Here is a 288,358-nt window from a genome sequence, read left to right as displayed (position 1 = left end):
TCGAGTGCTGATAAACGCTTGTGTGGCGGCGGGGTTTGAGGAGTAGCTCCTCCTGCGGCCCCTAGACTGGAGTCGTCTACTGAGGCTCTACGTCCTGGCAGAGTGGGAAATGGAACTGTAGGCTGGACCGGGGGTACCGTAACAGGTACTCCGGTGTCTGGAGGAGCGGGAAGTGCCTGATTTACAGGGACTGGCGGGGCGCGAACAGGATTTGCATATTCTGGGACTGTGTCGTCCAGATAGGACGAAATAAAAATATCAGCTGCGGTCGGTTTATGACGTAGCTTGGTCGGAACTAATGGTGGCGGGAAATTACTAGATGCCTCTGGGGTCGCTTTTGGCACACCTTCGGCAAGAAGAGGATACATACCCTTAATGAGGGCATGCCTCTGTCTGTCTGACTGTTCGGTTTTGACTTGTTCACCTATCTCGATTAATTCTCTTTCTTGGGCTCGTTCCTGGGATTCTCTACTTAACTCTGACTTTCTGACTTCTTTCTCGGTTCTTCTATGAGCTTCCTTACGCCATAACTCGATGGCATCTTTCTGTGACTGTCTGGCTTTCTTTTTCCATAATGCTTCTTCTACTCGCATGATACATTCGGCATCCCATGTACCCGATACGGGCCATCTATACTTTTCTTCTAACTGTTTGGTATACTCTACCCATAAATCTAGATACATTATGGTGCTTATGCCATGTTTCTGATACATAAAATGACCTGGACTGTCCCTAGGTGGGACAGGAACTGCTTCCTCTAATAAACCTTTTCTAGTTTTTAACTGACGTAACTTGGAAAATATAGGCATGACTGAACTGTAATCTGGACACAATACAATACACAATAAAAACACGAAATCACATCGCACTCATACCACAACAGTAAATTACATGAAGAACATTATAAATAACAGTTCGAACAGAATATTACCTGGAATACTGAGAACAGAAATAGAACAGATTTTCTTGAGAACGGAACAGACTAGAGTTACTGGATGCACTGCTGTAACAGTACGGAACATACCGGTCCCATAAAGGGACACATCAAGACCCGTATCCACCTAGGTGAACACTTCGTTTGTGAGTCTGGGCACCACCAACCCACGGACCAGGAGTCAATTTAGATTGGTCCTGTCTAGATACTACCCCAGCAATGGTACTCACCGGGCAGCACGGAACGGAAGGCCTCGGACGGGACTGGACTGCTACGACGACGGACTTCGGACTTCGGACTTCAGTTACGGGTGGGCCTCCGGATACCTCGGACCTTGGACTCTCGGCTTGGGCTCTGGTCGGGACTCGCCGCGTTCCTCCACCGTCTCGTTTGGATGCTGGACCGCCTCCTCCGTCTCCTCCGTGGGCCTGAGGGATACTTGAGCAGAAATATCTGCCACTGCGCAGAAGAGTTCCGTCACGACTGCAGAGGGTCAGGGGGTCGGCGTGGCTTCACCGACGCGTGGGGAAAGGGCAAGTCCCTATTCGGGCGCCATTATGTGGTAAATAAATAAATAATACCCTATTTTTGACTAGGCTTATAGCATAACAGATAGCTCAATAAAATAAGAGTCAAGATTCGAGGTAGTAGGAGTTTCAGCAGGTTTATTACAGCATAAGGACAGGATCAGGGCAACCTGCATAGGATGACCCAGCAGCTGCTGGGGCTTGGTCTGGGATGAGCGCGCTGACATTCAATAAAAAAACACAGGCATATATACATAGCGCGAACACATAGCATTACATTGCAGTAGGCGTAGCAGTGGGTGGAGCAGAAAGGCATGACGCGTAGCAGTCGCGAGAGATAACAGTAAAAAGAGGTGTAACTGGGAGTATACATAGACATGTGATGTAAATGTAACAGAATATGTCATGAATGGGCGGAAACTTTGGAGGGGGCTACCTAAGGAGCCGGGACCTCTAACCTAATGGTGCGCGAAAACTGGCAATGACGTGTTACTAGGAGAAGCTGGGGGCTATGAACTCTGTGCTAGGAGCAGAGACTAGAGTCTGGAGGGTCGGAGCGACATGTACCTAAACCCTATCTGGTATCTGATGTTTAGGGAACATGTTGATATAAACTAGAAGTCATGAGGGGAAAAGCTAACTTGATTCTAAGACTGGACCATGCATTATTCTACATGTAGTGCGTGATGAAGAATATTAAATGACCATTAATACAGTATTTCTCTAACGTGGAGCCACATAGGCTAGACAATGACGGAAACTATTGATGCAGTTCAGTAGCTTAGGAATGCAGAGGAGGAGGACTGAACTGATAACTGGAACTATAACATACTTTTGGCAGACTCAGAGGCAGAGCCAAGCTGCACCGGGCACTGCGAGGCAGGAAGTAAGTGAAGGGTCGAGGATACAGGTGGGGGCTGTATCGCTCCTCAGCGAGGCTTTCAGGAGACAGGAGCTGAATCTGATGTCCGGGCCCTTTTGAGGCCTGGAAACGGGGACTTTATAATGGAATAACGTGCACACTGGGAAACGTGGTAACATAACTCTACATAGGCCTGATATTTGTATTATTCACGAGGACTGGAAACTGACATATCAGAGGTGGACACAACTGTAATTGCGTCATTAATCAGGCATGGGGAATAACATATGCATATTGGTCATGCACACATAACATATGATGGATGAGGCGTAGGGACACAGAACATGGCAAAATTTACTTTTCCACATTGGAGGGGAAAGGTGTGCTGGGTGATGTACTACTCACTGGTATCCAAGAGACCAGGATCTGCCTTGACCCTTGAGACTGACCAGAAGTACTCTTCATGTAGCGGTTCAACTAATCACCAATTAAAGAAAGTTGAAGCACATTTCAAATACCTAGAAAGAACTGAATTGGCTTTGACTCCCTGCCAGAAACCACTTCAAAGACTGTTGTGTGATCTGTAAGACATCCATTTGAGTAAGACTGACTCTCTTGCTTCTAAACTCAGCATGTTCACTGGCGTCCGCAAATCTCAAGGATTCATACACAGAACAGACACTAAGCATCTTTCTCTGTCTCTGCATATCTGCATCTGGACCAAGACTCCTGAATGACCTCTTGTTGCACTTCCGACTTGCTCCTCTGTATTTGGAATTAGGAAAGGTCTCAAAACCCACCTTTTTACAATCTTTGTGGCATATTTACGAGCCCCTATCACCACCATAACGGCACTTTTTTAGACATTGTAGTGCAAAACGGGCTTTGCCACCTTGTAAACAAGGCCCCCTTTCATGCTATAATTAGCGTGAAAGGGGTGGGCAATGGGTGTTGTGGTTGGCGTCCCGCTGCAACATCCATTGATTTTGACGCTGCCCCATATTTACATGGGTGGTGTAAATATGGGGCAGCGCCAAAATTAAGACCAGGGAAAACCTGGTCTTAACAGGGCGCAATGAAGAGAAATGCATTATTTCTCCTAGTTTTTGCAGTTTTTATGTGTGCTGCGTTGTGCAGCACACATACAACTTCTATGTGTGCTACATAAAGCTGCACACATAGAAGTTACAAGTCGCCAAGTAAGATTGTTTATGTGCAGGAAGGGGCACCTTCTTGCACATAAACAATCATTCCCCACAACGCTGGCACCCTTGAAAGGGTATATCAAAAACACAGGGGGGAGGTAGAGCCAATCGTTGGATTTGTGCTCCAATGATATACAAATAAACAAAAGAAATCCAACTTGTGATGGGGAGGACGAGTGATCAAATGGATAATGAAGCACTCATTGTTTGTGAAAATACCCCTCACACACCAACAGGCCCCTTGGTGTCATGCTTCATCATCGGGGTCTTCGCACCCCTCTATCGGGATGCGGCGTGCTGCGACCAACGGCTACGCGGGAGCACTGCACATAGCCAACACCTGTAGTGCTCCCGCGTAGCCGTTGGTCGCAGCACGCCGCATCCCGATAGAGGGGTGCGAAGACCCCGATGATGAAGCATGACACCAAGGGGCCTGTTGGTGTGTGAGGGGTATTGGAACCCTTGAAAGGGTGCCTGCGTTGGTGCTAGGCAGCTAAATTTAGCACCAGCGCAGGGGGAAACATAGGGCTGCACAGTAATGTTGTAAATACGGTGAAGGTCTGCGTTTGAGAAATGGCGGCGTTAAGCCAAGGAGGTTAACGCCATGCTCCGTCACTTCCTTGTACATATGCCCCTTCATATGATCTTCTGTATCTCTTTACATCCCCCAGCTCATTGCTTTATGATGCTGTGTTTCTCATTTCTTCTGTCTTTGTATGCATCTGTTGTGCTGAGTTGTCATTGTAAACATACTTGCATGTCTGTGTATGGTTTTGTGTTAGTTACGCAACCTTTAGCCAGGTGTAGGGCTCTTCTTTTCTTTGGGACCAGGTTAATGCTTTATAATTATCCTGTGATGTATTCCTATAGGTTCTGTATCGATCCCCCTATTCCTGACCCTATTCTGGTTAACAAGTTAACTAGCAGCCATCCCATGAGGCAGAAAACCCCCATGATGCAGGAACCGTTATCTGATTAAGCCACACTACGGCACAGGAACGTGTTATCTGATTAGGTCATAACGCTTGCCATCTAATTAGACAAGCAAAATTCCTCCAGCCCCTGATAAGGCATACGGAGTTCTCAAAACAAATCAAACCTATGACAACCTGGGAAAAACCCTGTGGCCATTGTTTTGATTTCACCGAGAACTTCAGCAAAAGAATGTGCTAACGACCAGGTCGTATGACATCCTTATTGACGTATCTATGTCCATCCTTACGTCAATCTCGGCACCTTAAAGGTATAAATATTACCGATATTGCCCTATGCAAACACACGCGGTGGTGACGAGATCGGAGCAGCCAGACTTGCCGAAGCCCAGAGCAGAGCAGACCCCGCTGGCGCAGCCCCGCCTTCCTGACGCGCTGAGAACGAGACGCTGCTTTCTCCTGCCGAGAAATCCAGCTCCGGCGCTTCCGGGTAGCCCTCGCAGGCAGCCTGGAATATCGAGACCAGAGACGAGAGATACCATCCCTCATTCATCCTAGACTCCAGGTACAGAACTGAATAACCCCTTGCAGAGAATTCTTGAGTCAGTCACTTGGCAAAACAAACTTAACTTAAACTGCTACTTTCTATTCCCGCCCACGTATTAGGCTTAGGTCAGGTACATCTGGGGTAGGCGTAGTTAGAAACACCAGTTGAGTACGATTAGTCAAATGTATATGTGTATGTATCTATTTTATCCATTTTAACCCATCATATGGCTTAGAAACCATATCAATGTTTTTACAGTATTATTTTATACTTCTGCTTTTAATGTATGCACTTTACTTAACCATAAGTATTGCAATAATATCGATCCATTTCTCTTGTATGAGAAAAGAGACTGATCAATAAATACCATCTTTTATTGAACACGCCCGTCTCTTCCTTTTCTCTACAATCTGGTGAGACTAAGAATGCACGTACTGACTGAGTAAAATAAGTCGTCTTTTGTTTTCACACGACTCTAGAGATACACTCTTGATTAGGGGAGAGCAAAGCTGTCATGTTCTATGGTTGTCAGAAACTAAATCCCTTCTTGTCTATCCAGGGAGGTTCAACTCCTCCTTGCCTATTCGAGAAAGTTTCTAGTGAACTCTGAGCTAGCTGGCAAACCCAAAACTTTAAGTCTAATATCGACAATAGAAGACCTAGTTAACGTCTGGTCTAGGCCTATACTATTGAAGGTATTATTCCAATGCGCAGAGCCTATTGGGATAATAGGAACTACACTACATGGCGCCCAACGCGTTTGGATAGGCGATAAAACTAATGTAAGACATTTAGAGTAATTCAGTCGTGCTTTTTCACTCAGACCCCTTTTTTCCCATAATACTCCAAAGACGTCTGGAGTGGGTGAAAGGTAATATCCGCCAGACCTCGCAGGAGGAAACTCCTATGTATGGTCCTTGGTTTAGTCAACGTTGAAGGATACACTGTTCCAAAATATTGTGCATCTAATCTTTGTTTCCATAAGAACCTGATCTGCAAAACAAACTAAATAACCTTCTGGACAGTACAATGTCAGACACTGAAGGAGAAAGAGAGGCAGTTAGAATAGTAACTGAACTCGCAGCAGCTGATAATGCACTGCAAGACGCTGACCCGGATATAATACTCATCGCGGTCAACATAAGAAAATCTATAACTTTAAAACTTATAGAAAATGGACTGACACCTAGAGGTGGCACAGTCATATTCGTAATTGAGGCACACGAATATCGGCAGACAGAGGTATTCTATTCATGGATACACTTTCCAGCAGCAAATGCTGTAACAAAGGTCTTCCACTATTACAAAACAGAGGAACCTCCTAATGAGTACACTCCTTTCGAGGAGGTGGAAGTACCACTTAAATTTGAAGAGCATCTGCTCTTATTTAATGGCGCCCTAAAACATAATAATCACATCACCAGGCTCGGTCCATTAGGTAGACCAGGAGCAACGTGGCCGGTCCTAGCCGGATACACACCACATCCAGACATCGATGGGATGTCTGCAGCAGAGCTTTTAACACAGCTAAAACAATTAATAAAATTACATAGACAATTAGTCCAATATGTGATGCGGACTTCAACAATTCAACCAGCAATTAAAATTCCACAGCTGACCCCTCATCAGGGGAACACAAATAAAATTACACCACAGAACATACAATCCTGCCTAGGTAAAGTACCAGCTAAACTGGAACAAATACCATTCCGGTTAGCACAAAAAATCTCCCAAATAGAGGCGGTGTTTCCAGACACCACCCCGTTAGAAAAACACAGGATTCTGACTATCTGTCTTCCAATGGGAATCGCACCACACGTGGAGGACTGTGACACTTGGGGTACAGTCTTTGCTTCCATCTACACAAAAACGCACGGTGTTCCATCCATTTCGGTAATACCAGATGAGCTAAAACAAATTCAAGACGAATACGGTCCAGAACCCGCTTTAACTCTTGGTATGAAATTACTAAAAGACTTCAAGCAGGTCTCGGCTATATTATTAGCCAACATAAAGGGAGAAGGGGTCCCAGTAGCAATAGAACATATAAACACACAAATGCAAAATAATCAAGAAAACATAACTTGTATCCACATTGTTTACTTCACAATGGGAATGCGTATTGAATATGCAGGATTGATAAACACAAGTATAAATCAATAATTTACGTGGTGCCCCAGAGAGGGAAGCGGGAGGGGTGGTATAGTGATAGTGGGGAATTGGTGAGGGAGAGAGTGAAAATTCGTAAGTGACAGTAAAATCAACAATAGTCGATCATTCAACAAAGTTACAAACTATGTACAGAAAAATGAGACCAAGATGTTCATTCAATTATTCAGAACAGGTCATACTCCAAGTAGTCCAATAAATGTAGACAGTGGGGTGTGGAGTTGACGGATGAGAATAAATGGATGTCGACGTTTCGACCCTCAATGATGCAGATATCAATGGTTAGCTTGCTGTGGGGTCTTCATCAGGACTGAAGGGGACACACAACCGTGGAGTACACCAGTAGTTGTACAGATGTTGCGGGTTTGGAATAGGGGTCGCGGATGCCTTGGTTAAATGGTTCCAAATGCCGTAATGTGGATACGTCCGGCTGGAATGGTGGGCGGTGTCGGTCAAGCGAGAACACTCTCGTACAATGGTCCAATGCCGTAATGAGAACACCTCCGGCTACAATGGTAGTCCGTGTCGGCGTGTCGGTCGGGCGAGAACAATCTCCTTACACTGGTCGATCCGGGATTGAATCACTCTGGGATCGCGGCTTGGCGTCACCATGGCGGGGCCCGGATCGACCAGTGTAAGGAGATTGTTCTCGCCCGACCGACACGCCGACACGGACTACCATTGTAGCCGGAGGTGTTCTCATTACGGCATTGGACCATTGTACGAGAGTGTTCTCGCTTGACCGACACCGCCCACCATTCCAGCCGGACGTATCCACATTACGGCATTTGGAACCATTTAACGAAGGCATCCGCGACCCCTATTCCAAACCCGCAACATCTGTACAACTACTGGTGTACTCCACGGTTGTGTGTCCCCTTTAGTCCTGATGAAGACCCCACAGCAAGCTAACCATTGATATCTGCATCATTGAGGGTCGAAACGTCGACATCCATTTATTCTCATCCGTCAACTCCACACCCCACTGTCTACATTTATTGGACTACTTGGAGTATGACCTGTTCTGAATAATTGAATGAACATCTTGGTCTCATTTTTCTGTACATAGTTTGTAACTTTGTTGAATGATCGACTATTGTTGATTTTACTGTCACTTACGAATTTTCACTCTCTCCCTCACCAATTCCCCACTATCACTATACCACCCCTCCCGCTTCCCTCTCTGGGGCACCACGTAAATTATTGATTTATACTTGTGTTTATCAATCCTGCATATTCAATACGCATTCCCATTGTGAAGTAAACAATGTGGATACAAGTTATGTTTTCTTGATTATTTTGCATTTGTGTGTTTATATGTTCTATTGCTACTGGGACCCCTTCTTTTCACTTACTTAGTAACCCAGGTCCCCGTAACTTTAACTGGGTCAACCCCCCTATTAATAATCAACATAAAGGGAGAAGCAGCAAACGTGGCGATCCGCCAGAGGTTAAAGGAGACAGATATAGCAGACCAACCAGCTGAAATTGCCAGAATTATAGAAAAATCCTATGAGGAACTAGGTAGAGATAGTTTAGGTGGAATACCAGTAAAACCACAACTGATTGAAAGTCCTGGAAAAATATTTTTTAATAATAATTCAACATCACAAAAAAAGAGCTGGGATGGAAACAAACAATCCAATCCTAAAGAAAAGAAATTCCAGTCCAGAGGAAGGTCTCCTCGGCGGAGAGAAAAATCTCCGAACCAAAGACACAGGTCACCCCAAAGTGACCCCTCTGGGAAAAGATATAACCTTAGAAATAGGGATAATATAAAGAAGCCTGATAGATATCAAGACATTGATACACGTCCCTCTCAATCTTTTCAGACTTCCTCGCAGAAATCGGAAAGAAGAGGACGATCAGAACAAAGAGAAGAGCACGCAAAGTCCAAAGACAAGGAATCTGCTCATCTAAAAAAGAAACTACAATTTCCAAAAAAGAAGGTAGCCAGTATCAAGATAGTTAACAATGCCGAGAATACTGAGGACACAACTGAAAAACGGAGAATGGGCTCAGACAATGCTAGACAGCGCAGCAGAAGTGAGCATAGCTCGCAAAGTCCTTATGAATCTTCTGGAGACAGTGGATACGAATGAATATCTTCAAGTGGAAACTGCAGACACCAGAGTTAGCAAACCTCACAAAATATATGAAATAACTTTACGTATAGAAGGGGATAAGACTAGAAAAATAAGGGGACTATTTTGGGATAATCTCTCCAAGGGCTATGACATCCTTCTAGCTGAAAAAGACTGGCCACCAGAGTTTGTCAGGGAATGCCCTCATGGCGAAGAAATAATTATGCCTGCCTTCTCAAATCATATCCCAATTCATAAAAAATACACACTTGCCAGAAAGTGGGCAGTAGCTCAAGCTCCTGCTTTATATAAAAATCATGTAGGATGGGATGAGGACTCTCCTCCTCACAAAATCCAGTTAAAATCACAACCTACTGCACAAAGACAGTACCCAATTAAGCAAGAAGCTAAAAAACAGGTAAAAGAAATCCTAGATCAACTAGAATACCAGGGGGTGATTGAAACTTGCACCTCACAAATGAACAACCCTTTGTTTCCGGTCTCCAAACCAGACAATTCATATCGTCTAGTTTTGGATTACCGACACCTTAACTCATGTTGCAAAACTTTTGCAGTGCAAAACTCGCATAGTGCTGCACTAATGAATAACATAGTGCGCAAAAAATACAAAACAACATTAGACATCTCTAATGGATTCTTTTGTCAAAACATAGCACCAGAGAGCAGATATTTGTCTGCGTTCTCAATAAATGGCACTCAAAAACAATTCTGTCGGTTAGCCCAGGGGTACAAGAATAGCCCAGGGGTATTCTCAGCGAGAGTAACAGAATTACTACAAACATATGATGACGAGGCATTATCTTATGTCGACGACATATACCTAACAGATGATGACTTGGATACTCACTTGAAGAGAGTGAACACCATAATACTTGGGTTCGCAGCAGAGGGTTACAAATTCAACTTTAAAAAATCTAGAATTGCCCATCTAACAGTCCTGTTCTTAGGATACGAATTATCAAGTGAAGGCAAAAGCCTGGCTGACAATTTCCTAGAGAAATGTGCCGTACTCCAAGCACCTAGAACACTAAAAAACCTACAGTCAATTCTAGGCTTCCTAAATTTCGGAAGAACATACATTGCAAATTACGCAGAAAGGGTTAAACCCCTTTATGATCTAATAAAACCAGATTTTAAAAGAACCAATTGGACTCAAATACACACAGAAATTTTGAGATCCTTACAAACAGACATGTTAATTAAAACAAAATTAGAAACACGTGATAACACACGCAATCTAGTGATTCGAGTCATCCCAGGAAGATGCGGATTCACATACCTGACCTCTAATGAGGGAGAAAAGGTACCAATTGCATTCAAATCACACTTGTACACTAAGGCTGAAATGAAATTTAGCCCAACGGAAAAAATTCTTACTGCAACACAGACAGCTATAGCAAAAGAACGAGCCCTGGCACAAGGAAAACGAATAATAATCGTGACACCGATACCAGCCCTAGAGGCTGTAACAAAAGCAAGCATTCCAAATGCTAAAGCGCTCCATCCGAGATGGATACAATGGGCTAATTCTCTTGCTGCGACAGACGTGGCATACGAATTTGATCCTAACCTAAAAACACAAGAATTTCTCCAATATGAATTTGAATGTCCTCCGCCGACCGAAATTCTGCCTCTAGAACATTACGGCTGTATAATATATACAGACGGATCAGCACAACCCGCAGTAGGGGGTAAACAAGCTTACAGTGCTGCGTGCGCGATTGTTAAAGGTCGCTGGCACGAAGGAAAATTCAAACCAGCTATCACTAAGACACAATCTCTAGGAGATTGTACAGCTCAGCGAGCTGAACTACTGGCGTTTAAGATGGCGCTTGAAAATACCGATCGAGAATTCCCCACACTCATAGTGTGCGATTCGTATTACTGCGTTCAATCTTACAATGAATACTTGCAGATCTGGCTTCAGAATGGCTTTAAGGATGCAAAAGGAGGCACAATCAAGCATAAGATGCTCTGGGAACAAGTAGTTCTATTACAAAAAGAACTACCAAAGACTCACGTGATACATACGCTGAGTCATCAACGTGATGGCGTTCACGTTGCAGGGAATTCATTGGCTGATGAGGCCGCGAAGGCAGCTGTGCTAACGGCTTCCGTAGCTGCCATCACACGGTCAAAAACAAAAATAGACAGCGAAATATTACAGGCTGTCAGCGCTACAGAAAAGGATTCGATAGAAACACTCCCGAAAGGCTTCCCAGTAAAATACTCATACATAACTGATGCAAACAATGTTCCTTTTGCTCGAATCCCTGGAGTGGGGGATAGGGCAATTCCAAACATGGAACATAGGTTAGGACTGATAATAGCGGCACACGAAGGGCTTGCTTCTATACATGCTGGCGTCTCAGCCACAGTATCATTATTAAAACAGAGATACTGGTGGCCACAAATGAGAAGACAAACAAGGAACTATGTTTTAGAATGTGAAATATGTCAAAGAATGAAAGTATCAACGGTGAGACGTCCAGCGCAGACGCCCCTTCTAATCTCGGATAAACCATTAGCCTGTGTTTACCTAGACCACTGTGGTCCCTTACAAAGGGATGGTAACTATAAATATATCTTGGTTGCAGTGGACTCATGCACGAGATTCATATGGATGTGGCCCCAGCGAACGGCTGACGCCAGAACTGTTATAAAAGATTTGCGAGTCTTTATCGGCACATACGCAATTGGCATGCTGCATTCGGACCATGGTCCTGCTTTTAGCTCTAGAGCTTATAAGGAGGCCATGGTCAGCATGGGCGTTACATTGCGGTACTCTTGTCCATTTAACCCTGAGGGGAACGGAATTGTTGAAAGAAAAAACCGTGACATAAAGCAATCTATAACGGCAAAGGTATTAGGTTCGGGAGCTGGGTGGGTCAAACATCTAATAAGTGTCCAACGTAGTCTAAATAACCTGCCAAGAAATTCTCTGAAGGGATTCAGTCCGTACGAATTATTGTTTGGAACTAGGATGTTAGTCTTAGACCTCGACAGTCAGACTTCAGTGGTGAAGGAAAAAAGCTTTGATATCAAAGATCGTTTGGCTATTTTGCAGGACTTAAACGAAACAAGAAAAGACCTGAGCAACATAAAGTTGAAACAGCAGCCAACAACCACTGAAGAACCACCACCTGTCCCAGCAAGACCTGTCTGGATTCCAAAAGTCGGGGATCTAGTCAGAGAAAAGATCGCGGTAAAGAAGGAATTTGGGCCTTCTTACAGAAAAGCAGTTCCTGTCTTGTCCATCAACGGGACAAGATCAGTTGTACTCGCCGCTTGCTGGTAAAAAGGAGTACCGAGTTGTATCCATCGACCTGGTAAAACCACAATCATGTGGCCGATAACAAATAGTAGGCCAAGTGGACTCCCGATAAGTAGTAGAACACCAAGATTTGCTACAAACACAGAGGTTCAATCTAAGAGGCTAATCACATTCGAAACGCCTACAGAACTACAACAAGGACTATGCAACAATGCAATGGAACTTAGACCTCTGAAAACCCAAATAAAAACATTTAGCAGAGACACACCAATCTATAATGAAGTAACAAACGACTATGCAAGAAACAGTAATCCTGAAGCAATTGGAACAATTGACAGAACTGCATCCGGCTACTTCATAAACTTCGATGATTCCTCTGAAGGCTTCACTGAATCAAAAACACAGCCATCAACAAAAACCTTTAAAGATAAAGTTAAAGTACTTTTGAAACAACTGAAAGAAACATATCTGATTTCTCCATGGATTGAATTTTGGGTGGGTTTTGGTGCATTTATCCTCATACTTTGGCTCATCATGGTACTAACTTTGGGACGCTTCATTGAGGGAAAATATGCTAAAATGGACACAGCAAGTCAGAAAATCAACTTGATCCTCAAACCACACACATCTTCACACGTCGAGAAAAGAGAACTTTCTTCAGTCAACTTCACAGCCAATCCTATACCGGGTGGGGTAGCATGGGACAACACTGACTACGAAATTTATGGTCCGGTTGAAATCCTGAAATATCCACACCAAATTAAGATCTCGTTGAGTGACTTTGTAAAACCAAGCTCATTTGCTGATGATTGGAACTTTGAAAGTATAAATAATATGATGTCTGACTTAGTGATGTCTGCTAAATTTACCAAACATGATTATTTGCAGGGTTCGACAAATTATGATAGTATGTACTGTTATAACCACTATGGTAACCATTTTCTACATAGATCTGCACAACCTAGAAATGTTTTAAATTATACTCAATGGGAACATTGTGCAACCCCTCCAAAAGGAAGCTCAAGAACCGTTTATGACAAATATTCATACTTTTCAGGTTTTAACACAAGTAATGCTGAAACATTTTATTTCAAATTGTCAAATAAGACAGGGACAAAGACCATGATAACAAACACGAAATTGATATATTCAGACTCATTCTTTGAACAAATGAATACTTTTCGTTTTGATTATTGGGACAAAAATGTTGAAGTAAAGAGTGTTTGGGGTACAAAAGAATGGCAAGTACAGGGTATAGAATCTTTGTTTAGAGCCTGCATGATCCCAGAACAAATTATATTTTTAAATGACACTGTTCAACAAACTACCTGTCTTGGCATAGCCAAAATCAAAGACTTAAATAAACCGTCTATTCCAAAACCAACAATGAACAGCAATAGCTCTATAGATGAAGAGATAGACGTAAATTATGTAGTAAACCAAAACAGAACACATCCTGATTGGAAAAAGTGGTTGATCTGGCCCACAGATACTAATAACTGTCAAGACAGATTCCTGACCAAAACACAGGGGTTCAAAATGACCAGGCCAGACCCTAGATATACCCAAAGACAACACCCAGGGATAATAACCACCTACAGTGTGGGCAAATTATGCCTTCAGTGGCTACAAACTTCCACACTGGCAGAAATTAAGCAACACCTAACTTTACTTACTGATGGTGCTGACTTGCGTGATTTCATTATGGGACCGCGCAAACAGCGTCAGAAACGTTTCATAGCAGCCTCTGTATATGCAGCATACAACGAGGCCTGGAAGGTGACTCAAATTGAGACAGCAGAAAGTATACGGGAAATTGACCGTATTAATTTGGAAAAATCACTTTCTGTAGTGGACAATGGGTTAATGACTCTGTCCTCCAGAATTTTTTCTCTGGACAGCATTGTGTCTTCAGCAATCGACATATTATCGCAAGACTTACTGTTGTTACAACACGGTCAGTCCCAATTGCGTTCTATTGTACAGCTTGGCTGGACGTTACAAAATCTGCGTTCAGGCTATGTGCCTTGGCGTTTAATCAACACAACGTCACTATTCAATATCTTTAACCTCACTGATAAACAAATCAGTATGGCACAAAAGGGTGCTGATTATACAATCCTGAGCATTGAGAAACTCGAGAGATTACCAGTGACAATGTCAGAACAACCTGTCAGTGAATGGATAATACATGGGATAATTAATATTCCAATATCAACCTTCAGGTTTCAATACTGCCAAAAATATATACAGGCTGGCATGTACGAAAAATTGGGAAAAAGTTACATTAAAACAACATGGAACTTGCCCTATTCACATGCATGTGTCAGTAATAAAGGACAGAAAGTGTTTCTTAGTGGCAATAATTGTGCGATGTCACTGAGCGGTACACTTCTGTGTAATGGAATTAGTTTGCATGGAGCCTGTGAAGGGAACTCAAATAACCTTTCATGTCACCAGCTAGGCGCACCTGCAACAGAGATAGAACCATTCTTTCAAAGACTCTATAATGGGAGTTACGTTCTAATTGTGGACCGCAGATGTTGTAGTCTTATGCCCGGGACTCCTTATCTCGTAACTACGACTGCGAAGGTCAAGTGCTGTGGACGCTTATTGTTCCCCAGCTCCCTTCCAGACAGGGAGGCAAGGGCATGGCCCAACTTGAAAATTACTTCTATTCGAATAGATACTTTAAGCAGAATGAAAACAGTGCTTCTTCAGATGCCGACCAGGCTCACGTCATCAAAAGAAACGTATGATCTCCTAGTCGCAAGGACGACTGCAGAGATTCACTCATTGTTATCAACTAATTCCCCCATACATTTCGCAGAAATCCTGAATGAAATCTTAAATATTTCTGATACCAGTGGAGTCTCAAAAGTATTTAAGACAGTATTTTCGATGGCATTAACACCATTCAAAGCCATACTGGGTATTTTTCCAGATTTCGTCCATTCGATTTTTGGCGGACTTCCCCTCATTTTGGGACTAATTGCAGGAATACTATTCTTAGTCCTTATATTTCGTTATGGCAAACCATGTCACAGACAAAACACCTGCGACAAGGGAAGAAACAATCCTAGCCATTGGATACCGGGACCGGATATCAAAAATCCTGGGACTATCCCGGCTTAGAGATCTGAACATGACTTGGTTTCTTTCATTTCGACCAATGTGGCAACGATGTGTTTTACCTGTATTAAGGTGCTTGCTATGCGGAGAAGAATGCGTGTTAGACACCTGTCTGACGCTACAATCAGATGCGCCAATGGATGCAGAAACATTGTTGAGTCCAATAAAGGCTCATGCTTTGTGCTGCCCTCAACGGCTACCAATCCTGATGACGGCATTCGTGGAAGTTCACCACTACGATTGAGGGGTAGTGAAGTTCAAGATGAAAGCAGCATTGATCAGGTACGACCTTCTGTCAGCGATACCAATCAAAACGTCAATGGAGACATTCATGCGCACGAATGCATGGTTACATCATTTTCCGAGTTAGTGGAGCTCTCCTAGGAAGCTGTTGACAGCTTTTTCGACAGTCTAAATGATATGATGTTCTCACCAGAGCAGAAATAGAGACTTTTGAGCAAGCTCGCACACGGCGTTCCCTGAATTTGGCCTTCAACTAGAATAGCAAAATACCATGAACAATTTTCCTTCCAGTTCACGGACAGCGATTTTTTCAGCAGCCCCAAAATATTTTTACATATTTTTCGGGACACTTATCTTCTGCTTAAAGTAAGAACTATTCTTAGAGAACTAAAACTTCTACTTTTAGATAGTTTATAGACATTAGCTGCCCGCTGGTATGTTCATAATTATTTTATTCTGTGATGGAATGGTCTCGAAACTTTTTTTTCTGTATTAAGAGCCATTTCATGTGTAAATTCTCATATACAAATTAGTGATAATGTATAGATATGCGTGATTGCTTTAGCATTATTCTACAGCTTGAGTGCATATATTACATGTGACTGTTTTTTCCGTATATTTGATAATTTCAAAATGCATTTATGTATTTTGGAGTGGTAAGGTATACACGATACTCTACAGTATGTTTTACTATGCATAGATTCGTAAATATGTCCATAGTTAGCGTGGAGTGGGTGTGATGTATTCCTATAGGTTCTGTATCGATCCCCCTATTCCTGACCCTATTCTGGTTAACAAGTTAACTAGCAGCCATCCCATGAGGCAGAAAACCCCCATGATGCAGGAACCGTTATCTGATTAAGCCACACTACGGCACAGGAACGTGTTATCTGATTAGGTCATAACGCTTGCCATCTAATTAGACAAGCGATATTCCTCCAGCCCCTGATAAGGCATACGGAGTTCTCAAAACAAATCAAACCTATGACAACCTGGGAAAAACCCTGCGGCCATTGTTTTGATTTCACCGAGAACTTCAGCAAAAGAATGTGCTAACGACCAGGTCGTATGACATCCTTATTGACGTATCTATGTCCATCCTTACGTCAATCTCGGCACCTTAAAGGTATAAATATTACCGATATTGCCCTATGCAAACACACGCGGTGGTGACGAGATCGGAGCAGCCAGACTTGCCAAAGCCCAGAGCAGAGCAGACCCCGCTGGCGCAGCCCCGCCTTCCTGACGCGCTGAGAACGAGACGCTGCTTTCTCCTGCCGAGAAATCCAGCTCCGGCGCTTCCGGGTAGCCCTCGCAGGCAGCCTGGAATATCGAGACCAGAGACGAGATATACCATCCCTCATTCATCCTAGACTCCAGGTACAGAACTGAATAACCCCTTGCAGAGAATTCTTGAGTCAGTCACTTGGCAAAACAAACTTAACTTAAACTGCTACTTTCTATTCCCGCCCACGTATTAGGCTTAGGTCAGGTACATCTGGGGTAGGCGTAGTTAGAAACACCAGTTGAGTACGATTAGTCAAATGTATATGTGTATGTATCTATTTTATCCATTTTAACCCATCATATGGCTTAGAAACCATATCAATGTTTTTACAGTATTATTTTATACTTCTGCTTTTAATGTATGCACTTTACTTAACCATAAGTATTGCAATAATATCGATCCATTTCTCTTGTATGAGAAAAGAGACTGATCAATAAATACCATCTTTTATTGAACACGCCCGTCTCTTCCTTTTCTCTACAATCTGGTGAGACTAAGAATGCACGTACTGACTGAGTAAAATAAGTCGTCTTTTGTTTTCACACGACTCTAGAGATACACTCTTGATTAGGGGAGAGCAAAGTTGTCATGTTCTATGGTTGTCAGAAACTAAATCCCTTCTTGTCTATCCTGGGAGGTTCAACTCCTCCTTGCCTATTCGAGAAAGTTTCTAGTGAACTCTGAGCTAGCTGGCAAACCCAAAACTTTAAGTCTAATATCGACAATAGAAGACCTAGTTAACGTCTGGTCTAGGCCTATACTATTGAAGGTATTATTCCAATGCGCAGAGCCTATTGGGATAATAGGAACTACACTACAATCCACAATACAAGAAACTCATGAAAATGAACTGTGGTTTTTGGTCAATGTAAAAAAATAGGCAATACAATGAAGTACGGGCTCTCATTTGTATCCAAACTTCTCTTTCACATAATAGGTTGGGGGTGGAAGAAGATTTAAACTTTGCTATCAAGATGACAGAAGTAAGTTAAGTAACTTACATTTTGCGCAGTTTCTGAAGTATCTCCATTTTCATAAATGGGGGTGGGGGAGCAGTGGGCTGACGAGCCTGGGATCCCGCACATACGCGCCTGAGTGGTACTATACCTGGCAGATATTGGCAGCCATCGGCAACCCCAGTACACGGCCTATCCCGGCTGACGAGGGGTGATACCCCGAAACACGTGTCCAGGGATGGCGAAGACAGCGAAGATAGCAGAAGATCGAAAGATGATGCATCGCGAACACTTTACTACATTGACCAGAGTCCCTAGGGGCGACACCGCTGGTGTGTGAGTAGTATGCGACCCCACCCCCATTTGTAACTTTAAAGCTCCCGTGAGCAGTGGGCTGACGAGCCTGGGATCCCGCACCTACGCGCCTGAGTGGTACTATACCTGGCAGATATTGGCAGCCATCGGCAATCCCAGTACACGGCCTATCCCTGCTGACGAGGGGTGATACCCCGAAACACGTGTCCAGGGATGGCGAAGATAGCAGAAGATCGAAAGATGATGCATCGCGAACGCTTTAATACATTGACCAGAGTCCTTAGGGGTGACACCGCCGGTGTGTGAGTAGTGTGCGACCCCACCCCCATTTGTAACTTTAAAGCTCCCGTGAGCAGTGGGCTGACGAGCCTGGGATCCCGCACCTACGCGCCTGAGTGGTACTATACCTGGCAGATATTGGCAGCCATCGGCAACCCCAGTACACGGCCTATCCCTGCTGACGAGGGGTGATACCCCGAAACACGTGTCCAGGGATGGCGAAGACAGCGAAGATAGCAGAAGATCGAAAGATGATACATCGCGAACACTTTACTACATTGACCAGAGTCCTTAGGGGCGACACCACCGGTGTGTGAGTAGTGTGCGACCCCACCCCCATTTGTAACTTTAAAGCTCCCGTGAGCAGTGGGCTGACGAGCCTGGGATCCCGCACCTACGCGCCTGAGTGGTACTATACCTGGCAGATATTGGCAGCCATCGGCAACCCCAGTACACGGCCTATCCCTGCTGACGAGGGGTGATACCCCGAAACACGTGTCATGGGATGGCGAAGACATCGAAGATAGCAGAAGATCGAGAGATGATGCATCGCGAACACTTTACTACATTGACCAGAGTCCTTAGGGGCGACACCACCGGTGTGTGAGTAGTGTGCGACCCCACCCCCATTTTTATCTCCATTTTCATAGCTGGGAAAGCAGTCTATGGGGGTAGCTGCTCCTAAGCCCATGCCTCTCAGGAAGATCTTATATCAAAAGAACAAAAAAAAACAAGTGTGGTCACTGCTACTGGCCTCAGATCCACTCGAATATACTAAAGTGTGATTGACAGTACGTGCAGGCATGCAACAGGACCAATCACCATAGGGCAGACACATGGTGATTAGCCATGTTACAAGCCTGGCACTGCCAGTAACAATGTTTGTGTGTGCATATTCAGACATGGACATGCCAACAATAAGTGCAGAAGGATTGAGCCAGGTAGAGGATAACAGTGCTTGTGAGGTAGTGTGCGGAAGAGACAGTGCGGTAAAAGTAATGTTTCAAATGTATCAATTACTGGTGGAGGAGGCTCACTGTGAACATACATGCGTGAATGAGTCCCCCCCTTCAAGAATCCACTGTGTCCTGAGCTCAGGCACCATAAGTCACTTATTTGATCTGATGCCCTTCTTACTCTGTAGAGTGGGGCCTTCTCTGCCCGATGGGCCTCATGGTTGTGCATTATGTTGGAAGTTCTTAGCACATTGAGGGTATCAATGGAACAATGGTGTCCACTGCATATATAATGCTGAACTTGGCATACTGGTTGGTATTCCTGGAACAGTGTTGACATCCATTATTTTTAATTGATAGCGCTTGTAAGGAAAGAGACTTATTATAATGTGTGGTTGTGAGACCTCACTCTGAAATAAACTCACTACCTATACAGGGTTCAGTGAGATTCGTTTGACAAACCTTAGCTCAACACTGGTTAGCTGTGGGTCTGAGCAGTCAGGCGTTATCAAAGGAAAAAGTGTAAAGCATTAAGAAGTACCAAAACAGTTGAATAAGAAAAACATTAGACATGATAAAAATCCCATACCAATTATCTTTAAATGATTTGGGAACCCAGCTGGTTCCCAAATCAACCAGCTGAGTTTGGGAACAGCAGGTCAGTCCTTCTTCAGACCACTCTTCAGTAGGCCTGCCTTAGGGGGTGACAAAAATATTAAAAAGGAAGGTTTGACCTTTGCCATTAGTTTATATGACAAAGTTAATTTAGCAGTTTATCTACAAACCAGCAATGGCAGGGTGGGAGTTGTACTTTGCTTTCTCACACTTGTGGTGGGACAATAAGTGTTGCAGTTTATGAGTGACACCTTAGCTTACAGGCCTTAACTTGGTATCCCATAACTAGAGACTTATAAATATGTTAACGTATGCCAACTGTGGGTAAACCAATCAGACATATACCATTTAAGGGTCAGAGATCTGGAACTGTTTAGCAGGCCTGAAGAAACATTTATAGTTGAAAAAAACAGCGGCATCAGTCCAAACTCTGGAGGTGATCATGCAGGAAGAGGCAATTCCTTAGAGCGCTTTATTGCCCAGATGGGACCATAAGTTTACCGATATGCATTGAATATATGGGATTCCTTTTGAAGTGCAATTTGGATAGGATGCTAGAAGTAGTGTGGACTGTAAGTGAAGTGTATATGAGACTCAAAGACAGGCTTTAAACATGATGTGATGAATGAGGCCGAGTGTAAGCACAGGGTGTTGAGTAATTATGAGAATAGACATTGTGGTGGCAAAAGGTGTTCACATAATGTTGGCCCTTGCATAATGGTGGTAATTCTTGGAATGTTGTGAGCACTTATGGGACAATAGTGCCCACTCCTGGATATATGCTGATCCTGGCTTATTGGTGGTAATTACTGGCACACATTGACAGGCATCCATAGTACAATGGTGTCCATCCCTGGCATAGGTTTACTCTTTCCATAATGTTATGTTAATCTGATTTGTAAGGCTCACAGCTACTCATCAGAGTGTCCCGGCACTCAGGCTAAGAGCAACAAACCATGGTACCTATATTTGCTGCCTGAAGAGCCATGTCTGCAGTTTCCACTTGAAGGAGGTGAGATTACTGACCAAACTGAGGTCTGTTGGAAGCTTGTTCCAGTTGAGTGGTCCCCAAATTAGGATCTGGGGCACTTTTGCAAGGCACATGGAGGATGAACGCATGGTACGGGCTGGAATATATTCATTGATCCTCTCTCTGAGCTAGACTACACCCTTATCATGCATGGCCTAAGACAAGGGACTTACAAACAATCCTCTTTTTTTAAAGAGAGCCAATGGAACTGGGTTGAAGTCTGAGTAGCAGTCTAGCCGACAAGTTTTGCACCACCTGAAGTCTATTGAGAAGAAATTCAGGGAGACCAAGATAGAGGGTATTCCCATAATCGAGTTTCATCATGATCAGGGCCTGAACCACCTTTCTACCTGCAGACTCAGATAGGTGAGGTAAAACTTTTTTTCGCATGTGGGGCATGCTGAAGCAGGAACCAGCTCAGGCTTGAATCTGTGGTTGAAAGGAGCAGGAGCTGTCAATTTTAATCCCTAAATCCTTCACAGAGTTTTGAAAATGTGAAAGTAGTATTTTGGGACCACAATAGTTGACAATAGCATGTTTTTGTTGGGAAACCCTTTGTTGATTAATCAAAAATAAATACTTGTATGTGAGCAAAATCTTCATATTTCCAGAATCTGATACGCTGATTTTTTGGTGGGCAAAATGAAGGTAATATACTTAAAGCTGATATTTCATATGCTGAGTACAGAACACATAATACTGATGTTTTTTCCTTGGTGTCAGGGGGTCCTTGCTGCTACGCCTTTTATTGCATCACTGGTTAAAGCATTTAATAATTTATCTACTGATGCCTTTTAAGACAATTTCACTGCCACTGCCTGAGGCCTGAACCTCCAAGAATGGTGCCAGTAGTTATGACGAATAAGCCTGTAAGATTTGTTTATTTGTGCTCAGTGGCGACTCGTCCGCTAAGGCCGAGGAGCGTCTCCCACCTGCAATTTTCAGAAGTGCAAAGAATACAAATAAAATGTTAATTAAAAGGACGGCATTATCATTTTATTTTTCAATGCAGAAGAAGGGGTGTGGCGGGGCTCTATGACGCCATAGCAGGAAGGAGTGGTTTGCACTCCTCTAATCACACATGACAGTTTGTCCGGCTGGCCAAATCGTCATGTGCACTTGGCATGTTCTCCATTGAGCTTTGTTGCACAGCCCTGTGGAGAACATGCCCAGACTCCCAGGCACTGCCTGAGCGTCCAAACAGGATGGTCATTGTGATTGGCCGGGAGAGTCCAGAAGCCTGGATGCTTCCAGCAAACCGACGACGGAGGAGAGGCGCGTGGCAGCGGAGGAGAGGCGTGTGGCAGCGGAGGAGGCATGAGTCTGAACGTTTATTTATTTATTTTGTAATCCACCCCCTTCCTCACCACCCCCGTTCTGAGGCAGGCACCACTATTTGTGCTACTCGAGACCGGCTTTGCCGAAGTTGCCACATGGTACTACTTTACAGGAACATTGCAACAGTAAAGCCAGATAGCAAGCATGCATTTGCAGCTAATGTACCTAGCCCATGCAAGAAGGGATCACAGCAAGCAAGAGAGCAGTTGCTCGAAACACAAACAATCCAGCACAATAACAATAAAACAGATGAAAATGTGAAATGGCAAAGGTCATTGGTTTTATCTATGATGACTAACTCTTCCATCGTTCCTCAGACTGGTAAATAGCAAACTCTGAAGTGTTAGTCATAAAGCGGCATAGATGGCAGAGGTTCAATCGGCAGTGCTACATTAACTGGAACTTACTACGGTTCCTGCTAACTCAGAGTGTATTTCCCTTCATATTTTTCCAAGCTGGTCACCATGGAAGTAACAGCATTGGTAAACAGCACTGATAGAGCCAACAGAGCTTAGGCAAGCCTGCATTTTTATTTTTTGCAAAGGTATCTAATAGGCATTAAAAGTATTAAAACATAAAAATGGCGCCATCTAAAGGCAGAGACATATGCTTGCGAAGTAAGTAAAAAATGAATAATCACAAATATGAATGAAAAAAATGCCGTCACTCACAGTGAAGAGACTGAAGTGGACTAAGCTATTAGGATTCCCCCACGCTACACCTTGGTGGGCAGAAGCAAAATGTGAATGACACTTGAACGAATGTCTGACAAAATATCTAAAGACAGAATATAGACATACAAAAAAACGGAGCAAAAATATCGATGTCAACAATATCGACATCCTATCTACAACATGGTATGTACAAAAATATCGAGAGAAAAAATATCGATGTCTAAAATATAGTTTCTAAAAAAAAATCGTTTTTTATAATTAAAAAAATGTTTAAAAAATTAAATAATACTTAAAAATATAATACACATAGTTAAAAACATTTTATAATATTTAAAATTAATAAACACAATTTAATTTAAAAAATCATTAAACATATACATATACTATATAATATACACTCCACCTCCAGGGAAACCGAAGGAAGGAGCCACACGCGGGGATTATGAGAAGAGGTTCTTTATTGGTATGAGCAGATAAGGCGTGATGCATTTCGGCGCTTAGCCTTCCTCAGACGCCACTGCCCGACTGTTAGAACGTGCGCCCATCTGTGTAATTATCTCTGCAGCACTCCTTCATTGATCATGCACGCCTACCCCAACCATGTGGTCGTTAGCTGCAGTGGCGATCTGCTGGCACTGCAACTCCCAGCATACATCAGTCCGGTGATAATACGTGGGGAAAACCAAACGACATTTTTGTGTTTTCTGGCGTGTATCATGCTGGACGAACTTACAACAGTCTATTAAAACCGAGGAACCCTTCAAGTCCCCGCAATACCGTTTTAAACCCTATATAATATATATATATACTTACTTAATAAATAGTTTTAATACTTATTTTAATAACTTATAAATAATTAAAAATATTATAAATTACAAATTCATCTATACACATAAAATAATAACATAAACACAAATTAAGGGGCCGATTATGATATCGGTTTTCCCGCATCCTCCGGGCCGGCGGAAGCCACCGCCGGCCCGGAGGATGCGGGAAAACCGCTGCAGACTGAAAAAAGACCCCAGCCAGATTAGGATGGCTGGGGGATCTTTTTTCCGTCCGCAGCTTTTCCGCTGCGGTCGCCTCCCGTCCGCGGCGGAAAAGCACTAACATGGCACACCGCCAGCCATATTAGGATGTCTGGAGTACTATGCCTTTACACGTCGGCATTTCCGCCATGCAAAGGCATACGGATTTTTGTTTGGGGGCCCGTTGCGGGCCCCCAGGGGTGAAGGGGGTGGGGGGATGCACATGGGGGGTACCTATGGTACCCCCCTGCATTTGCGTGCACAAAGCGGCAGGCAACGCGCGGTGCCTGCCGCTTTGTGCATGCAAATGCACAGCTTACATTTTTAACATTGCAGCGGGTGCTGCTTCAAGCGTGTGTGTCTGTCTCTGTGTGTGCATCTGTCTCTGTGTGGGCGTCTGTGTGTGTGTCTCTGTGTGCGTGTCATTCTGTGTGTGCGTCTCCGTTTTTGTCGCTGTCTCTGTATGCGTGTGTCTCAGTCTCTGTGTGTGTGTCTCTGTGTGCAGCGGTGTCACTAGAGTTGGTGTCACCCAGTGCAGTAACTAATGGTGTCACCCGTGCGGTCCGCATCCCCGCACCCCAGTAGTGACGCCACTGGGCAAGTGTGCACGGAACTCACTAAGAATCTATGGAGTGAGCCTGCGGAGTGCGCTTTAACCCTCTGACTAACACTGGGCTCAGTGTGGGCGGCATATCTTTCGAGAATATGCCCCCCCTCCCCCTTCTTTTACATAACTCACTGATCGGGCTCCTGGGATGAAGTATACATTCCGTATAGAAGTCACTGAGTGTGGTGTAAAGAGCAAGTATGCAGTATTGTTACAATTAACTCACTGAATATGGTGTATGGGTTGTAAATAGCCTCTTATGACACAGGACTCGCTGAAAGTGCTCTAAAGGTAGACAATACTTTCATATGCACGCTGGGCACCAGTGACTACATAGTGTGGACTGTGACTTGACGAGAGTAGCCTATAACAGGCTAATACTATTTTACTGACACTTGACTCACTGAGTGCCAATTACTCAGGGCTCACTGAGTGCAGTGTGTGGGCGGAAAATTTTATTTTTGCACGAGTATAGCAGTGTATATTACTATCCCATCACAATAGACGCTCGGCATATGGCCTGGAGTTTAAGAATGATCGTCTGTGCCTACTACACTCTCTAGAGCGCGAGATCTTCTTTAAAACGGACTCGCTGAGCATGGTTTATAGATTAAGATTGCATTGGCCTCGCTGGAAGCGGGTTATGCACTTTCTGCCCACTCTGACCCAGCCCCGTGAGCACTCTTATTATGAAGACGAGCCCTGATTCCACTGAACTCACTCACTGAGTTTGGTTCCTAATTGAGAGGAACCACCCCCTGGCTGTACATTGAAACCCTGCCGTTCTCACACTGTGCTCACTCACTTTCTGAGGTCTACAGGTGGGTAATGCACTTCATACCCACTCAAGGCTCACTGGGTGCAGCCTGCACACCCAGAACGCACTTTCTTGTGACGCTACACTAGTTCACACGGTGCCTCCATATTGAGAAAGCAGACGAACCCACCGCACTCTCGAAAATCCCCGCGTGGGGGCGTTTCACTGTTCACGGCAGGTAGTGTAACAAGCTTCTTGCCTGGCCTGAGCTACCCCAATCAATATCCCTGCCCAGTTCTCGCCCGCTGCTGTGGTATCGAGGCCTAACACCGCTCTTCACCAGGTGCCTCTAGGCAACCCTTCCAGCTGCACGAGTCAATATAGTAATACGTGAAACCGACGGAATTAAACAGCTGCATGCGTTGGTAGAAGCCACCTTATCAACCAAGATACGCCGAGGCATCTCCAATATCCGGGGGGGGCAATAAACACCTCTGTGACCCTCGGCAGGCTGCCCCGCGGCCTGCAATAATGCCGATTGGACACCGCGCCTGACACCAGCCTGGCTGCGTGGAGCGAACACCACCCTCCAGCAAACTCTACACTTGTACTGTTAGGAACCTTACCCGCACTCTCTGTACTGCACAGCCGTGGTGTAATGCCATACTTTAACTACTACTTTGAATTGACCTGCACTACCTGCCCAGCGCTCTTGACTAACTTTTCTGCGTATGTATTGCACAACTCCCGATGGCTTATATTGCCTTAGGCACACAACACCCCAGGGCACGGTCATTCTTGTAACTGTGGACCAGCAGCCCCCACTGCACTCATCCAAACACCGCAAACTCTTCTAGGGGTGCTTGTAGCCCTGTTCAGGGGGGTGGTGTTGTCCATTCCCCTCTGCGGCCTGCTGTCTTGTTGCTAGGCCCAGAGCCTGGAGTTTTCCTCCCCACTTATTACTGTTTGCAACGCAATGTGACTACTATTCTATAACTGAAAAATAAAGTTTAAAAAATATAGTTTTTTTAAATATCTCATACAAAACACAGTCAAGGCCAGACCTACTGACTTTGCCAGTGCTGGGTTCTGCTTGGTATAACATCACACCCATTACTAAGACACCTGTTCGGTCCTTGCTGTCTCTCAATAGTCCCCTCTGTGTATTCCAAGATTTTGAACGTTCATTTATAGATGTTTTCCCTCTCCGTGCTACCTGTAACCTTATCTGTGGAGAACTGTCTGTGTTACATCTCCTTCCACCGTCCACAGGTCTGCGTAACCGCTGTCTCTGGCCCGGCCGCCTCCGCTGGAGCACACTAGCTCCTCCGCGCGCATATTTATACCCTGGGGTATTTAATCGTCCGCCGTATCACGGCTCTCTCTCTCTGCTTCTGAGTGTGTACTTCTGAGGTATTTAACCGTCACTTTGCGTCAGAGTGCGCAGTTTAAAATCTCCTGGCACGTCTCTTCAAACGAGTCTGACGCAGCCCGTGCGCAGCCTCAGCAGCTCCCTCTGGACGGCGGCCATTTTATTTATTCTTTTGGAGATGTACAGGGATGGCCTCCTCCAGATGCGGCCTAGAGTAGGGCACAGGGCTCCACGTGAGGTATTCTGTCGAAATAAGAGTAGAAGGGGAAATAAGCAGGCTGGAAGGTAAGGACGCCGAGACGAGCGCTTGCAGTGCCCCCAGTGCAGTGCTTGGTTGGACACACAGGCGACACCTTGGGCTGCGAGGCCGGCGCACATACAAACCCGCAGCTCTATCTAAACAGCCTGTCACCAGCCCGCCAGGGAGAGATAAGGCACATGTATAAATAGAGCCCTTGTTTATGGAATTCCAAGTTCAGAGCTGGCAGGTCCCCACCGGCCGAGGGAGGAGGGCTTGCAGGCTGAGGAGAGTGCGAAGGCGAGCCGCAGTGCAGCACTACACCAGGGATGCCCGACAGAGGAAGCGCCCAATGGGGGTGTCTGCAGGTCGCTTAGCTATCAATAGTGCACACGTAGTGGCAGACGGAATTCTGCAATGAATCCCAGATACTGATAAATACCCAGGCCCCATTTCGTTCCATCATTTTCCCTCATGTGTGTCATTACAAATACCAACTTGGACTGAACTGTCAAGCCAGGCTCCTTTTGAAATGAGAAAACAAGACACCCTGACCGGGTTTAGCCCCGTTGGACTTTGAGTAAGGTTCAGCTCATTTCCTAAGGTCCAGGCATGTGAGGGGCCCACTGCACCCCAATGATGGATATGGATGTTACTGCCCAAAAGCAGGCCGGGCACATTTTACTTGCTACTTTAGTTCTCATGGCACCTTTCCCACTCCACTGGTTATGAATAACAAGTCAACCCTCTCCAAAAGAGCAGGCCACGGAGTAGCCACAGTGGCAACCGCATAATATGTACAAGTGGCCAATGTCTCAGACGTTGTGGACAAACTCGATACATTCATGATGTCCCTTATGATACGGTCTGGATAGCAACTGCCGCGGCCAAATTGTGGAATTCCCTCCCGGAGGAAACTTCGGGGCAACTACACACACTTTTTTGCAAGGCATAAAAGACCTGGCTCTTTCTTACGATGTCTGTTTGAGTGTGTCCTCTCCTGCTTGCATATTGTTATGCTGATAGCGTCTTGACGCCCTTGGGCTAAGTTAGCGCTTTATAAATTTCATATTCATTCATTCATTTTCAGAGCCGCAGCCAAAATTATGTTTTGCTGTTTGCGCACCCCCTTTGCAAAAGCAATTCGTTTTTTTGTTGCAGTTTGTTGGACTATGCCATGTTACAGTTGTCCGACCAGTTCTCCTGGGGCAGCTAGGCAATCTTTGTAAAAAAGTATTGAAGCTATCCCTGAACCCAGATACTACTGTGAGCTCACTGAAATGCATGTGCCCTTCTTTTCAGCCGTTACCTTTCAGGGGTGGCAAGGTCGAACAGTCCAGGCTTATTCTTGGAGTTTGTCTGGGGCATAGAAACACAGTTCAGGCAGGGTAAGTATCACTCTCAATAAATGGATTGTCCAAGCAGTGTTATTCTTTTTTCTATGAGCAATTATTATATCAGGTAAACATGCACAGTAACTAAGAAGTTATATGACATCTAGCTACTCTGGGAATTAATAATATACACAAAACTACCTTGTTCTAAGCTAGGTGGGAGGGATTGGGTTTGCAGGGAACTGGGTTACAATTGTAGTAAGTGATGTACCTTCTACTGTTGTGGGTGCATATCTCACTGTTCGTAGAGACTTGTGCAAGTTTAAGCCCTGGTAAGAAGGGGCTCAGGGTCGCTGCGATGATTGACCCCTGCCAGATCAGCAGTGGCATGTGAGAAGGTGGCCCGGTATAGGATGTTCACTATTCTATTAAGACACCTTGCACCAGTCCAATCAACCCTTATTGATGGAGGTTTTAAAGTCAACCTTATAGAAAGCTATCCTAGGGGTAGCAATGGCAAGCAGTCTTCAGGCTAAGACTTCAGAGTGCGAATTAAGCTAGTTGTTTTACCATTTATAATCCCTTGAGTACTAAATGAAAGCATACCACACAAGGTATATATCAAATATATATGTATTTATTCTAAACACAGCCCCTCTGGACTCTTTATGAGGTCAGAGGTAAAAGTACAATACAAGGAACTTAATTAGCATACGATAAGTTGCACAGTATACGTTTTGCCCTAGGGGCCTCACAAGCCATATACTAAAATAGTGGTGTAAGAACCACGTGAGGAATAGAAAGCAGGCCTAGGGCCTGTAGAATCACTGGGGCTACTCAGGACAACCAAAGGTTAGGATGTAGGAGGCCCACGGGAGACGCGTGCAGTGTCTAAACACAGCCGCGGGTTACCATTGACTTTCTATGGAGAACAAACAAGTTACAATTTTAAAGATTAAGGGTACAAGGAGGTAAACTGTGATGGAACCCTTTTAGACCAGGAGACTTGGAGAGTCAATACCCATGGGAGCACCGGAGTACTTGTGTTACATCACCCAGGGAAGCCGGGTGCGTAGGTGTCTTTTCGTGTCAGGTTTCGTTGCCGATTCCAATAGAGAGCTGCGAAGAAGTGCTGCAGACGACCAGAGGAAAAGTGTCCGGGTGGATCGGAGATGTGAAGAACCTGAAAGCAGAGGAGACAGAGTCTGGGTCACTAGCCAGTGACCAGGGCGGCGATAGGAAGATGCATCCTTTACAACGCAACTTTTATCACGCAGTGCCTTTACGACGCAACTTTTACAACGCAAACTATTACAACGCATTGCACTGGGGGGCGCTCTAGGATAGGGAATAGGTTTAATGTACTATCCAACACCTTCCCTACTATCCACGGGGACTGGAGTTGGAATAGTAAATTAAACTATTCACTATCCAGCGCCCAAAAGCACTATGCGTTGTAATGGTATGTGTTGTAAAACTTGCGATGTAAAGGCAGGCGTTGTAAATGTATGCGTTGTAACGTCATACATCCGCCACCAGATGTTGGGTGATTTCAGGTGAAAAGGTGAAGTTTGTCTCTTCAGCGGCAAGGACCAGGAGGTGTCGACGATGACCAGGAGCTAGATTCGAGCTGTCCCACGAAGGATCTAATTGACTGCGGTGTCGGTATCCGGATTGGATCCAACAAGCCTTGGCAAACGCAATCCCTGCAAGATGTCGAGATTGGCTTCTTTGCAGACCAGCAAAGTCTGGGGCTCTTCTCCTTTGCAGGGAAGCTGGAGCAAGCCTGGAGCAACCAGGAAAGCAAAATAGTTTCAAGAGTGGTCTTCCTGGGGGCTCACTAGCCAACACACTAGGAACTGTGAAGACGCGGCAAGCTGAAATGCACAAAGTGGGCCCATGGGACACTCGTGAAGTGTGGGCCTCTGAGCTTCGGTGCAAAAGGTGCTCGGGGCTGGGGTTTCAAGCACCCCAATGCACAACTTCGGGATACCTCCGGAAGTCGATGCAGGTATCAAAATTTAGGATGTCCAGGAGTTCCGGTCACGTCTCTCGTGTCCGCCACGGGTCTCAGCTTTTCTGGGAGTGAAGGTCGGGGTCAGAGATGTGTGGAAGTCCGTGTCCTGTGTTGCAGATTCTTAAGGGTCCGGCGGGAGCCTAAAAAATGCAGACCGGCAAAGATGCTTTTGGTGCCTGTTTGAACAGGGTGGTCACTCCTTGACCACAAGGGAGATTTCTTCAGTTTTTCAGTCGAAATGGAATGTTGAAGGTCCAGGATATATGTTGCGGAGTTTCGTCCGGGGTAATCTAAAGTCCTAGGGACTGGCATTCTATACTTATTGTAAGTTTAGGGGTTGGACTAACTCTAAGGTCTCTCCTATGGGTGGACCTGGGGAGGGGGTGGTTACACCCCTTCCCCTTTGTCCAGTTTCGTGCCAGAGCTGGGGCTGAGTGCCCCAGCAACCAGTTTGAACTGGGAAATGCATGGAGCACCTTGTATGCCCCAGGCAGTCTCTGAAAAGCCTTCACTGAATGCAACCCACCCTGCCCCAATACACTAAAGCCTGTCTGGGGAGGTGCCAGCACTTTCCTGGACAGGAAACCTATTGTCCAAGCCTTCCCTGTCGGATTTTCGTCCAGCAGCAGGAGGGAAGACTCGTGTCTGTGGCAGCAGCATCCGTTTTGTGATGCTGGGGCTCTGTTTAACTTTAACCGGGTAAACCAGTAACTACATGTCTTCTCCCTCTAGAAGGGTGGAATGCTACCCCTGCCGCCAGAACTGGCGGGAGGAGGGGGGGGGGTGGTATTCCAAAGTGTTTGACACCTTATACGACATGTTTTGATAAAGCCAAACCAAAGTTAGCATTAACCGCGAGGATTATAATGCACTTAAGAGTATATGGTATGGCTATATCATAGAACAGCTATAAAGAGATGGTTCCGAAAGCTGCAGAGGGGCTCAGCTCATGCTAGAGGGCACCCTCTCACATAAAACCAAGCACTCTACCTCCAGGATTGTGGAGGTCTGCCTTAGGAGTGGCTTATAGGTGTATATGTGTCTATATATGTATATAGATATAGATATACTATATCTAAGTAAGGGGTGATTACATCACCTTACCCAGGCTGTAAGAACAAACCTGTGCTGTCAGTTTGGAAGGCGAACCAGGGGTGGCACAATACATGCTGCAGCCCCTGGTAGGCCTAGGGTGCACCTATGCCGTTGGTACCTATGGTACACTATACAGGGGCTCACAAGGGTGATCCAATACCCAATCTCGGATGTACCTAAAGTACATGGTATCAATTTAGAGAGAGAACAGCCAGGCTGTGGGCCTGATTAGCAGGGCCACAGCCATACTAAAGTCGAAAAACCAGAGAATCACAGCAAAAAGTGGGGGTAACCATAGGAAGCAGACCCTACTCTCCTACGTGGCACACAACCTTTCAGAAGTAGAAGACAGTAGGAGTAGTGCCAGAAAATGCTTGTGCGACAAAGTCTCGGAGCCGGAGTAGAAAGCTGCAGTCAAAGAGTTTCTTAGGCCTTGAGGATGGTGGCAGCCAAGCTATGAACCTTGCAGTCATTGCTCTGAGGGTGCTAGCTTACAGGTACAGCTGTAGATCAAGTTAAAGGAGGTCCATGGAGGTTATGATCTACCAGTAGGGTTGCCCTTCGCATGGTAACACACAGCGTTGCGTCCGTTGAGGACTGCAGCGGATCGCAGTGGAGTTGCTCTACCCTATGAAATGGTTCTTGTTTAGACATATGATTGTATTATGATGAAGAGTACAGACAATGGCAGTGGTGGGGTGCCTCTTGCATGGTCACACACTGACCTTGGCCTGTACTTCTTCAGTGAGTCAGCTGCTCTGTTGCTCACTTTCAATTCTGACTTGCCACCCTCCCAACCAACCTACGACAGACCCAAGACCTTCTCACCTTTAGGAGACTCCTTAAGACCTGGCTCTTCGACCAGTACCAGCAACCCCTCCCCCCTCCCACCCCCCCCAACATTCAGCGCCTTGAAACCCTCGCGGGTACGTAGTGCGCTCTACAAATTCTGTGATTGATTGATTGATTGATCTCAATTCTCAGTTGTAAACTGTCGAGCTAAGCACATCATTACAGCGCACGAGAACTTAAACGCTAGCTGTGTAAGGCAGGTTCTAAAGAACAAGGTAGTCTGCCCCTTCTTCAGCAAATCACAGCTGCATCTACCGCCTTACTAGAAATACTGGGCATCTCGGATAGTGCTTACCCGCATTATAATCGTTGTTTCACCCGCACTTGCGGGACAGAGGGACTCTCAGGGTGGGTTGGGGCTGCTCAACGCCGTATTTTCACCGCCATATTGGGTGGAGGTTCCAGGAGGCGACACAGTTTAGGCGCCATCTTGGTGGAGGGGCCTGCGGCTTGCCCTCAAGGGACTTCCGCGATCGTAGGTGGAGGCTACATAAGGTAGGACCTGCCGCGAGAAAGGTTAGACTTGCTGACCTGCGCGACCGCGCTGTTTTATTCTTTTATCCTTTGATCTATACTTGTATGTTTTAAAAAAAATTAATTCATTAGTGTAACTTTGTTGTGGCACTCGCTATATCGCGCTGCGCTGCGTGAATATTGGATGCAGACGCCTTTGTTTATACCGCCTTACTAGAAATACTGGGCATCTCGGATAGTGCTTACCCGCATTATAATCGTTGTTTCACCCGCACTTGCGGGACAGAGGGACTCTCAGGGTGGGTTGGGGCTGCTCAGCGCCGTATTTTCGCCGCCATATTGGGTGGGGGTTCCAGGAGGCGACACAGTTTAGGCGCCATCTTGGTGGAGGGGCCAGCAGCTTGCCCTCACGGGACTTCCGCATTCTACGGTATAAAGGATGGACACTCTCCAAGCGCGCAGCATTGGCGCGCAGCGGGCGCGACGTAGGCGCGCCAGAGGTAAGCCCATTTGCGCCCGTTCGCGCACAGGTCGCGCCGGCTGCCGGGAATGCTACCTCTCAGCTGTTAACCCCTATTGTCTACTCAAGAGACGAGCTCATAAGCATGGGCCCTCTTTCCACACCGAGCTGAAAGTCTCACACCACCGCTACTCGTCTAGAGAGTCTGTCCTGCGGGCTGCTTAACGTCAGATCCCTTAGTAAACATCATGAGGAAATTGGATTACTTATAGAGTCGCATAACTTAGATATGCTTTGCATGACGGAGACATGGACTAGACCAGATAGCATGGTAGAACTGGGTCTTGCCTGCCCTCCGGGCTACAAAATCAGACACAAGCCCCGAGCAAAGAGCAGGGGTGGGGGCATAGGCCTTATCTACAGAGAAAGGTTGGACATCTCCCAACTAGAAGCAAGAGAAATACCAGGATGTGAAACAATGGGTTTCTCCTTAAAGGGACAAGGAGGTGTCCTTTATTCTGGGCTACTGTGCTACAGACCCCAAGCCAATGCCTTACTGGCTATACCGGAATTGGTAGATCTGATTTACGAGCTCTCCAACTCTCACACTAGGCTGTTGGTCCTGGGAGATCTCAATCTGTGGCCAGGAGGGCCGACGGACTCAGCCTATAAAGAGCTGGTTCAGTCATGCTGTAATATTCATCTCCAGCAGTTGATACTCTCCCCGACTCACTCAAAGGGTCATGTTCTTGATCTGATCCTGGCAGATGTTAGTCGGGTGTCGGTACGGGACATCATCCCCCAATGCTGGACGGACCATTCACTTGTCCTTTTTTCTCTGTCAGTACCAGCTAATTCCTTGAAAAGCAGCAGGACAGGAGCCGCTTCAAAGCTGGGTAGGCAATGGTCACGGCTCCTCAGACAGTCGAGCCTGCCAACCCTGTTAGCTGATGGTTTTTCCTTGGGTAACAGCGCGGAGGAGAGCTATGTAATCCTCAGTCAGAACATTTCCAAATCTTTGGATGACTGATTCCGCTGCGGAAAATTAGAGATAGGGCTAGACCGGCTATGCCTTGGTTCACTAAAGAGCTTCTTCAGTTGAAACTCCAGTGTAGACGCGCAGAACGTACCTGGAGGAGACAGTATCTTGAATCTGATAAGGTTCTCTTTAAGCAGGCACTAGAGAACTATAAAATCCTGATTGTTAGGGACTTATCCCGCCCCGCATGTGCCTCCAAGGACATACCGGCCTCCCAACTGCTCTGTGACTCTCTGGCAAAGGCCTTTGAGGACAAGATCACCCTTATTCTGAGCAATTTGGGGGCTTTGTCCTCGGTGCCCCCTCATGCTACGTTTAACCTGGCAGGAGGGACCACCTCTGAGATCCTGCTGGAGTCGGATGCTAGGAAGGCTCGGCTGAACAGTTTTCCCCTCCCGTCCTTTGAGGATTTTTGCACCGTGGTGAACGGGATCTCGTCGGGATCCCCCCTTGACCCGCTGCCATATAAATACTGGAAACTGTTTCAAGAAGAGCTTTTCCCCCCTCTTCACGCTATTTGCTGCCAATCTCTCAGTACGGCTCAAGTCCAGGATTGTTGGAAGCTGGCCGTGGTATCGCCACTTCTGAAAAAGGACACACTGGACCCGACCTGCTCAGCAAATTACAGGCCTATTTCTTTGCTTCCTCTGCCAATCAAGATCTTGGAAAAACTGGCGACAAAACATCTGTCCAGCTTTCTAGAGACTAACATCTGTTTGGACGAGGCTCAGTTTGGCTTCAGACCGGCCCACGGCACTGAGTCTGCATTGGTGACCGCTTTGGATGACCTTCGTTCGCGTGTCGACCTTGGTCGAGCAGCCTTTCTTGTGCTGCTCGACATGTCGGCCGCATCCGACACGGTCAACCATGCCATTCTGATCAGGAGACTAGAGGAGATTGGGGTATCTGGCCGGGCCCTTGACTGGTTGGTCTCTTACCTTGGTAACAGACACCAAGTGGTAGCCTTGCCGCCCTACCGCTCGGCCATAAGGCGGGTGGGACAGGGCGTACCATAAGGGTCGGCCATTAGCCCTATTTTATTCAACCTATATCTCCGTCCCCTGGTCAGTTTAATCAAGTCCTTTGGCATTGCGGTCATCAATTACGCGGACGACACGCAACTTATCTTCTCGTTTGAGGGTAAGGATGCTGTGTCTCAGGAGACCTATCATCGCTGCATGTCAGCTACTGCAGAATGGCTGAGTCTGAACTCATTGCAATTTAATAGCTTAAAAACCGAGGTATTGCACTGTTCCTCGGATCGGATCCCTCGCCCTTTGCCATCGGAATTTTGGCCCCCTTCCTTCCAGGGTACAGGGGCAGCAGCAGTCTCCACCCGAAATCTGGGGGTGCTGTTTAATCTACAGCTTCACGCGTTTGTCAATAAAACCGTGGCAACGTGCATGCTGCTGCTCCGAACATTGCGGAAGATTCTATCTTTCCTTCCGGCTCATGCCCGGCCTGAGATAGTGCGTAGTATCATCTTAAGCAGGCTTGATTACTGCAACGCACTACTTCTGGGCGCGCCTGCTGCCCTAGTGGGTAAACTGCAGCGAGTGCAGAAGCTGGCTCTCTCCAGACGACGCCTTGACTCATCTTCTTTGGCGCTCATGGACCTCCACTGGCTGCCTATCTCCCGGCGCATTGATTTTAAAGCACTGTGCCTTGTTTTTAAGGCCCTTCATGGTCAGGGACCGTCCTCTTTGCAGATGATGTTCTCCTGGTATGTCCCTACTAGATCTCTCCGCTCCTTCTCTGCATGCCTGGTGGTAATTCCCAAAATCCTAAGGATGCGGATGGGCGGGCGCTCCTTCAGGTTCACTGCAGCCAAGTTATGGAATGGTCTACCTTTGTCCTTGAGAAGTGAAGAGGACCTATCCTCCTTCAAAAAAGGTCCAAAAACTCACCTTTCCCCAGGTTGGTGTAGAGTTATAAGGCAGTATAAAGTTGCGAATGGCTGACCAAGTCAAGCGCCAGGATACCCTATGGGTGACAGTTTAGCGCTATACAAATATGCCATACAATACAATACAATCAGTCTTCTCTCCAACCTTAAAGATGTGATTCTAACCCCAAAGGAAGGCAGTCATTAATTCTGTCCCTTGCCTAATATTGTGCATTTCTAAGACGTCACTGCGCTCATAGCGCTTCTGGTGATTTGTATCTCTGCATAGTTTGTGCCATTGAAACAGCGCGACGAAAACGGCACTGCGCTCTATCTCTGCCCACTAGCGCCGCTTGTTTAAAAGCGCTGTGATTATAGTCTCGGTGGCCCCAGCCTCACTCGACTTTTCACCGCCTCCATTTTGTTTGTTGTTGTGTCCCAGAGCCCTTCCTCCCCGCCCCGCTCCCGCCTCCCTGCTGCCCCTCCCACGCTCCGCCCCTCCACTATCCATATATGACAAATGTCTAAACGCGCAGCGTCCACACGCTGCGGCCGCGCCGAAGGTGCGCCAAAGGTAAGCCCGTCTACGCCCGTCCGCGCCTGTACCGCGCCCAGCGCCAGACCCCCCTGGTCCCCACAATGCCCAGCCCACTCGCATTACATACGCCGCCTCCACCCTCTTAGCACTAAACGCCGGCCGCCTCCCCAATTGCGTCCAAGCCGCACCTGGACATACCCACGGACCCTTCACATGCAACTCTTGCAAGTATGACGGCACCAAGACCAACTCCCCATCTACTAACACCAAACAGAGATCTGACACCAACCACCTAAAATGCATCCTACTCAACACCCGCTCGGTCCACAGACACGCCATCGACCTTTGGAACCTACTAGACACCATCTCTCCGGACGTCGCCTTCCTAACAGAAACATGGATGACCGCCTCCTCAGCCCCAGACATCACCATCGCCATCCCGGAAGGCTATAAGATCATCCGAAAAGACCGCACCAACCAAACAGGAGGAGGCATCGCTATTGTCCATAAGAATTCCATCCGCATCTCAACCAGCTCAGACGTCAACCTCGCTAGCGCCGAACACCTTCACTTCCAGATCCACACCGACCCCAAGACCACACTCAGAGGCACCCTCCTCTACAGGCCACCAGGACCCCGTGCACAATTCAGTGAAGACATCACTGACTTTATCACCCCACACGCCCTCCCTTCCGAGGACTACATTCTATTAGGAGACCTCAATTTTCACCTGGAGAAAAGCAACGACAACAACACCACCCCCCTTCTGGACAATCTCGCCAACCTCGGACTCAAACAACTTGTTAATACCCCCACTCACCACGCAGGTCACACACTCGACCCTATCTTCACCTCCAGCAAACATATCTCCTTCAGTCACACCACAGCTCTCCATTGGACGGACCACAGCTGCGTTCACTTTATCTACAAAAAGACCACAACCCACAACAACCCCCAACCCACTCTGCGAAGAAACTGGAACAAAATCACCATCGACCAAATCTCCTCATCGCTTCTTCAAAAGCCCCCTGCCCACTCTTCTAACCCCAACGAAGCAGCCATTAACCTCACTCAATGGCTAACCAACAGCGCCGACAACCTAGCACCCCTGAAAAAACGTCAAATCAAACTAGGCAGCAAAAACGCCCCCTGGTTCAACGATGATCTTAAGAAATGCAAGAAACTCTGCCGCTCCCTTGAGAAGGCCTGGAAAAAAGACCCAAACACCAGCACCAGGGACGCCTTCAAAAACGCCACACACAGACACCACCAACTGATCCGGACTGCCAAGAAAGCCGCTTTCAAAGACCGACTTGACAACAACGCCCACAACTGCAAGGAACTATTCAACATCGTCAAAGAGTTTACCTACCCCACTGCCAACTCCAACGATATCACTCCCTCTCAAGCCCTCTGCGACTCCCTAGCCTCGTTCTTCCACGACAAAATAGCAGACATCCACAACAGCTTTGACAACAAACCCGGAGACCAACCCACCCAACCTTCTGCAGTACCTTCACCCCCCTTGAACATCCTTAAGGACTGGAACCCAATCTCCACTGAGGACACCATCCGCCTGATGAACTCCATCCACTCAGGTTCCCCCACAGACCCATGCCCTCACCACATCTTCAACAAAGCAGATTCCATCATAGCACCACACCTCCGAGACGTCATCAACTGCTCCCTCACCTCCGCCACATTCCCGGATAGCTGGAAACACGCCGAACTCAGCGCCCTTCTGAAAAAAACCACCGCTGACCCCACCGAACTCAAAAACTACCGCCCCATCTCGCTCCTTCCATTCCCGGCCAAAGTCATCGAGAAAGCTGTCAACAATCAGCTCGCCGCCTTCCTCGAAACCAACAAATCCCTCGACTCCTCACAGTCCGGCTTCCGGGCCAAACACAGCACTGAGACCGCACTAATCGCAGCCACAGACGACATTCGAACTCTACTGGACTATGGTGACAGAGTCGCCCTCATCCTCCTCGACCTCTCCGCAGCCTTCGACACAGGCTGTCATAGCACCCTGTTACAACGCCTCAGAAACATCGGAATCCAAGGAAAAGCACTGGAATGGATCACCTCGTTCCTTGCCGGAAGAACTCAGAGAGTCCGCCTCCCACCATTCAAGTCTGAGGCCACTGAAGTCATTTGCGGCGTACCACAAGGATCTTCACTCAGCCCCACCCTCTTCAACGTATACATGAGCCCCCTCGCGGCCATCGCACGCCAACACAACCTCAACATCATCTCCTACGCGGATGACACTCAACTGATCCTCTCACTCACCAAAGACCCTAACACCGCCAAAACCAACCTACATGAAGGAATGAAAGAAGTAGCCGAGTGGATGAAGCACAGCCGTCTGAAACTGAATTCAGACAAAACAGAAGTCCTTATCTTAGGTACCTCCCCCTCCGCCTGGGACGACTCTTGGTGGCCAGAGGCCCTTGGAAAAGCGCCCATCCCGTCGGACCACGCACGGAACCTGGGCGTCATCCTGGACTCCTCACTCTCGATGACCAGACAAGTCAACGCCGTTTCTTCATCTTGCTTCAACATTCTTCGCATGCTCAAAAAAACATTTCGCTGGATCCCCACCGAAACTAGAAAAACGGTCACCCACGCACTGATTACAAGTCGCCTGGACTACGGAAACACCCTATACGCCGGTACCACCGCAAAACTTCAGAAAAAACTCCAACGCATCCAGAACGCATCAGCCAGACTCATACTAGACATCCCGCGTAAAGACCACATTACTGGCCACCTGAAAAACCTCCACTGGCTCCCCATCAATAAGAGGATAACATTACGCCTCCTAACCCATGCACACAAAGCACTTTACGAACTTGGACCCGAATGCCTCAACACACGACTTTCCTTCTACACCCCCTCCCGCCAGCTACGCTCCTCCAACCAAGCCCTTGCTGCTGTACCTCGCATCAACAAAACCGCCATGGGAGGAAGATCCTTCTCCTACCTGGCGGCTAAAACCTGGAACTCACTTCCCACTCACCTTCGCCTCACTCAGAACCACCTAGCATTCAGAAAGCAACTTAAAACCTGGATATTCGACAAGTAATCCCCCACCCTTCTTCAAGCGCCTTGAGACCCTCTGGGTATGTAGCGCGCTATATAAATTATTTGAATTGAATTGAATTGAATTGGTCCTTTATGTACATGGGTTTGCAGAGCTTTGGTGAGTCATAAGGGACACAGTCTTGGGGTCAGGTGGCATCTCCAAAAGTCCAATCTGATTTAAAGTTTACACCAACCTTTGGAGGGATAATTTCTTGCACTACGTATTTCTCTTTCAGGAAGCCACTTCTTCCTGGTAACTCTATGGGGTCAAAATGACACCTTACCACGTATGTATTCAGGGTAGACAGTTTCTGCACACAGCACAAAATGCGTGGGGTGGAGCATCAACACAGTCCTTTCTATGAGGTGTGTGCCATTTGGCTAGTCCGCCGTAACAAAACTCTTGTCTGGGGATTGTGTTCTCTCAAGTAATACATTAACATACCTTCTAGAAGCATATACGACAATGAAGCTTTATATGGTACTGTCACAAGGACACAATCCTAAGGACCAGCCTGCAGCAGCTAGCTTCCGATTATTATTCTCACTCCTCCCTGCCAGAACCCTCTTTCCTCATCAGAACCCAACAATGTAATTTATGAGTATTACAGAATATACTGAAATAAGACAAAGTACAAAATATAGAACCTCATGTAATTGAAAAACTAGGCCACCAACTCCATACACAAGTATTGTACAACACAGACCGTGGCTTGATAGCACTGGTTTGTGATTTCAGGAGGAGCACAAAGGTCCCTCTTGAGATATGGATTTTAAGCCAGATAATGTACTTGGCTTTACAGTGTGTTCTAAACGGAGGAGTAGCTCCAATGAGTAGGGTAAGGGAAGACATTGGAGAAGGAGAGAGAGCAAATTCTGTCTGCAGCTAACCTATGGAGTACCCTGCACCCATAGGAGCATTATACAATCCCAACCTGGGTATTTCATCTCACATGTACCCATGTTCTCATATGAGAATGAATGGGTACAGTTACAACTTACTTCACAGATTTACAAGGGAGTGCCAGTTTGCAGCCCATCTACTGAGGCACAGCTGAAAGGCCTACAGCTCAATAATAAAATAGCTGGCACGAACTGTTAGTATTGTGCTAGGCTTGTGGAAGGTAGTTGCCCACACTAAATGCGTTACCACTTTCAAAAACGCTAATATCATCAGGCAATCTGTCTGAAAGCAGCATACTATAATCAAAAGACTAATGACCTGGGTCTCTTGCACTTGTGACGACCCACCACTAGGAGTGGCTCTCACATCCATGTCTGTCAGATTGGTTAAAAAGATGATCACGTGGTCACTGTGCCAGGAACAATGGACCCTACACATTCATGTGTAGTCGGGCAGAATATAGGCACATATGCAAAGTCAATCCAAGGGACGCACTCGCAATAGTTCGGACCACTGTGAAATAGAACATAGTTCTCTCGGTTTCAGTAAATGTAGTTAATTTATATAGCGCTGTATCACCGACCAGTTTCTAAGCGCTTGCTTTGGGAACCCGTCCTGGTATTCCCCTGTGAGATAACCCATTACTGGGAATCCCCAAGGTGAAAGCCAGGCATCCCGCTGCAAGGGGCCGTCATGGAGATTAAGCAAGCTATTGCCCAGAGTTGCAGAGTGGGACTCCATGATTGGAATAGGCACCGAGGCGAGAATTGTCAGGTCCGGGGAAATTTGAGCCCAAGACCCGGCGAGGCAGGGAAATGAACCCTGGTCCGGGCCAGACCTCTGCATCAGGGTCTGCCGCTCCAACCACTTGAGCCACACTTCTCCACTAGTTCAGTGTTTCCATATACTAGGGCTCTCACATGCCCTTTTTATAGTCTGGCTTGACAGTGTAGCTGTCGCCAGACAATTATGTGAGCATTACTAGAAAGGGGTTTTTGCTCTGCCCACCTCTTGGGAGCCAGGAATATGTGTTTCAATTGGGCAGAAGTTGTACGCTTCCATAAAAAAGTGCTTTCCTTCCACACCGCTGTGATAATTTTTATTTATCCAGCTGCTTGAACTTTCAGGAGCACACGCGTGACATTATAATGCTTTTAAAGTGTCTTAGATAACCAGTTCATTTTTGTGGGTTTTCTCTGGCAGCATCACAGATGGGCTGGCATTAACCTAAATAAATATTTAGGTCTGGCTTGACAGTGCCACTGTCACCTGACCTTTTAACCTATACCAATATTATTCCACAGTTCTTTGCTTCTAATCAAATACACATTCAATCCCATGCAATTTACTTGTATTGCTTCACATCACCATACAACATTCTTTTAAAGTCAGACCTATTGGCATTGCCATTGCTTGTTTCCTTTTTGGAGCTGTTTTTTCCGTTTCATTATTCTTGCTTCAGCAAGAGAAGCCTACCCTATGTTATAAAGAGTGTTTGGATAGCATTCCCCAATTCTTTGTCGGAATACTGTGGATTCAAGTTATGCATGATGTGCAATAAAAAGGTTACACTAATTAACACCTCTTGCATGGGCAACAGGCATTCATAGCATTCCTACACTCTGTGAGCTGGCCTCGCGATCGATCTCTGAATACATACCTATTGCCTATGCTGAGTAAAGAGGCCACCAGAGATGTTGAAATTTATGCCGATAAGGACTAGTCACTAGTTAAGGATAGAGGCTTAGAAACTGGGCCACCAAAGTCCTTTACTGTCCAGGTGACCTTCCACATAGTGGCCCACTTCACAGGCCCAGCCCAGTGATTGTTAGTAACCTCCCAGAGTCTGAAAGGACGGGGTTGCACAACCATCTTACCTTTTGATACCTGATGACTTGTCCATGGATCAAGTGTTAAAGTTCCAGGGAATGGTTACGGCCTACGTAGGAGCCAAAGGCTTCTTGAGCGGGACACCTCCTGATGCTCCAAGGCTATCGTGCATCAGCACATCTGGTGTGACCCCCATCTGGCGGGATGGCTCCTGTTAGCTGTTCTACTGTGGGATCGAGCAAGTCTCTCCTTGCAATGACACAGGTACATTTTACAGAAGGAAGAAAACTTGTTCCTTCTTGGCATGTCTAGGAAGCAAATCTCTCCCCACTTTGGGATCTCTGAGGAGATGCACTAAGAAGAAATGAGTGCCTCTTCCTAATGTATCACTCAAATAAGTCCCATCAGGATCAGATCCATCGTGCACCGGGTTCTTTTCCGGTGGTCAGGCTACACTAATGTTTGATCCATGAGGGGGTTACGGTGGAAAAGGTCTTCTCTTAGTGAAATGTGCAGAAAAGGACCAGCTCCATCAGGTCAGGGCTGGCATGTGTTTCAGCACAATGCATTCTAGTTGTCCAAGCAAGTGCAGGAAGAAACCAAATTCATATTATAAACATAGACTAATTATATGTATTTAGTTTTGTTTTGTATTGCTTTTAAAATTTAAATGTAGTCAACTCCCCATTCTATGTAAAATAATACAAGGCCTCCTCCCTTGCTTATTGCTCAATTATCGAATTCTGTGGCACTGCTTAGTTCCTAGTACCTCACTCTGGCTTACTATTAAAGAGCACTATTCCATTTTTGGAGCAGGCTTATGGAAAAAAGTTTGGCGGTAGACCGAAGCTGGTGCTTGTTTAGGGGACATCCAGCCTTCACTCTCTCAATCAATCAATCATAGGCATTTATAGAGCGCTCTACTTACCCGGAGGGTCTCAAGGCGCTAGGGGGGGGGGGGGTGCTGCTACTGCCCGAACAGCCAGGTCTTGAGCTTCTTCCTGAAGGCGAGGTGGTCTTGGGTCAGGCGCAGGTGGGTCGGGAGGGAGTTCCAGGTCTTGGCGGCCAGGTAGGAGAAGGGGGACGGCGGCGAGGGCGTGACTGGCTGATCGGAGGTGTCGTTTGGGAGCGTAGAAGTTGATGCGGTTGTTGAGGTAGCTCGGGCCTTGATCGTGAAGAGCTTTGTGTGCGTGGGTAAGGAGACGGAAGGTGATTCTCTTGTTGACTGGGAGCCAGTGCAGGTCTCTTAGGTGTCCGGAGATGTGGCTGTGTCGTGGGATGTCGAGGATGAGTCTGGCTGAGGCGTTCTGGATCCGTTGGAGTCTCTTCTGGAGCTTGGCGGTGGTTCCGGCGTAGAGGGCGTTGCCGTAGTCCAGTCGGCTGGTGACGAGTGCCTGGGTGACAGTCTTCCTGGTCTCGGTGGGGATCCACCGGAAGATCTTCCGTAGCATGCGCAGGGTGTTGAAGCATGACGAGGAGACGGCGTTGACTTGCTTGGTCATGGAGAGGGAGGAGTCCAGGATGAAGCCCAGGTTGCGTGCCTGGTCTGTCGGTTTGGGTGCGGTGCCCAGGGCGGGGGGCCACCAGGAGTCGTCCCAGGCGGAGGGCGAGGATCCCAGGATGAGGACTTCCGTCTTGTCCGAGTTCAGCTTCAGGCGGCTGGTCGACATCCACTCGGCTACCTCTTTCATTCCTTCGTGAAGGTTGGCTCTGGCGGCGGCGGGGTTGTTGGTCAGGGAGAGGATCAGCTGGGTATCGTCGGCGTAGGAGATGATGTTGAGGTTGTGTTGGCGTGCGATGGCCGCGAGGGGGCTCATGTAGACGTTGAAGAGGGTTGGGCTCAGCGAGGATCCTTGAGGGACGCCGCAGATGACTTCGGTGGCCTCTGACTTGTACGGTGGTAGACGGACTCTCTGTGTTCTTCCGTCGAGGAAGGAGATGATCCATTCCAGCGCCTTCTCCTGGATTCCGACGTTGCTGAGGCGATGCACTAGGATGCGGTGGCAGACGGTGTTGAAGGCCGCGGAGAGGTCTAGTAGGATGAGGGCCGCTGTTTCTCCGTTGTCCATCAGGGTTCGGATGTCATCGGTGGCAGCGATGAGGGCGGTCTCGGTGCTGTGGTTGGCTCGGAAGCCAGACTGTGAGGGGTCGAGGGATCCGTTCGTCTCGAGGAAGGCGGCCAGCTGCTTGTTGACGGTCTTCTCGATGACTTTGGCTGGGAACGGGAGCAGCGAGATGGGGCGGTAATTCTTGAGCTCGGTGGGGTCCGCTGTTGGTTTCTTGAGTAGAGCGCTGAGTTCGGCATGCTTCCAGCTCTCAGGGAAGGTGGCGGTGGTGAAGGAGGTGTTGATGATGTCACGCAGGTGGGGTGCGATGACGGCGTCGGCCTTGTTGAAGACGTGGTGAGGGCAGGGGTCGGTCGGAGATCCGGAGTGGATGGAGTTCATCATGCGGACGGTTTCTTCTGTGCAGATCGGAGTCCAGGCGCGGAGGGTGGTGGTGGGGGGCGGTGGTTCGGTCGAGTTGGACGTGGCGTTCGTCGGTTGGGTGTTGAAGCTGTTGTGTATGTCCGCGATCTTGTTGTGGAAGTAGGAGGCGAGGGAGTTGCAGAGTTCTTGCGATGGGGTGATGTCGTTGTTTCCGGCGTTGGGGTTGGAGAGCTCTTTCACGATGTTGAAGAGTTCCTTGCTGTTGTGTGCGTTGTTATCCAGCCGGTCCTTGAATGCGGTTTTCTTGGTGTCGCGGATCAGTTGGTGATGCTTCCGGGTGGCAAGCTTGAGGGTGGTCATGTTGTCCGGTGTTGGCTCCCTTCTCCAGGCTTTCTCGAGGGCTCGGCAGTTCTTCTTGGAGCTCTTGAGTTCGACGGTGAACCACGGGGCCTTCTTGCTGCCGGGTCTGCTGGGCGGGGTCCTCAGTGGGGCGAGTTCGTCCGCGCAGTTGCTGATCCACTTCGTGAGGTTGTTGACGGCCTGGCTGGGGTTCGCTGAGCTGGCGGGAGGGTGCTGGCTCAGGGAAGCGGCGAGCTGGTCGGCTGTGATCTTGCTCCAGCTTCTGCGGGCGACCTGTTGCTGGTGGTGGTGGGTCGTCGTTCTTCTGAAGGTGAAGTGGACGCAGCTGTGGTCCGTCCAGTGGAGTCCTGTGGCGTGGCTGAAGGCGATGTCTTTGCTGGATGAGAAGACGGCGTCGATTGTGTGTCCGGCGAGGTGGGTGGGGGTGGTCACTAGTTGCTTGAGTCCGAGGTTGGCGAGGTTGTCGAGCAGGGTGGTGGTGTTGCGGTCGTTGTTGTTTTTCAGGTGGAAGTTGAGGTCTCTTGATGTTGAGGTCTCTTGATTCAAGGCTAACAATAAAGCTCACAAATTGACGCTCACCAAAATGCAAATATCAAACTTAAAGCTTTAGTTTATAAAGGCTTTTTCAAAATTACAAAAAGCCTGATGAGCTAGTCAATGGCCGAAGGTTACTAAATATAAAAATAAAATGAGATTTGGCAATATCTGCACGGCCGAGAAGAGGAGGTGCCATGAGAAGTGCACAATATAAAGCAGGACCTGGGAGGCAGGGAAAGGCATTACCCAGTTCCGGACGAATGCAAACTCCATAATCTCCACTTCTTTCACAAATTTTGTGAAAGCTAAATATTGAGGAAACAAATCTGCAAACATAGGCTTTGAGGATAAAGTGTCAGCAAGAAAATATATACTTTTTTGCAAGCGTTTTGCTCACCCACGCACCAAAAAATGTGAAGTTCAGCACACTGCGAATTTCTACGTCCGAGATTTACATTTTGCTTAATCCTAAAGTTAAAAGGGCAATAAAAAAGTACACAAAATCAAATATATGATCCCTCGCGTGGTGTAAGACAACGACATCATTACTCCACAGTAATAACTCCTGCTGGATTTAGAAAAGAGTGCATCTAATAAGAACATCAAGTAAAAGGATGCCAGTATTTTCTTCGCCTTTGTGACCCCTGGCACTGTCCTTGTGACTCTTGGGTCACAGCTTGCAGAGGCAGCACCAGACTAAACTAGTGCAGTATTAATTTATGAATAGGTGGCTACTAAAGGGCTATGGGTGGGAAAGGGGTGTTAAATGCTACATTCACCCCTCCCATAACGACTCAGCAGCCTCATATCAGTTGGAGGCAGATACTTTTGCTCCCTTTGTTACATCAGGGCGAAACCGGCCTTGGGTTGCTTGTGTTTCCGATCAGCGAGGACCGGGCCTGGAAGTTCGGGCTGTTCCTATTGGAGCAGGGTCAAAACTGATTTGCATATGGCTGGGTCCAAATTCAGTTGGCATTGTGAGCAAAAGAATGATGGGTTGAAATGCTACTCCGAGCAATTGCCATTGGTTAGACTTACTACAAGCATTCCTTCCCTCATCTTTTGTGTGTTTGACATAACTAGGAGAGTGCAGAGGGAGAAAGGTTGGGACTTATCCTTATCTTTACTACTATGAGGGTGTGTGGGTCTTGATAGGCGTGACTGGCTCATACCAGTTTCATAGACAGTCTGGTCGGCATTCCTGTTATACTCTAACAAGCTGCCCTCTCAATGGCTCGGCTTGGTGGTGGTGAAGGGTCTGGTTTGACATGTGATAGAAACAAGACCATGTAAAGCTGCAAGATAAGGTAGGTGGGACTTTTAAAAGTTAGGAGGAGAACTATATTGCTAATATAAAACAAGAAACATGCCAGGAATTTGAACTCTCAAAACTCCTGCTATCCAATGTAAATATTTATGTGTTCCTTAGTAAAGTAAAATGTCAAAAGACCGCTCAGCAATTGCAGCTACTCTAGTCAGCAGAGGCAACACCTCATGTAATAACATTCCTACAAACTATTATCCTATTTCTCTTCTTCCATTTCCCATCAAGGTTTGGGAGAAATACGTTAATTCAACTATCACCTCTTTCCTGTATTTCAATCATAGACTTGATTCGGCTTAGTCAAGTTTTCATTCAATTCATAGTTCAGAAACCGCTTTGATTGAGGTGATAGGTGAACGAAGATGTATACTGGATGAAGGTGGCTGTGCTGTGTTATTTTCCTAGACCGCTCAGTTGTCTTCGATACATCTCCCATAAGATCTTACTGATTCAACTGCATGATATTAGCATTTGTAGTTTAGTCCTAAACTGGCCTACTTACAGGATAGAACCCAAGCATTTAGGGTTTCTTATTGATACCCCACCTCTAGACATGTTGCGCACGCAGCCCCTCGGGGCTCCCTCCTTCGCTCAGGTGATTAAGTCATATGGTGCTTACTTTATGACCTATGTAGATACTACGAAGCTTATTGCACAATTGGATGGTCTGTTTTGCCACATATAAGAGCTGTTCAAAAACTGTCTTGCCATAGTGGCTTTCTGAATGAATAATAAAGCACTGAAATGAAATTCAGATACAAAAAAGAAGGTCCTTGTCCTAGGCGGCTCAATGAAGGATGGTCTCTTATCTTGTAGCTTTCCTAGTGCCAAACACAATCGGGGTCTGGTTAGACACATTTGAGTCTCTGGTTATACAGATCAGTAAAGTAACTTCATCTTGCTTTTTTCCCTACAAATGCTATAGTCTCTACTGCTTTTTGCTGCTTGAAAATGTGTGTTTCAAGCTACAGGTATGCTGAGACTTGATCACTGTAAATGGAATGGTTTGTAACTTGGTTTGCCTTAGAAACACCTTCATAGGCTCCAAGTGATTCAGAACTGGGCCATTAGAAAATATGTTTGGCCTGGATATACGAGAAATATTTTTTCTCTTGAGATGCAAATTATATTAGCTGACTATTGAGTAAAGATTTTTTTTAAACCCCTCTGCTTAGTTCATCAGGCCTGCATAACATCGCCCGAGATATTTACAATCTGAATTCTCCATATATAGTGAGGCTACCGACAATCTTTGCAGAACATGCAAAGTCACCTCACAAGTGTTGACCACAACAAAAGATCTCCTATTCCAGTATTTGAAACCCATTCAACTTAGCATTAGAAACATAGAAGCCCAGCTGACCATACTTTCCGCAGCAATTCTTGACACCAATACGCGCATAGAAATAAAGGGCCAGCGCAACCCGACGCAGCCTTCTAAAACTCATTTTCAAATACAACAACTCAAAGCATCAAAACGACCAAACGCGAATACCTTACCCCCAAACCAAAAACAAAATACTATGAATCAAAACTCGCAAAATACAACGCCCCGACCACAGCGGAGCAAAACAACTGTTTTACCGAATCAACAAACACCTAACACAGGCCCAGCCACCCTAGACACCCCAGGACCCGTGATAAATAATCCCAGTAAAGCTCAGCCCACAAGAAAATCAGTGCCTCCTCCACCTTCACCCAAATCAACTGTCCACCAGCCTTCACCTAAGAACAACGCTAGAAAAACACCAGTAGCCAGACGTCCAGCCCACTTGCCCCCGGAAGCCACTCCCTATACAATAGTACTCACCGGCGTACCAGAGTTAACCGAAGATACCCCTGAAACTGCATGGTCCCTCAAAAACAAAGTCATGCAATGGCTAAGTATTAACAGGCCTTTAGAACCTCATCTTTCAGGAGGGATCTCCACAGTCCGCAGGGTAGCTTGGGTAGGCAAAACCACAAAAACGACCCGTGGAGACTGCATTATAGTAACTTGCAGAGACCCCTCCACAGTGGATTATATTTGTGCCTGGCCCTCGCTGGAAAAAAAAGGGGGAATTGATGCTCGGCATCTTTCTTTCTTTTACCCTCCAGCGAGACAACATCGTTATACCCCTCCCTGGAACTGGCATCAGATCCCCAAAGAACCATGGAATCAAGAACCGTGGAATCAGACAGAGTACACACACGATCATGGTGGTAGAAACGCCCCGAGAGAACGGCCAAGACAATACTGGCAAGATAGGCCCTTTCAAATTTATGAAGGCTGGCAGGGCTTTCCTACGCAAAATCGTTTCGACTGTTTAGAGATGGTCGATTGACCACCCAGGGCGGAACCTAGGAACATAAACACCATCACCACATTACAACTAAATAATCCTACCCAGCAGCCAGTACCCCAGGAGTCCATCCCTCACAACCAAAAAAAACCTATTTCATGAATCGACAACTGTTTCCGCCAACACTCCTAACAATCCTACTCACACATCTCCTTTAGCTGCAGACGGATTCACTCACAGCTCGTACCATCAGCAAACTGTAGCTCCTTCTAAAGCTCTTGATAATTCCCTACAGGTTCAATTACCTCAAATGACAGAAATCCAAACCGCGAATATCCAGCTAACATCCCCCCAGGTCTCTGCAGACACCACAAACCTGTGTTTCTCTATCGCGTACTGGAATGTTGCAGGCCTGTCATCAAAAATAACAACGGGGCTATGGCTCGACACAGCCAGGCAACACCAGATATTGTGCCTACAAGAAACCTGGTGCACAATCCCACTACACCTTGTGGGATATAAAACTTTCTACACCACCGCACTACAGGGAAACATGAGCAGACCCAAGGGGGGGCTCACGACCTACGTCGCCAACACCCTTCCCCTCAGAGTGGAATTACTAAAGGACTCACCAACATTCCAAATCATGCAAATCAAGCACCTAACAGCATTTAAAGATAACAACTATATACTTATAAACTATTACAATAACTCTGGCACTTTGGACTGTTGGTCAAACCTTGAAGAGATAGTTACTTTTCTAACCTCACTTCGAAACGACAACAATATATCCACAAGTCACATCATCTGGGGTGGCGACTTCAACTTCCCTCTATGCCCAAATCACAAGAATGGAAACTGTGGCCTCCAAAACGAACTTGGGAACTCTGCTCCTCACTTCGCCCACTCGGCATGTGGAAATAAACTTAATGAAATTCTATTTTCGCTAGATCTGGACTATGTGAATGAATTGGTTGATCCGCAGAAGGATTTCCTACCTACCTTCCACGGGCGAGGCTACTCCACAATTATAGATTATATAATAGCCTCGAACTCACTCAAAGGGCAATTAACGAACCACGAAATTGGGTCAAACCCAATAAGTGACCACTACCCGCTCAGTCTGAAAATTAACATCAAACGAGCAAGAGCTCAACACGTAAAGTTAAGCTCCCTTAACCAACAAGCAGTGTCCTTGAATAAACTGAACGGGTACACAATCAAATGGGCAAAAATAGACCCGGAAGAGGTGACACAGCGGATCCTCGATAAAACAGAACAGTGGTTTTCCAAATGTATGTCTCCGGAGGCATCACCGCAAATAATTGTCAGTTGCTTCCAAAGCATCCAGGAAACAATAAGGGATGAGCTATTTGTCATCGTCAAAAACAAGACTAAGCCCTCCGCCACGAGATGGTTTGACACTGCATGCCGGAAGGCACTTACATCACTCAAGGAAGCCCTGCGTAAATCCATGAGAGACCCCCAGGAAATCTCCTACTTGAGAAAAATGTACAACTCTGCAAGGCAAGATCGCAAAAAACAAATAAAACAAGATCTTTGGCTGCGTTTACACGATAGTGCCCGAAGGAAAGACAGTACCGCATTCTGGCAAATTATAAGATCTCCTTTCTTGGCCAATAGCACAGACATTGAACATCTTGACGTGGCAATAACCGAGGAAGATTGGGTTTCCCATTTTGCAAAAATCTTTGAAACACCTTTAGATTCCGTAGTAAACAACCGAATACATAAGATCCAACCGAAGAAAAGTAACACCTACCCGATTAAGATACATTTTTCTCTCAACGAAATTATAAAAGCAATCAGGGCTTCAAAAACGGGTAAAGCCCCTGGCCCTGATGGGGTTCCAATGGACTTGTTCCTCTACGACGTAGACTTCTGGTCGCAGATAATCACTCGGGTAATGTCAGCAGTAGCCTCGACCGGTCTTTTCCACTCATGGTCAACTTCAATTTTACTACCCATTTTTAAAAAAGGTGACCGCAACGATTCCGCCTGTTATAGACCGATCTCCCTTCTGGACTCCATGGGCAAGATTGCAGGTCGAGTACTCCTGGACCGACTACAATCTTGGGCCCGGGAGAATAACATCATAACCGACCTGCAATATGGTTTCCAGAAGGGGCTCGGGACCGTGGAACAGGCCCTCAATCTTGTTCTTCTGGCCGGTAAATACGTCCATGCCAAAGGAGGCAACATCTTCCTCGTCTACGTCGACTTAAGTGCGGCATTTGACTGCGTCCAGCATGCGAAGCTTTGGCAAATACTCACTGACCTTGGTGTGGATCCCCCGATACTAACTTTTTTACGAGAACTCTACACAAATGCTGTAGGCCGAGTACGATTTGGTACCAGCGGCGAACTGTCTCGACCATTCCAAATAACGAAGGGTGTGAGGCAGGGATGTGTACTGGCTCCTTTCCTGTTCAACCTGTATACTAACGGGCTTGAACAGGCCATGCTGGAAGGGAGCCAGGACCTCCCTCAGATAAACCATCGCCCGATACCCACCCTTCTGTATGCTGATGATTCAGTTATTATAGCAAGGACTTTAAACCAACTCCAACTACAAATCAACAAATACGCAGCATTCATGAACTCTCTTGGTCTCAAAATCAACATCAAGAAAACATTCACAATGCATATTGGTCCCAGGATTAAAAAACCCAAACCAATAATGGTCGATAATAATAAACTGGAAAAAACCCCGGTCTACCCTTACTTGGGTATCCTAGTGGATGACGCTATGAATTGGCGAAAGGCAATTGAGGCCAGGAATCTCCATTTCTGTCGTGCAACTTCAGCATTAACCTCCTTTTCGAGGAAACTGGGGAAACCAGCTCCACCCGAACTCTTGGCTATATACTATGCAAAATGCCACAGTGTGGCCACTTATGGAGCTGGAATCTGGGGCCATGGACGCATCGACCAATTACAGGTCACTGAAAACGCCTTTATAAAGTAGATCTTAGCCCTCCCTCAAAGTTCCCCGATATTAGCCTCACATCAAGAACTCGGCATGGAATACATCATTGACACCATTCGATGCCAGCCCATTCTACTGTGGCATCGAATATGGTGTAACCCCGAATGCCATCTGACTCGCTCCCTCATTACTGACTGTTTAGCCCTGAGAAACTGGCGAAAAATCCCGTGGCTAACTTACATATGTAACTTTTTTAAAGACCTAGATCGTGAGTCCTACTTTGACGAACCACCCTCAGTGGAAGACATTTCTAGGAAACAGTTAAAGCTACTGTGTATGGCCCATTTGAGGGATCTTCGGAACCAGGCAGAGATCATCAAACCACAAAATGAAAAAATTTGTGCTCAACAGTCTGGAAAATGCCTACAGCCCTACCTGACGTACTTCTTATCTAATCACGAAAAGTTTTTACTTACAAGACTACGCTTTAACATTTTCTTCCGTCTGGTTTCATTTCCGGATATGCACGACTGGTCGCGTAACCTGATGAACTGTCCCTGCGACGGAATTTCCCCACAATCCACGATCCACGTTGTCCTTTTTTGTAAATATTATAAACTACCAAGGAAAACGTGGATTATTCCCATTCTCCGAACCAGTGGACTTAGACAATCCTATCCAGCATTTCACTATTTGCAATCCCTAAAATCGCTACATGAAGCCAAACATATAGTGACTTTCCTTAAAGCGGTCTTAACAATACGTCGTAATGTCTCTAGCTAAACTGGAACTGTCTAGTACTTGTAAAATCACTTCTCTATTTTTTTTTAAAATGTCTTTTTTATTGCGATTTAACCTTTTTTCCTACTTATGTGCTTAAAACTTTTAAACATGTACTTTTTATGATTATTCATATCAATAATCGAATAAAAGTTGATTATACGACCATATGTTCAGCCCAAAGAATGCTGCACTTATCTTCTACTGGAAAATTATGTGCTGTTAGGGTCTTTGCAGCTAAACACTGAAACACCTCAACACCCTTCCTTTTCACCTGAGTGTCATTCTTGACACACTTACGTATGTTTGTAATATGTTTCTGATATGGTAATTGTTTCTCATTTTATCCTTTAGGTCTTTTCTTGTTTCACCGACTGCACTGTTCAGGTGCACATGTATCATTAACTATCCAGATCTGATGGCTCAGAGGACTAATGAACTCAAGGGATCTGTGTTTCATCAAATGGACAAAGGTTCAAATTGTGGTTAGTCCACAACCATATGTCTTTTGAAGGTCAATAACATGAGTACCAGTGAGTTGGGGAACAATGGACATCTGTTATTGGTCAGTAGGACCAAGTGACCTGATGTGATTAATGAAGGTGTTTTAAGTAAACCTGCTATGTTATGTGCCACATAGCATGGTATCTCTGCACTTCTGTTGAGAATTATCAGCCCAGAGGTCAGTCCATCTGCACTATATTTTAGATGGCTTCTGTGGGTCCCTAGGTGGGTCAAGTGCCTCGGCTGTTGTACTTTGGGTCCTTGGTCTAGATTGGGAGAAAAACCATGGGTTGGAATGCAAGCATTCATCTTTTGGGTGTTTTTAATTGCCAGTAGAATGCCTGGAAACTTGAGACTTGTACAGATTTCCAAGCCTACTGCTGCCAATGTTTGTGAATTCCAAAAAGTAGTACATTAGCACCCATTGAGGACTACTTTTGTGGCTGCTGAATTTACGACTTTTTCGGTAAACCAGACACTATGTATATTTAAGATCTCGATCGAAAAAATTAACAATTAAAAAACTCACTGAAATGAGAAGAACAAGAAAAAACAACGGACATAGAAGACCCTGTTCAGGGCCCCAAGGCCCAACTACCAAATCAGGAAGGTATTTGAGGAGAGTTACACCCCAAACAATCTCCTGCTTAAGCTACACCGTACCTATCCCACTTGGGCCTGGTTGTTCTCCCTGGGAACATATGACTACGGCATCTGCCCTGGGATAACTTTTTTTACATGTATTTTCTCTGCACGCATTCTTCTTCGTCTGCCACAAGAAGCTGTGATGGTTGAGTTGTCAAATCGGTGCATTTGGGTAAGTCTCCATGTTTCTAGTCGTCGTCTTTTACAAATCGTTTTATCAAGTGACTGTTGGCCCCATGTACTAATGTCGAGTCGCCAATAGGGGACGGTGGTGGGCAAATTAATAGGGGAAGTCGAGCCAGAGCTGAGCCATGGGTCTGACTTGATTTTACGCATCTGTGTAGGAGCCGTGCCATGAATTACATTTGGCATGTATATCGTGCAACAAACATAATGTAGTTCAACAAGAAGAGAGATAGGGAGAGTCGTGTGACACTCTTAATCCCCGGTCATATATTCATAAACAAAAAAAGAGTGTCTAGAGAAGTGGGTTTTTAGGTTTTTGCCACAGTGAAAAAGTGCAAAAAATTAGGAAGAATAAATGGCTTCCTAATAACTCCTGGTTTAGTAGGCTTCGATTTTGCGGTTTCTGCACTTTTCTGGTGTTAAATTGAAACACCATGGATCTCAGGAGGGGGGTGGGAGCGTATTCAGCACACCGCCCTTGACGCTCGGCACCCTCAGTCTACCTGCATCGCCCTCAGACTGGATCCATGCACTTTTTCACCTATTTTGTTTAATTTTCACTTTCACGCCCCTAGGTAAGGGTGGGCCTTAGCGCGTCCATACCACCAGGGTATAGAACACTTTTTAGTCCTGAAGAATTGCCGGGTAAAATTACACCGTTTTGATGGCAAGAAACATGTCGACTGATGCATAGGAATCCTCCACTCAATTTAATGTGGACTGCTTCCATACACATTATTTTAACCATTGTCTTTAGTGGTCATAGAATAAAATTTTCATTGTGATACACTACTGACTCTTTTTAAACTCTCATCACTCACTAGTTTAGTATCACACAACACGCCCTTAACTCACTATCCCGCTCCGCAGTAATTCTGGCGTTGCAGCACACCAAAGAGACATTCGGTCTCTTTGGTGAAGCCCGATGATGAAGCATGTCATCACTAGGTGGTGAGTGAGGGCTTTCTTTAAACGTCCTAGTGAGGTCGTCTCATAATTTTGAGTCTACTGCTCCCCACTGTGGCAAAAACCTAAAAACCCACTTCTCTAGACACTCTTTTTTTGTTTATGAACAAACATAATGTAATCATGATGCAATCTCTTCAAAATTCAAAAACTTATATTTCTTTAACCCACAGAAGTGTTTCACTTAAGTACATTAGATAATTTCACTGCTTAGGAAGATATTTATTAAAAGTGATAGTTTTTAGAAGCATTCATGGTTCGCCCCCCAACAATAATGCATTTGTGAACTAAGAAGCACGTCAGTAGTCATGTATACCCTAAATGTGGCCTAAATTCTTATTATAGATGGAACAGCATCACATTCTACTAGATCGAATGTAAGAGGTGCTTGTACAGTACACTTCCTAAACTCATGTATTTAAAAGTGTGCCCAAAAGTGATAGTAAAGAAAAGGGAATCTCTTTGACATAATATATCTGCCCAGGATCACACACTTTTGGCAAGCAGAGAAGCTGGTATTGATTCCAGGTTATCTGGTGCCACATATTGAAATTCAGCCACCAGATGGGTATCTCTATCTGTCTCCCGCTCTACTGTTTGCATCAATGCTCCCAGTTTTATCTTTCATTCTTGGCTCGGGACCAGAGAAAATCGACACAGAGATAGCAGATCCGACTCAGGGCCTCCAGATCCCCCTACTAAGCCAAGAATGCATTTAGTTGGGGAGTGTCACACCCAACTCTTTGTCACCCCCCCATCCCTGCCCCCTCAATAAGCTATGATCCTGCTTGTATGTGTGCTGTCGTGGAAATGAGGACACTCACACATTAGAAACTGACTTTTCATTGTATTACTGGAATGGTAACTTTTCCCAGGGCTATATGGGTGTACGTTGGTTCAGGCACAAGATTGACCTTCTGATCTTCACCTCCGGTGTCTTCCGTAGATTTGTTCCCAGAGTCTGTGTTGTTACCAGCATTGCTTTTTATGCAAATTAATATTTTTATGATGAAAAGTATCGTCCCGCGGAATTGCTATATGTACTAATATTTTGTGTGGGTTGAATCAATGTTTTCCATTTGCTGGTTCATAACTACAGCCACAGGCATTATACAAGACTGCTGTGCCCTTGCTAAAGGCCGTTATGACTCACTTAACCAACTGAATGATTTTGACCCTCCGATTATTAATAGTGAACAGTAACAGCGGAGCTAGCCTTGTGCCAGTGTGTTTATTTACCTTTGCCCTTGTTGCCAACTTCTTTACTTAAATAACCTTATAATGCATATATATTTTGAAGTTTCCTGGGATATTGATCCTGGCACTACAGAAACAGTCTAGGTAAGTTTGATAAAATTGTATTAATATTTGTGTCTTCCTTAGCACAATGAACTTTGGGTATGATTTGAGTTTTGCAGCCAGGGTATTCTGTTGCAAACGGAGATGGTGTACCTTCTCCGCCAAATTCTCAAATTACCTGCCTCATTCAGAGACAAGCGAACTCTAAGCTTTCCACCGACAGAGCCACCGCTGGCTCAGTCGATGGAAAACTTTCTCCAACAGTCCGATGGAGAAAGGGTTGTTGGACAAATGGCAATACACCTCCCACCCTATTTAGGGTGGACAATGCAATATATTTTTTCTGCCACTGACTGTCAAGTGTAACCTGGCAGTGAGGTACAGAAAAAGCAAATAATGACATGCATTTCGTGGTAGAAAACCTCCGCGCTGTGTATGGGGGTAATCATTTTTTTGTTTTATTTTTCAGAAACAACTCTGGCTTTCCAAATTTGTTTCTCAAAAGCAAAAAAAGTTTAAACATTTGGTAGACAGCTGTCAAAACCAACGGTGGAAGTCTACCAAACATTTTGTACCTTGAAACAACCCACGGCAATGTCCTCCTCCATCCTGTCAAACACTTCTCCATCCATCAAAGTCTAAATCAAACCCTTATTTTCTTAATTCTACACTAACTAGGGAATGCCTTTATCCACTCTTTTATAACTGATCCAGATCAAAGGCAGCAGCATGTCACTCCCTGTGTTGCCAACTGTCCCAAACACGCTGTCTGATATCACATCCTGTGATTTCATTGGATTGGCCATGTAAAACGTGATGTCACTGCCACAATTCCTGTCATTTTGATGAATTGGCGTCATAGCAATGTCCTTCTGGAGAATTTACAATCAATAGCTCAAGAATGAAAACATGTATGCCCATCTGCTTATGGAATGCACCGCTGGTGTTCAGAGCAAGAAAGTAGAATCAATATAAATCTTCCCATAACTTTGAAAACAGTCAGCTTTGACAACGACTTTCAATAAAATACATAAAGTATTGGTTCATGAAAAGTGAACTTTTTGGTTAGTATTATTTAAAGAGCACGGATTCCAAATGTTCTCTAAATATCTGTAGCAGTAAAATCTGGTGCATCAGAGGTTAACGTGACATCGTGCATTTAAAAGTGTGGCAGGAGGATGTTGTTTCCTACCTACAGACTCCCATTATTTGTCCTCTCCTCCCTGTTGTATCTCACTCACTCACATTTTCCCCCCTTCCCTTTCCTTGTCACCTCGGCGATATGTTGGATTTTACAGCCTGATTCATGAAGCGAAATAGCGCCCGCAATGGCTGCGAAAACGCAATTGCGGGTGCAAAACACGGAATCGGCATTCAAGTACGAAATAGCGAAATCGCTAAAAAATAATAGCGAGCGGAATAGCGATTACGCTGTAAAAGTCGCAGACTCCGGGAAGTCGAGCATTAGCGTAAATGAAATAGCGACCAACCACGGAATCTGCGAATTGAATAGCGAAACGCAATATTGTCTCAATCGGCATTCATGAAAGAAATAAATTAGCGAAAAATCGCTAAATCGCACATTAGCGCGGCGCAATTTAAGGACAACTCAAAGCAGGTGGTAACCATAAAAGCCATGATTAACCAAATTTTGAAAAACTGTTAGCCAATCACCAACAGGTCCAGGCCTGACCAATCACACATAAGGACATTCAGCAGCAGCAATAGGCGTTCCACAATGCCTGGGATGTACATGGTGGTGAGGCGGCGAAGGCTACAGCGAGCAGCACGGAGGAGACGCATGAGGCAGGCACGGATTTACCGGCAGCGGGTCACCTTGCTGGGGCAAACCAGAGAACAGATTTATGCTAAATACAGGCTGAATGGGGAAATGATCACCTGGCTGATACAAGAACTCGACCCCATCATGCAGCACCCAACAAGGCGAAACAATTCTGTGCCCACACATGTGCAGGTATTGTGCAGCCTGCACCTCCTGGCATCCGGCAGTTTCCAGGGCATAGTAGCCGCTGCTGGGGGGATATCCAAGCCCACCATGTCACGCTGCCTCCACACTTTTGTTGACGCCATGCTCACCCAGCTCCACCAGCACATCACATTTCCCACGAGCCAACAGGATTTGGACCTCACAAAACTACAATTTTATAATGTTGCCCATTTTCCCCATGTCCTTGGCTGCATAGACTGTACCCACGTCGCCATCTGCCCACCAGCTGCCACGGAGTATATGTACCGCAACAGGAAGTCGTACCACTCCCTCAACATACAGATGGTCTGCAATGCCAAGACCATCATCACTGACATTGTGGCCCAGTACCCAGGGAGTACCCATGACTCCTTTATCTTCAGGCACAGCGGACTCCACACACGATTGATCAGGGGAGAGTTTGGGGAAGGACACCTACTTGGTAAGTACACTTTGTCGACAATGTCACATTGCTATGAAGTAACTGCGCTGCACAGGCAATCAACATCTGCTCCTCTCATTCAGGTGACAGTGGCTACGCCCTACGGGAATACCTCCTGACCCCTTACCTCAACCCTGCCACACCTCAGCAACGCCGCTACAATGTTGCGCACATCCGGACAAGGAACTGTATTGAAAGGACATTTGGCCTGCTCAAGAGCAGGTTCCGTATACTGCACAAGACAGGTGGGGCCATGTATTACAGTCCTGCAGCGTGCTGCCGCATTGTGGCTGTCTGTGCAATGCTTCATAACATTGCAACCAAGCGCCGGATACCAATTGACATCTCAGGCAGTGAATCTGAGGGGGACGACCGGCCACCAGCACATGCGCACCATGCACGCGGGGAGAACCCAGCTGAAGGCCACAGACGTCGCAACCACATCACAGCTAACAATTTCTAGCCCACCCCCTTCCCCCACCCCACATATCACAATTGCATGCAAACTGTAATGATTACACAAGGCGTATGTGTGCACCAAAATAAATGTATTTGTTTGAATCACAAAAAATAAATGGGTCTTCGTAACAACTATATACAAAAAGCAGTATTCATGCATACTGCATGAGACGCTCCATTGCAGGCTTAAGTTCAGCCTGCGCCTGTGTCCCTGTCACAATGTCATTGGCGTCTCCGGCGCACAATTCCCAGGCGCCTGGGAGCCTCTTCCTCTTCCTGGGCAGCCTGCTAGCAACACTTCGGTGCTTCACCAGCGCAGCAGTGTTGTGTTCCATAGCCGTCGTCATGCGGTCAATGGCCGCCGTCATGCGGTCCACCCTGTCGCCCACTCCCGCAACATTGCGGCCGATCTTCTGCAGCTGGAGCTGGATGGCTCCCTGCTGCTGCGACTGGCGCTGGTGTAAACGCAGCATGCGCCGCTCCACACTCATGCATGCGTGGAAGTGGCCATTGCCCCTCCTGGTGGTCGGCCGCTGTGTGGCCGATGTGGCTGGCCCAGATGGTGGTGGACGAGCTGCAGGTCTTGCAGCAGCTGGTGTTGCAGGTGCGGCAGGTGTGGTGGGTGGCCTGGCCTTGGCAGCCGGTGGGCCTGAGGTGGATGCAGCAGGCAAGGTGGGTGGCCTGGCCTTGGCAGCCGGTGGGCGTGAGGCGGATGCAGCAGGCAAGGTGGGTGGCCTGGCCTTGGCAGCCGGTGGGCCTGAGGCGGATGCTGCAGGCAAGGTGGGTGGCCTGGCCTTGGCAGCCGGTGGGCCTGAGGCGGATGCAGCAGGCAAGGTGGGTGGCCTGGCTGCTGGTGTTGGCGCTGGTGCAGGGGCTGGTGGCTGGGTAGAAGGTAGGGATTCCTCCTCCTGGGCCTCCTCGTCGATCAGCAGCCTCTCACTGTCGCTGCTATCTCCTGCACCTGTGAGGGTAAGTGGATACTCATTAGGTGCATGTGACTGACAGACGTGCAGATGTTACATGCATGCTGGGTGTCATTCCCTGGGTGGCTGTGTATTTGCGCACTTTGGAACCTTTCGGGCCGCATTGTGGTAGTACTACATTGTGGACATACTACGTCTCCCACAATGCTTCAGGGCATTTCCTGATGCACGGCATGACTAAGGGCCAATGAGTGAGCCTATTTGGTCATGGGCGGTCATAGGGACAGGGTCGCAGTCGCATGCCACTTACCTTGGGTGTCTTGGGTGGGGCGGGAGGAGTCCAGAGGGGTGACGCCAACACACGCCTCCCTCTCCAACGTGTCCTCTACCCGGTCCTCCAGGGGGGTGTTGGGTGGAACAGTCGGGCCACATCCTCCGGTGCCTGATGCCTCACCAAGGCGCTCCGCAACCCTCTCCTTGGCACGCCCTCGGAGGTCGTACCACCGCTTTTTTAATTCCTCCAGGGACCTGTCCGCAACTCCCACAGAGTTCACACTTGCGGCAATCCCCACCCAGATCCTCCTCTTCTCCTGCTCCGGGACCCTCCGGGAGTTTGCACCAAACAGCTGGTCGTGGTTGGCCACCACACCCTCTATGAGGTTCTCCAGCTCCTGTTCAGAAAATTTCAATTTGCGCTTTCGGCCAGCGCTGTTGCTGGGTCCGGGCTGCGGGTCGTCTGACATAGCGGTCGCTATTTCGGCGGGGTCGGGATGCGCAAACGGCGGGTTGGTGGCAGCTTTCCGTCGTGGACAGTCGACTGTTAGCGTCACTGTGGTGTTTGGGGGTGGGATTTGGCTGCTTCCTGGTTGTGATGTCATCACGGTGCTCGGAATGCGTCTTCCCGTTTTCCTGATCCCGCGAGAATGCGACTCGCAATCCCGTGCAATCGGGATTGCGAGCGCAATCTCGTGCGATCGGGATTGCGAGTCGCAATCCCGATCGCAGGTAGCCGGAAATAGCGATTATTCTGCGTTTTTTGTGGGTCGCTAACGGCTTTAGCGCCCGCATGCGAGTCGCTATTTTTTCTCAGAAAAGTACATGAATGCCGTTTTGCGTTTCCTCAATAGCGAGTCGCTATTGATCGCTATTAGGGACACGCAAAACGGCCCGTACATGAATCAGGCTGTTAGTCTCTTGATTTCATCTGCATATTTCAGCTGTTTGTCATTTTTGCTGTATTGAACTTTAAAAACTAAGGGGCATATCATCAAGGGCTGAAGATATAATTATCGCCGCTTTAGTGTCCGTTTACGGGCTAAAAGCGGGATAATTATATGGCATTATTTGCAAAGACACACTGGCGCGTGTTTCCTTGATTCAGCTCCCGTTTTGTTCACGCCTCACTTTGCATCTCTAATGAGATGCAAAGGAGACGTGCCTAACAAAACACCTTGGGAAAATATCTCTACCCCAGCTTCGTGATATCATCAACGAGGGGTAGCGATATTTTAAATACCGTTAACTATGCCTTAACGCAGGAATTTAACATCTGTTAAATTCCTGACTAAGGCATAGCTAACATGGGAGGTGGATTATAGTGATACGACCACAGGGTCGTATCACCAAGGCTATCTCCGTTTTGGGTGCAACACCAGCGATGTTGACCCATTTCCCTGGAATATTATCGGCCTGGAGCAACGCGTTGTTAATAACACGTTACCAGGGCGATAAATTCCTGCGATAGACGGCAATAAATAAACAAGCGCTAAACGCTCTTTGCGTTTATTTAACGCTGTCCTAGTAAATATGCCCCCAAGAAAGATTCACCCTCGTCTGACATTCCTGGCCTCAAAAACTTTTATCCTCACTTTTATTCTACCTTGTCTTCACTATAGTTCCACTTTATTGCTCACTCCTTCGGTATTTTCACCTTCTTTTCCGAAATCAGGGGCATATTACCAAGCAATAGCGATAATTATCGCTATTGCTTGGTTAGAGATAAAATTCTACCGCTAAGCTGCGGCGATTTTTATCGCAGATAAATCTTGGTATTACCAAGGTTTATCGCAAATGCGATAAAAAACGGCCGTAATGCATGAATATCGCTGAAAAGTCAGCGATATTCATGCATTACCGAGCTAATGCTCTTAGCCATGTTATCCACCTCCCATTGGATAACATGGCTAAGAACTGCTCACGGCAGGTGTTAGCTTTTGGAGATATTTGCGCTTAACGCGAATATCTCCAAAAGTTGGTAATAGGAGATAGCGATGTTAGCGACTGTTTCCAGTCGCTAACATCTTGGCATGCCCACTTTGCATATCATTAGTGATAAATATCACTGACATGCAAAGTGGGGCCCAAGATGGTCACTATCTCCTACTAGCTGTCGCTGACTGGTGTTAGCGACAGCTAGGTAATAGGGAGATAATTTTATCTCCGCTTTCTTGGCTTTTAAAGCCAAAAAAGCGGAGATAAACCCCCTTGATAATATGCCCCATAGTCTTTAACTCAGCAATCCGTCTTCTCTTAAAACTTTCTTTCACAGATATACCTTCTCTTTACTTTATCTCTCTTCTCTGGAAACCTTTTTCTTTTTGTATCTAATTCCACTTCTTATGTACCGTCTTTAATTGTGTTCTCGCTTTGACCTCTCCTTTACTCAGTTCTCTTGTTCAGCTGCATGTTCTTTATAGCTCCCTATCCTCTGCTCCCATTTTAGGCTAGTCTTTTCATGTGTCCCCTCTCAATTTAAATACATCTTCCCTCTGTCTATGCTCACCTCCCTTCCTAGCATAGTTTTAGGATTTCTCTGAAATTCCATCTTCTTCACCTTTCCCTGAAAGTATCTACTAGCTGTTCTAGCATAGCTGATTCGACCTCTGCGCACCCTTCTCATGATTTTATGTTATGTGCTATTCTTGCTATTGTTGAAATAACGTAAATAATAATAAATTAAGTGCAGCATAAGCAGGACCACTGCCATTTTATGATGACATGGTCACTGCACATTGTACATAAACATGGGTCTGTTGCATCTGGCACATCATCCTTTATCTACTGCGGAATGTTACTATGGACTAATCTTGTGCATAGCAATGCATGCCGCTCCTGACACGTAACAGAAGTTAACAAGTTACTTCCTGTTGAAGAAGGCCAATAACAATTTGTGGTTGAGATCAAGTCAGGCATAATAAACAAGTCAACTCAGAACCATCAATTAAATAATTATTATTTTCTTAAAAAGACTATCAATTTCAGTTTTTTTACAGCAAAATGTAAAAATAGTACAGTAACTCACTCCCACCAACCAACCAACCCACCACCCCAACACAAGTATTTAACCACCCACCCATGTTTAACCCGGCATTTTATGCAAATCCTTCTTTTCATGAAGGTACAGTACATTGCTCTACACGGGTAAAATTAGTGCAAATCCCTGCCTCAAGTGCATACGTTTTGAAGATGACCTCAGTGGCTCAGTGACCTAGCAGTGTTGGAGCATTGATGTGAGAGTTTCTAAAAAAAAGGGCCACAACCCTGCCTCCAACTCCCTTAGAGATCCTACATGTCACAGTAAAATAAGGTTGCCATATGACTTCATCCTGCTAAGAATTTTTAACAATCCCGTGCATTCTGGGAGTTGTAGTCCTGGTACACTTCAGTTCATCCAGTTTAACTAACACACTTGGGTACCCTGGGACTAGAGTATTGTGTCCTTGGTGCCATGGAATCATATGGTTACCTTGGAGCAGTGCCAAACAGACCATGAAAGTAGCTGAGGTCTCAAATTGTTGCAGGACTTTGCATTCTGGAACTCATCATTTCTTTGCGAGGACGTCTCAGAACAGCATTTTACAACAGCTAAAAGTGCAGGAATGGGGAGTCACTCACCATCATCAATCATGTCTTTTTAGTCCACAGCACTTGTCATTTTAAACCTTTCCAGTCCATGCTTACAGTGTTGAAGCAACACTATAAATCCCAGAATACAACATGTTTTGGCTATACAGCCATGAAAGGGTTGATGCTGTCAAATAACAAACAGCAGTAATGTTCATGTAAGTGGGCTGCATAACGCTAAAGATTCCCTATTCTGTGCAAGAGTAGCTGACCCAGGCCAGATTTTCTGCCCATTCTGGTACCTGTAAAGCTGGTTACCCAATTATATTTCCAGTGCTATTATAAGTACCGAAATGCACAGGAAGAAACACCTGAACATAAGCACCCATGGGATGTGGGAAACTTTAGAACTCTGAGGCTGGTCAGTGCCTGTCTCATAACGGCCCAGAGATGTGCTGGACTGCAGTTCAGATGGGATACTAGGGCTTATTTACAAGCCCCCTGCGCCGCTGGTGCGTCTATTTCCCCATATTAGAAGTGACATACTGGCAGCGCAAGGGTCAAGGGCAGATGTAATACTTTTTTACGCAGCTTAGTGCAGCAGGAGCAAATGCTGCGCTGCAGCAAATGAGAGAGGAGGAGAGCGCCCAATTGACCAAAATAGGCACTCTCCTCCCCTTTCCCTAGCACTGAAATCAGCTGCCGTGCACCATGGAGACAGACACCGTTGCGTTATGGTGCAAGGGTGTCTCCCTGAGTCTAGCAAAGGTTTTGTACTAGAAGGGTACCCTTCCAGTACAAAATACTGTGCATAGACTGACAAACCATATTCTCTCTTTGTATGTGTGCTGGACAGTGCAGTACACATATAAAGTCGGAGAAGGAAGGAGAAATTCCTTGCGCCTACTTCAAAATGGTGCTTTTTTCTGATGCTAAACCCTGTCTACTTTATTCAGTAAATTAGGTTTAGCGTTGCATAGGAATGCCCATGCTCCACCCAAGGCACGCCCCCTTGGCGCTAAATAATGCAGAGCAGTGCTATTTGAAGCTTTGCGTTACTTTCACGTTATTTCCAGCATTAAACAAGTTTAGCGCTAGAAAGTAAATCAGAAAAAAAAGATTTTGCAAAGATTTGCGTCACTTTTGTGATGCGAACATGGTGTAAAATCTTCGCAAAATCTCCCCCTCAGTGTTTACAGCGCAGTTACCCGCTTTTCACCACAGCTTTTAAAGTTACCAGATCGCTGCATATGCACCAGCCCTGGGCTTTTCTTTTACAGATTATTTTTAAGATGCGCAATGCTCCAAGAATGTTATACAAATATGTAGTTCAGGGGCAGCCCATTGTTGCTGATCTGGGGCAAGCTGGTAGCCTTGCGAAGAAAGTAACGAGTATTAAATGTTGAATTACTAATGCCGAACATTGGAAGCCCATGAATATCTCAGCACTGGCTGCCCATTGCGTTCCTCTGGGCACGACTCTTTCCTCTACCCCCTGCTCTGAGTCTCCTAAGGCACAGAGTGGACTTCATTTCCCAGAATTCAATGAATGCTATGCAAGTTATAGTCTGGTTACTGTGGTCAGATAAGTAGTCTTCAGCTGGCCAGATACATAGTCATAGTATGTAGGTAAGCGTTTGGCCATACACCGGAAGGCAAAGAGGCTCCTCGCCCACACTAAGCTGAGAGGGCTGGGTCTTGGTTGACCAAGAGTATTTTTCATATAACTGCTAAGTTCCTTCCTTTTCTGTCCTCCTGGTGCAGTGAATGACAACTTTAGTTAGTCCTTATTTCAGCCAACAGCACTTTGTATTCTGGGGCATGGAGGTTTCCTTCTTGGATTACAGCTACTGGTCTACAAGCCCCAGAATGGAAACTGCTATTGACTAAAAAAAACAGGCTTGACTAAGATCACACAAATGACATAGGCCAGATGTACAAAATCACATGTTTGCAATTTCCTATTAGCGAATTTTAGTGATTTGCTATTAGGAAATCGCAAACTGCGATTTACAACAGTGTGTTTGACACTGTTAGCGATTCGCAGTGGGTCACAGATTGATCTACCTCATCAATATTCATGAGGCAGGCTGCAATTTGCGACCCATTGTGAATGGCTACGATCACAGGGATGGTGGCTGTCTGGCGTCAGCAGATCACCATGTCTGCGATTTCTTTTTAAATAAAGCAATATTTTTTTTGTAATGCAGTGGTTATGCGTAACCCCTTTGTTGTGGGGGTAATTCCCCCATGGTACGGGGGGTGGGAGGGGGAGCAGCGCCGCGGTGCTCATGACAAGCCCAGCTTGTCATGAGTCACAGTGGAGCTGTGCTCATAACGAGCTGGGCTCGTCACGACTCCGCCCACTGATTAATTCACCTGCACAGGTGGGGAATCAATTGCGGCCGTTATTACGAGCTGAGCTCGTCATGAGCACAGCTCCACTGTGATCCATGACGAGCTGGGCTCATCATGAGCACGGAAGAGGTTAAAGAAAAACGGGATGCATTTCAAAAAGAAAAATGAAAAGCTACTTTTTCATTTTTTAAGAGCAAGCAGTGGTCCGTCGGACCACTGCCTGCTCTCAAAGAATGTTGGTGCCCACATTCACAAAGGGGAAGGAGTTTGTGGACCCCTTCCTATTTGTGAATAGGGTACCACCAACTTGAAGTTGTTGGTAACTGTGAATGTTTTGTGACCGCATTTCCTGTCGCAAAGCATACATGTTTACCAGTGATATTCGGTATTAGGAAGGGACGCCCTAAATACGCCCCTTCCAAATACTGAATTGCAAAAGCAAAATGCAATTTGGTAACAAGTTACTGAGTCACATTTTGCCTTCTGTACATGGCAAAATGCATTTTACTGGTCGCAAACGGCCCGATGAGCCGTTTGCGGCCTGTAAAATGCTTCGTACATCTGACCCCATGGTTCCACTTTGCAATACTGCTTTTTGGTCCATAGATGGAGATCCACGTCTTATTGTATTGAATTCTATGGGATGTAGCTTAACCACCTTCCCATAATGCACAACACACTTCAGGAGTTTGGAAGGGAAGGGGCCTACACAATATTAAATCACTAACATTGATGGCCCTATGGTTCTATTTCACTTGGATCCACATTTTCCAGTCCTGGATGTTCCTTTTAAAAACAAAATGTAAATGATAATGATAAAGTCTGCGGGGTGTCTTATGTGAATCAAACCTACAGCTCCTAGAATGCATGTGTATGTTAAATGAAAGCCCAGGGCTGAACACACAACATTATGCCTTGTTGACAAGTATCTATATGGTCAGCACTAGCCCATGCAACGTAGTATGGGAAGGCCAATATGATCGGATAGTGATGGTCTTGCTGGATAAAACTTAGATTCCCCAGAACACGGAAGACAAGATGGGGTGGACTTTCCTTTTGGGTAGCTGCCGCTAAACTATGGAACACTCTGCCTACCTATTAATCAGAAGCAGATTCCTTTATGTCCTTTAAAAAACATCTGAAAACTTGGCTCTTTGCATTTCAGAATGCTTGAGTCTTTCTTGCGCTGCACTTGCTGATTTATCTCTCCTGCTATAGTACTTGGGCACATTCGGGGTTTAATGCGCTCTACAAACTTTATCCTACCCTATCCTATCTTATCGTATATTGGACCCAGAGATAACCTTTATATCAAGTTAGTGCCATCAGCGGTGTGTCTGCATAACATAACCATCTGTTGTGAGACAGGGACCTCCCAATTCACTTTTTCCAGCTATGCCAGAGTTAGCTTGAACTCTGCTGCTCCCTCAACCTCCTTCTCCTTTGAGTCCCTCACAGGACACTAGAGATAGAGGTCCCAAATCCAATGCAAATTCTCCATCCATGTAAGTTCTTTACATGGGCTCGTGGAAGTTGGCTGGCTGTGCCAGAGATACTTCAACAGTTCCCACTTCCCCTCTGAGAGGTCACTGTAGAGCTTTTTTTTATACAATTCCTAAGAAAGATCCAAAAAGTAGCAAAGCAGGTTAAATGTTTTTGGAAAAAAATCCAGTAGATATTCCCTCTGTGGTCTGTCTAGAAACAATATTCAGTATTCGGTGTGACCAAAAATGTCTGCATTGAATGTTTCTGCTGCTTCACCTAGAAGCCGCCATCTTGTAAATGTATGTTGAAGTGTTGTATCCTGTTTACGCTTTTCAGTGACCCCAAAATGGCCTGACAGACTCCTTGACAACTGCAGACCATGATGTCAATGTCAGGCTCAAAGATTTGGCACATTGGTGACTTTCAAACAAGCCTCCCAACCTTCATTCATATGGCCCTGTCAGTGCCAGGTGCTGAAGTTATCCTCCTGCGAGGTAAGAAACTGAAGCTGCAGGCAAAGCAGCCCTTTTGAGACCAACAGTTATGAAAGAAAAGCTACACAGCAAGATCGGCCACTCGGGCTGTAGATCTAGAGGACTTGCTGCTGTTGGGAGTGCTAGAGGGAGACTTGGGCTGGAACACTGTGCTTGGTGTGAAATGATTTGGCATGCTCTGGCTCCCTCGGGCCCCATCTTTCCTCTGGGGAATGAGGTGCCGGCCCTGCAGCAAGAGGTGACGAGATTTTTCCTGTTCCCGGTTTGACCAATTGTCCTGATCATAGGATGCCGGCATTGGCCTCTTGCATTTATCCTTAAATATGAGGTGGCCCAGCTCTGCCAGGCTGAGAATAGTGGAGACCACCCCCACCACGAAGTAGAACTGGACAAATATAGTTTTTTCAGTGGGGCGGGACACATAACAAGAAACTACATGCGGACAAGGGTCGCGCGTGCAATTGAACTGCATTTCCACCTTGAACCCATAAAGAAGCCACTGTCCTACTAAGAACCCAACCTCTGCCATGATCCGCAGGACCACGTTGACAATGTAGAAGGTACGGATGTGTTGGATGCGTTGTTGTGCCTGAAGTTTGGTCCGGCGTGGGCTCTTTGGCACTGCTCCTCCTGCCACTGTTGTCACTGCTGGTGCTGGCACTGTCTCTTCCTCTCGGTTTATTTTGGCACCTTGGTGCATGGAGTAGATAACAAAAAGGACAGCTGGGGCTGAAAGCAGTACAATATGGAAGACCCAGAAGCGATAGTGCGAGATGGGAAAGGCCTTATCATAGCACACTTGCCGGCAACCCGGCTGCATGGTGTTGCAGATGAACTCCTCCTGCTCGTCCTCAAAGACGTCACTGCCCACCGTGGCCAGGATCAGGATGCGGAAGATGAGCATGACCACCAGCCAAAAGCGGCCCACCATGGGCGAGTGCTCCTGCACGGCATCCAGCAGAGAGCTGAGGAAGCTCCATTCCCCCATCGCACATGGGACCGACAAGCAGTAGTGGGTCTATTCCAGTGACTGCCTCTGTAAGAAAAAGAAGGCATTAGAGAGGGCAAGATGGAAGGCAACTGTAAACTACAATATGTCAAATAAAGACTGCCTGGTTGCACTATGAAACCTGGCCTTTTTCTACTACGAAGCACATTAGTCCTATGTATTAAGGGCACATTATATGCAAAGAAGAGATCTAGGTACATTACCGAATTGCCAACATCCTGAATTCTGGAATATTTACTCAGACTTGATTGTGGACTTTGTTTTCTCTTCAGTAAAATCCCTTAACAGAGCAAAATTTCAAAAAGCTTCCTACTTGTTCAACCTCCTCTGTTCCCTCGGACTTCCTTCCTTGTCATTAAATGAGCCAACCTGAATAACTTAGCAACATGACACCCTGGGGTGTGCTCCAAGATGATGGAGAAATAGTAGGGCGACCAGATTTTGAGGAGCAAAAACCGGGACAGGCCAGACATAAAAGAAGGACTAAAGCTTGCTTTTATTCTTATTTATAGATCTGACCTGTTATATATATATATATATATATATATATATTATGTGTGTGTGTGTATATATATATATATATATAGCTGCAACAAATCGTCAATCTGAAACTTCCAGAAAGCTTGAAAAGGATGACAGTGGACCCAGTATGAAAAGTGCTATTGATTTATTGTAGTAGAACACCCAACCTCCACCATGGCGCGTTTCGAGCCCAAACGGCCCTTGATCACATGACACGCTATGGAGTGCTCGCAGGTTATTTAAAGTGACACTGCGAGCATTGAGCTCATTTGCAAATTAAACGTCATCATAGAACTAGAAGAGGCATAGTTGGCTCCGGCCATTGCAACAATTTAAAATACATGCTATTTTAAAAGGTAGTATTTTTATAGATAATTCATAATGGTCATGAATATTCAATGCATAACTAAAAAACAGAGATTAATACTAAAATAGTAATTGAAAACCAATGCGACATAAATAGAGCAAAAATGCGCTCATATTGTTGTGCAAATGTGTAACGCTGTTTGTTACATATTTAGTTATCAGATGTTAAGATTAAAACACCTTATGCAATGATTACAGTGTGTGGGTATCAACACTGATGTCCCATATGTGAACCACTATTGTGCCCAAGTGGGCAGACAAATTGATGATCTTGGTAAAGTGCAAACAAAAGTGCATATATCCAAATTTTATAGTGCAAAACAACCCATGCAAAATATGCAGAATGTGCAAAATACGCAATAATATGAAAATTAATTAAATATATACATTGGCGGAAAAGGCAAACATGTTAAAATAACAATGTTCATTATAAGGACAAGTCAATGATGTAAAATCTATAAGACCAATGTAAACTGAATAAATAGCCATAAGAGCAAAGTACGCATAAAACCAACCACTTAAAGACATGTATAGAAATCCTCACTGGAATTAAGACCTGACGGATATTTACTATCGAGGTCTAAAATATAATGCGTTTCCAGTTTGCGCAGGATCCCCTCTCTATTTCCTCCTCTTCTGAGAGGCATGACTGCATCAATCACAAAAAACTTTAAACATTTCAGATCTCGCTGATGACAGTCATTGAAGTGCCTAGCGACTGGATATGTTTCATCCCAGTTGTTGATAGCCCTCATGTGCTGGAGCACCCTTTTGTGAACCTGAAGTTTAGTGCTCCCTACATATCTAAGGGCACAAGGGCACTCCAGCACATATATGGCATATTCTGTTTTACATGTAAGGTATTTAGTGATTGGAATAGCCTTATCTTTGAAAGGTGTGGTGTAAGAAAGCGTGTTCACTCCATGCTTGCATGCCTTACAGGAGGTGCATTTAAAGAATCCTGTACGTGAGCTAAGCCAGTTTATCTTAGCCAAGACTTCTGGACTGCTACTGACTAGGCTGTTGTGCATTGAGGCCGCTTTTCTATATGTAATGGTGGGAGATATACAGGATCCCATATTAAGACTAGGATCATTTCTGATAAGAGCCCAATGCTTAGCCATAATGTTACGTATGGCAAGATGTAGTTTACTGTATGTAAATACTAATCTGGTCGGTTCCTTACCTGACATGGTACTGATGGCTTTTTTCGTTGTTTTAATTGATAGAGCCTCATCTCTAGTTAGATCATCAGTACGTTTCATAGCTGCTTTGATTGTTTTATCAGGATAGCCTCTAGCTAGAAAATGTAAACGGCATAATGCCTGAGCTTCTTTAACATCCTCTTGCTTGCTACATATTCTCTTAATACGCAGCATTTTCCCTCAGCCCGACGCCTGCCAGCACGACCTCAACATCATCTCCTATGCCAACGACACCCAGCTCATCCTCTCCCACACCAAGGACCCACACACCGCCAAAACCAACCTCCACGAGGAAATGAAGGCCGTCGCCGACTGGAAGAGGAGCAGCTGTCTGAAGCTGAACTCGGACAAGACGGAGGTACTCATCCTCGGACCCACCCTCTAAGCCTGGGACGACTCCTGGTGGCCAACCACACTGGGAACAGCACCAACACCCACCGACCATGCACGCAACCTAGGATTCATCCTCGACTCCTCCCTCTCCATGTCTAAGCAGGTCAACGCCGTCTCCTCCTCCTGCTACAACACACTCCGCATGCTCCGAAGGATCTACAAGTGGATCCCGACCGAAACAAGAAGAACGGTGACATAGGCCCTCGTCAGCAGCAGACTGGTCTACGGCAACGCATTCTACGCAAGAATCTCAGCCAAACACCTACGACGACTACAACGCATCCAAAACGCCTCCGCCCGACTGATTGTTAACGTCCCCCTCCACAGTCACATCACCCCCCACCTGAGAGACCTATACTGGCTCCCCGTCGACAAGAGGATCACCTTCAAGCTCCTCACCCACACACACAAAGCACTCCACAACGCCGGACCAGCCTACCTGAACAGCAGCCTCAGCTTCTACACCCCCACCCGCCAGCTCCCCTCCGCCAGGCTTGCCCTCGCCGCCGTCCCCCGCATCCAACGAACGACCTCCGGCTGCAGATCCTTCTCCTACCTCGCCGCCAAGACCTGGAACACCCTCCCTACCCACATACGGCAGACCCAAGACCTACTCGCCTTCAGAAGACTCCTCAAGACCTGGCTCTTCGAGCAGTAGTAGTACCCTCCCTCCCCTCAGTGCCTTGAGACCCTCACGGGTAAGTAGCGCGCTCTACAAGTACTCTGATTGATTGATTGATTGAATGTACTAAAGTGTGTTTTACACTTCCTAGTGAGTCCCAAGACCTACATCGTGAATATTAATGAGGTAGGTCTCGGTATGCGACCCATCGGGAATCTCAAAAATCACAGGGATAGTGCCCTGTCTGTGATTACTTTTAAATAAAACACTCTGTTTTTAAATGCAGCCCGTTTTCTTTTCATTTTTTGAATAGGTAGTGGTTAGTGAGACCACTGCCTGCTCTTAAGAAATATATTTTCAACTATTCTCAAAGGGGAAGGGGTCCCTTGTGGTCCCCTTCACATTTACGAATGGATTACCACCAACTTTGAGTTGGTGGTAAAGTGTGAATGTTTTGCAATCGCATTTGGTCGCAGACCATTTGTATATACCATACAGAATCGGTATTAGGCACGGACACCCAACACACGCCCCTGCCAAATACCAAGAGCCAATTTCCTAATAGCAAATTTTAGCGGTTCTCTATTAGAAAATCACAAACTGCGATGTACAACAGTGTGTTTGACACTATTAGCGATTTGCAGTGGGTCGCAAATGGACCTGCCTCATCAATATTCATGAGGTAGGTCACAATTTGCGACCCATTATGTATAGTTACATTCACAGGGATGGTGGCCTGCTGGGGTCAGCAAATCACCATTTCTGATTACTTTTTAAATTAAGCTATATTTTGTTTTATAATGCATCCCACTTTCCTTAATAGAAAACGTAATGCATTTCAAAAATAAAAATGAAAAGCTATCGCATTTTTTCAGAGTAGGCAGTAGTCCGTGGAACTACTGCCCTCTGTTAAAAAATGTTGGTGCCCACATTCACAAAGGGGAAGGGGTACCTTGGGGATCCTTTCCAGTTTGCAAATGGGTTATCACCATCTTGAAGGTGGTGGTGACTACGAATATTTTGCAACTGCTTTCCCCGTCGCAAAGCATTCATACATACAAGTGCGATTCTGTATTAGGAAGGGATGCCCTAAACACGCCCCTTCCTAATACCGAATCGCAAAAGCACATTGCGATTCAGTTACAAGTTACCAAGTTACTGTGAAGAAGACCGGGACATCAACCCGCCCGTGACTCCTGTTAAAACCCCTAGAATAGTGGAAATACCTCTCGCTAGCCAGAGTCCGGCCCGGAAAGAGTTAACCACATTCGGCTCCTCTCCCTCGCAGGACAGAGAACACCCGCCCCTGTGCACCGGCCAATGGCAGGAGATGACGTGGACTGAAGGGGCGGGGCCTTGTGTTGAAAACACGGAAGATGCTGAGGAGAAGGGGCACAAAAGGAGAGTGACGGAAGAAGAAGGACGGAGTAGCAAAGAGAAGACGGGACCCGGTCAAGCTGAGGCAGGACGAGAAGCAGACGAGAAACGCCAGCCAAACGAAGGAAGAGGCGACGCCGAGTGGGGGGGTGGTCCGAAGAGTGGTGGACACCCCCAGAGGACGCCATAACGCCGCCACAGCTCAGGAGAGCTGTGGCTCTAGCGGTATGTGGAACGGGGCCGGGGACAGGGACATAGGGAAGGGGGAGGTGACTCTGAGAGACTCTGGGCACTCAGGGAAGTGTGGTTGTCACATATTTTCCCCTACCTGTCACCCCTTTTTCCCCCACGTCCTCTCTTGCTTGTTTTGCTCACTCTCGCTCACATCAGGGGAAGAAACCCCCATGTACAGCACCTGCCTTAATTTAATCATTCTGCCAGCATTGCATAGGCTTTGAGCCCCGCGTATCTCTAGGGGTTTGTGTTAAGAAAGCGGCAAGCTCCTGAAAACCCAAGGTTTTTTTTGCCTCTGAAGCAGACCTGAATATGCAGAAAAAGAAAGGTCTAGTCTTGTGCTTTTTTTTCCTACTGTTATTGTTTTCCCCGCACCTTAAGCCTCACCCAGATCATTTGTCTCTTTCATCCCTTCACTTCCTCTGTGGTTTCCAAAATCCTAAGGTGGTGGAACGTGACTTGTTTCACGTTAGCCTTAACAAACTAGACAGCAGTACTGATTGTCTTCTCTCCTTCTTGTCTTGTACCCCGGGGTTGTGCCATCATCGCCCTGCGAGAAGAAGAATACCTACCACCAGGTTAACAGAAGAAGACGACGTCCACTCCACATCTTACCCAATCTGTCTGTTAGATTACCTTGTTTATTTTTTGGATTTTGTTAATAAATTAAGCCATCATTCAGCCATGTATAAGACCTCCTCGTTTTACTTTCCGCCCATCCCTCTCACATCTGGTGTCAGAAGTGGGATCAGGAAAGATGGAGGCAGTCGTGCGCAAGATGGCTGAAAGCCAGGAAAATTTGGAGTGTTGCATGGAGAGATTTTTGACCGTAGCAGAAGAGGACCGAGAAAAGTTATACAAGTCCCTTGCCGTACAGAGTCAGACCCAGGAGGCAGTCATAGGGAAGCTGGCTGACACTCTTAGCCAACATAAAGGGGCAGTAGGGTTCCCCTCTGTGGTCCTACAGAAATATGTAGGAGGGGAAGACACCGATTTCTTTTTTTCAAAGGGCCGCAGGATGGGGCCAAGACAAATGGGGGCAGTATCTGGGCTCGCTGTTATCAGGAGACCTCCAAGCGGCCTACCAGGCTGTTAATCCATCAAGCCTGACACCTTACGAAGTCGTCAAGAGGAGTTTATTAGAGAGAATGGGTATGGACGAAGAAACTTTTCGCCTACGTGTGAGACAAGTTAAGGAGGGTCCTCAGGAAACGCCCTGTGCCTAGCCTACAGTACGGGACATGGCCGATATGTGGCTGAAACCTCAGCTTTCAACAACAGACGAAATCATGGAGATGGTGTATTTGGAGCAATATCTGTCGTCCCTGTATCCAAATATACGAAAATGGGTGAGACAACATACAGGCCTCACTCTGGACCGAGCTATTGACATTGCCAGCGCTTTCTACCGAGCCCAAGAGCCTCAACGGGGACGGGATGACACACACTGGAAACATCCGGGAGTCCTTGTGAAACCCAGCAAACCTCCCCACCCCTCACGCAAACCCGAAACTGTTACCCTCTTACCAGGACCCTCCCTACCACCACCCCGAGCCCTAGTCAACAGGGCCTCAATGCTATAATTGTGGGACCATAGGTCATATAGCCAGTTTTTCTCCCACAGAAGGAGGAACTCATGGAGGTGGGGTTGGTGCGCAATTATTATTGTAACTCCTCGGGCGCACGCCTTCCCTACCATAGAGTAGTACAGGTAAACAAAGGGGAAAGACAGGCTTTGATCAACACTGACTGCCTACAAAGTGTGATACAACCACAGGCTATCCCGGGAGGACACCCCCAGCTTACAGGACAGGTTACCATACAATGCGTACATGGGGACAGTCTTCAATATCCCACTACAGAGATTGAAGTCCAACACTACCCTTCCCTGAAAGCTGAGTCATAGAGAGTAGGGCTAGTTCCCTGTTTACCCGAGCCCCTATTTTTAGGTAGTGATTATCCACATATGCCTAAATTAATTCAAGAGTCCTGGGCAGAAGGGGAGGATGGAGGAAATCGGCACCCTTTTCCCAAGAGGTAGAACCCGATTGTCCCCCAGGGAAATACCGGAAGACCGGAAAGCAGAAAAAAAGAGAAAAAAGGTACTGGGCAAGAGTTGCTTTAACCCAAAGTAAGGAGACCCCTGTATGGCAGTATGAACGAGGCTTTCAGGAAGCCCAACGGGAGGACCCTGCTTTACGCGAGGCCTGGAATAGGGCCACAAGTGAAGAGGATCCTGAACGAGTAGGTCCCCAGTTTTTTATCAGAAAAAAACTACTCTATCGAAAGGGTGGGAAGGATTTGCCAATCCAACTACTAGAGCCCCAACCGTATAGGGAAAAAGTATTGATCTTAGCTCACAGTCACCCATTGGGGGGTCCCTTCGGGGAGGATAAAACAGAGAGGACAATTTTGAAAAGATTCTATTGGCCTGGTATCTATTCCCAAGTCCGAAAATATTGCAAGGAATGCACTATGTGTCAAAAAAACAGTAGGTCCCTACCTCCCAGGGCACCCTTGCGTTCTATGCCTATAATCCAAGAATCTTTTTCCAGGGTTGGAATGGACATTATAGGTCCTATGTTACCCTCTTGCAGTGGATGTCGATTTGTGTTGGTGCTGGTTGATTATGCCACTCGCTTTCCGGAAGCCGTGGCCTCACGCCAACCCAATGCCTCACAAATAGCCAAAGCTATGATCACCATCTTTTCGAGAGTAGGCTTTCCCAGGGAACTGGTTACAGATCAGGGAACACCCTTCATGTCACGCCTTATGAGACAGGTCTGCCTCTCCCTGAACATAAAGCAAATTCGTACTTCAGCATACCACCCACAAACAGATGGGCTGGTGGAACGCTACAACGCCACCCTCAAGGCGACTTTAAAGAAGCTGTTGAACCTTGAGTCGCGGAAGTGGGAGGAAATGCTCCCTCTGGCTTTCTTTGCAATATGTTGCAAAGTCCAAAAAAGCACAGGGTATTCCCCTTTTGAGTTGCTTTATGGTACACAACCACCCAGTTTGCTTGACATGTTGAAGGAAGAATGGGAGGAGTAGCCCGAAGGGGCGAAACCCCTACCAGAATACGTACTGAATCTAAAAACCCATTTGGGGCAGATTCGCAGCATTGTCCAATGCCACCTCGAACAGGCCCAAATAGCACAAAAACACAATATGATAAAAAGGCCAAAGCCCGCTCCTTTGCCGACGACTATATACTCTTGATGATGCCATCTTCCGACCATAAGTTGCTGGGGCAGTGGCAGGGCCCTTACCGCATCATAGAAAGGGTCACACAATTAACTTACCGTCTGGAAATGGATTCCCAGAAAAAGACAAATACGCAGATATATCATGTCAATTTACTTAAGAAGTGGTAAGGGGCTCTTCCGGTACAGACAGGGTTCACCCAGAGTCCCGAACCTTTGTTTGTACAAAGTATCGATAAGGACCTCCCCTAAACCAACAAAAGAGAATTAGAGGCCCAGCTGCAACCCCTGCAGGAGGTGTTCTCACTACATCCGGGCAGAACTCACCTGATAGAACAAGCCATTATAACCCCTCCACATACAAAAGTGAAAATGACAGCCCTTAACGCATTCCGGAGTCACGTAGGCAAGCGATAGAGGGAGAAGTACAACAAATGCTAACAATGGGTATCATCCAACCCTCCAATAGTGAATGGAATTCTCCAATCGTTTTGGTACCCAAACCGGATGGATCCATCCGGTTTTGCATTGACTTTCGGGAGGTGAATAAGATCTCTTGTTTTGATTCCTACCCCCTCCCGAGAGTCGATGAACTGGTGGAGCGTCTGGGAACTGCCCGATATATTAGCACCCTTGATCTGTGCAAAGGATATTGGCAGGTGCCTTTGAGACCTGGAGACCGGGAGAAGACGGCCTTTGCAACTCCCAATGGTCTGTATCATTTTACTGTTCTTCCATTTGGTCTCCATGGGGCTCCTGCCACGTTCCAACGCTTGATGAACACAGTTTTAAGGCCGTGTTCTGCTTTCTCAGGCGCTTATATAGATGACATCGTCATCTATAGCTCCACTTGGGCAGAACACCTTACCCACTTAAGAAAGGTCATTCAAGTATTGGGAGAAGCTGATTTAACCATAAACCCTACTAAAAGCAGGCTTGCTGCCCATTCGGTGAAGTATCTAGGTTACCTCTTAGGCGAGGGATACATTAAACCACAGGCAGAGAAAGTAGCAGCTATCTCCAACATCCCTTTTCCAAAGACAAAAATGGAATAAAGGGCATTTCTTGGGGTATTACCGTGGATTTATATCAAACTTTTCACAAATAGCCTCCCTCTTGACAGATCTTTTGCAAAAAAATTTACAGACCGAGAAAGAACTGAGACATCCCACTTCCCGTCTTCTCCAGGCTTTTCAACAACTAAAACAAGCCTTGACCTGTCACCATGTGTTACTCAGTCCAGATTATTCCCAGCCCTTCATCTTACAAATAGATGCGTCTGACATCGGCTTGAGAGCGGTGTTGTCGCAAGTTGATTCCCAGGGACAGGAGAGGCCCATCCTGTATATAGGCAGGAAAATGTTTCAGCGAGAGAAAAACTACGCTGTCATCAAGAAAGAGGCCTTATCCATCAAATGAGCGGTTGCTTCCCTTCGATATTACCTTGAAGGAAGGGAATTCACATTGTTCACGGACCATGCCCCATTAGAATGGCTATCTAGAAATAAAGCGGTACAAAAGGGGGTGGTGATGGACGGAGCATCTGAACCAATCAAACACTCACACCCAGTCAAAAGATCTGGGTTTGATCCATCCCCGTTCTTTAGCCCACTCTGCCACCCCAGTTCAGACATGGCTATATGCAAATCAGTCTGACACTGTGCCTCATGGGAACAGTCCAACCCGAACTGCCAAGCCATGCCTTCCCTGGACCGGAAACAAGCTTCCGAGGACCGGTTTCTGGCATTCCAGCCGTCTTCAGCCCGGCTTGCTTGAATCCAGTGGCAAAGTGAGCAAGGGACTCGCGTCTGAGCATACCCTGCCACACTTATGGCGGCCAAAGCGGTACAAAAGGGGGTGGTGATGGACGGAGCATCTGAACAATCAAACACTCACACCCAGTCAAAAGATCTGGGTTTGATCCATCACCGTTCTTTAGCCCACTCTGCTATCCCAGTTCAGACATGGCTATATGCAAATCAGTCTGACCCTGTGCCTCATGGGAACAGTCCAGCCCGAACTGCCAAGCCATGCCTTCCCTGGACCGGAAACAAGCTTCCGAGGACCAGTTTCTGGCATTCCAGCCGTCTTCAGCCCGGCTTGCTTGAATCCAGTGGCAAAGTGAGCAAGGGACTCACGTCTGAGCATACCCTGCCACACTTATGGCGGCCAAAGCGGTACAAAAGGGGGTGGTGATGGACGGAGCATCTGAACCAATCAAACACTCACACCCAGTCAAAAGATCTGGGTTTGATCCATCACCGTTCTTTAGCCCACTCTGCCACCCCAGTTCAGACATGGCTATATGTAAATCAGTCTGACCCTGTGCCTCATCGGAACAGTCCAGCCCGAACTGCCAAGCCATGCCTTCCCTGGACCGGAAACAAGCTTCCGAGGACCGGTTTCTGGCATTCCAGCCGTCTTCAGCCCGGCTTGCTTGAATCCAGTGGCAAAGTGAGCAAGGGACTCACGTCTGAGCATACCCTGCCACACTTATGGCGGCCAAAGCGGTACAAAAGGGGGTGGTGATGGACGGAGCATCTGAACCAATCAAACACTCACACCCAGTCAAAAGATCTGGGTTTGATCCATCACCGTTCTTTAGCCCACTCTGCCACCCCAGTTCAGACATGGCTATATGCAAATCAGTCTGACCCTGTGCCTCATGGGAACAGTCCAGCCCGAACTGCCAAGTCATGCCTTCCCTGGACCGGAAACAAGCTTCCGAGGACCGGTTTCTGGCATTCCAGCCGTCTTCAGCCCGGCTTGCTTGAATCCAGTGGCAAAGCGAGCAAGGGACTCACGTCTGAGCATACCCTGCCACACTTATGGCGGCCAAAGCGGTACAAAAGGGGGTGGTGATGGACGGAGCATCTGAACCAATCAAACACTCACACCCAGTCAAAAGATCTGGGTTTGATCCATCACCGTTCTTTAGCCCACTCTGCCACCCCAGTTCAGACATGGCTATATGCAAATCAGTCTGACCCTGTGCCTCATGGGAACAGTCCAGCCCAAACTGCCAAGCCATGCCTTCCCTGGAAGGCATGTCTGAACTGGGGTGGCAGAGTGGGCTAAAGAACGGTGTTGGATCAAACCCAGATCTTTTGACTGGGTGTGAGTGTTTGATTGGTTCAGATGCTCCGTCCATCACCACCCCCTTTTGTACCGCTTTGGCCGCCATAAGTGTGGCAGGGTATGCTCAGACGTGAGTCCCTTGCTCACTTTGCCACGATTTTTCCCCTACACATCACCCCTTTTTCGACCACGTCCTCTTTTGCTTGTTTTGCTCACTCTCGCTCACATCGGGGGAATACAACACTTGCCTTAATTTAGTCATTCTGCCCGCATTGCATAGGCTTCGAGCCCCGCATATCTCTAGCGGTTCGTGTTAAGAAAGTGGCAATCTCCTGACAACCAAATGTTTTTTTTGCCTCTGAAGCAGACCTGAATACGCAGAAAAAGAAAGGTCTAGTCTTGTGTTTTTTTTCCCTACTGTTATTGTTTTCCCGCACCTTAAGCGTCACCCAGATCCCTTGCCTCTTTCATCCCTTCACTTCCTCAGTGGTTTCCCAAATCCTAAGGTGGTGGAACGTGACTTGTTTCACGTTAGCCTTAACAAACTAGACAGCAGTACTGATTGTCTTCTCTCCTTGTCTTGTGCCCCAGGGTTGTGCCATCATCGCCTTGCGAGAAGAAGAATACCTACCACCAGGCTAACAGAAGAAGACGACGTCCACTCCATATCTTACCCAATCTTCCTGTTGGATTACCTTGTTTATTTTTGGGATTTTGTTAATAAATGAAGCCATCATTCAGCCATATATAAGACGTCCGCGTTTTACTTTCTGCCCATCCCTGTCACAGTCGCATTTTGCCTTCTGTATATGACAAAATGCATTTCACCAGTCGCAGAGGGCCCATCGTTAAAATCCTTAGTACATTTGGCCCCAAATTGCAATTCGGTAACGTGTTACTGAATCACAGTTCGTGTTTTGTACATATGTAAAAGCATATTTGCGAGCAGAAAGAGCTGTTTCCGATCGGAAAAATGCTTTGTACATGCGGCCCACAGTTTTTTAATTGTTATGAACTTTCATAAGTAAAAAAATAGAGACATTTACGTAGTAAATAGCCTTCTTGTCTTCAGTCTGAATTGCACAGCAGTGCTGCATTTATATTCTGAAATCTGCTAACTAGCAGTACACCTCCCTCCAAATATTCCAACAGAAAGCAACAATATCAGATTCAACTCTTGAAATGATCCAGAAGTGATTTTTGTCTCTCAGGACTTCTCATGGCACTGTATTGCGCACAATTTCCCAATTCCACAATCACACCTTCACACACCTATGTTGTTATTAAGTAGTATGCACTGCATAGCTTTGTTTCCATATGTTATCAGAGGCTTTCTCGTGGTGCGCTGTGCCAATTTCTGTCAAAAACTGAAAATTGTAGAGAATTCTTCAAAAAGTTGTCAACCTGGCCAGATCATAAATGTAGCCTCAGCAAAAAGGAATACACAATGCTATCCAGTAAAGGCCAGACCCTTGCCAAATTTTCAAGATATCTGCTTTAGGTACATTTACGCTGAAGGACTACAAATGAGCGGCTCATATGGATCATAATGGCATAGCGCAAAATAATGAAGCCCCCCTGTGGAATGTGATGAGGGGCCACATAGTCTCTCAAATGTTGCAGATAATTATTGGCCTTGACCTGATGCAGAGACTGCTGAAGGGGGTAGGGGGCACCTGGGATGCAGGGGCATGTGTTATGCCCCTAGTAGACAGTGGAGGACAGTCAGAAGGACCACCAGGGGTCGGAGGCAATGCTCCAGCCACTCTGACAATGGACCATCTGCTTTACATAGAGATCCCCTTGGGACTCTGTGCTGTGAAGGGAGCTGTTGCTGCACTGCTCCCTGCTCCCTGCAACCTTTTTCCGAAGCAGGAATTTATTTTCTCTTAACAAAAAACAAAAGGACTCGATAAGTGGAGAGTTTTCTCTCTGGGCATCAGGACATTGTACATTTTGCCCGCCTGTGTTCGCCATGTCTGGTATGGCAGGCAAGCACATGGAAAATCAGTAATGATTGCCTTACCTTCAAGAGGTTGAGGCGACCACCGTTGACACCCAGCAATCCTGTTGCTGACCATCTTCCAGGTCACGGGTTACCATCAGTAGAGCAATATGAGACTCAGCTGACTGGAAAACAGTGGTTCCCCTACCTCTAAATAGGGCAGAGGAACCAATTGTATGGTGCTGGGTGGACCACCACTGTCCGGCAGTCATCCTGCTCTGGCACACTTTAAATAGTGGTTGGCCTGAAGCTCTGGTAAGAATATAGGGGCATATTTACAAGGATAGAGTTAAAATTATCGCCGCTTTGGCGGCAGAAAACTGCAGCTAAAGCGGTGATAATAGGCTTGATAATAGGCTCTTGAGAATTCCAATAGAAGCCCCAGTTTACAATTATCAAGAGCCTATTATCAAGCCTATTAACGCCGCTTTAGCTGCAGTTTTCTGCCGCTAAAGCGGCGATAATTTTAACTCCGTCCTTGTAAATATGCCCCATAGCTTCCAAGGACCTAAGTTGAACATCCCTAGAATCGCAAGCCCATTCCAATGCTTGCCTAGTAGGTTTTTTAAGATGGGTCTTCATCACAGTGTGCAAGTCCTCATTGCTGGAGCTATGACGGTGTAGTCAAACGCCACATTTTACCACTGTCCCCAACGTCCATGCACACCTTCCACATTCAACTCACAGAATCAACCAAACCCTACAATCGGTTCCCATCCTTTCACACATACACACCTACTAACAAAATAGCACAATAACCCCCACAGACATTTAATCACAGCTTCTCACAGCCCTTTAGCAAAAATTCTCCCAAAAGTATTCACATTTCATACTGTTTCAAGACACATGCAAATCTGACGGTGTGGCGATTCTCAAAGAGGAGCGCTAACTTTATTGGATTGCAGAAATTCACTGCTGAAAATGTGAACGCATATAGGGGCATATTACCAAGAATAAGCGATAATTATCGCTAAGCTTGGTTAGAGGCAATAATTTTATCGCCGTGCTTCGCCTATTTTTATCGCTTAGAAACCTTGCAATTATCAAGGTTTATCTCCTAAGCGATGAAAATCGGCCGAAATGCATGAATATCGCTGTAAAGTCAGCGATATTCATGCATTACCGAGCAAATGCTCTTAGCCATGTTATATACCTACCATTGGATAACATGGCTAAGAACTGCTCTGGGCAGGCGTTAGCTTTTGGAGATAATCGCGCTTAGCGCGATTATTTCCAAAAGTAGGTAATAGGAGATAGCGATGTTAGCAACTGTTTCCAGTCGCTAACATCTTGGCACGCCCTCTTTGCATGTCATTAGCGATAAATATCGCTGACATGCAAAGTGGGCCACAAGATGATCGCTATCTCCTACTAGCTGTCGCTAACTGGTGTTAGCGACAGCTAGGTAATAGGGCGATCAAATTATCGCCGCTTCAGCGGGAATTTGATAAGGCCCTTGGTAATATGCCCCATAGTTTCCCCCTTGCTTTTAGAATACAGAACAGACGTTTCTTCATCTCTGTGTTCACTACCAACTCCTCTCACTTGCACGTTCACTCATAGCACCACCCTGCAGTGCTGGTCCATTGAACGTGGTTGGGGAAGGGTGCACAGCCTCGTGATCCTTCGGTAATCGCCTCTCAGCCAATGGCACTTCCAGCATGCCTGCCAAGCGTGGAACGCATCACCCCCTTATCTCCCCCTTCTCAGATTTTCCGTGCACATTGAATGTCATGTTCAGCTACCATATCTCAGTTATCAACACTCAGACATGCAACACCTCCCACCTTCAGCCAGTCTTCAGCAGAACATCTCGGACTAGTCATCACACCCTAAACATCTACACCACCCTCATGATCCCCCGTCCTTACACCAAGGCTTCTATCTCGCTATATACTCTTTCATTTTTCACTCCAATTTTATATTGAAATCTATAGACACAATTTATATATGCATTATTATAGATCTTATTGTTTCAAAACTCAAAGGCAATCATTGTAGGGTAACCAGAGTTTGAAAACCAAAAACAGGGACATTTCACAAAAACAGAAGAAGGACTACCATTTAACATCACGCTGCGAAGGGCACACAAATGTCTTGAATGAAAGCACGCAACATAAAAACACAGACAATGAGGCACTCAGGGAATAAATAAATTAAAAGAAACTTTTAAACCCAGTATCATGCTCGTTAATTAAACTGTTTTTCTCATAAAACCTGTTAACTTCCTTCCTTGAAACTCATAAAAAGGTGCCTCTTTAAACCCTCTCTTTCAACTGCGACATGGCTTACGTTTGCTAGATCCTGGTTACAACCCGGACTATCCTGGCAAACCCGGGACACCTGCTCACCCTAACTCACTGGATGGGTTTGTTGGCAGTAACTAGTTTCAGTTTCATACGTCTTTATTTCGATTTTTACACCATAAAAGACATCATATAAAATACATACATAATTCATAAATCTCAGTACATAATCAATTTTATCAATTTAAAAATATTTACATTATTCTTTATACATCATTTATACATTAAAACTTGATTAAATTGACTCAAAAGACGTAGAGAAATTCGTTCATGATGAAAAAAACTATCACCTGATCAAATAACAGATGGGAACCTTGCTCTGATAGTCCATGCCCACCCAAGAAATTTTGCCACACCTATGGTCACACACTCTGAGGTGTTAGTTCTTAAAACCCAGAGAGCTTCCGTACACACCCGTGACTTAATCCTCCTACAAATTGGTTTTAGCCATTTGCACCGGGGTGCGGAATATGCTGGACAGGCAAAGAAAATGTGACCAATGGTCTCCCTGTGGCCACTACACCAAGGACAGAACTCAGTTTGCTGGCCACGCCATTTGTGTGTAAACATCCTTACAGGTAGCGAGCCAACTCTGAACTGATGGTAGGGTTTTCTGTCCAAACTTCGGATGTATGACGTTACAACGCATACTTTTACTCCGCAGACCATTACAACGCGACTTTTACTCCGCATACCGTTACAACGCATAGCGCCTTGGGGCGCTGGATAGTGGTAAGTATAATTTACTATTCTAACTCCAGTCCCCGTGGACCCTAGGGAAGGTGTTGGATAGTAAATTATACTTATTACCTATCCTAGAGCGCCCCCCAGCGCAATGCGTTGTAATGGTATGCGGAGTAATGGTCGCGTTGTAATGGTAGTGCGGAGTAAAAAATGCGTTGTAACAGGTGTATACCCCAAACTTCTGGTGATGATGTCCCAATAGGACTCTTGACGAGTGTCTACCTTGTGGCTCAAAAACAAACCTGTCAAATTTGCAGACTGTGATAGCGTGACATATTGTTCTTTTACAGTCGCCCAATATAATAATTTAAATTCTTTTTTAGACGGAAAAACATTGTTTCCCGGATCTGACCACTGTAAATTTAGACCCATGTTTTGATATATGGACTTTACTTCGTGGAACCACGGGAGGTTTCCTGACCCTATGATTGATCTTAAATCTAAAATTTCTTTAGCAAATAAAGCCAGTTCTGGTGTAGACCATATGCGTCTCCACAGTGCTACCAACTTATACCGTGCTAAGTCTTTGATAGAACGGCAGCCCATGTCTAGTAATAAAGGTGGAATCGGGGTTGATTGTGGGAGACTTACCAGGCTGCGCAGAAACTTATTTTTAATTTTAACCAGAGGAGCAAGGTCCACAAAACCCCATAGATCCGCACCATAAAGGATTGCAGATCTTATCTTTGCATTATAAATTTTTAATGCTGGCAATATCCTTTTAGTTAGTGAACATCGTTGCTCCTTTAGTAGACACCCCGTTAAACGGATACATTTTAAGCAAAGGGCATCGATCTGAGATTTCCAACGCAGCCTGTGATCTAAAACCACCCCCAGATAGGTCATGACGTCCACCTGTTCTAGGTCAATACCGTTCATACTAACATGGCTCCGTTTTGGTCTGTTTTTGGTTAAGACCATAAATTTAGTTTTGGACACATTGATCTCTAGATCATTATTTTTACAAAAGTGCACAAACTTATTTATCGCTGTCTGTAGACCTTTTGGGTTTTTGCCAGAATTAACGTATCATCTGCAAAGATGAGGAGAGGAAACTTGGTGCCGCCCAAAACAGGCGCGTCAGTAGGCGTGTCTACTAAGTACTGCACTACTTGATTAATGAATAATAAAAACAGGGTTGGTGCGAGAACGCACTCCTGTCTTACGCCACGAGGAACGGGAAAGGGCTCAGTCACCTGCCCCTGCCTACCCCATCTGACTCTGGCAAAATTATCCTCATGCAATCTTTTGGTTAGCTCCAAGAGTTCAGGTGGCATTCCCATTTTACCCAAGGCTACCCACAACTTGTCCCGCGGGACGAGATCGAATGCGGATTTAAGGTCCACAAACGCTGCGTATATAGTACCTCAACCTAGAAGCACAACCTTCCAGTATATCAGAATGAATCTGAACACTTGGTCGATTGTGCTAGTACGTGACCTGAAGCCTGCTTGCATCGGGGATAGAATGTTATCCTTACACATCCATGCCTGAATTTTAACCAAGACCATTCTTGCTATAACTTTCTGCAGGGCATCTATAAGGCTTATGGGGCGGTAATTCCCTGGTGATGATCGATCTCCTTTTTTGTAAATAGGTAGAATTTCCGCCCCTCTCCATGAATCTGGAATCCTAGCCCCGTTAGCAATGGCATTAGCTAATATCGTAATGTATGGCACCCAGTTATGTTGATCATACTTAAAAAGGTCAGCCGGGATACAATCCATACCGGGAGCTTTGCCCGCTTGGACCGATCCCAACGCCTTCTCTGCCTCTTTGTTTTCAAACACTAGGGGTGAGTGTGGTGTTGGAAGGCGAGGCCATCGGGTATACCGGGGCTTGCGGTGAAGCCGCCTCCAGACCACTAAACTGGGATGAGTAATGCACCACCCAATCCTCGGTGGGAACATAATTAACTGGTATTTGCGAGTCCTGAGTCCCTCCCCATTTCACGACCTGCCAGAATTTAATCTGATTCGAAGACAGGCAGGCATCATACAGGTCCTGCCAGCGGCGATCATCCCACGTTTTCTTCACCTCCCTTTGGGCCTTCTTATAGTTCAGCCTTGCCAACTTAATATCTAATGTAACCCTAGATTTAATAGCATTGATCAGGGAACTATGGGCCTGACGGCATGTTTTGTCATACCATTTAGTACTAGGAGAGCGTCCCACAACTTTCCCAGATGCCCCTGGCTTCGTAAAAAGAGTTTTCAGCTTATCAAACAGTTGCTCATGTTGAATAGATATCTGCTCAAGTGGGCCTGAATTTGCAATCACTGTCTTAACTACACTCACAGATAATGAGACTTCATGGGATATTTTGTCAAGGGTGGCTGGGTCGTCCAATACCCTACACCAACGAACCCTACGTCTATCGTTGGTTAGGATGACCTCGGCTGTAGTACAGTTAGTGGCGTTAGTTCTACCGAGCACGCCATCAATTTTCAAACTTAATATCAAAGAGTTATGGTCACTCTCTGGGCGCGCAGAGATTACCATGTCATCTAATAGTGACCAAAACTCTAGTTTAATTAAAAAGTAATCAATTCTACTTGTACTAACTCCATTATCAAAGGTTACCTGCCCAATTTTGTCCGAGTTTGCTCGTCCATTGGCTGCTCTTAGGCCCCACTCCAGGCATAAGCCTAGCCAGTGCAAAGCTGCCTCGGTAACCCTTTTAATAGAGTTTAAGGTAAGGTGTGGAACATTCCATATCTGGTCAACCGCTCCATAACTGTCCTCTGCCTCACTTGGAAGGGGTTCAAAAGTGCTGTTTAAGTCCCCTGCCACTACAATAAACTTGTCTCTCCCAATTGAATCCATCAATGGTTCAAGATCATCAATGATAGCTGGACTTCGCCTACCTGGTAGGCCCTGTGCATAAACATTAATTATAAATATATCCTGTTGATTTTCCCTGCTAAGTTTTAATCCCAGAATATCCATGTTTTGGACTATCAATTCCTGTGGCCTATAGCCAAGGGATTGTCTAATCCATATTGTCAAACCACCGGATGGTCTGCCCTTTTTCCCCCTGATAGCTGGTTTGTAAAAGTTAATATAGCCCGCACAAAAGATTGGGTCAAGTGCCCAAGTTTCTTGAAAAATTAAGATATCATGCGGGTCTATGAACTCTCACCATTCTGCCATATCTAGTTTTCCCTTCAGCCCTGCAATATTCCATGAAACTATTTTAATCATTGGATCCTGGTTCATCGGTACACTTAGTTGGCTAGGATCCGTGGCCCCTATTGGGATTCCTCCTAGCCTCCCTGCTTTTCGGCGGCAGAGCCGGATTCCACAGTACATACATTGAGGTCACCCCCACTGTTCCCCCCCCAGGGGCTTCACTACCACATCACTTTGTCTACATTGTCCTGGGGAACTACTTTCCTCCACCCCGTCTTGGGATAGATCAATACCCTCTGAACAGCTAACTGTGTTCCCTGGACTGATGTTACTAACTGACTTACGCTGGAGTCAATCAACCCCCTCCAGACCACAGAGCGGTTCATACTGATTTGAAAGTTTGGGGAAAAACGGTGAGTGTGTTACCAAATCAAAAGGGTGCCTTCCTTCTCGGTCTGCTATTTTGATACGATGGTATTTGGTGGGATGGACCACAAAATCTGCCTCTTAGGGGATAGAAATAATGCAGGGTTAACGATTGGACTTCACCCACTTTACCGAATCTTGGTTGTCTACAAATAAAGTCCACTACCCAAGTATCCCTGAAGCTGACTATAACACAGTCCCCCTCCAGGTCTTTTGGGCCTTGGCCTACCCAGTTGACTCTTCTGACGTTAAGGATCTCTGTTGTATACATAGGTGGAAGAGTTCTATTCTTATTTAGCCAGAAGGTGACTTTGTTATTTAATTCCCTATATGATTCCGGTTTACCCTCCTCCAGTAGAACAACTCCCGTCAAAATAATAGTGTAAGGGGCTGATTCGGGAGGTAGGTTAACACTTGGCGGCTTTGGATAAGCAAACTTAGTAGCGTAGATTGCCTTGTCCCGATGACCGAATGGCTTTAGCTGCCATACTGGGAGCAGGCTGGGGTTTAGCTGCCACTCCTTCTTTTGGAGATTTACCCCTGATGGGTTTATTATCGTTCCTACTCTTCCCCAGCCCTTGGTGATCTAGCTGGGGAAGCAAGGGTACAGGTTTAGCTGTTGGCGCTAGCCCAGAGATGTCATTTTTAGGTGGTTTCTGAGTTCCAGTTTGGACATCTGCTATATTTACAGGACTTTTTGCTAACTTTTTTAGCGTAACCATATTTTCTCTTACTAGCCCTTCCATCTGGTCCAATTTATCATTTAACAACCTCGTTCGTTCTAGTAAAGGCAGCATTAAAGATTTTACCCAGAATTCTATCTTGCCCAAGAGGACATCGTCAGTTCTATTAGTTGGAGATTGTTCAGTAGAATTTATAGGGGCAGGAGTATTAGTGGGGGATGTAATTAGAACTTGTGTGGGTTGTGTTGTACTCTTGGTTTTAGAAATCTTTGCAGTTCCCCCCATCTGAGATTTCTCTGCTCCTTTCCTCTTGCTAGATTTCAGTCTAAGAGGTTCTCCTGTAGGTGGGGTTTTATGCTCAAGACCAGATAATGAACTGGATAATATAGATCGTTCATCAACAATGTTCAATAAGCTATTGGTAAGAGAGCTATTCGTTGATATATCTAGAGCATGGCTGGCAACAGCAGACTCCGGGTCCACTGGTGCCATTTCGGGATTTGGGCATAAATTAACACTAGGATCAAGTTGACATAGTTGAAGGGGAGATACTGCCTGCCCAAATTTCCCCAACGATGACCGCTTCCCTGTAACTAGATCGATGGATAGACGTTTTTCGGCAAGAGCAATTTCCTTTTCTAAAATACATGTTGTTCGTTTAAAAAAAATGATCAATAGTGCCGGTAAACACCCCATTCGATGTAGTCACTTGTACAAGTCTTTCTTTCCCAGATCGTAGAGGCATGATTTCAAAAGAACACATGGCGAATCGCCTGCAATAATACGACCAAACAAAAAAAGGGATTGCACCAAACCCAAAAGTAATAATTAAGAAGAGGAATCGCAACAATCCCCACCCCAGTGGGATACAAATAATTACAATGTAATCCGCAACTCACATGAAAGAGGGGGGACCCAACCCGGCCTCTTTCGGCCTCGGACGGCCTTAGACGGACCGCCCTTTGCCCAGGCTTAGCCCGGCGCACGCCCGTGCACGGGCTAGATGGCAATAGAAGTAGGAGAGAATTGGGGGAGGGGCGGGAAGAGGACCAGCTGAGCGGGGGCCGCGAGAGGTGAGCAAAAAAGGATTCCACAAGGATCAGTATTTCCGAGGTTTAGCAGCACACCCTTGGTTGGTTCTGAAGAGATATCCACCGGACAAAAGCCTCCACGAAGATTTAAATCATGTGGGGAGGGTGGACAGAGGACCAGCTGCGGCCGATCAACGCCGCACTGCGCGCTGGTCCTCGCAGTCCCGACCCGTCGTCAGCCTGTGGGTGGGAGTTCCAATGGCAAATTCTGCGCTGCAGACAGTTCCCCGCAGTGTCCTGGGCAGCACTCCTTCTCCACAAGGATCAGTATTTCCGAGGTTTAGCAGCACACCCTTGGTTGGTTCTGAAGAGATATCCCAGTAACTAATTATCTGCAAGAACAGGGGAATTCAAAAAGTGCAGCTCAACGACGTAGAATACTAGGGTTATATCAGTATTCAGGTGGTTGGATCATCATTCAGTGTGATTTTGGGAGAACCCCTTTCTTTACCACCATCATCACTATGTGGAGTTACTCAAGTGAATGCTCTTTTGCTGTGCTGATCATTAGTTGTAAATTTATGAAGGCGAAGTGCCACAGCCTGCATTCCTCATGTGTCAGGTCTCATGCCTGGACGCATCTATTCTAGACAAAATCTTTTTTTTGTTGGTAGTTTGTGTCTGTAATACGTTTTGTGGTGAAATGTCTTAGCTGGTTAATATTGGTAAGGATCACTCGATACCTTCAGGTCTATGAAAACAAACCATAATGATGTGTGCGGCTCTGGGGAGATATAACCTAGCCTGTAGCTTAAACCTATAAACCTAAACATTGTATAAACAAAATCAAATCTGCTTAAACCTATCTAACGTCTGGCTCTGTGTATAATGAAATCAAGTGAAACAATTATAGCTAATTCTTTTCATCAACACATTTTTAGAAGTCGTATTAAAAGTTCATACAATCAAAAAATCAAGCTTCTAAAGGTGAAGTAATAAGTTGGAAAAGGGCAAAGAAAAGCAAAGATTTATTAAGGTTTATGCAAACTCTCTCGGTTGGCTCTGTGCAGTATTGCTCTGTGCACATGTGCTTTTATTACTGTAGGTAAATCGATGCAATGCCGTGCATCACTTTGCATCACAGTGGAGAAAAAGAGAATAATAGAATAATAGGGCGTGCTAAGGTTACTACTCAGAAGCGAAACACCAACACCAAAGCAAACAGACTACATGATGTGGACAACAAACTAAAGGAAAAAAACAATTGGTAGCTACAGTACATATCTTAGAAGCCTGTTATCTTCTGTTCGATACCAAGCTGTATCAGGGCTAGCTGGATATCTAAGATCGTCTAAACAGAGGTCCCACTTGGGTCTCCCTCGTGACTTTCTACATCTCATGAATTCTCACTAGTGGACAACTAGCTTTTGAGAATCCTTCATAAGTAGTTTGAAGAAGTCTCCCATCAGGCAAAGAAATGCCTCATGATTAATTGAAAAGAACCAAGCTTACTGTCACGTCCATTCAAAACACTTCAACCCTGGGACATATTACTGAGTCCGGGCAGACTCTGGATTAAGGCATCTACTCCAGGGATCTTTGTTTACCTCCACTGTTACTGGTTTGAATCATGTTGGGTGTCCACTCTGGCTTTTATTCTTACAAGGTGGATCCAGTTAGTACCACTAAATTAAATATATGTGAACAGCCACAAGCAGGGCACAAGTCCTATAAAACGAAGTGGGGGGACTGACCAAGTAAGACAATATGAACATGGTCTCATGACATCACAACATAGCGCTATAAAAGAAATAAAATAGTGCTATTTAAAATATTTGTGTGAATACTGGGACAGACTAACCCATCTGACAGTCTTACAGTGGCTGTATTTATATACAGGGACAGAACAAAGGCAAAAGCATGCCTCTATTAAGTACCTGTGAAGAGAAGGCAAGCTGTGTGCCTTTGTTTCCCTCTGTGGCATTTATATTTAAATGTAAGGTTCCAGGCAGCCCCCAGTCAGCATATACAAACAAAAGGAGGCCGGTATGGCCCCTTATCTTCGGCCCAGCTGGAAGTGAAAAAAGGCTCCCTCGCTGCCTGCGTGTTGCTGCTAGGAATGGAAAGCAGGTAAAATGCAGGTGATGCTGAACGTGTCCCGGTATCTGAAAATTACACCTGGACAAGTTCACCATTTTTCTGTGGGGTCCAACTTCTTGGCAGGAGGGACGGCGTCCACCCTTTGAAAAGAGTGGTGGGACGCTGTGTACCTGCGTGTACCCCTGACTCGAGCCCTGGCCACAAGAGATTCCTTGAGGGGGGTTGTGTGCCACAAACATACATGTTATGTTATCATGTGTGGTAAACTGCCTTCTTCTTACAGTCCCAACACAAATTGGAATTCATAGTTAGGGCCTTAAAATAGGTTTCATATGCACACAATATACTTTGAAGTTCCGAAATCCTCTCAAGTTGAACTTGGATAACACTGAGGTGCTGGTGGTTGGTGGTTCCTTGCAGCGTGGGATCCCCTCCACTGGACTCCTCGCTCTGAAATCTCTGATTTACGTTGATGATGTTCTTTCCTCCATAACTCAAGTGAATAATACCACGTCTAACTACTTTTACTATCTGCAGATTCTAAGAAAGATCGCTCTCTCTATTCTCCGTCCATGGAATATGATTGTTCTACGATCTATTATATCTTCTAGATTAGACTATGGCAATTCTCTATATTTAGGAATATTTTATTGCACCTCTGGCACACAAGAATATTCCAGGTTTATCTTTGGCCTTCTATATCTGCCCATTTCAAAGACCTTTATTGGCTTCCTGTGATCAAACACATTTTGCCACGACATATGCCACAGAGCCATCACTGGGAAAACCCAACATTTTCCCATATATGTTTGATGATTACCATCATACCAGACCTCTTTGCTCTTCCTCAGCCAGATTCATTTCCTTGCCCAACATTTGCAGGGGATACTTAAGAGAACGCTTTTCCTGTTTTGCCGCCAAGCACTTTGTTGGGTTTCATCATAATTCTAGTACAAGATACCTTGAGATAGTAGTCTAAGCTTTATAACGTTTTTTTTAGTGTCATTCCAGCTTTTGTGGGAAAAAGAAACACACAGCTCCAGATTATATGGCGCCATCTAGTTGTATAACAATGTTAGTTCACTCATCATTAATAAACAGGGCAAGCTTGCTTCAAATTCCATAAATACATTTTGCAGAATGAACGAGGGCCCCCCCACCCCCTTACAGAAGGCTCATGACTTCGCAGGCAGTGCTGAAGCGTCATCCTCCCCTAACAAAACCTACCTTCAGCTGCTCTTGGCATTGTGTAGGGTCTGAATTGACTTCTCATTAGTAGGGGTAGCAAATAAGATGTAAGATATAGCACATACTCTGCTAAACGTAAGCAAACACAGGCCATATTATGTATCTATTGCTCTTTACATGGCATAAAAGTGATGTGGAGCAACATGGCACTGCACATCAACAGAGGGAAGGGGGTGATTTAGGACTATTCATTAAGTGGGGCATTGTATATTTTCATTATATGCTTACAATAACTTAAAATAACTATATCTACAATTTACAGTTTAGTCCACAGGGAGTTTAAGGGCATGATTTAGAGGTCAGCAGTCTTGAGACAGACATCTATGAAAATACTGTGACGTCTGTTTAGCTCTTCCTTCTCGTGCTGCACTGCGAGTGCGAGTGAAGGCTGTGTTCCAAAACCCCACAATGATAACTAAATATCAACTCTTCTTTGCATTTGACCAACTGTAATTAAAAAATGAGATCTTATATCACATCGTAATCTGCTATATACACCTTCAGGGAAAAACAATCGAGCAGATGTCCCATTGCCACAAATTATGCCGGACTGGCCAACCAATTCAGTGTTGTTGGTCCATCACTGTTCCTATCTATGCTTCTAATGTACATGCCAGACCGGAACCTTGTCTCCATGATGGAGAGGAAACTCCAATGTATCAGGGACAATATGTATCTCTTGGTCAGCAACACATTTCCACTACCTATATTCATGATAAAACAGTGCAAACATGCCACCCAGATATCTTTTCTAAGGGGAGGCTCCTACTAAATGGATGGGAGTTCCTTCTGGGACTTACAGGTGGTGAATTCAAAATTAGGGAACCCAGAGTACATATTGCATTCCTATGCAGAATGGCTGAAAGTTTTGATATGAAGTTCTGTTAAGTTTGTTGACACTTCTACAATTATTTGCTTAGAACAAGGGGCCGGATGTACAACCCATTTTTGTATGCGCAAACCGGTTTGCGACCCATTTGTGCATGCAAAAACTAATAGGGCCATGTACAAACCCTATTTAGTGAGTCGCAATGTATTTGTTCACTCGGCTTCGCGGTCGACGAAACCTACCTCGTCGTCAATTAAACCTTCCTCGTCGACGGAAACTGACTCGTCGTTGACGGCCACACCGTCGCCAAAAACTTCCTCGTCGTCGATTGCCTCATCATCGACAAAGACTACCTCGTCGTCTAAGACATCGTCGATGAAGACTGCCTCGTCGTCGAAGACATCATCGATGAAGATTGCACCATCGACGAAAACAACTGCCTCGTCGGCGGTTACTGTCTTAACACCAACTTCATCGAAGACAGCACCGTCGACGGCAAAACTGTCGACGCCTCTTCGGTCAACTTGCACGGAATTGCAAGTTTGGTTTGCCACGCCAGCTACTGCCTCCTTTGCCAAGCCGTCAACGGCAGCTTCTTTATTGGAAAGACGTGGCTCTTCATTAGCAGCTCTCTCCCCACTGAAGTTACCTGAACAGCTGCTGGATTCTGAGGATGATGAGGAGCAATCAGATGTGGATGACCGATTCCGCACTGCTACAAGTTCATCAGAGTTACTTATTAAGTTTCAGGATGAGGATCAAGAGGAAGAACCGTTCCCTGAACCTGTAGATCAAATGCCTGCCACGGTGCCCACAGCACAGATGCCCTTGGCTCCCCTCAACAATTACAAGACTACTATCGCCGGTTCCCTCCAACTGAATCGGCAGAGTCGCTCCCATCGATGCCCATGCCTCAGGTCTCTGTATCTTCTTTGAGATCTCCAGGACCAACTTCTCCAGCACCAGTATCTTCTTTAAGATCACCAAGACCACCTTCTCCAGCACCATCTCACCATTCCCAGGATCCTAACACCATGGACGAGGACAGGGAGGAAGGAGAAGTTGATGACAAATCTGTTCTGTCGGAGTGGGATGAATATCAAATACAAACTCCATCACCATCTGCTCCAACTCCTGCCGACTCTCCTCCAGTAGATATTGGGGGCTTCCATCTCCTAATGGAAAGAGCTACTAAGAGGTGTCTAATACCAATGGAGACAAAGAAAGACAACTGCTTTCTATATGATTTCAAAGACCAGACGCAAAGGCAAGTAAGAGCCATTCCCATCATAGAGTTCATCTGGAAGGAAGGGTTGAAGACCATGGCAACACCTAATTCTCTTCCTGCAGTCTTGCCTCGGTTGGACAAGAAGTATAAGGCACCTAGCGACTCACCTGCATGCCTTATAGGACAGTCTAAAACTGATTCTGTCGTCACCCAAGCGGCTCAGAGGCGGGCCAAGAACCCGTCTTCACCGATAACTGCTCCACCAGACAGAGATGGTAGACGACTGGATTCCATCGGGAAGAAAGTCTCCACTAAGGCGGCGACAACGGTTCGTGCTGCAAACTCTCTAGCAATATTAGGAAGGTACGACAGGCAGATGTGGTCAGACATCTCTCCTTATATTGAAATGCCGCCAGAGACCGCGAAATCCGAGGCAAGGAAAATCTTGCGTGAAGGAGAATGTACTTCTGCGGAAATTATCGATGCAGCAGTCCTGGCATCTGCAGGGTTCAGACAGCTAGCGGGTGCAGCAGTGCTAAGGAGGCAAGGTTGGCTGAATTCAACATATTTTTGCCAAGAAGTCCAAAGCTAAGATAATCGACATGCCCTTCAGGCTATAAAAAAGGACACAGAAACCGCAAGATCATTGGGTAGCCTTCAGTTTCGTAGGTCATCCTTTCGTGGTGCTAAAGGACGTGGATCCTCACTCCAATAGAGGGGGCTACAATCAGCAGAGGTCATACCAAACCTCTCAAGGTAACCAGAGATACAAACCTTACAAGCAACAGTCTTACGGACAGCGAGGTAACTCCTACTCACAATCAAGAAGGAAGCTCCCCCACCGTGGATGAGATTCCACCAAGGAAGTATGAGACACGCCGCCTGCCACCATCTCTGCTCTCCCCCCAGTCAAATGTTGGAGGAAAAATATCCCAATTCTACTCGAACTGGTCCGCAATTACTGCAGACAGGTGGGTCCTGGATATAGTGGCCAGAGGCCACAATTTAGAATTCATCAAAATCCCTCCAAATTCTCCTACCAAAGGCTCACCTCCTGCTCATCTCAAGGAGCTGTTCACCCAAATATTTTTGTGGATTCGGAAGGGAGCGATCGAAAAAGTCCCTCATTTGCAAAGAGGAACTGGATTTTACTCAAGATTTTTCCTCATACGGAAAAGGTCAGGAGAATGGCGCCCCATCCTCGACCTGCGCACCCTCAACAAATTCCTGAAGAAACTGTCCTTCTGGATGTTAACACTTCAAGTAATCCTCCAGCTTCTTTCGGTAGGGGATCACATGTCTACCCTCGGCCTTCAAGACGCTTATTTTCATGTGCCGATCCTCCCCAGACACAGAAAGTTCTAACGGTTCAGAGTGGCTGGCAGAGATTTTCAGTTCAAAGTCCTTCCCTTTGGACTACGGTCAGCACCCGTGTGTTCACAAAAGTTCTAGCTCCGGTGGCCGCACACCTTCGCCTAGAAGGCATTCAAATCTTCCTATACTTGGACGACTGCCTTACCAAGGCAAATTATTTTTCAAAGGCAAGCGCGCACGTTCAAAGATGTCTATCACTGCTCCAGTCGCTGGGTCTCTCCATCAACTCCGACAAATCTCGTCTAATTCCGTTGCAGAGGAAGACCTTTTTGAGAGCCACGCTGGACACCCAACTCACTCAGGCTTTCGTCTCAAGAGAGAGACAACACAAAATCTGCAAGCTAGCTCGCCCGTTGCAAGGAAAAGAGTGCGTTTCAGTTCGACTATTCAAATCTTTCCTGGGGATGATTTCATCCTGCATCCCTCTGATACCCAATTGCCGTCTCAGAATGAGAATACAAAAAATATTTTGGAGGAAGTTACCCTTTTACACGGAAAAGGAATGGGGTATGGTAAGAACCAAAAGCAAAAGGTTTCCTTTTCCACAATTTTATCAAGGATAATTATCCTTACCCGCTACTAATTAGTAAAGTCTTTGTGGAGTTACCAAATGTACAGACTAGTATTTACTTAATCGACATGAGCACATACTTAACACATACACTTAAAATTTCATAAATTTATTGAAAGTCATATTGTATATCATTACCAAAAATCAGTCATCATCATTAAAAACTTTTCATTAAAAACATACACAAATACAATTCATTACAGAAAATAATCCTTTTCCTTTTTAGGCACACTGTGATTGATTAAAAATACAAATTAACAAACAGTCGACGTGGCGTTTCGGTGGCAAACACAATCTTGCACCTTCTTCAGGACTTTGTTCATTACATACACATCTAAAAAATATACAATGACCTTCCATTAGATTCTGCTCATGTTGGTTCTCTATATACATAAATTTGTACATTGTCCTTCGTATCCCTATTATTTGGTAACCCCCCATGACCATTTGGCATCCACATACTAAGAGTGCCCTTGGTCCCTTGTATTTAACCGAAAGACCAGGGTTGATTGATTAATTAAAACAATCCACCCTCTGTGGTACAAATTTTTAAACCACATACCTATTGGGTCTAGAGGGCACCTCCAATAGTCATGTGCAATTAAAAAACTCAGAGGATCACAAATGAAGCAAGCTGTGGTTGAGGAAAAGAAAGTTTAATCATTGCTCTTTCCTGATATTTATTTCTTCTACTTGCTTTAGTATATACATATTTACTCTTACCTAGGGATTATTTCCTTCCTGGCAAGTTCTTTGGATATCCAAGTCTATTTGTATCCTTTCTTCAATTACTGTAAGAGAAAAAGTAAGTATCTACCACTAATAGTCATGGTTTAGTTTCGCCTGACTATCATACCCCACGTGCCATTTCTCAACAATTTACCTTACGGGTAGTTTACTCTATTCTTCTCCGTAAGTGTCGGGTTGGTTGGCTTTTTTTCTCTCTTTTCTAAAGGAGAAAAAACTGTTTCTTACTCTTATGTCCACTGTTTGATATGGTTAGTTACTTACTATGGTGTTACATTTAGAGCTTACCAGATAATGTTTATTCTGCTTCTTTGAGTTAGGGGGGACGTCTTTTTGATTAAAAGTCCAAGGTTCCCTAAGTCTGAACCTGCAATGCAATTGGTAATCCAAATTATATTTGCTATTTTATTTTATTGTCCTGTATTCCCTATTGCGGGACAGTTCTTACCTTAGCTCTGTCTTGCAAGGATTCTTGGTATTTCCTTATTGGTTCCTCTTGTTTATTTAATTTTTGACTCAAGAACCAATCAACTGGAATTTTTTTTAAAAATTATTCCAAGCTGTGGGTAAGTATAAAATTTAAAATAATTTTTTTAGTGTTTGGGCGGTGTTACCCCCCAGTTTAAATAGTATTTTAACACTTTAAGAGTCCCATTTAGTCCCTATACTACTTACTGGTAAGTGGAGCAATCCAGCATGACGTCCTCCCTTGTCAGCTTCTTCTCTGCATGTGAAGCTAGGGTGATTTTGAGTCGTTTTTATATAGCTGATTCCATAGATAATTGAATCCACCTGGTTTCAATCAACGCTGAGTTCCGAAGGTGCTCGATCTTTAGCAGTTAACCTAGCCGCCATTTTGTAATGGGTTTATTTCCAATTGATACCATCCTTTTTTGATGGTTGTATCCTGTTCAACCTTGTTTTAATTGATATATTTTCTAATGGCCTTATCATTTTATTGTCCTGTTTTATCGTGGACCTCATTTCTTAAAACAAAGGGTTATTGTGGGCAGTACTCGAACTTTCGTGCTCACACTGGCCGCCATTTCGTAATGGTTTTACTTCGTATCATTGTCATTCTTTCACCATAGTTACTTACTATTTCGATTTTTTCCAATACTGTCGCTTTTTGGATGACTATATCTTTTTCTCATGGCATTATCCTCTTTATTATTTATTTATGTTCACGTAACTTGTTTAAAGGGATTTTAATTAAAATTGCGACAAAATCCCATACTTCACACTACACATTATTTTTCTTACTTAGTGCTACATTATCACACAATAACTGAAAATTATTACTGATTTGATGTATAGCAAATATTACATTTCGAGAAAAACTACTTCAGGATCTAACCTGCCTATTCTAGTTCATGTGGCTGCCATTTGTAAATGGTTTACCTTCCATATAACATCCCCTTACTTTTGGGCGATTTTAAATCTCAAAATATTACGGACCTTATTATTGTGAATCTTCCTTCATCTAAAACAGTGTTTTTTTCAATTGAGTAGCTCGAGCTGTTTCAGCCATAATTTCGGCATTTTTTTATAATTTCGCCACGCTGGTTGTATTACCTTTACCGGTATTTGTTTGTTGTCTTGGAGTTCCTTATAGTTTCAATCATAAGATGACGGAGCTCCTATCACCAAGAGCATGGACTTTGATTACTCTACCGAGGTGACTTCCCTTATCTACCAGGTTTAGATCACACACAGTCCTCCTATTTTATTGGCTACCTTTTTGGATGTTACATAAGTTGTTCTGGCTCAATACTTGTTGTATTGTCCCTGTCTGGGAGCACTTTGTCATATATGTCACATTTGTTTGTAGCTTATCATAGGTGAAAGTTAAGAGGGCAGATCTCATTTTTGTTAAAAAAGGAGATCAATATTCAATGAACTTTATTTCATGCTAGAGTGTTCATCCTTATTATTTTACAGTATCCTTGCCCATTCCTCTCTATTGTTCAAAACTGATCTGTATGTATTGAATCTCGACATATGATATTGTTCTCTCTTCTTTCTTTTTGTGTTCAGGTCTCCTCCCCTTCTGTTCAAACTCACTACTTCCAGTACACACCATTTCATATCCTCCACCCGGTTTTCTTTTTCTACCCAGTAGGTCACCAAAGGGGCGTTTGTTTTTTTGGTGTGGATTGCAGATCTATGTTCATTTAGCCATAATCTTATTTCTCTTTGGGTTTCTCCTATGTAAGCTTTTTCACAGGGGCATTTAATCATATAAATAACATTCTGTGTCCTGCAGTTGAACAGTGCTCTATGCGTATGGGTTATACCACCATATTTGACAATTGGTCCTTTCATTATGGAGCTACAACTCTTGCAGTTTCCACAAGGAAAATTACCCACAGGTGATGTACCATCTATAGTGCTAATTTGATTTCTCTGGCCTCTGTCTGGGTACGTGTGCACTAGGCAATTTCTCAGTGTCTTATTCCGCCTAAATGCAAAAATTGGTTTGGGCAGAGGAACCTCTCCTGGATTATTAATTAATTTCCAATTACTATTCACTAGGTTTTTCACCTTATTTGATATATTGGAAAAATTGGTTACAAACACAATGGGTTTCTCCTGTTTCTCATGTCTTACTTTGGGTTCAAACAAACTCTCTTGGTTATAATATTTAGCGCGTTTATTCGCCCTTTTCACCATTTGTTTCGGGTATCCTCTGTCTACAAACTTTTTTGTCAAGGTTTTCGCATGAGTCTCATATTCATTTCTATTTGTACAATTTCGTCGTACCCTCAAAAATTGACCAAATGGGATGTTGTTTTTTTGGGATGCTGGGTGATGACTTGTGAAATGTAGCATTGTATTGCGATCTGATGGTTTAGTAAATAGTTCTACCGCTAACTTGCCATCTACATGTTTGATTTTGATATCAAGAAAATCACATGTTTCATTACTATAGGTAGAGGTGAATTTGAGATTTTCATCTCCTAAGTTTAACCATGCAATGAACGCCAGCAGGTCTTCTTCATTGCCTTGCCAAATAAAAAACACATCGTCTATAAAACGCGACCATTTGGAGATTTTTTCATAAAATGGCGCTACTTGAATAAAAATGTGCCTATTTTCAAAATCTGCTACATATAAGCATGCTAAGCAGGGAGCACAAGTGGCTCCCATGCTCGTCCCCTTCGTTTGTTTGTACATGTCTTCCTTAAACAAGAAGATATTATTCTTAAGAATTAATTCAACACACTCAACTATAAAAGTTGAGTGGTAAGACAGATCCTCATTCTCATCTTCTAAGAGTCTTTTTATCATACTGATGGTGTTATTTTGCAGGATGTTCGTATAAAGCGCTTCAATATCAAGCGTCACGAGCCAAACAAACGCTTTTAAAACATTCCAGTTGATTGGTTCTTGAGTCAACAATTAAATCAACAAGAGGAACCAATAAGGAAATACCAAGAATCCTTGCAAGACAGAGCTAAGTTTAGAACTGTCCAGCAATAGGGAATACATGACAATAAAATAAAATAGCAAATATAATTTGGATTACCAATTGCATTGCAGGTTCAGACTTAGGGAACCTTGGACTTTTAATCAAAAAGACGTCCCCCCTAACTCAAAGAAGCAGAATAAACATTATCTGGTAAGCTCTAAATGTAACACCATAATAAGTAACTAACCATATCAAACGGTGGACATAAGAGTAAGAAACAGTTTTTTCTCCTTTAGAAAAGAGAGAGAGAAAGACAACCAACCCAACACTTACGGAGAAGAATAGAGTAAACTACCCGTAAGGTAAATTGTTGAGAAATGGCACGTGGGGTATGATAGTCAGGCGAAACTAAACCATGGCTATTAGTGGTAGATACTTACTTTCTCTCTTACAGTAATTGAAGAAAGGATACAAATAGACTTGGATATCCAAAGAACTTGCCAGGAAGTAAATAATCCCTAGGTAAGAGTAAATAGGTATATACTAAAGCAAGTAGAAGAAATAAATATCAGGAAAGAGCAATGATTAAACTTTCTTTTCCTCAACCACAGCTTGCTTCATTTGTGATCCTCCGAGTTTTTTAATTGCACAAGACTATTGGAGGTGCCCTCTAGACCCAATAGGTATGTAGTTTAAACATTAGTACCACAGAGGGCGGGTTGTTTTAATTAATCAATCAACCCTGGTCGTTCGGTTAAATACAAGGGACCAAGGGCACTCTTAGTGTGTGGATGCCAAATGGTCATGGGGGGTTACCAAATAATAGGGATACGAAGGACAATGTACAAATTTATGTATGTAGAGAACCAACATGAGCAGAATCTAATGGAATGTCATTGTATATTTTTTAGATGTGTATGTAATGAACAAAGTCCTGAAGAAGGTGCAAGATTGTGTTAGCCACCGAAACGCCGCGTTGACTGTTTGTTAATTTGTATTTTTAATCAATCACAGTGTGCCTAAAAAGGAAAAGGATTATTTTCTGTAATGAATTGTATTTGTGTATGTTTTTAATGAAACGTTTTTAATGATGACGACTGATTTTTGGTAATGATATACAATATGACTTTCAATAAATTTATGAAATTTTAAGTGTATGTGTTAAGTATGTGCTCATGTTGATTAAGTAATTACTAGTCTGTACATTTGGTAACTCCACAAAGACTTTACTAATTAGTAGCGGGTAAGGATAATTATCCTTGATAAAATTGTGGAAAAGGAAACCTTTTGCTTTTGGTTCGTCTCAGAATGAGGCCTTTGCAAGATGAACTCAACCTCCAATGGTTGCAGGTTTCAGGGTTGTTCGACGACGTCATTCTCATAACTCCTCGAATGCGAGAAGCCTTCCTCTGGTAGACTTGAATTAAGAACTTGCAAGAAGGATGTGCATTCCTGGTGGAACTACAAAGTTTCACCATCACTATGGATGCTTCCCTCGAAGGTTTGGGGGCACACCTTAAAGGGATGACAATCAACGGATAGTGGAATGTACAACAAAGGAAGTGGCACATCAACCTCCTAGAGTTACGAGCCATTTTCTTGGCTTTGAAGTCCTTTTGAACTGTCATCCAGGGGACGTCAGTATTAATTCGGACAGACAACACCACAAGTATGCATTACTTAAACAAACAGGGCGGTACGAAGTCGGCCCTTCTCTCTCAACAGGCCAAGGAGATCTGGGACTGGTCATTGCGTCACAGGATCAACCTTTCTGCTATCCATGTTCCAGGGATCTCCAATGCCCTAGCGGCTTCCCTCAGCAGATCTGCAATATCCAATCACGAGTGGGAGATGCATCAACCGACATTGGATAAAGTTTTCCGGGAGTGGGGCCGTCCCAATCTGGACCTGTTTGCAATCAGCCAGAACCGCAAATGCCCACACTTTGCAAGCTGGCTTCCCCACAAGCACTTATGCAGGAAGGCGCTTTCAATGAACTGGTCACAGATATATGCCTACGCCTTTCCTCCGATTCCATTGGTTCCCAAAGTCATCCGCAAGATAAAGAAACAGCCTTGTCGCCTCATTCTCATTGCCCCCAGATGGCCTCGCCAATATTGGGTCACCGAACTTCTCCTCCTTTCGGAGTGCGATCCCATTCAGATTCCACCAATACCGAACCTTCTGTCCATCCAGAAGGGTCAGATCTGTCACCCGGACCCAGCATTCTTGAGATTAGCAGCCTGGTTCCTCAACACCTTGAATTCACACATCTAGATATTTATGCGGACTGTCAAGAAGTGTTAGCTAATGCTCGAGCACCTACCACGATTAAGACATACAAACTCAAATGGAAGAGATTTTGCACTTGGTGTCAATCTGTCAATTTGCATCCAATTCATGCCAAGCCAGAACAATTCTTACTGTTCTTTCTTCAATTGGCAAAATCGGGTTTATCTCATTCCACGTTGAAAGTGTTTGTGGCAGCTATTGCAAGGTTCCGACAGGATGGTTCAAACTCTCTCTACTCTACTAGAGTTATTCACAATTCTTCAAGGGGTTATTTCGGATGTTTCCCCCTATTTGGCATCCACCTCCAACCTGGCATCTAAATGTGGTGCTCGCGCAACTTATGTGGCACCCCTTTGAACCTATTCATAAAGTAGATTAAAAATTCCTTTCTTTGAAGGTAGCTTTGCTTTTGTCGATGACATCAGCAAGAAGGGTCAGCGACATTCAAGCATTCACAGTTACGACACCTTTTCTGCAATTCACCTCAAATTCAGTGGTACTGCGTACTAATCCCAGCTTCATGCCTAAGGTACCTACGGATTTTAACCTTAATGAACCGATAATTTTGAAAACTTTCTTCCCAAATCCTCAACCATCTGCTGAAAGAGCCTTGCATTCCCTTGACATCAGGAGATGTCTCAAGTTCTATCTTCAACAAACTGCAACAATTTGGATGTCACCTCAGCTTTTTGTAGCATATGGAAGATTTCGTCATGGTTACCCTGTATGCAAACAGACCATAGCTCGTTGGATGTCCGCGGCGATTAGTCTGTGTCATCAGCAGGTGGGAAGACCTTTACACACCATGCCGAGAGCGCATTCTACAAGAGCGATTTCCTCATCTACCGCTCTCTTTGCTGGTGTGCCTCTTCATTAGATCTGCAGAGCGGCAACCTGTTCCAGCAGACACACTTTTACCAAACATTACTGTTTGGACGCTTCAAGTGATGCAGATACGTCAGTGGTACGCGCTATTCTCTGCAATCTTTTTAAATAAGGTGAGCCTCTGTTCGCCCTCCTCCGCTATGCTCTTTTAGATGTTTATTTACATACTGTTTAAATATCTTGAACTTGTTAGGCATATGTAAGCACAAATGTTGTTATATACGATTATGATATTATCATACCTCTTTTTAGTATGCGTGTATTTATGAGTATATATATATATATATATATATATATATATATATGCTGTGGTGCAAAGAGCGTCTTACGAGCATTATGTTATGTACTGCTATCTACTTTGATTCAGGCATGTGAATCTATGAAAGACACCCCAATACTGGAGAAGAACAATAGTTACTTACCTGTAATCTGTGGTTCTCCAGTATTGGTGTCTTTCATGGATTCACATGCAACCCGCCCACCTCCCCTCAGAGGCTGGTTTTAGGCTATAGGGTTTTGGTTCACTCCTGTGCGAGAAAATCTGAGAGCCTGAGCCTCTGGGTAGAACATTCTGGTGGGTGCTGTCGCCTGATTGGCTGCAGTTTCATCTATACAAAATGACTATGATAGTCATGAGTGTGGAAGTTTTTTCTCTGGTAGCTTAGGGCTACTTTACTTCCTGGTTGTTCATTACCAATGTTTTTGGTTATTATGTGCATATTACTGCTTTTTTTATGTACCGTGGGACTCCCACTCCGACGACGGGGAACGATTCAGGCATGTGAATCTATGAAAGACACCAATACTGGAGAACTACAGATTACAGGTAAGTAACTATTTTTCTTATGCTTGATTAAATAAAACCGTTGCATACATAAAAACATAATTGAAATTATCTTGTTCATATATATTTAAAAACGCTATTAAAAACGCCACATTTTTAACATCAGTTACACGTTTAAAAAGGGAAGAGGAGGTCGTTTGACACAATTATTCGACCTTTTTCCAATGTACCCTCTAATATTTTTCCAAATAATCACAATGTTGTTGTAAAGAAGAGCGTGGCCAGCATGGAAAGATTCTTCAATGTCTTTGCCTTAACACATAATGTCCATCGGCAACTTGCAACACTCTGCCAGGATAAACCTCTACAGTACGATTATGATGAGAGGCACTGAGGCAGGCCCGCGTTTTTTTGCCACGAGTTACTGCTTTAAGTTGAAGACAGCAAGAAGAGTTTTTAAGGCATTGGCTCCGTTGTTAAATCTTCTGTCACTTATTCTTTTTAGTAGCTTAATCCATTTGACGAAGCTTCTGTTGTTAAATGTTCCAAGGGCAGCATGCTAGAATTTTTCAGTCTCTTAGCTATTATGTCAAAAAACTTTGTGAGTCGACCATTTAGCTGCACTCTCTCCGGATTGAAACACAGCAGTGCCGCTTGTCTGCAGGTCCTAACTCCATACTGTCTGAACGTTTGTTTTAAAAGGGTTATTCTTATATCTCTTAGGCTGTTACAGGTGCAGATAACGTGTAATAGGTCCTCCACTCCGCAGCCACAGAGGCGACAAGGCTAGTCGCTGTCTTTTCTCTCCCAAGGAGGAAGAAACGGATTAATTGCACCAAACACCAAGCGGAGTTATAAGAATTTTTCCTTGGTGATTGTTTTTATTCCGTTTTTCAAGTATGATTGCGGTTTTAAGGCTTTATACGTGTTTAGTACTACCCAGCCAGGAGATCGTTTGGATAGCGTATTTTTATCCTCTATGACTGACATTTGACGGGATACCTTTGTTACAGCTTTTTTAAATACGGAGTGTGACACAGTAATGCTCTAAAGGTCTGTCAGTCCTAAAAGTTTGATAGATTCCTGCAGGTACTCTCTAGCTGGTGATTTTTTAGGGCGGAGTAATTCAGTCCAAATATGGTTATTCAGGGACCCTTCCTCTTCTTCTTCGATTTTATGCCAGCATTTTACGTATGCTCCCCTTCTTTCAATTGATTGTTTTTGTAGCCCAAACTCCAACCGTATTTGGGCTGGGGAAGCATACTTGGGGAGCTGTAAGATGGCTCGATATGCGTTAGTTATTGTATTCTCTACTGCTGTTGCGTCTTTGCCTTTCATCGCTGTGCTACCTAATGTTATTGTAGGGTGAAGTTTTGCTTGCAGGTCTTTTATTAAAGGATCGAGTGTTAGGTCTGGCAGCAGCTTCTTTAGAGGTTTTATAGCTAGATATGTCATTACCCCTTTCCTCCGCAAGGATTCTATCTGTAGTTTGAAAGAGTTGTTTTGGTCTAGAATTAATCCCAGATATTTGTAGCTGGATGCTTGGTCTAAGCAGTGACCGTCCAGGAACCAATTGAAGCTTTTCTTCCTATGATGATTTACTGCCATTATTTTTGTCTTGCTATGATTTATTTTCAAGGCATTCCATTGCGAAAAACTGTGATTCACATTCAGGAGGTGTTGTAATCCAACGGGAGTCCGACTTATCAGAACTAACAGTGTAAGAGGAGCAACATCCGCAGGAGAGGGGAAGGAAGAAACCGATGAGCAGAGCAGAGTGCCCCAAGCAGTCTGGCAGCCATGAATGTATCCATTTATATCAATTCAGAGCGTGAGGAGATATCCGACCTTGTGAGTGCCCGACCGTCAGGAAATAGTGAGCCAAGAGCACATAAATCCAGTTTAGTAAGGGTGTGTTGTACCAGTTTCTCAGACGTGAGTGGCAAGAACGGGTTGCTGCGGAGAGGAATAAGAGGGGAATACAAAGGGCCATTGCCCAACATTTTGTTAAGATTAGACCAAGCCCAGCATGCAGTCGAGAGGGGTTGAATGTCATGGGGATCAAGTGCTATACCCATAGGGAACAGGGCTTCCAGTGGCGTAGGAGCAGCCAGGTCGCGTTCGGGTTTCGTATAAGGTATACAAGCGTCGGGGTGAAACCAGTGATAGGCAAATTTAGCCTGTGCCACCAAGAAGTAAAGATGAAGATCCGGGACTGCAAACCCTCCCCGGTTGTATGGTATTGTCAAAGTGTCCCAAGCAATTTGCGGTCTACATCCCGCCCATACCAAACGAATAAGTAAACCCCGTAGTTGGGAAAAAAAGGTATTTGTGAGTGGGATAGGTATGTTAACAAACAGATATGGGAACCGTGGCAAGACGTTCATTTTAATAGGGGCGATACGTCCAGCCATAGAAATAGGTAATTAAATCTACCTTCCAGCTCGCACGATAAGTTGCTCAATCGCAGGTCCATAGTTCAGGCGAATAACCTGTTCCTTGTCTCTGTGTAAATGTATACCAAGATACTAGGTGGAGTCGCCTGCCCATCTGAGCAGGAGCTCTGCCTCTGCCTCAGTAATGGAGAACATCACCGATTTGCCCCAGTTTATCCGTAGCCCGGACATGGAAACGAAGTGGCTAATCTCATCTATTAGAGGCTGTAAATTGGTGTTGGAATGTCTAACAAAAAGCAGAATGTCATCCGCATACATGGAAAGTCAGTGGAGGCCCCGAGTGAAACTGCAAGCCTCGAAACATGTTTTTCTTGTAAGTGGTGAACCAGAGGGCCCATGGCCATTATGAAAAGTAAAGGGGGCAAAGGGTGGGAGATCGGAATCAGGGAGGATAAGGAGCCATTTACTCGGAGCCGGGCAGTAGGTGATGAATAAAGCAGCGCAATCAAGGCGAGGAAGTTACCCGGTATGCCCTATTTGCGGAGCGTGGCAGCCAAGAATAGCCATTCCAGGGAATCGAAATCCTTTTCCGCATCAAGAAGGGCTATTGCTGCAGGAGAACTCGGCTCAATTCAAATGATGACAGAAAAGACGGTGCATACATTTAAAGCAGTGGACCTATGTGGAATAAAACCCGACTGTACTGGTGAAAGTATTTGCTCCAATAACGATAACCTAGAGGATAACATTTTGGCCAGGATTTGGTTATCAAAGTTTAAAGAAATGGGACGATATGAAGAGCAGTTGGTGGGTTTCTTACCTGGTTTTAGTAGTAATGAAATAGCCGCCTCCCTTATTGAGGGGGAAGTGAGCCGTCCTCTAGGGCCTCTGCGTATACCTCAAGTAACTGTGGTGCCAAACTGTCCTTGAATGTTTTATAGAATATCCCTGACAATCTATCAAGGCCCAGCGCCTTGGCTCCAGCCAGCGCATCAATTGCAAACGTGACTTTCTCGACAGTGAAAGGTTCGGCTTGAAATTCAGCCTTTCCCTTAGTAAGCCATACCATTGCAACCTCCTCTAGATAGACAAGGTGCTGAGAAAATTCTTTAGGTAGAGTGGTTGTGTAAAGGGAATGATAGTATGCGACCAGTTCCGCTATTATTTCTGTATCGTCAGTTGCTATGGAGTCGTCTGAATGTTTAATCGCCGCTATGTGCCCGGCGCCACTGGGGGGGCTGCACCAAACGCACCAAAGTTCTACCCGGACATTCCCTCTCACCATATCGGTGTGCTTCGTGCAACTTGCCCAACAGGGATGCCTCCCTATCAGCATGTTCATTAAATTCCAAAATGAGGGCATTGCGTTTGTTCTGAGCATGTGATGAAGGTGGTGTCGCATCCAGTAAAGCTAATTCCCTTTCAACTCGGGCAAGACTCACGCAGATCAATCGGTGGATTTCCAACTGCTTCGATATACTAATGCCCCGGATTTACTCCTTAAAAGCGTCCCATAGTGTCGAGTATTTGGCCACGGTACCAGTGTTCAGGGTAAAATATTCTGTAATGGCCTCCTGCAATTCAGATCGAAACACCGCATCCAGCAGTGCTGTTGCAGGAAAGGACCATTGGCATTCCCAGTTGGCTGGGTGCGGGATGTGTAGGTGAAGAAGCACTGGCGCATGATCCGACAGTGGACAGTGTACGTGGCAGCGTATCGATGCCCTCAGTCCATTGACACCCACGTTCATCTGTTAGCCAGTAGTCTATACTCATATGTGTGGAGTGAGGCACTTAGTGGAAGGTGTACCCAGGGGTCCCAGGGTGATACGTACGCCAAAGGTAGCGCAGGTCTAGGGACTGTATGAGTTCCCACGCCACTCGAAGAGCCTGTGGTTCAGTGGTAACCATTGGATTGGAGGAATCACAACCGGGATCAACCCAAGGTTTAGGTCCCCCCAAAGAAGATTCCATCGTAGTCAAATCGATTTAAAATGGCATGAAGGTTCCCAAAAAAACTAGGATCGTCTGTGTTGGGCGTATAAATGTTGAGAAAAGGCACCGTTCTGCCCAGCCATGTTCCCACCACCAGCAGATATCGTCCCTGTGTGTCAGCTATGATATCTTTGTGTGTGAACGGGTGGGAATGATGGATAAGAAGACATACCCTCCGTGAGTAGGTACTGTAACTAGCAAAAAATCTATGGGGTCCCCAGGAGGATGCAAATGGGGGGTTCCTTGTACTGGGAGGTGAATTTCTTGCAAAAATGCTATTTTACCATTATGTCTCCGGAGGTAGGCCAGTACCAATTTACATTACCTAGGATTGTTGAGCCCCCGCACATTCCAAGTGATGAGGTTTACATCCACAGCGGGGTCTAGGACCATGACTTTATCTAGGGGAATTTGTATGCGCCCTGCCAGTGGCCACCAGTCACAGTGTGCAAAATGGAGGGAGGGAATCTACGGAAGGACATACATAGGGGGTAAAATATAAAATCACAATACAATAGTCAACAGCTTCAGCAGAAACTTCAAAACCCACCCACCTCCCACACCTGGACTCAAAGGCCAATGCACAATCTCCCTCCTTACCTCAACATAAAGGGAAAAATAAAACCCCCAAAAAGTAACCTGATCGGATTCCCATATATCAAACTACATTAATTAACTACTAGGAGAAATAGAAACGAGTAGGGGGCCTTGGTCACAGGGAACGAAGTGCCCACTCAACCATGAAGGTCTGGGAGAGGTTATCAGCGCCAAACAGTTCGCTCAGCAAGAACTCAATTAAAGGTTCTGGGCGCCAGATGTTTGTGGATTCTTGCCAGGCCCATAATGTGGATATTATTCCTTCGCGACCTAGCCTCTAGGTCCTCATTCTTAATTGCCACTGTTTTGAGCAACTGCTCCACCCGCTTCAGCCTATGTGTCGTTTTCTTGGTCTGAAAATACTGGGCGGAGATTCTCTTTTCCGCCTCGTCGAGCCTTGCGTCTATTTCGCGAAATCCCACCCGGAGCTCTGCTATTATGGCAGCAGCGCCATCCACGGATTGTGGTGGCTCAGCTCGTTTTGACCCATCACCTCTTTCCAGGCTTTGGTCGGGCCGATCAGAGGTACCCTGTTTGTCAAAGTTCAATTTGCGTTGTTTGGGGTACCTGCGACCCATCTTCGCAGTGTGATGGGCAGATAATGTCAGGCAATGACTGGTTTGCACCCCTGGTGGTGCCCCCAATGCAGGCCAGAGGCGGTGTCACGTTGCGGGAGCTGTTTAGACCGCAACACCAGGGGCACTCATGGGGGAGGCGCGAGTCAGGGATATTTGCTCAAGTATATTGTCAAAATAGAGCCCAGCAGGACCCTGCGTTGGGCTCTCGGCAGATTCGAGGGGGGCGTAAAAACCAGCATTAGGCCTCAACTGGGTTCTTTCGGTGAGGCTCCGGACAGGCCCCAATATCACGTTGGCCCCTACCCCTTGTCACTTGGATGTTTCTGGCTCCAGTAAGGGCTAGACCGGTGCTCCTCTCCACTTGCTCCCCAAATGAAGGGCCTTACACCCAAACCAGCAAAGTCGACAGTGTCAGCCCTCTTCAGCTGCCTCGTGCACTTCAGGATCCTGCAGCGTTAAGGGAAGGGGAGGGTCCCTTGCACAACTGTAAAGACTGCAGGGTGGTGGGCGCAAACGCCCGCTCCGGCCGTTGATGGAGGTGTCTGTACAAGGCCAGATATTTTATGACTACGTAGAGTAGGTGGTAGGCCCCAAGGCCATCAAGAGCCCGCACAGCATTGACCCGAGGAGGGGGGGCAAGGAAGCGGCAGCGGCCCTCTGTAATGAGCAAATACCACTGGCGCAAACGAGGTCGTTGGGCCTAACTCGCCGCGTCCACCCCCGCACTCACCCATCTTCCAGTATCAGCTAACACTGCCAAGGCCGGTCAGTATTACATGCCGATTTTCCTCTCCATTTTCACCGGGCAGGGCGTCTCTGTTGAGCGGGGTACTCAGCGGAGCTCCACTGCTCCGACCTCAGGCTCGCCCATGGACCATGGTGCCTCCGAGGCGGGCCGGGTCTCCACTTCACTCCCTCTGATGACGTCACCAGTAGATCGGAGCCACAGGAGCCCCCGCGTCGAGTCGCCTTCCTTCCAGGGCGATCACATCCTCACAACAAAGGATTGCATCGGCTTTTACCGCATGTGGCGGTGACGTATGTGAGAAGTTAGCCTGGCATATGTTGTCCACTATTCTAGTGGGCACCTTGCACCACTCTAAACGACCCTTATGATAGTGGTTGTAAAGTCAACCTTATAGATCAGCTATCCTAGTGGTAGCATGGACCAGCAGTCTTAGGCTAAAACTTCAGAGAGCATGTGAAGCCAGCTGTTTTACCATATATAATCCCTTGAATACCAAATGCAAGGACACCACACCAGGTATATATCAAATATATATGTATTTATTACTAACACAACCCCTCTGCACTCTTTATGAGGTCAGAGTTCGAGATACGTTACAAGTTACTCATTAAGCATACTATAAGTTGCACAAATACAATTCTGCCCTAGGGGCCTCACGAACCATATACTAAGTAAGTGGTATAAGAGCCACTTCAGGAAAGGTGAATAGGCCTAGGGCCTAGGGAATCGCTGGGGCTACACTACAGGACCAAAGGTTTGGAAGTAGGAGACCCACGGGAGACGCGTGCAGTGTGGGAACACAGACGCATGTTACCATTGACTTACAATCGAGAACGAAGAAGTCACAAAGTTACTGATTAGGGACACTTCCAGGTGGACTACGGTGAAACCCCTTTAAACTAGGACACTTGGATAGTTAATACCCACGGGAGCACCGGAGTACTCGAGTTACCTCACCCAGGGAAGCCGAGTGCATAGGTGTCTTTTCGTGTCGGGTTTCGTCGATGCTTTCAATGGAGACCTGCAAAAGAAGTGCCGCAGGCGGCCGAAGGAAGAGTGTCCGGGTTGATCCAAGGGTGGATCAAGGAACTGAAGAACCTGAAAGCAGAGGGGACAGAGTCTGGGTCACTAGCCAGTGACCAGGATGGAACCAGGTGATGTTGCAATGCAAACAGGTGAAGAGGTGAAGCTTGTCTCTGCAGCCACGAGGACCAGGAGGCTTCGACAACGACCAGGAGCTGGAGTCGAGCTGTCCCACGAAGGCTCTAGTTGACTTCGGTGTCTGTATCCGGATTGGACCCAACAAGCCTTGGTAACCGCAACCCACGCAGGAAGTGAAGATTCGCTTCAGTTCAGACCAGCAAGGAGGTGCTTCTCTTTTGGAAGGAAGCTGGAGCAAGCCCAGAGCAACCAGGCAAGCATTGAAAATTAAAAGGATCGTCTTCAGGGGGCTCACTAGCCAACGGGCTAGCAACCGGGAAGACGCGTCGAGCTGAAATGCAGGAGCGGGCCCCACGTATCACTTGTGGAGTGTGGAGGGCTGAGCTCTGGTGCAGATGTTGCTTGGGTCTGGGGCTTCTCGTGCCCCAATGCACAACTGCGAGTTACCTCAGGAATCGATGCCGTTAGCAATTTGCAGGATGTCCAGGGAGTCTGGTCCCACGTCTCTCGTGTCCGCCACAGGTCTCAGCTTTGCTGTGGATGAGGGTCCGGAAGTCTGGAAGTCCAGGCCTGAGTAGCTGAGTCGTCGGGTTCCATCGGGAGCGTCGACAAAGCAAACCGGCAAGTTACTAATGGTGCCTGTTTGAACAGGGTGGTCACTCCTTGACCACAAGGGAGATCTTCTTCAGTCTTCCAGTCAGCATAGAATGTCGAAGTCCAAGAGTTTTGTTTCGTAGTTTCTTTCCAGGGTAATCTGATGTTTCTAGACACAACTCCTAACTTTATACCAAACTAACGGGCTGGATTACCTGCTAGGTCCCTCCTATGGGTGGACCGTGAGAAGGGGGTGGTTACACCCCTTTCTCTTTGTCCAGTTTCCCACCAGAGCTGGGGCTGGAGTGCCCCAGCAACTGGTTTGAACCGGGCTATGCATGGAGCATCTTGTGTGCCCCAGGCAGTGTCTCATTTTGCAGCCCTCCCTGCCCTAATACACTAAAAGTCTGTCAGGGGAGGTGCTAGCACCTCTCAAGGCAGGAAACCTATTCTCCAGGCCTCCCCTGCCGGAGTTTCGTCAAGCAGCAGGAGGCCAGACTCGTGTCTGTGGCAGCAGCATCCATTTTGTGATGCTGAGGCTCTGTTTAACTTTAACCCGGTAAATCAGTAACCAACATGTCTTCTCCCTCTAGAAGGGTGGAATGCTACCCCCGCTGCCAGAATTGGCGGGGGGTGGGTAGTATTCCAATACGTTTGACACCTTACATGACATGCTTTGATAAAGCCAAACCAAAGTTAGCATTTAACCGTGAGGATTATAATGCACTTAAGAGTATATGGTATGGCTATATCATAGAACAGCTATAAGGACATGGTTCCGAAAGCTGCAGAGGGCCTCAGCTCATGCTAGGGCACCCTCTCACATAAAACCAATCACTCTGCCTCCAGGATTGGTAAGGCCTGCCATAGGAGTGACTTATAGGTACATATGTGTCTATATATAAGTGTAGATATAGGGTATACTATATCTAAGCAAGGGGCGATTCCACCACCTTGCCCAGGCTGAGTGATCAGCCTGTAGTGTCAGTTTGGATGGCCAGCCAGGGGTGGCATAATACATGCTGCAGCACCTGGTAGGCCTTGGATGCACCTATGCCCTGGGTACCTATGGTACACTATACAGGGGCTCACAAAGGTGACCCAATACCCAATCAGGTATGTACCTAAAGTACATGGTATCAATTTAGAGAGAGAACAGCTGGGCTGTGGGTCTGATTAGCAGGCCCACAGCCACACTAAAGTCGAAAAACCAGAAAATCACAGCAAAAAGTGGGGGTGACCATAGGAAGCAGACCGTACTATCCTACACAGCATCATGCCGTTTCTGACAATGTTATGGCATTGGGTGACGGAGCTTTAACGCCGTGCGACCATCATGGTCGACGGCTTGGCCACGCTCCCATTAATTATAGTTAACTGCTTCATTTGTAACATTTGCAATGTTTTGCTTTCTTATTTGTTCATATATTTTATTCTTTTATAGTTTACTTTTTATTTTTGGTTTGTGGCCTTTAGTTGGGTATTGGGTGGGTAGTCTTAACTAAAATGTATATTAATTTATGATAACTGATTAATCTATTAATTATTTTAATTATTCGCTTTAACGTATTAAATTATGCTTTATCTTTTATTTTTATTACAATCTTTTGGGTATACTGGGAAACTGGGTGCATAGCATTTTTTTTATATAACTAATACATTCGAATTTATATAAAACTAAAATATGTAGCACTTAAACATAAGTACTATTTTGTTGTTAAAAATATTATCAATTTCAATAATTGTTGTATTATTGTTGTTTAAGTTATACTGTTTATTTTAAAAATGTTTTTAAAGAATTTGGAAAGTAATTTTACAATTGCAATATTTCTGTCTTTTTTAAAGTTAGACAGTTTTATAAGTTTAAAGTAATTTTATTGAAATGTAAATTTTTGCTTCGATTTTTGTCAGACTGGAGTTACCATTGTCCATTGTAAATCTGACTCATCCCCCCAAATGTATGCTCTTGCCCCAGTGTTTGTAACACACTGGAGGTATAATGATAACTATTTTTCCCCTCCCCTAAATGTATAGACTTTTTCCGATGTATGCTAGACTGGAGTTATACTAGTAAATATGACCCACCCTCACTGTATACACTTCTCCCAATATTTGTTGAACCAGATTTAGAATAGTTAATCTGACCCACTATTCCCTAAAATGCATGCACTTTCCCCAGTGTTTGTTAATCTGGAGCTACTTTAGTAAATCTGAATCAAAATGTATGCACTTTCCACAATGCTTGTTAGACTTGGGTTACAATAGTAAATCTGAATCTCTCCTCCTCCAAATGTATGCACTTTCCACAACAGAAACGGAATGGAACGGAAGAACTCAGAGAGTCCGCCTCCCCCGTTCAGATCCGAGGCCATCGAAGTCATCTGCGGCGTACCACAAGGATCATCACTCAGCCCCACCCTCTTCAACGTCTACATGAGCCTCCTCGCAGCCATCGCACGCCAACACAACCTCAACATCATCTACTACGCCGACAACACCCAGCTGATCCTCTCCCTCACCAACGACCCAGCCACCGCCAGAACCAACCTACACGAAGGGATGAAAGGCGTAGCCGAGTGGATGATGAACAGCCGCCTGAAACTGAACTCAGACAAGACGGAAGTCCTCATCCTTGGATCATCACCCTCTGCCTGGGACAACTCCTGGTGGCCCCATGCCCTGTGCAGCGCACCCAAACCAACGGACCACGCACGCAACCTGGGCTTCATCCTGGACTCCTCCCTCTCGATGACCAGACAAGTCAACGCCGTCTCATCATCATGTTTCAACATCCTACGCATGCTCCGAAAGATCTTCCGATGGATCCCCACCCAAACCAGGAAGACGGTCACCCAGGCACTCGTCACCAGCCGATTGTACTACAGAAACACCCTCTACACCGGAACCACAGCCAAACTACAGAAAAGACTCCAACGCATCCAGAACGCCTCCGCACGACTCATCCTGGACATCCCCCGACACAGCCACATCTCCGGACACCTGAGAGACCTGCACTGGCTCCCCGTCAGCAAGAGAATCACGTGCCGACTCCTCACCCACGCACACAAGGCCCTCCAGGACCTGGGCCCCAGGTACCTCAACAACCGCCTGACCTTCTACACTCCCACCCGCCAGCTACGATCGACCAGCCACGCCCTCGCCGCCGTTCCACGCATTCGAAGAGCCACGGCGGGAGGAAGATCCTTCTCCTACCTGGCAGCCAAGACTTGGAACTCCCTCCCCATCCACCTACGTCTGACCCAAGACCACCTCTCCTTCAGGAAGCAGCTCAAGACCTGGCTGTTCGAGCAGTAGCGTCAGTCTTACCCCTGCATACATTATACCTGGTGCAGGTATAATGTGGTGCAGGGGTTTACAAAGTGACGCATCTACCTAGATGCGTCACTTTGTAAATATGGCGCAACAAGGCGCATTTTTACGCCACTGGTGCGTCACAAAAAGTGACGCACCAGCGGCGTAAAAGTGCCGCAAGGTCTCATAAATGAGGCCCAGGGCCTCATTTATGGGCCCTTGCGTCACTTTTATGCCGCCGGTGCGTCACTTTTTGTGATGCACCAGTGGCATAAAAAATGCGCCTTGTTGCGCCATATGTGACGCATCTAGGTAGATGCGTCACTTTGTAAACCCCTGCGCCACATTATACCTGCACCAGGTATAATGTATGCAGGGGTAAGACTGACGCAGTCCCCATGTGAAAGGACACATTGCTGGAGTTGCGTCACTTTCGTGACACACTCCAGCACTGCGTCACTTTTGCGCTTACAGACATGTCAGAAATACCAACAGAAGGCCCTATTCTTGTAGTTAAAATTATATTTTTAAGCAATCTGGGAAAATCCAAACGTTTTTTGGCTTCTTAAGTGACCTCCCAATTCCACTATCTGCGACAGGAGGGCAGGAGTGGAAATCCCCTCATCAATCATTTGCTCTGGTGAGTATGCTCTGATTAGAGATGACACTGACTAGAGACCATCGTTGACCCTAGTCCACTTGTTTGCATCCTGTCACAGTTCTGTGTCTATACGGATGCTAGGGACCAGAGCTGGAAAGATGCTGAGTCTATATGGATACCAGGGACCAGAGCTGGAAAGAAGCTGAGTCTATATGGATGCTAGGGACCAGAGCTGGAAAGATGCTGAGTCTATATGGATGCTAGGGACCAGAGCTGGAAAGATGCTGAGTCTATATGGATGCTAGGGACCAGAGCTGGAAAGATGCTGAGTCTATATGGATACTAGGGACCAGGGCTGGAAAGAAGCTGAGTCTATATGGATGCTAGGGACCAGAGCTGGAAAGATGCTGAGTCTATATGGATGCTAGGGACCAGAGCTGGAAAGATGCTGAGTCTATATGGATGCTAGGGACCAGAGCTGAAAAGATGCTGAGTCTATATGGATGCTAGGGAACAGAGGGATGGAAAGATGCTGAGTCTATATGGATGCTAGGCACCAGAGCTGGAAGGATATGGGAATTCATTTGCACAGTAAACCTTCATTATGGCCAAAAACGACTTTAAAATACACTTGTCAGGCACACACAAAGGGATATCCGGAATGAGTAAAAGGTTTTACTTCTGCATAATTGTAAGTCCTGACTGTTTATGGTTATGCAGTAGGAAACCCTATGAAAAGGGTGTGGCGGATAGATTAAGACTCGATTTGCCTTGAGATTTTGATAATGTCCCTAAACTTCTCTCTTACCCTTTCTCACCCCTTAAATGGTAGGTGGTTTACTCCAGCAAATGTGTGGAGTAACTTCCCTTGCAGGGAAAGGAGTGGGGCATATGGAAGGGGTAAATCACCCTATATCCCGTTGGAACAATAGTTTTAATGGCTAATTTATTTTTTAAATGTGTGTCCCTAAATGGTGCCTTAAAATTAGGCGTCACATGGAGCAGAACATGGATAACAAACGTCGGAACACTCACTAACTAGGCTTATCAAGAGGATTCGTTGTCTGATTTTCAGATCTTTAGCCTAATTTAAACAAGTCAGTGGTTTATGGGCGTTGTAGTTATTCAGTTGAATTGAACCAATTCGACGTACACATGCAGATTTGACTGAAAAAGAAATGCATTCACAGAAACTCTTTGTTTACGGTGACGTGATCCGGTATCTCTGCCCTTGTGGGAAATTCTCATTGATTACCAACTACCATGTATGTTTATACCGTAGGTTTATTTATAAATCATATATGTTTGATGGCATGGCACTTCAGGCTTTGCGCATGGGCAGCAGGCTCTTGTGTATAGCCGGCGTGGTTTAGAATTGAATTGTTGATGGCAGTGGCCAGGGTCGGATTGGTTACGTGGGCACTCGGGCAATGCCCGAGGGGCTGGGGTCCAGTTGCAGCTCTGGGCTGCTTTTTTGAGCAGTCTTGGGGCCGATTTGGGTGGTTCCTGCATTGTTCAGATGCAGCCAGCGGCCCAGTGGGTGCCTGAGTGGCCTTTCTGGAGGTAGATGGGCGTCCATTACCTCTCTTTTATCACCATGCGGAGGTGTCACTCCCTTTCTCTAACTGGGCCGGGCCATTAATGTGTGCATATTGAGCAGGACATGGGGCCTGAGCAGAAGTGGCCTCACTAGTTTTCAGGTGTGTTTCACCAGTGTAAACTAATCAGTGCATTTCCCCCCCCCCCTTTTAAAATAAAATGTTTTTAAATTTTTTTTATCCCAATCCAACCCCGGCAGTGGCCATGCTGTAAGTTAGCATTTCAGTCATGCTTAAAAACACACAGCACTGTTTCATTGGATTGAGCTCCTTTTAGACGTGTCGCTGCAATTTTTTCAGGGTAATGCAAGTTGTTAATTTAGCCCCTTGTTAAGGCCCTTCATAACTCGGTAGGTAAGAGACGGCTTTGTAATGCTTCCAGAATTCCTGTTTGTTATTAGAGTTTATCTTTGCTCCTGGGAAGTTGTACCAAAGTGAGCTGGTTGTAGAGAGGAGGAATGCCAGGCTGCCCCGGGACACCAAAGGTGGCCACCTACGAGGGCGGCCAACCTTAGTGCCAAGGATGGCAAACACCCTGAGCAGTCTAGTGGTTGGGGGGACCAGTGGTCCCCCCGTGATGTCACTTCCTGTTAGAAGGGGGGAGGGGATGGGCTATATAGCCCAGGGGGCGAGGGTCAAGCGCCCTCTTTGTTCTTGTGCAGCGGCGAGTTGACCCTCGCCCCCTACCCCCAGGCTGACCCGGAATCGCGGGACGAAGAACTGCCCAGCGTTTTTAGTTAAGGTGAGTGCCCCCTGCTTGCCCGCTTCTCGGGCGTGTCCTGCAGCTACCCGTTTGGTATGGTCCCGAGGCTGGGGATCCACGGGTCTGGGCGCGTAGTCGGGGCCTGGGGCTCTCCTCGTGCCCGCCCGGGATGGTTGGGGTGGGGGGGTGGTTTGTTTTGGGGGCACTTTTCCCTTAACGGCGTGTATAGGGCCTCTGGATCGGGCTTGCTTGCTCTCCCCCCCGCCCCCCCAATCTCGCTCCGCTCAGCCGTCCTCCCCTGCCCACTTTGCCCCGGTTGGCGGGCTACGTTCGCGCGATGCGGGGGGGGGGAGGGGTACCTCATCTGCTCCTGTGCGCCCGGTGCCGCTCCCCGATGGCCCGGCGCCGTGTCCCCTGGCTGCCTTCTGCCCTTGCTGCCCCTGTGCAGGGCGGGGGTAGGGGCGGCGGCCTTCCTGCGCGGGGAGGCCTCAGTCGGTCCCGCCGGCGGTGGGGGCCCACGCGGCCTGCCCCGGCTCCTTCCAGGTATGGGCCCATCCCTGCGCCCGTCACCTCGCGCCAGGTTCCTGGGGAGCCGACTCCATTCCCAGTGGCCGGGCTCCTCCGGGTGTCCTCCTTCCGGGGCCCAATGGCCGGGCCATGCTCGTCGCTTGTGGGCCCCCGTCACCCCCTCCTCGGGATGCCTGGCCGCCGCCGCGGTAGCGGCTTGCGCATGCGCACCTGCTGCATGCTTCTCCCGCCTGGCCTGCCCCGCACCCTTTCACTCGCCCTGGGCCCCGTTCGGGCACGTCCCTCGCCGTAATCTTGCTCCTCTGAGTCGCGCAGGCGCTTCCTGCCTCTTGCGCGACTCGCTGAACGCCCCTTCGCCCCCCCCCCCCAGGCCCCCCTGGGCCTTCCCTCCCTCCTCTCCCCCTCGCACCTTCGCGTCTCTGGGGTGGGGGCGATTTACAGCTGAAATGTAAACATTTATATGTTTTGTCGCAATTTTGTAATTATGTGCATTCTGTTTCAAGTACCTATGCGGGATGTTTTGTCACAAGGAGGAGAATAGTGGGTGGCCCATGAGGGGGATGCAGGGGGGGGGGTTAAGTTTCTCTGTGTTTACATGAATTAGATTTCTTCCTTCGTGTTTTTTGCGTGCATTTTCATTATAATTACGGCTGTGACTGTCTTTAAACACGCTTCTTGATCAGGATGACCTAGTGCCATAGGGGGGGGGAGCGGTGGGTGGACTATGAGAGGGGGGGGATTAATGTGTTGTTTTCTCTTTCGCAGGAGATCCCCCTTGTACTCGTTCGGTCAACATCTTCACGCACAAGTGGCGCAGGTATAAGGGGCCTTCAGGGCTCATAGGGGCTGTTTTCTCGCATGGGGGAAGTACCTAGGAAGGAGTTTAGGCCAACCTATGGGAGATGTGGGATTGGGTAGGTTTTTCGGGGCACGGCGTATGGGGGTAGGGAGGGGTGAGGAATTAATGGTCTTGATCTTTTGATTCAGGTCACATCCAAGAGAGGATGGCCGAATGGGACATTAAGGACGGAGCATGGGTAAGCAGGCTTGGTCTACTGTGGTCAGTAGGCGGCCTAGGAGGTTAATCATGGTGGGGCCGGTCTAATTTTAATTTTCTAATTTCAGAGAGAAGTCCCAGAAAACATACTCTCTGAAGGAGCACGCGAACAAGAGTGAGAACAGCGGTGCAGGAGTGGAGTTTGGCGGGTCCGGGGTGCCTCAAGCCTAAGTCCCTCGAATGGAGTAAGTAGGCAGGTCAAGGGTCTGGGTCGTTGTGGGCCTCAGGAAGTCCGACCGTGCCACCCTAGTGCTTGGTCGTGTTCTCATTTTCTCTTCCTTCCCGCCCGTAGATTTTGAACCGATCCGCCATCGATTATGGAAAGCCAGGGATCCCCATCGCTATTCTCCCAGATGTCGCAGGTGGATGACTCGCTGCCCGATGCGAGCCAAGCAGCACAGTGGGCGGCCTTCATGCGGATGGCCAAGGGAAAGGGTCTGTCCTGGGCTAATGGGCTGATGAACGAGGTCGAAGGAGTCGACTCTGGGGTCATCTGCGACGCACCTCTGTCCGATTCCGACTTGCAGGAGGTTGCCCCGACTAGATCGTCCAAGAGGGCGAAGAAGCAAACGTCCAAAGAGTTCCCACCGGTCGCGCCAGCAGTCAAGAGCAAAACGGCGACCGCACACATCGAGTCCCCGCCCTCACACGTTTTGCCTTGTGTGTCACCAGTCGCTCCATCAGCCAACAGCAGAACAGTGATCGCCCAAATCGAGCCCCCGCCCAGACACACTTTGCCTTTTGTGTCATCGCCCGCTACAGTGGACCTGGTCCCGGCCCCGCCCGTATAAGCCACCCGGGAGGACCTTGGTTCTTTGTCAGATTCCCTGAAAGAATTCATGAGAGAGCTCATTGGAGCCAAGGTCCCTCCCGCCCCGACCGCCAGGTCGGCATGCAAAAAAAAAAATGAAAAAATTGCATTTGTATAGCGCATAACTGCCCTGAGGCCTCGCAGCGCTTGAAGATTAAATGGCTTAGCGCAGGCTCAGGGCAGATCAGCAGGATCTTGCAAACAAATGCGTTTTCAAGGCCTTTCGAAAGGACAGAAGGTTGCTATTTCCTCGAATGGCGAAGGGAAGGGCGTTCCAGAGTCTGGCCGCTGAGTGGGAAAAGGAGCGGCCACCCCAGCGGGCTTTATTGATTTTAGAAGAGGTAGCCAGCTGCAGGGTGCCAGAGCGAAGGGAACGTGCTTACCTGAGGACAATGGTGGGGGAGCAAAGGCAGCGGCTGCAGTCTGGGGCACTTCACTAGCGGTTTCCCTGCCTTCCACTTCATCGCTCCTACAAGGACACAACACCCCGGCTGTCGTGCCGAGCCCTCCTACGCCGCTGTCGAGCGGAAGCTTGGTGTTGTCCTCCCTTCTTCAGGCGCCTGCTCTTCCTGCACCTGCGGCGCCAGCCATCGCCAGCGTGACGGCGATCCCCGTGGCCAAAGGGGTGGTCACTCCCGCTCAGAACTCTGGTACGTCTGTGGCTCAAGCATTGGATGGTGGGGCGGTAGTAGCATCTTTGGCATATAATAACATTTCATCTGCAGGAAGCGCTGCTGGCTTAGTCGCCTTGGCAGCATCACCTCCCACCCCCGAGCCCTTAGTGAAGGCTGCACCCCTGTTGTCAGGTCACTGCGACTTGGCATGGCAAGTTCCTTTAGCGGCCAAAGAAATGATATGGAGGCGGGAATTGATTGATATATTCTCGCTACTGATGTTAGGTCAGGATGGGACTGATGTCAGGAAGGCGGGGGTGAAAGAGGAGGATAAAAAGACCAAATACCAGAAGTGGCCGGAAAAGACCATAGAAAATTGGCTTGATGCATTTTCTATCCTACAGGGGGTGATATTAGAGAAACACCCAGAACAGGCGAAGGCGCTCGTCCAGTATAGACTCTGATAAGAAAAGAAGCCGCACGTTGGGGCGGTCAGGGCTGGGTGTCATACGACTTAGAGTTCCGGAGAAGGATGTCCTTGTGTCCTGAAATGAGATGGGACCAGAAAGAGGTCCAGCTGTGGCTAGACCACATGGGTTCTAATCTGCTTCGCAATGGGGGGACCTTGGACCAAAAATATGGAAGTAAGGACTTCAGCAACTCCACGCAGCGTAGTGACCAGCAGCAGGATAAACAGTCCTTTCGGGGGGGCTACAGGAATAGAGGGGGCAACAGAGGGTCTTTCAAGAGGTCTTCCTCAGCGATTTGCCGCTCCTTTAACTCCGGTCATTGCCCCTGGGGGAAGAATTGCAAATTTGCCCATTCCTGCACAAGTGTGGGGGCTCCCATGCAGCAGGATCTTGCACCAATCAGTCAGGGGGAGCTTCCAAGCCCTCAAAAGATTCAGGCAGCAAGCAATAACATCTTCGCCATCCAGCCTCCCTTTACCCCCCCCCCCCCCCTGAGTTGCTCCCTGGCGTAGTTGCAGGCCTTACAGCAAGCGTTACTAAGGGGCCCTCGCCAGTGATCTTGAATAGGATGTTACCCCTCCTGAAAGAATATCCGCACTCACGCGACAGGCGACTGCTGCTAGATGGTTTTAGCGAAGGCTTCAAGTTACCCTATGTGGGCTGTGAGGCCCCCAGAGAGGCCGAGAATTTAAGATCTGCAAGAGAGTTGCCACTTGTGCTCAAGTCCAAAGTAGCTAAGGAGAGACTGCTAGGTAGAGTAGCTGGCCCCTTTTCCAGCCCACCTTTAGAAAATGTTGTGGTATCACCACTGGGGGTTGTCCCTAAGAAGGAGCCAGGGGCCTTCAGGCTGATTCACAATCTTTCTCACCCTGAAGGAGCGTCTGTTAACGATGGGTTGGAGGAAGGGTCTTGCTCTGTCTCATACTGCACGCTGGATGTGGCTTTGGATCTGGTGAGAAGAGCAGGTGTAGGTGCTTGGTTGGCCAAGGCCGACATAGAATCAGCCTTTAGGTTGTTGCCGGTGCATCCCAGTAGTCAACACCTGCTTGGTTTCAAAGTGGATGGAGAGTATTATTACGATCGCTGCATGCCGATGGGTTGCTCAGTGTCTTGCGCATACTTTGAAGCATTCAGCAGCTTCCTCCAATGGGCGTTGCAGTTCAGCTATGGGACCAGCGGAGTATCTCATTACCTTGATGACTTCCTTTTTGTAGGGAGACATGGAACTATAGAGTGTAGCGAGTCTCTGCAGAATTTTCAAGAACTCACCACCACTTTAGGGGTCCCTTTAGCGCCTGGTAAAACGGTTGGGCCTGCGCAGGTTTTGACCTTTCTAGGGATTGAGATTGACACGGTGAAGGGGGAGTGCAGATTACCAGCAGACAAGGTTCGGGATCTGGCGCAGTCCATCGTGTTGGCTCTTGGCCAGGACAAGGTGACTCTAGGTTTCTTGCAAGGTCTGCTAGGGAAACTCAACTTTGCCGCCAGAATCATCCCGGCTGGAAGGGTCTTTGCGCGCAGGTTGGCGAGGGCAACCGCGAAAGTCCGGAAGAGTTATCATTTGGTGAGACTTAGTAAAGGCATGAAAGAGGATCTTAAGATGTGGGCAACTTTCCTGGCAGATTTCAACGGCTCTGTAGTTTGGAGGGCACCTTGGGCAGGATCCCCGGATCTGGCTATGTTCACAGATGCATCCGGTAGGGAAGGATTCGGTGTTATCCTTGACACTGACTGGTGCGCCCAAAAATGGCCTAATGTGTGGAGGAAGAAGAGGGTGACTTCTAACATCACTGTGCTAGAATTGTTTCCTATCGTGGTAGCTTTTCACCTTTGGCCAGCGAAGCTAGCGGCGCGTAGGGTCTTGATGTGGTCAGATAATCTGGCTGTAGTACAGGCCATCAATTCGCAGTCTGCTTCTTGCCCTTTAGTTCTTTGCCTACTCAGAGAGTTGATGAGGGTGTGTCTGGTTTGCAATGTTGAATGTAGAGCGCGGCATATACAAGGGATCCAAAACACAGCTGCTGACGCTCTTTCTCGCTTCCAGTGGCACAGGTTTCGGGAGGCGTGGCCGAGAGCAAAGGAAGAAATGACAAGATTCCCAGAGCACCTGTGGTTCATTCTGAATCTGAGAAGCGATTGAGATGTCTAGGCGAGCTGGCGTTGGCTCCTCGAACAGTCAAGCGTTACCGGGCAGGGGTGCAGAAATTCTGTGCTGTCACCGGGGAGTGGGAACAAGAGCAGCCTTCCTTAGAGTCCAGGACTCATGATTTTATCTTGTGGGCGAAGGATGAGGGCAAGTCACAATCTTGGGTGGCGGGGCATTTGTCGGCTATTAGTCACCGTGCTAGACTAGGGGGACAGCCTGACCCAACCAACTCCTTTTTAATAAAGTCAGCGCTGAAGGGTTGGTCTAGAAGCGAGCCCCGCATTCCTGATAATAGAGCAGCGATTGATTTTGCAACTTTGAAAGGCATGCTGGATTACACAGATAGGGCCACCAGTTCAGCATTTGAGGCAGCTCTTTTTTCTGCAACATTTGCACTAGCCTTCTTTGGCGCGTTCAGAATAGGGGAGATTGTGGCCACCTCGAAGAATGACAAATCAGGCGCAGCCTTGTGTAGACAGGATGCCACTTTAAGGGGGGACTGTTTGTCTATAAGGTTGAGACTATCCAAGACAGACCAAGGAGGGGCGGGCAGGCTAATAGTGCTGAACAGGTTGGAAATTGCCAGGTACTGCCCCGTGCGGCTGGTCGAGACTTACCTTGCACAGCGGGCCCCTGTGGAAGGCTACCTGCTGATCCATGCAGATGAAACCCCCCTGACCAAGTACCAACTACAGCCCATTATGGACACTTGTTTAGACTTATCTGGCAACAAAAAGCAAGGGAAAAGGTTTTGTACCCACTCTTTTAGGATAGGAGCTGCAACCACAGCATTTCAGGCAGGTTTGCCAGTGGAAAATATAAAACAGGTGGGGCGCTGGGAGTCTAACTGTTATAGAAGATACATCCGCACTTGAGTGGTGGCACAGTGTATTTTCTGGATTGTAATTTATTGTAAATAATAGATGTGTGACTTTCAGTCAGTGTATTTGATTGCAGTGTTTGCAGTGTTTAATTTGGAGTGATGTTAATAAACATGGTTTTTAAGCATCTGCATCTTTTATTTGTTAGGCAAATCTGTCTGGGTGGCAGGAAATGTCAGAATCCTAAACATAGCCCGGTGGGCCGACAGCGGAAAATGGAAGCATGGTTTCTCAACTGCAAAGATCAGGTGGATAGTGTCGGCTGACTTACACTGGAGTAGTGTGAAGCGCGTATTTCAGCAGTTATTGGACGGGGGTGAATCTCCTCCAGACGTGTTAATTTTACATCTTGGGGGCGAGGAGTTGGTCCACTTGGAGCGCAGGGTCCTGCTACAGACAAGAGGGGCACGCTGTGCGATTTGAGCAACCTTTTGGGGCCTTGTGAATTATGGTGGTCCGAAATTACTCCAAGACTGCATTGGAAAGACGCTAGATCAGGGGTGGGTGTTGAGACTTCCCGCAGGCGTGTGAACAGAGCCATGCGCAAGTTCACGGAGCAAAGGGGATTCGGATTCATAAGGCACAGCCTGTTACACACCAAATGCACGGGCTGCTTCGATGAGGACGGCGTTCATCTTTCTGAAGTAGGGATGGCCATCTTCCTGCTTGACCTATCAGAAGCAATGGGAGCAGCGGGTTGTAGGTAGAGGAGAAACAGGGTGTGGGGGGACTCTGGGACGGCGGCTGCCGCACCCAGAGCCTTGGCGGAGTTACAGGGCGATCCAATACAGGAAGGTACTGAAGGGTACCCTCTACAGGAGCACCGGAAGGGTGCGTGAGCGAATTATCCCCCAGGGAGATCCACGGCGGATCCTGAAGGACCGACGGCGCCCCGTTAGTCCTCGGGCGGTTATGCACCTGAGCAACCGGGGGTTGCCAACGCTCCGCCCCCCGAGGGGGGGGGGCCTGAGTAATGGGCGAACGAGGGGTTCGCCGGGGGAGGGGTTAGACCTTCCCCCCAGAAACTGACAACGCCCCCACGGTTAACACCGCGGGGGTTATGACTCATCAGGTGGGTGGGTCGCGAGGGGCGGCCTGCTCTGGATCGCCCGTAAGATAACCCAACATGTTGGCATAAGGTTATGCTAATAAAACTGCAACAACTTTCTCCATCAACTTGTGTTGTGCCGGTTATTGGGGAAAGAGTGTGTTGTATTGAATAAAGGTCTGGGTGGGGGCCGATATTGGCACTAAGGGGAGGGGTCTCTCTGTTGCCTTCTGTTGTGCCAGTGTCCAACCTTCAAAATGTTCTCCAACAACCCGTTTCCAGATTATGCTAGTGTGCGGGCGGGGGGGGGAGGGGGGCTGTGGAGAAGCTTAATTGATCCGGGTGGGTGATGAGATGGGGGCTCCAGGTTCTGCCCAAGAGATACATCACCCTGACAACAGTGGTTTTAGTGAAAACAAAGAGGTGCAGTAAGCCACACTCTTATGGGCCATCACTAATATCTTTTCTCAATCATATCCCGGCTGGGAGGTGGCGCCAAAGAGAAAGGGACTCCAATTATTCCTCAAACCCCACCCCGCCGTTTCTGATATAGAATCACACTTTTACACCTTAGTACTTGGATACTTTTACACCTTAGTAAGGCCTGATTGTCAAGAATAGTATGTTGGCAATTGTGCATTTGATTGCATTTTTAAAAGGGTTAACTGAACTTAACTTATCAACATGGTAAGAAAAATGTAAACCTTGCCAGTTTCATAGAATAATTGTAAAAAAAAAATGTTTTCATCCGGTCAATGGGGGAGAGGGGTGCAGATGTTTTTCTTTTTTTGCAATGGGGGGCAGCAATAAAACGTTTCAAGGACCACTAGATTAGAAGGAGAAGTGATGTTTAACTACACAATAGTAAAGGCAATGTAATGTGATTGTGTACCAGACCATGAAGGGTGTATTATACTACACCACCATGAGCCTCTATTCTGCAAAATGCTGCTACCCAAAAACAAACTGACAAATTGGGAGAGCTGTTGGGAATTGTTGGGGTTAGGGTTTTTTTCAGTCAAATCTGCTAATGGTCATGTTGCTTTCTCCACATATACTTCATCTATAATAATTGAGAAAGATGTTATACATTGTAAGCTGCTAACAATTAGCAGCTGCAGGTAAAAGCGGTGGGCCAGCTGGGGGGGATTTCGAGAGACTGTATTATTTATTTAATTTTCCCTCGTGGTCGTCTCTCAAAGTACCCCCCAGCCGGCCCCACTGCTTTTACCTGCAGCGGCCGTGGCTGTTAATATTTTAAGATGCTTATTACATAATCAGTACCCTCAAAGTAGACAGAAGGTGAAAGTGCATTAGATAATAAAGAGGTAAGTACAAAATATGTGGTACAAAAATCGGTAGTCACTTTTTACTCAGAAATATGAATGTTTCATGATCTGTTGTTTTTAAAGTATATTAATTAATTTTGGAGAGATTCATAATTAATTGACATATAGTTTTCCAACTGAAGGAGAAGGGAAATCCAGTACTTGGAGATGCTACTGAAATGATGTGTCCCAGGAATCGGGAATGTAGCTCTACTATGCTCTTCTGGCAACTGGGTCCTATATTTACAATATTACACTGTTGCCTGTTAACAAACCAACATTGACAGGTAGGCCAGGGAGGAGTAAACCAACTTAAAATTTGATTGACGTTTTATATATCAGAAGATATATCATAAATGTGGGGACCCTCCTAGGGTAATACACTGGGCAATATAATATGTTTGATATATTTAGTTTTCTGTAAAGCTCTACTAACCATTCTGTAAAGCTCTACTAACCACCCTTTGGTGGTCTCAGAGCGCTTTGGGTGTTGATACCATCAATAATGTCAGGTATTTGGATAAAGCTTAGGAGAGCCAGATGCTAATGATCCAGGTTGTCCATCAGGAAGGGAGGGGTCTACCGGGGGCACCGTCTATCAATATGTCCTCAAGGTGCAGAGCCCTGAAACCAACGATGAAGAAGGCGTGCTGGTAATAGGCATCTGACCAGCAAGAACTTCTGGACTAGTGAAGAGGATGGCATGGAAAGCAGAGAATTAGCCACACGCAAAAGAGCGTAGACAAGTCATTGATGATTTTCTGAACTATGTTGCAGGTTCCAGTAAATTTCAAAACTATAAAAGCTGTTGTCCTGGAATATAAGTTAAATCAATACCCAGATAGCAGTGCACTCTATAATTATCCATGGTCTTCATGCCCCAGGAAATGTAGGCTGGTGGTTCAGGGACAGTCTCTCCTTCCCTATCCCTCCCTCCCCTTCCGTCTCCCTCCCTCTCCTTCCCTCTCCCTCCCTTTTCTTTCCTCTACTTCCCTCCCTCACCCTCACTCTCCTTCCTTCACTCCCCTTCTCTCACTCCCCTTCCCTCCCTCCCCTTCCCTCCCTCACTCCCCTTCCCTCACTCCCCTTCCCTCACTTCCCTTCCCTCTCCCTCACTCCCCTTCCCTCTCTCCCTCACTCCCCTTCCTTCACTCCCCTTCCCTCACTCTCTCCCTCCCTCCCCTTCCCTCACTCCCCTTCCCTCACTCCCCTTCCCTCACTCCATCTCCCTCACTCCATCTCCCTCCCTCCATCTCCCTCCCTCCATCTCTCTCCCTCTGTCGCCCTCCTCCCTCTGTCTGTCTCCCTTTCTCTGTCTGCATGTCTTGGTCTCCCTTTCCCTCCCTCCCTCTGTCTCTGTCCCTCTACCTCCCTCTGCCATCTCACCCTGTCTGTGTGTCACCGGGCTGGGACAGCTTCCCCAGCCAGCTTCCCCAGTGCGCACAGACTCACAGCCCCACACCAGCACTTCACAGGTCTTTAAAAAGACCATTTGCATGTGAATGGGGCTTTGTTCACCTCTTAGCGCCCCTGCAGCCCCACTCTGGCCTCCTGGAATGAATTGCCCGGCCCCACAGAGCAGCAGAGTCTCTCCGAGTGTCTCTGCAACCAGCAGTGTTTGTAGACACTCTTGGATTTATTTTTTTTAAACACGGTACGATGTCTCATGGTCCGCGGGCCGCCACGGAAGGCTTGCCGGGCCGCTGCCGGCCTGCGGGCCGTACTATGAGTACCCGTGTGTTAGACCATACTTAACAGATTAGCATGTTCCAGATTGATTTTGTATGGGTTTTACTAAAGTTGCTCACTATCTCCTTACTTTTTTATTAACTATATGCAACCTCAGTCATAAATGTATGCTCTTGATACACAGATAGACAGCTGAAGAATAGAGAAAGACTTAGAAACAAAATTGGTATTTCCTGCCTGAGACACATCCATTACTGCACAAACTAACCCATTCTATGTTTCGATGAGGTCAAAACAAACATTTTCACTGCTGGAGGGGTCAACAAGCATCTCAATGGCATCTCTGTAGCCTCAAGAGCTTTGGCAATGTGGACCCAACATAGAAACTAAAAAAACATGGGTGTGTTCCAACCAGGGCCTCTCTTTTGAACTTCAGATCTCGGACGTCACAAAAAGTACTAGTTTTAAGTTCATACCGTTGACTACAATCTTTACTTTGCAACACCAAATTACCTTATTCAAAAACTGTTAATATCAGGGAGTATGATTGAGCTGCTCTGCCTTTAAGGTGCTTCCAAATATGTTTATCCTATGCCAGGAACAGTATGTCTTAAATATTAAATATTGGATTTGTGTGCAATATAGGTTCATCAGTAAAACGGTATGTCTATGCCAATTTAATTCCATTTCAATGGAAAATGTGCCTTCTGTAAATAATAATTTGCTACTGCAAAATGCTTTAATTACATTAAAAGAAAATCGCCCACCTCATGTCCATTTGGGTTGCAAAAGTTTGTTGTTCTAAAAAGTTTATACATATCAACAATGCCTAACTATATTGCCACTTTAATTCTGTGCCCACTCATCCATGAGCACCCAACCCTTTTCAATAATGATGAGGAGCTGTATGTACATCTTTAATCAGAGTTACATTGACTGTTGTGCATTATCCAAAATAATTTCCACCAGACCACAAAATAACAAATCTTCTACGCCACTAAGGCCTTCATGCTTGAGGGGTGAATTACGATATGACCATCAACTACGAAAAACACACTTAGAACCGAAATTACTGAGGTAAGGGAGAGGTCGGTGTTTAAGGAAATGTTTAGAAAGGGACCCAACAGTCTTTGTTGGGATCTATTAGCTTTGATATCCTTTGAGAATCATGTGTGAATCTCTTATAGTAACGCTGTAAATTGTTTTGTTGGTAAATTTTCAAAACATTTTTCACCATGCTTTTTCACCTCAGTTCCTAGAATGCCACACTGTAGGCAACACAGGCTTTTTTTGTATAAACTGAAACAGAAAAAGGACTCACCTACGATAAGAAAGACCTTTTGTCAAAGCGTGTTAGTGGTGTTGCTGTTGTGCTCAAATAAATTGTTACAACTAATTTAACTGAGTGTAGTGATTCTTTGTTGTGGAGGAGATAGCAGGGAAACACTGTACGTTTCCCATGCCTGCACCAGCTGTTAGGCACGCCACCAACAGAGATTGGGTTGCTCTTTGGAGATAGAATAGATAGATAGATAGATAGATAGATAGATAGATAGATAGATAGATAGATAGATAGATAGATAGATAGATAGATAGATAGATAGATAGATAGATAGATAGATAGATAGATAGATAGATAGATAGATAGATATCGCTCCTGCGATCACTCTCAAATTCTCTTTAAATGAAACAGACACCAATGCAGTTACTCATTTTTGCTTTATTCGCCTTCCGCCATTACGCGTTTCGGCTGTACAAGTGGCCTTGGTCACATGACAGGCACATGTCGTATCATTCATTTTACATATTTGCTCTTCACAAACAGTGAAGTAAGACTCCTTTTTGTTATCTCTCGCCTCTCAATGCGCATGCGCATTGAGCGGAGCGAGACTATAGGGGCTTAAACAGACTTTACCTAGACTGGCGATTTGGTGCTGTGCCCGTGCGCTTTTAGGTCAATGCGCAAGCGCATTGACCTAAAATGCGCGTGCACAGCATCAAATCGCCTGCCATCTGTTCCCCAGCAGCTCTTCCCGCTCCGCCCCACAAGCTTCCCCCAGCGTGCGCTCTGCCTCAGCCGTGCTCCTCCCTGCTGCGGCGTATCGCATTTCTCCTCCCCCCTCCCCACAGCAATGCCCTCCATCTTGTAATTTGCTTTTGTAATTTGCTCACTTTCTCCTCCCTGCGGCAGCCGTATCGCATTTCTCCTCCCCCTCCCCACAGCAATGCCCTCCGTCTTGTAATTTGCTTTTGTAATTTGCTCACTTTTAATGTTCTCATGTATCAGTTTTGTTCCACCACCCACCCTTTCAATGTTATTCTCTTTCCTGGGACAACAACTTCCCCCTTCCTCCTGTGCGCCGCTGACCTTCCCACCTCCATTCCCCTTCCTTTATCACTACCGTATTGCAATACGCCACCCCCTCACTTGTGCACTTTCTGCACCTATCCCTTTTCTATGTCCTTCTAAACAATCGAACTTCCGACCTCCCTCATCCACCTAAGTTAGAAAGCCAACTCCGTCCCATTCAAAACTTTAATCTTTTGACCCTCGGTCCTTAATTAGCCCCCCAGCATATCGACTACAGCAAAAAATAACTCCACCATCACTAACTAGCACTTACAAGCCACCCCCACCCACCATACCATTTAAAGCTCTTGCACACCACAAACAAATTACATTCACGACAAATTACCTCATAAAAATAAAAGGCCCCTGCTGCGCCCCTTAATACAATCTCAATTTTGCACCAACAACTCCTCCGTCCTCATGTGCGCCGCTGACCTCCCCCTCCTCCCATTTCCCTACTTCCATTATCAACCGCATTCCAATACGCCACCCCTTCCCCCACTTGTGCACTTCCTGCATCTATCTCCTTTACGTCTCCTCCCAAACAATGAGATCTCCCACGTCCCTCACCCACCCAAATTACAAAGCCAACTCCGCTCCATTTAAAACTTAAAGCCCTTTACCTTATGTCCTTAATTACGGAAAAAAACTTCACATTCACCAACCATCACCTACAAGCCACCCCCACCCACCATACCATGTAAAGAGCACTAACATTACAAACAAATTAAAAGACCGCTTTTTTTTATTACCTGTCACACGAGGCCGGAAACGAACAGCAGACGCTACACTCCTTCTAGAAACTACGCGGTTTACTATGTGGGAATTTCCAGCTGCGCTACGTACATACGCTACATAAGATAACGTAGCAATGGCATTGGCTGAGGGATATGTCACTCACAAAAGGAACACAAAGCTGATCTTATACAGTCATGTTCACTAAAGTGCCTCATTTCACTTTAAAGAAACACTAATGCACAGGCCACTTAAAAGTAGCTTCAGTTTCACCTTTAATACGTGTTGCACATATTTACATTTCTACTGCCCTTTCACTGTAAACAGATTTTTAGTGCTTTAATCTCTCCTGTAGGCAACTACCTCTTTACCTTTAAGCTGTAGAGGCTTGTTTTAACTGCAGGTTTGTTTGGCTTTAACATTACAAATGCTATAGGTGTCACATTCGCGAAAGTTATAACTATTGGCATTGTAAATGACAAAGCTATCAATTTAGTTATTTTAAAAACCAACACATAAATAAAATAATTGTCATTTACAAGACCAATAGCTCCCACTTTTCTAATGCGAGACCTATTGCATTTCCAAAGCTTGTTTATATTATAACTGCACTTACAATTACCGTTTACACATTCTTTCACAAATCATTCAAATTTAATTGATATTCTCTATATACACAACACTTTGATTTCAGTGAATTTCACCCTTTGATTCTATATTGGCAAGCACCCTATATGCATTACTCTACACAGCTGATGTGCTTGTTACAGGCAAGTGCCTCAATGGTGTCCAACCTCAGATTATGTATATATATATATATATGTGGATTGATCACAAAAGATGAATTTAATTTTTTGTTCAATGCTCATCCCAAAATTCCCTTCTTATATCTGTTGCCAAAACTGCACAAGGGGGTCATTCCAGTGCCTGGACGTCCAATAATTTCCGCAATTGACAGCATGGCGGAACATGTAGGACAGTATATTGACTTTTTTCTTCAGGATCTTGTAAAAACCATGCCATCATATTTGAAAGATACAGGAGATTTTCTAACACATATTGATGACATGCCATGGAATCCTGATTTACTGTTACTAACTCTTGACATTGAATCACTATACACAAGCATACAGCATGACTGTGGAATACAGGGAGTGGAATATTTTTTGAACACTCGTCCAGTAGAATATGTTCTACATAACAAAATGCTTGTATCCCTAATCCGATGGTGCCTAGACAATAACTATTTCTCTTTTGGAAAGAATTTATTCAGACAAAAGCGGGGCGTAGCCATGGGGGCCTGTTTTTCCCCGAGCTATGCGTGCTTGCACGTGGGGTTCTGGGAAAAGCAGGTCCTCATGGGGGAGCACAGTATACTTTACAACCAAAGTGTCGTTTCCTGGCTTAGATTTATCGACGATGTGTTCGTCATATGGAGGGGTGACATAGAAAGTGCCAATACATTCGTTGAGACATTGAATAATAATGTGTTCAATCTGCACTTTACATCACACTGTAGTACAACCACCATTCAATTTTTGGATGTACAGGTACAGGTAGAAGGAAACAAACTAGTCACCACCGCATACAGGAAACCAACAGCAGGAAATGCAATACTCCATGCCTCCAGCGCGCACCCACGACACTTAATTGTTAGTATCCCCTATGGTGAAATCGTGCGCCTCAAGCGTATATGCAGTACCGATGATGAATTTGAAAGATGTAAAAACGAGAGCATAGAACGCATGAGACACAGAGGATACACAGAAAACATACTGACTAAAGCAATTGAGAAAGCCAATGCTAGGTCCAGAAGCACTTTACTACCTAACAACACTGAACCTGAAAGTGCAATTTTAGAAAAGAGAGAGGCACCGAGATTAATTGTGACTTACAGTAGACAGGAACGTAAAGTTCGCTCCATCTTGAATAGAAATTGGCCCATTGTCTTGACAGATAGTGTGTTGAAATATGAATTACCAGAAAGGCCTAATGTAACTTTTAGAAAAGCTAAGAACATGGCCGCATTTCTCTCTAACAGTACGGTGATTGGGGCTCCAGTCGCCAATGCATGGCTCCCAGTTAAAAATGGATTTTTTTTTTAAATGTACCACATGTAGAGCCTGCAACTTTGGTGTCAACACCGCCAAATACAACACACCCTCTAAAACTGAAGATCAGGTGATTAGAGGTAAATATGATTGCCGCACTGATCATGCAGTGTATGTCCTCACGTGTACCTGTGGACTTAGGGTACGTTGGCAGTACCAAGAACCAGGTGCACGTGAGGATATTGCAACACATTAGAGCAATCATAAATAGCGACCCAGCCTATCCAGTTGCTAGACATTTCAAGACAGTACACAATAAGGATGTGAAATGTCTCTCGTACTTTGTCATCGACACGGTACCAGAACAAAAAAGAGGAGGAGATAGAGACAAACTTTTAAGACAATTGGAGACCAAATACATTCTAAACTTAAACAGTAAGTCTCCACACGGTCTAAACGACAGAGAGGACATGCATACATTCCTGTAAATCATTCAACCTCATTACCTGAATCAATAAATTATTAAGACTAACTGACTTGCAAAACAATAGTGTTACCTAGTAACTAGGAATGATAGAGATGAAATAGAAGCCTCCAATTCCTAGTGCAGATATAAACATTCATTTAACACGTTTTTAATCACTACACACTTTTTTCTAGTTTTTTATCACTTGGACTAATTAGCACTTTACACAGGGACGAGGTTCCATATAGAATCATAATAAGGGTGGGCAAACATTCGGGACCGTATGCTGCCCAAGAACTTTTTTATACATCTATCTTCATATAGCACTAGTGACTATATATTCTTACAATCGGCATATCACAGCGATATAAACTCATTTATGAGGATCTTCTTAGCATAGTATTGCACATGAAGTTTTTTTGGCATTGATGCAGAAAACTGATTTGCACTGATAATCTTGCAATATGTTGCACATTATAGCGTATATTTGCACATGTTATTCAACAAAATGTATTTTTTTGCATCATATTTATATGTTTTATAATAACAGGTTTTAATTACAATGAATTTTTAACATATTATTGGTATTTAATTGTAATGTGTGTATATATTTACTATGCTTATTTATTGCTAGATGTTGCACCCTCTTAATTTTGTGCATTCATGCCAAAATAGTCAGAATGAGTAATCACTATATTCAAGAATGCATTAATTTGTTGATAGCGCCGAAACCCATGTAAGAAATGTGAATATGCGCGAAATGCGTTTGATCCCTGTCAGTCATGCACCTATTGCACTTTCAAGTATGTCTTCACTTTTCATTGTATCACGTGCAAAAACTCACCAATGAAACTAGTATTTAATGTGGTTTGTAAAACTTTGTCGACATGTGATCAAGGGCATCCTTTGCCCGAAACGCGTCATGCCGAGATAAGACCTATGGAAGATAATAAACCTACCTACTGAATACTATCTGCTGCGTGGTGGTCCGTGTATCTGTGGTGGTGGTGATAGACCACAAAATGGTATTTACCAATCCAAAGCTCTAATACTGTGCCTGGAGTGGTAAAAGGCTTTGGCCATTTTACAGCTTGGCAGTGATAGCACTGTGCTAATCCTTTGCTGTAGAAATGGTAAAAGATGTTGTCCCTTTCTATCTCGGTGTGGATGGCACTGTCCTAATCTTACGCTTAAAGATTTTGATAGAAAAGCAGACATTTGAGGTGAGCAAATTTAGAGTGTCACTGGTGTTGAGAGTTCTCTATACTGGAGCTGCTTTCCACCTTCCCACATCGGAAACCTGTGAAATGAAGTACTCTTGAAGTAAAATGTGATGTTTGCAATGTAAGTTCTGGCATTTGCCTGAGGAGATGAACTAAGAGGCCTATTAGGATGGCGGACGGACCTGCGTCCGTCTGCCACCCCCGAGGTGGAGGGAACGTCCGCAGGGGCAGCGGCGGTCCCTCCGTTTGAATTAGGATGTGACCGCCACCCTGGCGGTCACATCCCGTATATTTGACATTGCGGCGGGTGCTGCTTTAATCAAATATGCATGCTGTGCGTTTGCATGCATAAAGCGGCAGGCACCGCGCGGTGCCTGCCGCATTGTGCCTGCAAATGCAGGGGGGTACCATAGGTACCCCCCATGTGCACCCCCACCCCCCATCACCCTGGGGGCTCGCAACGGGCCCCCAAAAACAAAAGACCACATGCTTTTCCACAGCGGAAAAGCCGCAGTGGAAAAGCATGTTTCCGCCCGCATTGTAATATGGCTGGCGGTGTGTTGCAGACACCGCCACCATATTTGCGTACACCCACCGTGGATCAGTGGCGGACGGACTAGCCATCCGCCGCTGATCCCAACGCCATCGTAAAGTGGCGGTTGGTGTTTTCCCTCACCAAGGCGGTGAATCCGCATCCTCCAGGCCGACGGTGGCTTCCGCCGGCCCGGAGGATGCGGATTCACCGCAATCCTAATCAGCCCCTATGTTTTTAATTACCCTCAGGCCGTGGAACCTATTTTTAGTGACAGGTAAGATCTGAGGACATTATGAGAAATCTTGGTCCAACAAATAGAAAACATAATTTTTCTTCACGAGTTACAGCTGGCAGACAAGCTAGCAGAGCCATGGGCCAGATCTCGGGCACGAGCCTTCATTTCGTCAGTTTTGGATGGCTTTAGCTTTAAACTGTTTTCCCTCAGGCACTGATCAGTGGTTGCTAGGCACTTTGGAAAGTTGTTACATCTAGCACGGTCAGCGGATTTAATCTTAAAGACTGTGCGTCATCAGCATAGTAATATAAAAGCGAACTAAACAGGTGAAGAAGATTCATGAGACGCAACAAATAAACATTAAAAGGGTCATCATACGTAGCAAAACTTAGCAGTTCTACTTACACAGTCGTGCATCATTAATAATCACTAGTGCTGGCCAAAATCACCTCATTTTGTTCATACGAAATGCCACAAAATTGTAAAGACATTTTGCAAATTAACCTTTTGTAGTGAAAATGCTTAGTGGTATTTTGCATCACTTTTCATGAGATCTAGTAGAACACCAGCCTTCCCCTACATCTGGTGAGACTTTTTAGTGCAAGATGTATGCCTGGGTTTTGTATAGCACTATATTTTTTCTTCTAGAAGCACCTTAACTGATGTATTTCAGTACAGTTATGATATATGTTGTACAGCTCCTATCGTGCACCCATTATACCCTTTTATACTATTGAAATCTGTATTTTAAATGAGAGGCTAAGCAGAGCTATGGAGTGCACAGTATGGTGTCCATGTTTCTTTATTAAAGGCCACTAAAACATGGTTTCCGGGATAAATTAAGTGTCTTTTATGCCAAGTTCAATTGGTAAATGTTAAGTAGCATTTACACAATTTCAAACCAAATTCAGGTTTGAAAACACCCATACATCTTAATACTAGCAACTTAAGCACACTAGTTTTTCTTGCATTAAGAGGCTGATGGGAAAACTAGTAGTGCCTCCTCATGAAGTAAGGTTGCAGGCTAGAACGGCCAAAAAACAATATTACTGCTATTTACCACCTTAATGGTCCACAAACAAACTGGATGGCATCAAAGCCAGATGGAGAAAGACAAGCTCAATAGAAATGGAATATGGTAGGAATCATATGCCTTCACCCCAAGAGTTCTCAGAAAGTTATGGTTTCTGCTTGGTTCAATTGAAGATTGTCTAAACAGTGTACTACACAAGGCTGTGGATATTTGGGTGAGTTACAAACGAAATGTGCTTATGAGGCTGTGGCCAAGAGGGTGCTTTTATCTACACATTATAGAGTCGCTCAGTCATATAGAAATACTGGGAGTAAGTTGGTAAGAAGCTGAAGGCAACACTGGGGTTCCCCTGACATGGAGAGATATAGCACTATGATGTGCCATTACCACCAGTCACTGAGGACTGGACCCACAATATATTTTGCTGTATGGCAGTGGGAAGGTGGAATGTAAAGCAAGGGGATTCCTGAAGATATTTATAAAAAACTGGGAGGACCTGAGAGGAACATAATGGACTTGGTGAAGTGAGGAGAGCAAGTCAAGGAGAACACATAACAATGTACCATAAAGCCACTAGCAAAGGGGCTACTCATTAGAAGAACTCAAAACCTAACTGTAACAAATATTATGTAGATGAAACCGCTTATAAGCTTGCAGGGGGATTATCATGCCATTTTGCCTGCATTAGTCATGTATTTGGTCATATTTGTAATATGTACATCTTGCAGACTCAATATTTCCTTTTGCAATGGTGTCATGAAGAGTTACCAATTGTTTAAATGACCATACAAAATTAAAAACGCAATAAAATATATATTGAAACAATTCTCTTCCTCTTATAATATATAAAATCCTCAATAAAGGTTCATTTAATTTTGTTTGTGTCACCCCATGTTCATCCCAAGATGGTATCTGAAATGTAATAAATTGTATTCTAATATTTCAAAAGGTTAGCCAAAAATTTTGTATGAAGCCCCTTCTATATTCATCGAAAAGGGAACTGAGGGGCATATTATCAAGGGGGTTTATCTCTGCTTTTTTGGCTTTAAAAGCCAAGAAAGCAGAGATTAAAGGATCTCCCTATTACCTAGCTGTCGCTAACACCAGTTAGCGACAGCTAGTAGGAGATAGCGACCATCTTGGGCCCCACTTTGCATGTCAGTGATATTTATCACTAATGACATGCAAAGTGGGCGTGCCAAGATGTTAGCGACTGGAAACCGTCGCTAACATCGCTATCTCCTATTACCAACTTATCGAGATATTCGCGCTAAGCGCGAATATCTCCAAAAGCTAACACCTGCCCTGAGCAGTTCTTAGCCATGTTATCCAATGGGAGGTGGATAACATGGCTAAGAGCATTAGCTCGGCAATGCATGAATATCGCTGACTTTTCAGCGATATTCATGCATTGCGGCCGATTTTTATCACATTTGCGATAAACCTTGGTAATACTAAGGTTTATTTGCGATAAAAATCGCCGCAGCTCAGCGGTAAATTTTTGTCTCTAACCAAGCAATAGCGATAATTATCGCTATTGCTTGGTAATATGCCCCTGAGTTATATTTCTGGCTCAAATGCAGGAAATCCCTGATATTCACCAGTTATGTCAACAAAACCACAACACGTAAAACTCGTATTGTCTTCCGTGTTGGTCTCTTGATAGTTCTTATCTTTCTTTTTGTTTATTTGTTGGCAAATTCATATTTTGAGCATGGTGGGTGATGCTAGTTATGGTGTGTGTGTTGTGTGTGTTACTAACCATAACTGGTGAATTCCAGTGGTCTTCGGCATTTGAGCCAGAACCAAAACTGCTTTTTACAGTGAACATAGGTGTGAAAAAAATATAAACAATAGCAAAATGTGCATTATAGTATTAGATAGGAGTTTGCGAACTAGTTACTGGGCTTAGAGCATCACATTTTTTAACTTGAATGCTTTGCAAAATGCTAAGCTGCCAAAGCATTTTTTTTTAAAATAGTGAAACACAGGAAAGGGGCCCTATGTGGCAGTAGGAACGTGTCTACTGTTCCAGATGACCGAGTGCTTGATGCACTCCTGCTTTTTAAAGTTCTGGCAAGCAGTGTCCCTCTTTTTCACCTAAGCGAGCCCTGGTAGAGGAATTCTTGTAACAGGGAGAGCAAAGTCTGTTGCTCATTGTGTGCTGGTTATTGTGTTAAAAATTTCAAAATTGGATAAATGTAAACACCTAAAATATCAGTTGACCAAAACTTTCTTTGTATTTTTAGCCGCTGCCATTCATCTTCATGGCCCACCCATGCTTCCTTCTGGCATGCCTAGATCAAAAATCCTGGAGCCGGGCCTGCTTTCCAGGGGCGGCTCTTCCGTAATGGTGGAGGAGCATCGTCCCACAGCCATGCCAGCAGATTATAAATAAAATGATAATAACACAATGATATTATCATTTTATTTATGCTATCTGAGCCTGCGATAAGTATGGAGCTGGGCACGGGCATGTCAGGGAGGTGGAGTAGTGTAAGTGCGCATGTTTGTTTGGCAGGCCGCCAACCCAGTTGTGTTACACAGCCAGGTCGGAGAAAAGCCACAGGCTCCATGCACTGTCTGAGTGGCAAACGAGGCCACTCAGACCAATCACTGTGCTGCTCTCATGCTATGAGAGCAGCATCTGGATGGATTGGTGTGCAGCCTGTGCCCTGAGGGCTCACCCCCTTCGGCCCAATGAGAGGAGCAGCGAGGCTTGCATCAGCGGGAACGGAGCAGCAGGTGTCTTTTATTATTTTAACATTTATATTACCCCCACAGCCCTGCCAAGTATCACGCATCAGGCGTTAGACTAACGCATTTCAGGGTGGTGGTCCGCATCACAGCACTGAAATGCATACTCAGCATAGCGCCCGCCTGCTTTGGCTGTCAAGCCTAGCACTGATATGCTGAAGCTGGAATGCCAGAGGCTGTGGCAAGCACACTGCTCCCAGCAGGCTTGGGGGCTTCCGGCTGGCTGAGCTAGCTACTAAGTTAGTGGCTACAATGTATAAATAGGGAAGCGGCGCGGCATTACCTAATTCCGACTGAGTGACGTCAGAAGGGGCAATGGCCAATGCCAATTACAGAAACATCATGACGCCGATTTAGGTTTGGCACCGTGCTTTAAATGGCGGAGGACTTTACGTCCTGCTGCCGCCTGGGTGTGAGTGGGTGAGTGCAGTTTTATCAAAGTTTGTGGGAGGCAGGTTGCGGAAATGGCACTACTAGCACCGCTGGGCGGTAAATTCAAATCCATGATCCACGCAACTGGCGCCGGACCCAACCCCATGGGATCGCACAGCCCATAGCACACTGTGCAACTGCCTGCTGCTGAGCCTATAAGCGGCACATTTGCTATGGAGTCGACGTTCTTTGCAGCCAGGAGACTCTAAGGAGTCAGGCAGCTCAGCCGTAAAACGGAATTGCTGTGGTAAGTGCCAGTCTCAGACAGTGATGCATCTCTGGACTGTCTCCCATGGACTCAAAAATGTGGTTTATTTTATAAATGGCGCTTAGCACGCAGTCAGTGATCAGCTGCCTGCCCTATGGCTGAAGTTATATGGACCGCAATGAATTTAATAAAAAACAAGTTTTAAAAGCTACACTTTGTAAAATGTACTCTGGACTTTGATGGAGAGAGGCAGAAAAACGTCTTCTACCTGGGGCTCTGGTGACAGGAGGAAGACGTGACAACTAGGTGCCAGTGGGCGAAGGACAGAAGGCAAAAAAGCATTACGTGTGGTATATGTGACAAGGAGTTGAGCGTGACAACCACAACCCATATGCTTGCACATACCCTTCCCTCTTCCAGTCTCACCCAGACACTTCTCCTTGAATGGTAGGTTGGCGTACTGTACTCTCCTATCAAAAGGGGTCAACATGATGGCAGAAGGACCGCCTTTACGCCATCACATAGCGATTTACCCACCGCCAAATTAGGATGGCGGTGGGTACTGCGGCAGACGCAAAGTCTGTCCACCGCTTAACCGCCAAAGGCAATCGCACTGATTGTCTGGCAGACTGAGCAGGGCCACTAATATGGTGGTGGTGTCTAGCAGGCCCTGTCCACCACATTGGGATGTGGGTCCAAAAAGGCCTTACCATGGTGGCGATGCCATTTCTGAACTGGGCTGGGGTGGTGAGCAAAATAACAATGGATTCTACCCAGATCTGTGACTGGGGGTGAATGTTTTTCCCATTGTGCAACATTCTGTCAATCAATTGGTGATTTTGCATATGTCACCCCGAGTGGGACGGGTATGCTCAGATGTGAGTCCCGTGCTCTCCATGCCACTGGAATCAAGCTATCCTGGCTGATGAAGGCTGATAGCCAGAAACCGGTCCTAGGATGCTGGATTCCGGTCCAGGGAAGACATGGCTTGGCAGTTCGGGCTGGACTGTTCCCATGAGGCCCAGGGTCAAGACTGATTTGCATATGGCCATGTCTGAACTGGGGTGGTGTGGTGAGCAAAATGATGATGGATTAAACTCAGATCTGTGACTGGGGTTGAATGTTGTGCCATACATTCCGTCCATCAATTGTTATTTTTGCATTTGTCACCCCGAGTGGGACGGGTATGCTCAGACGTGAGTCCCTTACTCTCCATGCCACTGGAATCAAGCTATCCTGGCTGATGAAGGCTGAGAGCCAGAAACCGGTCCTAGGATGCTTGATCACAGTCCAGGGAAGACATGGCTTGGCAGTTTGGGCTGGACTGTTCCCATGAGCCACAGGGTCGAGACTGATTTGCATATGGCCATGTCTGAACTGTGGTGGTGTGGTGAGCAAAATAATGATGGATTAAACCCAGATCTGTGACTGGGGTGAATGTTTTGCCATTGTTCAACATTCATTCCATCAATTGTTTTTGCATTTGTCACCCCGAGTGGGACGGGTATGCTCAGACGTGAGTCCCGTGCTCTCCATGCCACTGGAATCAAGCTATCCTGGCTGATGAAGGCTGGTAGCCAGAAACCGGTCCTAGGATGCTTGATTCCGGTCCAGGGAAGACATGGCATGGCAGTTCGGGCTGGACTGTTGAGTAAAATAACGATGGATTAAACCCAGATCTGTGACTGGGGATGAATGTTTTGCCATTGTGCAACATTCCGTCCATCAATTGTTGTTTTTGCATTTTCCGTGGAAAGGCTCACGGGATTCGGTTTGGGGGCCAGTTGTGGGTGCCTGCCACGTAGTGGTGGGAGCGCCGCATGTCTGGCGGGCGGTACCAAACACCGCTACGATGGCAGGTGGACCAAGTCCACCCGCCATTGTAATCACCCCCAAAGAGCGGCATCCTCACTCCTAAGAAAGAAACTGAGTCGGGGGCTTCTGTAGCAAGGATTTCCGGCTTCCGGGGTGCACCCTTGGGGGGCGAGGGGTTCGTTTTCGTGAAGGGGTGGCTGTCACTCTAGGCTAATAGGGGTCAGTTCCTGGCTGTAGACACGGGCCTTTTTCAGTCCTGGTTTTATATGTAGGGTTGAGAGGGTTAGTCTTCCCTCTTTATTTTGAGACAACTTTTGAAGGACTGTGGAAAGGAGCAGGTCAACCCTTACTGCACTCCTGCTGTTCGCAATGAATCTCTCCCTTTCTCCTCTCACAGAATCTCTCTCTTTCCCCTCTCACGGCCTGAGGCCAGGAGGGTGGGGGTAGCACTAATACCTCTCACCTCCAGATAAAAGCTGCGAGAGAACCGAATCAAACCAGCCAGAGTAGCTCCGTCCCCAGTAACACCTCCCCCTCCCATGAGTTCGCACTTCAGCACTGCTCACACTTGAACCTGCACACACACAGTGACCACTGCTGAGTGCCGAATTCTCTTTGGGACCTTATAAGTGTTTAGTTATCCAGTACAATATCCTTGGTGCAACAACACCAAGTGTTGCTTGGCTAAACACTTATAAGGTCCCAAAAGGCGAGACCTATTGGCTATGCCAATGCTTGTTTTCAGTGAGTGGCTCGTGCAGGTATGCCACTGTGAGGTAGAAATGCTGCGAGTGCTTTTACAAGAACCCCTGTGACATTGCACTTCTTCAAAATGTATCTTGGGTCTGGTGTAATACTTTTAGGTCCTGACACTTTATCTGTCACAGGTGGTGGTGGTGGACATGGTCGTGGTGATGGTGGTGGACATGGTGGTGGATGTGGTGGTGGTGGATGCGCTGGTGGATGTGGTGGTGGTGGACGTGGTGGTGGTGGACGTTGTGGTGGTTGACGTGGTGGTGGTGGATGTGGTGGTGGTGGACGTGGTGGTGGTGGATGTGGTGGTGGTGGGTGTGGTGGTGGTGTTGGCGGTAGACGTGGTGGTGGTGGTGGATGTGGTGGACGTGGTGGTGGTGGACATGGTGGATGTGATGGACGTGGTGGTGGTGTACGCGGTGGTGGTGGTGGACGTGGTGATGGACGTGGTGGTGGTGGATGTGGTCGTTGGTTGGACATGGTGGTGGTGGTAGATGTGGTGGTGGTGGTGGTGGTGGAAGTGGTGCTGGTGGTGGATGACTATTGGGTAGGAGGATGCTGGCAGAATGCGGAAGGAGAGGAGGATCTCGAAGGGGGCACATGGGAGAGCAGAAAGAGGCCAAATATTAGAAACAAAAAACGGAGAGTAGATAGAACACAAAACAGATTTAATGGGGTGGTCCTTTCCTATAGCACTTGTCTTAGCACCCCGTTATTAGTAAACAGGGGGACCATTATAGAATAATTGATTAATCATGCATGATGATTGTGTGTGATTAATTGATTAATCATGCATGATGATCGCGTGTGTAAGCTGGTGTTCTTTGAGTTACGGCGTTGGCTTATCAATGTGTGATTCTGGGCAAATTTGTTAATCTCCCGTGCCTTCTAAAAGGCAATGTGTTCCTGTTTAAATATGCTCTTGTGTAATGTAACTGGGTGTCTTGTAAAGGTCTCTACTACTCTTGAGTTCAGTTTGCGCTGTATGAATTTGCTAAACAAACGGCCAGCTGACCTTGTAGAGCAAGAGCCTATTATATCCGTTCATGTAGCACACGCACAGCAATGAGCGCTCTGTACAGCCCAGTACTGCACACTACACAACAAACAAATATCCGTTCATGTAGCGCATGCACAGCAATGAGGGCTCTGTACAGCCCCGTACTACATTTAAAATTTAAAGCGCAATGCTCCTTTAATAAAAAAAAACAGGTCGTGCCTGCAGTGAGAGTGGCTCACTAAGAAAAAAAAAGTGCTTAGCGGCTACTTAAGAGACACAGTCTCCCTCTGTAAGTAAAAGATCCAATCCCAGTGGGCGGGGCCGAAAGTGGACAGGGTGGTAACCAGAAGGGACTAAAAAGCCACCTGGACAATCGTAACACTTGTTTTTGCATAATTGGTGATGCAAAATGACGCGCACCACAGGCGGAGCAGAAAGCGAGCTTCTGGAATCGTATTGATTCCAAGAAGCCCTCGCATGGCGAGAGCAGCGCATGCGCGCTGCAAACACCAAGCGAGACCTAAAAACACAGAGACACCAGTGTTCCAACTGGCCTCTCTAAGGAGAAACCATTCAGCCGAACGATCTGAGTGGTGAAGAGGACAAGTTTTTACTTTTTTTTACAAGCACTATGTAAGCACCGCATGGTAGAGCCTTTGTGGCGCTTTACCAAGTGCAAGTACGGACAAATGTAACAATTTTGAGCTGGAGGAGTGGACTAGTTGCAAATCACAATTATGCCTCATCTTACCCGGAGATAATGTGTAACATGACCAGAAACTGATAGACTTTTTGCTGTTGTGAGTTCTGGCAGCTCTTAGCCACAAGTGAATACACACCAGAAACCGAGACTATTCTTTTTAAAGGCATTACTGTAAGCGGATTATAGTGCAGAATAGAAAAAACAAAACAACCCTTATTATGACCTGAGTCTGTGTGCCATGTCAGTTAGACTAGTGCCCTTCCATTCCTGGTGCTTTGAGGCAGTTTTAAGATCTTCTTAGAGTTCCTTGTTTTCAAATGTGAGTAATTTCTGATATTTATATGTTTCCCTCGTCTTCATTGCTTTATTTTTGCTCACGAGAAAGTGTCACTCATAGTCGTTGAAATGTCACTCATAATTACACTGAAATTATGAAACTGTCACACGTAGCAATCTGAAACCTTGGCAGCTATTACCCCAGCATCCTCCCTACTTTTTTAGATAGGCGGCGGCTGCCACTGCTGCTTTCGGAGGACCAAACTGATTTTTACTTTCACATTAATTAATATGAACCATTACTAAGCAAGACATTTAACACATCTGTTCCATCCATACAGAACAACCAACCAAACAGCCGTACACAGCTGCCTGATAGAAATCTCCAAACCGTCCGAACAGGGCACTCCAATTCATAAAGCGCTATGATGCCATATTAATGGTAGACAACAACCTACAAATAGTGATAGCATAACATGTTTCACCATACTTGGCACTACCTAACCTGCCTTGCCATACACACAATGCCCACCTAGGTCTTTCATCATCTCTGTTATTGGGATAATTGTAGGGTCCAGGAAAATGAACTTCTAAATATGATAATAAGTCATTACATAGGTCTTTGATACCACTGTTTTACAATTTCCTTTTTGCACAAATTTTCTGTACTATCTGATTTATTGACCTCGGAAGGAAGGGAGAGACTCTGGGGCATATGTACAAGCCCATATCGCCACGGGAACGTCACTTTTTGTGACAATCCCGTGGCGATAGGGGCCTTGCCTTATGTACAAGGCAGCGTTATGTACAAGGCAGCGTTAAGCCACTTAATGTGGCTTACCGCTGCCTTGTACATAAGCCCCCTTTCATGCTATGTTTAGCGTAAAAGGGGCATGCAGTGGGTGTTGTGGTGGGTGCTCCACCGCAACACCCATTGTATTTGACGCTGCCCCTATGTACAAGGGTGGCGTAGATAGGAGGTAGCGCCAAAATTAAGACCTGGAAAATCCTGGTCTTAAGTTGGCGAAACGAGGAGAAAAGTGCATTATTTCTCCTTGTTTTTGCTTATTCAAATGTGTACTGCCTTGTGCAGCCACATGGAAAAATCATAATGCCATGGTGTGTTAATGTACAGGACAGTGCCCCTTCCTGTACATAAACAAACCTTTTTTAAAAATGCCATTTTGTAACTTTCATGTGTGCTGCATGAAGCAGCACACATGAAAGTTACAAAATGGCATTTAAGGATTGGTTATGTGCAGGAAGGGACACCTTCCTACACATAACCATTCTTCCCCTGCATGCAGACACCCTTGCACTCTGGTGCAAGGGTGCCTGCGTTGGTGCTAAGTTGTTAAACTTAGCGCCATCGCAGGGGGAAGCGCAAGGCTGCACCACATTCTTGTAAATATGGTGCAGCCTTACATTTCCGAAGTGGCAGAGTGTGTCATTAAGCCCAGGGGGCTAACGACACGATCCGCCACTTCATTGTACATATCCCCTGGACTGTTTCGGAATTCAGCGGCAGGTTAACTCACTGAGCCACAGTGCATGCTTCTGCGTGAACTTGATGCTGCCATATATGTGTGGCCCTTGGTGTTCTGCTATGCAAGAACATTGTAAATACTGGAACCAGAATAAGGCCAAGCAGAAAGCTCTATACATTACAACATAATAAACATGGCTTCAGACATCTGTGTTTATATGGCACCAGTCATACCTTTTAGCGTGACATATTTAGATGAACAGCCAGGAATCTAAACTTCATATACAATGATGCCAGGGAAAGGCGACCCCTTAAAAGCCTACGTTTGTCAGACACTCACCAGTTGCCAGTGCCCCTGGCGGAGTTTATATAACTGTAGCTGCTACTGAAAACACCCAAGGGCGAGCACATGAGTGCAGTGCACCGCCCCTATACCTTTTTAAGATGTTTCAATGCAGGGCCGCCGTCCTCTTCTAAAATATCCCAGAAAATAACAACGACTAACAAAAGTAAAAATGTAATAAAACATTACAAAAAATAATGAACTGGTTTAATAAATGCATTTGTGTGCATATGGAATTAAAAAAAAAATAATGTTTTGTGCAAGTGATTTAAACCACCAAGTGTGTACAAAAAAAGGAATGGACATCCTGCTTCCCTTTCATAGGCAAATAATACCAACTAATAATTGCTGGATGCCTATTGTATGATCTTCTGTCGGAAATTGAAGACTGCAATAGCACAGCTCGGTGACTCTTTTTTTATCCAGTATAAAAAAACTTGGAATTATTAAAATAATGTTGAATTTGCAAATATTTTGAAACCTTAGATAAAAACCTTAAATGTAAGCATGTATATTTTTGTGATGCTATGTATTTGTCCTAAAAAACCTCTTTCAAAATGCTATTATATATATAGTGCTTCCGTTTTCATGGTATGTGTTTTATATGGATATTCCATCCCTATACATATTTTTGTCATTTTATTGCCAGTTTGCAATGATAATGTTTGGTGTTGAAAAATGTAATTTACGTTATTTAGCACTTTTTGATGTCTGTACGATTTTTGTGACTTAAAAGAATTACAAAAAACAATATGATTTTAAAACATCAGTCTACACGTGTCCTAATCAGTAGACATTTTTACTTTACTTCTGTCAGATGTGGTTTATGAATATCATTGTCAGAATATCTCTGAGGTAAATATACTGTTCTAAATATCGTCTTCAAAAATATCGCCCATTGGAGTTATTAATAGAAATTCTTCACCCATTGAGACGATATTTTTGTAAACGATTTGTAGGACACAATATTTATGTCAGACAATATTTCAGTGTATTTTAATCTGCCATACAAACCTCTGTTAGTATGCTGAATTATTGGCCAGGCGGTCATGTTTGATTTCTGCTATTATTTTTTATTTAAAAAATAAAGGTCTATGGAAACAAAGTGTTGTCTAGGAGTCTGTGTAATTATCAGGAACAATAGAAAGCTTGAAAACGTTATTATAATTAGAGCTCACAGGTCTATGGCAATTGATTGTTTTACATTTTTGTCTCTACTTATCCTTATTTTTTTTAAACTTCTTGCATGGTATTTATCCAGATTTTTTGGTTGTCGAAAAATGTAATTGCGAATAGTAACTTTTGATATTTATTTTACTGATAAATATACACTCATGCTTCAGTTTTTGTAGGGTTTCACCGTCAGTGTGCTAGTAGTGATGTACAAATAAAACAATACATTTTCTAAAAACATTAGTTTCCGAAGCTGTCGGCACGTTCAGATGTTCGCCAGTAAGTCTTAATTGAGACTGTAACGAGACAACAGTTTTCTTTTTAAAGAAATAAATACAGATACAGTAACACATTTTTTTCTGTCTGTGTTTATCTGTTAAATCAGTAAAAACAGATACATGGGAGCCTTCATTATAATTGGATAGTGTGTACTATTACTAGAGGTGTTTTCAGGTGTCTACATTTGTGTTTCATTATGTTTGCATTTTAAAGTTGTCAATATTTGAAAAAATGAACAGGTTAAAAATTGTTGGAAAAAGAAGATAATTACAATACTACATTTTTGTAGATGATTTTTTAGTGGAAAAAAATCTCAAAAAAACATGGTTTCCAGAGACTTTTTTCTTGCACATAATTTTTTACCAAAATTGCTACATTTGTCCCCAAAACAAATCATTGCCGGCCGAATTATAAGTAGACACTTTCCTAAACTTGTTATTGAGTTTTAGGAATTTGTTACTTAATTCCATGCATAAAGATTAGCAGACAGGTTTCAGGATCACTGTACACCATCTGACTAAATCTCAAGCTGATTGAAAATGTGTGACTAATAAATATGGAGCAGTATGAAAACAAGAACCCCTTTTGTAAGTGTCCGGGCAGTCCCTTTTGACAGAAGTGCTGACACGACACCCGGGCTGGCCAAAGGTAGTGGCAAGCGAGGCCAGTTCTATTTGCCACATCTAGGGGTGATGACACGTCTTATCCCATACAAGACATGCTACCCTCCCCCAAGTATCTTATCACTGAGGGAGCGTGCATACCTGAATCACAGAAAGCCTGCACCTCCAAAGTTTCTACTGTGAGAGACAGGCGTGTAGCGGAGAGAGGGTCAAAATACGGAAGGGTCTATTTACTAAGATTTAACGCCATGTTTGCGTCACAAAAGTGACACAAAACAATGCTAAAACTTTTTTCACCTATTTACTTTCCAGTGTAAAACTGGTATTACGCATGAAAATAACTTACAAGAAACGCAAAGCAGTGCATAGAGCTACTCTGCCTTACTTAGCATCAAGGGGGTACTCCATGGGTGGTGCGTTGTTCCCATGGATTTCTGTACTGACATTAGGGAGAGTGCTATATTTCTGTAAATATGGCACTCCCCTGCTCTCTCCCTCTCACGCAGTGCATCATTTGCAGGTGCTGCACTGCACGAAGTGAGAAACTGGCACATCTGTGTATTTCTAGCTCTGTTTAGCTATTTTTGCATGTCGTATTCGGAATGTCCTATTAACTTCCTTAATCCCAGAACAGGGCACTGAATTGTCGCAATATATACATTCCAATAACATGCAGTGGTACTATTGGAAACTAAAGGCAATGCACATTTTACTCTTCCCACTGATGCATATTCAAAAATGTCTGCTTATAAAAGTCCTCATGTTTTGTAATTTACAGCCATTAAATTGCCTCAAGAGGAAATGCCTCAGTCTGCCCTGTGTGTTACATAGATTTATGAAACAAGAACCTATATCTTAAGCTCAAATTAGACACCTAAAATTCCACTTAATCCAATTTAATACCTTACAATGGGCTGTGGGCCGCAATGTTAATATTAACCTTTTACTAAAGTTTTGCAGCCTTTGGAGCTGCACATAAATTGCACTAGAAGGAAGGAGGATCACTAAGATTGGCAAACTAGACCAGACTATTCTTCAAAATAAGTGGAAATGCATCAAAGACTGAGCGAGGACACTCCTGCAGTGTCAACTGAAATAAGAAATAAAGCTGTGACTAGCATCATGCACAGGGCTCCCTTAATTCTACCCAGAAAAACTGAATCAATTTCCAACACAAATACGAAAAAGCCAGTTGAGCATTCCATTCCACTGAATCTAGTTCTCTAGGCACCGAGGTCTCCACCAAAACTAGCTTCCTACCAATACTAACTATCCTTTATATGACCCATGCAATTCAACAGATTTTCAGCCAATTTCCCAACTTACCTGATTGTGCAAATCTTCTTTAGGCGCATGGACATTTAATAAGTCTCATCTTTTATGTATGAGACACTAGGTGCAAATTTCTCAAGATAGGGGTATCCTTGAGGACTTACAAATGTCAGCTGAAGACATTGCTATCTGCCGGCTCCTCTTATCACACACAACCTGTGTTAGACACCAACAGCCAAGACATCTTGCCTGAGAGCAGGTCAGTCGGGGGATCATGCGGGAGCAAAATTGCTCTATTCTCCCATGACCTGGATTCCTTTTGTCCCTTCTTTCTTCATTTCAGTTCAAACCACTTCTAATTTGCTTTGAAGGACCTCTAGTCACCTCCGGGCCTCACCTGCTGTAGCATCTTTGTGTAACTCGTCACTCTGATTGCATGCACCCTATGGAGTGTTTCAGAGGATAGCTAGACGTACTCCCAAAGTACCCGATTGTTACTCAGAGGTAGGCGAGCCAAGCACATTTCAAGCCTGGCTCGGATCAGACATCTGGTTCTGGTTCTAGAGCTGTCCCAGGAAGAATGACAAGCAAAAACAGAGACAGACCTAGCACTCTAACCCTTAAGAGATGTGCGAATATAATGGAAAAAAGTAAAAATCGTTCTTTCTTGGAGATACTTGAGTGTCTCATTGGGCAACAAGAGTAGTGGCTAATTAATTACTGCTAACCATCAAGCAAATTAATTAGTAAATTAATTTAACTACTATTTTTCAACATAGCACCACAGCTCAATCATAACTTATTTATTTATTTATTTGTCGGATTTGTAATGCGCGTAGCTGCCCCAGCGACAAGGCTTCCCAGCGCAACCACAGACTCTAAATCAAGAACCAGATAGGCTAACGATTACACAGGGAAAAGCCAGGTCTTTATTGCTTTTCGAAAGGCAAGATGGTCCTGGATGACGCGGATGGACACCGGGAGCGAATTCCAGAGCCGCGCATCCAAGCTGCGAAAAGGACGGCAACCCGTTCTGGCTTTCAGAACACGAGGAGTGCATACCAGCGCAGAATCCGCAGATCTTAAATGGCACATAGAACCCCAGCAAATTATCCAACCCAGGAGGCGCTTGTGACATCAAAATCCTGTGCGACACACACACAGCGACTTGAATTGAATACGCTTCTCAACTGGCAGCAATGGAGTTTGCGGAGCACATGTGACACTGAGCGGGCTTTCGGGAGAGCCACCAGGATGCGAGTTGCTGCATTCTGTACTCTCTGTAAACGCTTGACACTGGGCCTTATTGGCTCCCAAAGATAGGCAATTGCCATAATACAGTCTGGATAAGATAACAGCCTGGATGATGGTTTGGCGTACCTTTGGAGGAAAGAAACCCAGCAACGGCTTTAAGCCTCGCAGGAGCCCAAACACGCACCGGCAACTACCTTTGATTGGGAATCAAATGTCAAGCCACTATCAAACCACACGCCCAAGTTTTTGACTGTCGCCTTGGGCATGGGGGCAGGTTGAAGGCAGTCAGGCCAGCAATGCTCGGACCACAGACCCTGGTCCTTCCCGAACAATAGGATCTCGGACTTATTAGCGTTCAGCTGCAAGCAGTTAAGCGCCATCCAGTCCGCAATCGCTGAAAGATCTTCTTTAAACTTGTCCAGGTTAGTGCAGCATTTTTTGGAGAAAGGGATCACCAGTTGGGTGTCGTCAGCATACGACACCAATGACAGACCCCTGTCTTTGGCTAGCGCCGCCAAGGGCTGGACATAGATATTAAACAATAAGGGCCTCAGCACTGAGCCCTGCGGTACCCCCTGTTGCAAAGCAAACTCCTGAGAATGAAAAGGAGGTACCAAAACTTGGAAAGACCTCCCCTCCAAAAATGACCAAAACCAAATCCCTAATGCTGATATCCTGAAGGCGCCTAAGGAGTATCGCATGGGAGACGGTATCGAAAGCGGCGCTGAAATCCAAAAGGACCGAGGCTGCTGAGTCACCGACATCCAGCTGTGCCCGAATGGCTTCCGTGACTACCAACAAAGCAGACTCAGTGCTGTGGCGAGCACGGAAGCCATGCTTTGATGGATCCAAGATGGCGTTCTGCTCAACAAACTTAGTAAGGATGGAGTTCACATGGGATTCAGTCAACTTCGCCAAAAAAGGCAGTAGGGATGTAGGGCGATAGTTGCCTAGCTCCTTAGGATCCAAAGAGGGTTTTAAGCAGCGGGATGACTTTTGCGTGTTTCCACGCCTCAGGAACAGCAGCAGTCTCCAAAGAAAGATTGACAAGGTCAATGCTCAGCAGGGAGAGCAAAGAATGGAACTGACGAAAATGGGCCGGTGTCAGAGGGTCAGCTGGCGAGCCCGATTTTATCTTTGAGCAGAAGGCCTCGAACTCCGTATATGTCAATGGAGGGAGAAAAGATAGAATGTTTCCCCTGATGGGTCACAGGGCCCCCGGAATTGCCACCTCAGCTGACGAGACCGGGGTAGGTAGCTCATGATAAATCTTTTTGGCCTTGTTAACAAGATTTATCTTGAGCTACCTACCCAGGTTATGTAACGCCTGTGTATGTCACATTAAAAACAAGCATTTACTTTTGATTCCAAAACACGACTATGAGGACCAGGGTTCGAATCCAGCCTAGGGAGTGCAATGTTTAAATGTATATTTTCCTCTAACTTAATTTCTCCACGCCAAAAAAACATTAACGTTGACAGAGTTATAACGCATTGGCTGCAAGCCTTCTGGCTTTGTTAGTGCTTGTTTTGTTTTGTCATGGTTTTTGCTATACTTTATTGCTGGCTGGGGAAGCAACCAAGCCCTCGTCAACCTAAAAAGAGAATAGGCTAAAAGCCAAAATATTTCTGTTTGGGTCTCAAAATATCACACATTTCCAGAGTAGTCTCTGGCACTGAAGTGAACTACTTTGTGTGTGCTGCTTGTGCCAGTCAGGCTGGCAGGAGCTGGGTAGAGAGAACAGCGAGGAAATGTGTTCTATATTACAACCAGTAGAAGATATTGTCTCATCATCCAGTATACCATTCTCTATGCAGTGGTAGATGGCATATTACAACAACTAGAGAGAAGTCATCCCTCTCATTCTTGGTGGCCCGTCGAGCATAATAGGCCAGCGAGTGACCATACAACCTATTGTCATTCTATTGTAAACTATTTATTTATGGAGTGCTCGCATAACCAAAGGCATCATGGCGCTAAAAGACGAGAGCCCAAAATCCACTTCCATGAGACCTATTACTACAAGTTAAGAGTGGTAGAGATTAGAACCCGAAGGCGGACAATAGGAGCCACCTCCAATACTTTGACACAAAAAGCCCATTCACTGTGTCTGGCTCTCTTGTCTATGCACAAACGGCACATGGGGCCAGATGTAGGTAATCCTAATTTACCGATTCTAAAATACCGAATTTTACAGAATCGGTATTTTAGAATCGGTAAATGGGATGTAGATAAAAAATCTGTAAAAAATACTGATTCGGTAAAATTCGGAATCGGACAATCGGTATTTACTGAATCGGTATTTTCCGAATCTGTAAATTTACCGATTCGGAAACTTTACAGAATCGGTAACTTTACCGATTCGGAATTTTACTGATTCGGAAACTGTACCGAATCAGTAAATTTACCGATTCGGTAAATTTACCGATTCAGATGTTTTTGTGTCCCCTACATCTCACAAGCCAAATACAGGTCGGTAAAGGCCGAATTTCGGTATTTTCGGCCTTTACCGACAGGTATTTGGTTACCTACATCTGGCCCATGGTCTCCAGGTTTCCTTGTTGCCTCCTCGGTATTTAGCAAGCCACCTCATTGCACATCCATGCATGGGCTTGGTCACCCAGCAGAGAGTGCAATCAACAGTCCCAAGTGGTGCCAAATGGTAACGTTGGGTTTGTGCTCGGTAGTTCAGGTTCAGGTTTTAAAGTCTTTATTTCGATATCAAAATCATAAAAGACAATATTTCAACACATTTCATTATACTTACATTATTCCTTAAAAACAACAACACATTATCTTTAAAAAGTTATTAAACATACAGAAATACAAGACAAACCTGACCAGAACGTATTAAAATTTGTGAGACAGACAAACGATACAAGAAACGTACCTCATGCTACATACAATTTTACCCAAATTTTGGTTTAAGAGTGGTGTGGGGAGGCCTTTGTGAGGAAATTAAAAGGCCCTAACAAGTTATCTGCTTCTTGTCCTAATGGCCCAGGCCCACCCTAGAAATTTGGCTGTACTCACCACAATCAACTCTGAGGTATTGGTTTTTAAAACCTGAATAGCCTCCCAGGACCTTCTAAAAGGGAGGTGCTGGAACAAGGGTTTTAGCCATTTTGAACGGGGTGCAGAATAAATCGGGCAGGCAAACAGGAAATGACCCTCAGTTTCTTTATAACTTGTACAACAACTACAAAATTCAGATGCTCCTTTAGCCCATTTTTTTATAAAGGAATTCAGAGGCAGTGATCCTACCCGAAACTGGTGGTAAAGTTTCTTGTCCTGTCGTTTGTTAATGATATCCCAGTAGGTCTCATGGGAGGGATCCAACTTGATGGTCAGGAACCTCCCCGTGAGACCAACAGAACTGGTGGCCGTTATTAACAATGAACGGACTGAGGCCCAATACAATGCCTTGAAATCCTGTTTGGATGGGAAGACGTTGGTGCTTGGAGAGATCCACAGATGTTCAAGTCCCATTTCAATCAGGATGGATTTTACACTTTTTAACCAGGGGATGCTCTCAGATCCCCCAATTGACCTAACTTCGGCCAATTCCCTGGCAAAAAGGGTAAGGTCAGGGGATGTCCATAGACGCCTCCAGAAGGCCACCAGTCTAAATCTAGCCATCTTATTGATAGGGTTGCATCCCATGTCCAAACATAGAGGTATAGAAGGTGATGATTGGGGTAACCCGATCAAGCCCCTCAAAAACTTGCACTGGGTTCTGAATAGGCTGGAGAGATCAGTATAACCCCAGAGATCAGCACCATACAAGATTGCGGTGTTGATCTTAGTGTCATAAATTTTTAGCGCTGGGGAAACCCGTTTAGTAATTGATCTCCTTTGCTCACTCAGAAGGCAACCAGTGAGTCGGGCAAGTTTAAGCTGTTGGGCACCAACCTGATCTTTCCAACCCAGGCGACGGTCCAAGGTGACCCCCAAGTACGTCATGGTTTCGACTTGCTCCAAGTCGACTCCACTCATACTTACGGAGCTACGGACAAGATGCCTCCTGCTAAGAACCATGAACTTGGTTTTACCAACGTTTACCCTAAGATCATTGATGGCACAAAACTCCTCAAAGCGATCCAGCGCCCGCTGCAGACCGCTGCGTGTTTTTGAGAGGAGCAGAGTGTCATCAGCAAAGATAAGCATTGGAAACCTCGTCCCTGCCAACAAGGGGGCGTCAGTGGGAGTGTCTGCGAAAAATTTGACTACTTGATCGATGAATAGCAGGAAGAGTGTTGGGGCCAGGACACAACCCTGTCGAACGCCACGGGTCACGGGGAAAGATTTTGATACTTGTCCCTGGCCTCCCCACCTCACCCTAGCGTAGTTATCCTCATGCATTTTAACTATCAGATCAAGGAGTTCCCTTGGTAGACCCAAGTCCCTCAAGACGCACCACAGTTTTACCCTCGGCACGAGATCGAAAGCGGACTTCAGATCAATAAAAGCGGCAAAGATGGTACCGCCGCTGAGCAAAACCACCTTCCAGTAGATCAGACAAAATCTGAACACCTGATCGATGGTGCTCGTTCCGGATCTGAAGCCCGCTTGCATGGGAGATAGAATATCCTCTAGTTCAATCCAGCCTTGAACTCTACTCAAAACCATGCGTGCAATGATTTTTTGGAGGGAGTCGATAAGACTAATCGGGCGATAGTTGCCCGGATTAGACCTATTGCCTTTTTTGTGGATTGGAAGAATCTCCGCACCCTTCCACGACCTAGGAATTCTTGCCCCTTTGGCTATTGCTCGGTAGTTACTCCCATGGATCTGACCAGCCATGGAGCATCTGGTCCGTAGCCCTAAACCTGGGCGTGTCTTAAACTCCTGACCTGGCAGTGGGAGCTACTGCAAGAGTTTGCCACCCTGTCTATCATACTGCTTACCATGGGGCATATTTATAAGTTTTGTGGCGCAGGTCAGTGCAGCTAGTGACCTTGCTGTGCTGCTCTGCGTCACAAGGAAAGGGCAAGAAGGTACCATATTTATCAGACACTGCACTTTCGTGTCCTTTGCCCTTGCACTGTTTTGGCAGCCTAACGCCAACGGCGGAACCCTTGCACCATGATTCAAGGTTCCTGTGTTGCATGCAGGATTGTTTTTGTGCAGGAAGGATCATCTTCCTGCACAAACACAATTCTGAGAGGTGCTTTTGTCTTTCAACGTGTTCCTGCAAATTTCAGCATCCTTAGAAGAAGGAAAAAATGAGAAGAAATAAAGATATTTTTACGTCTAAAGTCTCACCAGAGGAAACATATCTTTTTGGCACATTCCCAGGTTTACAAGGTCTTGTAAATCTGGGAATGCGCCAAAAATCATTGGAATTGTATGGGAACACCCATGCAATGCCCTTGGAATGCCTTCCTAATGCTGAATAACGCAATGTAGCGATTCGCGCTGAGTTGCGTTACTCCATATTTTAGGAGCCACTCAAGGCCACGCCAAGTGGCTTCGAAAATCTGTCTTAGGGTTTACGTCACTCTTGCAGCACTTTGTATGGTGGAAGAGCGATGCCAATAGGGTCATAAATATGGTCCTATGTGTTCCTTTGATTGTTAAGAGCAGGGAGGTCATTTAGAGTTTGGCGGAGCAAGACACTTGCTGTAAATAGGTGGGTCTGCGACCTTAAACTCTAAGCTTCCACACTCCATTGAAAGTTAATTGACCTCCATTGGTGCATCTGCCATTTGCCAATCTGGTGGTAAGCCTCTGCCACGTGGCTGCCAACCCTACTGCATCTGGGGTCCCGCCTTCTAAAGGGTGGACTGTCAAACCCATATTTCCTCTGTTTGCGACCACCAGGCAGGAAAAGATGAAAATGACCACCACACCCTGGGAGAAAACTCCCAGTTCATCAGAGAGATTGACATTTTGCTGAGTAAATGAGAGGAGACCGCAATAACAGGCCGCCCAGCAATTCGTATTGCTGAAAGTGCATGCACCGCACCTGCACATCCGCTGTAGACTAAACAATTTCTGAAAAGATGGTAGGGATCTCTAAATTGGACAGGTATTCCTCTGCTGGGCAGGTGGAGGCGAGGCCTCTGCCGTACTGGTGCCCCCACGCCACCAAATTCTTAATGATCCCCCATCTCTTTCCTTGGGTTTATCCACACACCTGTATAGCTAAACACATTTAAAAAACACACACACACCAGCCCAGATGTATTTTAAATAGCTGCTGTTGGGTCTCAGGAGCTTTTAACAATAACACAACCTCCTCTAAAGTCAGAACTCTGTCCATACAAACAATACTGTACGGATAACCTTGCTCCAATTCAGGAAAAGCTGAAGACATACCTCTGGAAAGAACACTACACATTAGGTAATAGTCCACATCCGCTCTCAAACCTAACTGTGCTTCCAATCACTAGTCAACATTAGTTTTGCCTTTGATTTTGTATAGCGCTCCACTAACTTTTGTTTTGTAAGCGCTATACAAATGCTACATACATTCATATAGGTAGTTTCAACATGGTAAAAATAACACTGCTCACCAACACATACCACACAAAATAACCTGTACATCAAGTCTATTAAGACATTAGACGGCACTTCCTGCTGTCAGTTACGTACCACACATGTGTGGCAGCGCTCTAGTGTTCCGTGAGCGGAACAGGAACCACGTCACAGGATGTGGTAGGCGGGACACTCAGTTTTCTCTGGCGCTCACTGCCAGAGGTAGCCAGCCCCGGCGCTCCGGTTAATAAACCTTATATTCAATTTACCACTGCGTCTGTGCATCTTTACAGTGGCGACGAGTCGGGATAAGCACGCGACCCCAGTAATTGCACGCATTACGCGTGAGAAGCAGAACGGAGCGCGGCAGAGGAGCCGGCAAGGCGGGAAAAAGCGCGAAAATCGGCGCTAGGACAGCCACGAGCCAGGAGGGGGCCCCACAGCTGTCCTTAAGCCCAGTAAAGGCCACAGCACGTGTAAATGACGCCCCAGGTGAAGGAGAGCACAGCAAGACAGAGGAAGACACCTGAGGGAAACTAACAAGGCAACCAGCCCTATTACATCACGGTAAGCCCTCACAGGCGCCCCAGCAACAGAGAATAGGGGTGCACGCTGGCGGAGACTGCAGGCACATCGACTGCGAAGGCAGGAAGCAGCTCAGAGGCGGAATCTCTCACCACAGAGGGTGGACCAGGAGAGGACAGTGAGGGTGAGAACAGAGAGGACGAGGGAGGAGATCAAAGCGCCCCAGGGAGTCCATCCAGGAAAACTGTTGTCACACCTAAGACCAAGAGGAAAGCTCCAACCATGGCGAGTCAGAGCACGTCTCTCACCCAACTCGTCCCATTCCTCACGAAAAGCGGAGAACCGGAAAGAAAATGGGAAGACTGGAAGAGGTACTTCCTTAACTATCTGGAAGCGCTAGAAGAGGAAGGCGAGACCGCGTTCACGAGTCTGAGGAAAAAGAAGATCCTTCTCCATAACTTAGGTCCAGAAGGGCTCAGGATCTATGACACCATTGTGAAAGGAGAAAGAGCCGCAGCGGACACGGAGGTGTTTGATCACGCCATTGAAGACTTGGACGCACATTACAGGCCTGTAGTGTGTGTCGCCATCGACAGATTTAACTTCTTTCAGAGGAAACAGAAGAGCGGAGAGTCTGTGGACGAATACGTCGTAGCACTGAGGAAATTAGCAGTCACGTGCAAATTTGGGGGACTGCATGATGAATTCATCAGGGATCAAATTATTATGCATACCTCCAGTACCCACATACAAGAGAAATTGTGGGTGAATGGCGACGCTCCACTCAAGGAGATCTGGGCGATGGTCAAAAAAGCCGAGCTATCGAAAAGGTGTGCCCAGGCGGCGAAGAGGGACGCCCAGGAATCGCAAGCAGTGTGTAGAGTAATGGCGCCAAACAGAAACGACCGTTGGAAGCAAAATGAGACGCGGAAGACCCAGGGAGGAAACAGAGCTGACTTCTCCACTAAATCACAGACAGACAGCAAGACACACAGAAAGGAAAGAAACCAGTGTTACAGGTGTGGTAGCAGTAGCCACATGGGAAACGACAAGGTGTGCCCCGCCTTCAAGGCCAGGTGTTCCTACTGCAACATCTTTGGACACTACGAGAAAGTGTGTCGCAGAAAACCGAAGAATGCCGTAGTGCGCTTGGTAGACCATGATCAGAGAGAAGATTCCAGTGATCAGGACGACAAAGGTGAAGAGGAAGAATTCCTGTACATTGATGTCCAAGTTCTAGAGATGGACGGTTCCAACACAGACAGGCCTCGTCTCGACATGCACATAGGGGGCATACCCTTGGAGATGATCGCGGACAGCGGAGCGCCCATCTCAATCGTCCAGAGGCAGGTATGGGAAGACAACTTTGCAGCGAGGATCAAAGAAACACTCCTACCCATGGATGTGAGACCAGTAACGTACACTGGACAGAAGATCCCCATGTTGGGCTACTGCCCGCTCTTATTTGAATTCAGAGGTCGTCATGCGCAGTGCAAGCTGTACGTAGCGGAGAGAGGGCCGTCTGTTCTGAGTTGGAAAGATCAAGGAGCATTGGGGATCCAGCTCAACCCTGGTGGCATAGAGAAAATCCTACTCATGGACATGGCGGTCAGGGAAGACGTGCAGTTGTGGAGGAAAACATATCCCAAAGTCTTCAACGGGCAAATTGGCGAGCTGGGCAAGTACACGCACCTCATCAAACTGAAGGAAGGGGCGGTACCAGTAGTGCACAGAGTGAGGAACATTCCGTTCCGCAGCAGAGAGGCAGTACAAATAGAGCTGGACAGGTTGGAAAAGGAGGGAGTCATCAGGGCGATAGAGAGCGCGGAGTGGCTGTCTCCCCTGGTTGTAGCCCAAAAGCCCAACGGCAAGGTACGTCTCTGCGTGGACCTAAGAGAGTTAAACAAAAACATTGTCGTAGACAGATTCCCCTTGCCGCGCATCAGTGAAATGCTGGCGAAAACAAAGGACGTCACATGGTTTTCCACAGTGGACCTCTCGTCGGCCTATCATCAAGTTAAGCTTCATCCGTCGTGCACCCACCTCACGTCGTGTATCACACCCTTCGGGTGCTATGAGTTCGTGAGGATGCCCTTCGGCTTAGCTTCTGCCGCGGCCGTGTTCCAGAAAATCATGCATAAACTCCTAAAAGACCTTAAGGATGTCCTCTTCTTCCAGGATGACATACTGGTAATGGGGAAGTCGAGGCAGGATCATAACGTGAAACTTCACAAGGTGCTGCAGAAACTGCAAGACAGTGGATTGACTGCCGAGTGGACGAAATGCAATTTGGGAGTGCAGTCGGTCACATACCTCGGCCATGAGGTGAGTGGACAAGGCATAACTCCGAAGAAAACAAACATGAGAGCCATCATGGAAGCACCCACACCGGAAAGGAAGGAAGATGTTCGGTCATTCCTAGGGATGGCCGAGTATTACAGCAAATTCATCCCTCATTTCGCAACAAAGACACACTACATACGACAACTGCTCAAGGAAAAGAACAGGTTTCAGTGGGGTAAAGAGGAGCAAGAAGAGTTCGACTCACTCAAGCGAGAAATGGGTACGGCCATTCCCCTCAAGGTGGTGGAGCCTTATGCCAGATCAGCTCTCCTGAGCGATGGAAAGATTTGGTCCATGGACAGAATGGCCAAATGCAGCAAGATACTGAAATGGGAAGACGAGGCGGAAGAAGGAACGGAGAATGTCGCAGAGGATGGAGAAAGTGTAAGTGGAGAAAGGCAAGAGGAATATGTGAACGGAACGGAAGGACTAACAACAGCCGAGGAAGAAAGAGTGAGTAGAGAGACGGAAGGGAAGAACAGAGGCATAGAAGAGTGTGAGAAGAAGGCCAAGGATGGGGAAGCAGAAGGTGCGAGAGAGAGAAGGGGACAAGAGACTACAGGAGGAGAGAGAAAGATTGAGAGAGTGGAAACTCGAGCAGGGCGGAGAATCAAGGTACCGGAGAGATTCAAGGATTATGAAATGGACTGGAAGTAAGACTTTTAAAAATTTGTTTATTGTGCATAAAGGGGGGAGATGTGGCAGCGCTCTAGTGTTCCGTGAGCGGAACAGGAACCACGTCACAGGATGTGGTAGGCGGGACACTCAGTTTTCTCTGGCGCTCACTGCCAGAGGTAGCCAGCCCCGGCGCTCCGGTTAATAAACCTTATATTCAATTTACCACTGCGTCTGTGCATCTTTACAACATGCACAGTTTTCCTCTTGCCTTCTCGCCAGTGCTTGAACTCGAAATCTAGAAGTGCAGGTACTCACTACAGCAGAGTTCCTGCTCGCTAAAGAGAAGTGGCAGCACTCTCCTATTAACAATTCTGTACTGCTGCTGAGAAGTGCAGGTACTCCGCCTTTCAAATGAAAGTGCAGGCACTCTGTGCCTGCCCAGTTACAGCACTGCTTTCACTCTTTCAATCTATTCAGCACACAGCTCGCCCCGATGTACATCTAACACGGTGGGAAAGTACAGTACAGCAGTTTTTCTTTCGCTCTCAAAAATTAAATCCAACCAGGAAGATGAAGTAATGCAGGGAATTTCCAAAAAGCAGTGCATGGAAGTCATCCCAAGGGAAAGTGGAAATCCTGCACTGAGATTTGTTCCAAACATCTGGGAGCCCAGAACATCAACCCAAACCAAAAACATGTAGCTGGTACCTGACTAGAGCTACGTGAGCCAACAAATCAACAGGGAGAGCCTGAAAATATTTGCTATGTAAATCATTCAAAACACATCACGTAAAATATGATAGTCTCTACAAAATTCAAAACAGTGTAAACATGCAGAAGCTTTGATATTAATAGGGCACATTATAGCGCTGCACTGACAAGTACTTATTAAAAGTGATTGTTTTCTACCACTGGTAGTCTGCACATATTTGAAAGTACTTTCATATGGGATAATGTAAAAAAGTTTGAGTGAAATAAAATATTATCTTAAGATCACATAATTTAAGCGGGGAAGCTGAGACTTATCAAGGTTTTCTGGATCCGTTTTGTACAAATTAGCCAGTATATGGGTATTTTTCTTTCATTGTGTTAAAGCTTCGTTTTTACCTTTTAGTGCATGAATATTTAAGGTGATTAGGTGCTTTGCCCACAATCACAGATCCGACGTCGATACTCGAGCCAGCTTCCCCAGTTTCTCTGACTGAAGTCACAGGGAACCTCGGCACGTTATAGGCTCGAGGCTGAAGAGGAGCTCGAGCTGAGTCCGAGCCAGGATTCAAGCTCGAGTCTGTCTGGCTGGAGTTTTCAGTGGCTCGCCCAACTCTGTACCTGACGGAGCACTTCTAAAAACAAGAATACCTTCTCGGTCTCTGCCGCCAGCAGTGCCCGCCTGGCCTCTACGTAAAAGGGAGAGCTCTTTAAGTCTTTGCCTCTGGGCCTTCGGTCCTTGTGTGAGCTCCGCTCCGGTGCAGTGTCGTGAGCACCGGGCCGAAAGCGTCCTCTGCTGTCCCGACACCACCCATCTTTGACCGCCTCCAACAGATATGGTTTTCAATCGTTTCTAAAATTAGGAAACTCTAGTACAGGAGCAGTGATTTCAGGAAACTGGTCGCTGCCCTTAGAAATGGGCTGGAACAGGGACTCCTCTCACGGGAGCCGCAGGTGAAGGAGTTAAAGGTGAGGGAACCGCGGCCCTGAGGTGTCCGAAAAGCGGAAACGCAAATCTGGCCCCGCCCATTTGTGCGCTTCCGATAAGGACAGCCTGGACATTCCTCTCTGATTGACAGGCTCTCACAAGCATACCTCAGCACACAAGCCTCCAGACAGCAGGTGTACAAGGGCCCCGTATTCCAGAACCGTGGCCAAACCCAGAGCCGACAGTCATGGGCAAACCCCATGATCCGTGGGTGTAAATCAGGGACCTCCAACCAAGACACAGAGCCGGGCATCCAGCCAAGAGGGGTGCACCGGCCTCATTCCATGGGCTGTGGTCAAAGCCGAGAGACCTAGCAGAGCTTGGGACCTGAACCCTGGGTCCAACATAAACATGGACACACCTCTTGTCAAGAGGCATGACAAGCCTCAAACTATGGTCTATATCCAAATCCAAAAGGCAACGTCAAATCGCAACTCAACAACCTTGTATGAACATCAGGCCATGAGCTTGAACACGTGTCCATCCCAGATATATAGATATACCTCTGTTTAAGAGCATAGGACAGGTCTCCAGGCGAGCGACGTGGACAAGCATTCAGCCTGATCCCTGGGCAAGCCTCTGGGCACCGGCCATTGCAAATCTCCAGTTATGGGCAAGGGTGAACCTCTGTTCGAACGTACTGAATCAGCCTTTAACCAGAACTAGCCGAGCCTTAGGTCAAGGTGCCCCCACTCGGAGCCTTGGACAAACCTTCAGCTAAGGAACATGATCGCAAGTCTGACCAAAAGGTTTAGATGAAGCGCTGGCTATGAGCCTGCAGCCAAGATCTATGGGCAAGTTTACATCCAGCAGTAGTGGGCAAGCTTCCAGGCAAGTGCAGTGGACACGCTTCCAGCTGTGAAATGTGGACAAGGATTCAGCCAAGACTGAGTGGAAAACCTTAGGCGAAGGCAGATCTTTGTAAAGGGACACGAAAATCCAAGGGGCCAAACCTCTAGTCTAGGGTCATGGTCGAGCTAGCATTTGCCAAGATGTTAGGGTAAGTCTGCATTCAAGAGTGAGGTACAAACCTGGCCAGTACTGTGAACAAGCATCTGGCTTCGAGCCAGTAGTGTCAGACAGTCGCATAGCCTGGCAGAGAGCCACGGACAAGTCAGATGCCTACAGCAGCCAAGTACCATGGGCCGAACTCTGGTATAGTGCCAAGTGCGAGAACATACCCCCAGCCAAGGGCCATGGATATGCTTGTGGCCTACACTTCTGACCAAGACTCAGATGAAAGGGGTGAGCCATGGGCAGGATTCTAGCCAAGAGTCAAGAGCAAGCTTCCAGCCTTCGTGGGTAAACCTCCAGTCCAGAGCAGTGGACAAGGTTTCAGCCAAGGGCCATAGACATGCTTGTGGCCTACACTTCTGACCAAGACTCAGATGAAAGGGGTGAGCCTTGGACAATCTTCTGGCCTATACCTTTGACCAAGCCTCGGATGAAAGGGGGGAGCCATGGGCAGGATTCTAGTCAAGAGCAAGCTTCCAGCCACAATCTGTGGGTAAATCTCCAGCCAAAAGCAGTGGATAAGCCCCCAGCCAAGAGGCACGCCTTGAATTAAAGTATTCTGCATAACAGTACTACCTGCAGGCGGAATACTTCCATAACAGAGTTTTTATAACTTAAACTTACAACATGAAATAAATATTTGGCTTCATTGAAAGAAGCTTGGAAATTGAAACAGACCTTTTAAAAGGAAGTTGCTCAGCTGGCCTGTCCACATCCGGGCATGTTTCTGAACTCTGGGAGCACGTTGGCCCTACATAGATCTCGCAAAAGCCTATTTGTCTGGCCCTTCATGTTAACAAAAAGCCCCATTTGGGAGCTGACGCGTGTCTTTTTTTGGACATTAAGGTCCCACTGAACCGGGGTGTTCTCTGAAGTCCGTCTGGTAACCCCACCCAAAGTAGACTGGTTTGTCCTTTGTTTTCATTCCACCAAATGGCTATGCGTGCCTCCACGGCGTCAGAAACACAGCGCCGCACAGGCCAAAACACAATCAAGCTGGACACTGAAACTAAAGCCAGCCAAGACGAGAGCACTGTATGTGTCGTCCCAGTAAATAAACCGGAAGAGGGGGCTTTGGGAATGCCACGGCTAAAGAAAACAAAATACGTTGCGGCAGTGTTTGTACGCCCACACCGAAGGAAATCGAATATCCTGGATAAGATATGCTCTTTATGAGACGGAAACAACACAGCCCATCACAACAATTCAACTCACTGTCGTAGCCTCACTGTGTGTAAGCGCTATGAAGCGGCCTCATGGTTAAGTAGGCGACATACACATCACCTACAACATACTAACAGGTGGCTTCTAGGCACATCTGGGGAAGTAAGGCAGGGCAGGGGCAGAGTCAGACGCATGCCAGGCACGACGTGCCTTTCAGAGACACAGGACAGTGTGGGATTCCCAGACCCCTGCGGGCTCTGTGCGACCCTGGTCTCGCTCGACATTGACTCTGCCCCGTCTGTGCTTCTTACCTGGTCTGAAGGGAAGCGACCCCCCTTCTTGCGCCAGATCCGCGGTGCTGAGCCTGTCCCATGGGGCATCCTCCCCTGCTCCACCGTCCCCAGCTGCAGCTATCTCCTCTGGCTGAACTTTGTCTGGATGCAGAGTGCGGAGGGTGGGAGTGGACGATGTTGAAGATGGGAGGGGGGCTTTCCAGGACTTGAGCTGTGACTCCTCCTGGGAGCAGGCACAGCACATTTAAAGCTGCAGGGCCGTGACAGAAGCAGGGGTGTGGGAAGCGGCCCGTCACCGTGGAGCCCGGGAGAGTGCGCACAGCACTCCAGATAGTTTATTATAACGCACTGTACGTGTCCGCAGGGCCCTGGAAGGAAACAAAGGGTTAAACCCGCCCACCTCACATGAAGCACAACCTGACGAGGATGATATAAAATCACCAGAGTACACTCACCGCTTGAGGGTGTTCTGCTGTGACTGCATAGGAGGTGACAGACCTCAGGAAAGAATACTGGTTAGAGTTCAAGGTCATAGACTTCAAGGCCATAGAGTTCAAGGTCACAGAGTGGCTTCAAAAGCCGCGAGAGCTCAGTTGGTTAACAAGGCTTGTTTTAGGGTCGGGTAAGATCACAGGATGCTCAACTGTGTTCCACTCAGTGGAAGTTTGCAAGCTAGCAAAACATTGAGATCCGAACCCGTAGGAAACCTATTTGGCATGCAAATAGTGCAACAAAAATCATGAAAATTCATGACAGATATTTAAAAATTTCAACAGGTTTATTTTAAACTCTTCATTTTGGTACGTGTTATTGTGTATTTATTGTTAAAACATTTTTTCTGAAGTTTAAATAAAAAAAATACTGTAACAGTGAAAAAAAAGATTATTCAAAATTATTAAAATTTATTTGTGGATTTAATTAAAAGTAATTTAATTATATTTTAATGAAATGAATGTCACATTAATGTTTTTAATTCCACAACCTTATTACACTGTTTTAAAATACTACAATACATAGGTTAAATTTGTAACTTGCTTTGAACAAACTAATTAAAATAAACATTATTTTTTCTGGCATTTTCTTTTAGTTTTTAAATCATGTTTGGTGCTTGCCTTACTCCAGTTTTGAGTTAGACTACATTTACTTCTGCTAGGGATATTTTTTGGCATTTGTAACTTTGGAAGAGCAGTTTGTGAACAGCAATGGGCTTACTCTTTTGGGGGTGGGTGAATGTTCCTCCCTACACTCATTACTAGTCCTCGCTAAATCCCTGCCACATTTCCTACTAAGTAGTAAACTTACATATGTGAGGATCTCCCCATAGAATTAGCCATCAACTTTAAATATATATTTGCCAATACAATAATTTCAGTCTCCAAAAATCAGTTAATAAAAATCAGTTTTTCCATAAATTATGCATTTTTCATGTCAGAAAATATCTCAATTGTCTCAAGTAAAGTCAAGTAAATACTTATCATATTCCTAATAGAAATCTATTTTCCTCCTAAACACAAGCTTGTCATATGTTTTAATAAATACATGTCTGCTGCTCAAACATCATTTTCTCAAATACTCATGTGTACTGCTGCCACACGTGGATAGATTCTGTATTATTTGCTGATGAATCACAATATCATGCCATGGATGCCCAGAGTATATCGATAATTCCCAATATTATGCTTGGACCATCAGTATTCCAAGAATGGGTCTCATCATGACATAGATACCCACCAAAGTCATGGAAGTACCACCATTGTGTAAGGCGTAGGATTATACTAGGTTTGGGCACCTAAATGTTGTGCATGCCCACAACAGGCCAGGGATAGGCAGAGATTTACTACCATATATGAAGCAGGGATTCAAAAGTGTCACACATTTGTCAAGGCGGCAATGCCTGCATCTCGAATCTAGTTTCTTCCCCATTGACCGCCGCTGAACCGCTCATAGCCGAACATAGTTTTAAAATAATGTCTAATGTATCCAAACAAAGGTAATTTCCTAGGGAGTACCTTAAGACATTTTTAATCTTTGGATCCCTGCTTCTTATCCAGTAGTATTTATCTAAGAACTCTTAAACTTGGTTGAGTCAGCCATGATATTACAACCCTCTCATGGTCAGTGCCTATATGTGAGTAGAATGGCCAGTCTTATGCCAAAGAATGTCAATAAAATGGATGCCCATTTTATTCCAAGAATTATGGCAGCTTCAACAGTAGCAATGGTGGGAAACTCAAGCCAACGCTACCCACAATGTGCCAACAATTACCATAAATATAACACATACAGCATTTGCCAATGGTGGGCTCATCCAAGCCAAAAAGAAGATTGAAGTGGCATATATTGGGGAAGACTGTGGTATAGTCCAGTGAGGTAGATTGGGGTAGGGTAGATTGGAGTAGGATAGATAGAGTGGAGTGGGTTCATTGTAGTGGGGTAGATTGAAGTGGAGTGGGGAGAGCGGGGTAGATTTGGGTTGAGTGGGGTAGATTGGAGTAGAGTGGGGTAGATTGGAATGGAGTGGGGTGTATTGGGGTGGAGTGGAGTGCGGTAGATTGCAGTGGGTAGACTGCGTTAGATTTGAGTGGGGTAGATTAGGCTAAAGTGGAGTGGGTTAGATTGCAGTGGAATGGGGTAGATTGGAGTTGAGTGGGGTAGATTGGAGTGGGGAGTGGATTGGGGTAGATTGGAGTGGAGTTGGTACATTGGAATGGGGTGGAGTAGATTGCGGTAGAGTGGAGTGGAGGGAGGTTTGTTGGAGTGAGGTAGATTGCAGTAGATCGGAGTGGGATAGGTTGTGGTAGATTTGAGTGAGGCAGACTGCGGTATATTGGAGTGTAGTGGGTAGATTGTAGTGGAGTGGGGTGGAGTCCTGTAGGTTTGGGTAGGGTACATTTGTGTAGATTTGAGTGGATTGGGTAGATTGAGGTGGATGGGGAAGACTGTGGTGAAGTGGTGTAGAATGGGGTGTAGTGGAAGGAGGCAGATTGGAGTGGGGTGGATTGGGGGTAGATTAAAGTAGAGTGGGTAGATGTTAGACTTGGCACCATTGGCGTGGGTCTCCCTTCCATTTTTTGCTGTTGCCTCTTATGTTTTTGCTGGTTATAGATGCTTTTGGGCACTGTGCCACTGCTGTTCAGTGCCACAGTGCAAGTGCTCCCTCTGGTAAATTTATGTATGGATTAGTGGCTCCATGATTAGCTTGATTGGTTTACTTGTCAGACCCTAGTACAGTGCACTGCGTGTGCCCAGGGCTTGTAAATCCAATGCTGCTGGTGGGCTTGCAGCACGGATTGTGCCACCCACCGGAGCAGCTTGTAAAGTGTGTCTCAGGCCTGCCATTGCAGGGCCTGTGTGCAGTCTGGTACTGCCATTTTGACTGGGCAAGTACACCCACATGCCAGTCCCTAAACCTTCCCTTTTATACATATTAGTCACCCCTCTGGTAAGCCCATGGGCAGGGTGCATTGTAGGTAAAAGGTAGAACATGCCCCGATGTGTGTGGCATGTCCTAATAGTGAATTACAGCCATTTTTCCTTTTCACTATTGCAAGGCTATCTAATCCTCATAGGCCAGAATGGGCAGTTAGATTATAACATTTTATAATCCAAACTGACTCAGGGAACTAGGTAGAAATTCAAGTTGAGTATGCCTTAACACAGAATGATACAATATATATTTTAGTCAAGTTGGTTTTAACATTCTGTGTTTGAAAATACCACTTTTAGAAAGTAGGTATTTTCTTGCCTAACTATCCAAGCCTGCCTCTGCTAGGTTGTGTATTCCTTGTCTGGAGTTTGAGTGACAGGGCCTCGGGGATTCCAGTACACAGGGTGAGTCAGCACAGTGCTGAATAGAGATATCTACATGCAGATGGGAGGGAGGAGTTGAACCTGGGACCTGAATAGGGCTGTGCCCTCCCTCCTGTGGTGCATCTGATGTCCCTGGCCTGCACTGTCAAAGGAAGAGAAGGAGTCCTGTAAACAAAGTGCTCCAGGGCTGGCCAGAACTGGTTTGGGTTAGGTAAAGACACTCTCTGCTTTCAGAGACTAAGGATTTTAGTGTATAAATATTGGGACCTAGACCTAAGAACTTGAGATCACTTCTGGGAATCAAGAGGAACCTTTGCTGAGGAGAAGAACCAGGAAGCTGAAGAAGGAGACTACCCCTGTGCTGTGTGTTTGGGGGTTGGCCTGCAGTGATTGACTCATTGCCAAAGAGAGGAGAAAAGGACGGAGTATGCTTTTTATCAACTTGAAGAAGAATCTCCAAGGGCTTGAACTAGATCTTGCTTCCTGTCTGAAGTCTCAGGGATACAAGACTTCACCAACCAGCTCCCCCCTGAATTCCCAAGCTGGGAATTGAAGTGCCTGCTGTAGTGCTGGGCCTTCTGAGAAACTGTGTGTAGCTGGGAGCTGGAAGCTGGAAGCGCGACGCAACAACGAGAAGCGTGTCGCCGCCGCAGCCGCTGTCATCGCATTGCTGAAGAAGCGAGCTGCCGCTGTCATCATCGCATCGCCAAAGTGCGGCGCATCGCGGGAGAAGCGGGATGCGGCCACAGAGGACATCTTCGCATCGCCGGAGAAGACTGTCGCAGGGCCTGTCACAGCTCCAAAGATCATCGAGTCGCCGCACGGCCTTCGGGCATGCAAACATCACACCAATGCTGTTGCATCACAACCGTGACGCCATTTTGGCACATCGCACCGAAGAAGAGTATCGCATCAAGGTGCCATTTTGTCGCATCGCACCAGAGAGCAGTAAGAAACCGATGCATCAACTCCCCACACAGTAAGGAAGCAAGCATTAACTCCCCTGTGCAGCAGTAAGGAACCGACGCATCCACTCCCCTGCGTGTAAGGAACCGACGCATCACCTTCCCTGCAACCCTTTTGTTTTCCTTGCGTTACGCATTTAAGGTACATTGAGACTAAAGTATCGCATTTACAACTTGAGAGAACTGAGCTGTTTTATAACCTTTTAAAGTCTATTTTTGAGTACAGTATTGTGGATTTTTGTCGTTTGGGCTTGTGTTAAGTATATATAAAAATACTTATTTTTATACTACAACCTGTGTGGTGTCCATCTGTAGTGTTCTCACTGTATTACTGTATGTGTTCACAAATGCTTTACACACTGCTTCTGACATAAGCCTGCCTGCTCGTGCCAAGCTACCAAGGAGGTGACCAGTGGTTATTTTAGGAGTTTAGCCCCTTACCCTGACTAGATGCAAGGGTCCCTATTTGGTCAAAGGTACCTACCTCTGCCAACTAGATACCCCCAAATCTAACATTGGTGGCAGCGGTGAGGATTTGGACTTGCATTTGTGATTCATATACAGTGATTGGTGTACACTACTAGTGAGTGCCGACCATAACGCGAGAATTTTTCCTTGGAACTTCTTTTCTATTTTTGATTCTTGAGAACTGCCAGTCTTTTTGCTACCATGAGCAAGTCAGCATCCATAGTATCTATAGACATTGTATTGGAAGAAGAGAGAATTGATACCTACACTGTGCCTCATCTCAAAGCTTTGTGCAAGAAATTTAAAATTATGTGAAAGGCCTCACAAGGAAAGAGGAATACCAAAAGGCGTTGAGGGCCTGGGTAGAATCTAGGAATGCCAGTGAGCATCCTGAGGAGCCAGTGATGGAGGCAGAGGATTTAGATGGGCAGCTTGAGGGGGCAGTGGGCCCAACTGGGGGAAAGCCCCCTTCAGGGGTGGGTAGCAGTGTTTCTTCCAAAGGATTGCCCCCAGGAGAGCTGGAGGACAGAGCAAAGGAGAGGATGCATAAGTTAGAGCTAGCTAGGCTCAAAATGGATGGTCATAAAGACATGGAAAGCAAGGAAATAGAGCTTGGAATGGAATTAGAGATGAAGAAGTTACTCATAGAGGAAAAGAGAATGCATTTTGAGCATGAGAGAGGATTGAGGGAATTAGAACTCAAGGCCAAAAGTTTAGAGGTTCCTCCCTCTGGTGGCAGCATACCGCTAGTGCATGTAGAAGCAAGAGCTTACATCCCCAAAGATGTAGTGAAAGATTTTCACAAGAATGAGGATATTGGTCAGTGGTTTAGGGCTTATGAAGCTGTAATGTTGGCCCACCGGATCCCTGAGAAGGATTGGGGAGCAAGGTTGTGGGGCCGCTTTGTTAGTTATGGGAGGGACACTTTGTTAGATTTACCTACAGAGGAGCAGATGCCCTACACCCACACAAAGGGAGCCCTAATGTCCAGATTTGGTTTGACCCCTGAGTTATACAGAAAAAGGTTTAGAAATTGCAGAAAACTGGAGTCTACCACTTGGGTGGATTATGTGTCTTTCTTTTGCAGAGCATTGGATGGTTGGGTGAAGGGTAGCAAAGTGGATAAGTTTGAGGCGCTCAATTATTTGTTAGCATGGGAGCACTTGTCAAATAACTGTTTTCCAATGCTACGCAAGCATCTTATTGGTAGCAAGCTTACTAACCCTAGGAAGCTTGCTGTGGAGGTGGACCGCTGGGAGAGCTCCCAGGTCCAGAAGGGTCATGTGGGAGACTTCACCAAAGGTGGGCAGGGTCCCCAGCAGAAGAGTAGGGGGACAAGGATAAATGGAGGGAGTTTCAGAAAGGGCCCCAAAGTAATCCCCAAGGGAACCAAGGGAAAGGTTCCCAGCCTCCCCCTGAGAAGAAGGCAGTGGCCCTGACAGATACACCTGTTCACAAGGGGCCTAAGACCTGTTTTAAGTGTGGTCTAGTAGGCCACTGTTCCTATGATGCTGGATGTCCCTTATATGGGAAGACAGCACCCACTTGTGCACCACCCCGGCAGTTGGATAGTGTAGCCCTGGGTGAGGAGATGGGTGCCCAAGGTAGGTAGGGTCCCGCAGACATGTCCCTTGTCTCTTTAGGAGACTGTGAGGTGGTCCCCAGGACCCAGCTGCCCGAGTAGGATTCCCTAGAGAGGTGGTGTCTGACCGAGGTACCAACTTCATTCCTAAGTATATGAAGTCCCTGTGGCAGGAGTGTGGTGTAACATACAAGTTAACCACTCCTTACCACCCCCAAGGAAATGGGTTGGTTGAGAGATTCAACCAAACCCTAAAAGGCATGATTATGGGTCTTGAGGAACCTCTGAGGCATAAGTGGGATGTCCTGTTACCATGCCTGCTTCTTAATGCATACTGTGAAGTGCCACATAAATCCCTAGGGTTCAGTCCCTTTGAGCTTCTCAATGGACACCCAGTGAGAGGACCTTTGAGTTTGGTCAAGGAAAGCTGGGAGCAATCTCACAAGAAACCTCCCCAAGATGTATATAGCTACATGCTGGCCTTCAGGAACCAAACTAGGTGATTCAGAAAACTTGCTGAGGCGAATCTGGAAGCCAGCCAGGAGGAGATGAAGTGGTGGCATGACCAGAATGCCACTCTGGTAGAGCTTCAGCCTGGTCAGAAAGTGTGGGTCATGGCCCCAGTGGAGCCCTGTGCACTCCAGGATAAGTAGACCGGACCATTTGAGGTGGTGGAGCGCAAAAGTCCGGTTGCCTACTTGATGGACTTGCGGTCTCCCAGAAACCCTTTGCTGGTCCTGCATGTCAACCGCCTGAAGCCCCACTTAGAGAGATCCTCAGTGGGCATGCTCCTAGCAACAGATGCTGGAATGGAGGTGGAGACTGAGCCTCTTCCTGACCTCCTGTCTGCAACAGAGCGAGATGGGTCACTGGATGGTATGAACCTCTCTTCCACCCTGACCCCTGAGCAACAGAATGACGGCCACCAGTTGCTGGGACAGTTTTCTGACCTGTTCTCCCTGATTCCCAGTGTCACTGATTGGTGCGTCCATGATGTAGACACTGGGGATAGTCCTCCTGTCAAGCACAAAGCTTACAGGGTGACTGACAGAGTGAGAGCTTGCATCAAGGAGGAGGTCTCCAAGATGCTTGTGTTAGGGGTGATTGAGTCCTCTAACAGTCCTTGGGCCAGCCCAGTGGTCTTGGTCCCAAAGGCTGCCGCACCAGGTGTCACACCAGAGCTGAAGTTCTGTGTGGACTACCGAGGGCTCAATTCAGTCACCAGGACTGATGCGCACCCCATCCAGAGAGCTGATGAGCTCATTGATCGGTTAGGGGCTGCCCGGTACCTCAGCACGTTTGACTTAACATCTGGGTAGTGGCAGATCGCCTTGACTCATAGGGCAAGAGAGAGGTCAGCATTCTGCACACCAAATGGGCACTGCCAATTCCGGGTTATGCCCTTTGGGATGAAGAATGCCCCTGCCACCTTTCAGAGGTTGGTCAACGAGGTGTTGGTTGGACTGGATGAGTTCAGTGCCACCTACCTGGATGACATTGCAGTGTTCAGCGCCAGTTGGGAAGAACATCTGTGCCACCTCTGGGAAGTGTTGATGGTGCTGCGGAGAGCAGGCCTCACGATCAAGGCAAGTAAGTGCCAGATCGGGCAGGGTTCCGTGGTGTACTTGGTGTAAGAGAGTAGGATCTGCTTACTATGGTTACCCCCACTTTTTGCTGTGATTGACTGATTTATCGACTTTAGTCTGGCTGGGGCACTGCTAACCAGGACCCCAGCCTAGCTGCTTCCTCTCTAAATTGATTACATGTGCATTAGGTACACTCCAGATTGGTTACTGGGTTACCCTTGTGAGTCCCTAGTATATGGTACCTTAGGTACCAAGAGCATAGGTACCTCAGAGGCCTACCAGGGGCTGAAGCATGTATTATGCCACCCCTGGGAAGCCTATCAAAATGGCACCACAGGTCTGCTACTGCAGTCTGGGTAAGGTGGTGCTTACACCCCTTACTAAGATATAGTGTAACTATATCTACATATATATATATATATATATATTGCGCTCAAAGAACTTCTCCGTAAAAAAGAAGAGGGCAGCACTCAGGAGAGTTACTAGCAGCGTGCAGTTTATTCAGCACAGACAAACGTTTCGGCAAAAAGCCTTCGTCGGTGTCACAACCCATAATTCAAAAACACACCTTAAATCCAATCATGTGGTTAGTCATAAACATCAACAAGGGACTAAACCCTCAGCAATACCATAAGCGCCATCTTAGAGTGGTTTTCTAAGAGTCAAAAAACCATACAGATCTAAACCATGAATTGGTTAAATCAAATACGCAGAGGGCAAAATTCAATAATGCGTTCCAATAATTACACAAAAGAAGTATATATATATATCTACATATATATATATATATATATATATATATATATATATATATATATATATATATATATATATATATATATATATATATATACAGACACGTATAAACCTATACATCGCTCCTATGGCAGGCCTTGACAATCCTGAAAGGCAGAGTGCTTGGTTTTGTGTGAGAGGGTGCCCTAGCCAGAGATGAGCCCCTCTGCAGCTTTCGGAATCCCTTCCTTATAGCTGTTCTGTGATACAGCCATACCATATACTCTTAAGTGCATTATAACCTCACAGTGAATGCTAACTTTCAAACGGCTGCATCAAAATATGTCGTGTTTGGTGTCAAACACTTTGAAATCCTACCCCCCACCCCGCCAATTCTGGCGGCAGGGGTAGAATTCCACCCTTCCAGAGGGAGAAACATGTACACACTTACCTGACCGGTAATAGTTTAAAAGAGCCCCAGCATCACAAAATCGATGCTGCAGCCACAGACACAAGTCTGACCTCCTGCTGCTGGACAAAACTCCAGCAAGGGAGGCCTGGACAATAGGTTTCCTGCCCAGGGAGGTGTAACCACCTCCCCTGACAGGCTTTAGTGTATTGGGGCAGGGTGGGTGTATTCAGTGAATGCTTTTCAGACTGTGCCTGGGGCACACAAGGTGTCCCTGTGCATACCCCAGTTCAAACCGGTTGCTGGGGCACTCGTCCCCAGCTCTGGCACGAAACTGGACAAAGAGGAAGGGGTGTAACCACCTCCTCCCCAGGTCCTTCCTTAGGTGGGACTTTAGAGTTAGTCTAACCCCTAAACTTAGTATAAGTATAGGAACCCAGTCCCTATGACTTTAGATTACCCTGGATGAAACTCTGCAACATATATCCTGGAACTTTGACATTCTATTTCGACTAGACGATGGAAGGAACTCCCTTGGGGTCAAGGAGTGACTCCCCTGTTCAAACAAGCAACAAAGAAGCATCTTGTCGGTCTGTATTTTTGAGGCTCCCACCGGATCCCGAAGAATGTGCGACACAGGACACAGGACACAGACTTCCAGACATCTCCGAGGCCGACACAAGATATCAGCAGAGCTGAGACCTGTAGCCATCACAAGAGACGTGGGACCAGAACTCCTGGACACCGTGCACATTTGCTAGTGCATCTACTTCCCGAGCTTTCCCGAAGTTGTACATTGGAGTACTCATAGTCCAAGCCATAAGCACCATCTGCACTAAGGCGTGTGGGTCTACACTCAATGAGTGTTCCGTGGGCTCGCTTCTAGCATTTCTGCTCGAGGCCCTTTGCGATCCCTGGTCAGTCGACTGGTGGGTCCCCACGAAGGTAACTCATTTGTTTCTTGGGCTGGCCTGGTTGCTCGAGACGTGCCCTGACTTCCCTCCAAAGGGTGAGTCCCTCAGACCTTGCTGATTTGCTTCAAAGCCAATCTTTGCATTCTGCGTGGGTTGCTGTTATCAAGGCTTGTTGGGTCCAATCCGGATACAAACACTGCAGCACACGACATCTGACATGGGACAGCTCAAATCCAGCTCCTGGTTGTCGTCAACGCCTCCTGGTCCTCGTGGCTGAAGAGTCAAGCTTCACCTCCTGCACCTTAAATCACCCGACATCAGTGGGCATCTTCTTGTTGCCTCCCTGGTCACTGGCAAGTGACCGAGACTCTGTCCCCTCTGCTTTCAGGTTCTTCAGATCTTCGATCCACCCTTGGATGCATCTGGACAGTACTCATCTGGTCGCCTGCAGCACTTTTTTGCAGCTCTCCATAGAAAACGACGACGAAACCAGACACGAAAAGACACCTATCCACCCGGCTTCCCTGGGTGTGGTAACACAAGTACTTTGGTACTCCCATGGGTCTTGACTCTCGAAATGTCCAATACGGAAGGGATTTGTTCCTAGTCCACTCCTAAGTTTCCTTAATCCTTAAAAATCTAGTCGCAACTTTCTCCATAGAAGTCAATAGTGATTTGCGGCTGTGTTTAGACATTGCACGCGTCTCCAGTGGGTCGCCTTCGTCCCTAACTTGGGTGGTTCCTGATTGCCCCAGCGGTTCTACAGGCCCTAGGCCTCGTCTCTATGTTCACAGCGGTACTTATACCACTTTCTTAGTATATGGTTTGTGAGGCCCCTGGGCAAAACGTATACTGTGCTAATTTACTGTATGCTAAATAAGTTTAACTTGTGTACTTTTGCCTCTAGCCTCATAAAGAGACCAGAGGGATGTGTTTAGAATAAATACATATATATTTTATATATACCTGGTGTGGTTCTCCTTTCATTAGATTATTGACTGGTAAAACAAGCTGCTTTACATTCCTTCAAGACTTGGCCTGAAGGCTGCTCTCCACAGCTACCACTAGGATAGCTTTCTATAAAGGTTGTCTTTAAGCCTACCATCAATAAGGGTCGTTTGGACTGGTGCAAGGTGCCCACTAGAATAGTGGACAGCATATGTCAGGCCAATTTCTCACACTTGGGACACCAGTTTGGGAGCGGCCAGGTGGCGCCTCTACCGCCCAAGATTGAGACCATCCTGGCTTGGGAACCACCCAAAACCCAGACAGAGGTGGGAGCCTTTTTAGGACTCACCAGGTATTACAGGAGGTTTGTCAAGGTGTATGACAGCATTGTTGCACCCTTGACAGTGCTGACTTCCAGCAGCCCAAGAGACTGATTTAGACTGACACCTGTCAGAGAGCTTTTGAAGCACTGAAGACTGCCATGTGCACGGCACACGTGTTCCTGGCACCCAACTTCTCAAAAGAGTTTATTGTGCAAACATACGCTTCAGAGCAGGGTGTGGGGGCTGTTTTATCACCGATTAATGAGGAGGGCCTAGACCAACCTGTAGCCTTCATCAGTAAGAGGTTACTTCCACGGGAACAGTGGTGGAGTGTACTTGAGCGTCAGGCATTTGCTGTGGTCTGGGCACTAAAGAAGTTGAGACCACACTTTTTTGGGACTCACTTTCTGGTTCAGACAGACCACAGGCCCCTCAGATGGTTGATGCAGATGAGGGGTGAGAATCCAAAGCTGTTGAGGTGGTCCATATTCCTACAGGGGATGGACTACATGGTGGAATACCGTTCCTGGCGCAGAACACTCCAATGCTGATGGTCTGTTCAGATTTTTCCACCTTAGTGATGATAACTCCCAGGGGGTAGGGTAGTTCTCCCAACATTTCAGCTGGAGTAGACACGTGTAAGACCTGGCACCATTGGCGTGGGTCTCCCTTTCATTTTTTGTTGTTGCCTCTTATGTTTTTGCTGGTTATAGATGCTTTTGGGCACTGTGCCACTGCTGTTCAGTGCCACAGTGCAAGTGCTCCCTATGGTAAATTGATGTATGGATTAGTGACTCCATGATTGGCTTGATTGGTTTACTTGTCAGACTCTAGTACAGTGCACTGTGTGTGCCCAGGGCTTGTAAATCCAATGCTGCTGGTGTGTTTGCAGCACTAACTTTGCCACCCACTGGAGCAGCTTGTAAAATGTGGCTCAGGCCTGCCATTGCAGGGCCTATGTGCGGTCTGGTACTGCCATGTTGACTGCGCAAGTGCACCCTCTTGCCAGTCCCTAAACCTTCCCTTTATACATATTAGTCACCCCTCTGGAAGGCCCATGGGCATGGTGCATTGTAGGTAAAAAGCAGGACATGCCCTGATGTGTATGGCATGTCCTAATAGTGAATTACAGCCATTTTCGTCTTTCACTATTGCAAGGCTACCTATTCCCCTTAGGCCAGAATGGGCAGTTATATTATAACATTTTATAATCCTAACTGACTCAGGAAACTAGGTAGAAATTCGAGTTTAGTATGCCTGAACTCATAATGATAACATACATATTTTAGTGAAGTTGGTTTTAACATTCTGTGTTTGAAAATACGACTTTTAGAAAGTAGGTATTTTCTTGCCTAACTATCCAAGCCTGCCTCTGGTAGGGTGTGTATTTCTTTTCTGGAGTTTGAGTGACAGGGGCTGGGGGATTCCAGGAGACAGGATGAGGCACAATGCTGAATAGAGATATCTACATGCAGATGGGAGGAAGGAGTTGCACCTGGGACCTGAATAGGGCTGTGTCTTCCCTCCACACTGCTGGCTCCACCTCCTGTGGTGCGTCTGATGTCCCTGGCCTCCACTGTCATAGGAAGAGAAGGAGTCCTGTAAACAAAGTGCTCCAGGACTGACCAGAACTGGTTTGGGTTAGATACAGACACTCTCTGCCTTCAGACACAAAGGATTTTGGTGTCTAAATATAGGGACCCAGACCCAAGAACTTGAGATCACTTCTGGGAATCAAGACAAACCTTTGCTGAGGAGAAGAACCAGGAAGCTGAAGGAGGAGACTACCCCTGTGCTGTGTGTTTGGGGGTTGTCCTGCAGTGGTTGCTTCATTGCCAAAGAGAGTAGAAAAGGACTGAGTGTGTTTTCTATCAAATTGAAGAAGAATCTTCAAGGGCTTTGCAGAAGCGGGACGCTGCCACAGAGGACATCGTCGCATCACCAGAGAAGCGGGTCGCTGGGCTTGTGTCAGCTCCAAAGATTATCGAGTCGCCGTACGGCCATCGGGCGTGCATGCATCAGACCAACGTTGTTGCATCGCACCGAAGAAGAGTATCGCATCGAGGTGCCATCTTGTTGCATCGCACCGGAGAGCAGTAAGAAACCGACGCATCAACTCCCCACACAGTAAGGAAGCGAGCAACAACTCCCCTGCGCAGCAGTAAGGAACCAACGCATCCACTCCATTGCGTGCAAGGAACCGACGCATCACCTTCCCTGTGACCTTTTTGTTTTCCTTGCATTACACATTGAAGGTATATTGAGACTAAAGTGTCGCATTTGCAACTTGAGAGAACTGAGCTATTTTATAATCTTTTAAAGTCTATTTTTGTGTACAGTATTGTGGATTTTTATCGTTTGGTCTTGTGTTAAGTCTATAGAAAATATTTTTATAATACAACCTGTTAGAAGGTGGTTCTGACACTAGCAGCGGCCCAGATTTTTCGCTTTTTGAGCACCTCATTGTTGAGCTTTTACTGTGGGGGAGCCTCATAATCTGGGACTCACCCACAGTGAACTCATAATGAAGGAGACTGCATGGAGATTTTACTGGTGTCCCCCTGGCTTGACTAAGCCGCTGCGCAGCGGCTGGAGTATGGGGCACCGGGCTGGTTACATGCAGACACATGTGTACATGCGTGTGCACACGTGTAGGGGCTGCGCAGAGGAGATTCCTAGCGTGCACAGTCCAGGAGCAGCTACAGAGTGAATGGTGTGGCAGGACGTATGCAGAATTGGGTGGTGACATGGAATAGGCTTTATACACTGGAAAGAAACAAGCCAGGGAAAGTCAGTGTGTTTTACTGTGTTTTCACTTCATTATTCCCCTATGGGGATGTGGGGCCCATGGCTAAAATGACTTCCACAAGGCCTACAGATTCCAGACACGCACAAAAGACCAGTGTAGCAGATGTGAAAATAAGTATTCTGCAGAGTCCAAAGTCATATTTGTACTGCTTTTGGGTCGTCCAGAAATGTCATATTTCTCTGAGTCCCTGGCTGGGGTCTGGCCCTGGCAGGTTAGATCAATGACCTTTTCTCCTAGAGCAGCAAAGATCTTCCCTCCAAGGAGAAAAGAAAGGTGGAGCTACAAGCCAATCCATCAACTGCTGTCGCTGGGTGCCAAGCACCAAGCTGAACCGCAGTGAGGGGAGAAGGAGTTGGGTTTCAGAGACCATGTGGCCAGAGGCACTGGACGCCGCCATTATGAACAAACTCAGAGGCTGGACAGGAAGTAGGGAGCCGGGGCAGGGAAGTGATGTGTCGCTGTTTGATAGGACACAAAGAGACTTCCTGCCAGCCCCCTACTCTACTTTAAAAAAATACTTGCACAGGAAGATAAGCTCTCTCTGAGGTGTGGTCTGCTGAGGCAGAAGGTGCTGGAGCCTGGCAATGGGCAGTTGGAAGGAGAGACCCGCTGACTGTCACCCAGGCCCTTAACAGCGCCAGAAGAAGAGCCCAGGACTGGTGCGCAGAAGAAGAGACCTCTGTGCAGGGAGAAGAGAGGCGCAGGGAGCCAGTGAAGACCGCTCCCTGCAGAATGCACCCTCTTGGAGACCCGGACGATGAAGGAGAGTGCTCCCAGTGGCTGGGGGATGCCACCAGGAGCAAAAAGATGCAAAAATGGGGCAGATCGGACCCCCAGGGGCTGAGATATGGCCCCTGGAAGGTAGGTGACCTTTGACCCCTACGAAGACCGACGACGAAGCGCGTGGGGCTCCTCCGCCGGTCTCAGAGATGCCCCCGTGGTGGGTCAGGTCCTGGGGGCTGCCCCATGAGGAAGTAAAGGCGGGGTGTGCCGTCGCGCACCCCGTGAAGCTGCCCCGTGGGGTGCCAGGAGCCGACCCTGGCCCCCACTGAAACCTGTGCCGGGGAGCGCGAGAGAGGTGCGGGAGGAGGGGCCCGGGAGCCCAACTCCAGGCCCTGTGTGAGGAGGCAGGGGCAGGAGGCACCGTCGTGCCCCCTGTGAAGAAGACAGGGGGAGGGGACCGGACCATGAAGTGACCATGATGGGAGGGCGCCATTGCGCCCCCCCACGATGTCTTGGGGCCCTGGACCCCATCCCCGGGCCCCGAAGTGAGGTGGAGGTGGGGGAGTGCTGCCGCACTCCCCCGAAGATGTCTGGCGGCCTGGGACCCCATCCCCGGGCCCTGACACGGAGGAGAAGGCCGGGGAGTGCAGCCGCACTCCCCCGAGGTCCAGAGAAGCCTCGCGCGTCTGCCCACCGGAGCGGACAGACCAGAACTGAGTGGCTGGCTCCCGCGGCTGCACGAAAAGGTGCTGGCCAGACAGGGAGCCGGTGGGGGCTGCTGGGGGTGGGCTCCCCGGGCTGCCCTCCAACGTATGGGCATGCAGGGGTCCCGGGTAGGACCGGGATCCCCATCCAGAGAAGCAGGAGGAGCTGCACGGGACCGGGTGGGACCGGGCCCCAGAAAACCGCAGAGCAACCGGGGGTGGGCTCCCCGAGCCGCCTCACATTACCTGGAGGTCTGGGTGGGACCGGGCCCCCCACCGAGGCCCAGGAGGCGGCTGGGAGTGCCAGAAAGAGGATTGCGGCTCTCCCAGGCACAGCGGGAGAGCTGCTGTTTCCATATGCGGGCCTACCCATAAAGCCTTGTAGGCCAGAATCAGCCTGCAGGGTCAAAACAGCGTGTTCTTTGCTTGTTGTGGCCCCAGGAGGACGGAGTCACCACCACATGAATGTGCAGGTGCTGAGGGAGCTGCTGGAGAAGCGCAGTCTCCCCGGCACAAAGAGAAAAGTCAGAAACTACTTTAATAATCTGTACCATTTGTTTGGTGCTGCAAAAGGAAAGGCAAAGTTTCAAAGCAAATTAAGGCAACAGCAAACAAACTTATGGAGCGGAAGTTAAAAGCAACCCAAATGTGTAGCATGGAAATGGTAATGATTAACAGAAAAGTGAAAAAAGTACTGTGAATCACAGCATTAGCAGCAGAAGGACTGGGGAAGGATACTAATCAAATGAAAACAATTAGTACTTGGTCCAGGCTCCAGGGAAATAAAATAAAATTATGTGAGGCATATGGTGGCCAATTAGGAGGCAGCTAAAAAGAATGACAATCAAGCAGGGAAATAGTACGTATTGGGTGGGCTTCAAGCCCGATACTGTATACAATACGCCTTGCAGCAACAGCGCCACGCGTGCTGTTAAGCGAGACCTAAAAACAACAGAAGAAGAGATTGAGAAAGTAGGAGATGGGAAAGAGCAAGTGAAAAACGAGAATGATGTTGCGAGATGAGGGTGAGATGGAGATGGCTCTAGAGTAAGAGGCCAGTAGGACAGCGAATCAGAAGGAGGGTGGATTGGACAAACTGCACCTTTTACCAACAATGTACCACACATTTCTTTGGACAAACAATCAAAGACCGCTGCAAAGGGATTTGTAGATCCTGTCTGATTCTGACCAGTTTTTACTGGTCCAGTGTAAATTTAAATAGACAAGACAACCTCGTTTTTTAAAAAAGTGTGTGCTGAGGGGAAAAGTTCCAGACCTCTTTGAAGAGATATTTAAAACAGGATGTGAGCATTGTTACCGGCTATGCATGCATTTCTAAATGTTCTTTATAATTGCATGATGATGCAGCAATAAAAATGACATAATAACTTTTGTGGTTAATGTTCCTTCTAGAGAGAGAGATCAGAGTTTTGCTTAGAGGCAGTTTTGACTCCCAATAAAGTGGCACAGAGAGTTTATATGCCTGCTGCAAAGAATAGATCTATACTTTGCGTGGTTAGCTGTGTGTAATATTAAAGCCAGCCTTTACCAGCGATTTAAAACAAATGAAGTGGATGTGAGAGAGAGGCTATGGAGAGATTAGGGGCACTTTTGCTGGGAGGTAGTAAGGGAATCCAAGGAGGAGCTCATGGGGGTTAGGGGAGGTGCCAGTTGAGACTGTCACACTAAGCTCCAACAATGCTGAAGCTGGCCCAGGAACCTGCTGCCCATTACTCGCTCAGAGATCTATTGCTCCCAGGCCCTGTCAGAATTCTGCCCCTGTTTAGCGCTGTTTGAAGTGGTTTTTATGAGATATGAAGCTTTATCAATGCGATTTGACATTCGTGGAGTTGGGTGAGGGGGTTCATAAAGGGCACCACGAAAGGTCCGGCCGACTATTATATTAAGAGGGCAGGTGGGCAGGGCTGAGGTAAAGGCTTTAGGGCTGCTCTAGTGCATTGCCTCTTCACTGACACTAGCCCACTTATTTCTTATTCCACCCTGGGGACCACCATCCATCCCAGTCTCTGCACCTTACCTTGGGTAGGCTGGATGAATGTCTCATGTTTGCCAGCCGCGGATGCTGACACTGGGATCAGTATAAAGTTAGTGATGCTAGCAAGGGACTTCTTTTCAGTCAAACAACTTTCAGTGTATGATTCTGTATTGTAATAATTACAGACTCCTATTGATCAAATCAATAACTGCTAAAAGTTTTCATTGGTTCAAATAAAAATAACCAAAACATTCAAATCAGATGATTAGAATTTTTTTAGAGATGGAAAAGACACATGGAAAAAATGTTTTTGGGTAAAAATTGTCCTTATATTGTATCTTAATTTATAGGGTACAATCAACAAAAGTTGTTGATCATAATGCTTAACAAATGAACAAGGAATTTGTAAAATCAGCCTATATTTCATTTGAGAAAAAGTCCAATCCTAAATCAAATTATTAGATGACATCTATTCTGCCATAATAAGATAGTAACCAATGTAAATTAATCATAAACAAAGAAAAGGACTGTGTAGTCGACATTTCGGTCTTGAGTTGAATTAATCCTTTAGTCCATCTTCAGGACAGGGAAATGTGCAAACGTTAGTGACCCTTTACAGTGTGGTCCTAATGTGACCTTGTCTGTATCCACCAACAGTTGAACGACTCTCTTTGGTCTCCTTCCAATTGTCCACCGATTAATTTACATTGGTGACTATCTTATTGTGGCAGAATAGATGTCATCTAATAATTTGATTTAGGATTGGACTTTTTCTCAAATGAAATATAGGCTAATTTGACAAATTCCTTGTTCATTTTGGTAAGCATTATGATCAACAACTTTTGTTGATATGTACCCTATAAATTAAGATACAATATAAAGACAATTTTTACCAAAGAACATTTTTTCCATGTGTCTTTTCTATCTCTAAAAAAATTTCTAATCATCTGATTTGAATGTTTTGTTATTTTTATTTGAACCAATAAGAACTTGTAGCAGTTATTGATTTGATCAATAGGAGTCTGTAATTATTACAATACAGAATCATACACTGAAAGTCATTTGACTGAAAAGAAGTCCCTTGCTAGCATCACTTACTTTATACTGTTTATATTTGCCCAAGCTCGCAAGGGTTTATTGGGTTTTCCCACCTCTTTGACTTTGACACTGGGATCAGGCATAAGGCTGCTAACCTAGGGCTGTAGGTGACCTCCTCCCTTCAGGCCATTATTGGCGCTGTTTCCTGTACTGAGCTTTCGTGTGATGGAATAATGCATTCTGGATCTTGTAGTCTTGTTTTGGTTCCATTGAATAAGTTAGACAGTAATCTAGGATGAAGTGGTCACCCTATATAGAAAAGCCACAGCAGCTGCTGACTGCTGGGCCAACCTTGGCAGCAGGGCAGGCATTGGAACGGTGGGTTTGAAAAGGGCCTCCTCAGTGGAATAGGGCCACGAAAATGTTTGAGTACAGGCTGGATCTTGTCACTGGCAGCCCCCACTGGGGAACACCTGCGGCATGGTGCATCAACGTGGTGTTGCAGGCACTCCACCTAAATCTCTCCAATCCCTAGGCTTCGGGATGACATGTGCCAGCACATTGTTTATCTTTTCTCAATGTCTCTTCGGCAGTGGCGGCTCCTCCACTACTGCTTTTAAGCAGTGCAATGTAAAGGAAACATAAAATGATAATAACTTTGAGTTGTTATGATTTTATGTGTCTGTGCTGCTTTGCAGGTGGGTGGGTGGGACTGCTCTGCTTTTAGAGCAGGGCATAGGAAGAGTGGTTTGCCCACTCCTAAGTGCACATGACTGTTTAGCCGGCACTCTCGGGCCGCCCAAAACAGTCATGCGCACTTTCTCAGTTCTCCTTGCAGGCTGCATTACAGCCTGCATGGAGAACATACCCAGGCCCCCATTCCATGGCTGAGCGTCGCACCAGTACACTTAGACCAATCACAATGCTACATTGCAGCGCTGTGATTGGTCAGGGGAGCCTGGGTGCTTACCATTCACAATGCTGCATCATGATTGGTCAGGAGAGCCAGGCTGTGCTTCCTGTTCTTCAAGTCAAGGCGAGCAAGAGCAGAGACGCGAGACCGGGTGGCAATGTAAGTGTTTTTTTTTTTACATTGCGCACAATCCCTCCCCTCACCACCTGCGAGCCCTGTCGACCCCCACTGCTCTTTAGACAGGTGCAGGAGCTGCTGCTCCTATTGTTCCGATAAATAAGGTCTTTTTAGCAGTTTTGCTTCTCCAAATACTGTTAATGTGAAACCGCTAGCAATGAGATACTCCTAAATGCGTTTGGAAGTTTATTTCTGCACGCTCATCAAATGTACTGTTGTACCCATGATGTCTACAAGAATAAAGGCAGAAAGTAAGGAAGTACATTTCATTTTGCATTTCACTAGTCTGCCACGAGGCCCTATAGTATTTGTTACCACCACCAGCAACCCTGACTTTTCAGCCAATAGTATGTTGCATTTTGGCGCTTGTAGCTTTGCTTTTAACACTGTCATTATATGCTTAAAATCTCAGCACGCAAAATGCTGTTAGAGAAAATTCCAGAATTAGCCTAAATTCACAACACAGCAAAGATGCCACATGTAGAGCAGCAGCGCAACCTTCCCTAATGTAAGTATAGGATGTGTGGCAGGAGCACAATACCACATGATTGCCTCACACATATAGGAAAGGTACACCACATCATTACTTGAATTAAACAGTATTTGCTATGGGGTTTGAGCTGGAGTACATGCTCTGCTGTTTTGGGTCCTTGTTGCCTGTTGTAACTTTATACTTGTCAATTTGGCTCCACATGGTAAATTTACACTCGGAAATGATGAATAGCAGCAAGTAGAAAATTTACTACAAAGTGTAAGAGTAAATTTACATGTGTAGATTTACTTGTGTAAATGTATATCTGTGAGTAGGCCTCCTTATTGTAAAGGCAGGGAAGACAATATCCACCCAGAGGCTGAAATGCACTATGGGTAACCCAGAAACCTGATTCACAAATAATCACAACAATGCCTGCATGTGCCCAGTGCACATGCACATTGCTTGACTGAAACATGTAATCTGATTTATTAAATCAAACACTTATAAATGTTGAATAAGTTACCTTTTTTGAATTTCAAAGAGATTTTGGCATATTATGACATTTTTTGCATGATTTACAAGCCAAATCTTGCAATGTCTTGGTTCTGCCTCTTATAGCCAATCCAGACCCTTCTCTTGACTTTCTCTAGGAATGTTATGGCTTGCCCACCTGTAATGGCTCCAACATTGCTTTAGGTAGCTCGGATCTTCATGAAAATGTGTTCCCATGATAATCGGTCCCTCTCTCCCTCTTTACGGAGACTCCCCTTGTTGAGAAGAGGAGGTCAGTCTATTTGGAATGTTGACTCACAAATAAGAATTCTGAATGCCCAATTGATGTTTCAAATCCAAATACTCAACCCTTTCTCTGAATAAATTATCTTTCGGACAGTGGGTCTCACTGATTGACTAGGTCAATTAAAGAGGTTGTATAGTGAGAAGAAAACAGCATGTCCTCTTTCCTCTCTCTGTATCCCTAAGATTCGGCAGCAGTGCCGCTTCCTGCATGTTCCTTTATTCAATGATACAATTCACTGGGTGGTCATTCCGTTGGTAAGTCTGATGTGCCATTGGCGAGAACTAGAACCTAGGTACTACAATGCACACTGATTGTGATGGACATAATACCAAGGGTGGAGGTTTACAGGAGAGTTTGTACTGCATAAAGAATATATTGGAGTGTCGGCACTGACCTACAACTGAATGCTTATCAATGACATGATCATATAAACACCATATGTAACAATAGCTACGTAAATATAGTAAACACTTGCATGTGCGGCTGCATCTATACTTCACACCATTCCATAACACCCACGCCTATGCACATCATTATGTAAAATATTAGCAACACGCCTAATCTCTTCCAACCTCATGCATGGCCCAACTTTCTTCTATGTGGGACACCTATAAATAACACCATGTACTCGAAGGGTGCCCAGAAAACCAAAGAACCCTTCCGTTACCAGGGCTGCGTAGCACTATATAAGTAGTATATACAAAGTAGCCACTTATTCAGTTCTTGAGAAAATGTCTGAGGCCTCATAAGGCGGGTAAAGTAGGAGATATAGGGTGCAATTCACAAACTGCATTTTGTAGTAAAGAAGCTCGACAGCAGTACTGTTTACTAAGGGCTAGATGTAGGTAATTCTATTTTACCACTTCTTAAATACCGAATTTTACCGATTCGGTATTTAAGAAGTGGTAAAATAGAGGGGGGGGGGTGTAGGTATTTCTGAATCGGTAAATACCAAATCGTTAAGATTCGGTATTTACCGATTCTGTAAATACCGATTCGTAATGCCCATTGATTCCTATGGGCATTGAAGCCCATAGGAATCAATGGGCAATACGGTAAATACCGATTCCAGAAAGGGTGCAGGGGGTGTCACTTTGACACCCTCTAGCACCCCAAATACAGGCATGTGCGCCATGTGGCACACAGACATGCCCTAAGGGCATGTCTGTCTGTCACATGGCATAGGTGTGCATGCACAGATGTGCATGCACTCCTGAATTCAGTATTTTACCACACAATAGGATTGTGTGGTAAATACCGAATTCTGAAGGCCTGTAGCACTGTAAACAGTGCTACCTACATCTTGGATTTGCCGAATCGGTAAAATTACCGATTCGGTATTTTACAGATTCGGTAAATTTACCGATTCGGTATTTTACAGATTCGGTAAATTTACCGATTCGGTAAATTTACCAAATCTGTAAAATGATGCCCCTACATCACAAATACCCATTTACCGGTCGGTAAATGGCCTCCTACATCTGGCCCTTAATGTTTTCATGGGAATGTGTTGCAGTACCTTTGAGTGACCATGGGTAGTGCTGGACTTTCTCCAAGGTTGGGCTGGAGTAAATTTACAACTGCAGTTTGCGAATAGCAATGGTCCCACTCTTTTGTGAGAGAGTGTTTGTATTTAACCCCTCCCTAAACCCCTTCCGTTTTCCAGCCCAGCCCCCAGTTTCCTCCAAACATTTACTACTAAAACATATACCTATGTTTACTGAGACCTGCGCTGCCGGGGTTGGGAGATCTGCATAGAAAAGATAGAAAGGAGGAAGTGGCCTAACAGCCAGAGCTGCCGACCTTGGAGCTGGGGAACCAGGTTCGAGTCTCTGTAGCGCCTCAACAGCCTGTGATTCTGGGCAAATCATTTAATCTCCCCGTGCCTACCAAAAATGAATGTGTCCTTGTGAAATGTAACTGGTGCTCATGCAAAACTCTCCAATACCTTTAGGTCGAGCTTGCGCTATATAAAACAGTAAAAAAACACAAAAACAAAGTTGAGGTCTACTGATGTAGGTTCATGAATAGCATTTGTACTATACGGATGGTACTACTGTAGTACTTCTAAAGGCCCCAGGCCCCAACATATCAATCAACTTAACAACTTCCCTTTATATTATCTTTATCAACAGGGTTAAAAATGTAAGAAAAAAAGGGTTACTTTACCCAACAACGTGAAGTTTGTTTTAACAATTTTGGAATTTTCATAATCTTATAGCCTCCTTCGGTTCTCTTGCCCATCATTCTTTGCCTTGGAAAAGACACACAGCCTCATTTATGATGCCCTACCGGAACTTTTGCACCACTGACAGGTCACTTTTTTGACGTTCTGCTGGCGCAATGTCCCACTGCATATTTATAAGGCCACATAAAGCCACTTTACGTGGCTTTTCATGGCGTTATAAATATTTGCCCCCTTCACGCAGAAAACTGTGTGAAAGGTGCACTCTGCAGCACAGATAGGATAAGGGAATCTCCTGAATTGATTGATTTTGTGCAGGAAGGTTTCCCTTCCTGCACAAAATCAATCAGCCCCGCAACACAGGCTCCCTTGCACCATGGTGCAAGGGAGCCTGCGCATGACAGCACATTGTGCGCTGGGGATAAAGACATGAATTTACCATGTGACATAAATACGGCGCATTCCTTCCCTTTTGTTTTGATGTAGGGCAGCGCCTGCTGCCCTTCATCACTACCTCATAAATGAGGCCCACAGGGGCATATTATCAAGGACAGGCGATACATAATCGCCGCTTTTATCGGCAGGAAACTGCCGATAAAGCGGCGATAATGGCCTTGATAATATGCTCTATGAATTCCAATCGAAGCCCATGTTAGATGTGAACCCATCTAACATGGGCTTCGATTGGAATTCATAGAGCATATTATCAAGGCCATTATCGCCGCTTTATCGGCAGTTTCCTGCCGATAAAAGTGGAGATAATGTATCCCTGTCCTTGATAATATGCCCCACAATTCTTAGCAACAGGCGCATTAACCGTCTAAGATACATCATAGACGTTAAAGGCAAAACCAGCCAAAAACAAAAAGCCAAAGTAGTTGATGGGAAAAACTAAAACAAGAAAAGTTTTACGAGATCCAGACATATAAAAAATAAACCGGTATAGAAAGTCAAGTTAAAAATACATAAAGGAATGAATAACAGTGACTGATTCTTCCTGGACACCGGAGGGATGTTTAATATCTGCTTCTGGGGCATTTCCCCACAAGGTTTCTATAATATCAGCAGATCACTCACTGCTGGGGGGAGAGGACAGCTGAGAGACAGACCAGAGAGCGGCTATGAGGCCTGCGACAAGGACCGAACTGTAATTCCTACTGGGACATCTAAACATATCAGAATGGAGGGAAGGAGGGAGAGGAGATCTCGGAGAAATTGTCACCTACAGGAATAAACACAGTCCAGCCGAACTAAGATCACACGGTCTGAGAAAACGCGATCACGAAATATCAACTTTATTATAATTTCAACCTATGTTTTCATACAGTGGAAACGTAGCTCCAAGAAGCAGCAGAGCACTACAAAGAGGACATTAAAGTAAACCACAGACCGAAGCGCTGTCCACCATAGAACAGTAATGGGCATTTGGGGCTTGTTTAAGACCTGGGCCCATATCATACATTTTGCCCTGGGGGCGCAACAGACGTATGCACCCGGTTTAAGCACCCCGGGGCACAATGAAAATACAGATGGGGCCACAGATGCTTGTGCGTCCCCTTCTGTGATACAGATAGCGCTGCAACATAGGTTGCACCAACGCTATCATCAGAGAGTGTTCCCTCATGTGCGTGGAGGCATGGCCCCATGCAAATGAGGGAATCACTTTTCTTCACCAGCTCCGTATTCAGGGCCGGACTGGGAACCACAACTGGCCCTGGCAAAGTGCTCGGCCGCCCCCTCCCCACTCGGGGGTGTTGGAGGTGCCACCAAGGTCTTTGCCGGGGCCGGTTTTCGGCCGATTTTGGTACAGGGCCGATTTTGCAGCTATGCTGCAAAAACGGCCCTGTAACAAAACCGGCCCCCACCCTTGCGGCGCACCGGGCGATTGCCCGGTGCCCGCTATGGCCTGTCCGTATTACCGATGTGAGCATAAAGGCAAACATGCCTTTAAGAGGTGCCCTGAGGGGCTTATTCTCAAGAAATTGGTGTAAGTCACAGCCGCAAGGCTTCCTGCTGCTCTGCCGTACACCAGTTCGAAAGGGCAGGAATGCACAGTACTTACAAGATATGGTGCATTCCTGTCTTTTCAGCCAACACTAGAGCACAATTGCAGCTGTGCACTGTGGTGCCTTTCTGCACAAAACCAATCCCGAGAGGCATTTTCCAGACTTCAGCACATGGACAGAGGAAACAATGAGAAGAAATGTAAACATTTCTCCTTGTTATGCCTGCTCTAAAGACATGCAAGGTTTTGGTACTGCCTCTGGTTGACCTGATGCTGTAAATCTGGGGCAGTGTCAAACTCCATGGGTGTTGAGTCGGAACACCCATGGCAACACCCATTGAACGCCTCTTTCGTGCAGAGTAAGGCACAGCAGCGACTTGCGCTGCTTTCCCGTTCTCCATATCTACAAGGTCATGAAAAGCCATGCAGGGCGGTTTTAAGTGGCCTTTTAGATATGGCTAAGCTATGTGCGCCACCAGAACATCACGTGATGTGATGTTCCGGCAGCGCACAGGGCATGTAAATCAGCCCCTAAAAAGGCATGCAAAGGTTTAGGATCAGGTTTCATGGGGGTCTTAAACTATGAAAGAAATTGGAGGAGGTGGAGAGCACCAGCGACTCCTCCGTTATGGCGGAGCCTCAAAACTCGGGAAAAAAACAATAATAAAATGGGTTTTATTTTTCTTCCAAGGGCCGAGTCTTGGGAGTGGTGCCATTGCAATGAATGTCACGGTGGGGGAGCGGTGGTCACTGCTGTCAGTGTGCTTGTAGGTTTGGCCGGCCGTCTTAGGATGGTCAAACTGACGTGCACACTGAGCTGTTTCCAACCCGAGCTGCGTTGTCCGGTTGGATAACAGATGCACAGGCTCCCAGTCTCTTAGGGAGCGCACATCCAGGCCACTCAGGCCAATCCTAGTGCTTCTGTCATACTGCCAGCAGCATGAGCAGGGTCCGAATTGGCTGTAGGGGAGTGTGGGAGCCTGTGCTGCAGTGGAGCCAGAGAGGAGCAGAAGAGCGCGATGCGGCCAGTGGCAGGTACGTTCTTTTTATTGTTTTTTCTCCCTATTTTTATCCACCCCCCCACCCTTCTACTTTGCCTGGTCACCAGCCGCTACTGGTGGAGAGAGTAGCAAACATGCCAACATCTGCTTAGGGGTCTGGTGACAGCCAGTAATGGTTCCATGGTGCATTAGGCTTGGGAAGACAGTGCATGTTCCTTACTTTGAGGGTGAAGCTTTCCTTTCCTAGCGTGACAGCGCATGATTTTCTCCTTCTGCTCAAATTAAACGTGCCCGGCTGCTGACACATTTACAGCAATCTAGCCAAGGATGGACTGCCCTCTCCTCCGCCGCTCACCCTCCCCCAGGGCCCTCTCCCCCATCTGCAATGTGCTACAGTAACATTATGTCATGATCACCCTTAGTGTCTGCCTCCTTCCCTCCTCGTCACTTTAACCTAAACGGGCATCTACATGCACTGACAGAATTGGACTCCCAGTACGCAAAAGGCATGCCCACTGGCTTTGGCAATCATCAGAGCACGGTGTTTAAAAGCACAGGTCACATTTCAAGCTTGTGGTATTATTAACACACTTATTTCCTTTTTACATTACGAAGTCATTACAGTCCCTCTTTAATGCACAGCTCGTCTGCTTGCACCACTCTCGCGGCTTCCGGGGGAGGAGCAGGGCCCTCAAAAGGGGAAAAAAATACACACTCACAACGGGGGGGAAAGCAGCTTTTGTTCGACGTACGAGCAGGAATCTAACATCTGGTCTCATGTTTCCTAAGCCTCGATTAGGTTCTCGCACATATGGTGCAGCACGAGGTGTGAAAACCACCAGCTTCTAAGCCAGATACATCATAAAACAACTAATTTGTTGACTCCAGCCTTGTGGCTATTGTCCAATCTGACTCGTCTGCATCATGCATGCAATGTCCACAGGCCACGCACTCCGGGATCAGAAACTGACGGTCACCCATGCTCTGAAAGCGCTTGTGCTCATTCTGGCAGGAATTACAGCGCTACAGTGAACACGACTACCCAAGTGATGGCGAGTGGCCTTCTCCACGGCATGCAATGCTTTCGGCAGAGTATGACGAGCAAGGACAGGGCTTAAGACGCCACCCATCCAATCTTTGAAACAAGCGAAAGCCTTTGCAGCCCAATATATATACGGAAACACAAATACATTTTCACATAATTGGATAACCTCCTCCACAAGAGCGGAATGGGGTGCTTTTACAAAACAAGCATTTCAAAGAAAAGCAGCGCGGAAATCAATTAGTAACAGGATACTAGGTTAAGCAAGGGTGGCCGCGTTCGGAAAGGGGATAAATTGCTTTATCAAATAACAAAAGCATGTGACAAAGGAGGAATGCAGCTCGAGCTGCCATCCTGCTCGCTCCCGAGAGCAAAAGGCCATGGGAGTGAACATTTTAAGAAGAGGTGGGGCATGCCCCCGCCTTAGGCCAATTGCGTGCTTTCATTTTTCGAAAGCCACACGCAAAGGCCAATTGATGTGACAACCACACGCAAGGGCTTTCTGAAAGCTTTCTGAATGTCTGGAGTGATTCCAAGAGGCCCTCTCCTAGAGCAGCGCATTCACGCTGCGCTAGGCTCGACATAAAAGGATAACCATTGCCAACCAATGCCCTCTTGTGGTCACTGGGAAATATCCCATTTCATTGTTAAAATATACGTTCGGCCGCCACAGAAAAATTCCATCTCTAGATGAAAGGGAGATAAGAAAAGGGTCGCTAGCAAATTGATTCATAACTCATAACTGATTTATTTGAATCCCACACATAGTGAAGGAGAAGCTGTCAATCATCCAACTCAGAGGAACAGTGATCTATTTGAATCAAAGAAACATATAGAGGACAGCTGATATTAGGAGGAAGAATCTCCTACCAGCTTTGTTCTAGATGTGCCAAGGTTGGTCTTTTACTCAAGGCTGATTTGATAGACTTCTGTCCATATACCCTGCAACTCACTCAAAAGTAATCCATATGCCTTTCCTTCTTTTTTCATGCAGTGTAATCTAAACCCCACTACTTAGAAGTTTTGCAATGACAATTTCTTTGGGGGGAAATGTGTTTATTCAATTTTCAAGTCAATACACAAATCAACAGTGCAGCATGGTATCATCAAGCAATTACCCACTATAGACGTGGTAAGTATCGAAGTAGGGAGTCCCAGGTGAGGACAAAGAGAATTGGGGGAGGGGGCACACTCAAAAATCTAGCATCCATCTATTCACACATGGTGGTGAGGGAGTTGTGCATCATCCTAGGTCAGTTATGTTTAGAAGCGGTCATGCTAGTTGTGGAAGGGATAGGTAAGTGTATGGGCAGAAACAGCAGCTGCTCAATCAGACCGGCCTCTGAGTCAGGTCTCGCTGAGGTGTGGTTCCTCCCAGTGGTGTGGCTGACACCTTAGACCATGCCATTCTTGCCTAATGTTTCCAGCATGTTACCCCAACGCTCAAGGTCTCTTTCAGCGTGTTTGTCAATGCGTACCTTCTGGAGCCAACACTCTTCCGCAGCCGCCCACTCCAAATAGTCAGCTCTCCATTTTGGCAGAGTATGGAGTTAGATCTGGCCAAGTGTATAGCTATGTGCACTAGGCTCAACTGGGCCAACTTATACCTCATTTTTCCTCTTTTTGCAAAGAAGCAACAGTCCTAATAAACAATATCGGGCTGTGTGGTCCCCGCTACCTTCGTCACTCTGTGCACTTCCTGTCGTACACCACCCCAAAATGTCTGTAACCGCTTGCAGTCCCATGCAATGAGCCCGAAATCTGCTGGGGTATCACTGCACTTATAAACAGCTCTCTGTTCGTGCAAATTATAACCTGTAAAAGTGCTTTGGAGTCAAATAGGCCCTATAGAGAACGTAAAATGACAATAACTTTAATAGGGTTTTGCTAGCTACTTCCCGCAACAGTACCTGAGCTCTATGCCATTCCCCACCTGTAAGCGGTGACTCTAACTCTTCATTACTGCTTCAGTTTCGCATTTCTCTGCCTATAATTTTTTACGGCGGTTTTCAGTTGGAGGATGATGCCCTTGAAGGATTAGTAGTCTAAAATCACCTGCAGTGCATGGGTTTGCTCTGTTTCCTCAGGAAAGGAAGTCCAGATTTCACGGGCAGTGCAAGATATGCTCGCATATTGCAAACATTGTCTCAGCTCGATGCCACAGTGAGTTTGGGCCTCCTCGCCTGACATTAAGGTACCATTCAAAAGGAGATTGTCTGCGTTCTGCCAGCCCCCCTCAAGCCATCTAGTGACATCCATAGAGTCACGGGTATGTATGAAGGATCGCAACCAACAGAACGGGAGGAGTTGCGCATAAGGTGCCCACTCCAAAACCTTTGTGACTACCTTTTTCCATGCTTGGGCCACTTGACGAATAATAAACGGAGTACCCCATGGTGACCTACTACCGCTCACCAGCAACTTGGGGAGGTTGGACACTTCGGTGGATCCTGAAAGCAATTCCTTCTCCCAATTAGGACCATCATCGCACGACATCACAGCATATTGCAATAAACCCGCTAAGTAATACAGTTGGAGATCTGGGAGCCCAAGACCCCCCCCCGATCAATGTCCAGTTTCAGGATGTCCAGTCAGACTCTGGTCTGCTAATCCACCCAGACCAGGTTCCCCAACAGCGAATCTATCTGTCGGTACAGCGCAGGTGGCAGCACACAGAATGAGTTCTGTAACACGGCGGTAATAGGACCATTTTACTTAAAGCTTCTCTACCCATTGCCGACAAGAGGAGCTTGGTCAAGAAACGCACTGAGCCTTCTAGCCCCTCCATTACCATTACTCCTCCCATATTCAACTCGTACTGAAGGCGTCGGTCATGAGCTATCTGCAGACCCAGGTATCAAAAACTCCAGGACTCCCTTGGAAGGCCCACCTCTGGGAGACCCAAAACATCCCAACCAGCTCGACCAGAGGGTACAGCACTGTCTTGTGGTGATTTATGTACGTGAGTCTTGTCCCCTACCTGTATGACCCAATCCTTCATCCTCTCCATGAGCTCTATAGCCAGGGCGAATAAAAGCGCCAACAAGGGGCATCCCTGCCAGTAATTTTTAATTTTCAGTGTGGTTCGGTTTTCTAAAAATAAATTACTTTTTGTGCCCCACTAAATTAAAAGTTCTGGATATGTTGTTTCTTTATGTTACAAGGGCTGCAACCCTGTTTTGTAACTTTGTTAGGGATATGATTAGGTGACCAGGCTGAGAGTTCCAAGTTATAAACTGTAATCCTTCTGATATACAAGGACAGATCTTTTAATTGCATTGAAGGAGTCATGCTGCATAAGACACAATACGAACAATGAGGAACTTACAGTGACTTTCATCGTTTTATAGCTTTTTCCTCCTCACATTTCGTCCATGAACAGCTACAAGACTGTCCTATGAATTCCTCGGTTACATAATGAGCAAAGCCAATAGGTGTCTTCCTCAACATCTATTGGTTTTGTCAAAAGTTGTTTACGTATAGGTGGCCGTTGTGCGTGTGTGTACAAACAGGGACTCCATAATGAGATATTTTTTCTTTTGTTTTAAAAATAATCATTTAAAGATGCCTGGTTGGCTTGTATGCATGCGAATGCATGGCAGCCATCTTGGAATAGTTTTCCTGTCGTTTTAAGAAAACTCATCCAGAAATGGCCATGGCACAAGCGTTTACATGTACGTGATACATCCAGAAATGTAGGGTACACATGAGGTATTTTCCAAAACTTGCACAAATCATTACCCGAAGCTCAAAGCCCGACATGTATATTGCTCAGTTGCTGTAAGCGCCTTGAGCTATCGCTCAACTACGAGATTGCTAGGTTTTTTAGGTCACATTCTTTTGGTTGGAATTGCACTGTTTGCTCAATATGATCTAAAGTCAACAGACAAAGATTGTAAATTTAGGAGTAATGAGAAAGAATGTATAAGAAAGCAATGCTGGAGACATTGCTTACTGCTTAGTATTGGAGGAGCGAGAGAAGTGATACTGCAAGCTCACTTGAGCTTAGCTTTTTCTTATAAGGGATGGCTGGCAGTCACCACAGGATTGTCACCACAGTCTGGACAGAAGCTGCAAGTGCACGGAGAGCGCGTTCTAACAATAAGCTACAATTCCCAGCAGGCCATGAATTCTTGCGTATTCTGGAGAGATAACTCTCATCTTGGATATCTGTCTATAACTTGCCTCCTGTGCTATGGCGTATGATAGGCAATTATGAAACACTGTTGCTGCATCCAGGACCTCACTAGCACGCTCTCGGATTTCATTGACAAGACATATTCATGGATGACATTTAGGGGTTGCCAGGGGTCACAGCTGTGACCCCTGGCTCGCCGCTTGTGACCTTAGCACTGCTTTTGCGACCACTGGGCTCAGAGATGGCAACATTGTCTATTATTCATTGTTAGTGAAATTAAAAATAGAGCACCAAATAAGTGTGAGAAAGTATAGGTAAGTGACGTATGAGTGAATGTGAGGGAGTGAATTTGAATGAATGAGTGAAAATGAGTGAAACAGAGTGAGAAATAATGAGAGTGAGTGAGAGTGCAATTGAGTAAGAAAGTATGAGTCAGAGTAATAATTACAGTGTGCGAATGAGTGATAATGAATAAAAGTGAGGGCAACAGAGCCAGTGAGAATGAATGAGTGCTAGTGAGTATGAATGAAGGACGTAGTGAAAATGACTGTGAGTGAGTGAATGTAAGTGAACATAGGTAAAAAAGTTGTGTTATGCTTGTGAGTTTGCCATTGCCTCTGTCATATTGAAGGCCATTCTTGGCTTATAAATCAACCCTCAGCAAAATACTAGTGTTAGAATATTCAAGACAATTCTTAGCATGAAATGCACACGTGTCCAGGGCTTTAAGTGGGGCTAGGGGGTGGGGGAGGGGTGGGGGTCTGAGCACTCCCTGTTTTTTGGGGGGGCCTCAAAAGGGGTCTCTATGGGGGTCTGTTTTCGGGCCTCAAAGGTCAACGGTAGGGTGACCCGATGTCCCGGTTTTTGTTGGTGTTTCGGTTGAGCATGCGCGCGCACTGCTTAAGGCGTGATGTCATTGTAACAGGAAGGGAAACCCTTTGAAGACAGATACTTTCTCTTGGGATTTCCCTTCTCTTTGAACACGCAGCGCCACCTACGTCATCATGCCAGCCTTCGGCACAACAACAGCCTGGTTAGAACTGGCACAACCCTGCTTTTACGGCGTGCAGCAAGATTTCTCCAGCAACCAGTGTGACCCTGCTCTGCCTTAAAGCAAGCGAGGGACGAGGGCCTACAATAGATTCCAGCAGCAGTGAAAAGGAAACTTACGTTCTTGATGCCTCCCCAGCCCTACCAGCACCGTCAGAATCCTGCCTCCTCATCAGAGATGCCTCAGCCAGGATCCTTCTGAAGCCACACAATACTTGCCCTCCCAGCCGGCAAGCCCGCAACATGAGTATTTCAATGCCAGATTTTTTAATCCCCCTACCTGCAGCTTTCTCATTCCGCCGCAAAGCGCCATTCGTCTTTTTCAAAACCCTCTCACTGCCAATGCTGACTTGTTCTGTTTATCGATTTATATATGTGGTGGTAAAGCACCCTCATAGAAAGCACTGCGTATGCGTAGAAAAGATTGAACAGCCCTCTTACGGGAAATCAAGGCAAATATTGAGCGCCACTGGTTCCCCAGAATTCGAAAATATTGTTACAATGTTACGATTTAGACCATGCCCCTACTCAGATAGGCCACACCCCTTTACGAAATTTTCCACGCCCCTTTTAGAGCACCCCCAGTTTTTTTTCTCCCACTTAAAGCCCTGCATGTGTCAAAATACTGGCAGTGGCATACTGCAGAAAGTTCTTGGCATACGGGGCATTTGTAGGAAGATTTTGCTGCTAGAATATTGTAGATAGTTCTAGTGAAAAGGGAGGACAATCATGGCGTTGGGGAGAGAGGTGACTATGTCAAAATGCTGGGCATGGCATACTTGAGGTCATTTTAAGGATAAGGGCCAACCATGGCATAAAGACAGCATCAGTGGCAACATTTTGGCACAGGTATATTATATGTAATTTTTGGCATACGGGGCACCCAAGACAAAATGCTGACACTAGCACAATGGAGGTTATTGTTTTAGCTATGGGGCAATCTTGAACACATTTAGAAACAGAGGGGTAGATTTACAAGCCCCCTGCGCCACCAGTACGTCACTTTTCCTGATGTACTTGTGGCGCAGGGGGCTCCTCCATATTTACAAGGACAGGAAAGCCAACCTGGCTGACTTTTGCTCTCCTTGTAAATACGGCCTCTTCACACACAGCAGTTTGCGTTGAAGGGGCGTTCCATGGGTGTTGCTGTGGGTGTTCCCACGCAACACCCATGGAACAAAACACATCTCCAGATTTACGAGTAATCGTAAATCTGGAGATGCATCTGAATGATACGCCACCTGACCCTAGAGGTGGCGTAGGGAGGCGCAACAAGGAGAAATGTTTTCATTCTCCTTGTTTTTTCCTCTTTCAATGCGTGCTGCATTCTACAGCACGTATTGAAAGAGGAAAAAGCCTTTAGTGATTGTTTTTGTGCAGGAAGGTGCTCCTTCCTGCACAAAAACAATCTCCCTATGGCGCAGGCATTCTTGCACCATGGTGCACGGGTGCCTGCACCGGTGCTTGTCAGCTTTTTGTACGCCAACGCAGGGGAGAGCATAGGAATGCATCATATTCTTGTAAATATGTCGCATTCCTTTGCTCTGAAAGTGCTGCAGCGTGGCGCAGCCAAAGGGCTTGTGGTGCCACGCTGCAGCACTTTCTTGTAGATCTGCCCCTAATAGTGTAAAGTCCAGAGGAGAATCAGGTTTCAAGGACTTGAATATTTAATGAATGTCTATATGAAAATGGTGCTTTAAAATGCATTAGATGACCCCACATTTTTCGAAATAGTCTTGGTGGGGGGGGGGGGGCCCTCAAACTCCCTTGAAGAGGCCTGTCTCACTCTTTTTGCTTGTTTTCTACAAATCAGGACAAGAATTACACCCCACACTTCCAAAGATTATGTCAGCACCCTAATATAGGTGGTATCTAAAATAGATATTTGTCTATATTGTGTTGCTATATTAAGCCTGCAGTTAAATTATGGAACTTCAGAAATGTAAATTGTTGTGATGTCATCAGGGTTACAGTCACGTGAACATAATTTTTTGGGAAATATTCAGTCATAGGTCATATGATGTAATTTTCTGTAATGTCATTAAGCGAAAGGGCGTGTGATGTCACTTCTGCTACCCCTGACATTTTGGTGAATCGATGTCCATGGACATATTGCTTTCTATGGATCTCTATTGGTGGACATTTGAAATACAGTGAGGTATTCAGAGAGTTGCGTTGTTGATGAAAATGAACTTTGGACTATTTCTCAAACGTCTCTATGAACTCCTCTAAGCATTTGAGTTTTTACATTTTTGCCCATGGTTATCCTGAGAAGGAACAGGAAAGGTTCTTAGACTGACTATGTTATTCATGTACATAAATGAATGTGACACATAATGTACTGGAGACTTAGGGGCAGATTTACAAGCAAGTGTAGCATCTGTAGAGATGCTTCACTTTCCCTGCGCCACCATGCAAAACCCTTGCGTCACCATGGATGCGCCTTATTTACAATACGGCGCACCATGGCGCAAGGATTGACAGATTCATCAGAAAGTCTGACGTATCTGTTGACAGAAAAGACACGCATTGCTGGAGTCGTGTCGCAAGCATGACGCAACTCCAGCAATTCGTGTTGAGGCCTATCCCCAATACACTGCGTCACTCCTTACGCCTGCTTCAAGCAAGCGTAAGGTTTTGACGCAATGGCGTACTAAAAGTCACGCAGTGAAATCTTTTGGATTTCACTGCGTCACTTTTACAAGGCTTTCCTGTATGGGAACGCCTACCCTGCATACATTATACCAGACGCAGGTATAATGTCACACAGGGCTTTACAATGTGACGCATCTCCCTAGATGCATCACGTTGTAAATGGGCCGCAACTTTTACGCCATTGCTGCATCACACAAGTGACGCAGTGGTGGCGCCTAAGTGGCGCAAGGGGCTTGTAAATCTGCCCCATAGTATGTAAATATAAATTGCTAGTGCTAGAGAAGAACACAATATAAACATTGTTGGTGACCCTGCAGTTCTATAACAGTGAAGAAGAAACTATAACTCATTTTCTGTAGGAGCGGGCATAGTATCGAAATGTGATGGAGTCCTTCAAGTCGTAGGGAGAAGTGCTAATGAGTGCCTATCGGAGATACTCGCTCTTGTGTGTGTTTAGTTATGAGAAATTACAAGTTCCACATCAAACTACAATAGAGTTGGTTACACAAATATATTGCTACGGTTTACCCATTCAGTAGGACAGGTAAGCCTAAACCTTCTATGACAAGTTACTTTAGCTATCCCTGTGTCATGTATTCACGACATCCTGCAGACATCTTAGACCAACAGGAGTGACTAGCCTGAGTGGTGGAGTCCTGAGTCTCTCTCCATCCATCCCCTTCGATTCTCAGTACAAAGCTTAGTGCATCCTTATAGAAGGCATAGGAATGGAAAAATAAACATTTGCAGGTGAATTTCAAAATTACTTTTAGTTACATAGAGAGGAATCCTACCTCTCTCACATACACTCAGTGGCTTACACTGCTGCCGGCTGGAGAGCAGTTCAGGGCTTACGATCTGGTGCCCTCCTATTCTTGTGTCAACAGCAATGTTGGTTGATTCATATGCAGTGCACAACAGCCAACTATGGCAACAACTTGCCACATCATTGTCATCACCACCTCTGTCCAAGGAAAACCGAAACCTAGCCAAAGGAAGAATCAAAAGTGATCTGTCAAGTTCTGGGAAACGCAGATGCTTTTGGGGCCGAGGAAAAGGAAAGCTTTTCAAGAGAGCTGCAAATAGAAATGAGAAGGTCCCTCCTCCTCATGCTTTGACATCTGCATTCTCAACCTGATGAGTCTACAGACATGATTCAGCAGCAGGACGAGACTACAGTGCATCGCTGATAAAGCAGCTACTCGCATCGGGCCTTGTGTTTCTACGCAGACTGCTCAACTAGGAATAGTTGTCCTCAAACAGCATGGGAATGTGTTCCTCGTTGACCTCGTATCTTTGCCCGGGCCCTGCGTCTGTGGCCTATTTATAGTATGCGTGAGCAATGGAGCGGGGAAAACAATGGCCTGCATCCTTACTTGTGCCAATGACTTCACTGGGCCCGGGTCACTAATCCAATGGCCGGTAAGTCAAGCAGGAGGATTGTCTTTAGACTGGTGCACATGAAAAGTGGGTCGATTCGGTGCAAAATCAGATATGTGGCTGGATCTGCCTCTGTGCTGCCTTTCTTCCCGGGTCACTGCTCTGTTGAGGACTGAAGTTCTTACAGGGTGTTCGGTCTCCACTCTCCGGAGATAGGCTCTTCTAGACATGGACCACATTGAGATACAGCAGAAACCCATGTGAACAAGAGTTAACTTGAGTCTCTAAGCTCGTTGGTGTAGAGTTGTCTAAGGCACAATCAGGACTCAAGAGGCGTGCTGGAGTGATGGATGTCCGTACCAGGGCCTAACTATGTGCAAATGGATGAGCCAGTATGAACTTATAGCCTCCCACACAAAGAAAACAAAAACAAATCAAAGAAAAAGAGGCAGTGCAAAACCTTTGCAAAATGGCCTCCTGGGTCCGTATTGTGTAACGAGTGCACTGTCCCCTGTTTGTGCAACGGTGCACCTTTAAATTGGTGCACTGGGCACAAACAGGGTCAGTGCACCTATTACAAGTAATGTGCTGTCCCGGTGCATCCGTGAAACTGCACTGCCCGAGGGCAGAGCATTAGCGAAAAGGAAGGAGTGGCTGTTTGAATCAGCTGCTCCGGCTTTCTCTTTGCATGTGGCACTCTGAAAGAGAGGATAAAGTGTTTCCCTCATTAGCATGGGGCCACTTCTTCTGTAATACTAAAGTGCACAAGGGGCACAGAAAACGGGTACACATGCCGTTGCGTCCCCAGTGCACTGTTTGTAATACTGCGCCTGATTGGTTCATGTGCATAGTTGCAGAAATGATCATACACTTCCTCCATGCCGGTAACTCTCCATGATAGAAGCCCACCCAAACCAGAAGCTGCAGACAACTTTTAGAATGTAAACAGGGCACACATTTTATTATTAGATGATTGGACAGCTGTTGTAGGTTTGTCTTCTGCGGAGTGCAGCAATGTTTATGCTTTACTCAACCTACTTTACCCTAGGTGTTAGAAAGTTCAGTGTGAATTAAGTGTCACCCCTTGCCTTTAATTCAAGACAGTTCTTAATTGTTAGTAAATAATATTTTAGTATGATCTCATGAATGTTGACATAGTTTTCTCTAAGAAACGTGTGCATTTATTTAAGACAGAAAGTGTGACAATGGTCAAACAGTTCAGCTCACTCATCAGAAAAATTCAGAAGTAAAGAATGCAAACAAAAAGTATATAGCGTGTGCTCAAATGGACATACAACACTGAGTCACCAATCTAGTGTTTAACAAATATCAGAAAGAAGAAGTTTCAAATATTCCTAACATAATAAACATTTGCAGAGCACCACAAAGTTAAAGTATCATGGTCCATCAATCCAACAGGTCCAATAATTGGCTTAAAAAACAGAGGATTAATAATCAATGAATTAGAGTCTAAAATACAAAGACACCGCGTGGAGCAGGAATTCCAAGAGCTTTTTCTTTCTTTGAGCATTCAATCTGATAGTGATCCAATACTGAAACAGCTGACACGTGTTTCGTCGTTTGACGACTTTCTCAAGGTTGTATGTTTAAGAAATACATATTTAAAAAAGCACTAAACCATCGTAATTGTTTTGGACCTGTTGGATTGACAGGCCACGATACTTTAACTTTGTGCACCAGGAGGCCTTTTGCATCAAAATGTGCTAAAATGTCAAAATAGCTAAATAATTATACTGCAGATCATCTTGCGCAGCTTGCTTTTCATGTCATTACATGCCACATCATTTGCATATTCTTATCACATAATTCAGTCAATCCTGCCATGTAAATTGTTCCATTGCGGCTCCATTACTGCGATAAACGGTTGCAGTGTTAGATGGGCTACGGCTTTAGTAAAGGAAAGCTTTAATCTTTAATCTCTTAGCAGACTGCAGTTTTGTTATGTTTGGTTGGGGTATTTTTGTAGTATTTGACGGTGGGGGCTCTGCATTAGTTCTGAGTGGGTTTGGGCTTTCAGTCTGCTGTTTTCTAAAGGAAGGTAGGCAGGGCTTTAAGTGGGATGAAAAAACTGTGGGGTCTCTCAAAGGAGAGTGGCCAATGTACTTAAGGGCCTAGCTTAAAAATACGTACTGAAAATCTGTGGTATTTTGTTGTTTCCTTCATTGCATCCAGATATATAATAGCAACAAGTAACATCACACCTACAAGTCAGGACTATTGGCTTTGTCAATAGTTGTTAGTTGCATAAGATTAATGAGCAACAACTATGGTATCGTTGTATAGAATATTGAAAATGTTTCAATCTGAAATCAAATGTAGTAGACCTTTATGCTCTCTACCACTCCTATGTGACTCTTAGAGTTTATCCATTTGTATCTCTTCCTTGAGTGACTTTACAACTTGTACATTTGCAAAAAAAATTCTGTTTGTATCTCCTCCTTGTGTGACTCTACAACTTGTACATTTGCAATTTTTTTCCAGTTTCTATCTCTTCCTTGTGTGACTTTACAACTTGTACATTTGCAATTTTTTCCGTTTGTATCTTTTATATAACTAATGTAATCCTAAATCCTTATGTATCGCAACTGGTTCCTATGTAAAGTGCTCTGGCACCTTTGGGTAATGTTCGCGCTATATAAAATTGCATTAAATAAAATAAATAAATAAAAAAAGACTGTAATAGAACTATAACGAGTCTCTTTGAAGTCACATCAAATGCAGTGAAGGGTGGTACTGCTGCAGAATTAAGATCTATGGGCCAGATGTAGGTCACCAAATACCGGTCGGTAACGGCCGATTTCGGCTGTTACCGACCGGTATTTGGTGATTGATATGTAGGGGGCCTATATTTTACAGAATCTGTAAATTTACAGATTCTGTAAAATACCGATTCGGTAAATTTACCGAATCGGTAAATATATATGTAGGTGGCACTGGAAACAGTGCCACAGGCCCCTAAGAATTCGTTATTTACCGTGTAATACTATTGCATGGTAAATAACGAATTCCTGTGTACATGCACATCTGTGCCCTTAGGGCATGTATGTGTGCCACATGGCACACAAGCCTGAATCAGGGGTGCAACAGGGTGTCAAAGTGACACCCTGTCCCCCTTGTCAATTCGGTAATTTTACTGAATCTTTATTTACCGATTCGGTAATTGCCATAGGTTCCTATGGGCCTCAAGGACCATAGGAATCAATGGCAATTACCGAATCGGTAAATACCGATTCGGTAATTACCGAATATTCCCGATTCGGTAATTGATTCGGTAAAAATACCTACATTCCGATTGCCAGTTCTTAAATACCGAATCGGTATGATTCGGTATTTAAGAATCGGTAATCTGGGATTACCTACATCTGGCCCTATGTTTTTTCATCCAGAGGGTAAGAGCAAGAACGAAGGGCCCTTCTCAGCACCTGCTTTTAAGAACTGCCGGTGCTGAGCACGGCAGGACCCGGCCCACTTAAAGCCCTGAAGGTAGGACATGTGTAGCTGACGGCCTGACACCGTGTATTATTGCTTCTTTTTCGGCCTGGTGTTCTTTGGAGAGCTAATGGAGGAAAGGATACGAGCCTTTGATTACCCGGCACATTGGCTTGTGTTCAGATAGCACCACCTTCTGACTGCTGCGCTCAGCTGCAGCTCAACCCGATTGGGGCACGTTTGCTACACCGGTCTCTGCTAATTCTCGCGATATCACCTTACGCCATGATGCAGTGCATGGCTATCGAACAGTCTGACGTGGCATGGCGGCTCCCTGTAGGGACGGTCCCTGGTCGGACAGGAGCCTCCCCCATGTGCTTGTATTGCACTGGTAGCCCAAAATAGAACCGGCGCTGCTGGGTAAGTGACAGTGAAGGTTTCCAGGCCGGGTTCCCACCCTCCCCGCTGCAAAGACAATGTCTGAGACCCAGTGGAAAGTCTGACAGCTCTTTCCGGGCTTGACTGCTGTCCAATAAACACTCCTGTACAACTGATGGCGCCCCAAATACACAAGTCACCTCAGCATTGTGCAGTTCATGAGAGTAAGGTGGACGGAACACAACACGAAGCGACGAATACGGTCGGAGTCGTATCTGAGCACTTAACATTTTGCTTCAAGCCACTAAAATAATCCTTCGACCACCACCGTTCCCATGTGTTTGTCCTGCTGTCAACCTCCAAGATGAGATATTGTGTATCAAACAATTCTTCTCCCGCCCACAAGAAAAAAAACCCTGTCAGCCTGCAGTAGTTTCTTAAAAGACCATAGAGAAAACGTAATGAGAAATGTCCAGCACCACACATTCCAGCAAAATGTAAGGATCTTCCACTTTAGTGATCCAAACCCCAAGATTCCCTTGGATTCCACCGAACGTACGAAATTCAGGGGATACCACAAAGGCGAATACCTCCTCCACTGCGTTGAATCCAGATTGACTGTTCGAAACACAAATTATCATAAAAACACATACTAAAAAAACAAACTATATAATGATGAGGACAGCCAAATAAAATGTATGTATATATATATATTTTATTACCTACTGGCGGTCGCCAGTAGGTATATATAGTTAGGATTTTTTCTCTATGGGATTTTTGAAAATTCTATGTCTAATAACTTTGGCGTTTGTGGACGGAATTGGCTGAAATTTTCAGGAAAATGGCACATTTTGTTTCTGAGCAGCCCCTGAAAATTTTGGGGGGGTTCGTCAAGGGGGGGCCGAGAAAAAAGGGGGGTCCCAAAACGCGTTTTTCCCATGTTAATTTCCATAGGGCGGTTGGCCTCACTTTTAGCCCGAACGGCTGAATGGATTTGCACGAAACTTGGCAAAATTGTAGGGACTGGTAGCCCGATGTGCCTTTTGTAGGTCTCAATATATGTGCTCCAGTGGATTTTGAGAAATTAACGTTTAAAAAAAGATATATATCTGTAACAGCGGACCGGGCAGCGCCCCAGGACGCGTACTTTTCGCGCAACGGAGCTTTGTGAAGCGAAGCTGATTGGTTCTCCGGCGTCTGTCAACATTCCAAACAGTCCGTAGCGGCCGCCATCTTGTCTCTCGGTAGGATCGAGAGACAAGAGGAGGCCAAAGCGAAGGGGCAAATGACCATACGGGGGAATAGTAGATCCTCGCTGACCCCCTAGGTTTGATGTGGAGGTTTTAAAAGGGCCCCGCGGGGCAAAAAAAAATAATAATAATAATAATCGAACGGCTGAATGGATTTGCACGAAACTTGGCAAAATTGTAGGGACTGGTAGCCCGATGTGCCTTTGCTAGGTCTCAATATATGTGCTTCAGTGGATTTTGAGAAATTAACGTTCAAAAAAAGATATATATCTGTAACAGCGCACCGCTTCGCGTACTTTTCGCGTTACGGAGCTTTGCGAAGCGAAGCTGATTGGCTCTCCGGTGTCTGTAAACATTCCAAACAGTACGTAGCGGCCGCCATCTTGTCTCTCGGTAGGATCGAGAGACAAGAGGAGGCCAAAGCGAAGGGGCAAATGACCATAAGGGGGCATAGTAGATCCTCGCTGACCCCCTAGGTTTGATGTGGAGGTTTTAAAAGGGCCCCGCGGGGCAAAAAAAAAAAATAATAATAATAATCGAACGGCTGAATGGATTTGCACGAAACTTGGTAAAATATTAGGGACTGGTAGCCCGATGTGCCTTTGCTAGGTCTCAATATATGTGCTTCAGTGCATTTTGAGAAATTAACGTTCAAAAACAAGATATATATCTGTAACAGCGCTCCGCTTCGCGGAGATAAAATTATATCTGTATTACCTAGCTGTTGCTAACACCAGTTAGCGACGGCTAGTAGGAGATAGCGACCATCTTGGGCCCCACTTTGCATGTGAGTGATATTTATCACTAATGACATGCAAAGTGGGCATGCCAAGATGTTAGCGACTGGAAACAGTCGCTAACATCGCTATCTCCTATTATCAACTTTTGGAAATATTCGAGATAAGCGCGAATATCTCCAAAAAGTAACAGCTGCCCTGAGCAGTTCTTAGCCATGTTATCCAATGGGAGGTGGATAACATGGCTAAGAGCATTAGCTCGGTAATGCATGAATATCGCTGAGTTTTCAGCGATATTAATGCATTGCGGTCGTTTTTTATCGTATTTGCGATAAACCTTGATAATAGCAAGGTTTATCTGCGATAATTTCTGACGGTAAAAAAATCTTTGCAATGCATCGTTAGGGATAAATATCGCTTAACTTTGGTAATATGCCCCAACGTCTGTTAACGTTCGATTCGAAGGAAATCAGGAAGTGTTGAAAAACATTGTCTGCGCCATCTTGTCTTTTTTCAAATGCCACACTTTTGTCGTGCACGGCAGCCATTTTAGATGCCTTGACCAGACCCACTCTGTGCACGCTGTCGATCCTTAGCATGGCTCCCCACCCTCGCAAGCATCTCACCCAGGCAGTGGTCACCCCCGCTCTCTGTCTTATGCATGGGTAATAAACCTCCCCCCATCTGCGCTGCTCTTCCCTGAGAATCACACCCTGTGCCCGCCCGACATCTCCCTTTCGCCCTATTCACTACCGCACCCTCTGACACTTCTTTTCCTCTGTGTCCGATTGTCCAGGCCGGTCCTAGGCTATCAGCTAGCCCTGCAGATGTAGTTTATGGCCACAGCTGTAAAGAATCACCCCTCTTCAAAGGAGTTATAGTAGATCAAGGCCCACACTCGATGAGATCCGTCACAGCAGAAGCGTTGCTATTATCTGAAAACCATCCTGTATTGTGATTGGGGAGGGGACCGAGCGTGAAGCGGAAGATTCCAGGGATGACTCTTTGTACATCAAAGTTTTTACAATTATGTGTCACATTAAAAATATATAGCACTCCGACAAAGTAGTAAGATTATAAAACTTTAATAATTTATAAATATATACAAGAAAACAAAAATAGTAATAACATATAAACATTTTTAGGGAAAAACAACGAAGTAGCGGTCGGCTGTGCGAATAGTCCCAACGCAGCACAACGTCCAGATTTCCGGCGTGGGGCGTCGCGGGGGGTGGGTCATCAGTAGCAAACTGTTGTGCGAATAGTTCCAAGGCAGCAGAACGCGCCGAAATCTAGATGACACGAAAGTGATGTCTAGTAAGTTGCCACCCAGCAAATAACGGCGTGGGGCGTCGCGGGGGGTGGGTCATCAGTAGCAAACTGTTGTGCGAATAGTTCCAAGGCAGCAGAACGATGGCACCAAGGTGATGTCCAGTAAGTTGCCGCACTGGTTTTGGTATCCTACAATGCTGCTCCGAATAACGGCGTGGGGCGCCCCGGGGGAGGCGGCGTGAACGGGCCTCTCCAGGTGGAGTGTCATCTGTTGTAGTGGGGCGCCCCTTTACCGTTTCAGTTGCCATTCCGTCCGTTTTTGGTCCACTGTGTCAAAAGCCGCAATTCAGCTGAGTTGCGCCCACTCTTGCGGTGCAGCGATAGGCGGCTGTCACAGGACTCTCAAAATGGCGGCAGGCTCTTTCCTTTTTGGGCCTGGTGCACTGAAATGGCCCTGGGACACCTTGGAAATCGGACGCTTGTCTGCTAGGTCTTGGACCCCATTCTCGAAAGCGTCCCCTCCGCCTTGAGAATTCATCAAAAGTTTTGGGGGCCCCGACTCCTGCAGGCTTCTGGTGGGGAGCGGCTGCCATGATTGCTCGCGGAATGACCACGACGGAGCTACGAGATGGTGGTGCTCTCATGCTGACGCCAGTTTAGTCTGAAACATCCAGAAACAAGGTGGGGCTTTCATCGTTTGGGAAAAAAAAATAAGTTTTCATCCAATGAAAAGTGTTGTTTTTAGGTCATATGATCAAGCCTTCCATCATTAGGAAACCAAAAGTAAAATGAACCAATGAAAAGTTTTATAAACAAGTCACATGACCTGTTATGCGGCATAGGGTATAAAATGCGTAGAAAATACGTTGGCACGTGAGGCGGCGTCAGTAGCGGACCGATGTGCGAATAGGCCGAAGGCAATACAACGCGCCGAGATCCGGATGGCACCGAGGTGGTGTCCAGCAAGTTGCAGCACTGGTGTGGCCATCCTACAATGCTGAAAGTCGGCGTGGGGCGCCCCGTTGGCCTGTGAGTTTGCGTCAGTAGCGGACCGATGTGCGAATAGGCCGAAGGCAGCACAACGCGCCAAGATCCGGATGGCACCGAGGTGGTGTCTAGTAAGTTGCCGCACTGGTGTGGCCAGCCAACAATGCTGAAAGTCGGCGTGGGGCGCCCCGTTGGCCTGTGAGATGGCGTCAGTAGCGGACCGATGTGCGAATAGGCCGAAGGCAGCACAACGCGCCAAGATCCGGATGGCACCGAGGTGGTGTCTAGTAAGTTGTCGCACTTCTGTGGCCATCCTACAATGTTGAAAGTCGGCGTGGGGCGCCCCGTTGGCCTGTGAGATGGCGTCAGTAGCGGACCGATGTGCGAATGGGGCCAAAGGCAGCGCAACAATATTTTCTGACTGACACCACAAGGCGCTGAGATGCCAAGATCCGGATGGCACCGAGGTGATGTCTAAGTTGCGGACTGATGTGCGAATGGGGCCAAAGGCAGCGTAACAATATTTTTTGTATGGAAGATACCACTAGGCGTTGAGATGCCAAGATTCGGATGGCACCGAGGTGATGTCTAGCAAGTTGCTGTACTGGTGTGGTCATCCTACAATGCTGAAACTCGGCGTGGGTCGCCCCATTAGCCTGTGAGATGGCGTCAGTAGCGGACCGATGTGCGAATAGGCCGAAGGCAGCACAACGCGCCAAGATCCGGATGTCACCGTGGTGGTTTCATAGTTGAGAGGCACTTCATCTGCAGTGGGGCGCCGAGATCCGGATGGCACCGAGGTGATGTCTAGCAAGTTGCTGTACTGGTGTGGTCATTCTACAATGCTGAAAGTCGGCGTGGGGCGCCCCATTAGCCTGTGAGATGGCGTCAGTAGCGGACTGATGTGCGAATGGGGCCAAAGGCAGCGCAACAATATTTTCTGAAGAGAAGACACCAAAAGGTGCTGACATTCCAAGATCCGGATGGCACCGAGGTGGTGTCTAGCAAGCTATGCAGTTGAGTTGTGTGCGCACTTGCGGCGAATAGGTCGAAGGCAGCATAACAATGTTTTTTGAATAGAAGACACCACAAGGCGTTGAGATTCGGTTACCACCGAGGTGATGTCTAGCAAGTTGCCGCACTGGTGTGGCCATCCTACAATACTGCTCCGAATAACGGCGTGGGGTGCCCGAAGGGGGGGGGAGCCGGCGTGAATGGGCCTTCCTAGGTGGAGGCTCGTCTGCTGTAGTGGGGCGCCCCTTTACCGTTTCAGTTGCCATTCAGCTGAGTTTCGGCTGCTCTTGATGCTACAGCGACAGGCGGCTGCAAGAGGACTCTCAAAATGGCGGCCTGTTTTTTGGATTTGGGCCTGGTCCACTAAAATGGCCCTGGGACACCTTAGAACTCGGACGCTCGATTTTTTTTTCTTTCCTGTACATGCAAAAAAAGGTAAATGCCCGGTACGTTACACGCTTCATCTGCCACGATGAACTCTCCAGAGGAACCGAAAAAAAATATAGTTGTGGTAACTATACCATGCATCGTCATATGGAGAGGTGGCACCAATTAATTATAGTGCTGCATAAAAGAGAGATTTGGAGGAGAACCCCTGACCTGCTAGTACATTCATCAAAGAAGTGGCACTGAGAGCTTCAGAGGCAAGGGAAACGGTCCCAAATATTTAGAAGAACTTTGGAAAGATTAAAATGACATGTTTAGATTGTGGCAAATTAATTTCATGTGGACAGATGAGTGTTACTCTAATAAATACAGCATATGAACATCATCATAGTCGATGGTTGGTAGAGACATTTTGACTATATCCTGGACCTGCCCGTCCTCGCCCAAAATGGCGCCGGAATAAATGGGACTCGTAACTCCTTGTTGTGTACTGGTTGCAGAACCTTGAAATCACGAGATACGTATGCAGTTTTGAAGCACATGGCGGGCGGGGACGAGAATTGATTGACTATTTCGACATCCCTATTGATATTAAGTTCTGATGTGTTATTGATTACTGTACTGTTGAAAGTTCGAATTAACGTCACCCATGGTACTTGCCCGCAAATGTATATCTAGATAATTTTATTGTAACTGGCCCTGTCGTATTTTAATTATAAAATGTACGTCCACCGATTCCGTAACTGTTAGACACCTTAGTTCTTGCAACCTAATGGCCCGCCCGTTAGGTTCCTCTACAGTGTAAATGTCTATTCATCATATACGATTACAGTTTGCTCTGTGGCAGGCCCACGTGGTTATAGGCTCGTATTTGTATAATGACATTTTCACAATAAAGGTTTTTAAAAGAAAACATGGTAGTAGTATATACATTGGTAAAGTTTTTAATAATAGTGACTGTTTTAGAATCATTAAAAGGCAAGTGAAATAAAGCAGACCAATTACATGAAGGGTAAAAGGTATAATACGAAGGAACGCAGTAAAGATAAATGGTCAAGGGCTGTTGTGTTTTCTATTCCTGCAACATAAAGTGATCGATAAGAATCTCATATTCAGGCGTATCGGCGACTAAGACAGCAGGTCGACCCTCTTTTGCTCAACGGCTCCGTCATGGGACGAAGAAACGCTCTTTTTCTCGAAAAAAGAATATATTTTACTTGCAGGACAGTTGTAAAATTTCCGGGAAAGTACATTAGCCTGGAACATTATAACATATATTTAAGAAAAAATAATGTTCGGAAGTAATGAAAAGCGTAATTTTTAGGTCATATGACCAAGCCTTTCATCATTACAATAAGAAAAGTAAAATGAACCAATGAAAAGTTTTATTAACAAGTCACATGACTTGTTATGCTTACGTTACGCGCTGCGCGCCCCGGATGACTTCCGGATGCGCTAACACGGCGCGTCATATGACGCATTACGCGACAACGCAGGTACAGAATATAGTCAAAATGTCTCCACCAACCAGCGGTCGGAACACAACCCCTTTCAGCAGGCTAAATAGTTCTGTTAAATGGCAACAGAAGGGACAGGCAACAAGAACCATCAGTCAAAGAGGGGAGGGCTAGTTCTTCTCTACCGGGTTACATTGGGGCGCTACCGGAACTGATCAAATTGGTAGTCTACAGTGTTTCTGGATGTTTCAGACTGAAGCTGGGGTTAGCATGAGAGCAGCACCATTTCGTAGCTCCGTCGTGGTCATTCCGCAACCAATCATGGCAGCCGTTCTTTATCGTTATTTTGGGCGGGGTGGGTGGCGGAGCCGAGCTGTTTTGCAGCCATCATTGTGTGGAGTTCAGTTCATCTCACCAGTTTTGTATTTGTCATGAGGGGTTGTTCCTAATGTTTCTATTTTAGCGAGGTCAAAAAGAGATCCCATTAGTGGCCTACTGATTTTGCTCGATTCCTTTTCTTTTTTTTTACACGATTTTTCGTTATCTGCAAAGACTAAACAGAGTATTGCGACTCTGTGTTTGTTTGTAAATAGAGAATGAACCAAAGAGAACTAATTCTAAAACAGTAAATACTTGGATAACAATCAATCAAATGGAGAGAGAAGCAGGCACGACGGATTACAACGGGGGCAAACGCCTGCGTTAACTACCTTTCACTATCTGCAAAGAGAGAGTACTCCTAATAGAAATGAGGGGGGGGGGGCACCATTCAAAGCAGATCAGTGTGCATAAACACGAAAATGTTTTCACTTACCACGTACTTGACATTCGACAGCTTATGATATTTGCTATTAAAAAACCATTGAAATTCACTGAAAAAACCATAGGTTATAGACCATATATAGTTAGGAATTAGCATTTACAAAACCTTGAAAATTCACTGAAAAAACCATAGGTTATAGACCATATATAGTTAGGAATTAGCATTTAAAAAACCTTATTTTACTCACACAAAACCATTGAAATTCCATATATAGTTAGTTGCACTAACTATATATCGCGCACCCGCAATCCACTGCTGATCATGTCACATATTACATCATTCATGACATGGTCAGTGACATCACTGATGACATCACTGATGACATCTCAAATGACATCACTGATGACATCACTGATGACATCTCATTTGACATCATTCTTGTGCTAATACGATAAACCTCTTCAGACTCTAATATAACCTTAGATACACTCAGTGTATACAGACACTCACACACTGCCACTCATCCATGGAGTTACTCACACACCCAGTCAGTCATGCAAAGAAACAATCTCACCTCCATTTCTTCAACTATACAGTTAAACACACCTTACTTATTGAAACATATACTAACACATATTTACTCTCTTATACAATCCCTGATACAAGTTCACAATGATCGATACAACCACTCACTCATTCAGTGGCTCTCATGCACAGTTATTTATATATGCCAACTCTCACATGTACTGTGTTTTACATATGTACTTACTATGACATGTAGCATTGAGATATCCATTCACTCATCAATACACTCATGCACACAGTCAACTGCCCATGTAGCTGTTTCCACATGCACTCTTGAACTCATACACCTAGTGAATAAACTGCTCACACATCTATGCATAGAGTCACACACCTTCCAGCCACCCCCACACAAACTCAATCTCCCATAGAAATACTTGGGCAACCAATTAATAACACATATAGCCTCTCGTATAGCTAATGATCAACACATGCAGCAGTTTACAGAACAACAGACATAATGATGCACAAATTAAGACAGTTTAGTCACTAACCCATGCATTCAGTGAGACACATTTAATCACTCACTCATACAGTCAGTCACGCACCTACTAAATCCTTCATCCAGACACTTATACATCCACTCATTCTTCAATATGTAAGACATATTTTAACTTTACAGAAACATACAGTCACTGGATGTTGTCATCAGTGATGTCATCAGTGATGTCATTTGAGATGTCATCAGTGATGTCATCAGTGATGTCACTGACCATGTCATGAATGATGTAATATGTGACATGATCAGCAGTGGATTGCGGGTGCGCGATATATAGTTAGTGCAACTAACTATATATGGAATTTCAATGGTTTTGTGTGAGTAAAATAAGGTTTTTTAAATGCTAATTCCTAACTATATATGGTCTATAACCTATGGTTTTTTCAGTGAATATATATATATGTGTGTGTATATATATATATATATTCCAAGGATATCCGAATCACAAAGCAGAGTTTTCAAGGCTGCAGAAACAGATACGGGCCCAAAGTAGGTGCAAAGATTTGTTTATTTCGTGCTTGGGTTTTCAAATCGCCATGCCGCGTTTCGCGCTTCACCGAGCGCTTCATCAAATGATATATATATAAGTACACATATAAGTATATATATATATGTATATATGTGTGTATATATATGTCAGGGAATTCTCCAACCAGGGAAAGAAGAAGCGGAAGCCCAGAGGAGAACAAGAAAGGCAGCCTTTATTCACCCGGTCACAAAACTGATGGGGGCGAATGCATTTCGGCGTGTGCCTTCGTCAGCGCCCAATTGTAGCAAAAAATTCCCTCATGACCTATATACTTTGAGTTATCCTAATAGTTTGTTTATTACATATTGTTCAGACACAACAATAACCTCATAACTACTGAAAAATATTTCTTTAATCTTTTATTACAGCTTTCTTTGTTAATTCATTTTCATTCTTTAAATTCATCATTATTTGCTTTTTATTTTCATGTCTTATAACATCTTTTTGTCTTTTTATATATATATATTAATGTACACAAAGACATATAACAACAATTACCAAAAATTATACAGTAAATAGCCCCTTGGCTATAAAAACACAGCAGTAAAATCAACTCATACCATATCACTCATTCTCACTATTAACAATCACACACTCCATACCAATGCAGTATCCAAATAACTCATGATATCATAGGGCAAAAACAGAAAATAATTTTTGCCTAATGTAAGGCCACCAAGTTGTTAAGGATAGCTTTCACGCCAGGTCGACGCGCGTTTCGGTGGGTTATCCACCACCTTCCTCAGGACCTATATAGATACAAGCATTCCTTACATAACCAAAGCCAGGGGATCTGAAATCAAAAAAGTAATGTAAGTATTGTTGTGCATATATAAAACCTCATTACACAATCAAACAATATAAATATTTACAAATGAGCCGGCCAGTGGTGGACACCCTTATGAGAGGTCTCCTAACCAATTTATTAAACATGGAATTAGCTAATGCATGTTAAAATGCAAGTGATTATACCAGAAAAAGACCTATACCAAATTAGAAATAAACCAAGACAAATAGAAAATTAAAGTCTTCATCATGGATTAAATGGGTTTATGTAACAATCTCTGAACAAGAATATATAGAAGAGGCAGATATCCAAAGATTCCCACCCAGTGAGGTCTATTCAAATCATGATTCCAAGTTCACTGATAGCACTACTTACTTTTACTCTACATTCAATGTGACCAATAATTTTCCCAAGAGTCAGTCAATGGTACTGGGATTTACAGAAGCACGAGTATCGCCGACAGAAATTTCTTATTCCTAGGATGAAGGGGCGTAAACTATCAGATGACAATGTCAATCTAGAGGGCCTGGTAGCTCCTAAGATGTATAGGGAACCCACCTTCTATATTTTGAAGTGCGCCAGAAAATAATTTATAGGTTGTCCTATTAGAGGCGTAGGGTTCCTTCTCACTGCGGATGATGTAATGTATATCACTCTTCTTAATCCTATAGGAAAGAGCACACCATCCAAAGACAGGCATTGATATTTTAAAAGATCATTCTATGAACACAGTGTACTCATACAGAAAGCTGCCCAAACTGACCTTTGAAAGACGTTTTTTTCAAATTATTTTAGTGTACAATAGTCCCTCACTTTGTACATAATTCCTGATGTTTCCTAAACGACGCCGCAGCAACCTGCGAAGTAAAGGAACCCACAGTGTCACTACGTCTTAACACATGATCAGACTCTTAAATCACCACTACGATCGGAATTATCTTCCTCTACCTTCAATACTAATGTTTAACAAACGAGGCTTCTATATGAGGTTACCGTCAGAAATAAGATCCTCTCTAACACTAACAGTACCCGAGGTCCACTCATTTTAAACGAAGGAACATGCATCCACAGGTCGGCCCAAGACGCAGAGCATTTTTTTATTCAATCCGCTTGACTTGGCTGTAAGCCGAAACCTATATTTACTGATAAATACGGACACTTTCACTACCCAAGTACAAACAAGCGGGTCCATGTAGGCGGATCCGTGTAGATGTATATACGACTCCATATTATGGTAAACGCTATGTAAACTAGAGGCTAATCCCAGGTCGGCCAATAAACCATAAGCGGGGCAGTGCTCACCTTCCAATTTCGAAGTCTTCCTCATGCGAATGAATCGCGAATCCGTGTTTCTCTGAGGCAAAAAAGAACACGTGAGGGGCAGCGTTTATAAGCTCGAAAAAGAGCGCCAAGGTGAATATTAGTTGCAGCTGAGCCGCGGTCTTGTTTTCCTGTATTATTGCCCTATTCAACATAGAAGACGGACTAGTCCCTTAGATACACTGTGAGCGCCATCTTGGACAACTAAAAAGGTAATACGTAAACATGAGTGTTTCTATTATGATGGACCATACTACGTTTAAAACTAAACTAAATGGTATAACAAAGTCAAAAATCTTGAGAACATTAGATAGATGAAGAGTCTCTAAACTAATCCATGAATCTAATCTGTACTTAATATAAGTAGATTGTGGTTATAGTTCTAACTACTATCATTATTAAGGAACGGTTTGTTGTCCCTGATATATGATCGCAGCACACATTTATATGTATAACAATCATTACCGTAGCACCTAATTATGAGAAAAATATTTACAAAAAGTGCAACTATTTGAAAGATACCAATGAATGCTTCCTCTGAACCAAGTAAACAAATAATCTATTATATGATATTCAAAAAGAACTATGATTATTTTGTAACATCATAAGAACGCAACCTGTGTGATACCATCAGATTGCTATGAGATATAATGAAAGGACTCATAATAATCAAGATGTAACATGTTCCAAAAGGAATCTCGAAATGACAATTGGCAGACAGACAGATATGCTAATCAAATTTCATCAATGTTCTAATCCAGCCACAGTATTGATTACATAATTTCTCCTAATATAAAACTAGAGAAAACCATCCAATTATGGATTTAGGTCTACATGGTAATATACCATGAAATATCCTCATTTAAACCTTGTTTTATACTGTCAAAATGAAAGATCCAGAACGTTTCTCGTTTTTTGCCAGTTATTTCATTTGATTGACCCATTTTGGCTTGTATTTTTTCCAAAATACACCATTTAAGTTCTGTTTCATGATGATGTTTTTCCAAAAAATGTTTAACCAATGGTGCAGAGATCTTTTTTGTTCTTATAGCAGACTTGTGTTCGCTAAAACGATGTCGGAATTCACGACCTGTCTCTCCTACATAAGCTAACCCACAGGGGCAGAGGAGTATGTAAATGATGTTGCTACTCCTACAATTTGTTAGAGACCTAAGTTTCACACTGATGTTGTTATAGCACAGAGATTCTGTGACAACAGCCGCGTCACAGGCATGGCAAAAACCACATTTGTGGTTTCCCAGAATAATTGGGAGACCAGTTAGAGAGGTTTGAGTTTCAACTAATTTTGGTTTGTTCCTCGTGTGGACCAATCGGTCCCTCAGATTGCGGTTTCTGCGATAGGCTATCAATGGTAAAGGGAGTTGGGTCTCTTGTTCATCAGAATTGAGAATTCTCCAGTTTCTGTTGATGATATTTTTGATTTTAAAATTGATAGAGGAATGATTAATCACGCAGGTGACTCTCCCATGGGGAGCTCGTGTGGTTCCTTTCAAAAGAGCATCTCTGTTGTAATATTTTGCCCTTTTGAAAGCTTGGCGTACCAAGCGGTGGGGATAACCACGTTTCCTAAGTCTCATTTTCAGTGCTTCGCCATGTGTATGGTAGTCACTCATGTTGGAACAATTGCGTCGAATGCGAAGAAATTCCCCAAAGGGGATAGAATCCTTTTGACAATTGGGATGAAAACTCCCATATTGTAAAATAGTATTCTTCGCTGTCGGTTTCCTATATAGACTGACTTGGAGGCTGCCACTGCTTCCTTCAATCAGAATATCAAGAAATTCAACCTTGCTTGTACTGTAATTGGCCGTAAATTTGAGGTTCTGGTCACTCATGTTTAGCCACAAAATATATTCCTTCAGTTCCGTCTCATTCCCTCTCCAAACAAAAAAAAATCATCAATAAATCGACGCCATAAGAATTTTTTTTCAAAGAATGGGGCATTCTCATTAAAATATTCCTTAGTTCCCACTCTCCCATATACGTATTTGCCACACTTGGGGCGCAAGACGCCCCCATGCTGGTCCCCTTAATTTGCATGAACAACAAGCCATTAAAATCAAAGAAGTTGTTCAATAGGACAATCTCCAAGCATTTCAATATGAAGCCATCGGGTCTATTGCAGGGGTATCTCTGTAAAAGCGCAGCCACTGCTTGTAACGCTTGACACTGAGGAATGTTGGTGTACTGTGGTAAATAAATAATTAATTACCGATACTATTTTTCTATACATTAACTATAACAGATAGCTCAATAAATAAGAGGCAGGATCCGTGATATCTGAGTCAGAATGGCTTTAATCGGATGGCTCGAGCCTAAAGACCATGATGTGGCATGCAATGGAATGGAATGGCAGCTGCAACGTCTCATTAACATTACATAGTATATATAGTAAAACAGTACAATTGTATTGCATACAGTAGGCGTAACAAGTGACAAACGTAAGATAAGAACATATGGGTGTACAAAGAAGGCGTGCACAGAGTGTGCACGAAGACATGTGATGTAAACGTCACAGAAGTGTCATAAATGGGTGGGTACATGGAGGGGGCTACCTGGGCAGCTGGAACCTTTAACCTACTGGTGCGCGCAAACGGGCCATGACGTGTAACTAGAGAGAGCTGGGGGCTCTGACTTCTGCGCCAGAAGAGGAGACTAAAGTCTGGGATGTCAGGACGACATGTACCTATAGCATATCTGATATCTTGTGTTTGGAGTACATGTTGATAGAATCTAAATGTCATCAGGGTAAAGGCTACTTGACACTAAGGCTGGTGCAAGCATATATTGCTTAGTGTATTGCGTGTGCTATGAATCTTCTATGGATACTAATTCAGTAATTCTCTTGCATGGAGACAGAAAGACTAGACTATAGATGAAGATGTTTATGCGGTTCGTTAGCTTAGGAATGTGAAGCCGGGGAGCTGAACTGATAACTAGAGGCATAACATATTCTTGGCAGACAGGCAGGCAGGCCAGGCTGGGCACCGCGCTGTTTGGCAGAAAATAAGTGAAGGGTCAGGGATGCGGGAGTGGCTGCATCGCTCCTCGGAGTGGTTTCAGGAGACGTGAGACTCGAATCTGGTGTCCGGGCCCTTGGAGGCCTAGAAACGGGGACAACTCGATGAATTAACGTGCACAATGTAAAACGTTGGCAACATAGGCCTAAAACTCGTTGCTGTCACGAGGGACTGGATAACTGGCATACTAACGTTGGACACAACTATAATTGCGTCTTTAATCTGGAGAGGGGGAACATATGCATGTCGATCATGCACAAATAGCATATAATGGGGAACACGTAGGGACACATGACAAGGCAAAATTCAATTTTCCTCATTCCCTCCTTGTTCCCTACGTTTCCTTCAGGAAACATCAATATTCATGATACCATCTATCTGCTCATATAGCATCATTTGCTCGTCTCGAATCTTCTTGGAATGGGACTTAGGACTTGGAATACAAGAGGTAGCGCACAAGCCGCAAATCGCAGGGCCACATTGTAAACATAGGCAACAACTGAATATGATCATTACTACTATTCCTAGGAATGACAGTACTTTCCATCCCCAGGCAGATATTATACTCCAGAGCCAACCGGACCATGTCCAGGTGCCTGGATTCTGGTGCAACTGATGGGCTATCTTATGAAGTCTTGTTATAGCTGAATAAACAGACGGTGCGTTATTAGGAATGAAAATGCAGCAACTAGATCCGATGACTCTACAAGCTCCGCCCCTATCGGCCAGTATGACGTCAAGAACAAGGCGGTTCTTAAGAACAACAAATCTCATAGCAGATTGCTCTTCAGTTAAGTTACCTAGAGCGGAAGTAGTCTCATTCACTACTGCTTCAAGGGTTCTGGTTAGCCTACGTATTAGCTTACTATTCTGGACAGGACCTATGAAGAAAAAGAAACCTTTATTGAAGTCTGTATATTGTTCTAAGGCAGTTTCAGTTGGATCGACAATTGGGGACTCGATCTCCCTTCTAGGTCTGACGTGTACTAGATGTGTATTTCTGTGATAATCGGATGGGGCTAGAAAAACTGGTGGCAGTAGGAAGGCAATGTAACATGTTCCATCCCAATCTAGGGGCAGACGTACATATGCGGTCTGACCACATACAAAATATGAATGACGTGAGGCTTTGAAATTAGATTTCCCACTGTCACTGTACTTGACCACAGTATTACAATCACTGTGTCCTAGATGTACTGAACCATTCTTTCGGATACATAATTCGCCTTTCATTGGTAGGACTGTAATAGCAGGCAAATCTGGAGTAGTCTCGGATTGAACATTCAAAACCATGAAATTCGAGGAATAATTACCTAGATCATATACTTCATTTTCTAGATCTAACCCTGTTCTATGGGAAAGACCTTCCTTGTCTGGGAAACATGTTCTATTCAGAAGGGACTTATCGTCTAGGGATGATGTTATCGTAAACCATGCTCCACACGAACCATTGTGTGAAAACGGATAGGGAAAGAGTGGCAGAACTCCCTTCGGTGTCTGGAAAGGGGGGAGTCGACCACACACCCAACAATTAGTGGCATTGCTGGTCTGGTGTGAATAGTGTAACATTCGAATAAAAGTATTGTTGCGCATGGCAAGTCGGTAGGATAACTCGTGAGGAGGTAGTTCTCTAAAAGTGTGCTCTACTGTATCATTAGAAGAAAAATGTACATGTGAATCAATAGGAGGAAAATATACATGTAAAACGTAACTTATGCATGTAATCGTAAGACTCAGAAATAACATAAACAATAAAGTGATTACGCATCTGCTGCGCACATGTTTACAATAACGTATTTTCTTAGAGTTTCGTCTAACTCTCTCACTAGGGGGGTCTATCTCATACATGTCAGGAACCTGTCTAACCGCTTCACCCGAGAGGGACTTAGACAATTAAACTGTCTGACTTGCTAGACCGGAGCTTTAATTTATACTCCTGCTGCGGAGTTTCCTCTAACAGGGGGAGTTTAGAGTCAGTATCTGGGCAGTCCTTGAAAAAAGTCTTTGGACGGAGTCCATGAAAACGTTTAACGTGACTGGAGTGGAGCCATCCCTTGCGGCCCTCCACTTTGACGGCGGTCCTTGTGGTCATCAGTACGAGTTTCGGCTCTTTCCAGCGGGGCTCCAGCGGACTTGAACGATCAAAGTTTCGGATCAAAACCAGATCACCTGGAACGACCTCGTGCGGTTTCACCTGGGTGTTGTCTGGAAAGGCAGCCGCAACCTGTGAACGACAAGAGAGTAGTGCAGACATCAAGGAAGCTAGGTAATCTGTCAGCATATTACTGTCAACATCAGTAATTTTACGTGGCATAGGTGTACCCCACATGTTCGGGGGATGACCAAATACAACCTCGAAAGGTGACAGACCTGAACGGGAGTGAGCGACCATTCTCATATAAAAAAGGGCGACTGGCAGAGCTACCATCCAATCTACGCCTTTTTCGGCACAGACCTTCGCAATGCGTATTTTCAGAGTTTGATTATGTCTCTCGACGAGGCCGGCTACCTAGCGGTGTCGTACACAATGGAACTTCCACTGGTACCCTAACAGAAGAGATACTTGTTTCATGAGTTCGGATGAGAATGGCTGGCCGTTGTCTGAATACACGACCCTGGGCAAACCATAGCGGGGGAAAAACTCACGAACCAACTGCCTGGCAGTGATCGCGGCAGTGTAATCTGGGACTGGATATGCTTCTGTCCATCTGGACAAAGCGCATACAACTACGAGGACATACTTGAAACCTCGACATCGATCCATCTGAATATAATCCATCTGGAGGACTTCAAAAGGGTGGTCAGGAGGATGGAATCCACCTTGTTCCACCGGAACACCTTTACCTGGATTGAACTGACAACAGATCATGCAGGTACGCACTTTCTGCTTGGCTGCTGCTCGTAAATGTTTGTTAAACCAAATATTCTGGATGCTGTCTAACATGGCTTTCTCTCCTAAATGTGCTGGACTATGTGCGGTATTAATAATGACTTGAACCATAGAGTCGGGGAGAAACCATGTGGCTTTTCCCTTCGTCAACCATCCCTGATCTGTCTGGACCCCTCCTTGTTCAGACCATTTCTTGATTTCGTCTGGGGTAGCATGTGTCTGTATGTCTAGTACGTCTTGTGTAGGGTCCTTTACTGACATGCAAGTCGTCTGGACTGGAACGTCTGTCTTTGTCTTGTTAACTGGAATGTCTGGAGTCTGAGCTGTAAGCTTGGCGGTTCGATCTGCTAGATCGTTACCTTGGGAAATGGTGTCAGTGGCCTTCGTATGTGCTTTGCACTTCATAATGGCAATGGCTTTCGGTAAATGTATTGCTTCTAACAGAGCTTGAATGAGGGGGCCATGCTGAATCTTGGCTCCATGAGAGGTCATGAAACCTCTTTCTTGCCAGAGTACTCCAAAGTCGTGAACGACTCCGAATGCATAACGTGAATCTGTATGTATGTTTACTTTCAGGTTCTTAGCTCGTATGCAGGCTTGGGTCAGAGCGATGAGCTCTGCTGCTTGAGCAGACAGGGTGTCGATACGATGTGTTTCTATAACTTCAGTCTCAGTAGTCACTGCATATGCGGCGACTAGTTCTCCTGTACTTGTTCTCATACATGAACCATCCACATAAAGTGTCAGGTCAGGATCAGGTAATGCAATGTCAGTCAGGTCTTGTCTTGGCTTGGTCATGATGTTAATAACTTCCACGCAGTCATGTGTGGCAGGATTCAATGTAATCGAGGGTAACAGTGTAGCAGGATTTAATACGTTGCAGCGTCTGATTTCTATGTGTGGCTGAAACAGTGTCAGTTCATAACCTGTTAATCGTGCAATTGTCAAGTGCTGAGTCTGTGTTCGGTTTAAAAGAACTTCCACAGAGTGCGGAACTTGTACTGTCAGGGAATGTCCTAACACTATGGAATCACTTTGTCTGATAGCTAGAGCTGTGGCTGCAACTGACTTGAGGCACGCAGGCAGAGCCTGGGCTACTGGATCTAATGTGCTAGAGAAATAAGCACAAGGCTTGTGTTGTCCTGCTTGATCTTGCGTGAGAACAGATAATGCTGTCCCATCACGTTCGGTAACAAAAAGTGTAAAAGGCTTACTGTAGTTTGGTGTCGCTAACACAGGTGCATTACATAAAGCTTTCTTTAACTCGTTAAAAACAAGTGTATGTTCCTGGGTCCAAGGGAGGACAGTCGATATGGCTGCCTCCTGTGTTGTTAACTGTATCAGTGGTTTGGCTAGATATGCATACTGAGGAATCCATTGTCTGCAGTAAGAAGTGAGGCCGATAAAAGCTCGTACCTCCTTCTGTGTCTTGGGCTGTGGAAGATGTGCTATTAACTGGATACGGTCAGGTGTCAACTGTCTACCCCTCTTGGACAGTAAGTGTCCAAGGTATACCACTTGCTGGACACAGAATTGTAGTTTGGAAGGGGACACCTTGTGCCCCATGTCTGCCAGGAAATACAAGACTGTCAGTGACGCACGTTCGCAGTCACGTTCTGTACGGGCTGTGATCAATAGATCATCGACATACTGGAGCAGGGCAGTGTCAGTTGGCATGTGAATACTGTCTAGTTGTCTTTTAAGTGCTTGACTGTAAATACTAGGACTTTCTGTGAAACCTTGAGGTGCTCGTGTGAATTTATAGCTTCTTCCATTTAAACAGAATCCGAAAAGAAACTGGCTGTCTGGATGAATGGGGACACTAAAGAATGCGTTCTTGAGATCAATAACAGTAAAGAACGTAGCTTCAGAATCAATGGCAGTCAATAGGGAAGAGATATCTGGAACCACTGGGTACTGGGGTATGATACATTTATTAAGTTCTCGAAGGTCAATCACTAATCGATAAACTGGAGGTGCATTTGGATCAGTACGTTTAAGAATCGGAATGATAGGAGAATTACATACATTGGAGTCAGTTTCTACAACTACTCCTTGAGCGATGAGCTCGTCAATTATGTTCGATAAGGCTGCTACAGCCTCAGGGGGTAACTTGTACTGTCGGATTCGTGGTAATACAACACCTTGTTTCAGAGTGACACGATATGGTGTAATGTGCATACAACCTACATCAGTTGGACCTTGCGCCCATAAATGCTGTGGTACATTCAGTAATCTTGGATCAAAATCACGTAACACATAATGACCTTTAAAATCTCGTAAAAACAATCTCACTCCTTCCGGAGAACAACAGATTACTGCTCCTAATTCTTTCAATGTTTTAATACCCAGTCAATTTTCAGGACAGGATTTCGTAAGTAACAAGTCTGTAGTTCGGGACAATGGACCAACTTCTAGGGAAACTGGTTTCGATATTTCATTAACAATAGGCTTTCCTGAAAATCCCAGGGAAACGTTTCTTGAGCCTGAGAGTGGAGCCCCTGGAACCTCGTCATGACTGATGGTAGTCCTACTTGCCCCTGTATCAATCAGAAACTTTCTGTCTTTCCCTAATACTTGACTGTGTACATAGGGACCCTCTTGATCTACAGGAATCTCGATGAGAGGCAAGCCAACCTCCCTCTCTAGGCTGTTTCATGAATACTGCTGATATTCTGGATAATCTGACTGTGCATATTGGTACATTTGTTGTGTAACGTGTTGCGTGGCAGCTATAGGCTGCGGTACTGTAACTGTCTGTTGTGCGTTCTGCGGTGGTTGCGTATTTTGCGGAACATGTTCTTGTCTAGGAGGACGCGGTCTTTCTTTCGTCTTACCTGTAGCTATGTTATGTTTCAGAACTGCACATTCGTTTATATAATGACCTGGCTGTTTACAGTAATTGCATGTCCCTTTAACAGGAGCTGCAGAATGACTAGTCTGATTCGGACCCTTCTTCTGACTATCTGGTTAAACAGACTGTGCAACTAGTACTTTCATTTTCGTATCTTTCATACGTCTCCTTTCGTGTTCTTGCTCTTCCCTGATTCGGTTCTGGTGATACTGTAACATCTGGAGCATTTGGGATGGGGTATTAGCTTGCCATGTACTCTCGACTTTCAATACTCTATTTTTAACTTGCGGTAAAGAATTCTCAACTAGTTTAGTAACAAAAAGATGTGGATACGACTCACTACTTGTTTTCAGACCGCTATTAATAATGAAACATTTCTCAAATCTGGAATAGAAATCACTAGTGTCTTCGTCTTGTTTCTGTTTACAGGCTGAGATGGCGTCCCAGTCTTCCTTTTTCGTGGCTAGTAATCTTGGCAAGACTTGTATTAACAGTTCGGGCAATTCTTTGGCTTTATCCCCAAGACCAGTACCTGGGACTCGTGTGTTATCTTCGTTCTCTAACGCGGTCCAATCTATCTTTTTCTCTCCCACCTCCCATTCTTTTTCTTTAAGTTTTTCATATATGCCCGCAGGCAGCAGGACCTTTAACATTTTGATGATATCGGGATACGTGTATTCTCCCATACGGAGCATGTCTTTTAATTCACGGTGGAACCCTGCTGGATCTTTATCGTGACAGGGCACTAACTTTTTCATTTCTAGTAGCTCTATTTTCGTTATGGGGTGTAAACAAATACTCGTTCGAGCTCACCCCCCGTTCCCTTAACAGGATGCACTTCTCGCAACGGATTCTGTCTATCTATGTAGAAAGGGGGTGAAACAGAAACAAAATGCGGAGTCAGGAACGTTCTGTATTTGTGGCGCTGTTCTAGAATGACGTTAATTAAATCGGTACCTAGACCTTTCCATCGGTTCAGGAGTAACTCGTTCAATACATTATATAAAGGACCTGGATCAGAATGCTGACTCTCATACAGTATGATGAGGTGCTGGATCATGTACATACCCACCAGTCGCTGCTCGGCTGGCGGAAGCTTCAGAAACATTTGAGCCACTACTTCGTCTGAATACGTGGTAGAATCACTAGTCCATCGAACTGCTGATCGGGCGAGTTCTTGTTCATGCATGGTACTAAGTTTACTGTAACCTATTCGTAATTTCAGAACTTTATCAGTAGCCTGGAATAATTCTTCAAGAGAACACTGTTCTGGTACGGGAGGAGGAAAAACTTTCTTGTAGTCTAGGCGTGTGTGTCTATCAGAAGGTCTCGTCCTACCTACATACGCTATTCTAGTGGGATTCTCGTTGTCTACCTCTTCGTCTGAAGAGTCATTCTCTTTCTCGGCTACTCTCATTGCTTCCTCCTTTTGGTGTATACTTATAATTTCTTTAAGGATCTTTCTGTACATAGTTTCTATACTATTTTGTGTCTTGTGTTTTCCTTCTGCTATATTGTCACTCCATCTGGTCAGGACTCTCATCTCTTCTTTGTTTTTATCAGGGTGATCCTGTTCTCTTATTAAACAATTTATTAAAAATTGCAAAATCATGCCTTGAATCTTGACTTTTCTGTGTACCATAGCTTCGCGAATACTTTCTGGTTTCTCCCCTGTTCGGATGAAATGATATATTCTGTCTAGATGTTCTTTCATATTTGATATGGTAACCAAGAAGCTTGCAACTCGTCGTAAACGTATGGAATATATTATCATACTATCTTCGCCTGGTACTGGGTCATATCTACAATCAGATCCGCACTCATTGAAATACTTTTTGAGGGCTTCGTACGTAGTCACTTTCGGGGTACGTTGTAACGCTGCATCTCTCAGCGTCAGGCGTTTTGTTTGAGGCGGGGTGATAGGAATACCTCCCCCTGCCCCTCCTGAACTGGAATCATCAATTAATACTGAATGTGCGGCTACTGGTAACGTGACTGGCAAAGTAGGGGTACGTAATGCGGGTTGGTCCTGGGGTACTGGCACATTAACAGGACCAACGACTGGAGGCACAGTAATTACATTAACAGGAGGTGGAAGTTGAACTGGCGTAGGATTCGTATTAGCATATTCTGGGACAGTGTCATCTAAATAGGAAGAAAGGAACATTTCAGCCGCGGTCGGTTTATGACGTAGCTTAGTCGGGACCAAGGGTGGCGGTAAATTACAGGATGTTTCCGGGGTTGCTTTAGGCAAACCCTCGGCGAAAAGAGGATACATACCTTTAATAAGGGCATTTCTCTGTCTGTCTGATTGTTCTGCTCTAACTCGTTCACCTTCTTCTAGTAATTCCCTTTCTTGGGCTTTTTCGGAAGATTCCCTACTTAATTCTGCTTTTCTGAATTCTTTCTCTGTTCTTTTATGCGATTCTTTACGCCATAATTCTATGGCATCTTTCTGGGATTGTCTGGCTTTCTTTTTCCATAATGCTTCTTCTACTCTCATGATGCACTCGGCATCCCATGTTCCTGAAACAGGCCATCTATATTTCTCTTCAAGATGTTTGGTGTAATCCACCCATAAATCTAGATACAGTATGGCATCTAAGCCATGCTTATGATATATGAAATGTCCAGGACTGTCCCTGGGAGGGACAGGAACTGATTCTTCGAGTAACCCTTTTCTGGTTTTTATCTGACGTAACTTCGAAAACAAAGGCATATTTGAACCGTACTTGAACTTGAACACAATACACAATGGACACAGTAATGAAATAGCAAAACAATCACTCATACCACGACATCAAAAAACACATTAATAACAGTTACAACAGATACTACCTAATACATTGAAAACATAATACTTGAATTTCTCGAGAACAGACTTACTAGAATTACTGGATGCACTGCTAAAACAGTACAGAACATACCGGTCTCCTAAAGAGACACGTCATACCGTATCCACCTAGGTGAACACGTCGGACCGGATCTGTGTACCCAAACCCGTCGGACCGGGCACAAATTAATGAACCCGTCTAGATACCCCGAGCAACGGTACTCACCGGGAAGCAAACTGAAGGCCTCGGACTGGACTGGACTGCTACGATGTCTGGTTACTGCTACGCACTACGCATGCGCCTCGGGCTTCGGAAACAGGTGGGCCTCCGGATACCTCGGACCTTGCTCTCTCGGCTTGGGCTCTGGTCGGGATGACCCGCCTTCCTCACCGCCTCGTCTGGATGCCGGACCGCAGTCTCCGTCTCCTCCTTGGGCCTGAGGGAGACTTGAAGCAGAAATATCTGCACGTGCACCGTAGGGTTCCGTCACGGCTGTAGAAGGGTCAGGGGGCCTGCGTTACATCACCGGCGCGTGAGGAAGGGGCTCGTCCCTGTTCGGGCGCCATTTTATGTGGTAAATAAATAATTAATTACCGATACTATTTTTCTATACATTAACTATAACAGATAGCTCAATAAATAAGAGTCAGGATCCGTGATATCTGAGTCAGAATGGCTTTAATCGGATGGCTCGAGCCTAAAGACCATGATGTGGCATGCAATGGAATGGAATGGCAGCTGCATCGTCTCATTAACATTACATAGTATATATAGTAAAACAGTACAATTGTATTGCATACAGTAGGCGTAACAAGTGACAAACGTAAGATAAGAACATATGGGCGTACAAAGAAGGCGTGCACAGAGTGTGCACGAAGACATGTGATGTAAACGTCACAGAAGTGTCATAAATGGGTGGGTACATGGAGGGGGCTACCTGGGCAGCTGGAACCTTTAACCTACTGGTGCGCGCAAACGGGCCATGACGTGTAACTAGAGAGAGCTGGGGGCTCTGACTTCTGCGCCAGAAGAGGAGACTAAAGTCTGGGATGTCAGGACGACATGTACCTATAGCATATCTGATATCTTGTGTTTGGAGTACATGTTGATAGAATCTAAATGTCATCAGGGTAAAGGCTACTTGACACTAAGGCTGGTGCATGCATATATTGCTTAGTGTATTGCGTGTGCTATGAATCTTCTATGGATACTAATTCAGTAATTCTCTTGCATGGAGACAGAAAGACTAGACTATAGACGAATCTGGTGTCCGGGCCCTTGGAGGCCTAGAAACGGGGACAACTCGATGAATTAACGTGCACAATGTAAAACGTTGGCAACATAGGCCTAAAACTCGTTGCTGTCACGAGGGACTGGATAACTGGCATACTAACGTTGGACACAACTATAATTGCGTCTTTAATCTGGAGAGGGGGAACATATGCATGTCGATCATGCACAAATAGCATATAATGGGGAACACGTAGGGACACATGACAAGGCAAAATTCAATTTTCCTCAGTACAACGCCTCAATGTCAAGCGTTACTAAGATCTCTGTATTGGGATTGAATGGAATGTTCTCTATCTTGGAAATAACGTCTCCCGTGTCTTTGATGTATGACGTGTATTTTTGGGTCAATGGACACAAAAATGAGTCCACATATTTCGAGAGAGGTTCTGTGCTTGAACCTATCGTCGAAATAATAGGACGCATAGGAGGATGTTGTTCATTTTTATGGGTTTTCGGAAGCCCATATAGTGCAGATGTGACAGGACAAGTTTTGTTAAGAAAGACAAATTCGTCCTCACAGATATCACCATCATTTAAAGCCTTCTGTGTAACTTCACTAATGACGCCCAGCGCCCAGCATCAGCATGACTCATAGTTCTTCCCTGCTGCCGTTTACATGGTGTGCACAAGTCCGCCCCTCCCCATAGTAAATACCACTCAGCTGGTACAGTCCGTTCTCCATTCTCCGGACTGCAACTCCCAGGATGCCTTGTAATACAGGTAACCCAGGATGGTGAGTTGAATCTGTGGGGGATATGTTGTAAAAGCTGAATGCACTGATTATGCAGGGTGAGATGTCATGTTGCAGTTTCCCAAGTTCACTCGGACTCCCCTCGAGTCTCCTCATACTGCCACAGCCTCCCGTGTCAAAGTCAATAGTACAGGGACTAAACTGCTGCTGCAGAATGCCCACGAGGGAGGTAAAATACCTCCACTGCTCCTCTCCTTTGGTGCGGGTGGCGGGAAACGGACTGTTCCATACCTGGAACGAAGGAAAAATGCCGTGAAGCAGACCAGTTGAAGTCCAAACCCAAAGCGTGGCAGGGGCTATCCAAAGTGCGTTACTGGAAACCGTACAATTAAATGTCAGGGAATGCTCCAACCAGGGAAAGAAGAAGCAGAAGCCCAGAGGCGAACAAGAAAGGCAGCCTTTATTCACCCGGTCACAAAACTGATGGCGGCGAATGCATTTCGGCGTGTGCCTTCGTCAGCGCCCAGCATCAGCATGACTCATAGTTCTTCCCTGCTGCCGTTTACATGGTGTGCACAAGTCAGCCCCTCCCCATAGTAAATACCACTCAGCTGGTACAGTCCGTTCTCCATTCTCCGGACTGCAACTCCCAGGATGCCTTGTAATACAGGTAACCCAGGATGGTGAGTTGAATCTGTGGGGGGTTATGTTGTAAAAGCCGAATGCACTGATTATAACTTATATAATGATGAGGACAGCCAAATAAAATGTATGTATATGTATATATATATTTTTTATATATATATATATATGTGTGTGTGTGTGTATATATATATATATATATATATATATTCCAAGGATATCCGAATCACAAAGCAGAGTTTTCAAGGCTGCAGAAACAGATACGGGCCCAAAGTAGGTGCAAAGATTTGTTTATTTCGTGCTGGGTGTTAGAAGGGGCGATCTCAGAGGGCCAGGTTGTGCTCACCCAGACACCCCAAGATCCACCTCTTCCCCAGAACTTGCCGAGTCTTGATCGTGAGGTCCTCACCGGGGGAGGACTTCGGGTCTAGGATCGTACACACTGAGCTCACACCACACTATGAACAGACACCACACCGTTGGGTTCTAGTAACAAGTTCTTTATATAGGCAATAAACGAAGGAAGCACTCTTATATACACAGTGGTCGAGGGACCACAAAGTCTTGGAGGATTCGGGAAGGGAGAAGTGGGACAGTCTTTTAGTCTCTGGGTCCGTACGAAGCGTACCCTACGCACAGCTCTCAATCCTCGAGCCGGGGGGTACGGGATGATGGTCGTACTGGCTGCCTCACCTCCGTCGAGTCGGCTCGGTTGTGATGGTGGTCTCGATGGTCCAGCCGGACCAGAGGACTCCTCGAGCTGCGACGAGGTCAGCAGGGCTCGATCTGGAGAAGGTCGTGAGGAGCCGCGTCAGCGTCAGCAGGGCTCCGAGGTCTTAGAGAGGACGAGCCGCGACAGCGTCAGCAGGGCTCCGATGGTTACAAGTTCAGCTTGAGCCGCGACAGCGTCAGCAGGGCTCAGGTGGTTCAGTTCCTTAAAGCGAAGAAGGAGCTGCGTCAGCAGGGCTCAGAGGTTCAGGATGAGTCTTCTTAGGGTCAGCCGCGATCAGATCAGCAGGCTTCAGGTCCAAGATACAACTGCCCGCTAGTTGTCGGGCGGGCCCAGTTATAGTCCTTTTGCTCTTTGATCTCCGGACCCTCGCAGGCAGAGGTCTCCTGCCCGGGGGGCTGGTCGTTGGCGGGGTCCGGCGGTCGGCTCTTTGATCCCTTTGAAAGATGGGTCCGGGAATTCCCAGACGCCCAGCGGGTCTGGAGCCAGCGCTCGGGGAGGCCAGAGGTGCGATCGAAACTGGCTCACAGGGGAGGGCCAAAGGTGTGACAGATACGAGCCCCTCAGGGGAGGCCGGAGGGGCCATCGAAACTCCCGGGCTTATCTCACTCGGGGAGCCCTTTACCCCCCTTCCGGGACCGGCGCGCCTTTGGAGTCTGGGTTTCGCCGGGGCCGGGGTCACGCTAGGCCCAGGGAGCCAGGGATGTCGGGAAGGGAAGATGGCGTCCGGGCCTTGTGGGGCATGCAAGGTTAGGCGCTCGGAGCCGGACATGGAGCGGGAAAGGCAGTCCTGGTCGAGGTTCTAGGGGGCTCTAGGCTTACTGGAGTAGGTCGACCAGGCTCGGGGTGCAGGCTACACTAACGGGGAGGCTGCGCAGGGGACTCGGGGTACAGGCCTACGCTCACAGGGAGTGGAGGGACAGAGATGAACCACGCCACGAGGCCGGGTCCAACACGCGTCCCCCCCAGCTGAAGGCGGGGAGAACTACCCATCCTCTTGGGAGTTCTCTTCTCTGAGGCGGAAGAATCGGGACAGGCCGTCGGCGTTGGCGTGGTCAGAACCAGGCCGGTGCTCAACCGTGAAGTCCATCCCCTGGAGGGAGATGGACCAGCGCAGCAATTTGGGATTCTCCCCTCTCATCTGCATTAGCCACCGGAGAGGTCGGTGGTCGGTCTGGACCCGGAAGTGAGTACCGAACAGGTAGGGCCTCAGCTTCTTCAGGGCCCAAACCACCGTGAAGGCCTCCCGCTCGATGGTGCTCCACCTTTGTTCTCGAGGGAGTAGCCTCCGGCTAATGAATGCCACTGGTTGGTCTAGGCCCCTCTCGTACACTTGGGACAGGACGGCTCCGAGGCCATGCTCGGACGCGTCCGTCTGAACTACAAACTCTCGGGAGTAGTCGGGGGCCTGGAGGACTGGGGCAGTGCACATGGCGTCTTTTAAAGTTTCGAACGCCTCTTGGCAGGCGGAGGTCCAGCTGACTTTCTTCGGCTGGTTTTTGGAGGTTAACTCCGTGAGGGGGGCTACGATGCTGCCGTACCCCTTGATGAACCGTCGGTAGTACCCCGTGAGCCCTAGGAATGCCCGCACTTCCGTCTGGGTCGTGGGGGCCTCCCAGGCCACGATTGCATCGATCTTGGGCTGGAGGGGGGCTACAAGGCCGCTTCCGACCTGGTGCCCAAGGTAGACTACGGACCCTTGTCCGATCTGGCACTTGCTCGCCTTAATGGTGAGACCGGCCCTTCTCAGGGCCGTCAGGACCGCCCAGAGGTGCTGGAGGTGCTCGGGCCAGTGGGAACTGTAGACTGCGATATCGTCCAGATATGCAGCGCTGAACTCTTCCAACCCAGCCAGTACCTGGTTCACCAGCCTCTGGAAGGTGGCGGGGGCGTTTTTCATCCCGAAGGGCATCACCCGAAAATGGTAGTGATCATCCGGGGTGGAAAACGCGGATCTTTCCTTGGCTCCCTCGGTGAGGGCGATCTGCCAGTTGCCACTGGTCAGGTCGAACGTGCTAAGGAAGCGAGCAGCCCGAGGCGATCGATAAGCTAGTCGGCTCGGGGGATGGGATGCGCATCAGTTCTGGTGACGGCGTTGAGCCCGCGGTAGTCAACGCAGAACCTCAGTTCGGGGACAGCACCGGGGGCGGCTGCCTTCGGAACCAGGACCACAGGGCTAGCCCATGGGCTGTCAGAGGCTTTGACCACCCTGAGAGCTAACATCTTTGATACCTCGGCCTTGATGCAGGTACGGACTCTGTCGGGGACGCGGTAGGCTCTGTGCCGTACCGGTGGGCTGTCCCCGGTGTCCACGTCGTGGACGCACCAGTTTGTGACGCCGGGGGTGAGGGAGAAGAGGTCCGAGAACTGTCCCAACAACTGGCGACAGTCCTCGCGTTGCTCGGGAGAGAGAGAGGAGGAGAGACTCACCCCCTCTATGGAGCCATCTTTTTCTTTTGCGCAGAGGAGATCGGGGAGAGGCTCCGCCTCCTCTTCTTCCCCATCGTCCGTGGCGAGGAGCAAGCTCAACTCGGACTGGGCGAAGTGGGGCTTGAGGCGGTTCACGTGGAGGACCCTCTGGGGGTTCCTGGGGGACTCTACATCGATGAGGTAGGTCACCTGGCTCTTACGTTCCACCACCTTGAAGGGCCCTGTCCACTTGTCTTGCAGAGCACAGGGCTCCACGGGGGCCATCACCCAGACCTGTTGTCCGGGCTGAAACTCGACCAGAGTGGCATTCTGGTCATACCACGTTTCATTTCTTCTTGACTGGCCTCGAGGTTTGCCTCGGCCAGTTCTCTGAACTTCCTCGTCTGGTTCCGGAGGGCCAGAATGTATCGAAACACATCGGGAGGGGGCTCTGGAGCCGCTGTCTCCCACCCTTCCTTGACCAGGCTGAGGGGCCCCCTGACGGGGTGCCCGTAAAGGAGTTCGAAGGGGCTGAACCCCAGGGACTTCTGGGGGACTTCGCGGTAGGCGAAGAGGAGACAGGGGAGGAGGACGTCCCACTTACGCCTCAGGGGCTCTTCGAGACCCATGATCATTCCCTTGAGGGTCCGGTTGAATGGCTCCACCAGACCGTTACCCTGGGGGTGATATGGGGTGGTAAATTTGTACGTCACCCCACATTGCTGCCACAGGGACTTCATGTATTTCGAGATGAAGTTGGTCCCTCGGTCGCTGACGACCTCTCGGGGGAATCCCACCCGGGAGAAGATGGCCATGAGTGCCCGCCCCACTACGGGGGCGGTCACCGTTCGGAGGGGAATGGCTTCTGGGTATCGGGTGGCATGGTCCACCAAGACAAGGATAAAGCGGTGACCCAAGGAGGTCCGGGGGTCGAGGGGGCCCACGATGTCGATTCCCACCCTTTCAAAGGGGGTACTGACCACGGGGAAGGGTTGGAGGGGAGCCTTGCGCTTCCCCCCGCTCTTTCCGCTGGACTGACACGTGGGGCAGGACTTACAGTGGGCCTCCACATCGGAGCGCATGCCCGGCCAGTAGAAGTGTGTGACTAGGCGGTGATATATTTTGCCTTGACCCAAGTGTCCCGCCAGGGGCACATCGTGGGCCAGGTTCAGGAGAAAGCCGCGGAAGCGTAGGGGTACCACCAGCACTCGGCCTGACCCTAGCTCGGCGGACTTTTGTTCGCTATACAAGAGGCCGTTTTCCCAATAGACAAAGTGGGAGCCGGACTGGTCACCGGCGGCCTGGGTGGCAGCCTGCTGCCACGGCCCAACCAAGGATGGACAGGAGGTCTGTTCTAGGCAGAATTCTTCTCGGGACGGGCCTCCTTCCTGGCGCCACTGGGCCAGCTCAGGCAGGTCGTCCAGGCTCGGGGTCGGTTCGATGCCAGGGCCGAGGGGACCTGCGTCGGGGGGGAGCCCTCTCTGGGGAACAGCTCAGGGGTCTCAGAGGGTTCAGGGACCTCGGGGTCCTCGGGGTCTACGGTCGCCCCTTCGGGGGTGGCCCTTCGGGCGGACATCGACCGGGTATTCACACAGGCCCACTCGGGCAGGCCCACCATCTCCAAGTGGGTCCTTTTCTCAACCCGCTGCCATGGGGAGCTCTCTAGATCGTTGCCGAGCAGGCAGTCCACGGGCATGTCGGAGCGGACCGCCACTCATAACTCTCCGGAGACGCCCCCCCATTCGAACGGGACTTGAGCTATCCGGCAGGTGCGGACGGAGTTATCAGCTGCGATCACCCTGCAGGAGATGTGGGGAACAATCTGGGCATCGGTGACGAGGTGCCGTTTGACGGCGGTGATACTGGCCCCAGTGTCTCGGAGCGCCCCTATGTGATGGCCATTGACAGTCACCTGCTGTCGGTATTTCTCTGTGTTGTCGGGTAGGGGGGCTCCAGGGACCATCTCCCGATCACCCAGGGAAACTAACATCATAGCTGCGGGGTCAGCTCCCTCGAACTCCTCTTCTCCCTCTTCTTCTAGGGCTACTGAGGTGATATGGCGCACTGGGGGCCCTGCAGCGGCAGGCTTCTTGAACAAAGGGCAGCGGGGGTCATTGGCATAGTGCCCTGGTTGCTGGCAATGGAAGCAGGCTTGGCTGACTCGGGGCCCTGGCTTAGCTGGGGGGAACCCTGCGCGCGCTGTGGGAGGTGAGGTGCCGGGCTGGTTTCTGGGGGGACTGCGCGAAGACCCTACCTGGGATCCCCTCTGTCTATTCTGATTCCCCCCTCCCCTCTGGCGGGACGATCCCTGTTCATTTCGGGCAGAATCTCCCCCGGGGGACTCTGGTGCTCACCCAGTGATCGGCCTCGACGGCCAGCTTCCGGGGGTCAGCCAACTTGCTGTCCAGGAGGTGCTGTCGGAGTTCCACAAAGCAATTCAGGGACAAATGTTCATATGCAATGAGGTCGATGAGCCCCTCGAAGGTGGATACTTTGCTGCCCTTGATCCACCCTTCCAGGGCCCTGCTGTAGAAATGGACATATTCTACCCATGTGGTGCCCGGGATCTTCTTGCATTCTCGGAAGCGTTGGCGGTACATTTCTGGGGTGAGCCCGTACCTTGTGAGGAGGGCCTCTTTCATGTGGCTGTAGGAGGTCTGTTCGGCAGACGGTAGGTCGAGTAGGGTGTCTCTCCCCTCACTCAGGAATCGACCCTACAGCCCGGCTCCCCAATCTTTCTGCGGAACTCGATGGGAGGTCATGGCGACCTCGTAGGCCTTGAACCATTGCTGGATGTCATCGTTTTTGTAATATTCTTTGACCACATCCTTGGGGATGTGGACCTTGGGTTCCACCGGGGGAACGGACTCTCGGGTTGCTGCTGTTCGGTTGTCTTCGTTCCGGGCTTTTAGTTCTATTTCCAATACGCTGCGCTCGTGCTCCAGCTGGAGCTTCTTTCCGTCATGTTCTCGCTGGAGTTTCTTCTCCTCCATTTCTCCTTGCAGCCGCAGCTGCTCGATGGCTAGCTTTTTCTCGGCCAGCTTGAGTTCTACCTCCATCTTCAAACGGGCTAGTTCTAGCTCGTGGCTTCGGTTGCGTTCTCTGTCGGTCATCTCTTCTCGAGACAGACCTCTCTCTGTGCTGTGAGTCCGCGTCGGGGACTCTGCTCTTTCTTGCTCTGGGGCGTGGGTTTCGATCCGGGGGGCTCCCCCTCCATCGGCTTCTTTCGGTGCTGGAAGTTGGGCTCCGGTCTCCATCCAGGCTGTTAGAGCTTGTTGAAAGTCCTCTTTGGTGTTTAGTCCCGTTGTCGGGATTTGGCGATTTATGCAAAACTGCTTCAGCTGCCGTACCAAAGACTAAGGCAGTAGCCGAAACGCGTCTGGTTCTCTGAGGGTAATAAAGACTTATACCCTCCTCCTGTGAGTGCTGTGCTTTCTTGGAAGGTGAGAAAGGGGAAGCCTGGATATATATATATATATATATATGTTTTTCTTAACCAAAATTATCTACTTACATGTAATATGTGGGATGATTCTAGTCTCTTTGTCGGGGATAAGGCTAGCCCTGTGTCTTTAATTAAATTTAGATTTTTCTGACAGGCTTGGAATTTTTTTGTTAAGAATCCTATACTGTTTTTGCACTCAGGTATATGAAGAGGTATTTTATCTTCTAATTAGGATCTGTTTTATCTGTGCTGTCTCCTCATCACTTACCCCATGATATCTACTGCAATGATTTTTGTGCCTTCCCATAAATTCACGGGATATATTCCAGGCAAAAATCCAGAGTGAATTTCATCAATTCTTTTGCTGATTGTATTTATATTGTTGATGCATTTGATTTTTTTAAATTATAAAACAGCTATCTATATTTAATAGTTTTGCTTAAATTTCACTTTCTTTAAGCAACAATTTGTATATAACACTCTCATATGAGCGTGTCAATCTGTGGCATGTTGACGCTTATTGCTACTTCATCAGAACAATATGGAGTGCTTTTATCAAAACTAGAATTGAAGAAGAAAATATTACTATCAGTTCTTTTAATTATTAGAGTATCTGATTGTTTTTTACTGTTAATTTTATCCTTTACGATGTATCAAACAAACTGTATGAAACTTTCCATGGAACAACCTAGTATGTGGACTCAGTCGCAAACTGTTATCCTGTAATAAAATTGTTTCATACATTACTCTTGGCTCAGATTGGCCATATTTTTTAATACAGTACTAGAATATAGTCCCAATTTGTCCAAAACTCTGGTGCTAATGTTCTTACTGTCCTTATATTGTTATCGTCGATTTCATTCTTCTCATGGTGTGCCCATGTTCTCAGTAGCCAGTTTGTTTGCCATGTCACTTCTTATATTTGCGTGTCCACACTCTGAGTATTGCCCCGGAAGTGCTTATTCATTTTTTGTCTAAGCATGAAATCTCGCTTTTTTAACGCCCACTTCTAACCCCTTCCATGTATAGTCTTGAGGCATTCCTGTGTATTTCCTTTGCTGAACTCTGTGGTCTTTTGGCTACAGATCCACCATTTTGGAATGTGTTCTTTATGCACCTATCAACTCTCAAAACTGGCAACTCTTTTAATAATTGCATGTCTAAACCTCAATTTCATACCCTGTGGTCTAATATTGATTTTCTATTCCCACCTCGCCTACATCTGTTTAATTTCCGTAAGTATTTGAAATGCTGTAAGTTGTAATATTTCCTGATAATGTCTTGCTGCCTCTCACTTCATGTCTTTTGTTGCGCTTATGTTAAGTTCATCTTATTTTAGCTTGCCTTGTCTGTTAAATGTAGTAGGTAGCACATACTATACTTATGCTATATATACATTATTGTCTCTATTGCAAGAATTTTTTTTTGTGATGTCATCATATCCCACAGTAACCATTTTGGATTGTATTTTCTTTGAGAAAATGCATTCGAAAATGGCGGGCATTGTATGCGTTTACATCATAATGCACTGACAGTCATTTTCAAAGGGTAAATAAAATTACCAGAAAGGAAGCGTAGGAAGTCCAAAATAAGGGCACGAGAGGCCTGGTGGCAAAGCACAGCTGTCAGGCCATTCCAAAGAAATAGAAAACTAAAAATAGTGGATAAGCAATAGTGAGCAGTATTAAGTTTGGCACCTGAATGCAGCTCCTGAGACCCAAACAAAGAAAGGCGGAAAGCCAAAGTCAAGGAGTGAGCGCCCGGGACAGTGTGCACCTGCCAGGCCATCGCAAATTAAAAGAAATCACATAATAAAAATAATGTGGGAAGGGGAGGGAACGAGGTGGGGGGAGCAAGCAAAGCAAAGTACTCACTTGGAGAGACAAACAGAAAATAAAACTAGTCCCCTAATGTCAGCAGTGGAAGGATGCAAGTCCTCCAATTGAAAGGATGGTAAAAAAGTATGGTAAAAAAATATATATACATTCTCCAGAGCAGGACAAAAAAGAATACAGCGGAAGCCATTGAATCAAGAGCATGGAACTGAGACAGTCAATATGTACTCATGTGCAAAGAGTCTCAGTCATAATCCACTCTACGTAGTATTTTGGAAGCAATATGACTTAGACATCAGAAAGCTAAAAGTCTGTATGAGACCTCAACAAGATAAACTGAATTACATTGCCACGGTGGAGGAGATGTGGTCTAGTTGCCCGGTTACTTCTAAGGACCCCTTGCTATAGTAATGACAGCAACAGCAGCTGGCCAAAAATAGCGTGACTGAGCAAATCACTCACTTAGTTTCTCCAGCTGTCTTAAACTGTAAATGTGTGTAATTGTTAACGCGGGATTTCTGGTTTCTAGTTACCTTACCAGATCCCAAATCAAGTCGACTGGATCGTTGGTACCTGTCATTGAGTAAAAGGCAATCTACTACTATGTCAATCAGTTAAGAACTTACACCACTCTAAATGACCACTGACCAATCATAAAGTTCAAAGATTTAATATAAAGTCAAAGATAACTGAAGATACAAACTTCTCAAGATGAGATTTAAAAGGTATACTGGTATCACTATAAACATAAATTCTTTGAATAATCTGAGTCTACAAAACAGAATAATAAGTACAAGTTCGAAAATCATCAGAGTTGCAAGAATGGATACAAGTTGCAACTTAAGAGTCATCACAGAAAAGAAAATTCAGGTTAGTCTGTCCCTACACTAGACTAAGTGACATCCCTACTTAACAAGATCTTTGCCCCAAAAGGTGTCAGCCGTGGTGACTTCTTAAGAAGATCACTCACTTCTCCTTGTCTCTTCTGTAAATCGGTCTCTTGTGATCCGCCTATCTGCCTACCCAACCGCTCTCTTAGGCTTCCAATGTCATCTGCTCTGCTCTCCTCCCGGGTCGCTTTCCCTAATACAAAATCACATTTCCGACTGAAACGCCCCTCGGGACGCCCCTCACGTGGTGCAGTTTTGAGCGGCAAACTCCATGATGGTACTCTTCAAGACCCTCGTTAAAGTTGACCTTGGTTCCCAGGCTTCTTCTCCAGCGCGCCGGTACCCCCTGAAATTCCTGAAAACTCCTACAGGCCTGCGCCAAGCGCCACTGAACAAAGCTCCATTCATTACGACTGATTAGGACCCCTCGCACCTGCATACAGACCGTCCCACAGTGGGCCTCAAATTCCACTCCACCATATCTGTAGGCCATAAAACATATGTAAAACTCTGTACTTGGCGCCTCTCGACTTCTTCTCTAACGAGCACATTGCAGATCAAAGAAACAACATTATCTGTTCGGGCCTACTTGATTTACATGAAGCGGGTCCCTGCACTCTGAAAACATTTAACTTGATTTAAACAGTATTCTTAACTAACACACGTTTCTATAATGCAACGCATCTATAAAACATATATTTCAATACTAAATTCGATAACACATTTTGGAAGAACCATGTTAATCCCACCTCACATTATTTTAGCAGCACTTTTATTTTTACTTGTGAATTGCCATGAGGCCTACACAATTTAACTGGTTTGCAAGGTTTCGCCTAACTCTTACATGATCACTTAACATGAGAACGTGAGGTTTTCATATTCATTCCAACATTTCTACATTAGTCTTCACATTGCTATGATTATTGTTACCCTACTTGAACACTCTATACATTTCACTACTGGGTATAAGACACTCTGGTGCAAGGTATATGTTAACTAACTACGTGCTTGTAAATATGGTGCACTTATACATTTTTCAGATTTGTGCTCTCTCAGTCCCCCCTTTGATGACTTTCAGGAGTCATCACCATCAAAACACCATCTCCAAAATGTAGGACCCTTCAAAGTGAAGTCATGGCAGTACCACTTCTTTTCATTGTCTCCAATGCCTTCAGACTCTTATATTGCGTATCTTGCATCGCTGTCAACCTTCTCTCCTGTTCTCTCATAGATCTCTGCAACCTGTTTGCTTTATACCATTGATACAAACGCACCAATCCCCACAAAGTGATTACACAAATCACAATTATGATGATGGGTTTCAGTATGTACCAAACGATACCCTTTCCTAGGTTGGCAAACCAACCTCCAACTTTACCCATTCCATGACCTACTTTTTCCCACACGTTTACTTTTGTCAGATCCTCAATTTCGTGGTGAATTGCAGTGATGTTTCGTATGTATTTTTCTAAAGGTTTTGAATTGTCTGGAATGTAAGTGCAGCATTCCTGGACCTTCAAAGCCTTGCAAACTCCTCCCTCTTTGGCTAACAGAACGTCTAGAGCAAGTCGGTTCTGAAGAACCATTGCCCTTATCGATTGCATCTCACCCTCCACCAGCATTAATGATCTAGCAGTACTGGCAGATAGCCTATCTACGACTGTAGCCAATCTCCTAAGCTTGATGTCATTCAATATCAATCCGAGAAAGGGGAATATCACACCAAATACATCCCCAACCACTTCTTCAGCGCCTAGATCTCTTCTCCCTCTAGCGTGTTTTCCTCTCTTTGTTGTCTCTAAATTCTCGGCATGATATATTTTGGGAAAAACAATTGCCAAATAGCATGATCCGTACCAATTATCTGGTAATTTCACATAAGCATTTCTTCCACATACAAAATATACATTTGGTATTGCTTGCATTTCTTTCAAAAAATCCTTGGAGTAATACTCCAATTGGAAAGCATGTTCACAACTGACTTCCCCTACAAACAAATTCTCATAATAGGAGTGACTTCTATGAATACATAGTTTCCCCCTTTTCTCTTTATCTAAGGCAATTGGACCCTTGCTACCCTTCCTTTGGTGTTCCCTTTATTCCTTGTTCCAATCTGTTTCCCATTGTCCTGAAGCTTTTTGAATCCTTTGCCTTCTGTATCGAGTATCCACCTGCCCTATAAACTTTTTCTCAATCTCTGACACATGACAAGTCAAATTGTTTCTTCGGGCATGTGAGGTATCTAGAGTTTTCCATGGGATGAAAAACTTCTGTAACCTGTCTTCGCTCTTGTAATAGTCCCATGTATTCAGATGCTTGTAATTTGGGACCTCAGGTAACACCGAGTCAAAATTCGAGAAGTAATACTCGAACCCATCTCGTCCATAAAATATGCTCAACAGCAAACTACATGTGATTCCATATGTCAATGGAAGATGGTGGTATCTGATACCCTCATCCACAGAAGCTGGTAATTGCATACAAACGTAGCAATTCTTTGCCTCCATGACATCAATGTATTCGTAAAGTAATTTGGCATAAGCATTTGACCTGAAGTTCCCCTGAGATTCATCTGTATGTAACCTTTTAATTTCCGTATCTAACAAAGCTTTGTCTTTATCATTGATGTTTCCCTTATAATTAACAGTAGTTGTTCTCTGTGTTGACACTCCCTTGACTTCCTTGACTGCAGTTGCATCTCTCTCGTGTCCCACTATGTATGAGACAGTAACCACTAAAACTATAAGAGAAATCACTACCCCTAAAAGTGTACCAACTATACATTTTGCCCTGCGGTTCGAGTTGCCGGCCTCCATGATCTCAAACAGGGTAGTTTTGGCGTTCTTCTATCTCCAACGTCTCCTTTTCTCTGAACAAAGTCTCTCTTTTGAACACCTGGAAGCTGACAATTTACTCCGCAAAACAGTTCTAGAGTCCTGTAGAAATAGACAACCCTAGCCCTTCTCCATCCTCTAAAAAGAAGCCCCTACCATTTTTCTTCTTCCACTCGGCGCTAGGTTATCTTGCAGCAATATTTACAAAGTTCTTTTCAAAGTCTTTTATCAATCTGAAACTATGAGTGTTCCAAGAAGTGACACTACGTCTTCATAGATGTCCATACGAAGAAGTATTCCCTCAAATTCTGGGCAATTCTTACAACAACATGGAAATTCGACTGTCTCTAGGATTATTCTCCTTATTTCGCTCTGGGCAAGTGGACGAACAAAATGAAGAGTTAATGTTTTTTCAATCTCCACTCCTGGTACTATCAACTCTACATCCACCGTTACAAAGGGGTCCGTCCTGACCAAGATCACTTTCTTCACCTTCCCAGTTCTGCGCCCCTTCGAAGACATTCACAACAAGGTATTAATCCAAGACAATGAGGGTTCCAAGAACTTCCACTACTCGCTCAAGCATTTCCAAACGAAGAAGAGTTCCCTCCAATATTGGATATTGTGAACAACAAACCGGAAAATCAACTGTCTCTAAAATCAATTTTCAGATTCCGCTCAGGAGAGGAGGATAAGCGATGTTGAGTGTCAGCAATCTTTCGGCCTCCACTCCTGGTAGCAAGAACCTTAATTGCACTGTGATGATTGGTTCAATTCTGATCAGGCTCACTTCCCTGACCCTCCCGGTTCTGTGACCCACGGACATCTGCAACGAGGTAGGTCCAATCAGGAGTAGAGTACCTTCTGCTAGGCACTCGCACTCTCCTTGATCTTCTGGGACCCTCCTGGGCTTGATCTTGGGTATCTTCTTCCGGATCTGAGTCTTCGGATATAGGAGCAAGCGTTTCTTCCCGAGCAGACCTCAAGCTCAGCCTCCTCCTTCTTTCTGGCCAGGTGGCTGCTTCACGCCTTGTTCTCCTATTTCTCGTCCTCACACTCGGTTCTTGATCGCTCTGGTACTGATCTGTGTCTGAGTCGTATTCACTGCAGCTCTCTCCTTCAGTTGCGTCTTCCGTCTCACTGCCGTTCGGCCTTCCTTCCTCTTCTGGATCAGCTGCGTTCCCAACTTCTTCCGACACCCCCACAGCTTGACTGATCCCCCCTTGGGATTCTTCTTCCACTACTGGACTTTCGTCTGGGAGAGGAGCTGTTTCTTCTAGAGGTGCTGGAACTCTTCGAGTATGGGATGCATGGATCCAATTGGGCAGCCCTCCGCACTTCACCGCGGTATTCGTGATCAGGATTACCTGAAAGGGCCCACGCCAACGTACATCTAGGCAGTTCTTCCGGACGTGCTTCTTGATCAGCACCCAGTCCCCTGGGCTCAAATCATGACACAGGTTCCTTGATGATGGAACTTCAGCCGCCTGCACCTGAAGGGACACAGAATGGATGGCGTCAGACAGTCCCTTACAATAATCTAAGATCAGATCATCTGTGATATTCAATAGGGCAGCAGTTGGAACCGTAGGAAGTCTCATGGCCCTCCCCATCAAAATCTCGTGTGGAGAGAGACCTGTCCTCCTGTCAGGTGTGCTGCGCATGCTCATGAGCACTAAAGGAAGAGCATCTGGCCAACTCAAAGATGTGGATGAACAGACTTTAGCTAGTTGACTCTTCAGGGTGCCATTTACTTGTTCCACAATCCCTGAGGCTTCTGGTCGATAACTACAATGCAGTTTTTGATCGATCTTTAATGCAGAGCACAACATCTTCACAATTTCGCTGTTAAAATGTTTTCCTCTGTCCGATTCCAGAGAGGCAGGCACCCCGAAGCGTGGTATCAACTCCCTGAGCAACAGTTTGGCTACTGTGAGTGTATCGCACCTGCGTGTAGGGTATGCTTCAACCCACCTGGAAAATATGCATACAACCACCAAAACATACCTAAGGCGGTTGATTTTTGGCATTTCAATAAAGTCTAATTGCATTCTATTGAAAGGCCCTCCAGACCTCCCAATGTGACTCAGTGTAACTGGTGTTCTTTTCCCTATGTTTAATTGTTGGCAGGTAACACATCGCTTACACACTGATTCTGCTGCTATCCTAAATTTAGGGCAATACCAAGTCTGCCTAAACACTCTCAGCATAGCGTCTCTTCCTAGGTGTACTGGACCATGTATTTGTCTTGCCATGGGATTCGCTAGTTCCTCAGGTAACACAGCCCTCCCATCTGCTGAAATCCAAAAATCCATCTCGCTTCTCACGCAACCAGCTATTTCCCATGCCTTTTTCTCTGCTTCAGGTGCGTTCTCCTGCATCACTCTTAAATCCTCCCAAGTGTCTGCTGTTTCCAACATCATGCTCAATTCTGTCTTCTCTTCCGCCCCATCTATTTCTACCTTTGTGAAGGAATAGTCCTGCTCCGCACAATAGCGGGCGACTTCATCAGCGTATCGGTTACCTTGTGACACAAAATCTGTATTCTTAGTATGAGCTACACACTTTACAATCGCAATGGCGGCTGGACCTTGCAATGCTTCCAGCAACAGCCGCACAAATTCTCCATTTCGAATGGGCGAACCAGAAGAGGTCATGTAACCTCTCTGAGACCACAATTGCCCGAAATCGTGAACCACACCGAAACCATATTGGCTGTCAGTGTATATGGTGACTCTCTTTCCGTTTCCTGCTATACAGGCACGAGTTAGGGCAATGATTTCTGCTACCTGTGCGGAATGTACTCCTTCCAGGCAAGCGGCTTCCACAACTCCAGTAATGGTACAAACAGCATAAGCTGCTCTCAGTCGACCAGTATCGTCTCTTAAACATGAGCCATCGACAAAGTAAATTTCATCAGGGTCAGTCAACGGCTCATCTACTATATCTGGTCTGGGCTTCGTGCATAGTTCAGTCACATCAAGGCAATCGTGGTCTTCACATTCTTCTCCTTCTATTACAGTAGGTAGTGGCATCAATGTAGCAGGATTCAAAACAGAGCATCTCTTAAGGGTCACGTTCTCCGCAGCAAGGATAACTTGCTCGTAGCGCGTGAGCCTGCTATTGGTCAGATGCTGCGTCTTTGTCCTGGTCATTAACAATTCTACAGAATGTGGTACATACACCACTAACTGGTGTCCCATTACAATACTCTCACACCTCTCAATGCTGACACCCGTTGCAGCAACGGATTTGAGACATCCGGGCAACGCTGCGGCTACTGGATCTAATGTAGCCGAAAAGTATGCAACTGGTCTACGGGCATTTCCATGGGTCTGTGCCAAGACTGACAAAGCACATCCCTCTCTCTCACAGCAATAAAGTGAAAAAGACTTCTCGTAATCGGGCATCCCCAGAGCCGGAGCACGACACAAATCGTCTCTCAGCTGCAGGAATGCCACTAGGCATTCATCGTCCCATGGTACCGGATCACTCACCTCCTTGTGCGTCAGTTTCTGTAAGGGTTTTGCTTTCAGTGAAAAGTTAACTATCCACTGTCGACAATAACCAACCATTCCTAGAAACATCCTAACTTCTCTCTGAGTCGTAGGCGCATTCATTTTCATTATCGCCTCAATCCTATCTGGAGACACCTTACGTTTTCCCTTTTCTAACCGGTGTCCCAAATACTGCACTTCGGTCAGACAGTACTGCAACTTGCTCGGAGATACCTTATGTCCATTTTCAGCTAAGTGGTTCAATAAGGCAATGGAATCTGTTTTACAAGCTTCCTCAGTTTCTGACGCAACAAGTAGGTCATCTATGTACTGGACCAGAACCGAATTCTGCGGCAGTACTAGATTTTCGAGATTCTTCTTCAACAACTGGTTGAAGATGGATGGGCTGTCTGTGAATCCTTGTGGGATTCGACACCATGTTAAAACGCGATCTTCCATTTTAAAAGCGAAAAGATACCTGCTCTCTTCATCCAATGGGATTGAAAAGAAAGCCTGGCAAAGATCTATCACTGTGAACCATTCTGCTTGGCATGGTATCTGAAACAGTATCACTGATGGATTCGGTACCACTGGACAACATGAAACAACCATATTGTTAATTTTCCGAAGGTCCTGTACTATCCTGAATTTCCCACTAGGTTTCTGCAAACCCATAATCGGGGAGTTACAAGGACTTCCCACGATTTCTTTTAGTATTCCCTGCTGAATCATTGACTCGATCACAGGTTTTATTCCTGCAATCGTTTCCTGGGACAATTTGTACTGCGGGGTTCTGGGAAACTCGGCATTTGGTTTTACCATTATTTTTATTGGTTCTACCCCTTTAATCAATCCTATTTCTTCACCCGTGAAATCCCATACCTCTGACGCCACTGCATCTCGTAAGTCCTGGGGAAGATCTTCTACAGTCAGAGTAGGATATAGTTCTATGCAAGATTTTGAATTGGCTACCTTAAAGGTAGCGTCATCGTCTGTAGTCTGTACCTCCACTCCTTGCGGGGTGCAGTATATTGTGCAGTTCAATTTGCACAACAAATCCCTTCCTAACAGACATACCGGACTCGAATCACATACCACAAACTGATGTTCATTCATATGGTTTCCTATTTTCACAGACACTGGTTCAGTCAGAGGACTAGTCATCCTTTTGTTTGCAACTCCTAGCACCTGAATGGTTTCCCCTGACATCGGTAAATCTGGAACCACCGCTGATCTCAAAGTTGATCGAGTAGCTCCAGTATCCACCAAGAACGTTGTAGGACACCCTGCCACTTCAGCCTCAACAAACGGCCCTCTTTGATCCACCTCTAGGACTGCCCCGAGGGTACAGTCCTCTTCTCTACTCACACGTTGTCCTGTCAATGGATCAATATAATAACATTTTTCTTCCTCGATAAAGAGAGGCATTTGTTTAAAGACCTTTCCCCCTGTCGCTATTTTCGGGGGCTGTGAGAACTGAGCTCTTGGAGCCGAAGTCCCCCCTTTGACCACCTTGCTTCCTGGGACTGTTGCCTTTTGAGCTGGAACCTCTTGAACTTGCTCCTCTAATTCTAGTTCTCCATTTTCAGGGTTAAAGGGACACTCGCGTCGCCAATGTCCCACCTGGTGACACTGGTGGCACTTTGTCGTCTTCTTTAAAGTGGCAAAGTCTACTCTAGATCTCTGGCCTTCTTCATTATCCTTGTTCTGAGCATTTGACTTTCGTCCCATCCCCTGCTTCTGTTGTCCACCCTTCCCTGCTGACTGCATCTGCACTACCATCAACTTCTCCTTTAGATTCTTTGCTTTAGAATCTATTTCGTCACTGCAGTATCTCGCATATCGCAGGATCTCATCTAGTGGTTTGTTTTGCCAACAAATTAAATGTTGTTGAATCATCAAACAAATATCTGGTCTCAGCCCCAAAACGAACTTTGACACAAACTGCCCTATGTCTTTGGGATCCATTACATCGAGTCCACTATACTGTTTGAATATTTTCAGTAATCTCTCATAAAACTCGTGAACTGTCTCTTTGGGTTCCTGCCTTGTTCGGTCTATTTTTACCCAATCTATATCTTGTGGAGGTACTTTATCCTTTAACCAGGCTATTACTCTTTCGTACTTCTCCATGACACTGTCCGATGGTCCATTAGTTCTAGCATTCCTCTCAGGCTCTGCATTTGGCCACTGGACACTAATCTTGCACGTTACCCACAAATCCCCTGGAACCACAATGTCGAACAAGGTGTTCAAATCAATCCACAATACTTTGGAGATCTTTACAAACCTTTCTACCTGCTTATACCACTCGACTGGGTTTTCCCTCAATTTCGGAAACGAGTTGGTAAATGCAGCCAAGTCTCCCCTACTCCATGGTACATGTACATAATTCCCATTTGATATTTCCCGCAAAGGGAATGCCTCCATCTGCATTACCCTTCCCTCTGGGGTCATCACATTTGTACTTCGTCTAACTGTACCCCTTTTGGACCATCTCTCTTCCCATTTATCCAGGTCTCTCCACACCCTTATTCCTGATATCAACTCTCTTATGTGTGTTTTTAATCCTGTAGTTCTCTTCTCATCTAGGTCTTGGTCTGAGTACTGCAACCTATGGTTATTCTGTAACGTCTTTGTTCTGGACAAATCTACCCCGTACCTGTCTGCCAAGTTAGACAGTTTCTCATGAATTGCTCTGGCCTTTCTAGTAGTATCCTTCGCTATGAACAGCAGCTCATCTTGTTCGTACAAATCAATCCTTTCTAAAGGCACCGTCCCTTCTATAATCTTGTCTAGATCGGATTTTAGACTGGAGACATCAAGCCTTTTAACCTTTATCGCAGCTTTCAGTACTTCGGCTCTAGGTGCTCCTTCCACCTCCCTCCCCTCCCAGCTCCTAGTCCTGCGCCTAGGCTCTGGTGAGTTATGTGGAGTCCTCCCATGCTCCCATCTCTCTAGGTCCCATGCTTTTCCATCTTCTCGGGGTGGATGGTGAAACACTCCTTCGCGCCTCATAGCCCCGCGTTCCCCATCCTGTCTAGTTTCACGGGATGCATGGTAAGATATTCCGTTACTCCCTCTTTCTTCCTCATGCATCTGTGACCTCCGATCACTCGATGTATGACGGGACCTTTCACTGTTCCCTCTTTGCCAGTGCTGTACACTTTCCCCAGGTGCGTGATGAGTGCACCTAAACCTATCCCTGTACTCTTGTGTTCTTTGGTCTCCCTCGGTTTGCATGAGGCGAGACATCTCCTCACACTCCATACTCCTACCATTCTGCTCCTGCTGTTCCCTCCCATTCATAGGACATGTAACTCCTCTGTTCTCCTGACTTTGACCTTCTCGGCCCTGACTGCTTTCGCTAGCCCCGCAATGAGATACAGTCCCGTTACCTCGGCTTTCCCACCCGGGTTCTGTTCTTAACCTATTACTCGGGGTTATTGCGGTCCCATCCCATTCTCTCAAGTCAGCTCTTAATTCTGTATAGGATTTCGGCCGTGGTCCCCTCAGGTCCATCGGTCCTCTCTGACCTCCCTGTCCTGTGTTGGGACCCACAGTCGCATCGAATGGGGTGTTCCACGTTACCGATCCTGGCAATTGCTTCCATGCATTTGTCGTGTTATTCCTCCTTTCCATCTCAATCCTTTCTCTATCTAACCGTGCCTGCTCTTCTCCTCTCCCATGATCTGGATTGTAAATCGACACTATAGGTCCTATGGTAACAGGTACTTGAAGAGCATCCGGTAATCCAAAAGACTCAACCTGTTCGGTGTTTGGCGTCTTTTGTACCACAAACCTTCCCACTACACTCTGTACTGTGTTGTTTTGAGGTGTCTCCTCGCCTTTGATAGGTGTCCATTCCGATATAGGGAGTGGTGTAAACCCCTCTATGGCAGTCCCATCTTCCCTTGCGAGCCCTCTATCTTCAATTTCCCCAACTCTCGGAGGTGGTCTGTCTATCAATAATCTGTTTATCACATTGTCCTCCGAGTCGCTCTCCTCATCCTCTTCCATGAGGTTCCTCCCACCTACCACCTCCCTCATTGGATACATCTTCTCTACCTCGATAGCCTGTACCCTCCATCTCTTTGCTTCCTCATCCCATTTAGAATCTCGCACTGCTCTTACCGATCGAGTCAATCTTTGTTGACGCCTGTTCAAATTTCTATCGTGTGCCGCCCTAATCCATGCATTAAGGGCCTCAAACTGGGTTGGTCTAGGTGAGGGTTTCAATGAGGACATGGTTGCTTTTAGCCGATGTAACACCTCTAACTTAAACGTCCCGTACTTCGGGAACTGCATTTCCTCATTTCCTTCCGTAAGCTTATTCCAAGCCCCAATCCATAATATTGTATGCAGCCCCACATTTGCTGCCATATAATGAGCTGGTGTACCCTCCGGCGGTGCCTCTTCCCCGTAATAATGTTCACTTCTTTTTCTTTTAAAAATCCCTTTCAAACACTTAAAGCACTTCATGATTTCTCTTTTCTCCGCGTTTGTTTACTTCCTGATGACAATCTACCAATCACCGCGCTGTTCTCGCTAACTGGCCTATCCGATCGCGATTTCTCACTGACGTCGCACCAGCCGCCCAATCGCGTCGCGGCTCTTGCCGACGTCACACCAACCGTCCTATCGCGTCGTGGCTCTTCACTCGCCACCCTATCTCAGCGCGGCTCTTTCTGACGTCACTCGTCCCCCTTCGCAGCAGTTCCCCTCCTTTTTCAGCTCGTCTCCTCGGTCATGCGTGCATCCCATTTATACTCTGAAAAATGATTACTTCTGTCCAAGCGATCACCTTTCTTGACTGTACGCCCACAGTCTTTCTGTAGTTGTCCCCTTAACTTGACGAAATGTCTTTCCGTTTACTTCCAGACAATCGCCTTCTCTGATAGGTTACTCACACACAGTAACTTCCGACCAGCGTCCGTTACTCATACGCTCACTCTTACACTCCCCCTATCACGGTCCCACGGCGGTCAATGGTACCTCATGACTTCCGTACTATGGTCGACAACTACTCTGGATGTTCGATACACCCAAAACCACTTAAGCTCTGGCCTGAACTTAAGATTTGCCAGTTCACCCGTTTACCAGGTAACCAGTTCACCAGGTTGCGCGCGCTCACAACCTTCTCTCAATCACTCTACAGGCATTCAACTCCGCAAGACATTACAATCCAATTACCACACAAACACCGCAATCTGTTCACGCATGACCCTTGTTATACTCACTCTCCTCCGATACTGCTGCTTTTCTTGCCCCGTCTGCACCTTCGGCGCACGATTCTTCCGCTGCTCGTCTCTCGATGTCTAGGGGCCTTGGGGTAAACTAACCTATCTAGATTACCTTCCTCAAGAAGATAACCATCCTAAACTGCTACCAACTGTTAACGCGGGATTTCTGGTTTCTAGTTACCTTACCAGATCCCAAATCAAGTCGACTGGATCGTTGGTACCTGTCATTGAGTAAAAGGCAATCTACTACTATGTCAATCAGTTAAGAACTTACACCACTCTAAATGACCACTGACCAATGATAAAGTTCAAAGATTTAATATAAAGTCAAAGATAACTGAAGATACAAACTTCTCAAGATGAGATTTAAAAGGTATACTAGTATCACTATAAACATAAATTCTTTGAATAATCTGAGTCTACAAAACAGAATAATAAGTACAAGTTCGAAAATCATCAGAGTTGCAAGAATGGATACAAGTTGCAACTTAAGAGTCATCACAGAAAAGAAAATTCAGGTTAGTCTGTCCCTACACTAGACTAAGTGACATCCCTACTTAACAAGATCTTTGCCCCAAAAGGTGTCAGCCGTGGTGACTTCCTAAGAAGATCACTCACTTCTCCTTGTCTCTTCTGTAAATCGGTCTCTTGTGATCCGCCTATCTGCCTACCCAACCGCTCTCTTAGGCTTCCAATGTCATCTGCTCTGCTCTCCTCCCGGGTCGCTTTCCCTAATACAAAATCACATTTCCGACAGAAACGCCCCTTGGGACGCCCCTCACGTGGTGCAGTTTTGAGCGGCAAACTCCATGATGATACTCTTCAAGACCCTCGTTAAAGTTGACCTTGGTTCCCAGGCTTCTTCTCCAGCGCGCCGGTACCCCCTGAAATTCCTGAAAACTCCTACAGGCCTGCGCCAAGCGCCACTGAACAAAGCTCCATTCATTACGACTGATTAGGACCCCTCGCACCTGCATACAGACCGTCCCACAGTGGGCCTCAAATTCCACTCCACCATATCTGTAGGCCATAAAACATATGTAAAACTCTGTACTTGGCGCCTCTCGACTTCTTCTCTAACGAGCACATTGCAGATCAAAGAAACAACATTATCTGTTCGGGCCTACTTGATTTACATGAAGCGGGTCCCTGCACTCTGAAAACATTTAACTTGATTTAAACAGTATTCTTAACTAACACACGTTTCTATAATGCAACGCATCTATAAACCATATATTTCAATACTAAATTCGATAACACATTTTGGAAGAACCATGTTAATCCCACCTCACATTATTTTAGCAGCACTTTTATTTTTACTTGTGAATTGCCATGAGGCCTACACAATTTAACTGGTTTGCAAGGTTTCGCCTAACTCTTACATGATCACTTAACATGAGAACGTGAGGTTTTCATATTCATTCCAACATTTCTACATTAGTCTTCACATTGCTATGATTATTGTTACCCTACTTGAACACTCTATACATTTCACTACTGGGTATAAGACACTCTGGTGCAAGGTATATGTTAACTAACTACGTGCTTGTAAATATGGTGCACTTATACATTTTTCAGATTTGTGCTCTCTCATAATATAAAACAAATCTGAAATGCAGTACTGTCCCAGTTTTCTGCTTCCACACTCTGGCGTCAGCAATCTGGTTTCCACTGGACACGGAAGACACAAAACTGGTCTATACTCACCATTACAACACATGATATCTATAAAGCCTTCTCTTGCTTATACAGTACCTAGAATGAAATTAGGAAAGGTAATATTCCCCGAGCAGCCCAGCCTCACCGTGTGATCTTAGCTCCCCTCATGCCCCTGCACAGTGTTTACTCCGTTGATGACATGGCTGTGTCTCACTTCTGCCCTGCCTCCTTCCCTCCTGCCTGCAGATGTTCAGATGTCTCCCCGGTATGAATTACAGCTTGCTTCTGGCACTGTTGTCATAAACTGTGTCTGCTTTTCTTCCCCCTCACCTACACAGACACGTGAAACCTCTGGTAATATTGTCGATGAGATGTGAAATGCCCTGGAACGGAAGGCAACATTAAACAGGCCCTGATAACCGGAAGGAATCAGCCAGTTTTCCGGATTTTCAACTTTCTTACAATATGACTGGTTTACCGTTGTAGGGCTGGCGTTAGCCAAGGCCTGTTGATTTCACCCATTTTCACCTGCCACCAAAATTCCACTGTCAATACCAGGCTGGCGACATGGAGGTATTTTCATCCATTAATCTTAGATGATGGCCAAAACTACAGCGAACAGTGCCCAATATAATATACCTGTAGTACTGAACGTGCCAAAAGTTGGCTATTGAATCTGACATTCAGTAAGGCGGTGGTGACTTTGCGCTATAGAGGGGAAAGTCATGGTAACATCAGTTATGCACTCAAACTTATGAAGGTGGTGAGAACTTTACAGAAGTAACTGTAGGAGGTAAATATTAAAGAGATAGTTTTAGAAATGAAGAAACAAAATTAGAGGATATTTAGTTTGATATTGGATATATGTTTTATCTCTTGATTTTCTTTTATTGTTATTGATAATTCCATGATGTGTATGTATTATTGCTTAAATAATCAAAGACATAGCATTTTTATTGGGGTAGGGTTGTACCATATCAGATTCTGAATAGGTTGCAAATCAAGTCTACTTGTGAATTTCATCAAATCTTTTGTTGATTGTTATTATGGTTTTTGTCATTAGTTGTGGTGTAAGTTTTTATCAAAACAACGAATTGATTACTATTACTACTCAAAATAAGTAAATTTTTATTTATTTATTTTGCGTGTTTGTAGAGCGCTAGAATAGACTCCCAGGGGAGTATCTCCGCGCTGTATGACTGCCGAACCTGCAGGAGATCGAGTTACATAACTGCAATCCAATTCTGAAACTGTATGGTTAGACCTGGAACAAGAACGTCTTCAGCTTTTTCCTGAAGGCCAGATGATTTTCAAGCTGCCTAAGCTGGAGGGGGAGGCCATTCCAAATCTTCGGTCCCCTTACCGACAGAGCCCTACCCCCTTGCCTTGCCCGCTTGATCCTAGGAATCGTAAGAAGCAATTGATCACTGGACCGTAGAGCACGGGAAGGGACATACGGCACAAACTTGTCTGCCAGATAAGAGGGACCCAAACCATGAAGTCCTTTATGTACCGTACAACAGATCTTAAAGATGACTCTCTGACGAATGGAGAGCCAATGAAGCCTGGCAAGAAGTGGTTTAGATGGTGTTCTGGGAGGAGCATTTACAACCAGCCTAGCTGCAGTGTTCTGCACGACCTGTAACCTGTCCAGATCCTCCTCATTAGCTGACAACAAGAGGCCATTACAGTAGTCGAGATGACTGATAACCAGCGCCTGGACCAGGGTCTTTCTAATGGTGTCTGGAAGCAATGGAAAAACTCTGCGCAGCAGTCCTATAGTTCGAAAACAGGACCCAACAAATAAATTACGGACTGTGTTCAAGAGGTGTTCTGGTTGCAGTTCGAAGGAGGGCCCCATACAATGTGCGGTTGGTTCAAAAAAGGGTTTATGAGTGCGGGAAGTAGGACTATAGGAGAATTCTTTTACTCACTCTTTCATGCTATTGCGAATCAGCCTGAAACGTCCAACATCTTATTAGTAAAAGTATAAAGTGGGCATAGTCCTTTCTATTTGTACTTATTGTATATGAATAATCCCATTTTGGATGTTATGGGGCCATTCACAAAGGCATGTTAGAGTCAATCAATTAATCGGAATTGTAAACGCACTACTCACCCGCAAGAGGCGCTCAATGCACGGGGGGGGGGCTGTGTTCAGTCGAAGATCCAGGTCTGGAGTGTTTTCCTGAAGATGTTCAGGGAGGGGCTCAATCCAGGTCTTGGCCATGATGTATGAGAAGGCTATTCCTCCTTTTCTGGCTCTGCGGATGGACATGATTTCAGCGGGGGCGTGGTTGGTGGATCGGGTTTTTCTTTTGGGTACGTGGAAGGAGATTCTTTTGTTAAGCTATTGGGGTCCGGTGTTGTGGAGGCATTTGTAGGTGTGGGTGAGTATTTTGAACATGATTCTCTTATCGACGGGGAGCCAGTGGTGGTTCCGTAGGTGTTGGCTGATGTGATCGTGTCGAGGGACGCCAAGGACGAGTCTGGCTGTGGTGTTCTGTATTGTCTGGAGCTTGCGGAGTAGAGACTTGTTGATCCCGGCAAAAAGAGTGCTGCAGAAGTACTACATCACATATTCCAAGATGTATTTTTTAATAGCTCCACTGTGTATTTATTTACCTTCAATTTATTAGTCATTGATCTTCTCAAACTTTAGGCCATTCACCAGCCCTCCAATTTTAGTGAATATCCTTGAATAAGTAATGGTCAAACAACTCCACTCCATATTTGGGTTCCTGCTTAAACATGACAACAAAAGTGCTCCTTGCTTTTCTTGGAGATGATCTTAGAAATACTGATCATATGTTTGGTTATCTCCTTCAGTTGTGCTGGAGTTCTCTGTGGTTTTTAACATCATGGATTGCTCTACTCGGTTGGATAGGTTGTCCACGGTTTGAAATGCAGAGCGAAGTGTGGTTGACTGTTTCATATTTTTTTAGGAGACTCATGGCAGGCAGGGGTTACTAGGATGAGATTGAGTATATAACAGTCTCTTGCCACAGTTGCCTTGAGGCTTAACCCTTTAGCACTTGACCCTCAGGGCAGGGAAGTCAGCAGTTGAAGCTTACTCAGGGAGGCGGTGTAGAGTAAACATCTCAGAAATCAACACATCAATTACTTAACAATTCAATGTTCATCCAATGATGTCTTTTAAAAACCAGTACTTTACTACATCGCACACACATTTATACTGTACATATTATTTCAGGAAACAATTAATTATACCGGTGTCCTTGTAATTCTCAAAAGTGTCTTCCTTGGTGCATCAGGAACACCGTGTGCCCTTAGGGAGGTGGACCAGGTTGGAGCAAGAACCTATGACCCCCCCTCTCCATCTGCATGAGCTTCGTTCCAATCCTTTGCTAGTTTTCTGGCGGTGCATAGTATCATATTGTCCGATCATCACTCACAGTCTTCATTGGCTGGAGAGGCAGCGCTGCTCAGGGTAAGGTACCCCTAACAGGCCACGGAAAGCAGAGGGCACTCTCTTTGCCCTGGCCCCGCTAACTTGTGCACAATTGTCGTCTACAGCACTGGCGTCCTGAACCAGCCAAGCAGATGCAGCACTAGTTGAGAAGGCTGCATCTTGAGTCATGGTGTTTGTGGATCTTAAAGTTTGAGTTCTTCTTCTGGCTCAATCACCCGAACAAACTAGATGACCACCCCTCATCATAGCGGTAAGTACTCAAGCCTTGAAGCATGCCTCTCCCTCAAAGTAGCATTTCCTTCAAACCATCTAAGGTTTCTTTCAAAGGGACCATTGGTTGCAGTCTGGATTCTTCTAGACCAGCCATACTTCTTGGCACTTTGCTTCACAATAGGACTTGGAGTCGAGTTTCAAGGCTCCCTCCGATTTTGAGGGCATGCATGTAAGTCCACGCTGTGAAGACATCTCAGGTTCTGAGACCTCACCCTTCCAGAGCGGTGCAGGTCGTTCCCTCGTTTTGCAGCAGATCTCTTGAGCACATCCCATCTAAGCTCCTCTCTTTTTGAGCAGCACCATCTTCATGCAAAGGTATTTTGCAATCCCCCTCCTGAGCACTTGCCAGCTCTCTCTCTCATAGCAGGGTCTAGTCGGCCCCTCCCCGGAGTCTTGGTTGAAGTTTTCTGTTTTCTGGTCCTCATACTAGAAAGGAGAGTTGGTGGCGATTCCCCCAAACCTGGAGTGCAGGGTTTCTCAGGTTCCACAGGTGTGGAAACTCCCTCTACGCCGGAACCACAGCCAAGCTACAGAAAAGACTCCAACGAATCCAGAACGCCTCCGCCCGACTCATCCTGGACATCCCCCGACGCAGCCACATCTCCGGTCACCTGAGGGACCTGCACTGGCTCCCCGTCAACAAGAGGATCACGTTCAGGCTCCTCACCCACGCACACAAGTCTCTCCACTACCTGGGCCCCAAGTACCTCAACGACCGCCTGACCTTCTACACGCCCACCCGCCAGCTACAGTCTACCAGCTTCGCCCTCGCCGCCGTACCACGCATCCGAAGAGCTACCGCCGGAGGCAGATCCTTCTCCTACCTGGCGGCCAAGACATGGAACTCCCTCCCCATCCACCTTCGGCTGACCCAGGACCATCTCGCCTTCAGGAGACAACTCAAGACCTGGCTGTTTGAGCAGTAGCGGACCCCCTCCCCCAAGCGCCTTGAGACCCTTCCGGGTGAGTAGCGCGCTATACAAGTGTTATGATTGATTGATTGATTGACAATGCCAGCCCACGGAACACTCGTGGAGTGTATGCCAGGAATCTTCAGTGGAAACACTGCTCGGGGACAGGACTACAAGTAGCCCAAAGCACAACCTCAGAGGTCGACAAAAAGCATATGCTGCTTCAAATGTACAAGTTGCCCAGGCGTTCGAGTTGCACGGTCTCCACGAGGGATGCGGGTCTCAGATTTGCTGCGAGTACAGATCAACCTCGGAGACCACGGGAACCCACCTCCTGTATTGCAGAAATCTTCAGAGTCCTTCAAGAGCTGAATAGATGCAAACCGGTCAGATGCGTCTTGGTGCCTGCTTAGCACGGGAGTAACTCCTTTTCTCCAAGGGAGATTCTTCATACATCCAGCGTAGTGTAGATTGTCGAAGTACTTGGTTTCTGTTGCAGAGTTTAGTCCAGGTAAAATCTAAAGTCCTGAAGTCAGGGGTTCCTACTTTATACCCAAGGAAGGGGTGGGACAAACTCTGGAGACCCACCTATGGGAGGGTCAGGACACAGAGGTGGCTACACCCATGTCCTTGGTCCAGTTTCGCACCAGAGCCGAGGCCGCCATCCCCAAATGCAGACGAAAACGGGAAACAAACGTATGGAAAGAAGCCCAGGTGGCAGCACCACAAACGTCCCTCAAGGAGGCCCCTTCGAACACGGCCCAAGTGGAGGAGACGCCCCTGGTCGACCTACCCTGCACAGAAGAGGGGAGAGGATAGAGGGCAGAACCGCAAGCCGAAACCACAGCACCCCGACCCAACGAGCCAAGGTGGACAAGGAAGGACGAAGACCCCGCCCAGAGATGCCGCAGGCGACAAACAAGGAATCAACTGTATGGAAACCAGAGGTCCGAACCAAGTATATGTGGAGAGCCCGCAGCACAACCAAATAATGGAGGACCAACACCTCCCGGGAGGCGGGATCCGGAAGGAAAACCTGGAGAACAACACTCTCTCGACAGTGGAAAGAGGACAACACCCAGGCAGAAAAACTGACTGGGACGGAGAATGACACTATCAGTGCAAAAAGGAAAAAAGGGGGAGAAGCCACCAAGGCACCAATCTCACCAACCCTCCGCCCAGAATCAATGGCCACCAGGAAAGAACCCCAGCAGAAAGGAACATAAGGTCCACCGAGACCAAAGGTTCGAAGGGGGGACCAGTCAAGGTCTGGAGAACAAGGGGAAGATCCCAGGCAGGCACAGGAGAGTGAGACACAGGACGCTGAAGTAAAAAAGCTCCTCCACCAATGGGGAGACAGAGAACACAGAGGAACCCTGAAAAGCAAGAAAGGCAGCCCACTGCGCACACAGGGAGAAAACAGCAAGTCCCATGACGAAACCAACCCGCAAGAAGGCCAACACCCTCACAGCCTCACAGGAGGAATAGGAGAGACCCTTTTCCAGAACACCAGGAGGAGAAGTACTTCCAATGACGGTCATAGGACCCCAAGGTGGGAAGGGCGTCCAGACAACAGGATATACTGGGCAACCTCAACCCAGCAACCCTGACCCAACAAACTCAACCTCTCAAGTACCAAACCCCCAGCCGGAGGTGGCACAGGGAGGCAACACTGAGAAGAGGAGCCCCCAGAGGAGAAGGATACAGGGGAAAAACAAGACTGACGAGACCACTCTGGCACAACCAGAAGAACCTCCTCCCTGTCCAACCGAAACTCCCGGAGGACCCGCAGAAACAGAGCACACGGAGGGAAGGCAAACAGGAGCCACAGTGACCAAGGGATGGAGAAAGCGGCGACCAGGAGGGAACGAGGCTGCAAAACCGATGAAGAAGGGCAGAAGCCACCAAAGCAAACAGAACCAGCCCTGGACGGTGGAACCGGAGGATAAGTAGATCGAACAGATCCGGGGACAGACACATAGCCACCGAGGAAGGGAACACCCTGCCCACCGAAGAGCCAACCAAACCGCCCTCAACTCCGACCAGTACGAGGACCAGAGAGACTCAAAACGGGACCACTGACCAGAGCCCTGGAGGTACCCATCACAGCCCCCCAACCCACAGCACAGGCATCTGTGGACAACACAAGTACCTACAGAGGAGGAAGGAGAACGAACCCTTGGGAAAGAGACTGAGGGGACAACCACCACTGGAGATCCAACCGAATCTCAGGAGAGACGGGAACCAAGGCCCCGTAGTCCAGGAAGACAGGAACCTAGTGCGACAGGACATGACGCAAGAGGGGATACAAAAGCAGCCGGCCCAAGGGAGGAAATACAAAGTGGATGCCACCTCTCCCTGGCACCTCAACCAGAGACGGGCGAACACCAGAGACTGGGACAGAACCCAAGAAATGTTGACGAACCAAAGTCAACTGGTGCTCCCGAGAAAAGAACACTATCCCGAGAGCAATGTCGAAGAGTCGCCATGAACTACAGGGACTGGGAAGGCACCAAGGAGGACATCCGGCGAATGGTGAGGAACCCAAAGGACCCCAGCAGATGACACACTTGGTCCACACCCGACAGAGCCTGAGATAAAGAAGGCAAAACAATCAACCAGCCATCGAGATGGGGAAAAACTTGCAGACCACGGGAATGAAGAACACCCACCAGAGGGGCCAAGAGCTCTGTGAAAACTCCCGGCGCCGATGAAAGGCCGAAGGGAAGCACCCAGAATCGGAAGCGCGGGGAACCCACAGCAAATCGGAGAAACTGCTGAACCACCGGATGGAACGGGGCATGTAGAGAAGCATCCATCAGACCCAGAGATGCCAGGAAGCTCCAAGGAAGCACAAGATGCAGGACGGACAACAGAGTCACCATCTCGAATGGACGACGGGGGATGAAGCGATGGACCCACTCCAGATTCAAGACAGGGTGCAGATCCGACTTATCACTCTAGGAGAGTAGAAAGAGGATCGAATAACAACCCTGGCCCCTTTCCAGAGGAGGAAACACCACGATAGCCGCCGTCTCCAACAGAAGGCGCACACCGTCCAGCAGGGCCGCACAACGCAGAGGAAGACGGGCAGGGGAGACACAAGGGAGACCAGAGGGGGAGGAGAGGAGAAGCCGACCTAACAACCCTCTGATACGGAACCGACAATCGTCGGGGCAGAAAAGAGGGAAGGGGAACCCCAACTAGCAAACAAGACAGGCATTGCGAAGAGGAAGAAGCGGTGGCAGCAACACCGGCAGGGGCCCGGGACTTGGCAACCCCAAGGGCCCCCTGGACACGACCACTGCCATGAAAGGGCCGCAATGCACCAAGAGCAGTAGGCCAAAAGGCACGCCGGCAGCCAAAACTACGCCCCGAGAAGGAAGGCGGAGCGGCGCCACCAGCTTGCGGTTCCCTGCCGACTGGTACACCACCTCCTCCAGCTGAGGACGGAACACCTTGGAACCCAAAAAGGGCAGCTGCAGCAGGACCGACCACCTAGAACGCTTCCAGATAGGACACCTCGCCATAATCGAAGCACCAGAAGCAGCCGCAGCAGCACTGCATATGTCAAAGAAATATCCGTGCAACCCCATGAGGGCCAAAAAAGAGGAAGCATCCTCCCCATCCTGCAGAAGAAGAGACAGGGACTGAAACTCTGAGGAGGGATCGGACCATGTAAACAGAACAGGCCATCACCCTGACAGAAAAATTGGAAGCAGCATAGGAACGCATCCCCGCCCCTTCAACATGCCCATCCACTGCGTCCGAAGGGAGGGCGTCATCCGACAGGACCAGATCTGGACCAATAAATTGTCAACTATGACAACCAGAGGAAAGTCCTCAGCAAAAACCACCAAAGGATACCCCTGGACAAAAAGGCAAAAAGGCAGATTCATCCACCGCATACCACTCAAGATCCAGCACCTTGCACACCGCACCATGTAACGGGAAGTATTCAGGGGCGGCTGGTGATACAGTGTAAAGAAGCCAGCCCTCATGACATCCGACACAGGAGGAGTGAACCCCATGGTGACACGGACATGGGCGAACAAGTCAGAGAGCTCCGCACCCTGAACAAAGCATCCCCGGACACATACCTCCTCATCAGGACCCAAATCGCCATCAGGAGCACCATGTCGATCAACAGACCCACGAGCACCTTGGGAGGAGGGCCCGCAGCCTCCCGAGCCCGGAAGGCAGCAGCCACCGCCTCATCGATGAGAATGCGCAAGGCACCCAGAGGAGGAGCTGAGGAAGAGGCACCTGAACCCATCACAGACCCAGGAAAACACAGGCAAGAGCTATAAAAACTCCCAAAATGCCAGCAACCACAGTCCAGTGCAACAGGCACACACATAGGACAGCTGACAGCCAAAAAGGACCCTCCAGAAATAAACACGAAGTCCGGAGGGCCCGAGCACACTCGGGAACAGAAAAAGAGAGCGGGCCATAAAAAGCAGCCGTCCGCCCCAATGTCGCCCCAGGCAGACCAAAAAGCACCCCAAACCCAGCCTGCTAAAGCAAGGCGCCATGGGAAATTATAGCAACAGGAGCGGCTGCTAGAGCAAGCCGAGAACAGACCCCACGTCAAGTGAGCCACAGAACCAAAACGGCCGCTAGAGCGAACCTCAGAACAAAGAGAGGCTCCCGACGGCATAGAAGGGCACAGCAGCAATCGTGAATATAAAGAAAAGCGGCCGCTATAGCAGGCCGCCAAAAAACATCAAAATAAAGAAAGGGAAAAACTTTCCCCACCGCTCAGCTAGGCAATAAGGATGCACTGCCCCCTTTATGGTCACCTGATGGTGGCGTCATATTGGGGGAGGTGCGAAAAGCTTGACTAGGTAATATGTTTCTGTGGAGCAGACTAGCTGCTCACTTGTAAGGAATGGGACGGGAAGACAGGACGAGGTGGTAAAGTCAAACCTTCCTCTGCCGGAGTTTTGTCCAGCAGCAGGAGGGCAGACTCGTGTATGTGGCTGGCAGCATCCATCTTGTGATGCCAGGGTCGAGAAAGCTGGTACCGGGTGTACCGTTGTTGTCATATTTCTCCCTCTAGGAGGGTGGAATCATACCTCCCACACCAGTTACTGGTGTGGAGGTATGATTCCAAGGTGTTTGACACCAAACACAACATGTTCCCCTGCAGCAGTTTTAAAGTTAGCATGTACCGCAAGGTTATAATGCACTTAAGAGTATATGGTTGGCTGCATCACCAAACAACCCGGGAGAATAGATTCCGAAGGCTGCGAGGGGCACTGCTCATGCATGGGCACCCTCTCACACAAAACCCAGCACCCTGCCTTCTGGATTGATATGGCCTGCCATAGGGGTGACTGATAGGTTTATATGTGCAGTGATATAAGGTAGATATAGTGAACCTATATATAAGTAAGGGGTGCATGCACCACTTTACACAGGCTGCAGTAGCATACCTGTTGTGTCATTTTGAATGGTCTCCCAGAGGTGGCATAATACATGCTGCAGCCCCTGGGAGGCCTCTGGGGTTCCTATGCCCTGGGTAAATAGTATACCATATACTAGGGACTCACAAGGATACCCCAGAATCCAATCTGGAGTGTACCTAAAGTACATGCAATCAATTTAGAGAAGAAAGCAGCTAGGCTGGGGTCCTGGATAGCAGGATCCCAGCCAGTCTAAGTCGAAATGGTAATGGTAATGTTGACTGCAAACTTGACGCCCTGTTGTTGCCACGCCCCGCCTTGCCATGCTGAGCCTTGCTGAGCACTGCCGTCGACGTTGGAGGAGGAGGAGTGACGAGTCACGAGAGAAGCTCGGAGTCGAGCCGAGCACGGAGGATACGCCGGAACAAACGGCGCGAAAACGCCGTGGACGCTCGGAGTTGCGCCGAGGGATTGTAGCCCTGCAAATTGATTGTGACACACGGTGGTCACTGGGAATACGCCGAAAAATGGCGCAATAAACACCGCGGTCCCAATAGACCCTGGAAGCGAGCACTAACCCCAAACACCAAACGCCGTGTACTGTACGGCCGGGGAGCGCCTCCTGTCTGGGTGAAGCCCGCGCCACATGGAAAAGCCCCCAAGTACCCCCGGTCGGGGCCGGAGAAACCAAGGACCGGGAGACTGAGAAGGGCGTGAGTAGCTGCCAGCTGCGACCCCAGGGGGACGTTGCAGAGTTGTAACATGAGTGTTCCATTATGCCTGAACTTTCCCAATAAGCCTGAACTTTTTGGAACCTTTTGGATACCCCAGTTTAGGGGGAAAAGACGGAAAAGACTTCCAGAGAAGGAAGAGAAGGAAGAGAACTTCATCAACCCTCGGCAAGGCAGGCTGGTTGACAGTGCACAACAGAGGTAAGTGAGCTACAGTGTGGAGGAGTGTATTTTTTAAGCTAGAATATATTAATATTAACTGGCGATTACTTACTCACACTGTAAAGTAAGAAGAAAGGAAACCTAGTAGGGATAAAGCAAATAATCCCCCCAGTATAATCCCATAAAAGGGTATGGGCCCCAAATTAAGACAGAAAGCACGGAAGGATGCGCAAGATAACAGCCTGGAGACGAGCGAAATACTGGTAGGATCCAGGTCAAGGGGAGAGAGCCAAGAGAGTCTGAATTCTCAGGAGGACATTTCCGCGGGGAGACGCAAGAAAGGGAAATGTAAAAAAGGATCAAAAAAGGCCCGCATGCAAAAAAGGGGTGCACCTTAATATCTTCTAAAAAGAAGACCACCGAGCCCTCTAACCCTGTAAAGGACTTCTTAGGTAAATACTATAAAGTCCAAAATCCAACTGCAATTAATGTGTACTCGGAAGAGGAGGATGGCTCCGAGACAACAAATAAAGAAACAGATGTTGTGCTTCAAGTAGATCAAAACCTGAGAGAAACGCCAGAAAAAGAACAGGAAGATGAGATGGAGGATCCCCTGTTAATAAATGTATCACTTCACAGTCAGAATTCAAATCTGCTGGTAACTCGGCTCTCTTCATCCCCAAAACTGTTTTCCTTCCAAGCTGCGGGGAACGAAGAGCATATGAGAAGAGACAGCCTTGAGACAAGTTTTGTTTGGGGGGCAACCTCCAAGCAAGTACCACTGAGTGAAGAAAGGGGAAATAACTCAAATACGCAGAACCCTGGAAAAACCGGAAGCCAAACAATCCCTGAGAGAAATAGCCAACAGGATCCCGATCTTTCAGCTGCCCCTACCACCTCAATGATGGACCTTCTATTAATGTTACAAAAAACTTTGCAAGGGCTCCTCGAAGTTTCACTGCTGAACAATGGGGTTCTGAATGCCCAAAAGCAATACCAAAAGAAGATAGAGTATGAGTTGACTGGAATCAAAGGACAAATGTCTACCTTGATAAGACCAGTAGGAACTCCCCAAGTTACTGAACAAAACTTGGGAAGTGATCTGGTAGAGCCTTCAGATAATGTGTAGATTTCTAGGCGCCCAATGCTGGTAAGAGGGAGATGTGATCATGTAAGAGCCCACACTAAAGGTAGGGCAGGCAAAAAGCAGGCCAGACAGGTAGCGCCAAAGGAAAAGACGAAGAAAAAGGAAACCGGAGTACACTAAATGTTATGGCTCGGTCCTTTGTCCCGACCAGACCCTCGGAAATAGAAGTGGTAAGGAAGGCACAAAACACACAGAAAAAGAGGCAGAATGGCAAGGACCCAAAAGAGATAGCACAAAAGAATAAACCTATAAGCCAGAGAATAACCACCTCACTAAAAATCCAAAGGCAGACCCCCCTGAGATATCGTAACCTGGAAGATACACCCCAGTCGCACGAGCTAGTAGTGGGTGCAACAGGGAAGAAAGGACCAAGACAGATAATCATAGCATCCACAGAGAAGGGAGATGATCAGGGGAACAATAAATGGGTCTACTTAGAACCAGCTGAAGAAGGCCAAAGGGGTAAGAAGTCAAGAAAAATAAAACCCCTAAATAGATCACAAATTTTGGCGATCTTCTCTAAATGTGTAAGCCTGAGTGGGAACGATACAAAAGATCTAAGACAGGTGGGCTTCATAGATAACATGCCAGGTAGGGAAATAACAAAAGTATGGTTATACTCAGATCTGGTAAAAAAGGCAATTTTGAGGGCAGCCAGTGAGATTCTCCAAGAGGGAGTAAAGGTGTTCACTGGAAAAGACTTAAGGGGAAATGCACTTCCAGGAAGGGACTTCCTAAATTGTCATGCAGGTCTGAGGAAGAGACAGGTGAGACTACACCAGGGTAAAGAGGAAGGGGGTAACCAACTAAAGGTAGTGATAAATAACACTGCGAAAGAGGATTGGTGGGGCAATTGGAGTCAATGCAGTTATTTAGGTGACTCAATTGAGTGCGATCTGGATGGAAGTGGGGTAGCTGGGGGATTAAGCGAGATAGAATAGGAGAGAGGGGTGCCATCTGCCCTAAGTCTCTTAACGTGGAATGTAAATGGGCTAGGCAATGACCTAAAAAAGGAACAGATAAAGAATCGAGTAAATGAAGTAGCAATTGCCTGCCTACAAGAGACTTGGGCATGCGGCGAAACCCCTATCTTCGAGGGCTACTACCAGCTAAATCGACCGGCAACGAGACAAAGATTTGGTCGCCCTTCGGGGGGAATAATGATGCTTATCTCAACGAAAATACTAAGAAATGTGACATTGCTAAAAGTAAAGTGTAAATGGTTATTGGTGTGCAGGATAAACCAACTCTCCCAGGATAAGACATATGAAAAGTTAATTGTCATAAATGTATATATACAGTGGGACAATGTAGGTGACTACGTAAGAGAGATGGGAAACTTCAAACAGGATGTAGAGGATATTTCTGAAAGGTACACCTCAGACATATTATTAATTTTAGGGGATTTTAACCATAAGCTATACCCAATGAAGACCGATCGTTGGTACACAGAATTATTAGACACCTATGGAATAAGCTATGCTAGTTTTCCATCATGTGACCCCTCAAAGCTGGATTGGGAATTGGTCAATTATTTGGGGGAAAATTGACTTTTTTGCCTACATGGCAGGTTTAAAACAGACTGCCCTGCAAAGAAGACCTTTAAAATAGGATTACAAAATTCCCCAATTGACTATATCTTTATGCCAGCTTGGAACTTCCCCTTAGTGCAGGACTTCAAGGTACTTCACGGTGAGGGTAGTGACCATAACCTGCTCTCCGTGAAATTAAAATGGGGAAGGGTGGAACCAAGGGAAAAGGTGATTCACCAAGAAGTGGATTACCCAAAAAGGGCAACAACCAGAGTAACCGAAGAGTATGTGGAAACAGTGCCGGTCCTAGGCCTTCTGAGGCCCCGGGCGAAAGGGAAGATGTGAGGCCCCTCCAAGTGACATCACAGAAAGTGACTTCGCAGGACTGTTGATCTTAGTTATTTGGCATCAGTGAAGCAAACTAATGTGGATATCAGTAACATGGACAAAAGTAGAGGGAATGGAAAACAGGTGGGCACCGAGGGCAATTTGAAAAAAATAGTCTACTCTGTGGAATGGACAGGTTGCCATGGCACACCATTAAAGCTCTAGAATATTTCGGCGTCTAAGATGCTTTAGCAAATGTTTGTGAAAATTGTCCTTTAAAATGCACCATTTGAGCCCTTTTTCAAAGTTTTCTTGGAAGAGAACCCACACAAATTCACCAAAAAAAAGCCTCTCTCTTTACCTAGAATTTGAGGCTAGTACTGATTCCACCTTTTTCAAATGTTAGCATCCGACACAGCCTGGCAGTGGACTCTTCGGGAGACACTATTCAAATCAAGCTTAATGTGAGATGAAGTTTTCTTTGACAGAAGTGATTCAATTATAAGTCTTTGGGGCACCAGTGGACCCAAAATGCCAAGTCGGACCTATGGGTGGGAAACAATTTGATGAGGAGACTGCAATAACCTGCTGATGAGCCCTATGCCCTGCTGAGCTAGTATGCTGCTGGGACATAATTATTTCTGCTGATGAGCCCTATGCCCTGCTGATCTAGTATGCTGTTGAGCGATAAATATTTCTGCTGATGAGTCCCACGCTGGTTTACTCTGCCGATGAGTCTGGTGCTGGTATAATTTGCTGCCAATGAGCCTTTTACACCAGAATCTACCAATGACGAGACAAAATCATCATCTGCTGATGAGCCCACCAAGATCTCAAATGATATGCTGCTAATGAGCCCAGGGGCTTCTATAATACGCTGTCAACGAGCCCGATGCTGCTTTAGGGTGGCTGGTGAATCTTCAATGCCCATGCTGTAGGGCTGATGAGGCCTGTAAATTGCTGGCGATGAACCTACAGTGCTTCCATAAACACCTGCTTGCGAGCTCAGCCAATTGCTGCTGTACGTTGCTAATGAGTCCACCCAGTACTACTGTAATGTGCTGATGGTGAGGCTAGATCTGTAATTCTGTTCTGGAGATGAACAAGGTCCTATTTTTGTACACTGAGATGAGCCCGAGTCTGCTATAATATGCTGCCAATGAGTCTGCTGCTGGCATGGCACGCTGCTGATGAGCCGGCCCAGTTAGAACACCTGTTGGTGAGCCTGGTGATGTGTTATTATTTTCAGCTGAATGTAAACCGGGTGTCAGTGTAAACTGATTCCGCTGTTCTCCCCTGTACCTGAGCCCTCTGTTTTTCTAAGGTGCTCTTAATAAAGTCTGGTGGTCATTTGATCGGATGGCGGTTTTCCCGGCACTGGTATAATCTGCATCCTGTGATCCCAGTACTGTAGTAAACTGCTTACGGCGAGTCAGGGGCACTTTTTCTTGATCCATGTCAGCCGGGCGGGCGCTGTTTTAGTCTGCCCCTTCGGGGGCTCCTTTTTCGACGGTGGGTGTTTTCTTGCGCCGTATTACTGATCCCTGCGCAGTAAGTATATTGTTGTGTCTACTACAGCTCTGGGGTAATAGGGGTGGGGGAAGGGGAGTGGGGTCACAGGGATGCAACGAAATCTGCTCCCGTCTCTTCCTGGCAGGTGATGCTCTGAGCTAGAATCGCTGCGTCACGTTTTGCCTTGAACCCTGGATCCCTGGCCCGTGTAGTGACGTCATGTACTTGCCCTGGTGCTGAACTTACTGAAATCGGGGCCGGCGGCGGGGGCCCCCTGAGAAACACACACACTCTCGATATTATTGCTTTACGGAAGAATGCACTGTGCTGTGCTCACTGCTCAGCGCTTTTCCCCAGGCCATCATCATTTATTATTCCCGCAACTGCGGGGCCGGTGGCGGGGACCCCCTGAGCGTGAGGCCCTGGGCAGCTGCCCATACCGCCCATGGCTAGGACCGGCCCTGTGTGGAAAAGTTAAAATCGTTCCAACAAAAGACAGAATTATTAAACCTAGAAAAGTTAAATTTAAAATGGTACGAGGAGAAAATTGCCCAATCAGTCCAATGCCTTAGGATAGAATTAAAAAAGAATAAAAGAAAAGGTTTAGTAAATCGTGCCAGCCGTCTGAAATGGTTTTCAATGGACTGCCAAATAAAAAAAAGGGAGATAAGGGCAGAAGCCAGAAAACAAAAGAAAGAATTCAACCAAGAGAGGAAAACATATATTATTTCTCTAAAAGTAGAGTTTAAAAAGATGGTCCTCGTCGCAAAAAGGGAGTATAAAGAGAAATGCTGGGGAGAGCTACTAGAATCAATTGAAAATAAGAACTTGAGATAATTTTGGAAATTGATAAAAGCAGCATCGTCTCCCCCAGCTGGAGACTTGATTTGCGTCATAAGTGAGGCAGCCTGGGACAAATACATAAGGGAATTGTACGAAGCTAGATTAGTTTCAGGAGCAAGAGTACCCCCAAGTTGGCAGGAAATCTCAGATGAATTTAAATTAGACTTTGCAGAAGACCATGTTGCAGAAATAATTAAGAAGCTGAACCTAACCAGAGCGGCAGGGCCGGATAACCTCCCAGCTATAATCCTTAAATCCCAAACAAAATGGTGGGCAAAGTTTTTCTCCCACCTTTTCCAATTAATCCTAACAGAGGGGAAAATGCCAATAAACTGGAAGGGGGCAATAATCAGACTTATCCACAAAAAGGGTAGCCCAGGGGAACCGCAAAACTATAGATTGATAAACCTCCTGGACATAGGGGAAAAGGTCTTCTCAAAACTAGTCTTAAACAGACTAAATGACTGGGTTGAGGAGAACTCAATAATACCGATCGAACAGGGAGGGTTCAGAGCAGGACATTCAACGATGGATCATTGCTTCTCCTTATGGGCAATGGCAAGCAAGTCGACGGAGCAGAACGGAAAACTCTGTTGCTGCTTCGTGGACTTCCGAGTCGCATTTGACTCTGTGGATGGGGACTGTCTCTGGGAAATATTAACAAAGAAAAATATCCCAAGAGACCTGTTGACGGTACTAAAAGAATTGCACCCGGAAAATTGGGCTCAAGTGATCAGGGATCCTGAGGGGTCATTTATGCCGAAAATTCCTATCGGAAATGGTCTGAGGCAAGGCTGCGTACTGGCCCCCCAGTTATTCTCCATCTTCCTATCAGAATTACCGAAACGCCTTGAAGTGAAGGGTAGTGCCAGCCCAAGAATGGATGGCAAAAAGGTGCTGTGTCTACTATACGCAGATGATCTAGTAATAGTGGATCAAACAGAAATTGGCCTTCAAAGGAAACTAAATTCTTTTAATGAATACTGTAAAAAGTTATTTTTAAAGGTAAATCTAGACAAGACGAACATTTTGTGCTTTGGGAAAAAAGCGATTAAGTTTAATTGGTTTTTAGGGGATCTTAAATTAGAATCTGTAAATGAATACCGATATCTAGGTGTGTGGTTCGATAAAAAATTAAATTGGCAAACACACGTTGAAGCCCAAAAAGCGAAGTCACAAACTTCAATTGCTGGTTTAAAAATGTTTAACCGGGATTATGGGGATAAGTCGCATCAACCATTATTGAAAGCTTTTAATGCGATGATTCCACCACAAGTCCTCTATGGAGCAGAAATCCTTTATTTGAGCGGTAAGGGAGTCTGGGACCTAGAGGAAGGAAAATGCTTGAAAAAGCTCATCCCTACCCCCATCGGCAATGGTGCAAGCCATAAGAACTGAGCTAGGGACAACTGCTTGGGGGGTCCAGGCACAATGTGCAGTAATTAGATTTTGGAAACGCCTTGGAAACGATCAAAAAGTTGCACATTGGTGTCGAAATGAAATACAAAAAAGTGACTTAAAATGGGCAAAAATGTGTAGGAAGAGAATGTTACAGGCCTGCGAAAATATAAAAGTGGATATATCTTGTGATTCGCTAACAATAGAGTGCTCACAACATGAGCTAAGAACTAATGGACAAGCTGCTACTAGAAGCATGGATAGGGAATATCTTGGTAAGAAAATATCGGCGGATTTTATGATGAACGCATGGGCAAAGGAAACCTGGTTCCCTTACTTGGATCTATTGCCTAACCCGTGGTATAGACAAGAGATCCTAAGGTTACGTATTGGGATCAATCCATGGATATCAAATAAAGAATTTAAAACCAAAATGTTGGACCCTAATGGGCACTGTAAATGCAGGTTGGGTACAAAAGGGGATACCGTGCACTTTTTGTTGGACTGTATAAATATTTTAGAACAGCGTAAACTTTGGCTGCGTCCAATATTCATAAAATATGATATAAGAAATAGGAGACAAGCACTTGAGCTAATTACAGAACTTCCAAGCATTGATATTGTAATTGCACGTGGGAAATTTATAAAGGTTGTACAGAGTTTTATAATAAGTCAGAAATAGATTTGAATGCTTTAAATAGAATTGTGTCTAGAGATAATCGGTTTTATGAATTTTATTTGGACAAAAATCATTTGGAGTAATTGATAATACGTTTACCCAGTTCTAAATGTCATATGACTGGGGGAAGTCCATTTACACCTTTCTTTTAAAGGAATGAGATTTTAACGAGAATTTTGTATGAATTGTTGTCGATAGATAATATTTTAATACACGTAAGTACTGTGTATTGGTTTAAAGATTATGATCTAAATAAACTTACCTTTTGACTTGACTTGAAGTCGAAAACAGTGAAACATCAGCAAAAAGTGGGGGTAACTATAAGAAGCAGATCCTACTCTCCTACACGGGGTGGCTCCTCCTTAAGAGCGGAGGAGCGTCATCCCACCTGCTGCGAATGCAACAGGCATACACAAATAAATAGAATGGAATGGCAATGCCATTTTATTGTCATATCATTATATTTTGTGCCGCTCATGTGAGAGAGGGCAGGCATGGCCAATTCAGGTAAGAGCTGAGGGGCGGGTTTGACAGATGATGCAATAGGTAAAATAAAATAAAAAGAGAAATAAAACCACTCACCTTGCACTCGCCGCATCGCCGATGCGGTGAGTGCAAGATAAGTGCTTTTATTATTTTTTTTATTTTATTTGACCTATTCCATTGTCAATCAACTCTCCCCACCCGCCGCTCCCCGAACCCCACCCTACCCCACCGCTGCAGTGTGCATGTCGGATTGACTAGCTGGCTTGCTACGGCTTGCTACGGCCAGCCCAACATGCGCATTGTAGACCCAGCAATCCAAAGTCTGTGAAGAAGCCAGGGTATTGCTAGCACATGCCCCTTGCCTCAAAATGAGCACTGGGTTAGCCTGGTCGCACCAATGCTGGAGGTGTTCTTATGCTGATGAAAGCAGCTCCAGGATTGGTTGGATTGGCGTTCCTCTGGACATGAAGAAAGTGCTTCCATTCCTGCTCCTGGACGCCAGGGAAGAAAATAGGGGTGGGCAGAGAACTCCGCTCCACCAGCGGAGCGGAGTTAGCCAGCCACCTCTGCCTCCTGGCCCGGTCCCTGCTTTTGAACCCAACCGGGTCAGGTGAGCCTGCCATGGCCCTGATGGACCCCCGTACCCAGCGCCTGGACCCCGGATGGCTTGCAGGATCGGGAGGCTTCGCACCCTGGGGCTGCTGGACGGAGCTCAAGCTCTGGGCCACAGTCCCAGCTTTTGAACCAGGGAGAGCCTCAGTGGACACCCGACCCCCGTCCCCAGCACCCAGACCCTCAGCTGGCTTGCAGGATGGGGGCTCCAGTACCCCGGGGCCCGCCGGTCAGAGCTCAAGCCCAGGGCCTGGTCCCAGCTTCTGAACCCTAGCCAGGCCGGGGAGAGCCTCCCAGGCCTACGGTGGGCCCCCGTTTCCAGCACCCGGAGCCTCTGCTAGCTTGGAGGATTAGAGGCTCCCGCACCCCGGGTCCGCTGGATGGAGCTTAAGCCCCGGGCCTGGTCTCAGCTTCCGAACCCTAACCAGGCCGGGGAGAGTCTCCCAAGGCCCCAGTGGACCCCCCTGGGCGGCAGGGGACATCTGCAAGTCCCTGCCATCTCAGACCGGCCCTAGGCGTCCAATGCTCAGGGCTTCTTCAAGCTCTCCAGGGGCTTGGACCCCCTTTCATGCAGGGCTGGTCTCCATCCGTTCCTTGCCCTGGAGACAGCAGGGAACTAGGCAGTCCTCCCCGCTCTGCAGCTGCCCTGCCCTGGCTACCGACTGCCACCCCCCACACCCAAACCCTTGGGTGTCGGAGTGCTGACTCGGGTAGGTGTGCCTTCTACCTTCCCGGAGCCCGGGGACAGGTACCCAGGAGGGTTAAGGCCAGGCCACATCCTCTCCCTGCCGGCATGCCTTGGGAGCCCATTTTTCTGGAAGGGGCTTCCAGAACCCTGGGGAAGGACAAAAGATGGAGTGAGCCCGGCCATCCGGTAGGCCGGCCATCTGGTCACCCGCCCACAGGTCCATCTGGTCACCCTGCCCAAAGGGGCATCAGGTCACCCAGCCCACACGGCCATCTGGTCACGCAAACAGGAGACCAGATGGCCTGGGATGGTGCAGCACCCAGAGACAGCCAGACCCAGTCGCCCTTGAAGTCCGATGACAGCAAGGGTGGCCATGCGCTCCGAGGCCACTGCTCGGGATGCTCCTTCCCCGGGGATGCTCTCCTCCCTGCTCGACTTGCGAGGCAGCAGTGGAAAGGGGGGGCTGGCTGGCCCAGGCCATCTGGTCACCCTGCTGACCCGCAAGGGATAGTGACCCCCATCACTGTACCCTGATGAGGCAGGAAGGGGAGGGGGAGGCCCCCGTGTTGGAGGGCGCATGGTGGAGGCGGCCTCCCACAGGCCAGCATCGCCCCCTCTTCATCCCTCCTACCACCCCGTCAGCAGAGGGACCCACCCCTGGGTGTGGTGGAGGAAGGCATCCGCGGGCACCCCCACACACACGGAAAGACAAAAGCTTGGCTCAGAGGATGACTTTCAATAGATCGCAGCAAGGTGGCTGGCCTGCTACTTACGAAACCCTGTCCCCGAATCAGGTAATCTACGAATGATTTTGCACTGAGTGCCCCACGAACATGCAGTGCACTAAGGGCGATGGAGACGGCCCCCTTCCGTCTGCGCTCCGGTCCCCAAGTGAGCGGCTCTACACACCGGCCCCCCGAGAGAGGCCAGCTATCCCAGGCCAACCGTGGCTTCACGCACTGCGGTATCGTTACGGTTTAGGGTGGATTTTGACTTAGAGGTGTTCAGTCATAATCCCACAGATTGTAGCTTTGCCACATTGGCTCCTCAACCAAACACATATAGCAAATGTTTGAACCTGTGGTTCCTCCCGTACTGAGTGGGATTATTATTGCAATAACATATTATCAGTAGGAGAAAATGAACCTGTCTCACAACGGTCTAAACCCAGCTCACGTTCCCTATTAGTGGGTGAACAATCCAAAGCTTGGTGAATCCTGCTTCACAATGATAGGAAGAGCCAACATCAAAGGATCAAAAAGCGACGTCGCTATGAATGCTTGAAAGCCAGTTAGCCCTGTGGTACCTTTTCTGACACCTTCTGCTTGAAACCCAAAAAGTCAGAAGGATCGGGAGGCCCCGTTTTCACTTTCTGTATTCATACAGAATACAGAAGCGAGCTTTTGCCCTTCTGCTCCGCTGGAGGTTTCTGTCCTCCCTGAGTTCGCCTTAGGACACCAGCGTTATAGTTTGACAGGTGTACTGCCCAGTCAGACTCCCCACCTACCACTGTCCCTAGAGCGGGTCGCGCCAGAAGCAAGAGCCCCATGGGGCTCACCTCCCAGCCTCATCGGGTAAGTGCAAAAATGATAAAAGTAGTGGTATTTCACTGGCGGCCCGAGGGCCTCCCACTTATCCTACACCTCTCAAGTCTCTTCACAGTGCCAGACTAGAGTCAAGATCAGCGCACTTCCTTCCCCGCTGATTCTGCCAAGTCCATTCCCTTGGCTGTGGTTTTCGCTAGATAGTAGGTAGGGACAGTGGTAATCTCGTTCATCCATTCATGCAAGTCACTAATTAGATGACGAGGCATTTGGCTACCTTAAGAGAGTCATAGTTATTCCCGCCGTTTACGTGCGCTTCATTGAATTTCTTCACTTTGACTTTTAGAGCACTGGGCAGAAATCACATCGCGTCCACACCCGCCTGGGGCCTTTGCAATGCGCTGTTTTAATTAAATAGTCGGATTTCCCTGGTCGGCACCAGTTCTAAGTCAGCTGCTAGGTGCTGGCCAAGGCATAACGCTGGCCCTATGCCCCGGGGAGGGGGCACGGGGAGAGGCAACCACCGCAGCTGGGGCAATCCACAGGAAGGGCCCGGCTGGCGTACAGAGTCGCTGCCGCCCCGGAGGGGAGCACCTCGTCCAGCCGCGGTGCACGCCCAGCCACTCTTCGCGCCCCAGCCGGACCGACCCAGCCCTTAGAGCCAATCCTTATCCCGAAGTTACGGATCTGACTTGCTGACTTCCCCTACCTACACTGCTACAACATGCCAGAGGCTGTTCACTTTGGAGACCTGCTGCAGATATGGGTACGGCCCGGCGCAAGATTTACACCACCTACCCCAGATTTTCAAGGACCAGCGAGAGTTCAATGGACGCCACCGGAATCGTGACGCTTTCCAAGGCTTAGGGCACCCTACCCTTCAAAAAGAAGAGAGAACTCTCTTGGGGCTCCTTCGGGCTTCTCCGGGATCATTTGCGTTACCGCACAGGACACTGCGAGGGTGCCTGTTTCCACCACTCCGGGATCGGGGATCTGAACTCAACTCCGTTTCGATCATCCAAGGGCAACGGAGGCCATCTCCTGTCCCTTGCGAACGGCCCTCGCCCATCTCTTAGGACCGACTGACCCATGTTCAACTGCTGTTCACATGGAACCCTTCACCACTTCGGCCTTCAAAGTTCTCGTTTGAATATTTGCTACTACCACTAAGATCTGCACCTGTGGTGGCTCCAACCGGGTTCTCACCCCGGGCTTTCGTGCGCACCACAGCGGCCATCCTACTCATCGCGGCTTAGCCCCCGCTGGTCTCAGCACCGGCAACACCGGGTATGGGCCCGACACTTCAGCACCACCCATTTTCAGGGCTAGTTGATTCAGCAGGTGAGCTATTACACACTCCTTAGCGGATTATGACTTCCATGGCCACCGTCCTGCTGTCTATATCAACCAACACATTTTCTGGGGTCTGATGAGCGTCCGTGTTTCAAGACGGGTCAGGTGGGTAAACAACATCACTGAAGACCCCTGGCAGCCAGGGCGGGCCTTCCCGTCCAGCGGCATGACGCAGTCAGGGCGTACTGTGCATAGTCCGCCCCAGTAGACAGTCACACCAGAAGCAGGGGCCCATCCCCCTTCCCCACCCTGGCGCACTCTGAGGGGCGGCCGGGAGCGGGTGCCCAGGGGAGGCTGCGGAGGCAGTAGAATCTGCCTTGGCCCCGTGGACCTGAGCAGAGGGCCACCTGCCACCCCGAAGCCTTCCCAGCCGAACCGGAGCTGGTTGTGGCGCATCACTGCAATGGAAATGAACCCTGTGGGGGCCAGGTAGGATCCGGGCGCCGGTCCTGCGGTGGGGATCCAGAACTCCAGGACCACCGACCTTCCCGCCGTGTTGAATCTTCTGGGCAGACTGTACTAACCCCACCCGTTTACCTCTTGACGGTTTCACGCCCTCTTGAACTTTCTCTTCAAATTTCTTTTTAACTTTCCCTTACGGTACTTGTTGGCTATCGGTCTTGCACCCCTATTTAGCCCTAAATGGAGTTTACCACCCGCATTGGGCTGCATTCCAAAGCAACCCGACTCCGAGAAGACCCGATCCCGGCATGCCGGGGCCGCTACCGGCCGAACACTGTCTGCAGGGTGAGCCTCGATCAGAAGGACTTGGGCTCCCTGAGCAACGCAGGGAAGGCGGTTTTTTGTATGCCACATTTCCTGCGCCCGCCGCCGGGCAGGGATTTGGCGCTGGGCTCTTCCGTCTTCACTCGCCGTTACTGGGGGAATCCTGGTTACTTTCTTTTCCTCCGCATAGTAATATGCTTAAATTCAGTGGGTCGGCACGACTGATCTGAGATCATAGTCAAACAAGTGTCCGACCGCCATCGTATCAGGATGGAGACTGCCCAACATGTAGTTGGCAGCTCCACCCGACTCATTATGATCCGACCGCCGGGAAGGCAGTCAGAAACATGCCTTTTTCAATGGTCCGGAAAAGGGCTGCAGCACATACCACAATTGAAATAGGCATGTTTTGAAACATCCATGCAACGTGTGCCAGGTACCATGTGGCATCTGACACACAGTGCATGGGTGTTTAGGGGGGCACCACTTGTGCCACTTGGCCCCGTAGCAGAGGCCCATGGGGGCCCTGCTAGGGAACCCCAAAGTCCCATTCCATCTGATTTTACATAGCGATCGGACTGCCATGTAAAGGCAGAGGGAAGAGGGACATTGCAATCCCTAAGGCGGTGCCTCCACAGGCACCAACGTCATTGTAGGGATTATGCTCTGACCGACGCTCCGAAGAGCTCCTTGAGCCTGTCTGAGACATCAGTCGGTCCTTCCTCCTGCTGTGCTTCCACCGACCACTTCATTATGCGGCCGTCGGAACGCAGCCTCAGATGTCAGACGGACCCCCACCAACTGCTTGTCAGTGGTGATCCACCTGACGTCATAATCGGGCCCCAAACATCTGAATAAGCTGCACTAAGGGCAGGATGACAGTGCAAGAAGAGTACTACTATATAATTATATAACGGAGTGTTAGAACTGGGGGTCTCTAGTTGGCAATGGCTTGCACCTTTGTCCAAATAGGGACCCTTGCTTCTAGTCAGAGTAAGGGGGCTACACTCCTAAAATAACCCCTGCTCAACACTGTGGTAGCTTGGCACAAGAAGGAATGCTTATCTCAGAGGCAGTGTATAAAGCATTTGTAAACACATACAGTAATACAGTGAAAACACTACAGATGGACACAACACAGGTTTTATAAAAATAATTAGTCTTTATATAGACTTAACACAAGACCCAACCGACAAAAATCCACAATACAGTATTAAGAAAATGACTTTAAGATGGTAGTAATAACTCAGTTCACTTTAGATGGTAAATGTGACACGTTTCCCACAAAGTACCTTTGGATGCGTCACGCACGATAAACAAAAGGTTCGCAGGGAGAACGATGCATCTGTTCCTTGCTTCGGGGGAGGCCATGCATCTGTTCCTCAGTGCTTGTGCAAAGTAGGCGATGCGTCTGTTCCTTACCGGAGAGGAGGTGATGTGACGATCTTGTGGTGCGGCCCGGTTGTGATGTGACAAGATGGAGCCTTAATGCGATGCAATGATCCGGCGCGATGTGAGAAGATGGCGCCCTTGATGCGATGACATGAAGACGATGCGTGCACGCCCGGTGGCCATGTGGCGACTCTGTAACTTTGGAGCTGCAACAGGCCCTGCAACATGCTTCTCTGGTGATGCGACGGCGACCCTGGCGGTTGTGACACGCTTCTCCAGTGATGCGATGACACACATCTGCAACGGAGACACGCTTCTCCGGTGATGCGACGCCGACCCATGCAGTGGCGACACGCTTCTTCGATGATGCAACGACAAATAAATAAAACTAATTTCGTTGCGCGCACTGCATCACATTTGGTGATGCAGTGCGCGCAACAAAATTCATTATATTTATTTAAATGCTTACTTACATGTTAAACTCCGTAATCCATACATTACTACCCCTCCCCCTGCCCACGTCACCGCCCTGCAGTAACTCCTACTGGCGACCGCTACTGCTGAGGAGATAAATAAACAGGCAGATGATCGCTCGGGCCTTTGCCGACAAATATACTGCATGTGAGCCAGTGCTGTGAGTTATTCGTTAGACTCCGGCCACGTGTTGCTGCTGCCTGTAGGCTGCAAACTTTTTACAGCATACAACATTCCTTTAAAGCCAGACCTATTGGTATTGCCAGTGCTTGTTTAACTCTCTGACTCGCAAATTGGGCTACTTTTAATTTGGTGCCCGGGCTTATTTTGTGTGGGTGTCTCTGCGCAAAGCATTTCCACGTATACTGACATCTGGAAACAAGAAAAAAAAAGGGAGATTTCAAAAAAATATAATCAGCAGATTTATGTTCGACATTGACTCGCATTGAGCTGGCCGAAATTTTAGAGCCAAATTAAAGCTAATAATTTTCTTTCCAAATTGGGTGACTTCGGCTGAGTCGGGTCTAAGCAGGGAGCGAGCGCCTACCAGCAGTCCGCCACTGGAATAAGTTTGCCAGACAGGCAAGCAAGACAACTTCCCTCTAAAAATGCCGTATTTCCGGGCAGCTTGCCTTTATTTCCTGCAGTGCAACCCTCAGCTTTGCTGCCACCACGTGGTCATTTGAGAGTAGACATTGCAGCAGTATTTAACAACTGAGCAAATTTTTTTCTGAACCAAACCGGCGTTCTCTGCCTAAGCTAATCAACCTCTCCGTTTTTAGGTCGAGGCTATCGTCCCTCAGCGAAGCTGGGGGCGGAGCCGAAGATTTAATGATTTCAACAGTGGGGCTTTATTTCACCTCTCTTCCATTGGCTAGCTTCGTAAATAGAGGCTAGCCATTGGAAGAGATGTGTGTCAATTACTATTTTCCCCGCCTTGATGCGATCCGTGGGCGTTTCTGCCTCTTTTTTTAAGTCCCGCCCCTTTTTCGTCGTCATTCGGAGGTGGGCGTTTACTTCTTTTTTTTTTGCCGGCCCTTTTGTTTTGCCATTTCCCCCGACCGCCGCTGGAGAAAGGTTGTGCTGCCCGCCCGCATACCACCCCCCCCCCCCTTCTCGTTGTGCTTGGTTAGGTTAGGTAATGTCCCAGCTGATAAATACAAGACCATAAACACGGAGGCAAGGTCTGCAAACATGCAATCAGCGACGACGTCTACCGGGCAGCCATTTAGCGGCTATCCAGGGGCTATCTGGTGTCTGCTGGGAAACTTCAGGACAACACGATTGTGTGCTGGGCTCAGGGGGAGTTAATTGTCTGCTAAACGCCCTCCCTCCATTCAAGGTTTTGTTTACCGAACATGAAAAAAACACACCGAGGACTCTCAGCTCGGCTGCCTAGCGCATGAAACTTCAATTTTCTTTTTTTTCCGAGGGGGACTAAAGTCAGTGAAAGGATTTAAAGGAACATCCCATGACATAACATTGAGTGCTGCTACGGGATGGTTTAAGTCAGTTACTTATGAAATAGATAAGTGTGTTTTGTTAAGAATACGAATAGCAATTTTTTTTAGCAAATAGTTTTCGGAAGGAGTGTGTGACGTTGCGTCCAATAAGTGTTCTTTTTATGGCATTCCTCCACTTTTTGTATAGTTTTTCCTCTGAAACGCACTTCATTGTTGGCATTTTTCTAAGGATTTTGTTTTCCCAACATATAGCTTCCCTTGCTTTCGTTGTTTATTTTGTCCTTGATAACTAGCAAAACCGCGCTTAGTTCCGGACTGTATTTAGATGTTGCTGCAGAACTGCTTTCCACTTTATGAAACAATGCAAGGCACCGCAATTGTAGTCCACAGCGAAATGATCATGTTGCTCGACTTTAGTACAAGTCATAGAAAGGGGCCTCCATGTACATCTTTGAACGGAACGGGAACAAATGAATGAATGGGCGAGGCTGGCTTTGTGAGATCCATACCAGATTATTTCTCATGTGTACAGAAATGTTTGAAAACTATTTATTGTCGTTCTCCCAAAAACCTTTGGACATTGAAGGAATATTAAGTACAATAATTTCTTTTGCAATTACATCTTCTGTAGGATTGGTCTGTTCATGGCTCACTTTAACGTGCCACTAAGGATTTACAGCTGGGAAATGGACTGACTGAACCTCAGTATGGGGATAGGAGCTGGAATTTTCAGATACATTTTTTTTCTTGTCTTCTTGAGTTGCCCTTGATAAATTCACAGTAATTGAGACAGCCTATTTTTGGAATTTACATTTCAGCAAACAGACAAGCGCCTCCTGTGATTACAGGAGATCAAACCAGATTTCCGTCTGCCTTTATACCTCGTTTTAGCAGGAAGGGCAGCATGCCATAAAACTGCAGCCAGCCTTCATCTTTAGTGAGTGGGGTGAAGGGAGCGTGAAGCTATCAGCTGCTCCATCTGACTGTAAATAGAAACAAAGGAAGTAGTAAAAACATTCAGTTATAGCAGTTATTTCCAGAAAAATTACTTGTTATTGAGCTAGACATTTTACATATTCTGAATAAATGTAAGATACAAAAAAGACAGGACAGAGGACACTGCCTGGAATACTAGTACACAATTTGCCCAGATGCATAGTGGTAAATGCAGTGCATAATAACACCAGCTTTAATTTGTCTTTGCCAAATTAACTATTGTTGGCGCAGCCAGTGCTGTGCGTCTCTAGCCTCTTCCATGCGTCGGACAGCCCCCAACCATCTGATGTCACAGTTGGCGTGTGCAGGGGCCTCCGAACCGCGCACAAGTGGAATTCCTTCGCACCATGGGGAAATTCCGGCCACAGCGAAGCAGCTAGGCATGTTTCTGGATATTTGTTATTCTTCAATAGAGAGTAACACTTACATTTGGGGGTGCTGGAGATGCACTTGCAATCTTCTGAGGTTTCTGCACTACTCGCAACAGTGCAGGTACATTACAATGAGCTTGATAGCTCAATAACTCAACATGAAGCCAATACAAAACAAGCATTTACAATGCAATGGTCTCGGCATTATTGACGGGAGAACTATTGGCATTGCTCGTGACTTTTTTTTTTTAAATCATAAATAAATGGCATTGTCATATACATTGCCAATAGGTCATGCATTTGCGAGCGATTAAGCTATTGACATTGTAAATGACAATGCCATTTATTTATGATTTAAAAAAAAAAAGTAATGAGCAATGCCAATAGCTCTACCTTTAATAATGCCGAGACCATTGCATTGTAAATGCTTGTTTTGCTTACATTTTGTTCAGGTTGGCGTTTTTAGATTTGTAATACATTTTTGCAGTAGGCGATTAAATGATAGACGTCACATTAGATAAGACGCATGTCCACGTGTATCATCACTTCATCAAAGTTGCCAATCATGGCAACTTTTGCATCCCAATCAAATTATTTTAGTCTATTGGCTCCCAGATGAGCTAAATACAACAATAACATTATATTTTATTTTTGTGTAAAGTGATCATTAGATGGTAATACTGGAACATATTTCAAGGTAATCTTAATGAAAGAATGTGCTGGGCACACCTATGATATAAAGGCAGAAAATTGAGTATCCCGAATGTAGTACAGGGGTCCTGTGGCAGTTTCCCTCCTAAATGTATAACAAATAATGACCTTGTTGTGTGCGGCTAAGTTATTAATTTCTAATATTAACTTGTTCTGCATGACCAAATTATGTGACCTTTTTGTGTAAAAAATTGAAAGTGCTAAGAAAAAAACTTTCAGTATTAGGATGTATATCTGTAGCGGTTAAGAATGAGTTGGCATACCCATCACTATATTAATAATAACATAAATAAATTACTACAATTATGCAGTGCGCTCTACCTGTTGTCTGGTCCTTAGGCGCTGATAACAGATAATAAATATTACCTAGTTCAATGATACTCATTTTATCAACCTCAGAAGGATGAAAGGCTAAGACAAACCCCCAAGAATTTTAACCGGTGACTTTTAAGTTACACGCACATCTCTACAGTAGATGCATTACAAATCTGAATACCTCACGTATAACTAAACTTTGCAAGGTAGTATTAGTGTTCTGCCCAGTACTTTAAATAGGCCAGTTATTATTTCTATGCCTTTAAGTACCGTCATTTCTCTATGGCCAAAGAGAGTACTGGTACTCATGTGTAGTCTCTCTCCAGGATACTCTGAAAGCCAAAAATATGTAAGATGTAATAGGGGTCTGCAAGCTGTGAGAAGGATGGGGGAAATCCGATGGTGTCTTCGACCTCCGATGGTCGAAATTGGGAGAGGACAGTTGGTTTGAAACAGTAGTTGTGGGGCCAGTTATTGGAAAGGCAAGATTGCCATCTTACTTAAAGGTTGGGAGGGTGTACCCAAGATAGGCACTGAGTGGCACTGATGGATAGTCCAGGTTGCGGGAAACGTGACAGTTTGACGAAGCAGTGGCTATGTGGGAGCAGTTCTTGGAAGGGCAGCTTCGCGGAAGAAGTTCTTGGAAAGGCAGTTGCAGGGTCGAGTGCTCTCGTATAAGATGCTACAAGGAGCAACTCCGGGGCGTTGAGATGAAGAATTCGGGCGGGGTAGCCCTGCTGTAATTCGCGAGGTGATGTGGGGCTGTCGGTATAGGAACTATTGGAAAAGTGGTGGTGGGGAAGGGGGGATATGGAAGAACTTTAAGAGGGCTAAAAGAGTCTTTGACGGTTAGAGTTCTCCAGAGGAGGGTGCCGAGTGTGGTCAAGC

General features: G+C 46.3%; 1 protein-coding gene and 1 pseudogene across 2 annotated transcripts; both read right to left on the bottom strand.

The window, feature by feature from the left end:
- Positions 1–64,324: 64,324 nt before the first annotated feature.
- Positions 64,325–169,194, bottom strand: GJD3 (gap junction protein delta 3). Of its 2 annotated transcripts, none has more exons than XM_078645517.1 (2): positions 168,973–169,194; positions 64,325–70,190 (listed from the first exon to the last, which is right to left on the bottom strand). In XM_078645517.1, exon 2 carries the CDS (start codon positions 70,140–70,142, stop codon positions 69,216–69,218), a length of 927 nt encoding a protein of 308 aa, XP_078501643.1. In that variant the 5' UTR covers positions 70,143–70,190; positions 168,973–169,194; the 3' UTR covers positions 64,325–69,215. The 2 variants fall into 2 exon arrangements, with proteins under 2 accessions (XP_078501643.1, XP_078501644.1); XM_078645518.1 differs by lacking the exon at positions 168,973–169,194 and adding an exon at positions 165,895–166,371.
- Positions 169,195–278,833: 109,639 nt separating this feature from the next.
- On the bottom strand, positions 278,834–281,983 carry LOC144756700 (28S ribosomal RNA; annotated as a pseudogene).
- Positions 281,984–288,358: the final 6,375 nt, after the last annotated feature.

The sequence above is a fragment of the Lissotriton helveticus genome, chromosome 5_1 (assembly GCF_964261635.1).
Source record: "Lissotriton helveticus chromosome 5_1, aLisHel1.1, whole genome shotgun sequence".
Taxonomy (NCBI): domain Eukaryota; kingdom Metazoa; phylum Chordata; class Amphibia; order Caudata; family Salamandridae; genus Lissotriton; species Lissotriton helveticus.
Note: the sequence above shows the minus strand (reverse complement) of the source record. Positions and strands in the feature narration are given on the sequence as shown.

What these genes read in the sequence shown, in the direction of transcription:
- GJD3 (XM_078645517.1), bottom strand. Translation starts at nt 70,142, where the DNA reads ATGGGGGAATGGAGCTTCCTCAGCTCTCTGCTGGATGCCGTGCAGGAG.